The 226,816-nt window shown below is 46.6% G+C and overlaps 1 protein-coding gene across 3 annotated transcripts; it reads right to left on the bottom strand.

Moving 5' to 3' along the window:
* Positions 1-3,881: 3,881 nt before the first annotated feature.
* Positions 3,882-147,841, bottom strand: LOC135891067 (14-3-3 protein epsilon). Of its 3 annotated transcripts, none has more exons than XM_065418553.1 (6): positions 147,598-147,841; positions 59,002-59,201; positions 31,990-32,096; positions 29,701-29,907; positions 21,637-21,773; positions 3,882-4,884 (listed from the first exon to the last, which is right to left on the bottom strand). In XM_065418553.1, exons 1-6 carry the CDS (start codon positions 147,839-147,841, stop codon positions 4,832-4,834), a joined length of 948 nt encoding a protein of 315 aa, XP_065274625.1. In that variant the 3' UTR covers positions 3,882-4,831. The 3 variants fall into 3 exon arrangements, with proteins under 3 accessions (XP_065274625.1, XP_065274627.1, XP_065274626.1); XM_065418555.1 differs by lacking the exon at positions 147,598-147,841 and adding an exon at positions 85,520-85,697; XM_065418554.1 differs by lacking the exons at positions 3,882-4,884; positions 21,637-21,773; positions 29,701-29,907; positions 31,990-32,096; positions 59,002-59,201 and adding exons at positions 98,778-98,915; positions 117,313-117,848; positions 141,260-141,315 and having other exon boundaries at positions 147,651-147,841.
* Between the last annotated feature and the right edge of the window lie 78,975 nt (positions 147,842-226,816).

Below are 226,816 nucleotides of genomic sequence, written 5' to 3'. Positions count from 1 at the left end.
GGAAAAAGATACATGCAAATTTTACTAGGAATTATTTTAACAAAAATTGATGCCAGGGTATTTATGACCTGACCCATTCGATAAAGTGGACTCATCTGACCAACATACACATTTTAGTACAGCCAATAGCAACACTACATATCCAGGCATACAGACTATTGCAACTTACATGATGAAGCACTACAGGCTGCCAAACCATAACTTAGGCCTTGTCTACAATTCAGTTTTGTTGTCAAAACAGTGGCAGTGTACACACTAAAATGCTCCTGCTGATGTAACTCCACTGATACACCAACATAATAAAATCCCCTCAATGAGCGGTATAGGTCTTTTTGCAACTATGACCAGGCCTACACTAAAGCCAAGCTAGTTTGTGGAAAATTAAAGGTAACAAGATGGAGTTTGGAGTGAGATGGGCAAACCACATGTCCATGGCTGCTTCACTTAATCAGAATAGAGGCCATTACCCATACTCTAGTTAGAACATCCTCAGGAAGTCCATTAGATGTAGATAAGCTTCTTCCAGGTCCACTGTGTTAGCTGATGAGCTATCACCTTGAATACTTCATTAACAATGTGCTGGCTTAATATCTTGTGTTACCACAGGAGCAAACATTTGAAATACAGGTAGTTAATATTCATAACTTCAGATTAAAAAAATGATTGCATGCAAGTAGCATAATCATTCAACAAATCATAACTTTTCCATAGACAACTTACATGCCATAATTTTGTTGCAATTTTGCAACAGTGGTAGCAACAATAATCTACATAGTCATATTTTAATAATATAATGTCACCGTCAGTCCACACTGCTTTGAATAGTTATCGAACAGAACCAGTCATCAGCATTGGATGCATGTTCCCTGGAAGGGTAGTTGAAGCATGAAGGAACATATGAATCTTTAATGCATCTGGCACATAAATATCTTGTGATGCCAACTACAACAGTGCCATGCGAATGCCTGTTCTCACTCTTTCAGGTGACATTTTAAACACACAATTCTACAGTTGCAAGTTCAACTTTCATGGTAAAGAGACTGCACTACAGTACTTGTATTGGGTGAATTGAAAAATACTCTCTTTTCCTTTACAGTGCAAATTTGTAATCAAAAAATATAAAGTGAGCACTGTACACTTTGTATTCTGTTATAACTGAAATCAATATATTTGAAAATGTAGAAAACATGGACAATATTTGGTGGTATTGTTTAACAGCGTGATTAATCACACAATTTTTTTTAATCGCTTGACAGCCTTTATGTAGGAATGTTCTAACTCTGGAAAGGGCTGGTGGGAGACCTGCAGATAGTTCTGAGGCCACAGAGCAGCTACTGACCCTGCACTTGTTCTAGGAAACACTTGCAAGGAAGTATTTTCTCCCCCTGTACTTCATGGGCTGCTTCAATTTGCCATTTGACCTGTATTTATTTCTATAGCATCGGGCAGGATCCAGGTTTGTTAGTTTATTTTTCTGACAACACAGAAAAGCTTCAGCTTCTTTTCATATAGTTACCATCGTATCACTAAGATGGCCAGGAACGTGCATCATCTGATCCAAAAACCTTCATACAACAGCCCTGTGCTCCCCGCCCCACCTTAGAAAAAGGTTGAGGAACGATACTTGCAATTCTGTCTACCCATGTAAGCATTGCTTGTGAAAGCATTCAGGGGGAACCTAGGGTGTCAGATGACAGATCATGGTTGTTTTTATGAAGGAGGGGTCTGATAATATCTAGCTAGACATGGCTGCCTGTATAGTGAGGAGACCACTACTTCAAGTAAAAATTTCCCCCACTTAGAGCCACCGAATCCCTGATCACCAGGGATATTTTCACTACTGAAGATAAATGTGGCTATCAGGTTAAATTCTGACTGGTGCCCACTAAGGAACTGTCTGGCCTCATAATATGGAGGTCGGGGGAGACCAGTAGAAAAAAAATAAGTGATGGGCTGAGGCCCCTTAGTACCTGCCAGTTCTTCCACAGCTGGACCTCAGTCTGTAGTCAGCTGCTGGGGGTAGAAGGTGGTAGAGACAACACCCTGCAACACAATCTGGGAACATTGGCATTAGGACATGGTGAGCAGCAGCTCCTGCTGGTCACAACCGGATATTTTCCCAGTCCTTTAAGGGTGGCATAAAATCCCTATCCCATTATTCAGTCTTTCCAGCATGAATGATATTGGATACATAGCTATAACCTTTGTCTGGGGCAGCTGCAGACCTAAGCATAGTTTCACAATACACAAGTCACTCTTCTTCTGAGTCTAGCTCACCTTTTTAAAAAAAAAAATATATATATATATATATATATATATTACTATTTGATTCTCTGTGAAGGTGAGCAGGATAAACTACGCTATTTCCCCTTTGGCAGTTTGCCTTCTCATCCTGCTTCAGCAGCAGGAGCAAAAATGGACTCCAATGCTCTGAAAATGTTTCAAGTGGCTAATGCTCTCCTGTTCTCAAAGAAGATGGGCGTATTTGTCTCCCTCTGCCATGGGGTCTCTCAATGTAGGCACTGGCCTGGAGCTAACCCTAGAACCTCTTTGGGCAGAAGCCACAAGGGCCAGTCAGACCTGTCTTTCTTCTGGAAATCTCACCCTGAGATAACAGTGTGGGGGCACCTGGTATAGAAGAGGCCGCAGGGAGAGGGAACTGGGCTCAAAGGTCCCTTACCACATTCTTTGGTGTTGATATTGTCCATACGCTGTCTGGTCCCCGCCATCCACAACCTGCAGGCCAAGGGGCAGCTGAGCTCCATAGTCAAGAGGTGTGTGGCTGCTGGTGTGGGTTGTAAGGACTCAGGAGTGACCTCCTATCTGGTATTTTGTCCTTCAACTTCATTCCTCTCATGGAGATAGATATGGGGCTGCTTTCCCTGGAGCATGTTCTTTTCCAATCTGCTGCCTCTTTTTTCCTGCCTGAAGTGGAACGCTACCCAATCTGGACTGCTTCTTACCCAGTGGGAGCTACCCTCTCCCAACCTGCCTGGCAGGGGGGAGAAAGGGCATGCAGAGGCAATCGACTTGGGCTGGGCTGAGGAAAAATTACATCCTATCTGCAGAACCAGCTGAGCTCCCAACAAGGGGAGACCAGGAAAAGACCCTTCCTTTTGCCTCTGGCTTTTCTCACCTTACTCCATCCTCAGAAGGTGAAGTGGAGCTGAGGGGACAATCTCACCTAGAAAAAGTGAACAGCCCTGGGACACAGCTGGTTAACATTACTGAATCACATTTTAGTTTAAAAATCTGAAATACAGTTTGAAATTTTTCTCAGAACACTGTGGCAGCAGAGAGGTATGGTTGAGCCAGCCTGCTGCTGCAACAGCAGAAAAAAAATGGAGGGAACTTCCAGAGGCAGGGCAATACCCCACAGCCAGTGACTGACAGGTCTGGTTCTGCCTCCAAGCTGCATGCAGGCTGAAGAGCCCCATTGTAACAGACCTGGCACAAACAATGAGCACTTCAACATACAGCTTGTGTTAGATACACTAATGGCTCCAGTTCTTTAGAAATGGGGACTAAGTTTCAAAAGTGATCAGCAATTTTGGGTATTCAACCACAGACACCTTAAAGGGGGCCTGATTTAAAAAGGGTCAAGTTGGGCACCCAAAATCTAGTAACTTGTGAAAATCTGTTGCATACTATAGAAACAAGCCCTTCAAAAACTCAGTGTGAACTTTGCTCCTGTCTGAATTTCCTTTACCAAATACTTATGTTTACTAGTGTTTAAATGTAAGCTATCCTGCATATATATATATATTTATTCCTATTACCCTTCCCTCTCCTTTGATATATTCAAATTTTCCTGATACTTGTAATGTATGAAAGTCTACTCTAGCTAAATTCTAATCCAAGTATAAAAGAGGAACTCACAGTGATATTTGGCATTTTTTAATTTAGGTTTGTTTTATTTAAGTTTAATGTTAATTCCATGCTGTGTTTCAGTAAGAACAATACAGATTCTGTATCTGTGGCTCCAGTCAGATATCCAGTAGTACAAATTAGCTTCAAGTTACACATACTGAACAAAAGAGGTTGAGCGAGCGAAGGGGGGATAGGGATGGGGAAGGGGAAAAAAAAATATTGAACACGCATGCAGGCTTTTCAATGCCACCTTCAATGCTAACCTGCTTTGAGGAAAAGTAAAAAGTAGGCAAGAATGAGCAGCCACGGATTGTTGAACTGTTACCAGCACCAAATTTTTCAGCAACATTTCAGCAGTTGGGAAACTTTTTTTTAAACAGTAAAATCACTACAATAAACGTTCCAATGCAACCTGAAACTTCAAGCTAAACACCCAATTAAGTTTAAACACTGGTATAAAATTCAGTTTAAACAATTATAAAAAAGGAAAAATGCCATCACATGCGCCCTACAGTGCGATAACAAATCTCTCCCCTAAAAGTCTAATGGCTTTCAAATGTAATATTCACTTCTAATAATAATCGTCACATCTGGCAGAAGACAATACAGTAATGCTGAAAAAAACCTTTATGCAGTCCTGTTAGTGTCTTAAAGAACCTAAAAGCTGGCACCAGTAAAATCCACAGAAATTCACTCTTGCCTTTAAGAACTTTTAAACTGTATATAAAAAAAAGAAAAAAAGAAACCCAAAAACAAACAAACAAACACAAAAAAAAACACAAAAAAAACAAACAAAAAAAACAAAAAAAAAGGAAAAAATAAAGAAACCCAACAGGGCAGGAACCTAAATTCTGAGACCCAATGTAAAAGTCAGATTTGGTGGTTCTCAGAGTGACACTGAGGGATTTGTTGGGGAGGGTGGGTGTGGTCAGAGATGGGTTCTCTTGTTGGCCATGGTGTCTCACTGGTTTTCATCTTCCACATCCTGCAGCGCTTCTTTATTCTGTTCTTCACCTACAAAAGGTGTAAAAATGTAGTCAGCTGCTTCATCATTTCTATACAGGAAACCTACAAAGTTGCTAACGTCTTGACATTGACAGTTTTCATGCAGTTTAATCATAAATAGAACGTATTTATAAAACCAGTTTTAATGTAAAGTCCTTCCAAGGAAAAAGTTCTGCACTCCAAGCTTGCGATGTTTTTTAAACACTGAATGATGCCACAGGCTATTAGTACATGTTCCCAGCTAGAAGGACAGAGTCAACCAAGAACCAATAAACTGACAATGAAAAGATGCACATATGCTCTCTAAAAAGGCACAGCCAAGACAAAATTATGGAATAACTGAAAATCAACACAAACCTAGCGACAACTACAACCATACAACAGATCAAATCGTACTTCCCTAATAACTTCACTTTTACCGTTAAAAAATGAAGAATGTTGACTTAAATGAAGAAATGGTGTTTAAAACACTGGTATTTAGAAAATGAAACATCTGCCACTCATTTTGCTTAGGCCTGATCTACATTTGGAAGTTTAGTTGGCATAGCTCTCATTTAGGTGTGTGGAAAAAAATCCACCATCCCCAATCAACATAGCTACGTTGGCAAAAGCCCAAGTGTAGATGCAGTTCTACTGGCAAAAAGTGTCCTTTTGCTGATATAGCTTATTTTGTTCAGGGAACTAGTATAAACTATTCTGACAAAAGAACTGTTGCCTGTAATGGCTGCATCTCCACTGGGATAGCTATACCAGGCAAGCCCCTTCCTGTGACGAGAAGGGCCACCTCAGTCTCAGTGCTACAGTCAATTTTGCAGAAGAGCTCCACTGAAGTTGCACAGTATATTAGTCTTACCAATCAAAACTGGTATGAATACAGTTTCCAACTTTGCAACTCCAATGCAGGAAAACAAGCCAAAAATCCTGGAGTTGAGGTTATTAAAGATGACATTTTAGGCAGATTCTCTCCATGCTTCTTGTTTGATGCCAATTAGTTTGGAGCTATTTACCTGGGCTGTAACATGCAGTGAAAAACCAGCTTTTTCATTTGAACTGTTGCCTACCAATGAGGTCTAAACTAGTTGTCCCCTCCCATTCCCCAACTAGAAGCATGCTTGCCATCTGTCTATGCCTTTTCCTTTAATCCAGTGGAACTACATAAAGTGAAAAAGTCTTAACATACGTAAGCTAGTGCTGCAACATGTGCAAGGGTCAAATGAATTGATGAAGTAATTCAGGTAGATTTTTTTCTATACAACTACTCTTAACCACAATGAAATAGTTCTGCCTCCAGGGACTAGGGTTACCATATTTAACAAATAAAAAAAGAGGACCCTCCACAGGGCCCTGGCACCGCCCATTTCCCACCCCCAGCCCCAACTCCGCCCCTTCCCCGCCCTAACTCCGCCCCCTCCTCCCTCCCACTCCCAGCCACGCGAAAAGGGCTGCCCGAGCGCTACCGGCTTCATGGTTTGCCGGGCAGCCCCCAGACCCTGCGCCCCTGGCCGGCGCTTCCCCAGCGCAGCGGAGCCTGGGAGGGGAAGTGCCCAGCCAGGGGTGCAGGGTCTGGAGGCTGCCCGGCAAACCGTGAAGCTGGTAGCGCTCGGGCTTCGGGCAGCCCCCATGCCTCCGGACCCTGCGCTCCCAGCCAGGCACTTCCCCTCCCGGGCTCTGGCGGCGCAGGGTCCGGAGGCATGGGGGCTGCCCGAAGCCCGTAGCGCTCGGCTCTTAAACAGAGCCGAAGAGTCAGGGGAGGAGCAGAGCCGCCGCGGCCGGAGGCTCTGCTCCTCCCGACTCTTTGGCTCTGTTTAAGAGCCGAGCTGCCCGAGCGCTACCGGCTTCGGGCAGCCCCCATGCCTCCGGACCCTGCGCCGCCGGAGCCCGGGAGGGGAAGTTCCTGGCCGGCGGCTGGGGTCCGGAGGCAAGGGGGCTGCCTGAAGCCCATAGCGCTCGGGCGGCTCAGCTCTTAAACAGAGCCGAAGAGTCAGGGGAGGAGCAGAGCAGCCGCGGGAGGGGAAGTGCCCGGCCGGCATTTTTCCCGGACATGTTCGGCTTTTTGGCAATTCCCCCCGGACGGGGGTTTGATTGCCGAAAAGCCGGACATGTCCGGGAAAAACCGGACGTATGGTAACCCTACCAGGGACAACATATAAACAGGATTATCCATTCACACAATTTGCTGTAAAAACCAATCAGATCAGTCAAATGACTTTTGGCTTCCAATCAAAATGCCTGCAAAGGGCATCTCCAGGATTAGCACTAGGTACAATGTAAGGGAGATTTTGGAAGATATAGCTTATGGTGAACAAAAAAACCTACGTGTACAAAAAAACCACACACAAAATTATATGACAGATCAACTCAATTTAAAGAGCAAAACAGTAGAAGACCTAACCCAGGAATATGGTTAATATGTACAGAAGATCTGAGCATGCTCTAACAGGCACACTTAAGCAAATACTATAAAACAGACCAAAGTGGAAGTACTTTTCATGCCCAGGTATTCTTAATATCTATCCAGTCCAGTTACAAAAATGCCTAGGTCAATTCGGGTCAGTTACATCTGATGCTGGGTAGGGGAGACAGGTCATGAATGGGTAGAAGAGTGCTTAGCCCTGGACTGGCGTCAGATACAAGCAATTTATCAGCTGCAGGATAATAGTATGCAAAGCATAATTAGTGACAAGAGGAAAACTGAAGTTGAAAAACTTCACTGAGCCATGATGAGGACTTACAAAGTAGAGTTTTTAGGAAATGAACAGTTGGACTTTCCTTTAGGAATCTACATAGCAGGAAAGAAGGGGAAAACAGAAATCATATGAAAGACAACATTACAAGCATGAAAATAAATTAACAGCTTGGATATGACACATGGTTAAAAGATACAATGAGATGGAGAGCTGTAGAAGCCCAGTGACAGCAAATTTGTTAAGGAACAGTGATACAGAACCTACAAAATTCAATCAAAAGTGAACAGAAGTAGTTAAAGCCAAACTATAACTACAGTTTTATTGGGTCATTGATTTATTAGATAAATTAGTAGTTATATAGTAAAATAAAGTCCTCCCTTTCATTTTTTAAGGCATTTCTCACATGTACACAAACAGGTGCATATACATTATGCTTTTTGTATACATCAGTGCCCATATCAAATGGGTTCACAATCAATAGGCCCCCTCACATTCATGGCCATGAAAAACGCATCATGGACCATGAAATGTGGTCTTTTTGTGCTTTTACCTTGTACTATACAGATTTTACAGTGGAGACCAGCATTTCTCAAAATTGGGAGGGCTGACCCAAAAGGGAGTTGCAAGATTATTTTAGGGTGGCAATACCATACCATGCCACCCTTACTCCCACTACTCCTGGGGGGATTCTGCACCAAAACATTTAAAATTCTGCAAATTTTATTTGTCAAAATAATGCAATATAATCACACCAGTTTCAATTGTTCTGGTAAGTTATTTAAACTACAGTAACTCTTCACTTTAAGTCCTCCCGGTTAACGTTGTTTCATTGCTGATCAATTAGGGAACATGCTCATTTAAAGTTGTGGAATGCTCCATTCTTATGTTGTTTGGCTGCCTGCTTTCTCCACAGCTGGCAGCCGCCCTACGCCCCCCCTCCCCTCCCCCAGCGCCTCCCGCCCGTCAGCAGACCCGCGGATCAGCGCCTTCCCCCTCTTCCCCCCTTCCTCCTGCCCGCGGCAATCAGCTGGCTTGCGGCGTTTCAGGGGTAGGAGCGAGGACTTAGCGTGCAGGCTCCCCCTCCCTCCCCTGCCTCCCGAACGCCACAAGCCAGCTGATTGCCCTGGACAGGAGGCAGGAGGGGAAGCCTGCGCGCCCAGTCCTCGCTCCTCCCCTTCTCTCCTGCCCCCTAAACACCGCAAGCCAGCTGATTGCCCCAGGCAGGAGGGAGGGGAAGGAGCAAGGACTCAGTGTGCAGGCTCCCCCTCCCTCCCCTGCCTCCTGTCCCGGCAATCAGCTGGCTTGCTGCATTTAGAAGGGAGGGGAGGGAGGGGGAGGAGCGAGGACGCAGCCTGGGAAGTAAAGGGGGAGGAGGTGGGGGGGAGAAGAGGCAGGTCAAGGATGGGGGCTTGGGGGAAGGGGTGAGTGGACAGGCTGAAGGTTGAGCCCCACCCCCCGCCCCTGGTGCTTGCAGAGTAGGGGAAACTGCCGCTGCTGCGCAACATGCTTCTCCTAGTCTACAGCACCTTCAGCCTCCTTGCCTGCCTCATCTCCAGTGCCAGTGGGCTGTGCCAGTGTGGGGTAAGGCAGGGGCCCTCCCAACTATAGTACTGTACTGTATGTACAGTATGTTTGTAAACACACAGTATGTGCACACTACTCCCCCCGCAGCGTAGTATTAAATTGCTTGTTTAAAATGTATATAATGCCTTTTGTCTGGCAAAAAAAATTTCCCTGGAACCTAACCCCCCCCCCCCCCCCATTTACATTAATTGTTATGGGGAAATTGGATTTGCTTAACATTGTTTCACTTAAAGTCGCATTTTTCAGGAACATAACTACAACGTTAAGTGAGGAGTTACTGTACAATACAGAAAAAAGTCACAATAACTATTCAGCATTTCCTAAAACACATGAAAGTTAAGTTCCAAATACTTGGTAACTAATACCCTGCATTCCAGTTATAATCCTGGATTTTCATTTAAATCACATAACAGAACACCAAGGAGGGGGGAAAAAAGAAAAAAAAGTAGAATGTCATTTTAAATTGCTCAGACTTTCACACATGAAAGTCATAGAGTTTTGCTAATCATTGTCCTGTACCTAGCTGGGTAGTTTGGGAAGTGCTTGGTTCTGATTGTCCTGACATCTTATTGACTACTTGGTAAATATTTTATTTTGCCCTCAAAAGTCTTTTATTAAAAAAATGGGTAAGTAAAAATCTAACCCCATTGTGCCACTTTGGCACAGGAAAAAAGTGAGAAAGTGCTTTTTACATTTTTCTGCATGGGGGGCACAGAAATATGCGGGCCATATGAACTGAATTCTGTCAGTAGTATCCTGTGCTGCTGCCTTCAGAGCTGGGTGGCCGGAGAGTCATGGCTGCTTACTGAGGGCCCAGCTCTGAAGGCAGCACCGCCGCCAGCAGCAGCAGCAGCGCAGAAGTAAAGGCAGCAGTACCGCAACACCCCCCCCAATAACCTTGTGACCCCTGCCCCCCACTCCTTTTTGGGTCAGGACCCCAATTATAACACCGTGAAATTTCAGATGTAAATAGCTGAAATAATGAAATTTACAATTTTTAAATTCCTATGACTGTGAAATTGATCAAAATGAACTGTGAATTTGGTAGGGCCCTAACAATCAGATACTATCAGTCCAAAAAAAAAACCACCCTGATTTTACAGAAGTTCGAAATTTAGCAAGTTACTAAAAATTGTATTAATATTAGAAAAATCAAAGTCATAGTAAGAGACCTTTATCAATAACACTATTTCACATTAAACTGGGCTCTAGGGGGAGGAGGGAGGCCCCACAACTGGACTCTGGGGAGTTGGGGGGAGTGCAGGTGTCTGGACTCTGGGGGCCCCACACAGCCCCCTCCAGAACTCCCCAACTGGAACTGGGTTGTCATAGGGATTTCTTTACAACTCTACTCCTGGGGGAATCTTTTTTGATGCTCTGTGTGCTGACATACTTGTTAACATTTTGAAATAAATTACCAAAATAATTGAAACTGGAGTGATTATATTGTGTTATTTTGACAAACAACATATGCATAATTTTTAATTGTTTGGCACAGAATTCCCCCAGGAGTATCCTGTTTGAGAGTACCATTTATGCATCCCAGGATCATATTAGCTCTTTTGGTCACGGCGTCACATTCAGCTACCATGATCCGCTCATCTTTTTCAGAGTCACTGCTTCCCAGGAGAGAGTCCCCCCATCCTGTAAGTACGGCCTACATTTTTTGTTGTAGAACACATACATTTAGCCATGTTAAAAACACATTGTTTGCTTGTGCCCAGCTTACTAAGCAATCCACTGAATCAGTGACCTGTCCTGTTCATTATTTACCACTCCCCCAAATTTTTAGATCTTCTGCAAACTATCACTGATTTGATGTTTGCATCTAGGTTATCGATGAACGTGTTTAATAGCCTAGGGCCAAGAACCAATGCCCGTTGGACCTCACTAGAAACATCCCTTTGATGATTCCCCATTTATAATTACATTTTGAGACCTATCAGCCAGTTTTTAATCCATTTACTGTATCCAAAATTAATCTGATATTCTAGTTTTTAATCAAAATGTTGTGCAGTACCAAGTTAAACATCTTACACAAATCTAAGTCTATAATACCATAGCAAGCCTAATTTTCAGTAGGTGATTAATGTAACTAATATTTTTCTCCCATGCGGTTCTGAGTAGCAACCTCACATCCCAATGATATCTATTGCTCTGCTCATCAAGACAATCAAAAAAGTGAAGGTGTATTGACTGATAAGTAAGGCATGATCTCAAGAAGCATCCAGTGTGGTTGTTACTTGCCTATGGGGGGGGGGGGGAAGGAAGGCAACATACTAGTAACTGTATTGTTAACATATTCTAACATACTAGCTATCATTACTACAGTGTTATTTCTTTTTACAAAGATTAATCAGTCCACTAGTCAAATTCCAATTTTGTAAATATATTTTGCTGACCTGAAATTTCTCATTATTTCAGTTAGAATTGTGAAGATAATTTTTCAATAGTTTATGCGCAGACAAGTGGTTTTCAGCTATCCTGTTTAATAATAAAAACCAGGAAAGCAATGAGATTAAGTTGAAAAAGGAAAAAAAAGTCAGTTGGAACATCAGGAAAAGCAAGCTCTACTATGGCATGGAGCCAAGGAAGCAGAAGCCCAATACTTGATTAGGACAACAAAAACTGAAGATGCTATAATGAATAATTTGCAGTGGCAGGGAGAGGAACAAAGTGACCTACTCTAAATAGTTTTTCCTATCTAATTTCTATGGATTCTACTGAACACATTTTAATGAACTTGCATTCAACTAAGCACAGCTTCTTAGAATGAGACACAATGCACTGGTACCTCACGGTAGCAAGGCAAACTTCAGTGCATCACTGACACTAATCCCACTTGGTTTCATCAAAGGGCAACCACCATACTAAAGGAACAATGATTTTGAGCATCTAATCATACGGAAGACTGCATTTACCAGTAAGTGTAATATACGATCTGTACAGATCCAAAAACTTGAACATGCATGAACTTTCTGCACCAGTTGAAATGCTCTGTCTAGAACAGTGGCTTTCAACCTTTTCTCATTTGCTGACTCCTAACAAATTTCAAATGGAGGTGCGGACCCCTTTGGAAAGGTTACAGGTTGAAAACCACTGCTCTAGAAACACGTAGGAGCAGCATGTGTGCTCCCTTGTGAAACCTGAAGTTTGGACCTAAGGTTACACTGGGGGTGGGGGTGGGAAGGAAGGTCTGTGGTTTCTTTCACTTATTCAGAAAATGTCAGACTTCAAGGAAGTAGGAATAGAAGGTGAGTAGTCTGGATCTATATTAACGATCTAGCCCAATAAATTAAGGTTACTTACCTGTAATTGGAGGTTCTTTGAGATGTATGGTCCCTATCTGTATACCACATGTGGGTATGCATGAACACCACGCACTTGAGACTGGTAAAGTCTTCCAAGTAGCATCCTTTGGTCCACACCTGTGCCCTGGTTCTCCTCGTGCTCTACACTGAGGGCATAAGGGGAAGCATGAACCGGCCACCTCTAAAGTTCCTTCTCTACCACAAATCCAGGTATGATCCAAAGCAGAGGGGAAGGAGAGCAGGTAGTGGAATACAGATAGGGACCACACATCTCAAAGAACCTCTAGTTACAAGTAAGTGCCGTTTATTTCCTCAAGTCCTGGTTCCTATGTATATTACACACATCGGTGAATGGCAAGCAGTACTCAAACAGAAAGGGGTGCAAGGATGCAGGCAGTATAGATGCCTGTAACAATGGAAACCCCAAGGTTGCATCAGCAGAAGAGGCTTGGACCAAAGCATAATGTCTTGTGAAAATACAGCTGTTACTCCTGGTTTCCCCCATAAAAATGTCCAGCATAGGCACATCTCAGAGAGGTGATACTGATCCTGCCTGTGCTCTAGTGAAATGCTCCCAGGTAGGGATATGTGTCAACTGATAGCAAAGGAGAATATAGCCAGAAATCCACTTAAGAGTTTGAGCACTAAGAGTCTGAGTAGTCAGTGGTTGGTCTGCTACAGCAACAAATAGTCTACTCTAGGTGATTTCTTAATAGGTTTTGTTCTTTGCAGGTTGAACACTAGTGCTTGTTCTGACATTGAAAGAATGAAGTCTCCTCTCCTCTCTAAAAGCACGAGGCTTCAGTAAGAATATTGGTAAGTGAATTGATTTGTTTATGTGTAACTCAGAAATTACCTTCAGGATGAATTTTGGGTGGAGGCCAAGGGGTAGCGTCTCTTTATGAAATGTAGTGACTGGGGCAGGTTGGCCCCAATTGACCCCAAGGTCACCTCTCCCTCCTTGGCTGACATAATGGCAACCTGGAAGGCAACTTTCATAGACAGATGGGACATCAAGCACAGGGCCAACAGTTCGAAAGATGGTCCAGTAAGTGATGAAAGTAGGAGACTGAAGTAGTAAGTTCCCAGTCACACCCTTTAGAAATCTGGTTGTTACCACATGAGTAAAAAATAGAATAGCCATTACCAGAGGATGAAATGGACTAATTTGGCTAGGTTGATATCCAATGAGCTAACAGAGAAACCAGATGTCTTTAGAGTGAGAAGATAGTCTAAAACTGCAGAAATACCTGCTAACCCTGATAACTGATTCTGTTGCACCCACATAGAGAAGGGTGATCTAAAGGTGTTGCTGCTTGGATCTTTCCATGGCTGCTTGTTCTACTAGGAATTGGGGACAGGGTGCGAGAACAAGAATACTGCCCCTTTTACAGACACAAAATAATGTTTTTCAGCCCTTTTAGGGGTAGGTACATATTGCCAGTGTATGCCTAGCTGGTTCCATAACAGCTTCACTCACCAGGAGAGCTACCCTGTTGGGCTCTGTGGACTGCAGGATATCCAAAAGCTTGTACTGCGTATCTTTGACTTCTAATGGAATGTGAAGTTCTGCCACCAGTTCTTGATAGTGCCTATGGTAATCTGGTGGGGCTCCTCAAGTGAGATGGGGGGTATGCCTATCGGTACCAGCTCATCATCATCTTCCTCTTCCATGTACTCCTATGGAGTTGGGTGCCATTGTCTAGGAGGAGAGGAATTATGTGACTATCTAGTAGAGATAGTTGTGCATAAAGATCCCCTGGACACCAGCAGGGCCAGTAAGAAAGATCAAAGGCTAGTTGAGGGGCCCCCAAGCCATTGGGTACCAGCAATCTCCTGGAGGGTGACCCTGCTTGGCAGAGGACAGGTCCAAGAAATACCTAGATGAGGGGAGGCAGGAGGATGTTTTATCTTGACATCCGTTTCAGCCAATAGGAAGCCTGGATCCTGCTTCAATCAGTGGTACCGTAAGAGATGGTGAGGAAGCACCGGCTCACAGATGGATTAGGAAAGTAATTCTCTCTCCTTGAGGTTGTATCCTCTTCTGGGGTTTCCCTGAGAAGGACTGGGCACAAAAGTAGAAGAGACTGTGGGTCCAGGAGTGCAAAGGGATACATGTACTATCCCAGAGGATCTCAGCCAATCCAGGAGTACAAGGGTCCCAGTTGTTGGATCTGTCAGATCCCATACCATGTCAGACTTGGTGGTCGGTGGGTCTTTACAGGGTCAGTCCAGTACCAAGGAGAAAGAAAGAAAGCACCTCATTTGGAACTCTTGGTTGTTACAGTTGTCAGTCCTTCAGCTAGTTAGAGGTCATGGCCAGCACTGGTGTTTGTTACCAAGGTTAGTACCATTGGAGCTTTACTCCTGCACATTTTCCCTTCATGGTTGGGACCTGTGTGCAAAGGCTCATACAACTTGGAAGAAGTTAGAGAGGGATCCTTCTCTTCAAGCAGGCTTATAGGGGGAATCTGATTTTATGCCTGTGAAAGCACTCCCTAGTTTCATGAAAAGCCCGAGAGACAGTCTGGAGATCGATCTGATCCAGTCTCTGCTCCAGAGCTCATGCTCAGAGGGTGTGCTGTTCGAGGTGTGCTGTTCCAGTCCCATGCACATGTAGGCAAGTACTCTGAGGAAAAAGGGTTATTATCAGTAGAACAACCTTACAAAGTTCAATATCAGAAGCAAGTTCCCCATATACCAGGAGACAACAAAGTGGCATCGAACCCTGCTAGAACAGATGCAAAACCTGCAGACATATCTCTACTGTTACAATGATCAATACTGCCTCACAATACACCTTTCAAGATTAACGAGTCCTACACATGCTTATCACAACATGTGGTATACCTCATCCAGTGCCTCAAATGCCCCAACAACAACTATATGGGTGAAACCACACAATCACTATGCTCTAGAATGAACTCACACAGAAAAATGATAGAAGACAAAAACCACTATCACTGGTGGGTGAACACTTTTCAAAGCGATCACTCCATACCTAATCTTTCAATACTTCTCCTCAAGGGAAACCTGCAGAACACTTTCAAAAAACAAGCCTGGGAACTTGAATTCATAGCTCTGCTAGACACAAGAAAACATGGATTTAAGAGCGACACTGGTCTTATGGCTCATTACAACAATTTAACAGATCACACCACCTGCTACCCCTTAATTATCCACTTCAAACCCTTTATGGATAACAATCTAACCCCCGATTGTGCACTTCAATTCAAGTAACCAACTCCAACACGTTACGCCTTCAGTTTATCAATCTGTCCCAACCTGTATTTAGCTCAGACATACTGCATCCTTCCCTTGATCTTGGGGGGGGAGAGGAGGAGGAGGAAGAGAAGGAGGAGGAGAAGAGAGGAAATTTGGCTCAAAAAATTGTACCCTCCAACAAACACGGCAAACAATTAAAAATAGGAATCTGGCTAGGATACCAAGATAAACCTCTTTAATCCTTGTGAAAAGAACAACTGGATATTTAATGACCCCAACTGATCAACACTCTACACCCAAGCACAATGCTGATGGGGCACTCAATTTTATTTTAAGGGAATACCATCACCAAATTAATCACTAGCACCACTGCTAGTAAATAAGACTGTCAATCAATTGCAATTAACTCACACGATTAACTCAAAAAAATTAATCGTGATTAATTGCAGGTTTTAATTGCCCTATTAAACAACAGAATACCAATTGAAATGTAATAAATATTTTTGGATGTTTCCTACATTTCCAACATTTTCAAATATATTGATTTCAATTACAACACAGAATAAAAAAGGTACAGTGCTCAATAAGACAAATATTTGCACTGTACAGATGATAAACAAAAGAAATAGTATTTTTCAATTCACTTCATACCAATCTCTATCATGAAAGTGCAACTTACAAATAGCTTTGTTTTTTTAAAAAAAACAATTGCACTCAAAACCAAAACAAATGTAAAACTTTAGAGAGCCGACAAGTCCACTCAGTCCTCCTCCTTGTTCAGCCAATCGCTAAGAAAAACAATTCTGCATTTATGGGAGATATGCTGTCCGCTACTTACTTACAATGTCACCTGAAAAGTGAGAACAGGCGCATGGTACTTTTGTAGCCAACATTGCAAGGAATTTAAATGCCAGATATGCTAAACATTCGTATGCCCCATCATGCTTCGGCCACCATTCCAAAGGACATGCTTCCATGCTGATGACACTTGTTAAAAAAATAATGCATTAATTAAATTTGTGACTGAACTCCTTGGGGGAGAATTGTATGTCTCCTGTTTTACCCGCATTTTGCCATATATTTCATGTTATAGCAGTCACGGATGATGACCCAGCCATGTTGTTCATTTCAAGAACACTTTCACTGCAGATTTGACAAAATGCAAAGAAGGTACCAATGTGAGATGTCTAAAGATAGCTACAGTACTCCACCCAAGGTTTAAGAATCTGAAGTGCCTTCCAAAATCTGAGAGGGACAAAGTGTAGAACATGCTGTCAAAAGTCTTAAAAGAGCAACGCTGCGATGCAGAAACTACAGAACCCGAACCACCAAAAAAGAAAATCAAACTTCTGCTGGTGGCATCTGACTCAGTGAATGCATGAACATGCATCAGAGTGCACTGCTTTGGATTGTTATCAAGCAGAACCCGTCAGCATGGATGCATGTCCTCTGGAATGGTGGTTGAAGCATGAAGGGAAATATGAATCTTTAGCGCAGGGGTTCTCAACCCGGGAGTCGGGATCCCTCAGGGGGTCGCGAGGTTATTACATGGGGGTGGGGGAGGTGTTGCAAGCTGTCAGCCTCCACCCCAAACCCTGCTTTGCCTCCAGCACTTATAATGGTGTTAAATATATTTAAAAGAATTTTTAATTAGGGTTGTCAAACAAATAAAAAGTTATTTGCGATTACAATCGCACAGTTAAACAGAATACCATTTATTTCATAGAATCATAGAAGATTAGGGTTGGAAGAGACTTCAGGAAGTCATCTAGTCGAACCCCCTGCTCAAAACAGGACCAACCCCAACTAAATCATCCCAACCAGGGCTTTGTCAAGCCAGGCCTTAAAAACCTCTAAGAATGGAGATTCCACCACCTCCCTAGGTAACCCATTCCAGTGCTTCACCACCCTCCTAGTGAAATAGTTTTTCCTAATATCAAACCTAGACCTCCCCCACTGCAACTTGAGACCATTGCTCCTTGTTCTGTCTGCCACTACTGAGAACAGCTGAGCTCCATCCTCTTTGGAACCCACCTTCAGGTAGTTGAAGACCGCCATCAAATCCCCCCTCACTCTTCTCTTCTGCAGACTAAATAAGCCCAGTTCCCTCAGCCTCTCCTCATAAGTCATGTGCCCCAGCCTCCTAATCATTTTCACTGACCTCCACTGGACTCTTTGTCCACATCCTTTCTGTAGTGGGGGGCCCAAAACTGGATGCAGTACTCCAGATATGACCTCACCATTGCCAGACAGAGGGGAATAATCACTTCCCTCGATCTGCTGGCAACGCTCATACTAATACAGGCCAATGTGTCGTTAGCCTTCTTGGCAACAAGGGCACACTGCTGACTCATATCCAGCTTCCCGTCTAGTGTAATTCTCAGGTCCTTTTCTGCAGAACTGCCCCTTAGCCAGTCGGTCCCCAGCCTGTAGCAGTGCATGGGATTTTTCCATCCTAAGTGCAGGACACTGCACTTGTCCTTGTCGAACCTCATCAGATTTCTTTTGGCCCAATCCTCCAATTTGTCTAGGTGACTCTGGACTCTATCCCTACTCTCCAGGGTACCTACTTCTCCCCCCAGCTTAGTGTCATCCGCAAACTTACTGAGGGTGCAATCCATCCCATCATCCAGATCATTAATGAAGATATTGAACAAAACCAGCCCCAGGACCGACCGCTGGGGCACTCTGCTTCATATCAGCTGCCAACTAGACATCAAGCCGTTGATCACTACACGTTGAGCCCGAAGATCTAGCCTGTTTACATATTTTTGGATGCTTTCTACATTTTCAAACATATTGATTTCAATTACAACACAATACAAAGTGTACAGTGCTCATTTGATATTTATTTTTTATTACAAATATTTGCACTGTAAAAAACAGTAGTATTTTTCAATTCGCCTAATACAAGTACTGTAGTGTAATCTCTTTATCATGAAAGTTGAACTTACAAATGTAGAATTATGTACCAAAAACCTGCATTCAAAAATAAAACAATGTAAAACTTTAGAGCCTACAAGTCCAATCAGTTCTACTTCTTGTTCAGCCAATTGCTCAGATAAACTAGTTTGTTTACATTTGCAGAAGATAATGCTGCCTGCTTCTTGTTTACAATGTCACCTGAAAGTGAGAACAGGCGTTTGCATGGCACTGTTGTAGCCGGCTTTAGCATATCTGGCATGTAAATATCTTGCAAAGATTCACATGTCCCTTGATGCTTCAACCACCATTCCAGAGGACATGCGTCCATGCTGATGACGGGTTCTGCTCGATAATGATCCAAAGCAGTGCGGACTGACTCATGTTCATTTTCATCATCATGAGTCAGATGCCACCAGCAGAAGCTTGATTTTCTTTTTTGGTGGTCTGGTTATGCAGTTTCCGCATCGGAGTGTCTTAAGACTTCTGAAAGCATGCTCCACAACTCATCCCTCTCAAATTTTGGAAGGCACTTCAGGATTCTTAAATCTTGGGTCGAGTGCTGTACCTAGCTTTATAAATCTCAAATTGGTACCATGACGTTGGACCCCATAATGCTTTATAGAAACACGCTTATGAGTGTAAATATGACATAACTGGAATATGTTTTACGCTAGATATGCCATGTAACATATCTTTGCCATGGTTACGTTCTACTGAATGTATTCATCCTATTTGTATGCATGTATCATTTTTATATCTGAAGTTATGAGTGTTGGCTTTATGTTTGTATTTCAAGTGTTTGCTGTAGGAAGCACCTAAGGCAGATTTAGTGTGAAGGGGTTATTCAAGTAATTGGGAGTACTTAACTAACAATGGACCTTGAGAGACACCAATCCACATCTGAGCTTTCTTGGGAACTTTCAAACTAGCATGTGGGCAATGGCATCGGCCTGTAAAGAACTGAGTCATGCATGGACATGTGACTTGACCATGTGACTCCAAAACTCCATCTTGTAGCTGTTTCTACACAGGGAAGAGAGGGGTTTCCACCCACAGGAGAGATACCTGGAAACCCCTCCATTTTGTCTTCAGCTGGCTCAAGAGATAGCCTCTCCACCCCAAAGAGATGCCTGAAAGAAACTGGAACAAAGGACAATAACTACAGGGGTGAGAGTGATTGCTGGACCCAGACTAGGAGGAAGTCTAGTCTGTCAAAGAAGCTTATTGGAACATCTCTGAGGGTGAGATTTACCTGCATTTAGTTTCCTACTGTATTAGGCTTAGACTTGCCTGTTTTATTTTATTTTGCTTGGTAACTTACTTTGTTCTGTTATTACCTAGAACCACTTAAATCCTACTTTTTATACTTAATAAAATCACTTTTTGCTTATTAACCCAGAGCAAGCAATTAATTCCTTGGGGAGAAATCAGCCGTGCATCTCTCTCTATCAGTGTTATAAAGGGCAAACAATTTATGAGTTTACCTTGTATAAGCTTTATACAGAGTAAAATGGATTTATTTGGGGTTTGGATCCCATTGGGAGCGGGGTATCTGGGTGTTGGAGACAGGAGTACATCTTAAGCTGTTTTCAGTTAAGCCTGCAGCTTGTGGAAGACGTGGTTCAGACCTGGGTCTATGTTTGTAGCCGGCTAGGGTGTCAGGCACAACCAGGCAAGGTACTGAAGTTCCAAGCTGTCAGAGAAAACAGCCAGAGGTAGTCCCAGCACATCAGGTGGCAGTCCCAAGGGGGTTTCTGTGACCCAACCCGTCACAGGTACCTTCTTTGCATTTTGTCAAATCTGCAGTGAACGCGTTCTTAAAACAAACATGTGCTGGGTCATCATCCAAGACTACTATAAACTTGAAATCTATGGCAGAATGTGGGTAAAACAGAGCAGGAGACATACAATTCTCCCCCAAGGAGTTCAGCTGCAAATTTAATTAACACATTTTTTTAATGAGACTCATCAGCATGGAAGCATGTCCTCTGGAACGATGGCCGAAGCATGAAGAGGTATATGAATCTTTAGCGCATCTGCCACGTAAATATCTTGTGACACCAGCTACACTTATATATTGTTTTGTTTTTGAGTGCAGTTATGTAACAAAACTATATTTGTAAGTTGCACTTTCACTACAGAGAGATTGCACTACAGTACTTCTATGAGTTGAATTGAAAAATACTATTTCTTTTGTTTTTATAGCATAAATATTTGTAATCAAAAATAAATATAAAGTGAGCACTGTACACTTCGTATTGTGTTGTAATTGAAATCAACATATTTGAAAATGTAGAACATCTAAAAATATTTCAATAAATGGTATCCTATTAACAGCGCAATTAATTGTGCGATTAATCGCAATTTTTTAAATTGCTTGACAGCCCTACTCATAACATTTACTCATTCCTCCATGAACAAAGTCATTCGCTATGAATCCAAATGCCTATGGAGATATTAACGCTGACCTTCAGATGGAAAATAGGAGGCTTGTGTTTTGGGGTTTGTTTTTTTTGTTTGTTTTAAATAGTGTAGAGAAACCCTGAATAATGGTGATAATAGGGAACCTAAGGGGGAAAGGGAAAGAAGACTGGTCTTCCTGCTAGTCTTACTTATTAGAAATTCAGGTCTATAGACTATGGATAACTGGAAAGATGACAAGCACCAAGGAAATTAAACCTGATTAAATGAAAAATAACTTCTGTCCTCAAAAGGGTTCTTGCTGAAACCAAATATTTTAATTTAATAGGGAGAAAACCTCTCTTAAGGATTCAACATATCATCCCTTCAATTAAGGGCTAAGAAAAACTCCCAATGTACACTAGTTTCATCTCCATGAAGTCATCCAACATAAGACGGGAAGATAGAAATTCGCTATTGTAAGCTGTAAGGAAAACACAGTCAAACAAAAAAGTGCACAAGTCCAAATCCACCCCACACCTACATGCTTGCAGGTCCCCTTTAGCTTAACTTGAATTTTTGGGGGAGATAAAGGGTGGAGCAGCATTTTAGAGCAGATGTCTACTTACCATCACCCTGCATATCTGAAGTCCATAGTGTCAGGTTATCACGTAACAACTGCATGATAAGTGTAGAGTCTTTATAACTTTCTTCACTCAGTGTATCCAGTTCTGCAATAGCATCATCAAAAGCTGCTTTTGCCAACCTACAAATATCAGATTAATATACAAGATGTCATAAAATAAACACCTATAAAGCTATCTAGCTTAACTCATTTCATTGAACAAACAAGATTTTTTAGTTCAGTTAACGAGACCACAGCTACAGTTTTTGGGTAAAATTTTCAAAAGCACCTAAAAACTTAAGAACGTAAGTCCCATTGACTTTCAAAGTCACTTGGATGCTATGTCACAGGGTGACACTGGGCCTTTAATAAGGTAAGAGCCAATGTTCCTGTGCCTCATCAGCTAACTCCAATTGATCTTAAAAGAGGGTACCTGGGACCTAAGGAGAAGAGACCTAGTCAGTGAGGGCTCACTTACGAGCACCCACTGAGTCAGCTGGGAAAGGGACAGGTGAGCTGCCAGAGCCAGAAGACTGTATGTGGTTCCTGGGAGAAGACTCAAGGCAAGCGAGCAGCAAGAGAGGTTTGTTGGTTAGCATCCCTGATCCAGGGCTAGATGCCAGACAGCAGCAGAGGGAGGTGCTTGCTGGCTCGAAGTCAGAGAGCCAAAGGCAAGGGTTGAAGACGGGGAGCAGCAGAGAAGCTTACTTGCTGATGTCTCCACACCAGAAAGCTGGATCCAGGGGAACAATGGGAAGGCCGGGGGAGTGAGGGATGCTCCTAAGGTAAAGGTGAGCTATTAGCAGAGAGGCTGTGGACATTCCCAATGAGAAGAGTGGGGCTACACTCTAGCTGGAAGGGCTGATGTGGCTGTCTTGGCAGAGGGGCAAAATAGAACTGACAGAGTCCAGGCAGGTGTGGCTGAAGACACTGGTGTAGGATATACAGCACACTGAGGGGGAAAGGTGTCTTGGGATTTTAGTGACTACTTGCACTGTGGTAATAAATGGACTATGGGTTGGGGTGTTCTAGACCATTTGTACAATGTTTTTTATCATAAACTGGTTCCAAGGAGGGCTGTTAGGACTGCATGAAATGGAGTTACTAGAGATTCTGAAAGGGGAACTGAGGCAGGCGCACAGGTTGTGCCATGGCCTGGCACACAAGGGTGCTCCAGCCAGGGCCACCCTCTTACACACTATATCCTGCAGTATATTGAAAATAAAGATCAACTGCTTCCTGATTCATTAGTAAACTTGAAAATAGATTTAATGGCCTTTAATTAAATTGTAATTGCTTTAAGTTAGGGCTGTCGATTAATGGCAGTTAACTCATTCGATTAACGCAAAAAATTAATCCGCTGATTAATTTTTTTAAATCGCACTGTTAAACAATAGAATACCGATTGAAATGTATTAAATGGTTTTGGATGTTTTTCTATATTTTCAAATATACTAATTTCAATTACAATACAGAATACAAAGTGTATACTGCTCACTTTATATTATTTTTTATTACACATATTTTCACTGTAAAAATAAAAAAGGCAGTATGAGGTAAATTGAAAAATACAAGTACTGTAGTGCCATCTCTGATCGTGAAAGTGCAATTTACAAATGTAGATGTTTTTTGTTACATAACTGCACTCAAAAACAAAAAGAATGCAAAACTTTAGAGTCTAAAAGTCCACTCAGTCCTACTTCTCTGTCAGCCAATCGCTAAGACAAGCAACTTTTTTTATGTTTACGGGAGATACTGCTGCCCACTTATTTGCAATGTCATCAGAAAGTAAGAAAAGGCGTTTGCATGGGACTTTAGTAGCCCGCATTTCAAACAGGGATGTAAATACCATTTAAATAGTTAACCATTTAAACGATTAAAAAATATTTCCTTTAAACGGTTAACCGATTAAAGGGCCAGCCAGCCCAGCTGGGGCTGCAATGGCCAGGCAGCACTGCTCCAGCCGGGTGGTGCGGCTGGGGCCCCTCTGGCCAGCCCAGAGGTTAATGGTTAAGGCAGGTTAACCAGTAGACTAATGCTTACTGGTTAACATTTTACATCCCTAATTGTAAGGTATTTACATGCCAGCTATGCTAAACATTTGTATGCCCCTTCATGCTTCAGCCACCATTCCAGAGGACATGCTTCCATACTGATGATGCTCATTAAAAAATAATGCGTTAATTAAATTTGTGACTGAACTCCTTGGGGGAGAATTGTACGTCTCTGGCTCTATTTTACCCGCATTCCGCCATATATTTCATGTTTTGCTGCAGATCTGACAAAACACAAAGAAGGTACCAATGTGAGATTTTTAAAGATAGCTACAGCACTAGACCCAAGATTTAAGAATCTGAAGTGCCTTCCAAAATCTGAGAGGGATGAGATGTGGAGCATGCTTTCAGAAGTCTTAAAAGAGCAACACACCGATGAAAAAACTACAGAACCTGAACCACCAAAAAAGAGAATCAACCTTCTGCTGGTGGCATCTGACTCAGATGATGAAAATGAACATGCATCGGTCCGCATTGCTTTGGGTTGTTATCTAGCAGAACCCGTCATCAGCATGGACGCATGTCCTCTGGAATGGTGGTTGAAGCATCAAGGGACATATGAATCATTAGCGCATCTGCCACATAATTATTTTGCGACACCAGCTACAACAGTGCCATGCGAACACCTGTGTGCACTTTCAGGTGACCTTGTGAACAAGAAGCGGGCAACATTATCTCCTGCAAATGTAAACAAACTTGTCTGTCTGAGCAATTGGCTGAACAAAAAGTAGGATTGAGTGGACTTGTAGGCTCTAAAGTTTTATTTTTAAATGCAGTTTTTTTGGTACATAATTCTGCATTTGTAAGTTCAACTTTCACGATAAAGAGATTGCACTACAGTACTTGTATGAGGTGAATTGAAAAATACTATTTCTTTTGTTTTTTATAGTGCAAATATTTGTAATAAAAATAAATATGAAGTCAGCACTGTACACTTTGTATTCTGTTATACTTTAAATCAATATTTGAAAATGTTGAAAACATCCAAAAATATTTAAATAAATGGTATTCTATTATTAACAGCGTGATTAATCGTGATTAATTTTTTAATCGCTTGACAGCCCTACTTTAAGTATTCATCCCTGAAAAGTTAAGTTCAGATTTTTACAAATTAGTTTACCACACTCTGCTTTGTCACGTTTGTTTCTCCGAAATAAATTAAATGAATCTGGACTCCTTGAATGCTCGCCAACTCTTGAATGAATTAAAAGATGCACAAGGCAGAGCCCTAACACTGGGTGACGTTTCAAGACTTCTCTTCTGTGCCTATATGGTTAATTTATTAGAAAGCTTTTCAACTTATATACAGCAGAAAACAAGGAAACCCAGCATACTGCTCATAAGAACGGCCATACTGGGTCAGACCAAAGGTACATCTAGCCCAGTATCCTGTCTACTGACAGTGGCCAATGCCAGGTGCCCCCGAGGGAGTGAACCTAACAGGCAATGATCAAGTGATCTCTCTCCTGCCATCCATCTCCACCCTCTGACAAACAGAGGCTATTGACACCATTCCTTACCCATCCTGGCTAATAGCCATTAACGGACTTAAGCTCCATGAATTTATCCAGTTCTCTTTTAAACGCTGTTATAGTCCTAGCCTTCACAACCTCCTCAGGCAAGGAGTTCCACAAGTTGACTGTGCGCTGTGTGAAGAAGAACTTCCTTTTATTTGTTTTAAACCTGCTGCCCATTAATTTCATTTGGTGGCCCCTAGTTCTTGTATTATGGGAATAAGTAAATAACTTTTCCTTATCCACTTTCTCCACATCACTCATGATTTTATATACCTCTATCATATCCCCCCTTAGTCTCCTCTTTTCCAAGCTGAAAAGCCCTAGCCTCTTTAATCTCTCCTCCTATGGGACCCGTTCCAAACCCCTAATAATTTTAGCTGCCCTTCTCTGAACCTTTTCTAGTGCCAGTATATCTTTTTTGAGATGAGGAGACCACATCTGTACGCAGTATTCAAGATGTGGGCGTACCATTGATTTATATAAGGGCAATAAGATATTCTCCGTCTTATTCTCTATCCTTTTTTAATGATTCCTAACATCCTGTTTGCTTTTTTGACCGCTTCTGCACACTGCGTGGACGTCTTCAGAGAACTATCCACGATGACTCCAAGATCTTTTTCCTGATTCGTTGTAGCTAAATTAGCCCCCATCATATTGTATGCATAGTTGGGGTTATTTTTTCCAATGTGCATTACTTTACATTTATCCACATTAAATTTCATTTGCCATTTTGTTGCCCAAACACTTAGTTTTGTGAGATCTTTTTGAAGTTCGTCACAGTCTGCTTTGGTCTTAACTATCTTGAGCAGTTTAGTATCATCTGCAAACTTTGCCACCTCACTTTTTACCCCTTTCTCCAGATCATTTATGAATAAGTTGAATAGGATTGGTCCTAGGACTGACCTTTGGGGAACACCACTAGTTACCCCTCTCCATTCTGAGAATTTACCATTTATTCCTACCCTTTGTTCCCTGTCTTTTAACCAGTTCTCAATCCATGAAAGGACCTTCCCTTTTATCCCATGACAACTTAATTTACGTAAGAGCCTTTGGTGAGGGACCTTGTGTCAAAGGCTTTCTGGAAATCTAAGTACACTACGTCCACTGGATCCCCCTTGTCCACATGTTTGTTGACCCCTTCAAAGAACTCTAATAGATTAGTAAGACACGATTTCCCTTTACAGAAACCATGTTGACTTTTGCCCAACAATTTATGTTCTTCTATGTGTCTGACAATTTTATTCTTTAATATAGTTTCAACTAATTTGCCCGGTACTGACGTTCGACTTACCGGTCTGTAATTGCCGGGATCACGTCTAGAGCCTTTTTTAAATATTGGCGTCACATTAGCTATCTTCCAGTCATTCGGTACAGAAGCCAATTTAAAGGACAGGTTACAAACCATAGTTAATAGTTCCGCAACTTCACATTTGAGTTCTTTCAGAACTCTTGGGTGAATGCCATCTGGTCCCAGTGACTTGTTAATGTTAAGTTTATCAATTAATTCCAAAACCACCTCTAGTGACACTTCAATCTGTGACAGTTCCTCAGATTTGTCACCTTCAAAAGCCGGCTCAGGTTTGGGAATCTCCCTAACATCCTCAGCCGTGAAGACTGAAGCAAAGAATCCATTTAGTTTCTCCGCAATGACTATCATCTTTAAGCGCTCCTTTTGTATCTCCAACAGCCAGGGGCCCCACTGGTTGTTTAGCAGGCTTCCTGCTTCTGATGTACTTAAACATTTTGTTATTACCTTTTGAGTTTTTGGCTAGCTGTTCTTCAAACTCCTTTTTGGCTTTTTGTATTACATTTTTACACCTAATTTTACACTTAATTTATGCTCCTTTCTATTTACCTCACTAGGATATGACTTCCATTTTTTAAAAGATGCCTTTATCTCTCACTGCTTCTTTTACATGGTTGTTAAGCCACGGTGACTCTTTTTTAGTTCTTTTACTGTGTTTCTTAATTTGGGGTATACATTTAAGTTGGGCCTCTATTATGGTGTCTTTAAAAAGCGTCCATGCAGCTTGCAGGGATTTCACTTTAGTCACTGTACCTTCTAATTTCTGTTTAATTTCAAAAAGGGGACCTATGCAAAAATGAGGGGGTTAGTTAAATGCCACAGTGTTGGGCTGTTGAGATGTTCTTCCCACCACAGGGATGTTAAATGTTATTATATTATGGTCACTATTTCCAAGCGGTCCTGTTATAGTTACCTCTTGGACCAGCTCCTGTGCTCCACTCAGGACTAAATCGAGAGTTGCCTCTCCCCTTGTGCGTTCCCGTACCAGCTGCTCCAAGAAGCAGTCATTTAAAGTATCGAGAAATTTTGTCTCTGCATTTTGTCCTGAGGTGACATGTTCCCAGTCAATATGGGGATAATTGAAATCCCCCACTATAATTGAGTTCTTAATTTTGATAGCCTAATTTCCCTTAGCATTTCATCATCACTATCACTGTCCTGGTCAGGTGGTCGATAATAGATCCCTAATGTTATATTCTTATTAGAGCATGAAATTACTATCCATACAGATTCTATGGAACATGTGGATTCACTTAAGATTTTTACTTCATTTGATTCTACATTTTCTTTCACATATAGTGTCACTCCCCTCCCCCCCCCCCCACACGACCTGTTCTGTCCTTCCGATATATTTTGTACCCCAGAATGATTGTGTCCCATTGATTGTCCTCAGTCCACCAAGTTTCGGTGATGCCTATTATATCAATATCCTCCTTTATCACAAGGCACTCTAGTTCACCCATCTTATTATTTAGACTTCTAGCATTTGTGTACAAGCACTTTAAAAACTTGTCACTGTTTATTTGTCTGCCCTTTTCTGATGTGTCCGATTCTTTGTGTGAATGTTTCTCATCTGATCTGGCCCTTACATTATCCTCTTCCATCCTCTGCTCCTGACTATAACCTAGAGAATCTCTATCAATAGACTCTCCTCTAAGAGAAGTCTCTGTCCGATCCACGTGCTCCTCTGCAGCAGACGGCTTTCCCCCATCTCCTAGTTTAAAAACTGCTCTGCAACCTTTTTAATGTTAAGTGCCAGCAGTCTGGTTCCACTTTGGTTTAGGTGGAGCCCATCTCTCCTGTATAGGCTCCCCCGATCCCAAAAGTTTCCCCAGTTCCTAATGAATCTAAACCCCTCCTCTCTACACCATCGACTCATCCACGCATTGAGACTCTGAAGCTCTGCCTGCCTACCTGGCCCTGCGTCTGGAACTGGGAGCATTTCTGAGAATGCCACCATAGAGGTCCTGGATTTCAGTCTCTTCCTTTGCCGCCTAAATTTGGCCTCCAGGACGTCTCTCCTACCCTTCCCTATGTCATTGGTACCTACATGTACCACGACCACTGGCTCCTCTCCAGCACTACACATAAGTCTATCCAGATGCCTCGAGAGATCCGCAACCTTTGCACCAGGCAGGCAAGTCACCATACGGTTCTCCCGGTCATCACAAACCCAGCTATGTTTCTAATGGTCGAATCTCCCATTACTAACACCTGCATTTTCCTAGTGACTGGAGTTCCCTCCCCCAAAGAGGTAACCTCAGTGCGAGAGGATACCCTAACACCATCTGGAAGGAGGGTCCCAACTATGGGAAGGTTTCCCTCTGCTCCAGTTGACTGCTCTGCTTCCCTGGGCCTTTCATCCTCCTCAACAGCGCAGCCTCTGTCTGACTGGAGGTGGGACAATTCTACAGTGTCCCGGAAAGCCTCATCAATATACCTCTCTGCCTCCCTTAGCTCCTCCAGTTCTGCCACTCTGGCCTCCAAAGCCCGTACGCGGTCTTTGAGGGCCAGGGGCTCTGTGCACCGAATGCACACATACGCCACCCGCCCACAGGGCAGGTAATCATACATGCTGCACTCAGTGCAATAAACTGGATAGCCCCCACTCTGCTGCTGGGCTTCTGCCTGCATTGTCTCCTGCAGCTACTTAGTTATGAAAGGGTTTTGTTTAAATCAAGGAAGTTTTGAATGTAGTTTAGTTTACAGGTTTTAAAGAACAGCAAGTGAACCTTGCCCCCTTCCCACTCCCCTTGTGAAACTCCCTGTTAGCAGCCCCTGTTCGCAAGGCTCCCTGGTCACTTGTGCACTGCTTTATAAAGCCCTAGCCTTCTTGATAGCCCTGCCACTAAGGCTCAGCCTATTAACAGAGGCTTCTAGCTTTCAAACCTTACTTTGAAGCTCACAGCTTCAAACTGCCAGCCACAGCACACGGTCCTTCAAACAACTAACAGACAGACAAACACAAGCTCAGCACACAGCAAGTAACCCCCAAACACGAACACACACTACAGACAGCCACTTACCCCAAGGGTGCTGTATTTGCTCCTCCTTCACCTGGAGAACTCCCTTGCGAAACTCCCTGTTAGCAACCCCTGATGCAGTTATTCAAATTTACAAGCTATATGTGCTACACTGTAGCTGGTTTTATATTTTAAAGAAACCTTCCAGTCTCCTCAGACATTACTTACCTGCAGGCACGGTCAGGGGAATTAAGAATTTCATAGTAGAATACAGAGAAGTTGAGAGCAAGACCCAAGCGTATGGGATGTGTTGGCGGAAGTTCTGTCATTGCAATATCACTAGCTGCTTTATAAGCCACCAGGCTATTCTCTGCAGCCTCCTTCCTGTCATTTCCTGTGGCAAACTCAGCCAGGTACCTGTGGTAGTCCCCTTTCCTGAAAGAGTAAAGAGCACAAATTCAGGATTCCTTGATTTCACATTAGCTGTTGAAAAAAAAACAGTTAATGTTGATAATAACTGTACATTAATAAATTGGTATAGCATGGGCATTTACTATAGATATATGTCTAGAAAATACAGGGTATGTGCTTTTTAAGAACGTAAGACAATCAGCCATGGAAGACAATGTGAATAAGCAAGTCCTGTGTCACTTTCTGAAGTAACTAAAACCACACTACTCCTAAAATAAACACACCGAATGTGTTTCACTGAAGTTCAAGTTACTGAGACAATTTTCTAGTCCAGAAAGAAGAGAATTCCACCATTAGAGAAGCCATCCTGGACCTTTTTACAAGTAGCAGGAAATGCTTGATAACATGAAATGGAGACTCACCCACTGGTCAGTATCATACACGGAGGCCTGATCTACACCCTGTATGATATAGTTAGGTCGACCTAACCCCCACTGTAGATGCAACTAGATCAATGAAAAATTCTTTTGTTGATCTAGCTACCACCTTTCCATGGACTGGATTTATTACAGCAATGGAAAAACCCTCCCTCCCGTCACTTTAGCCGAAGTCTACACTACAGTGCTCAGTTCCTTCTCGGTGATGGATAAAGATTCAGGTGTCCATGCTGACATTAGCTACCTCTGATGTCATGAATGTTCTGATCTATCTACGTATTCTATTAGGAGTGGATGGGTCTGCCCTTAGGTGGTTTCATTCCTCAAGCTCAGAGGGTAGTAGGAGGCAATGGCTCTTCTGTCCCTAGGGCTTTTACTTTGTCATACTTCCTAGTCAGCATAAATGAGGCCATTAGGAGGGTTAGTAAAGAGATCAGGCTTAAAGTTCCTTCACAATATGCTGATGACACTCTTATCTAGCTCCATCTCATTCAGTTCAGATTACCTCAGATACATATGTAACATGTTATACTACTGAGTATTCCAGACAGTCCATGAAGATATATGAAAACTGCAAGTATAAACACAAATAAATACAGTAATAATGAACTTCCCTAATTTTTGCAATCCACCTAAGCTTGTAGCAAGCTGTCTCCACCCCAGAAGTGCACGTCAGAAAGGCTATGTGGATGGGTAAAAAGAAAATGTATAGTGAATGAACACTGGAAAAGTTATTAAAATTCATATAAAAACTAAGTGAAAGTTTACAACAATTAAATTACTTACAACTATAATAGAAAAAATACCACACAATTCTATACATCTATATTTAAGATGAAGAATTGCATTGTATATAGTATTTAAGAAAAAAGTATATCATAATTAGCAACTATCATGATGGGTATGCACAAGGGGCTGAACTTAAGTTAGACATGCAATTTTAATGTTGGCATTCCTTGATTTAAATATTTAGGTGTGTTCAATTAACCTAGTTTTTATGTATTATACACATTTTACACAGAAAGCACTGAATGGTTCAGTGGGTTGCTAATGGGGGTAAATAGCCTTTCATTTGGGGGGAGGGATAGCTCAGTGGTTTGAGCATTGGCCTGCTAAACCCAGGGTTGTGAGTTCAATCCTTGAGGGGGCCACTTAGGGATCTGGGGCAAAATCAGTACTTGGTCCTGTTAGTGAAGGCAGGGGGCTGGACTCGATGACCTTTGGGGGTCCCTTCCAGTTCTATGAGATAGGTATATCTCCATATTTTTATTCTGTATCATTTGTTCAAGACCAATTACAAGTGTATAGTAATTAAAATTTGTTTCCACTTGAGTGCTGTTTGGTGGTCTTAATACAGTTTATCTAGTTGGCAGGCATCCACGAGAAAATGTACCATCACAATTAGTCACTGAGCCTCTTGTTGGTGTTCAACACAAGGACTGACTGGGCAGAACGACCAAACCAGCATCTTATTTCTTGAAGTAGGCAACAGTGGTAGGACAGTGTGGAGAGAACTAAGTTTCCACTCTATATGCAGTACCTATTCCATGGCTGTAAAATTTTAATCTCCATGACTGTTAATCTGGCATATTTACCAGTACTGAATTCACTTCAATATTTTATGCAAACTAGAAGGATGGCACTTGCCCAAACCCCACAAGTCACCTACATTTTATAATAGAAAACCTTGGACTCGCCCGTGTTAGCTGCTGGAATGAGGTGTTTGTCCAGTACATCCAGAATGTCGCAACAGATTAATTTCAGCTCGGTCTCAACCTGGGGTGGAGGGTGGGGAAGGAGGAGGGAAAAAAAAGCAAAGATTAGCAAAGAAGATGTAATAGTATAAAGGGATACAAGAAATATTCAATCCCAAATGCTGAAAATAGGAAGAATAATCCAATTTAGATAGGAACTAGCATTTGTGTATACGAGTCCAACTTCTTTTGGACAGTATCAAAAGACCATAACTTCACCAGTCAAAATAAAAAGAGGGGAAAGAAGATGCAGAAGCTCCTAACTACAGCAAAGTCATTTCCCCAAAATACTTTATTTTTCAGTTTTTAAATCTACCTCAGGGCTGGTCTTCTCTGGGAACAGGTACGTATTTTAAAAGTTGTAAATAAATATTAACTAGATTCAGGGAGACTCATCACATAATGCAGTGGTTCTTAACCAGGAGTCCGGGGCCCTCTGGGGGGCCATGAGCAGGTTTCAGGGGATCCGCCAAGCAGGGTTGGCATTAGACTTGTTGGGGCCCAGGGCAGAAAGCTGAAGCCCCACCGACTGGGGTTGAAGCCCAGAGGCCTGAGCCCTTCCACCTGGGCCTGAAGCTGAAGCCTAAGCAACAGCTTCATGGGGCCCCATGTGGCATGGGGCTCCGGGCAGTTGTCCTGCTTGCTGCCCCTTAATGCTGGTCTTTGCTTTTATATGCAGAAAAACAGTTGTTGTGGCACAAGGTGGCAGTGGAGTTTTTAATAGGATGTTGGGGGGCTTCAGAAAGAAAAAGGTTAAGAATCCCTGACATAACGAACAGTAAATAGGCAGTTAGAAGGCTGAACTCTGACTATACTGGACCAAGGCAGGAAGTAAATTCTAGAGTCAAGGTCCCTGCCACCAACACTAAGGGTATGGCTACACTTGCAAGTTAGAGCGCATTAAAGCAGCCCAGTGCGCTTTAACTCACGACGCGTCCACACTGGCAAGGCACGTAGAGCGCTCCTAGTACTCCACCTCTGAGTGGAATAACGTTTGATGCACCCCTGCTGGAGCACTGCGGCGCCGGTGTGGATGCCCTGGTCTGTTAATGTGCTCTGATTGGCCTCCAGAAGTATCCCACAAAGCCTGTTCTAGCCACTCTGGTCATCAGTTTGAACTCTACTGCCCTGCCCTTAGGTGACCAACTGTCAGACCCGCCCTTTAAATTCTCTGGGAATTTTGAAAATCCCCTTCCTGTTTGCTCAGCCAGGTGTGGAGTGCTCTCAGCGATTCTTTCCAGGTGACCATGCCTCCACGTGCCAGGCAATCCCCAGTATGGAGCAATGGCGAGGTGCTGGACCTCATCAGTGTTTGGGGGGGAAGAAGCTGTCCTGTCCCAGCTCCAGCCGTAGGGTTCAGTATAGGGGCCCCCTGCACCTCTCAGCTCTCCCCAAGGCACAGAAACCCAGAGGGCAGTACAGCCATGAAACAATCAGTCCCCCTTGACCCTGCGCTTACTCACCATTTTGGGGCTCCCATGGGTTATGTGCGCTCGCTTTGGGACGGGCAAATTATGCTATAGTGTAGACTGTGCTTGCCCTCCTTAAGTACGGGGGAAGCACTGCTCTGTCTGATGTGAACAATGCTGCCTCTAAGTGTTGCATTTTGCCTTTATAGATGCAACCTTCAGATCTCAGCTGTCCGTGTTATCACTGGCCAAGAGACTGCAAAGAATCAGGAAGAGGCCACGTAGAAGCAAAGACGACATGCTGCATGAAGTAATGCAGCAGTCACTTAACGAGAATCTAAAAGCACAGGAGTGGAGGGAGAGTGAAAGGAGGATCCGCCAGCAGACTGCGAATTGCCGGCACAAAAGCGCGGAGCTCCGGCAGCGAAGCACGGATTGGCTGATAAGCATCATGGAGCGCCAAGCGGACTTGACCCAGGCGCTCATAGCCATGCAGGCGGAGCACTACCGTGCCCACTCCCCCCTGCAGCCCTTGTCCCAAAACTCTTTCCCTTGTGCCCCCATGTCACCTCCAACCCACTTTCCCCAACATCCAGGTTCTAATTGCCACCAGCTGCCTCCAACACCTGTAATTTCACCACCCAGCTCTGCAAACTACAACCCTTACCCACTGCACTCAATCCCCATCACCATGCAGTATAGCCATCCTGAAGTGCAGCACTCATTGCACAGCACTCCAGACAGGAAGGCTGAGTACGATAACACGACATATGCAAATCTGTGATTGTACCATTCCGCACCCCACCCCCTTGCCCTGTTTCCCAAGCAGTTGTGTTTCTTTTCAATAAATGAATTGTCTTTTCAATAAATAGATTTTTTGGCTTTGAAAACATTCTTTATTATTTCATAAAGTAAAAGATACCTTAGCCCAGGAAAGCAACAGGCACTGCAAGTCAGCGTAGCAAACACAGATTCTTACTAACATTGGAACCACTGCACTTCACTCCCGTGCAGGGCACCAGACATTACTGGTGGCTTTCAGCCTCAAATTGCTCCCTCAAGGCATCCCTAATCCTTGCAACCCCGCGCTGGGCCCCTCTAACAGCCCTGCTCTCTGGCTGTTCAAATTCAGCCTCCAGGTGCCGAACCTCCGAAGTCCATGCCTGAGAGAAGCTTTCACCCTTTCCTTCACAAATGTTATGGAGGGTACAGCACGTGGATATAACCGCAGGGATGCGGTCATCGGCCAGGTCCAGCTTCCTATACAGAGAGCGCCAGTGGCCCTTTAAACGGCCAAAAGCACACTCCACAGTCATTCTGCACCAGCTCAGCCTGTTGTTGAACCGCTCCTTGCTGCTGTCAAGGCTCCCTGTGTAGGGTTTCATGAGTCACGGCATTAAAGGGTAAGCGGGGTCTCCAAAGATCACAATGGGCATTTCGACTTCACCTACGGTGATTTTCTGGTCTGGGGGAAAAAGTCCTGGCTTGCAGCTTCCTGAACAGGCCAGTGTTCTGAAAGATACATGCGTCAGGCACCTTTCCGGACCAGCCTGCGTTAATGTAAATGAAACACCCACGGTGATCCACAAGCGCCTGGAGAACCATAGAGAAATACGCCTTCCGATTAACGTACTCTGAGGCTAGGTGGGCTGGTGCCAGAATTGGAATATGCGTCCCATCTATCACCCCTCCGCAGTTAGGGAAACCCATTTGTGCAAAGCCAGCCACAATGTCATGCACGTTACCCAGTCACGGTTCTTCTGAGCAGGATGTGATTAATGGCCCTGCAAACTTGCATCAACACGATTCTAACGGTAGACTTTCCACTCCAAACTGGTTAGCGACCGATCGATAGCTGTCTGGAGTTGCCAGTTTCCAGACTGCAATAGACACCCGCTTCTCCACCGTCAGGGCAGCTCTCAATCATGTGTCCTTGCACCGCAGGGTGGGGGCAGGCTCATCACACAGTCCCATGAAAGTGGCTTTTCTCATCCGAAAGTTCTGCAGCCACTGCTCATCATCCCAGACTTGCAGGACGATGTGATCCCGCCACTCAGTGCTTGTTTCCCGAGCCCAAAAGCGGCGTTCCACGGTGGTGAGCATGTCCGTGAATGCCACAAGCAATCTCGTGTCGTATGCGTTACTCGAGTCGATATCATCGGAGTCCTCACTGTCAGTTTGGATCTTAAGGAGTAATTCTACTGCCAAACATGACGTGCTGGCGAGACTCGTCAGCATATTCCTCAGCAATTCGGGCTCCATTCCCGCAGACCAAAAGGGAAGACAAAGCGCACAGCACAAAGAATGTTGAAAGATGGTGCCAAATGTGGATGGAAGCAGAGGGATTGCTGGGATGCGAACCGATGCATCACGGGGCATTGGGACAGGACCTAGAATGCTCCACACCCTCCGCCCCCTTCCCACAAGCCACAGCACCAGAATGGGAAGAGGTGCTCTGTGGGATAGCTGCCCATAATGCACTGCTCTCAATGCCGCTGCAAGTGCTGCAAATGTGGCCACGCCAGCGCGCTTGCAGCTGTCAGTGTGGACAGACTGCAGCGCTTTCCCTACTGCGCTCTCCGAAGGCTGGTTTAACTCAAAGCGCTCTACATCTGCAAGTGTAGCCATACCCTAAGATGTTCAAGTCTACAGAGTACTTTGAGAGAATCAGCAGAATTAAACTTTTCACAGGTACATGAGGGAAGAGATGGTAGCAGGTAGCTAGTACCCACATCATACATGCAAAAGTCTTTAAAAAGTGATTACATAAAAGGCTGCAAAAAGGATGAGTTACCAGTAATTCTGTGTCTCTGGAAATGTTCTGCAAGGTCATCTAGACTGGTCTTAGAACTTCCTTTTGCGAGACTGGCACAACCCTAGCTCTTCACTTTTCTTTTCTTTTTTTTAAATCACAAACTGGCAGATAGCTGTAATAAGGAATAGCACAAGCCACCTACCCTACTGGTCATCTCATGGCACCCTTTTAGGTTATAAACACCTCCCTCAAAGCATTCAATAAATTTCTACGCATTCTTGGAGCTTTGCCTTATAAAGAAAAGCCAACTGAAGATGAACAAGATAAAAAAATATGCCAAAGGGCAGAACCAGATGCAAGAGAAAAACAAGGCCAAAAAAGGTAACCTGTGAGGCATATGAATATTAAGAGACATCTCAAAAGAAAACAAGAGTAAAGCAGCAACAGGCAGCACTAACAAAGCGAAGACCATCAGTAAGAGCACAAGCTGCCAAAATTTACTGTATTTAAACTAATTATTCAAATTTAATAGTTACAAGACAGTCTGCTATGACCACACCATCTACAGTTCTTCTGAATTAGAACACATCTGTAAGGTATTTCCTTTGTGATTATATACAATCAATTACAAACATCACAAAGCAAAGACTATATTTTCTTTATTTTGTGATGTATTTATTGGGCCTATTGCAGGGCTGGGTGGCCTTGCAATATGATTTTACTCCTGGGGGAATTCTGCACCACTGCGCAATGCAGAAATTAACGTGCGTGCAGAATTTCCTTTTCCCCCCCCACAGAAATGGGCTGCAGTGCTGCTAGCCACCACTAGGGACCACTGGACCTGGCAGAGCCCAGCTCGCACATAGAAGACACTGCCTGGGGAAAGGGAAGGGAGCTAGAGGGTTCCTGGCAGCTGCAGTTCCCAACACCCCTGAGGGAAGGAGAGGGCAGCGCACAGGAAACTCCGTACAAGCCTGGGACCAGGCTGTTTCTCCCTCTTGATACCTGGGGGAAGAGGGGCAGAGAAACAGGAACTGGGTTGTCATAAGGATCTCTAACTCTCTTAGGGTGACCAGACGTCCCGATAAAATTGGGACCGTCCCGATATTTCCCAATCTTCAGTCGGGACGCAATTTGTCCCGATATCCACCGGCAGCGCTAGTTGTTGTTTTTTTCCCCCCTCCACCGGTGGGGCTGACACCTCCCCCCCCCCCCCCCATGTGTCCCGATATTTTCTTTCCCTCATCTGGTCACCCTAAACTCTCTACTCCTGGGGGAATTTGTGCGTGTGTCTGTATTATTACAGACATACTTGCTGACAGGTATTTTGAAATAAATTATCAAAATAATTGAAACTGGCATGATTATGCAGTGTTATTTTGACAAATAAAATTTGAAAAATTTTAAAATATGTGCAGAATTTAATTTTTTGGCACAGAATGTCCCCAGGAGTAATGATTTCAAGGTTGACAAAGCTAGGCTGTATAAGTCCAAGGAGGAAAGAAATTCTAAAAGCTAGGGAATCCTTGCAGAATCCAGCCTACTTTGAGCCCAGTGCTGCTTATACTATGAGCACCCCCCCTTTTTTCTTTTTGCTGAAGCAGCTCAAACACGAGCAAAATAAGGGAAGTATTGGTTGCAAATCTGAAGGTAGAACACAATTTAGGTGAAAGTGATCATGAAATGAGGATTTCATAATTCTAAGGAAAGGATGGAGGTGAGAGCAGCTGAACAGAGACAATGGACTTAAAGAACGGTTACCTACCTTTCGTAATTGTTGTTCTTTGAGATGTGTTGCTCATGTCCATTCCATTCTAGGTGTGCATACCCATGTACACAGTTGTCAGAGACTTTTGCTTTAGCAGTATCCGTAGGGCTGGCTGTGCCGCACTCTAGAGTGCCGCACTCATGCGGCAAGGTATCAGGCGCCACCAGCCCTATGCACGCTCGGTTCCTTCTTGCCAGCAACTCCGACAGAGGGGTAAGGAGGGTGGGTAATGGAATGGACATGAGCAACACACCTCAAAGAGAACGGTTACCTACCTTTCGTAACTGTTTTCTTCTTCGAGTGCTTGCTCATATCGATTCCATTCTAGGTGACTCACGAGCAGTATCTATGGAGGTGGGCTCCGAATTTACCATTTGGCGGCTTGCAGTACTGCTCTACCAAAACAGCATCGTCCTGGGCCTGCTAGGTAAGCGCATAATGGGACGTGAAGGTATGGACCGACTACCAGGTGGCCGCCATACAGATGTCCTGAATAGGCACTTGGGCCAAATAGGCCACCAAAGAGGCCTGCGCCCTGGTAGACTGGGCGGTGACAATCGCCAGGGGCGGGACCTTTGCTAGATCATAGCAAAAGCGAATGCAGGCAGTGATCCAGGAGTAAATTCTTTGAGCGGAAACAGGTTGACCTTTCATCCTGTCGGCCACAGTGACAAATAATTCCGTCAACCTGCAGATTGACTTGGTCCTTTCCATGTAGAAGGCCAGAGCCCTCCTGACATCCAAGGCATGTAGCCTGCGCTCCTCCTCCGTCTTATGCAGCTTCAGAAAGATGACTGGTAAGTAAATGTCTTGGCTCGAATAAAATAGACTACCTTAGGAAGGAAGACTGGGTGCAGTCTTAACTGGACCGTGTCCTTGTAGAAGACTGTGCAAGCGGTTCTGAGGTGAGCGCCCGAATCTCGGATACCTGGCAGGCCGACATCTCTGCGACCAGGAGTGCGACCTTCCAGGAGAGAAGGAGAAGGAGAGAGCAGGAAGCCAGAGGTTCAAGGGGGGGGGGGGGGGGGGAAGAGAACACCTGAGAGCCATGACAGCACCAGATTCGAGTCCCATGGAGAAACAGGATCCCAGACATGCATTACAGAAAAATAAGATATCAAGATGGCCTATGTATAAACAAAATGCAGCTGTTGCTTATTATTGTCTGTAATGAAAGGTATAAAGGTTTGCTGTAATTGTTTACCTGTAGAGAGACCTGTTTAGCTCTCTCCCTCTAAGCAATTGTTAGAGAAAATAAAGTATCTGACTTGCTGTACCCAAACAAAAAGTGAGAACTCTGTTATTCTCCGACAATTTGGGGGCTCTGCGGGCGTTGCCATCCCGGACTATACAGACAATTTCATTACAGACAATAATAAGCAACAGCTGCATTTTGTTTATACATAGGCCATCTTGATATCTTATTTTTCTCACTTGTTTTGACTCTAGTCTACATACAATATTTTCTACATATTATCTACACAAGGTCGCAGCAACTTCTCACACAGTTCTTTCCCACTCGCCTCACACAATCCTCGCTTCTACAAATCTCGCGTTATTAGGGTTACAGTTAGCCTGACTCTTGCTAACGAACTGTCATGCATTGCATCCCCTTCCTGTCAGTTCTTTCTCTGCTTCCACAACGCGCTCCAGGCCCATAAAGAATCTGGCTGGGATATCCGGAGAGAAAAATCGACCTGCCTTCGAGCAGTGGGTGGAAGGCCGAGATGGCCGCTAGATGGACCTTGGTGGATGAGAGTGACAAGCCCTGAAGTTTGAGGTGCAATGGGGCTCTCTCAGGACAGACCCCCTTATTCGCCATCCAGCAAGTGAATCACTTCCATTTGGCCAGGTAGGTGGCCCTGGTGGAGGATTTTCCACTGCCCAACAGGACTCGTCAGATCTTGGACGAGCACTGCCGTTCTTGCGCGTTTAGCCACACAGCAGCCAAACCGTCAGATGAAGCGCCACCAGGTTTGGGTGCAGGAGACTGCCATGGTTCTGAGACAACAGGTCTTCCCTGAGCGGCATCCGGAACTGGGTCGCCACTGAGAGATCCAGGAGAGTGCTGAAACAGTGTTGGTGCGGCCATGCCAGTGCTACAAGGATGACCTTCACCCTGTCCTGCTTGATCTTCATGAGGACCCTGGGCAGCAACGGCACCGGAGGGAAGGCATACATCAGAGCCCCCAACCACAGGAGCAGGAAGGCACCTGACAGGGATCCCCTGTGCCTGCCCTGGAACAAGATGATGTGGCATTTCCTGTTCTGCCTGGACACAAATAGGTCCACTTGGGGAGTTCCCCACCTACAGAAGATAGAACTGACCAACTTAGGGTGAAGGGTAGAACCCTGCAAATCTGTGGGTATCCGCTTTATATCCATGGACCATTTCTGCAGATAGCAGCGCAGATGCAGGGCTCTGACTGTGAGGAACTTGGTGTGGATCCTCCAACTGTCCTGGGTGCAGGGTGTGGGGGGGCAGGGACAGGGGCTGTTCGGGCCCCACACCCAGGACAGGTGGTAGGTCCACTGCAGCTCCCCACAGCCACCTGCCCAGCTCTCCCCAACTGGGCTCCGGTGGGGTTGTGCATGCCTCAGAGCATCAGTCTGGGGTACAGCCCTGCAAATTTGCAGATACCCACAAAAGTTATCTGCGGATCATGGATCTGATGCGGATGTATACAAATGAGCCCATGCAGGGCCCTAGCAAAGGGACCACTCGTGTCGAGACAAGAATGTCCTGCTGAGGCGGTCCGTCCAAGCAGCCACAAGATGGATGTCATGCTGAAGACAGAAATCCCAGAGAACTTCTTGACAGCGGGAGGATGACCTGGCTCCCCCACATCTCTCAATATAGAAGACCATGGCCGTGTTGTCCGTTGGGACCTGAACCGCCCTGTCTTGTATGCAAGTCTGAAAGGCTTGGCAGGCTAGGCAAACTGCCCTGAGTTTCCTGAGGTTATTGTGCAGAGACCAATCGCGACTGGACCAGATCGGCCAAGTGGGCTCCCCAACCCAGGTCCAAAGTGTTGGTGACGAAAGTCACCGACGAGACCGGGGTTGTGATGGGGACTCCCTCCAGCACCGACACAGGGTCTTGCCACCAGGTAAGGGACAACTGTACACTGTCCAGAATCCTGATCATCTGCTCCACACTGTATCGGTTGGGGACATAAACCGATGCCAGCCACGCCTGTAGGGGCCTGAGGCGCAGTCACGCGTGCCAGAGCATGTAAGTGCATGCTGCCATGTGGCCCAAAAGTCTTAGGCACGTGTGGGCGGTGGTGAGCAGGTGGGCATGCAGAGACAAGTTGAGGTCCACTATGGCTCAGAACAGAGTCTTGGGGAGGAAGGCTCTGGCTTGAGTGGAGTCGAGTACCGCCCCAATGAATTCTATACATTGCACTGGGGTGAGGGTTGACTCTGTCATTTATTATTAGGCCCAGGTAACGGCAGGTGGAACAGACCAGATTGAGATGCCTCCGCACCCGAGAGGAGGACTGGCCCCTTATCAACCAGTCATTGAGGTACGGGTAGATTTGAACCCCCTGACGTCACAGGTAAGCGGCCACTGGAGCTATACACTTGGTGAACACTCTAAGGGCTGGTCCACACTAACCTCCCAGTTCGAACTAAGATACGCAACTTCAGCTACATGAATAACGTAGCTGAAGTCGAAGTACCTTAGTTCGAACTACAAAGTACTTACCGCGGGTCCACATGCGGCAGGCAGGCTCCCCCGTCGACTCCGCGTACTCTCTCGCGGAGCAGGAGTACCGGCGTCGACGGTGAGCACTTCCAGGATCGATTTATCGCGTCTAGACAAGACGCGATAAATCGATCCCAGAAGATCGATTGCTTACTGCCGAACCCGGAGGTAAGTATAGACGTACCCTAAGAGCCGATGAGAGACCAAACTGCATCGCCGTGAACTCGAAATGGTGCTGGCCCAACGTGAAATGGATGAAACGCCGGTGGCCCGGGAATATGGAAGTATGTGTCCTTTAAATTGAGGGTGACGCACCAGTCTCCCGGATCCAGGGAGGGGATGATGGTGGCCAGGGAGACCATATAAAACTTCAACTTTTTGAGAGACTTGTTGAGGCGACACAGATTTAGGATAGGTCTGAGGCCCCCTTCTGCCTTTAGAATGAGATAGTAGGGGGAGTAAAATCCTCTTCCTTCCATGTCTTGCAGAACCTCTTCCACTGCCCCTAGGTTCAGGAGATTTTCGACCTCCTGAATGAGGAGTTGCTCATGAGAAAGGTCCCCGAAGAGCAACGGGGATGGAAGGGTTGGTAGTCTACAAACTGCCGAGTATAGCCCAACGAGACTGTGTCAAGCACCCAGAGGTCCGAGGTGATATGGGACCAGGCCGACTGGAAAGGGTGAAGGTAGTTGAGGATGACAGGGTACGGTTCCGGTGCAGCAAAGGATGTCGTCCTTGGGCGCACCCTCAAAATGACTGCTTTTGGCTGCCTTGGTCACTGGAAGGACCAGGCTGGGCAGGTGGATGAGACGACTGGTGGTGTCGCTTAAAATCCAGTCCTTCACCTTCTAGGAGCCAGATCAAGGGGTACCCCAAGATCTCAACGAAGGTGGAGGGGGTGGAACAGCTTTCTGACCTGCTGAGTATGTAGGCCCAAGGAGCAGAGGGTGGCCTGGGAGTTGTTAAGGCCCTGGAGCCTAGCATAAGTTAGCTCTGAGAAGAGCCCCGTTCCCTCGAAAGGGAGGTCCTGGACGGTGGATTGCACCTCCTGGGACAGCTGGGAGGTCTGTAACCAGGAGCTATGCCTCATGGCTATTGCAGAGGTGACAACTCTGGACGCTAAGTCCATGGCATCCTAGGCCATCTGGAGGACACCCTTGGCTACTGCCTTGCTCTCTATCAGAATGGCAAACTCCTGCACCCGATCCTGTGGGAGGCTATTTGAACTTGCTGATTGAGTCCCACAGGTTGAAATTGTACATGATATGTAGAGCTTGATGGTTAGAGACCCTAAATTGGAGGCTTGCTGTTGCATAAATTTTTCTACCAATAAGTCCAGCCTCTTGGCATCTTTATTTTTGGGGATGCCACTCGCCTGGCCCTTTCATTGACAGCAGACTTGACCAGGGACCCTGCAGCAGGGTGCGTGTATAGGTATTGAAACCCTTTTGCAGGGACATAGTACTTCTTTTCCACCTTCTTAAAGGTGGGCAGAATGGAAGATGGGGTCTGCCAGACCAACTTGGTGATCTTTAGGACCCCTGGATGAACGGGCAATGAGACCTGGGCTGGGACAGAGGAGGCAATGATATGGAAGAGGTTATTGGGCTCCTCAGCTAGTTCCTTGACCTCCAAGTTCAGGTTGGCCGCCACCCTTTTAAGTAGGACTTGGTGCTCCCTGAAGTCATTGGGAGGGGGAGGGGAGAAAGGGAATGCTACCGGTTTGCGAGGGCTCTACCACTGCCTCTACCAGGACGATGACTGCATCGCCGGATGGGGCGTCCCCTTGCTGTGTCGGGGATTGCTCCACGGTTGTGACCTTCAGAAGAAGAAAGAGAGGAACCCATGTACCACCAATGCAGACAGAGGTAAGAAACCGTTTTCAGGCTCTCTGCACTGGTACTATGGTGGAGAATGGTTTGGAAGAGTCATCTGAGGGAAGGGATCAGGAGGAGACCCGATCGACCGAAAGGCATGAGAAGCACTGTCCTAGGGATGGGGGTTCCATGACCACCCCTCCCAAGAGGATATGGGTGATGGTGGTTGGGGACTCCCTCCTAAGAGGGACAGAGCCATCCATCTGCCATCCAGACCAGGAATTCAGGATGTGACTGAGTGTCTGCCCTTGGACTGAGACTGATCAAGCCCTTGGACCGCTACCCCTTCCTACTTCTCCACATGGGCACCAATTATACTGCTAAAGATGACCTTGAGCATTGCAGACCTTGCAGACTACGTGGCTCTGGGAAGAAGAATAAAGGAGTTTGAGATGCAAGTCATGTTCTCATCCATCCTCCTTGTTGAAGGAAAAGGCCTAGGTAGGGACCATTGAATTGTGGAGGTAAATGCGTGGTTGCGCAGGTAGAGAGGGCTTTGGAGTCTTCGACCATGGGATGTTGTTCGAGGAAGGATCGCTAGGAAGAGAGAAGATTTACCTAACAAAGAGAGGGAAGAGCATCTTCGCAGGCAGGCTTGCTAACCTAGAGAGGAGAGCTTTAAACTAGGTTCGCCAGGGAATGGAGACTTAAGCCCTGAGGTAAGTAGGATACCGGGAGGGAACACAAGGAGGAGGGTGCAACAGGGGAGGCCTCCTGATTCATACTGAGAAAGTAGGGCAATTGGCTAGTTATCTTAGGTGCCTGTACATGAATGCAAGAAGCCTGGGAAACAAGCAGGAAGAATTGGAAGTCCTGGCACAGTCAAGGAACTATGATATTATTGGAACAGAGACTTGGCGGGGCAACTCCCATGACTGGAGCAATGTCAGGGATGTGTATAAACTGTTCAGGAAGGACAGGCAAGGGAGAAAAGGTAGAGGAGTTGCACTGTACGTAAGAGAGCAGTACAATTGCTCAGAGCTCCAGTATGAAACTGGAGAAAAGCCTGTTGAGAGTCTTTGGGTTAAGTTTAGATGCAAGAGCAACAAGGGTGATGTTGTGATGGGCGTCTGCTATAGACCACCAGACCAGGAGGATGAGGTAGATGAGGCTTTCTTCGGACAACTAGCAGAAGTTTCCAGATCACAGGCCTTAGTTCTCAGGGGGGACTTCAATCATCCTGACATCTGCTGGGAGAGCAATACAACAGTACACAGACAATCCCGAAGTTTTTGAAGTGTGTTGGGGACAACTTTCTGGTGCAAGACCTGGAGGTACCAACTAGGGGTCGTGCTCCTCTGCTCACAAACAGGGAAGAATTGGTAGAAGTAGAAGTGGGTGGCAAGCTGGGTAGCAGTGACCATGAGATGGTCGAGTTCAGGATCCTGACAAAAGGAAGAAAGGCGAGCAGCAGAATATGGACCCTGGAATTCAGAAAAAGAGACTGACTCCTTCAGGGAACTGTTGGGCAGGATCCCCTGGGAGGCTAATATGAGGGGGGAAAGAGTCCAGGAGAGCTGGATGTATTTTTAAAAAGCCTTATTGAGGGTGCAGGAACAAGCCATCCCAATGTGCAGAAAGAATAGCAAATATGGCAGGCAACCAGCTTGGCTTAACAGAGAAATCTTCAGTGAGCTTAAACACAGAAAGGAAGCTTACAAGAAGTGGAAATTTGGACAGATTATTAGGGAGGAGTGTAAAAATATTGCACGAGCATGCAGGAGTGAAATCAGGAAGGCCAAAGCACAATTGGAGTTGCCACTAGCAAGGGATGTGAAGGGTTTCTACAGGTATGTTAGCAACAAGAAGGTGGCCAGAGAAGGACCCTTACTGAATGGGGGAGGCAACCTAGTGACTGAGGATGTGGAAAAAGCCGAAGTACTCAATGCTTTTTTTTGCCTCAGTCTTTACAGACAAGGTCAGCTCCCAGACAGCTGCACTGGGCAGCACAGTATGGGAAGGAGGTGAGTAGCCCTCAGTGGTGAAAGAACAGCTTAAGGACTATTTAGAAAAACTGGACATGCACAACTCCATGGGGCTGGATGCAATGCATCAGAGAGTGCTGAGAGAGTTGGCTGATGTGATTGCAGAGCCATTATCTTTGAAAACTTGTGGCAATCAGGGGAGGTCCCAGACGATTGGAAAAAGGCAAATATAGTGCCCATCTTTAAAGAAGGGAAGAAGGAGAATCCAGGGAACTAAAGCCTCACCTCAGTCCCTGGAAAAATCATGCAGCAGGTTCTCAAGGAACCCATTTTGAAGCACTTGGAGAAGAGGAAGGTGATCAGGAACAGTCAACATGGATTCACCAAGGGCAAGTCATGCCTGACCAATCCAACTGTCTTCTATGAGATAACTGGCTCTGCTGATATGGGGAAGCGGTGGACGTGATGTACCTTGACTTTAGCAAAGCTTTTGATACGGTCTCCCACAGTATGCTTGTCAGCAAGTTAAAGTATGGATTAGATAATGGACTATAAAGATGGATAGAAAGCTGGCTAGATCATCGTGATCAACGGCTCAATGTCTAGTTGGCAGCCGGTATCAAGCGGAGTGGGAACTGGGCCTATTTAGTCTGCAGAAGAGGAGAGTGAGGGAGAATTTGATGGCAGCCTTCAACTACCTGAACAGGGGTTCCAAAGAGGATGGAGCTAGGCTGTTCTCAGTGGTGGCAGACGACAGAACAAGGAGCAATGGTCTCAAGTTGCAGTGGGGGAGGTCTAGGTTGGTTATTAGAAAAAACTATTTCACTAGGAGGGTGGTGAAGCACTGGAATGGGTTACCTAGGGAGGTGGTGGAATCTCTATCCTTAGAGGTTAAGGCCTGGCTTGACAAAGGCCTGGCTGGGATCATTTAGTTGGGGGTGGTCCTGCTTTGAGCAGGGGGTTGGACTAAATGACCTCTGGAGGTCTCTTCCAATCCTAATCTATGATTCTATGAAGGTCCACTACTTAGTGGAGAAGAATCATAGAATATCAGGGTTAGAAGGGACCTCAGGAGGTCATCTAGCCAAACCCCCTGCTCAAAGAAGGACCAATCCCCGATAGATTTTTGCCCCAGATCCCTAAATGCCCCCCTCAAGGATTGAACTCACAACCCTGGGTTTAGCAGGCCAATGCTCAAACCACTGAGCTATCCCTGGAGGGAACCAGGTAAAGCTACCCAGTGGAAGCTGAAAAGGACTCTGCTGGCTGGGACCACGTGTTTTGCATTGTTTTGAATCCTTTTGTGATGGTAAAGCTACCCCGGAGGAAAGGACCTGATTGGAATGGTAGTTTGCCCTTTATTTTACATTCCTTAGTGGATGTATCTGCACATCAGTGTACACCAGTCTATTCCACATGCCTCTGTCCCAGGGACAGGGCTGGTCAGATGGGGGTGAGCCTCCTATTCCCCTCCCTCACCCCACACAGAAGAGTTCCACAAGAACACCAGGCAGAAGGTTTCCAAAAAAGTCAGAAAGCTGCAGTGGCTAAGCTAATTCCCCTGCTCTGCACATTGTCCCTTACAGAAAAGCCCTGCTATGCTTTAGGGCTCTGTTCTCTTTGCTCCTCACGACCAATGCCACATTATCTGCCCTACATGCTGGGCTTTGCCTTGCATACAGCCCTGATCAGAAGAGGGCATTTATCACAGGCAAAAATAGAGTGACAAGAGCCAACAGGTGCCACCAAGTCGTGCTGCAGCCAGAACACATGGATGTGAGAACCTCCACTGGTGAGAAGCAGTCAGCAGGAGTTCAGCAGAAAACAAGCCAGCCACACTGTCAGACCCAACAGTCTGCACCGCCATCACTTCAGAGACCAGCACAGCACAGCTTCCACATAAACACTCCCTGACAGGGGGCAGAATCCATCAGCCAAACAAACGTGCTTCTTTGGTGGCAGATTAGTCCGTCCAACATCCCCTGCATCCTTTCATCTTGTTGGACAGTAATCAAATGGGAAGCATGGAAGGTCTGCATTGGCCACAGGCATAACTGGGTGTGAAATGAGGGGATGCCCTTGTAGCTAGGTACGGTAATAGTTCTGCTTAGGGTTGAGGGGGAGGGTACATTACCTGCGTGCTTTCCCATAGTTTGCTGTGTCGTTCGCTTGCTCCCTGTACCGGCAAATGTCCCCTTGGCAAATCATACACCTCTGGGCACTGATCAGCGCGGCCCCGTGACCCGGCACCAAACCGCCGTAGTTTGCCCACCCCTGACCTAGAGGGTAATTGGGTAATAATAGCCAAAATGGATCTGTCAAGAATGAAATCACCTCAAGCAATCTAATTTCCTGCTCTGACATGGTTACAGGCCAAGCGGATAGCGAGGAAGCAGCAGACATGAAAGATTTTGATTTTAGCAAGGCTTCTGACAGCGTCCCTAAAGACATTCTCATAAGCAAACTAGGGAAATGTGATCCAAATGACATTAACATAAGGTGGGTACACAACTGGTTGAAAAACCATACCGAAAGAGGAATTATCAATCCACTGTCAAACTGGGAGGACGTATCTAGTGAGGTCCAGCACTATTCAATATTTTCACTAACCACTGGGATAATGGAAAGGAGAGTATTCTTATAAAATTTGTATACGATACCAAGCTGGGAGGGACTGCAATCACATTAGAGGATAGAATCTGAATTCAAAGTGACCTTGACAAATAGAAGAATTAGTTTGAAATCAACAATATGAAATTCAATAATGACAACTGCAAAGTACTACACTTAGGAAGGAAAAAAAAGCACAAATAGAAAATAGGGAATAACTAGGCAGGCAGTAGTACTGCTGAAAAGTATCTCAGGGTTACAGCAGAGCACAAATTGAATGAGAGCCAAAAATGTTACTCAGCTACAGGGGTATCTCATGTAAGACACAGGAGATACCTGCTGTACTCAGCACAGGTGGGGTATTAGCTGGAGTACCGCATCCAGTTTTGGGTTCCACACTAAGACAGACAGATAAACTGAAGAGTCTAGAGGAGAGCTACAAAAATGATTAAAAGCGTAGAAAACTTGTCCTATGAGGAAAGACTAAAAAAAATTAGGCATGTTTAGTCTTGAGAAATGACACTTAAGGGGGAACCTGACAACAGACTTCAAATATGTTAAGGGTTGTTATAAAGAGGACTGTGATCAAAAGTCCTCCATATCCACTGAAGGTAGGACACGAAATAGACAGTCTGCAGAAGGTTAGATTTGGGGGGTGGGGGAGGAGGAGAGGAAGGGAACGACAACTAACTTTACAGGTAGCTCTGGAATAGGCTTCCAAGGGAGGTTGTGGAACCTGCAACAAAGGTTTTTAACAACAGGTTAGACCAGGGGCAGGCAAACTTTTTGGCCTGAGGGCCGCATCGGGTTTCGGAAATCATATGGAGGACTAGTTAGGGGAGGGGGTGGTGGCCTGGCCCCCACCTCCTATCTGCGGCCCCCCCCGGATTCCTGCCCCATCCAATCACCCGTTCTCCCTGTCCCCTGACCGCCCCCAGAACACCTGCCCCATCCAATCACCTGTTCTCCCTGTCCCCTGACCACCCCCGGAACTCCTGCCCCTGACTGCCCCCCACCACTCCACCTCCTTCCTGACTGCCCTCCGGGGGACCCCTGCCCCATCCAACCACCCCTTTTCCATGTCCGCCTCTGGAACCCCTGCCCCTGACTGCCTCCCACTGCCCCATCCAACCCCCCCCTCCTTCCTGACTGCCCCCCCCAGGACCCCTGTTCCCCACCCTCTGACCACCCCCATTCCCCACCCTCTGACCACCGCGACCCCTATCCACACCCCCACCCCCGACCACCATCCCAAACTCCCCTGCCCGCTATCCAACCTCCACGCTCCCCTGCCCCCTTACCGCGCAGCACAGAGCACTGGGTCAGACCGGGCTCTGCAGCTGCGCTGGACCAGGAGCTCGCAGCCCTGTTGCCCAGAGCATTGTGCCGGCGGCGGGGCGAGCTGAGGCTGTGGGGGAGGGGCCAGGGGCTAGCCTCCCAGGCCAGGAGCTCAGGGGCCGAGCAGGAGGGGCCCATGGGCCATAGTTTGCCCACCTCTGGGTTAGACAAACACCTGTCAGGGATGGTTTAAGTACATTTGATCCCATCTCACAGCAGCGGACTGAGCAAGGTGACCTCTCATGGTCCCTTCAAGACCTATGTTTGGATTCTATATGAACTTGCTATATTATGGAAGAGCAGTGGGGTCTTTCTAGAGTTAAGACTGAAAAAAGCTGTTTAAGGACCAATTTTAAAATGTGCTCTAAAATTCACATGCACATTCAGATTTTTTGAATCTTGCTATACCAGCTGAGAGGTCAAGGTACAGTTAGTGGAGCAAATTTGGGTCACTTGGGGGACTGTATCTTGGCAAACCCTATGGCACTTATATGGTTTTTTTTTGTTTTTTTTTTGTTTTTTAACTGTTTTGACCACAATTGGGAAAACACTGAATGGCAGCTACAAAGTCATCACTGGACAGCTCCTAAGCTCATCTGGTATCCAACACCAAGATGCAGCTTCAAAAGCAGAATAATAAAGTTTACAGATCCATAATGAAGGTCTAAAGTAACACTCATGCCGATCTAAGTAACAAAATTTAGTACACATTTAGGAGCTCGCACAGAAGAGGAGAGAGGCAGCAGCAAAAATGTCAAACATTCAACATTTCAGAGCACTCTGAAATTCACAGGAAGAGTTAGACTTGGAGGTCATTTGGTCAAGGGAGTTCCTGAGATGCAGTCCCTCCTAAATGTGCTGCCTTAAAAATTGCATTTTTTTTAAATTAAATACACAGAGTTAAGAAAAAATAAACTCTGATCTTCATAAAAATTACATCGCTGAAATGCCCCTGGTCCCAGTCATTCAATGGTATCAAGAACCAGTATAGAAACCCAATATTTCAAAGGTTATTTCACTTCAGTGGTTGTAGTAACTTTGCTTACAAACAGTCCACATCACTGCAATTTGTTCAGGAACGCTTTTGAAAGGCATTCTGAGAATTTGTCTACACAAGGAAGTTGCTGTTTCACTTAAATCAGTTTCGATACCATTTTAGTTACACGGGGCTCCAACATGGCATATGGCCTTTGGGGCTCCCCTCACAACTCCCTTGCTGCATCTAGCTGGTAAACGCATTCCTCACAACCACTCAGCACCAATTTCTCTCCCTCCACCCAATACTCCCTTCCAGCCCAAATGGGAGGCATGGAGAGACCAGGAAAAGGGTGGAGCTGGTAGTTGAGCCCGAGCCCACCCCCACTCACCCATGTGCCCCTCAATCATGTGCCCCTTTCTACCACTTTCTCAAAAGTCAAAAACAATTCATCTTGAAAAATGATTTGTTAATACTGAAGGGCAGCACTACGCAACTTGTTTCCTTCCAGAACATGGAGGGTGACAAACAATGCTTCTGAAAATCAGAATAAACAAAAAGTTACAGTAGAACTTCAGAGTTGGGAATACCTTAGAAATGGAAGTTGTTAGTAACTCTGAAATGTATCTCTGAACTAAACGGTTATGGTTCTTTCTAAAGTTTAGAACTGAACAGTGACTTAATACAGCTTTAAAACGTTACTATGCAGAAGAAAAATATTGCTTTTAATCATCTTAATTTAAACAAAACAAGCACAGATACAGTTTCCTTACCTTGTCAAATCTTTTTAAACTTTCCTGTTTTTAACAGTTTACATTTAACACAGTACTGTATTTGCTTTTTTTATTTGTCTCTGCTGCTGCCTGATTGCGTACTTCCAGTTCCAAATAAGGTGTGTGGTTGACCAGTCAGTTCTTAACTCTGGTGTTCGTAACGGAGGTTCTACTGTACTACCCTTGCGTAACTGTTCTTCGAGATGTATTGCTCATGCCCATTCCAACGCAGGTGTGCACGCGCAGCATGCACCGCCGCCAGAAAGTTTTTCCCTCAGTACTATCCGTTGGGTCGGCTCTGGTGCCCTCCGGAACCAAGCTCTCATAGCACCAGTATATAGGGTCCAGCAGCCCCACCACCCCCTCAGTTCCTTCTTGCCAGCTAACTATGACAGAGGGCGAGGAGGGTGGGCTTTGGAATGGACATGAACAACATCTCAAAGAACAGTTACAGAAGGTTAGTAACCATTTTTTCTTCAAGTGCTTGCTCATGTCCATTCCCATGTAGGTGACTCCCAAGCAGATGTAGTAGAGTTCAGAGTTCAATGACAAGCAGACCGTAGCACCGCTCTGCCAAATCCAGTATCATCTCTGGTCTGCTGAGCAATGGCATAATTAATTGCAGAAGTGTGGACTGAAGACTACATTGCTGCTCTATAGATAGCCTGAATGAGAACCTGTGCTATGAATGCGGCTCAAGAGGCTTGCGCCCTTGTGGAATGTGCAGTCAGGGCTGGAGCAGGGACTTTCGTCAGGCCGTAGCATGCATGAATACAAGAAGTAATCCACAATGAAATTCTCTGGGCTGAGACTGGGAGACTTCATCCTGTCTGCCACGAAAAGCTGAGTAGTCTTCCTAGACGATTCAGTCCTTTCTTTGTAGAAGGCAAGTGCCTGCCTGAGATCTAGTGAATGAAGCCTCTGTTCCCACCTGTTGGCATGTGGCTTTAGATAGAAGACCGGGAGAAAAATGTCCTGCTTATTGTGGAATTGTGACCCCACCTTTGGGAGGAAGGCTGGGAGAAGGTGCAGCTGGACATTGTCCTTGAAGAAGACTGTGTATGGGGGTTCTGAAGTAAGGGCCCTAATTTCCAAGACCCTTCTGGCCAAGGTGATGGCCACCAGGAAGGCCACCTTCCAGGACAAGTAGAGTAGCGAGCACATTGTCAAGGGCTCGAATGGGGGATCTATGAGACTTGACAATACCAGGTTGATGTCCCAGAGCAGGATTTGCTATCCTACCTGTGGGTACAGCCTGTCTAGCCCCTTGAGGGAGCGACCACATCGCAAGTTTGCAATATGGACCTGCCGTTCAACCATGAGTGAAAAGCCAAAACCGCAGCCAGGTGGACTCTAATCGAAGACACCGATAGCCCTTGCTGCTTCAAGTGTAGCAAACAGTCCAGAATACATGGCACCAGTGCTCACATGGGTGAGACCCCTTTCTGCGCTGACCAGATTTGAGAACCTTTTCCACTTTGCCAGATACATGGCCCTAGTGGATGGCTTTCTACTCCCTAGAAGAACCTCTTGAACTGGATCTGAGCATGCTAGCTCCAAAGGGTTCAGCCATGGAGCTTCCAGTCTGTGAGATGGAGGGACTCGAAGTTCAGATGATGTAGGAGTCCGTGATCCTGGGAGAGGAGAACCAGAAACAGAGGTAGAGTGATTAGTGTTTCCACTGAGAGGTCCAGAAGGGTGGTGAACCAGTGTTGGTAAGGCCAGGCTGGGGCTATCAAGATCAGGTTTATTCCTTCCTCTCTGACCTTTAGCAGGACCTTGTGTAGGAGAGGAATGGGGAATGCATAATAGAGATTTTCCCTCCCTTGGAGAAGCAATGTGTCCCTGAGCCAGACAGATTCCAAAAGGAACAGAACTGCTGACACTTTCTGTTGTGCCTGGTCAAACAGGTCTATCCTGAGAGTCCCCCACCTCTGGAAAATGACCTTCACGACATCAGGATGGATAGAGTATTTGTGACTGGAGAAAGATCTGCTGAGGCAATCCACTACTTCGTTCTGTGCCCGTGGGAAGTAGGAGACTTTGAGGTGGATTGAGTGAGATATGCACAATTCCCACAGGCAGAGAGCTTTTTGGCATATGAGAGAGGCATGCGCTCCACCCTGTCTGTTTATATAGAACATCACTGTCATGTTGTCTGTAAGCAACGATACACATTTGCCTTTAAGATGGGATTGGAATGTTTGGCAGGCAAGGTGCACTGCCACAAGTTCCCTCACACTGATATACAGTGAGAGCACTGCCTGGGACCAGAGGCCCTGGGTTCTGAGGACCCCCAGATGAGCTCCCCAAACCAGCACAGAAGCATCAGAGACTAGAGACACTGACAGCTGCAGTTTCAAGAATGGGACACCCATACATACTGTCTCCGGCTCCAACCAGCATCGGAGGGTGATGATCACTGAAGGGGGAAGTGTGACTGCCATGTCCAAGCGATCCCAGCAGGGTCAGTACACTGATGCTAGCCAGGTCTGAAGAGGTCTGAGTCGCAACCTCACTTGTTTCTCTATGCAAGTGTATGATGCCATATGCCCCAGGAGTTTCAGGCAGTTTCTTGCTGTGGTGATGGGTTGGTTTCTGAGGCTCTACAATTGAGCCCAGAGCCCGGAACCGGGTTTCCGGAAGAAAGGCTCTTGCCTGGACCAAGTCAAGGACTCGATTCTATCCTTTGGATGGGGACAGTGTTGATTTTTGCATGTTTATCAACAGGCCTAACCTCTGGAAGAATGACAGTATTAGTCATATGTCTGCCTCCACCTATGCCCTAGTCCGATTCTGATCAGCCAGTTGTCGAGGTAAGGACATTCCTAAGGAAACAAAGAGTTTAGGTAAGCCGCAACAACTGCAATGCAATTTGTGAATACCCATGGGGCTGCTGACAGGCCGAATGTGAGCACTGGTACCTGGTTTACAATGAATCAGAGGAATCTCCTGTGACCTTGGAAGATTGAGATATGAAAATAAAGCGTCTTTCAAGTCGAGGGTGGCATACCAGTCCCCTGGATCCAGCAAAGAGATAATGGAATCCAAGGAAATCATGAGGAACTTAAGCTTCCGCATGAATCTGTTGAAGTTTTGCAGGTCCAGGATGGGTCTGAGACTAGCATTGGTCTTCAAGATTAGGAAATAACAGGAGTAAAACCCCCTGCCCCTTAGCTCCAGAGAAACCTCCTCTCCTACTCTCACTTGCAGGAGCGTTTGCATTTCCTGGATTAGAAGTCGCTCATGAGAAGGGTCCCTGAAGAGGGACAGGGAGGGAGAACTGAACTGCCGGGGGTATCCTAGTTCTACTGCACGTAGCACCTAGCAGTCTGAGATGATTTGTGTCCACGTCCAATAGAAGTGGGATAACCAGTCCACAAAAACTGGGGAGGTGAGATCCAGACACTGTCCTGGAACGATGTCTTCGGGCGTACCCTCAAAAGGCATGTTTAGACCCAGACAAGGGTCTAGTGGGGCCAGCCCTGTGGGCAGACGAGGACTGGGGAGGCAGCCTCCTCTTATAGCTTGTACCCTGCCTCTTACTGTAATCCTGCCTCGACTGAGGCTGGTAGAAACAGGGCAATGGCTGGGGTTTAAAAGTGCTTCCTTGATGGCTAGGGTGTGTAGTCCTAGGGACTTTAGGGTGGATCCTTTAAGCTGTGGAGCTCGAGTGTCTCCTCTGAAAAGAGAGAGACGTGTTCTCGAAAGGGAGGTCCTGGATAGTCTGCTGCACTTCATATGGGAGGCCCGAGGCCTGTAGCCATGAGCTTCTCCTCATGACCAGAGCCAAAGCCACGGTTCATGCAGCAGAGTCCACCACAACCAATGCTGCTTGCAGGTACACTTTTGCCACTGCTCTGGCCTCCTCGACCATAGCCTAGAACTTGGCACTAGATTCCTATAACAGTAACTCCTTGAACATAGTCATTGCGCCCCAGGAATTAAAGTCATAGCGGCTCAGGAACATCTCTTGGTTGGTGATTTGAAGTTGGAGGCCCCACCCCATGGAGTAGATCTTTCTGCCAAAGAGATCCAGCTCCTTGGCCTTGGGGGTAGATCCTTGCTGTCTCTGCCTCTCTTGTTCGTTTGCCACTGACAACACTAGCAACCCTGGAGGATGATGGGTGTATAAGTATTCAAACCCCTTTTGGGGAACAATACCTTTTCTTCACCTCTCTTTGCAGTGGGTTGCAAGGATGCTGGAGTATGCCACAGCACCTTAATGAGTTCCAGAATGGCACCGTTCAGAGGCAAAGCCACTCGATAGTCCCGAAGGGGCCAAGATGTACACCAGGGCATGGGAGGCTTCCGAGATTTCCTCCACCTGGATCCCCAGGCTTTGGGCTACTCTCCTGAGGAGCTCCTGGGGTGCCCTTTAATTGTCCAGAGCAGGGGCAAATGAAGTCCCCACTACCACCTCGTAAGGCGAGGAGGACGTTAGGAGAGGTACAGGGCCCTGTTCCTGTCCTCCAGCAGCTGAAGGATCCCACAGTACTGGGTCCTGAAGTTAAGTGCCAGGCTTGGTACTGGGTCCTGAGTCCCGTACTGAGGAAAGTGGTGGGGAAGCTGTACGCTCCAACACAATGGAGTAAGATCTCCTTGAATGAGACCCTTGGACCACATGGAAGGCTCAGGGATTCCAGAGAGGCCACTGCACCAGTTTCTGCAACTGTGCTGATCAGGCCATTGGTCGGAACTCTTGGCCCATATCAGCCATCAGTGGTTGGACTCGTCTGGGCTCCTGAGAGAGGTGTAAGTTTCTGCCTCAGAGTCCGACTGCGAGGAGTTGCCCAAGAGCGGTGCCAGGAGGTAGGCAACAGGTGCCGTGACATCACTACCTGTTTTCCCCACCACGTGGGGCCTCGTTGCCATAGTTGCTCATCTCTGATGCCTGTTCACGCCTGATGGGGGATAGCAGTAAAGGAGGCATAGTAGCTCCCTTGCTGCCTTGAACACTTCTGGTGTGGATGGAAGCACCAGAGCTGCACTCCGATGGCTCTCCCTCAGAGGAGAGTCCAACAGTACTGGACTCAATGGGTCCCTTTCCTGGGCCAGAGTCAATGGTACTAGGCTGGCAGCTGTTGAGTCCAAGTGGCCTGACACAGCCCTCATTCTGCCAGCTTCCTGTGACCGGCGGGCCTTAGAGTTAGGGAGCACCCCATCTGTTTTTCTTTGCTTCTTCCTCCACACTGGTAACGGAGATCTGTGCAGATCGTCCTGGTGAGGTGTAGACCTCCTCTGTATGGGAAAGCCCTGCCGGTGCAGAGTGTCCCGGGATGTGGAGTCCTTCCTCGGTGCTGGAGAGGCTGAGCTATACTGCCTGTCTCTCAGAGAAGCCAGTGCACTTCTCACTGAGGTAGAGATGCACAGTGTCAAGTCAGCATGACTTGGCTTCGAGGGGGGTTGGAGAGCCACCTCCATAAGGAGGTATTTGAATCTCTGGTCCCTGTCCTTTTTGATATGGGGTTTGAACCCCTTACAAATCCTGCAGTGCTCACAGAGGTGGGACTCCCCCAAGCACTTAAGGCAAGCAGAGTGACGGTCACTAATTGGCATGGGTTTATGGCAAGCCTCGCACGGATTAAAACCCCAGAGACTGAGGCATGCCCTGGTGCCTGGGAAGGGGTAAACCCGGTAAGCAGGAGCCTAATCTATTAGCTAACTCTAAACTGTAAACTCTAACAAACCACTATTATTTAATTATATACAGGAAAAGAATCAAAGTCCACTGAGGAAAGTACTTGCGTGAACACAAGAATGAGCAGAAGTTCCAGCAACTGTCACAGGTAGCAAGAAGAAACTCAGGGGGCAGCAGGACCCTATAAACTGGCACTATGAGGGCACGACTCCAGGGGGCACCAGAGCCGACCCGACGGATACCATGGAGGGAAAAACTTTCCGATGGCGGTACACAGAGCGCATGCGCAAACCCCTACATTGGAATGGACGTGAGCAAGGATGTAAAGGAGAACAAGTTATGATCAGGTCTCTCTCGTCACACCCCCACATAACCAGATAGTGACTGCTGGTGGGAACGCAGAACATGCAAGCGCATGTAGAAGTGCTCTAGTCCCATCTGTTTTAGACATCACTAATGCAATGCCTTGGGAGGCGACAGAGAGACCCATGCTAAGTACTTCCCAGATCAGTACTCCTTGATGTAGCATACATCACCATCTGTAACCCAGAATTTGCCAAGTAACTTAACAGGACTATTGCCAGTATTCCCCCCTATGTTTCCTGACCATCCAGTTACAGAATCAAGCCAAAACATGCATACAGTGAACACTCTACAATAATCAAGCATAGAACGGATATTGATTACTACAGGCAATTCCAAATCAAAGATTTTATCACGAGATAAGTAGGCAAGATCAGCACTATACCCCTGACCTAGTTTACCTCATAGTAAAACAACAGTGTCTTGTCTCCTCTATGCTTTTACTGCAGAAAAAACAACAAGTTTTAGTTATCCCATGATGAAAAAAAAACACCCTTTGGGGGGAGAGAGGCGTTAGTGATGACATATTTGGTTAATATGTTCAACTGTCTACCGAAAGTTTGTGGCATGCCAAAAAATAAAGTATGTAACATAAAATAAATAGAATATAATACCAAAATCATCAAGAATATGTCTATTGTGTTAATTTTCATGCTTCCCTGAACAAAAGCTTTTTTTTTTTTTTTAAATTTACCTGAAGCTGCTACAGAATTTCACTGTGTCACACCAATGTCACAAAATTTAGAAGGCCGTTCCATATAAATTGGGTCCCATTATTACCAATTACATGATGCCATGCCATCAACAGCTCCAAATATATGCTGGACAAAATGGCACTCTGTGGAACCTCACATGCAAGTGTCCTCAAAGTAGATAAGCCTGGCACTATTGTCTAGGACCTTTCAGAAAGAAGAGAGTCACCCAAGAACGGCCCTTGTCAATTCATACAATTGCATAGCAGACACCTACAGTATTAAAGACAAGAGAGACTAGGAGAACCAGAATGTCTCATTAATCCCAGCAGATCAACCACCACAGTTGACAACTTCCGCTGTACAAGGACTAAAATCAAAATGACTGAAAACAGAGACCTGATCAAACCACTACCTTGCTTTCCCTTGCGTTGTAATGCCAAATTATTAAAATGGCCTCAACATTTCCCTGCTAGTAGTCAATCAATTATCCCACCAAGTCTAAAGCTCCTCTAAGTGTCAGACTGAAATTCACACAGAAAAACTTTCTCCCAGAGAAGAAAATTCAAATTCACAGAGACAAGAGCGTCCTTAAAGCAACTGTATTTATGAAATAACTGGAAAATTCACAGGAAAAAAAAAAATAACCACCACACTTCACTGTCACCAGGTGCAAATCAACTGGATTAGCAAGTCATCACAGTTCTGCTTAGTTTACAGCACACCAACAGCAGAAGACCTTCAGAAAGCTAATTGAAACAGATCCACAATTTGGAACACAACTTCTGACAAGAGTACTCTAAACAGTCTTCTCTTCTGCTTCTGTCATGTGTCACCTGTATATCACGGCAATTTGGAGGAGGAAGAGGGTGTTTAGGCATCACAATATCGATGGAGGAAGACAACATGCATTTGATTAAACCATCAGTAAAATGTTTTTGTCAGCCAAGTATTCTCCCTGAGAACCCACTGGAACTCAACTAGGATTCATTAGCCCCCAAGGCCAGACAGTCAAATGGTATTTTGCCTTAGCAGAAGAAGAAAATTTTTAAATGAAGTACATAATTATCTCACTAACTAGATCTTACCATTTGCCGATATTCCCGAATCATTTTTAGTTTATCTTCTCCACCTTTGTTTTCTTCTTTCTGTTCGATGCTGCTGATTATTCTCCATGAAGCTCTTCTAGCTCCAATCACGTTTTTATATGCAACAGATAGAAGGTTTCTTTCTTCCACTGTCAACTCCACATCCATTCCAGCCACTTTCTTCATTGATTCAACCATTTCTAGGAGGAAAAGGTTACTGATTAGGGGGAGGGATAGCTCAGTGGTTTGAGCATTGGCCTGCTAAACCCAGGGTTGTGAGTTCAATCCTTGAGGGGGCTACTTAGGGATCTGGGGCAAAATCAGTACTTGGTCCTGCTAGTGCCTTGGGGGACTGGACTCGATGACTTTTCAAGGTCCCTTCCAGTTTTAGGAGATAGGTATATCTCCATATATTTAAAAAAAATAGAGTTTCCCCACAGACTTCTGAATTGCTTATTTACTTTATTCCTTCTCACAACCAAGACTTTCAGGCCATTCAGTAAAAGACTACATTTTCAGAATTATGCACTGATCTTCATTTTCAACAAACTGGACTCAGTCCTACCCACCCTTCATCACCTGCGATTCCTCATCTTTCAGCTGACAGGTGAGAACTTAAGACAAGCAACTCAAAAAATATTAGACAAATTCCCACAGCAACATTAGACCACATTAAACCACTAAAATCTTCTGGGCAGGGATCAGTGCCTCTTTGTACAGTGCCATGATCCTCATTGGTGCCCGAGCACTAGTACAATATAAATATTAAAAGTAATTAAAACATTCTCTTATAATGTTAAAGCTTCAAAATCAAACCCTCTAAAGTTAGGACATGCCAAAACTAAGTTTGTCTGCGCAACCGTATTCTTCCTGTTTGTACGTATTAGGATCTAGTTTTTATTACAGGATTACATAATTTTTTTCCACAGAATGCCTACCTCATTCAGTGCATGGGATGGACAGTGTCCACTGAACAGCTAGGTATTCAATATTTCTTTGTAGCCTTGTCATTCATGGTATGGCTACATGCTTTACTTACTGAACACCATTTAAACCCTACACAGAATACAATACAGGAGTGTGAATGCTTTAAAAGTATGTGAAATTATCTTTACAACACCCCTTAGAAAAGAGGATATTATCCCAGTTTTACAGATGAGTATCCAAGAGAAGGCACTAATTTTGGCTGCACAACTTGAAACATCTAGTGGCTAGTTATTTTTGAACAACTTCCAATTACTGCATTAAATGAGGTAGGGTTAGCAGTGGTTCTCAAACTTATTTGATTGGTACCACCTTTTGTGTCTGTAGTAGTTTACGCCCCCAACTGCCAGTACATATACCAGCACCCAGCTCTGAAGGAGCACTGCACCAGCAGCAGCACAGAAGGGTGGCAATGTTAAAAGTGATATAGATCAATATCACGTTTTGCAGCAGACTTAGCGCCCTATTGCCACTTTTACTTCTGCACTACTACGGCCATCTCGGGGCTGACAGCTGGAGCCCCGCTACTCTCCAGTGACGGATGGGGGGGGAGGAGGGGAACCCAAGCCCAGGTGGCGATGCTCCAGCTGTCCTCTTTATCCCAACCTAACAGGTGTGCACGATGAGCCCCAGACACCCAGAGCTCTTTAAAAAAAAGCACAAAGTTCGTGCCTCCCTTGGGAGGCCCTCCCCATAGTTTGAGAACAGCTGATATACAGAGACCTCAGCCTGCTTAATACCATAAGGTATGTCTACACTATGAAATTAGGTCGAATTTATAGAAGTCGATTTTTTAGGAAGCGATTTTATACAGTTGATTGTATATGTCCCCACTAAGCGCATTAAGTCGCATTAAGTTGGCGGAGTGTGTCCACAGTACCGAGGCTAGCGTCAACTTTCAGAGTGTTGCACTGTGGGTAGCTATCCCACAGTTCCCGCAGTCTCCGCCACCCATTGGAATTCTGGGTTGAGCTCCCACTGCCTGATGGGGCAAAAACATTGTCGTGGGTGGTTTTGGGTACATGTCATCAGTCGCCCCTCTCTCCGTGAGAGCAACAGCAATCGTTTTGCACCTTTTTTCTGTGCAGATGCCATACCATGGCAAGCGTGCAGCCCGCTCAGCTCAGCCACCGCTGTTGTGTCCTGGGTGCTGCTGGCAGCAGACGTACAATAGGGCTGCAAACCATCGTCACGCTTCCGCTGCCACTCTGCTCTCCTGCAGACGCCATACCACGGCAAGCATGGAGCCCGCTCAGATCACCGTGGCAGTTATGAGCTCTGTAAACACCTTGCGCATTATCCTGCAGTATATGCAGCACCAGAACCTGCAAAAGCAGGCAAGTAGGCAACGGCAGCGTGGTGACGAGAGTGATGAGGACATGGACACAAACTTCTCTCAAAGCCCGGGCCCTGGCAATTTGGACATCATGGTGGTAATGGGGCAGGTTCATGCCGTGGAACGCCGATTCTGGGCCCAGGAAATAAGCACAGACTGGTGGGACCGCATAGTGTGCAGGTCTGGGATGATTCCCAGTGGCTGCGAAACTTTCGCACGCGTAAGGGCACTTTCATGGAACTTTGTGACTTGCTTTCCCCCTCCCTGAAGCGCAAGAATACCAAGATGAGAGCAGCCCTCACAGTTCACAAACAAGTGGCGATAGCCCTCTGGAAACTTGCAACACCAGACAGCTACCGGTCAGTCAGGAATCAATTTGGAGTGGGCAAATCTACTGTGGGGGTGCTGTGATCCAAATAGCCAACGCGATCACTGAGCTGCTGCTATCAAGGGTAGTGACTCTGGGAAATGTGCAGGTCATAGTGGATGGCTTTGCTGCAATGGGATTCCGTAACTGTGGTAGGGCGATAGATGGAACGCATATCCCTATCTTGGGACCGGACCACGAAAGGGGTACTTTTCAATGCTGCTGCAAGCACTGGTGGATCACAAGTGACGTTTCACCAACATCAACGTGGGATGGCCGGGAAAGGTACGACACTGGCATCTTTAGGTACTCTGGTCTGTGTGAACGGCTGCAGCAAGGGACTTACTTTCCAGACCAGAAAATAACCGTTGGGGATGTTGACATGCCTATAGTTATCCTTGGGGACCCAGCCTACCCCTTAATGCCATGGCTCATGAAGCCATACACAGGCACCCTGGACAGTAGTCAGGAGCTGTTCAACTATAGGCTGAGCAAGGGCAGAATGGTGGTAGAATGTGCATTTGGACGTTTAAAAGCGCACTGGCGCAGTTTACTGACTTGGTTAGACCTCAGCAAAACCAATATTCCCATCGTTATTACTGTTTGCTGTGTGCTCCACAATATCTGAGAGAGTAAGGGGGAGACGTTTATGGCGGGGTCGGAGGTTGAGGCAAATCGCCTGGCTGCTGATTACACGCAGCCAGATACCAGGGCGGTTAGAAGAACACAGCAGGGCGCGCTGTGCATCAGAGAAGCTTTGAAAACCAGTTTCATGACGGCCAGGCTACCGTGTGAAAGTTCTGTTTGTTTCTCCTTGATGAAAACCTGATGTCCCCTTGGTTCACTCTACTTCCCTGTAAGCCAACCGCCCTCTCTTCCCCCCTTTGATCTCAGCTTGCAGAGGCAATAAAGTCATTGTTGTTTCAAACTCATGGATTCTTTATTAATTCGTCACACAAAGGGAGGGATAACTCCCAAGGTAGCACCGGGTGGGGTGGCAGAGGAGGGGAGGAAGGAAGGACAAGACCACATTGCACTTCAAAACTTATTGAATGACAGCTTTCTGTTGCTTGGCCAGTCCTCTGGGGTGGAGTGGTTGGGTGGCCGGAGGTCCCCCCACCACGTTCTTGGGAGTCTGGGTGAGGAGGCTCTGGAACTTGGGGAGGAGGGCGGTTGGTTACACAGGGGCTGCAGCGGCGGTCTGTGCTCCTGCTGCCTTTCCTGCACCTCAACAATACGCTGGAGCATATCAGATTGATCCTCCAGTAGCCTCAGCATTGCCTCCTGCCTCCTCTCATTACGCTGCTGCCGCTGCTCCTCTTGCTCCCGCCACCTCTCATCTCGCGCATCCCTCCTGTCCTCACGTTCATTTGTGCTTTCCTGGACTCTGACACTGTTTGCCTCCACGCATTCTGCTGGGCTCTTTCAGTGCAGGAGGACTGCATGAGCTCAGAGAACATTTCATCGCGAGTGTTTTTTTCGCCTTTTCATCTGCACTAGCCTCTGGGACGGAGATGATAATGGTAGCATTGAAACATTTTCAGCTGCGGGAGGAAAAAAGGGAGAGTTGGGTTAACCATTTAAAATGAGGGGCTAAGGTTTTTTAAAGGAGGGGCTAAGGTTTTTAGGTTAACGTGCAGCACAAACCCAACTCACTCCCAATTCTCTGGGATGATTGCTTCACCCCTCCCACTACCACATGGCTAACAGCGGGAATGATTTCTTTTCAGCCATAGGCACACAGCCCAGCAGGAACGGCCACCTCTGAATGTCCCCTTAATAATATTCCCCTATTTCCACCAGGTGACCGTGAATGATATCACTCTCCTGAAGATCAGAGAGAGAGATAAAGAACGGATGTTGCTTGACTGCATTCCAGTAGCTTTACTGGCCGCGAATACATCCCAAGTCTTCAGGGCAAATTTATCATTAAACACGCTTGCTTTTAAACCATGTATTATATTTACAAAGGTACACTCACCAGAGGGGTCTTCTCCGCCTTCAAGGTCCGGGAGCCCGGGTTGGGAGGGTAATGTCTCCAGGGTGATAAACAGTTCCTGGCTGTCGGGGAGAACGGTTTCTCCACTTGCCTACTGTGCGCTATCATCATCATCTTCCTCGTCCCCAAAATCCTCATCCCTGTTGCATGAGACTCCCTTGCAGGAGTCCACGTACAGGGGTGGGGTAGTTGTAGGGGCACACCCTAGAATTGCACGCAGCTCATGATAGAAGCGACATGTCTGGGGGTCTGACCCAGAGCAGCCGTTTGTGTCTTTGGTTTTTTGGTAGGCTTGCCTGAGCTCCTTAAGTTTCATGTGGCACTGCTGCGGGTCCCTGTTTTCTTCATGCCCTTGGAGATTTTTTTCAAATATTTTGGCATTTCGTCTTTTGGAACAGAGTTCTGATAGCACGGATTTGTCTCCCCATATAGCGATCAGATCCAGTACCTCCCGTTCAGTCCATGCTGGAGCTCTTTTGCGATTCTGGGACTCCATGGTCACTTCTGCTCATGAGCTCTGCATGGTCACCTGTGCTGATCAGCTTGCCACTCTGGCCAAACAGGAAATAAAATTCAAAAGTTCGCGGGGCTTTTCCTGTCTACCTGGCCAGTGCATCTGAGTTGAGAGTGCTGTCCAGAACGGTCACAATGGAGCACTCTGGGATAGCTCCCGGAGGCCAAAACTGTTGAATTGTGTCCACACTACCCCCAAATTCGACCCGGCGATGTCGATTTCAGCGTTAATCCCCTCGTTGGGGAGGAGTACAGAATTCGATTTTAAGACCCCTTTAAGTCGACAAAAAAGGCTTCATTGTGTGGACGGGTGCAGGGTTAAATCGACCTAACGCTGCTAAATTCGACCTAAACTCATAGTGTAGACCAGGGCATAGTAAACATACCATTAAAATCCTTTAAACCTTTTATTTAAAAAAAAAAAATAGTTAAAGCATTTAAAACATAGCATTAAATAAGGCTCTCATTTTAACAATATCCCTTGTTCTCTCCCCTTTTAGCTGGAGAGAGGTTTTAGAAGGAAAACCCCCGTTTTACAGCCTTAGGCTATGTCTACACAGCACACCTTACAACAGTGCGGCTGTGCACTGCAGCCACATCATTGTAAGGTGAGTTGTGTGGCTGCTCTTTATCACGGACGACAAAATAAAACCAACCCAACGAGGGGCAGTAGCTTTGTCAATGGGAGCGTGGCTCCGGACAACAAAGCTGTGTCCACACCAATGCTTTTCATCGTTAAAGCTTTTGTCGTTCAGATGGGTCTTTTTCCCCCCACACCCCTAAGCAACAAAAGTGCCACTGTAGACATAGCCTTAGATAGTAACAAAGCTGGTAATAACTGTCCTTTTGTGGAAAAGAGAAGAAGTTAGCTGAGATGAGCTGGAGTTGCTATTTTTAAAGTCCAATCCCATTTCATCTCAGGTGGTGTTTGGGATTCAGTTGGAGCTGGTAGGGGGTAGCAAAGTCATCTGGATTCCTCTCTCTGGTCCAGTCTGGTCAGGACATCACTTAGGATTAGGACAAAAAAAAGTCCAGGGTCCTAGGAGATGGTGGAGGTGGCAGCCATGATGAAGCTCACTTCAGTAGTCTTCATCTGTTCCTCACCATCCTGCCTCCCCCCCCCCCCCCCCCAAAGTCTTTCTTTAAGAACCCAACAAAGGAGTGATGGATAGAACAGCCCATCCCCTCATTATTTTGTCCATCAGTTAGGTCTAATATCTGACACCAATTTTGGTTAATTAATTTTTGTTCCACATATTCTGTTTTTACCAAACATGATTTCAACATAATCCTTGAATTTTATCAACATGGCCTTTTTCTCTTAACTAATTTAGTCTGTCTGGTTTTCTTGCACCAGTTTATAATATGCATTATTGAAAGCAACGAGACATTTTCCATCAATATTTATTACAGGTTATTGTAACAACGTATGAACTTGCACATACTTTTTACAATTGAGCTTACAATTAGGGTAAATTTGTAGGCTCAATTATCACAACAGGTTCCACAAACAGCCTCATTCACTACATGACCCTGATTCGTTCCCTGAGCACCATCCATCCTGTGCACTTAATGAGACAGGATTCTGTGGAAAAACAGAATGTAATCATAAATTAACTACTGCACTACAACACTTATGCACAAGAGGGCCAAATTAAGGTTGCACAGAAATCTAATTGAGACATTTTCTAGCTTTTGATTGCTTAACTTTGCAATCAAAGATCTTTTAAATCGGGGGGCGGGGGGGGAGGGAATATAATTTCCTACTTTTAAAAAAAGCAAAATACCAATTCCATCACATGGAACCACAGATTCCCATGCAAGTCTACATCAATGTTGGTACCTTTAGAGCCACAGCCAAGACAGTTAACAGGATAACTGATAACAGGAACAGACTTATCTTGTATGTGGATTTCAGTCACTATGGTTATGTCTACACTGCAATTAGACACCTGTCGCTGGCCCATACAGATTCCGGATTGCGGGGCTTGGGCTAAGGGGTTGTTTAATTGCTGTTTAGACCTCTAGGTTCAGGCCGAGCTCTGGGACCCTCCCACCTCGCAGAGTCCTAGAGTCCAGGCTCTAGCCCAAACATCTACACCACAATTAAACAGCTCCTTAGCCTGAGCCAGGTGCCACAGGCCAGCCAGGGGTGTCTCTCTGCAGCATAAACATAAATCCTAATAGGAGGATAAGAGACTTTGCCACTGGGTTTCACAGCTATCTGCCAACAGCAGAGGACTGTTGGGACTCAAGAGTCCTGGGTTCTAAATCTAGGTTCTGCAGGGAAGTGTATTCTAGTGGCTAGACTTCTGCTGTCTCCTGCTGATGCATCACCATCTGCCTGATCCCCAGCCTGTCCAATCCTGTCTCCACACCCCTGCGCCCATTGCCACCACCACCAGCCTGCCCCAGTGTTACCCTCCCCACCTCACCTCACTACAATCTACTCATTCTCCATGCCAACCTGTCACCAGTTAGGGGAGCACAAACCATAGCAGCGTTGTCTCCTTGCGGTCAGTTACCAGAGCAGCCCCCCAAGCAAATAGCTGGCTAAGGGAGTGGTGCTATAAGGAGGGCTTTGGGATGTATGGCCACTGGGAGGCTTTTGGGGACAGACAGCTGTTCTCACGGGATGGACTTCACCTGAGTAGGGAAGGAAATAGACTTCTGGGAGGGAGGCTGGCTCATCTCATCAAAAGGGCTTTAAACTAGGAACTTGGGGGAGACGGTTGGGAGATGTCCAGTTAATCTCCACGCCAGATTCCAACACTGAAAAAGAGGGCGAAGAGATAAGCACAGATATAGGTAGGTGTAGGGAATTGGACATAAGAAGGGGGGGGCGGATGGACAGTACGGGGTCCGTACCAAATTGCATAACTAATGGGAGAAAGGATAGACAGCATACAGTAAGATGTTTATACACGAATGCGAGAAGCCTAGGTAACAAAATGGAGGAATTGGAGCTCCTGGTCCAAGAAATGAAACCTGATATCATAGGAATAACCGAAACATGGTGGAACGGTAGTCATGACTGGAGTACAGGTATGGAAGGGTATGTGCTGTTTAGGAATGACCGGAAAAAAGGTAAAGGTGGGGGTGTGGCATTGTATGTCAATAATGAGCTAAAATGTAAAGAAATAATAAGTGATGGAATGGATAAGACGGAGTCTGTATGGGCAATAATTACACTGGGTAAAAGAACTACTAGAGCCTCCCCTGAGATAGTGCTTGGGGTGTGCTATAGACCGCCAGGATCTAGCCTGGATGCGGACAGAGAACTATTTATTGTTTTTAAGGAAGTAAAAACTAATAAGAGCTGTGTAATCATGGGGGACTTTAACTTCCCAGATATAGATTGGGGAACAAATGCTAGTAACAATAATAGGGCTCAGATGTTCCTAGACGTGCTAGCAGATGAATTCCTTCATCAAATAGTAACTGAACCGACGAGGGGGGATGCCATTTTAGATTTGGTGCTGGTGAGTAGTGAGGACCTCGTTGAGGAAATGGTTGTAGGGGACAACCTTGGCTCGAGTGACCATGAGCTAATTCGGTTTAAACTAAATGGAAGGATTAACAGAAATAAAACTGACTAAGGTTTACAATTTCAAAAAGGCCAACTTTAATAAATTAAGGCAACTACTTAGGGAAGTGGATTGGGCTAACATACTTAGGGATCTAAAGGCAGATGATGCCTGGGATTATTTCAAGCTGAAGTTGCACGAGCTGTCCGAGGCCTGTATCCCGAGAAAGGGAAAACGGTTAGTAGGCAGGAGAATTAGACCTAGCTGGATGAGCGGGCGTCTCAAAGGGGCGATTAAGAAAAAACAGAAAGCGTACAAAGAATGGAAGAGGGGAGAGATCAGCAAGGAAACCTACCTTATTGAGGTCAGAGCATGTAGGGATGCAGTGAGAAAGGCCAAAAGCCGTGTAGAGTTGGACCTCGCGAGGGGAATTAAATCCAATAGTAAGAGGTTTTATAGCCATATAAATAGGAAGAAAACAAAGAAAGAGGAAGTGGGACCGCTGCAGAATGTAGATGGAGTGGAGATTAAGGATAATCTAGGCATGGCACAATATCTAAATGAATATTTTGCATCGGTCTTTAATAAGGCTAATGAAGGGCTTAGGAATAGAGGGAGCAGGACAGAGGGGAATAAAGGAGGGGCGATTGACATTACAGTATCAGAGGTGGAAGCCAAACTTGACCAGCTAAATGGGACTAAATCGGGCGGACCGGATGATCTTCATCCTAGAATATTGAAGGAACTGGCGCGAGAAATTGCAAGCCCCTTAGCGATAATTTTTAATGAATCTGTAAACTCGGGGGTGGTACCGTTGGACTGGAAAATAGCTAATGTGGTTCCTATTTTCAAGAAGGGGGAAAAAAGTGACCCGGGTAACTACAGGCCTGTTAGTTTAACTTCTGTAGTATGCAAGGTCTTGGAAAAAATTTTGAAGGAAAAAGTAGTTAAGGACCTTGAGGTGAATGGCAATTGGGACAAATTACAACATGGGTTTACGAAAGGCAGATCGTGCCAAACCAACCTCATCTCCTTCTTTGAGAAAGTAACAGATCTTCTAGATAAAGGAAATGCGGTGGATCTAATATACCTCGATTTTAGTAAAGCGTTTGATACTGTGCCTCATGAGGAATTATTGGTTAAATTCGAAAAGATGGGGATCGATATGAAAATCCAGAGGTGGATAAAGAACTGGTTAAAGGGGAGACTGCAGCGGGTAGTACTGAAAGGTGAACTGTCAGGTTGGAGGGAGGTCACCAGTGGGGTTCCTCAAGGTTCGGTTTTGGGTCCGATTTTATTTAATCTATTCATTACTGACCTCGGAACCGAATGTAGGAGTGGGCTGATAAAGTTTGCGGATGACACAAAGTTGGGAGGTATTGCCAATTCGGAGAAGGATCGGGATATTCTGCAGGAAGACTTGGATGACCTTGTAAATTGGAGTAATAATAATAGGATGAGATTTAATAGTGAGAAGTGTAAGGTGATGCATTTAGGGATGACTAACAAGAATTTTAGTTATAAGCTGGGGACGCATCGGTTGGAAGTGACTGAGGAGGAGAAGGACCTCGGAGTCCTGGTTGATCGCAGGATGACTATGAGTCGGCAATGTGACATGGCTGTGAAAAAAGCGAATGCGATCTTGGGATGCGTTAGGTGAGGTATTTCTAGTAGGGACAAGGAGGTGCTGCTTCCGTTATACAAGGCGCTGGTGAGACCTCATTTAGAGTACTGTGTGCAGTTCTGGTCTCCTATGTTTAAAAAGGATGAACTCAAACTGGAACGGGTACAGAGAAGGGCCACTAGGATGATTCATAGGAAAGGTTTTCCATTCCTCGGAAGGAGACTTGAGGAGCTCGGTTTGTTTAGCCTAACCAAAAGAAGGCTGAGGGGGGATACGATTGCTCTCTTTAAATATATCAAAGGGATAAATACCAAGGAGGGAGAGGAATTATTTCAGCTCAGTACTCATGTGGACACGAGAACAAATGGATATAAACTGGCCGTGGGGAAGTTTAGGCTTGAAATTAGACGAAGGTTTCTAACCATCAGAGGGGTGAAATTTTGGAACAGCCTTCCGAGGGAAACAGTGGGGGCGAAAGACCTCTCTGGCTTCAAGAGTAGGCTAGATAAGTTTATGGAGGGAATGGTTTGATGGGATAACGTGATTTTAGTCAATTAGGCATTAACGAGCCATCGCTGGTAAAATAAGGGTCCGGCTGTAGAATCTTGCCTGTATGCTCGGGGTTCTAGTGATCGCCATATTTGGGGTCGGGAAGGAATTTTCCACCAGGGTAGATTGGCAGAGGCCCTGGAGGTTTTTCACCTTCCTCCGCAGCATAGGGCAGGGGTCGCAGGCTGGAGGATTCTCTGCGACTTAATTTAAAGACTTCAAGGGAAAGTGGGTGGGTCAGCTTTTGTGGCCTACATCATGTGGGAGGTCAGACTAGATGACCATATTGGTCCCTTCTGACCTTAAAGTCTATGAGTCTATAAGCTGGAACATGCTCAGTTGCTCCGTAAGGATGATGAATGTTCAGTCCAGTCTGCATGCAGAAATTGTGTTGGTATGGCACATGCTCAGTGCAGACAGAATCCTTGGAAACTAATGCTGCCAGTCCCTAACAAACCTCTACTAAGGATGTGTGCACTGAGATTTTCAGAGGCTTACAATTTAGCCAAATTTGGGCAGATTGTCACCTGGATAGAAAAGGCATTTTCCTAGCAGTAAGGTGACCCCCCGTCAAACTTCAAATCCCTACTTGAAAGCATGGAGGGACTCATGCTTTTTAATTAATCCACTGTAGGAATTTAACATAGGGGTCACAGAAAAATATATTGTTTTTCCTTTCTCAGAAATAGCTTAACCGTTTTGTTGAAACTTCATCTAGTATGGAACATTTTGATCCAAAGAGCTGAAATTCAGCAAAATTATAAGCAACTAAAAACAGGGTCTTCAAACAAACATTTGACAACCTTAACTAGTGGCAGTATTACCAAACTATGATTATAATAGGTTGTTTTTGTAGCTTGTGTGAGAGAGAAGTTCTATAAATTAATTTTGCTTTTGATTAAAGAGTGGCTTTAACTCTGACCAAACAGTTGATTTCTAAGCTTTTAAAAAAGGTATCAAAATATTTCTATATTCACTTCTAAGTAGAATCATCCAATATGCCTTAGTATTTCTGACCACTATAGATACATAACTATGCAAGGCATTCTGCCCTCCAAAACACTGGGTCTTGTGGACAGAGACCACTACTGGGGTTCAGCCCTGCATTCTAATCCCAGCTCTGCCATAAACTTGCTGTGTGATCTTGGGCAAAGTTTCGCTAACATTGTTGTGTCAACTAGAGAAATGTTAAGTGAAATTGTTTTGCAACCTTAGTTAGTGCACATACCTGCAACTGTTGTGGGGCTCCTGCACTTTACATCACTTCAGCCAACTTGCAATAAGATTTGTCAGCTGTTCACTGATATGGTATTGTCACCCATTTGCTGCACTTTATCTATTATTACATATCAACACTGACAATCAAGCCTGCTATCCCCAGGCTAGCATGATCAGCATCAACTTGGTTCTGTCCTAGCAAATTTTCTTCAGAGTCTTAGGGGGCCAAAAGAAACTTACAAAGGCATATAGGAGAGATCTTTCCTCTAATTCAAAAGAATGGCATTCAATACACAATGCAGGTCCCTGTCTGTTCTTGAGCATGACCTCACATTTGCCAGTTGTGAGAAATAAACCTACGGCCAGAGTTGATCCCACATGACAAATAACTGACGTGCCACTAAAGGTTTTATTAGCCACTAATGGTGGCCTGTACTTTCCCAATGGGATCAACTATAGTGCTTTTTAGCACAGTTAGGTGAAAAGTGAATAGGGTCTTAACATTGAACCTGTCCCACAAACGGTCTCCCGACAGAGGTTAATGACCCTCTCTCCATCTGTCCAGTTAAAAAGAATCTGCACAGAAAGCCAAGAGGTGTCAAAGCATGTACCATTACAGGCATTATGCCCATTTCATTATTTCCAGGACCCAGGCATAAGAAGAAACGACATGTCATGCCAAAATAAGTTGGGACAAATTAAACAGAAAGAACTGGTTTTATCAATCCTGCTGCAGGTTCTCTTACCTTCAAATCTGTTGCCTGGATGCAGCTCTGCCTGACACAGACTGCTAAAGAGAATTACGACATTTTGTTCTCTGATAGAGGAGAGACTGATTTTCAGAATGTGCTTCTGTGAATAACTGCTATAAAAAAAACAACAACTTTACTCTGTTTTCAGTTTCCTCCGGAACCCATCCATCTTTGGACTGAAGAGGCCTGAAAACCCTTGAAAGGGAGATCAAAAGCCTTTGCATGGGCCATGAAGAACAAATCCAAATTCCTAACTCAAACGGGTCTTCATAAAAGCCATGGCCAAAGCAAAGGAGCCGGATACAGTTTGGTCCCTCATATGATGCACCCAGCATATGCCCTGACACCACCTCCTAACCTACTCCAAGAAGGATTCACTAACTTTCTTCCCCGTTCTCCCCCCAGAATGAGTATGGCCCAGGAGGCAGCCCTTATCCACAAAGAAGTTAAAAGGTTCATGAGCACTCAGTAATTGGGCACATTCAGAGTCTGGTATGCAGAGGAATAGGCCTTGTGCCCCATTATATGCAGTTTTGATTCTGTTGAGGATAAATCAAACCTGGATTACCTGAATTACCAAAATTCTGGTAAGAGATCAAACCCTTCTTTGGAAACTTGTACAAAGGGTATAAAAGTCACCAGCCCCCAAACTTCCTTTAGTTCCTAACTCCAAGCACATCCTTTGAATCTCAAATGCAGAGGTGGAGGGGAGAGGGACGAGAAAGACACGCATTTCTTTAGGCTCTCCAAAACCTTAAAAACTATTAATACTGCTTAGACAACCGGCCACCTAGTGGTAAGTTTCTGTAAATTTACAAATATAAATGTGTCTTACCAAGAGAAATACAAAGATTTAACGACCTAGCAACCCGACAATCAGATTAAGCAATTCTGGTCCGGGTGAAAAACCTGATCTTTATAGCTGATACAAACAGTCTGGGCTCAGGGAAAAACAGAGGATTTATTTCCTTCAACGTGGCTAAAAGAACTGAGAAATGTACATGGGTGAACCCAAGTTGGCATAACCAGAATCCCTCATCCCCTGGGGCTCTAATCCTATCAGATTTTCCTAAGAACTTCTAGTTAGGCAAGGGGGGCATGGAGGAGATGACTATATGTCCTGTTGAAGCTGTTCCACTTGGGTTAAATATCTGAAGAATCATTGGGCCAGAGAGAATTATTCTACTGCCTGGTGGTTAGGGAGAGTCAGAGACCCAGGATCTAGTCCCCCCCACTCCAAGGACTCTATACAAAGTGGAACAGCTTCAAAAGGAGAGAATGAGGGCAAGTCCCACATCAGAATATCCCACAGCTCAGTGGCTGGGAGAAATTACTTATTCCCTAACAACAGGTTACGGCAGACAAAATCTAGACTGCTCCCCAAACTAACGAAAAAATCCCTTTAGACAGTCAATGAATTCTGCAAATTCAAAAGGTACAAATCTATTACATTAACAGCAAATGTGAATGGTTCAGCTGCAGCCCTACTAGAGTTGCGAGGGTTCAGAAAAAGAAATTACACCTCCCCCCCACCCCCCATGGAAAAGTTGGAAATCTTGGGGGGAAATTGCAAAGCAATTTATGAAATATTCTCTCAGAATTAACAATGAAAAAATTAGGGTAATGTTTAAAATAATGTTATTGCTGTCCTTCAAAGTGCTTTCTATTAACAACTGAAGTATTTAAAATTAATAAAATGTTTCTCGAGACAAGTTTCTTCTGGGGTCCCCCCCCCATTATTGTGTCAAGTCAAGTCTTATTATATTATTTCTGAACCCAAAAGATAGAACTTTCATTTTAGTTTACAATATTGAGGATTTCTATTGTCAATATTTTGTATTTTTCCCCAATGTCAACAGCAACAAAAATACACCTAAGTACCTCAGTGTGCAGCTGCAGCTCCATCCCTAATACTAGGTATATTTGTCATTATGAAATAAGTATAAATTTAGTTTTGATTCAAACAAACATACAAATCAGCACTTATGTGCTAAGTAAATTATACATAATTCATTTCTAATTCTTAAAGAAGAAAACGAAAAAAATATTAGTTTTGATAAGTAACTACTGCAGACACACCTCTACCCCGATATAACATGAATTCGGCTATAACGCGGTAAAGCAGCGCTCCGCCCGGGGAGGGGGGGGGGGCTGCGCACTCCAGTGGATCAAAGCAGGTTCGATATAATGCGGTTTCACCTGTAACGCGGTAAGTTTTTGGGGCTCCCGAGGACAGTGTTAGAGAGGTAGAGGTGTCTATTTTAAACAAAATTTCCATTTTTTTCCTGGAAAAAAGATAAAATAATGGTTTTTTCCGTGCCTTCAAACTTTCCAGAAATTGTGCACCCTAGGCTCTACAATCAATTAGGTTTGTCATGACTGATAAACGTTTAACAGGTACGCATATCATACGAGCATATACCACAATCTTCCACAACACAACTTTTTTCAAGCACAGAGTTCCTGTGTTCTGACTACCTTAAATTCCCTCTCTGAAGTTTGCCAGCCTCCTCTTTCCGAAGAAACACCAAGGTTGGTTCAACATGGAAGTGTGGGTGCTACTTTAGAAGTGGCTCGATTCCAATGTAATGAGAGCTGCATATGTAGTTTGCAATGCACTTCGGGAATTTGAATGATGAATGGCATATTAATGTAAAATTATTTAATGAGACTAATATATCTGCAAACAAGCAAAAGGTTTTTAATATAGGACATTTTTTTGATTCCTTACCTTTTTTTATTATGCATAAAGAGGCCTGAAAGGTTTACTTCAGCTTGTATTTCATTTTAGAAATTACCAAGCCTGATCTACTCTTGTTTTGCAGGAGAACCTACTAGATGTCTTGTATTATTAGATCTAACTTTAAATGGAGTGCAGGGATATGAGGGAGATGGAGATGGTCCTTTAACAAAGCATCTGTTCTCCAAAATGACAGTCACTAAAGTGAAAAAGGTATTAGAAGAGCAAACAAATCGTAACAACAAGTTCTGTCTCTTAACTGATCAATTTTCACTATCTGCGCTCTTCTGATATAATTTCACTAGTTCTCCACTCATCATATAATCTACAAAGTTTCACAGGAACTAAATGTCAAATGTAAAGAACAAGCAGAAATTAATTAAAAAAAAAAAGTTAAGTTGAAGTGACAGTATTCCCTATATTAGATTGACCATCACGATCTGTTATAAAAAGAATTCTTGCATCTTTAAAATAAAAGGCCTCCATGGTTTGCAGCAGCATTTTGAAATTTGGCAGGGTACTCCTGGGGTGAAGTGGTTCCTTTTTCTGACCTCATGAAAATCTGTTCTAATTTAGCAGAGTTAGTGTTTAAAATTGTCAATGCCCATCTCCATTTCAAACAGCACAGCTTGCTTATGGCTTCCTGACAAAAGCCTATTCACTATTCCATCACTATTATGCATGCATTATCCCAATTTCCAACTTAAGCAGTCCATACACAGGAGACTCTCTGGATGGGACAGACACCACCTCACCCTTCGACCTCTGGGAAGAGACACTGAAGGGAACCAGGATACCATGATTTCCAAATGGAGGGGGGAGGGTCAAACATACAGACCATAAGCCAGATCGGGCACACAGGACATATCCAGTCTGTGTACAATCTCAGCTTTCATATTAAAAAACCCTTTTAGTCCTATGGCTAGAGAAGTTACCTTCCAAATATGAAACAAGCATAAACAATGCAGTGATATCTGCCTGAGTCTGCAGACGGCTTGAAACAATGACAGAAGGGCAACCTAACCCCTCCCCCACTAATCTTATTGGAATGTCAGCTCTAGAACCCAATGATGAAAATACAGTGTCACCATTAAGTATTGACTTGCTGATCATTTTAGCAGATGGAAATAGGAGGTGGGAGGGAAGCCCATTGGGTTGGAATTAGAAGTTGCTGCAGAGAGAACAGAAGACTCAAAGATAGGGAAGGCTGAGCAAAACAGATAAAGGAGGGTGGGTAAGGAAGAGAAACAAAGGCCCAAAATAGTGATGGCCAAAAGGGGAGCAGAATTTTCCTCACTGAAGCATAGATATGAGAGCTGGAAATAATAAATATTTAGTTTTTCATTTACTACACAAAGATCTCTGCAAATCTCTGACAACGGGCATCCCTTGTGCAATGTGAGTAGACAATCCTGAATTTAAACTGTAGCCTATGGATAATAAACATTTAGCCCTCGCCTCTGCATGAGTTTAACACCCCTGATCTAGGCTCACTAATGGTGTTAATTCTGTGTCCTTAATCTTTAAAATTGGGCAGCACAGCATGGGGAGGAGGAGACCAGCCTCCTGTGGAGAAAGAAGTGGTTCAGGACTATTTAGAAAAGCTAGACGAGCACAAGTCCATGGGGCCGGATGCGCTACATCCAAGGGTGCTAAAGGAGCTGGTGGATGTGAGCCATTGGCTATTATCTTTGAAAACTCATGGCGATCCAGGGAGGTCCTGGATGACTGGAAAAAGACTAGCCCGTCTTTAAAAAAGGGAAGAACGACGATCTGGGGAACTACAGGCCAGTTAGCCTCACCTCAGTCCCTGGAAAAATCATGGAGCAGGTCCTCAAGGAATCAATTCTGAAGCACTTAGAGGAGAGGAAAGTGATCACGAACAGCCAGCCAAGGGCAAGTCACGCCTGACTAACCTAATTGCCTTCTATGACGAGATAACTGGCTCTGCGGATGAGGGGAAAGCAGTGGACGTGTTATTCCTTGACTTTAGCAAAGCTTTTGATACGGTCTCCCATAGTATTCTTGCCAGCAAGTTAAAGAAGTATGGGTTGGATGAATGGACTATAAGGTGGCTAGAAAGCTGGCTAGATCATCGGGCTCAACGGGTAGTGATCAATGGCTCCATGTCTAGTTGGCAGCCGGTATCAAGCGGAGTGCCCCAAGGGTCGGTCCTGGGGCTGGTTTTGTTCAATATCGTCATTAATGATCTGGAGGATGGTGTGGACTGCACCCTCAGCAAGTTTGCAGATGCCACTAAACTGGGAGGAGTGGTAGATACGCTGGAGTTTAGGGATAGCATACAGAGGGACCTAGACAAATTAGAGGATTGGGCCAATAGAAATCTGATGAGGTTCAACAAGGACAAGTGCAGAGTCCTGCTCTTAGGACGGAAGAATCCCATGCATTGCTACAGACTAGGGACCGAATGGCTAGGCAGCAGTTCTGCAGAAAAGGACCTAGGGGTTACAGTGGATGAAAGGCTGGATATGAGTCAATAGTGTGCCCTTGTTGCCAAGGTGGCGAACGGCATTTTGGGCTGTATAAGTAGGGGCACTGCCAGCAGATCGAGGGACATGATCATTCCCCTCTATTCGACATTGGTGAGGACTCATCTGGAGTACTGTGTCCAGTTTTGGGCCCCACACTACAAGAAGGATGTGGAAAAAATGGAAAGAGTCCAGAGGAGGGCAACAAAAATGATTAGGGGGCTGGAGCACATGACTTATGAGAAGAGGCTGAGGGAACTGGGATTGTTTAGTCCCCAGAAGAGAAGAATGAGGGGGGATTTCATAGCTGCTTTCAACTACCTAAAAGGGGGTTCCAAAGAGGATGGATCTAGACTGTTCTCAGTGGTACCAGAGGACAAAACAAGGAGTAATGGTCTCAAGTTGCAGTGGGGGAGGTTTAGGTTGGATATTAGGACAAACTTTTTCACTAGGAGGGTGGTGAAGGACTGGAATGGTTACCTAGGGAGGTGGTGGAATCTTCTTCCTGAGAGGTTTTTAAGGTCAGGCTTGACAAAGCCCTGGCTGGGATGATTTAGTTGGGGATTGGTCCTGCTTTGAGCAGGGGGTTAGACTAGATGACCTCCTGAAGTCCCTTCCAACCCTGATATTCTATGATTCTATGAAAATAGAGCAAAGCCTTAACAGGCTCTACATGTGGGAATAGAACCCAGATCCAAATCTCAGTCACATACATAATAAACTTGATGAGGGACAGTATGGGTATTTTTTTTATGGCTATACTGTCTGTAAAACGGAACTATAATTCTGCATATGTAACCTGCTGTTTCAATGCACTGTGTCCTTTTCCAATGGCTGGGCCACATATCTTCTCTGATAGCTAACTTATTTAGTCCTTTAGCTGTGGTATAGGTCTGTGCTGTAGTGTTGAGTATTTACAGCTCAACAAATCCTGCTGCTGGTGCATGATGGGAATTGGGGCTGTTAAAGTTACAAAAGCAAGTTCTGTTAGGTGCCATTTTTCTTTAAAGTATAGGAAGTTGAATACAAAATTACATTAAGTACTCAAAACTTAGGAAATACTAGAATTAAGTCTGTCTATACAATCATAATTCTGCCCCGATGTGTGTATTGATAATACATTCTTTTAATGAGATGATCAAATATTGTTTCCATGGGATCCCTTCTTCACTCAGGCAACTGAATGGACAGCACTCGGAATTAATCAGTGCTGTGTAGCGACTGCAGCTGTTGTCTGTAAAGATCCCTTCTCACTTGTTCTAAATGTAGGGGATTGCAGGAAGAACAAGTTAGCAACAGCCACCTGGGTGAATTTGGTTCTATCCCTACTTCTGCCAGACTTCCTATATGATAATGGACAAGACACCTCAATATAAAGTTTGCATATTCACTACTGATTATGAAAGCAATGAAAACGCAATATGCCCAGCTCTGGCAGTAAGACTGAAGAAGTGTCCACAGGGGTATCAGGTAGGGGGTGGTCCTGCCTCCTAACCCCACCCCTCTGCTGATTCACTATATGGTCCTGGACAAGTTACTGTGCCTTTCCATCAGAGTTTCCCAATCCACAAAACAGATAAAATTTACCTACATACATTTCAAGTGTTTTGTAATAATGAGTTAATGTCTGTATGGTGCTTTGTATATATGAAGTCCTGTGAAGATGCTAACTATTCTGAAAAATAAGGTCCTAGGTGTCCCAACTTGGGAAATAATTAGCAAGGAATGCAAAATTAGTATAGACTTCAAGTTATGGCCTTAAGTCTCCCTGTGTCTCAAGTTCCAGTCTGTTAAATGGGAATACTCACTCTGCTATCCCGCAAAGGAGTTGAGAAGAAATATTCACTAATGTTTGTGAGGCTCAGATTTGTAAGGACCACAGAATAGCCATGAATAAATAAATAATTGTATTTTCACTGTAGCATTTGGATGCTGTGAATAAGGTATGGGCTAACTACTGAACAAGGATTCAAGGAAATACTGAAGAGCTGCCTTATTCCCTGAGCACCATCCATCTTGTACAGAGAATGAGGCAATGATCCTGTGGAAAAAACACAGTATGTGATCACGTAATTAAACAATTTTATCATAATGCATATGCAGAAGGGGGCAGATTTAAGCTTGCACAGGCAACTGTAAAGCTGGCATTTCCTAAGATTAGAGTACTTGACTGTGCAAACTAAACATGCTTCCAGAGTAGACTCTAACTTTACATGCAAATAGATTTTTAAGGCCAGACTGGACCATTATTTTCATCTAGTCAGAGTTCCTGCATAACAAAGGCTGTAGAATCTGGGTAAGCTACAGCATATTTCTTAAAAAGACATTTTGATTTAAAGATTTAAAGTGATAGCAAATCAAATAAATTTAAAATTTATTTATTTAACCCTCCACACATTGTTCCTTTCATTAATTCCCTTCACTGTTACAAGATTTGCACCTAATTTCTAGTCTGAATTAGTCTAGTTTCAAGCTCCTGGATCTTATTATTATGCCTTTGTTTGCTAGATTAAAGAGCGCGCGCTATCAGAAATCTTTTCCACATGTAGGTACTTACAGACCAAGATCGAGTTACCTCTTAACCCAAAAAGGGCATTAGCCCATTTTACACAGAAAACACTGAAATTGCCATACCAGGGCTGAAGCCCGGGGCCCTGAACCCTGCCACCTTGGGCTGAAATTGAAACCTGAGCAACTTAGCTTTGCAGGGCCCCCTATGGTGTGGGGTCTTGGGCACCAGCCCTGCTTGCTACCCCCTAATGCCAGCTCTAGCTTTTTATATGCAGAAAAAAGTTGTTGTGACACAGGTGGGCTGTGGAGTTTTTAATAACGTCAGGGGGGTCCCAGAAAGAAAAAGGGTAAGAACCCCTGATCTAGCCATCTCGGAAAAGGGAATTAGGGAACAAGTAAAGTTGCCTAATTAGGGAAGAAGGAAAATTATTTTTCTGACCTCCCTTAAATAGGAATTAAGAACATAACATAAGAATGGCCATACTGGGTCAGACCAAAGGTCCATCTAGCCCAGTATCATGTCTTCCGACAGTGGCCAATACCAGGTGCCCCAGAGGGAATGAACGGAACAGGTAATCATCAGCACTGATCCACACACGCCACTGTCACCCATTCCCAGCTTTGGCAAACAGAGGCTAGGGACACCATCCCTGCCCATCCTGGCTAATAGTCATTGATGGACCTATACTCCTGTGAACTTACCTAGTTCTTTTTTTGAACTCTGTTCTAGTCTTGGCCTTCACAACATCCTCTCGCAAAGAGTTCCACAGCTTGACTGTGTTCTGCAAAGACTTGTTAAACCTGCTGCCTATTAATTTCATTTGGTGACCCTCTAATTCATGTGTTACAAGGAGTAAATAACACTTCCTTATTGACTTTCTCCACAGCAATCATGATTTTATAAACCTCTATCATATCCCACCTTAGTCATCTCTTTTCCAAGCTGAAAAGTCAGTCTTATTAATCTGTCTTCATATGGCAGCCGTTCCATACCTCTAATAATTTTTGTTGCCCTTTTCTGTACCTTTTCCAATTCCAATATAGCTTCTTTGAGATGGGGCAGCCACATCTGCACTTAGTATTCAAGATGTGGGCATACCATGGATTTATATAGAGGCAATATGAGATTTTCTGTCTTATCTATCCCTTTCTGAATTATTCCCAACATTCTGTTAGCTTTTTTGATTGATGCTGCACTTTGAGTAGATGTTTTCAGAGAACTCTCCACAATAACTCAAAGATCTCTTTCTTGAGTGGTAACAGCTAATTTAGACTCCATCATTTTATATGTATAGTTGGGATTATGTTTTCCAATGTGCATTACTTTGCATTTATCAACATTGATTTTCATCTACCATTTTGATGCCCAGTCACCTAGTTTTGTGAGATCCTTATGTAACTCTTCGCAGTCTGCTTGGGACTTAACTATCTTGAGTAGCTTTGTATCATCTGCCAATTTTGCCACCTCACTGTTTGCCCCTTTTTGCAGATCATTTATGAATATGTTGAATAGGACTGGTCCCAGTACAGACTCCTAGGAGACAGCACTATTTACTTCTCTCCATTATGAAAACTGACCATTTATTCCTACCCTTTGTTTCCTATCTTTTAACCCGTTACCAATCCATGAGAGAACCTTCCCTCCTATCCCATGACAGCTTACTTTCTTAAGAGCCTTTGGTGAGGGACCTTGTCAAAGGCTTTCTGAAAATCTAAGTACACTATATCCACTGGATCCCCCTTGTCCACATTCCTGTTGACTCCCTCAAACAATTCTAGTAGATGGGGTGATTCTGCTTTACAAAAAAATCATGCTGACTCGCCCCCAAGAAATTATGTTCATCTGTGTGTCTGATCATTCTGTTCTGATTGAATGTTTTTAAATGGACAACCTACCCTAAATTCTCAGTTATTGAGGGACAATCTTCACTCCTTGATATATTTTGCTTTCCACAACCAACGCTCCGTATAAACTTTTCATGAGTGATGTACTCAAATACTTGGATGCTAGTATCTAAACTGTATTGTTAATTTTATTCACCTAAATTTGGGTTATTGCTGATTATGCACTACATGTATCTTATGACTTTTAAAACAAGCTTTGTATTTGTGGATAATCTAAGCACTATACTCAGATGTACACTCTTTTCTTACCGTGTACTATATAATTTTTTAACATTAGTTTTAACCAGTTTTCCCGGTACTCAAGTCAGGCTTACTAGCCTATAATTGCCAGGATCATTTCTGGAGCCCTTTTTAAAAATTTGGTATCACATTAGCTATCCTCTAGTCATTTGGTACAGAAGCTGATTTAAATAATAGGTTACAAACCAGTTAGTAGTTCTGCAATTTCACATCTGAGTGCCTTCAGAACTCTTGGGTGAACACCATCTGGTCCTGCTGACTTATTACTGTTTTATTTATCAGTTTGTTTCAAAACCTCCTCTAATGACATCTCAATCTAGGACAGTTCCTCAGATTTGTCACCTAAAGGGATGGCTCAGGTTTAGGAATCTCCCTCACATCCTCAGCCGTGAAGACTGATGCAAAGAATTCATTTAGTTTCTCCGCCCTGGCCTTATTATCCTTGAGTGCTCCTTTATCATTTCCACTGTCCAGTGTCCCCACTGGTTGTTTAGAAAGCTTCCTGCTTCTAATGTACTCAACAAAAATTTTTGCTCTTACTTTTTGAGTCTTTGCTGGCTTATACAGTAATGCATGAGAGTTTATATTGCTTTTTTTTTTTTTAATTCTTGCTATTATATCTCTGTATCATGTTCTTACCCATATACTCCATTCATTTTTGAATCCTAAGGTCTTTGCTTCAGTGATATTCTTAAATATTTATTTTCTTCACCTTGATTGTGGCTAAGTCAGCCAGATCTCATTTACCAGTTGTTTCCCAAACAATGTTTTGTATAAACAATGTCACTTCAAGTAGGTTATTCTTTACTTTGAGGCAACAGCTTTAACCAGTGAGAGCATCCAAGGTATGCAAGGATTGGCCCGCGTTGTGTTTTACTATTTACATTACAAGACGCATTATTTGGTAAGCAGTTTATAACACCAGGAGCCAGCATGGTTTAGTAGAAAGGGCACAAAACTTGGGAGTCAGGAAACCTGGGGTCTCTTCCCAACTTTGTACAAGATCACACAGTAGATCAGTGTCAAACCATTTCCAAATCCTTATGCCTCAGTTTTCCCATCTGTAAAACTGAAATGATACTTACATTTCAAGATCTATAAATAAAAAGTGCTATACAGAGATCTAAATATTTTACAAGTCATTGCATTTGTCTTCACAGCCTCATGACAAATCAAAAAGACTGTACTTATTCCATCATCTTTTTGCATTGTTGATATCACCACAATACTTGATATCGCAATGCAGGCGCATGCATTCCCCACATATGCAATGAATATGCCAAGGTAAGCACAGATACAAAAATGCATTTCTAACAATTATTTTAACCTGACATCGTCCCTTTAATTTATTTTACAAAGCCATTCCAACAAACTGCTTTGGACTCTACAAATGTTGCATTCTAGCAAAGCCTGATTAACAGAAAATCTCATTACCAGCCATATCACTGCATGATGCATAACCTTTCACCTCTTGAACTATCCAGTTTCTGCTTCCTTTTTCCTGAACAGACATTCATAGAGGCACAAAAAGTAGATGGTGAATCTTCTCACCAAAAGGCAAATCCTACAAATTAATATTCTAATCGTCAGGAGGGCTGGTTACTTTGCACTGCAGATGCCTATAGCAGAATTTGAAAAATTACCAGACACTAAGAGGAAAGATGTACCACCAGGGAAATGCCATGCAGAGATGCATACCTCAAAAAGCTACGGAGAAGGATGGAGACATACCTACCAGGGTGCTGTTCACAGACCCTGCTTGGGGCTCCAAATTGGGCCTGATCTACACAAGTTTTCCCAGCATAGCTAGATTGTTTAGGATCATGACAGAGAAAATGCCAGCAAAACCCCCAGTGTTGATGTAGTTATCAGCAAAGAGTGCTTTTGTCGATATATGCTACATCTACACTGTGATTTACCAATATAACAGGTAACCTAGTATTGTCAACTAGGCCTTATGTATCAGCCACTGTCTACAAGATAGCCAATATGTTTTAAACCCTTCTCTAGCTACTGGAAAGAAGAAATATTTTAATTCTGAATTACTCTAGCACAGTGGCTCTCAACCTTTCCAGATTACTATACCCCCTTCAGGATTCTGATCTGCCTTGAGTACTGCCAAGTTTCACCTCACTTACAAATGACTTGCTCACAAATTGAGACATCAAAATACAAAAGTGTCACAGCACACGACTACTGAAAAATTGCTTACATTCTCATTTTTACACATAACTATAAAATAAATATTTTATTTACATTTCACTGTATAGCATATAGAGCAGTATAAACAAATCAGTGTATGAAATATTAGTTTATATTGACTTTGCTAGTGCTTTTTATGTAGCCTGTTGTAAAACTAGGCAAATATCTATGAGTTGATCTAGCCCCTGGAAGACCTCTGTATACCCCCAAGGATACACAGAGCCCTGCTTGAGAACCACTGTTCTAGCACTCCCCCAGCCTCATGGCTATTCCAAAGGTAAGCATTTCCTTGATTTATCACTTCTTATGGCTCCATTTTGTGTCCTCCCCCACCCCCCCAATATATTCCTCCAGTGCTTGCATGTATTGCTAATGATAGTAGCTCCAGAGAGAACCTGACCTAGTTCTTGTCAGTTTTACTGCCTCCCCTTCTGAACAGAAGTAATGGTAGGAAAGATCCTGATCAATTTTTGTCTTGTCACTTGGGAAAGCTATGAGCAGCAACTAAGGCACCAGAGCGGACTGCCTACCGATCAGAAAGCCTGTATTCTACAGGTTTACACTACTTTCACATTCAGATTGTTTTTACTCAAGTGACAACTCTAATTTAGTTTTAAATGAGAGGCAAGGGTTTAAAGTAAGCATGACAAGCAGATTTTTCAAATCCTGCCAATAGCATATATTACCTAAGTGTAGATTCAGGAAGAATAGCCTTAGTGCTCAGAGATATTTAACACCTTACACATTTAAATCAGCACAGCCCATGAACATTAAAGAGAAAAAAAAACAAGGTTTAGGATTTTTTTTCTAAAATCCACCTTATGCTTAAAATTATTGGAAGACTAATAAGATTTACATTTACTTCAGGCAGGGAGAAGTACATTGATTTTTTTTTTACCCTCTCTATTCCCCCGGCATAGGCTATGGAGTTTATTAAATACAATCTAAAAAGACACATCGCCAAACTATGTTGGGCAAAAAAGGGCGAGGCACCTTCAAGAGCCAGGTCTGGGAAGGAGGGATGAAGGTAAAGAAGGACCCACCAAGGGCCAAGAACCCCGATCACAGAAAGGAGGGGGGGTCTGGACGTTGATTGCGACGAAGTGACCTGGCCCCCACTCCACAGGACTCAGCCACTCTGAACCAGCCCTTTTCGGCCCGCTGCCGGGCAGAGCTCGAGTAAGAGGAACCAACTCTGCCCGCCCTAGTGACGGCACAAGAAAGGACGCAGGGTCCCTTTGTCGGGCTCCATCGAGCCGGGGGGGGGGCCGCGGGTCCCCACCCCCCGACTCGCCCTTCCCAGCCACCATTTTATTCCCAGTTGTTGCCGCCGCCGCCCCCCGCCACAGACGAGCCGAGACACCACCCACCAGGACTAGGCCGCCCATCCACCCTAGTCCCCTACTCCTGGCCCCTTCAACCCCGCGGGGCAATCCCAGTCGCCATTTTGTTCGTGCCCCCCTCCGCCGCCTCTGCCCCCCTGCCCAGCCGCCGCCATTTTGTGGCCGCTCCCTCCCTTTTCCCCCGGCACTACCCGGCCCGCCCGTCCTCCCGGCTCTCACCATCATAGCGCTCAGCCTGCTCAGCTAGCTTAGCCTGGTACACAAGGTCCTCCCGATCGTCCATGTCCAAGAGACGGGGCGGCGGCGGGGACTACACGGGATGGATGGAGCCTGATGAGTCCGGGATGCTCAGCCGCTACCAGCTCACTGTTCTCCTGGCAAAGATGGCGGCGGTAGCGCCGCCTCCTGTTATATCCGGGTACTTCCGCCAGCGCACGCATGCGCATCGCGCGCCCCACCATGGCAACAGCGGCTCCCTGGCAACCGGCGGGAGGAGAGAGACTCAGGGGTGGGGTCCGACACGACGTCACGTCTCCTGCGGCTGCCAGGTCCCGGAAGCGTGCGGGAAGGGAACTGTGGCTGGGCTACGAGGGGTAGGGCCCTTGGCACTGTGATGGCGATGTGAGGGTGAGGGGCTGCTAGCACTCTTAGGATACAGCGATTGAGGATCCCCTGGAACTGATATACGGGGGAGAGGGTGATGAGGGGCCTCTGGTGTTCCTGGGAAATGAGGGAGAGAGGGGGCCCTGAGGTGTTAAATGGGAGTTTAGGGGCCCCTGCACTAGGATATAGGGGGTGAAGGGCCCTTGGCATTGATAATGGCGAGTAAGGGGGCCTCTGGCACTGCTGGGAAATGGGAGAGACAGGGGCCTGTGGCACCCAGATATACAGGGGGGCTGAAAGGCCCCTGGCACTGAGATATTGTGAGGGGTAAGGATTCCTTGGCAGTGGGTTGTGTGATTACATGATACATACCTGTAACTACAGTGACCACTGAGACTACTGATTTATGCCAACACACTCATTTTTACTGTTCCCTTGTCCCCTCACACCCATTGTGTGTTCATTCACCTGTTGCATTTTGTCATAGCCCTGGAGCTCTGTGGGGCGACAGGGAATGTCTGTCCGTGTTACTCATTTACAATTAGAGAGACACGGTGGGTGAAGTAATATATTTTAGTGGATCAATTTCTGTTGGTGGCTATGTCTACACTAGCACCTTTGTCAGTATAACTTATGTTGTAAGATAAGTTACACTGACAGAAACACCAGTGTGGATAGAGCTATGTCATCGGGAGGTGCTCTCCTGCTGAAATAGCTATTGGTGCTCATTGGAGGTGGTTTAATTATGTAGACAGGTGAGTTCTCTGCATCGGTACAGCTGTGCCGCTGTAAGCTCACTAATGTAGACGTGGCTGGTGAGAGAGACAAGTTTTCAAGCTTACCAGAGGCATAACTAGGCATTTTAGTGCCTGGGGCATGCAAGCATATTTGTGCCCCCTTCCAGGTTTTTTAATAATTTTTCCACCCCCTGTAGATTTGTGCCCTGAATGGCTGCCCAGCTTACCCTATCCTGGTTATGGCCCTGCAGCTTACATAGAGCGCTTCTTCAGGTCTGAGGAAAAAAACTCCAAGCATCGCTTCACAGCTAAATGCAAGGTGGAACAGATTGTTTTGCATAAGTAGTTAGCACATATTGTAAGGGACCGTTCAAAGAAAGCAGAGTAGTCTGTTAATACCTTTGGAGTCATAGGACAAATAAAAGGGGTTAGTGTGTTACAGATTGTTGTAATAATCCAGAGTCTCTGTTCAGTACATTATGTTTAGTATCTAGCAAAGTAATTAATTTAAGATCCCAAGTTCATCTTTTGAAAGTGTTTGGGTTTCTTTGAGGATGAAGACTGATAGGACTGCCCTCATAGTTGTGAAGAAAACCTTGAAAATGTGACCCAGGGGTCACATAAGGTTTCAGCCCTAGAATGCAAATAAAAAATTCCAAATTTATTATTTGTTTTTAATATAATGATTTTGGAGGGCCTGACTCATGATTTTTCAATGCTTGGTGTTGGCAATGCTAAGGTTTTGAGAAGGAAACTTATAGCACTGATCAATTTCAAGTAAACACAGCAGTCATTTTTTACTTTTTCATAGCCGTAACTTAAAAGACTTTCTCATGGACATCTCCCCTCTAATTTGTAATTAATATCCTTGTGGCAACTACAGCAATTGTTTCCATGAAGAATTAATATTAGAAAAGTATGTACAGTTTTGTTTTTATTAATAGATTATAAGGTCAAAAAGAGACCACTGTGATCAGCTAGTCTGACTTCCCATACAACAAAGGCAATAGGACTTCCTTGAATTAATCTCTGAATCACAGCATATCTTTTAGAATAACTTCCAATCTTGATTTAAAAATTTCCAGTGATGGAGATTCCACCACAAATGTTGCTAAATTGTTCTAATGATTAATTACTTTGTTACAAATTTGTGCCTAATTTCTAGACCAAATATACTTAACTCCAACTTTCAGTAATTGTTTTTTGTTATGCCTTTGTCTGCTAGATTGAAGAGCCCTCTATTATAAAATTTCTGTTCATTATATAGGTATTTATACATTGTATCACATCACCCCTTCACCTTCTCTTTTATAAGATAAAGGGTTGATCTCTTTTCGTTTTTCACTAGGAAGTATGTTTTCCAGTGCTTTAATCATTCTCATGGTTCTTCTCTGAATCCTCTCCAATTTGTCAACATCCTTCTTGAATTGTGGGCATGAGAATTAGACATGGTATTCAAGTCAACTACAGTAACTTCTCACTTAAAGACATCCTCGTTAACGTTTACGTTGCTGATCAATTAGAGAACATGCTCATTTAAAGTTGTGAAATGCTCCCTTCTAACGTCGCTTTGTCCACTGCATTCAGGAAGAGCAGCCCGTTGCAGCTAGCTGGTGGGGGCTTGGAACCAGGGTGGACCGGCAGCCACCCTATCAGCTCCCCGCTCCCCTAAGTTCCCTGTGCAGCAGCTGCCCAGCAGGCTAGCAATTGCAGATGTCCCTCCCCCCACTGCCATGTGCTGCTCCTGCCCTCTGCCTTGGAGCTGCTCCCCGAGACTCCTGCTTGCTGTGGGGGGGGAGAGGGGGGATGTCAGGGTGTCCCCCTGCACCCCACTTACCCCATCTTCCACAGAGCAGGGGGGACACAGGACAGGGCTCAGGACAGAGGGAGCTTGCTGGCAGCAGCAGCTGCTTCCTCAACAAGCTGATCTAATTAACAAGGCAGTGTACTTAAAGGGGAAATGCGCATCTCTCTCTCACACACACAGTGTGTGTCTCTGTCTGCAATGCTCGCTCCCCTCCCTCCATTCCTGCTGCCTTGTAGACTGTGAGAGTTAACCCTTGAGGGCTCAGCCAATTGCTAGTTCATCAGTGGTTTGAGCATTAGCCTGCTAAACCCAGGGTTGTGAGTTCAATCCTTGAGGGGGCCATTTAGGGATTTGGGGCAAAAATCTGTCTGGGGATTGGTCCTGCTTTGAGCAGAGGGTTGGACTAGATGATCTCCTGAGGTCCCTTCCAACCCTGAAATTCTATGATTCTATCATTTAGCAGTAAGGCATATCCCACCTTCTGACTCCTCCACCTCAACCAAGCTTCACAATCATCATCACTGTGTACTAGTATTAAATTGTTAGTTTAAAACTTATACTGTGTGTGTGTGTGTATATATATATATATATATATATATATATATATAATATAGTCTTTTGTCTGGTAAAAAATAATTCCCTGGAACCTAACCCCCTCATTTACATTAATTGTTATGGGGAAATTGGATTCACTTAACATGGTCGCATTTTTCAGGAACATAACTACAATGTTAAGTGAGGAGTTACTGTACGTTACAGAAATCTAAGTATATTACAGCAACACTATTACCTATATTAACCAAACTTGTAATCTTGTAAAAATATATATATTAAATTAGTCTGACTGGATCTATTTGCCATAATCCATTATTGATTGACCTAAATTATATGACGTTCCTTTAAGTCTTTATTAACCGAATTCCGTATCTGCTGCATCATTATTTCACCTGGAAGCAATGTCAGTCTGACAGGCCTATAATTACCCAAGCATTCTGTTTACCCTTTTAAAATATTGGCACAACATGAGCTTTCTTTCAGTCTTCTGGGACTTCCCCACCGCTCCCAGACTTACTGAAAATCAACATTAATGGTCCAGCAAACTCATCAGTCAGAACTTTTAAAACTGTTGGATACAAATTAGACCTGATGATTTTTAAATGTCTAGCTTTAGTAGCTGCTGTTTAACATCCTCCTGAGTTACTGTTGGAATGGAAAATGTTTCATTCTCATTATATGATATGGCTATATCATTTTTTTCCAACACACATAGAACAAATATTTATTGAACACTTCTGCCTTTTGTGCCTTATTGACCATTCTACCATTTTTCATCTAGTAATGGACCAATACTATTGTTAGGAGTCTTTCTGTTCTTAATATACTTTAAAATACTCCTTATTGTCTGTAACTCTGCTGGCTATTGCTTCCCTTATCAATTTTCTACAATTCCTATCTTCTAATTTATATTAATGACTATCAACTTTCCCTTTCTTCCATTTGTTTTAGAGAGGGTGTGCAGCTGTCACTTCCCTACTAAGCCAGGTTATTTTTTTAACCAATGCTGCCTTCTTTCTTGAGTATGGCTTTTGAGACATCTAGTAAAATATTAATAAATGATTTCCAATTCTAATTAAAATTTTTATTTTTAAATTCTCTCACCCAGCTGATTTGGATCATAATTGTTTTGAGCTTTTTGCAACTGGCCTTTCAAACTACTGTGTGTGTCTTTTATTTTTATTAATGGAGATATCCTATCTCCTAGAACTGGAAGGGACCTTGAAAGGTCATCGAGTCCAGCCCCCTGCCTTCACTAGCAGGACCAAGTACTGATTTTGCCCCAAATCCCTAAGTGGCCCCCTCAAGGATTGAACTCACAACCCTGGGTTTAGCAGGCCAATGCTCAAACCACTGAACTATCCCTCCCCCCTTTCACCAAATGAAATTAATAGTCAGCAGGTTTAAAACAAATGAAAGGAAGTATTTCTTCACACAACGCACAGTCAGCCTGTGGAACTCCTTGCCAGAGGATATTGTGAAGGCCAAGACCATAACAGGGTTAAAAAAAGAACTAGATACATTCATGGAGGATAGGTCCATCAATGGTTATTAGCCAGGATGGGCAGGAATGGTGTCCCTAGCCTCCGTTTGCCAGAAGCTGGGAATGAGCGACGGGGGATGGATCACTTGATGATTACTTGTTCTGTTCATTCCCTCTGGGGCACCTGGCACTGGCCGCTGTCGGAAGACAGGATACTGGGCTAGATGGACCATTGGTCTGACCCGGTAGGGCCATTCTTATGTGTATGTGTGTATATATATATATATATATAAAGCTACCACCAACTTTTCAAAATTCTTAGTCTGTTTTAGTACTGGCTGCATGAGACCCCCGTGGAATCCCCTATGGTCACTGAGCTTTTTTTTAGTACTTGTTAGTCGTTATAGATAGGTGATTAAGGAGCTAGTCATCCTGTTTCCACGTGTGATTTGGTGGTCTGTAACGGACACCAAGTAGTACCATATCTTGTGCTTTAATCTTTTAGTGATGCAGAAATAGGTATGCTCCCTATATGCTCATTGCATCATTCTTAAATAGGTTATAACCATTGATTTTTTATTTTGCATTCATACGGATCGTCCCATCATGCTGATGTATAGGCAAAGAATGCTGGGAGCAGAGAAATGTAGGCTGAACTTTTTGCTGAGGCTTCCACATATTTGGATATTTGCTGGCTCAGATGAGCTTGTGGTATGGACTAGCCTGGTTTTCTCCACTGCTAATGGAAAACAGTGGTAGGTGTGAGTAAGTAGCAGGCGACACTGACATTCCTGGTGAAGGAGTTGGAAGGAAGGCAGACTTCGCACACAGAATCCTTAGTCTGTCCTAATAGGAAAAGTCACCAGTTTTCAGTTACTGACCATCCAGTTAATTTGAAGTCCCCAGTCATTTGTGAAATACATTATCATACTCACAACCTATCTATTATGGAGAACAGTGAGCCTCTGTCATTATTATTAATTATTATTATTATTATTAGATGGAGGTAGAGAATCAGGAATGCAGTGCTGCTGCAGTCCAGCAGATGGAGGCAAAACTCAAGAGGAAGGGGAAAAAAATTAAACTCCCTTCTGTACCTCTTTCAGGAGTCTGATTTGTCCTGTGCACTCCCAAGTTTCACTTTGCTTAAAAATGACTTACTTACAAAATCAGACATAACAATACAAAAGTGTCACAGCACACTGTTAACTGAAAAATTGCTTTATTTTATCATTTTTGCCATATAATTATAAAATAAATAAATTGGAATAAAAATATTATGTTTACATTTCAGAGTATAGTGTATATAGAGCAGTATAAACAAGTCATTGTGTGACATTTTAGTTTGTACTGACTTTGCTAGTGCTTTTTATGTAGCCTGTTGTAAAACTAGGGAAATAGCTAGATGAGTCGACGTACCCCCTGGAAGACCTCTGCATACTCCCAGAGGTACGCGTACCCCTGGCTGAGAATCACTGCCCTAGGATATGCTTGCAACATTTTTAAACAAGGGGCTCTCTTAAAATATTCTACTGCAGTTGTTGATACACAAAACACTCCCTGGGTAAGATACTCTCCCATAAACAAACAAACCCTAGTTCCACTCTTCTCCTTCCCATATTGATCAATCTTTTCACCACTCTCCTCTCCAGTTCAGCCTGCTTGGTAGCTGCGTCTCACAGGCAGTAAATGCTCCTGCAGTTTGTAGTTATAGGGTTGGCATCAGATCCCTTAGGTGGTGGGCTGAGAGGGCCCTTTCAGCGATTTAAAGACCATAAAAGACCATTACAATCATCTGCCAGTCGTCATGCTATAGAATTTCAACCAATAAATCCTGCATCAAGCCCATAGCTTCTGGTTGACCTACAGTACACCTCTACCTTGATATAACGCTGTCCTCGGGAGCCAAAAAATCTTACCACGTTATAGGTGAAACCGCGTTATATCGAACTTGCTTTGATCCACCGGAGTGCGCAGCCCCCCCTCCCCCCCCGAGCACTGCTTTACCGCGTTATATCCGAATTCGTGTTATATCGGGTCGCGTTATATCGGGGTAAAGGTGTATATGTTTTAGAAAGACATCAAATTCTGGCTTAAGGATTTCAAGTGATATATGCTACTACATTCCTCATTAATTACTCTTTAAAAATTGTGTTTTATTTCCATTCTGAATTTGTCAATCTTCACCTTCAAGCCACTGGATCTTGTTATGCCTTTGTTTGCTAGATTAAAGAGCCCTGCCCTCTGCTATCAGAAATCGGCTCCCCATGTAAGTATTTAGTCTGTAATCAAGTTACCTCTTAACCTTTTTTGTAAGTTTAAATATATGGATCTTAAGTTTGTGTCTCACTTGGTTTTGTGGTTAAGATACTAGACTGGTATTTGAGATCTGGACTGTGTTTTTGGTTCTGCCTTAGGCTTCCTAGGTAACCTTAGACGAGTTAGTTTATGTGCCTCAGTTTCCCCCTTTGAAAAAAAGGGCTAATATTTCCCTAAATTCAGGAGCATTTTGAGAAGAGCCATTAATGCACACACATTTCTCAGTGAAGCTTGCATGCAAAATCTGTAATTACAATAGTGGGGTGGACTCCCTTCAACAATATGCATTTTACTTTAGCTAGATGCTAGAGCATCTAGAAACCAAGAGTATAGGTCACACTTATAGGATAAAGGACCGTATGTTGGAAACTATTGATTCAGAAAAGGACTTATAAACCAGCTGAACATAAGCTCTCAGTGTGACGTGGAAGCTAAGAGAACAAATACTGTTCTTAGATGTATAAGCAAGGGAATAAGAAGAAGAATCAGGAATGGCTTATTACTCCTGTATACAACATTAGTGATGCCATTCTTTGTGCACTTCTGGAAGCACCTGGTGGTGGGGTGGATGTATTTGTGGGGAGTATTTGGTATGTTCTCCACATACATTCCAGAGCAGTGGTGGGCAACCACCGCTGGCGGGCTGCGAGACAGTTTGTTTACATTGACCGTCTGCAAGCACGGCTGCCCGCAACTCCCAGTGGCCGTGGCTCACCATTCGCAGCCAATGGGAGCTGCGGGAAGCAGCGACCAGTGTAGCCTGCACCGCTTCCCACAGCTCCCATTGGCTGGGAACGGTGAACCACGGCCACTGGGAGCTGTGAGCGGCCGTGCCTGCGGACGGTCAATGTAAACAAACTGTCTCGTGGCCCGCCAGTAGATTACCCTGAGGGGCCGCAGGTTGCCCACCACTGCTCCAGAGGCACTGGTTGGAAAGCTCTCCATGCAGCAGTGGTGTGGTAATAAATGAGTATACTCAGAGGGTTGAAAATGTCAAACAACACTAGCCATAGGCATACTTGGGGGGGGGGGGGGGGGGAGTTTTCTGCCACCTCCCCTCAGATATAGCCAGTTTGTGCCCATGCCTCGTCACTCATAGACTTTAAGATCAGAAGGGACCATTATGATCATCTAGTCTGACCTCCCGCATGATGCAGGCCACAAAAGCTGACCCACCCACTCCTGGAATAATTCTCTCCCTTGACTCAGCTGTTGAAGTCCCCAAATCATGATTTAAAGACTTCAAGTCGCAGAGAATCCTCCAGCAAGCGACCCCTGCCCCATGCTGCGGAGGAAGGCGAAAAATCTCCAGGGCCTCTGCCAATCTACCCTGGAGGAAAATTCCTTCCCGACCCCAAATATGGCCATCAGCTGAACCCCGAGCATGCAGGCAAGATTCTCCAGCCAGACCCTCCGGAAAATGTTCTCTCTAGTCACACTGCTATATACAGGGCTAGACTAAGGATTCGAGGGGTAGGAAGATTAGTAAAATGATTCTTTGGTATACCCCCACAAACTAAACTGACTTGTTTTACATAAAGTGTGTATGGTGGTGGCAATGGGGAGTGTCTAGTTTCTGTCCTCCCACTCTCGTGCTGCAGGAACAGGCCACAGCTGTGCTTTGAATTGTTTCATTCTGTTTGCATCAATTTATACTTTTAAGGCTACCTTTGCTAAAAACACACCTTTTAAAAAATAAAATGAACACTAAGTCTTTCTTTATGGGACCCAAAGCCTAGATCTATTAACCAGATGGCCCCGCGGCCCATTAGTGATTATGATGGAATGGCCACATCTAACCCATGAGTATTCTCCAGAACAGTGGATGCCCACTATGAACTCTATGGCCACAGAATTTTCCACGGACTTAACTTGTAGATTTTAAAATTTAAAATTAAAACTGTGTGCAGATTCATGGTATCAGGATGATGCATTGTGTTCAGGAGCTCAGAGGTACAAGACTGCCCATTAATCTCCGAGGTTTTAACTGTCACACCTAAAAATAATTTAAATGTGAATATTGTAAAATTTGTTTAATTGATGATCATTCTAGTAGAAACATTCAGCTAAAATTTATCCCATAATCCGTCATTGTCCTTTACCCAGATTCCCCATACAACTTTATGATAGTTTTAAAAGTCTGAAGATGAAAGTGTGGGACCAAGGTAGAATTAAATTTAATATGCAAAAAAACAAGTACTACACTGTACTGCCTATATTTGTTTAATAATTTCTAAAAGTAAATTAAAGGGTCTGAATTTTCCTAGTGAACCTATTCAGATTGCCAAAATATTATTTATTTGCAAGACTGAGAATTATTGTTAGAATATTGTATCTAAGAATTGTAAACGTTTTTTATTATGGGGGAAATTTTGCATGCGATTTTAATTTCTGCATGGAAAATAAGCATTAATATTTTTCAGTAAGAGTTAAGACTACATTCAGGGTTTTTTAAATGAATAAATCACCTTTTTTTCCAGAGGCCTAAGTATTACTTTTCTTGTCAGTTAAGTTTACTAAAAGCTGACATTGTTTATCAACTTCTCCCAAATGTCATGTTTAATAGCCTCTTTGGGGTAAGGACATAATTAAGTAAACCATTACTGTAAAGACAATCATATTGTGCCCTTGTACATTTATATTTACACCATTAGAAAATAAATGAAAAACTTCCAAAGAAAAGCTGCTCCAAAATTATTCCAACCCAATTTTTTACTATATTTTTTATTTATTTCACATACTATGAACATATACATTACATGCTACAAAAAATAAAAAAGTAGATTTTAACTGTCAAGAAAGTGTATAGTGTTATAATACAATGGCACGTTCATATATTTTTACTTCAAATTGGTTTGTTTAGCATCTTTCCCCCAAAACCATTAAGAACATGAAGTGTTTTTACTCAAATGATTAGAAATATTTGCATTAACAAATACAATTGAAACAGATTAACCAGGTCATATATTAGTATAAAAGTCTGGGTTTTACAGAAATGAAATATATATTAAAAAAACATAGCAGCCAAGTTGTACTTTAGTGTGATATAACGTGTAAATGCACTAGGAGAACACAGTGTAGTTGAGCGTTCTGCTTTTCATGGTGTATTTCTAGAAACCATTAGTATTCTCGTTCTAGCACCTGCCTAGGCACAATAAACCCAAACACTGACGGAGACAACTAAAACTTGTATGACTTCTAACATTCTTACTAATGAGTTTGGTTTTTTGGAAGGTAGGGATGTGTGCAAAAGAGGGAACAAAGGCCACAAAACGATTCCATCTACATATTTATGAATTATTTAGTTTTATCTATCCTGCTTAAGACATTGGTGAGATAGGTTGAATCAGTATCTTGTACAAATGCCGTCTTATCCTGTAGGCCTGTTATCTGATGAAGAAACTTATATTTCATCTGAAAACTCAGCAATTAGTATACTGGGGGCTAAGCAAATCTGTTTCACAAGAACTTATGCTTCTAGAATAACAGCAGGCATTAAGACTTTTGTAGGGATGATTGTTTTTCTGCTCTGTCAAAGTCTATAATAAAAGTAAAGTATTTGCAATTATATCGTCTTCACAAAAACATAGCTACATAATAATACATTTGTATTTTTAGTTTAAATGAGTGTATAGGGCATTTATTTAGCAATGAAAATTTCCTTATATCCCCTCCATATTAAAAAATAACCTGCATACCAAAATCACATATTTTCTTAAAGGAACTTTACTTACAAAAGTTGGTGAATGGAATCTTGTAGTCATGACTAAGGATATGCAGGATGATTTAATTATGATTGGAAGAATCAGCTGAAGTTGACTAAATTGTATTGCCTTACTGAGAATATTGAACATGTCTCTCCTTTATTTATGCTTCTTTTGCGATATGTGAAGAAAAATATATGCATCTATCAGCAATTAATCTATATGTATAGATACCGTACTTAGAGACTGCCTGTATCAAGTATTCAATTCCTGTAGGTAGCAAGGTCAGGAAAAAAAAAAAGTATGAATTAGATGTAAAGAAAATAACATTTTACCAGCCCAGTATTAGTTTATCTTTAAGCATTTTTAAACACATTCAGCACTAATTTAGAAGCACAATATCAATTCAAATTAGATTAGAAATGCAGTCACTTAATTACTTCTGTCCGTCAAGTAATTAGCACAAAAATAGATAGAGTTGTAAGTTTTCTACAGAGGGTTTAGTAGTACTTTAAAAAAAATCATCGTTTGTTAGGATTTCTCTACAGTAATCTGGCCCCACTACCTGAAAATTGGACAGACATACTGATCAATTAGTTCTAACGTAAAGCAACTATGTAACAGATAAAGGAAACGTATTACTGTTTCCAGCATGTAATAGTTTTGAGGTAAAATGTTACCAGTATTCTATTTTATGGGCCCATGCCTCTCAGCAGTAGCCTCTGTGGTGGGAACTAGCCCTTGAAGCATTTACAACTGTTCAGAGACATTCTAGTGGTATTTAACTACTTGTACATGTCCAAGGTGTTTCAATTTTATACCATTTAGAAAAATCCTGTTTACAATGTAGCCACAAAAGTTACAAAATAACTTTGAATATATTGGTCACTAGATTGCTGTATTTGGAGAAATTAATTTAAGATACAGGCAAGGGATAGTTACCTCATTGTTTTAATTTACAAACCTTACTGCATCCATTCTGATTTTAATGTTAAAGAAAATCAGATAAGGATTACTAGAAAAAGTTGAACATTCAAGTAGTGCATAATATAACCTAGCCAATGCACTGATTTTTATCATTTGCTATGAAGTAGTATTTTACTCTATTATGCCTTTTTATAATCAGTCCAGAAGCACACAAGTATTTCTATTAGTTTATTACAAATAAAATCTTCTCATGAATTCACTATCAAATGCTTTACAGATGGAAACAAGCAGAGCAGTCCCAAAAGTTATTTTAAAATAAAGGTAATGTTTGGTTTGTTAGTTCAAGACATTTGACACTGATTTGCTCTAGCCAATGACTAAGACTATTCACTAAGGATAAAGGAGTTATGAAACTGTCCCACTGTAATTTAATTTTATCTCTTACAACTGCCTAATGTGCTCTGTGTCACTTTTTCAGAGCAATGCTGCATATTTTATTACACTTATGAATCAAATACTACCTTGAAGCTATGAATTAATGAGTAAAGTGCTATGCACACATTTGTCAGCACTGGTATGGAGGTCTACCATTCCTTAAAACATGTATTTGTGGGTAAAAAATATCAGGATCTGTTAATATAACATCTCAACTTGAAGTTAAATTATCTACTAGCAAAGTTTGAAGCAACAGTACTGAAGAAACCAATCTCTAGTGTCCTCAAACTCATCTGAAGACCTGGATGAGGATTTGATTTCTTATTTACTATTGAAGTGGTAGATATCTGTAAGTCAGAAAGCTATCCCAATGTATGTTCTACATCTAAAAAGATTATTTGCATGGTGCAAAACATTATGTAGATTTGTTAGGGCAAAGAAAGTTAGAACGAAAACAAAGGCAAAAGCTCCAGAATTAACCGTTTGTGAAATTCCTACCCATACGTTGAATTTTCTAAGGTTGATTTGCATTGCCCGTGGAAGCAGCAACATAAGCAATGGGACTGGAGAAAGCTAAAAACTCTAATCAACAGATGTATTGCTGCTTTCTCCACCTGCTGCTGCAGGTAAGGTACGGTATGCTCTGCACATGAACATATGCAGGCATTACAACCTACAATCATGTACTAGTTCTGCCACTTGACACACAGGTTATCTAGTTTCGTACCCTGAATAACACGAGTCTTGATTAAGGAAAGGTGGTGTTCAGTCCCAGGGGTTTGTAGGTATCAGAATGCTTGTATAAGCAATACTCCTTTCGACATCTGTAGGAACACAGTCTAAATGGCAGCTGCAGTGAAATACAGACAGACTGTTCCCATCTGTAAGCAAAACTGTTGAGCCACACTCAGCTGAAGTCCTCATCAGGATTCTGTTGGTCCAGCAGGCGGACATGCGTGAATGGAAAGTGACCACGTTTACCATTACACTCTCCTTCCCATTGACCACTCACATTAATCTTTGTGACCTTGACCAGCTCACCGACCTGCAGGACAGGAACAAGTAAATGGTTATTACATAGTGCAGAAGAGTATTTAATTCCTTGTTAACCTCATTTTGGTACTGTTTACACTTGTACTCTTCAATTAAAAATGCTTACTTGCTGTCTCAAATAGTCAGTCTTTGGCAGCCTAATCCAAATTATTAAACTCTTGAAGAAAGCAGAAGAGCAGAGAGAGAAATGCAGCAATGTGTGGATAGAAGACTACCTACAGTATAGAGTCTGCAACCCTTCACCAGTCTCTTTCAGTGTGTTCTTGTGGCTTGACAAATCAGCCCTCCTGTTGTGGTAAATTAATTATTGCTGAACTAACATTAGATGCTTGCATTTCTCCTGGGTGGGACCAATAACTGAACAGAAGAGGGAAGACATTTTGCAAGTGTATAAAGGAAATACATTACTATATTGGAAACATAATAGCTGTTTAAAAGAGAGACATCTCAAATACAACTGAAAGGTTGAGCAAAATATTTTAAGAAATAATAGGTCAGATACAACAGCCCTGCTCAGTGTCAACAATTCCTCAAAGGAGTGTTGCAAGACCCTGAGCACAGAAATAGGGGATAATGGTAGCTATAAGAGTACAGTGGTGAAATTCTCTGGTTTGGGAGAGCAAGTTAAAGGTATTACATTTTAGTAATAATAGTAATAAATAGCAGCATTTACAGCATCTTCTATATGACTGAGCACTTCACAAACATTAAGACTTGATCAGTTGTATGGCAAGCATTATCTCCATTTGACAGACAGGAAAAATACCGAGAGCTATTAGGTGACTTGCCCAAAGTCATACAGTAAGTTGGTGTAAATGTCAGACTACACTCGAGGTCTATATTTTACCACATTCCAAAATTAATCACACTTTAAAAAGTTCAGTGTTTGAACAAGTTATTTCCTTAGTATTTTACTTTAAGTGTTGCTCAATTAATATTGGAGAGATAAGGTGAGATAACTTCTTTGTGACCTTTACCAGCTCACCAACCTGCAGGACAAGAACAAGTAAATTGTTATCACATAGTGCAGAAAAGTATCTGATTCCTTGTTACGCTCATTTTGGTACTGTTCATGCTGGTACTTTTCTATGAAAAGTATTTACTTGCAGTCTCAAACAGCTCTAAAGCGTGTCTTTCTCACCAACAGAAGTTGTTCCTTGTCTCTCTAATATCCCGGGACCGACACGGCTACACCTACACTGCAGATCAATTAATATAGCAGATATTTGATTACATAGAAAAATCTATAATTAGAAGAATGTAAGTTGGTTGCAAAGTCAAACCCTCAAGAGTTAGGTAACACCAAATGTATGGCTGCTTGTGGAACTTTATTTCTGCTCACTTGTGCATAGACATTATGACAGTCTTTTAAATGACATGATTGCAAACATATCATTTTTTCCTCAGTACTCACCTAATTCAGTACACTGGATGGATGATTCTCAGAGAATGGGGTAGATGTTTAAGACGAGAAGGAACCTTTACAATTATCCAGTCTGACTGCTACATGTGGACCTATGTCCTATTTATTGCATATCATCCAAATGCCACACTGAATATGTCATTATTAATTTACTCATGGGTTCGTCTATGGTGCTTATCATCATATCTGAGTGTCACAAACATTAATTAATTTATCTTCATAACTGCTCTGTAAGACAGAGTATCAATATTCCCATTTGACAGACAGGAAAGTAAGGTACAGGGAGATAAAGACAAGAATTTGCAAGTCTCCACTAATTTTTTGTGTCCTGGTAATTAGGGATGATTTTTTAGAGTACTTGGAATTGTTATAAGAGCTTATATGTTCAGAACACTGTACAGATATTAACTAATTAATAGGGCTGTCAAGCAATTAAAAAAATTAATCTCAATTAATTGCACTGTTAAACAATAATAGAATACCATTTATTTAAATGGTTTTGGATGTTTTATACATTTTCAAATATATTCATTTCAATTACAACACAGAATACAGTGTACAGTGCTCACTTTATATTTATTTTTTATTACAAATATTTGCACTGTAAAAAAAAAAGAAATAGTACATTTCAATTCACCTAATACAAATACTGTAGTGCAATCTCTTTATCATGGAAGTTGAACTTACAAATGTAGAATTATGTACAAAAAATAACTGCATTCAAAAATAAAACAACGTAAAACTTTAGAACCTACAAGTCCACTCAGTCCTACTTCAGCAAATAGCTCAGACAAACAGGTTTGGTTACAATTTGCAGGAGATAATGCTGCACGTTTTGTTTACAATGTCATCTGAAAGTGAGAACAGGTGTTCGCAAGGCATTGTTATAGCCGGCATCGCAAGATATTTACGTGCCAGATGCGCTAAAGCTTCATATGTCCCTTCGTGCTTCAACCACCATTCCAGAAGACATGCGTCCATACTGATGACGGGTTCTGCTCGATAACCATCCAAAGCAGAGTGGAACGACACCTATTCATTTTCATCATCTGAATCAGATGCCACCAGCAGAAGGTTGATTTTATTTTTTGGTGGTTCGGGTTCTGTAGTTTCCGCATCGAGTGTTGCTCCTTTAAGACATCTGAAAGCATTCTCCACACCTCGTCCCTCTCAGATTTTGGAAGGCACTCCAGATTCTTAAACCTTGGGTCGAGTGCTGTATCGATCCTTAGAAATCTCACATTCATATCTTCTTTGCGTTTTGCCAAATCTGCTGTGAAAGCGTTCTTAAAATGAACATGTGCTGGGTCATCATCCAAGAGTGCTATAACACGAAATATATGACAGAATGTGGGTAAAACAGAACAGGAGACATACAATTCTCCCCCAAGGAGTTCAGTCACAAATTTAATTAATGCATTATTTTTTTAACAAGCATCATCAGCCTGGAAGCATGTCCTCTGGAATGGAGGCCAAAGCATGAAGGGACATATGAATGGCACGTAAATACCTTGCAACGCCAGCTACAAAAGTGCTATGCAAAAGCCTGTTCTCACTTTCAGGTGTCATTGTAAATAAGAAGCAGGCAGCAGTATCTCCTGTAAATGTAAACACACTTGTTTGTCTTAGCAACTGGCTGAACAAGAAGTAGGACTGGGGACTTGTAGGCTCTAAGTTTTACATTGTTTTGTTTTTGAGTGCAGTTATGTAACCAAAAAAAAAAAAAAATCTACATTTGTAAGTTACACTTTCATGGTAAAGAGATTGCACTACAGTACTTGTATAAGGTGAATTGAAAAATACTATTTCTTTTATCATTTTTACAGTGGAAAATATTTGTAATAAAAAATAATATAAAGTGAGCACTGTACACTTTGTATTCTGTGTTGTAATAGAAATCAATATATTTGAAAATGTAGAAAAACATCCAAAATATTTAATAAATTTCAATTGGTATTCTATTGTTTAACATTGCGATTAATCGCGATTCATTTTTTAAAATCGCAGTTAATTTTTTTGAGTTAATCATGAGTTAACTGCAATTAATCGACAGTCCTATTAATTAATCTTCTACAACCCTGAGTATCAGATGCGCAAATATATTTATCCCCATTTTACAGATGGGAAAATAGAGAGAAAAAGGCAAACAACCTTGACCAAGGTGTCACAGTGATATCAGTGGCAGAGACTCAGGACCTCCTGACTTTCAACTCTGTGCTCACTTCTCCAAATCAATTTACTACCAGAGTTTTTGAGTATCTAGAGCTTCCATGTATTTCAGCTGCAGTCGTTGAGCATTCAGCCATTCTGAAAATCACTGTCTAAGCATCTCAGGTTAGACACTCAGAAAATGAGGAACACACTCCCTCCAAAAAATTCTGGTAAATTGACTTGATCACCATTACAGTGGAAGTCTGTGGCTGAGGCAGCAATAGAACTATGTTCTCCTGGGTAGCACTAATCTACCTTATATCATTCTTCCTGCAGTCCCCTGCATCAATCTCTATACCCCTTCCAACTTTTGTAGAGCAAGTGAAACTGGGAGCCATGAGCGACAGGCTACACAACTCTAATTAATTCCCTCAGCACTGCCCAGACAACCTGAAGTCTGGCATTTCCTAGTAACAGTGCTTGACTTTGCAACCTAAACAATTTTAATCTGATTTTTGGTATGTGATTTTAGATTTTGTTTTGGCCATTCTTCTCTTTTTAAAAAAGGGCATAACCAAGTTCTATTATATGCAACTGTCACAAATCCTACCCCCCAATCCCCAAAAAATATCATGCATCAGCAGCAGGGTTTGAGCACAAAGTCTTCAGCACTGTTGCACATGCTTTACAAATGCTAGATTAGTGCTATTTAACAGTTTAGCCAAGCACTAATGTTTGGCACACTGACACACGGTGTCAGTAAATGACCAAGATTTGGGTCTGGTTTCTACTTGCACCTGTGTAGTCTATGGGTATGTCTGCACAGCATTTTGGAGCCTGCCCACACAACAAAGCCTCCAAACCTGGGTTGACAGATTTGGGTAAGCAGGGCTCATGACAGCACTCTCAAACTAGCTGTATAGACAGCACTTTGAAGTTGCAACTCAGGCTCTGAACCCTAGGGAGGGGATGGGCTGAAGAGCCCAACCCACAATTAAAAAGCGCTGTCTATACAGCTAGTTTTAGAGCACTAGTCAACCCGGAATGAGAGGCTCACTCTCATGGGCAGGCTCCAGAATGCTATGTAGACATACCCTGTAAGGGTTTGCTCAGTAAAAAGGGTTGTGAAGGACACAGCATTGTTACTACCAGTTGGTAGAAATTAGATTAGAATTAATGTTCTTCTGGTTCCCTGTACAGTTTGTTTTCCCCTGAGCCAGAGGTAATTTGACTGTGTAAGTACAGACGCCATGGCGGTATGTAGACAGACATGGATGATCCACTTGGCTGTGTTCCATCCAGAGTTTCTAGTCTGTGTGTGCACTACTAATGTGAAAAACCAGGACAGTGCATGCACAGTGACATGTGGGTTGAAGGGGTTTAGCAGCAAACCAAAAACAAACGGTACCTTATGAAGCACAGACAGGCAATGGCCAGTTTTCAACAGCTTATAACTGTCTAATGTGAACAGATTTTCATGAGGCCAACAAAAGCCATCTCCTTACCCTCAAGACTATCTTCCTGCCAAATTTAAGTTTGCTCCAACCCATGGTTGTATTAGAGTTCTTTAGAGAAAAACTAAGATTATTATTTTTAAATAATGGAAAGCTTTAGGCACCCTACAAAAAGAGTTGCTGCTGCTTCCCCTATAACCAACCATGGATATTTTTCTATTTCATATAATTAGTGACAGAATACCTATGTTTGGGAGTTCAAATACTCCTGAACAGCCAAAGGTGCTTAATATTTTTTCCTTCAATCTCTCATCAATTATCTGCTAGTAAATTATTAAGCTATGAATACTTAACTAACACAGCTTACAAATTTCTTGACCTAGAGGAATATATCTTGACAAAGTTTACTAGCTCTGTAGCTAAGCCAAAATTCAGTGAGCCAGGCACTCTGAATCTGTGTGAACAGATTTGGACTCATGATATCTGCAAAAGTTCTCTACCAGTAAGGCTGCTTTAAAGTGATGCTTTGTCATCACAGCCATGACAAAGGGGATTGAATTCTCCATTGAAATTACCTTGCCATGGGTACTTTTTATTGAAGGCAAGTTTATTTAAGCTCTCCTAGTGGCAATCCTTATCAAAACTAGTCCCAGGACTAACAGTAAATAGGAAGTTGTTTCTAGACCAAGCCAATTTTGAAATAAGGCTTTTATAAAAAAATTAAGAAGTCAGAAATTAAACTATCCCCCTTTTCAAAGTCCAGCTTCTCCAAATTCCCTTGTCTGATTGAACTGTCTACAGGACAACTGAACCATCAAGTAAGTCAGACAAAATTCACTGCTCTTTAGGGAATGCCGAGGGCACAGAAGATGCAACAGTGCTCGATTTTGTATTACTTAACATTGTGCCACATATGCACATGGTGCTTTATAAAACAGATAAACATGGAATTCCTGCCTCCCATGGAGATTACAATCTATATTTAAATTAAAATGACATGAGAGGAAAAGGACCAGGAATGCATGAACAGAAATAATATGACCATTTGGCCACAGAGGCACCTTGAGGATTTTGTTGTTGTTTTTCTTTTGTTATGTGATTAATAAAGAAGTTTCCATGAAAAGCACCTTTGGAAAAAATCCACTAATCTATTTGCCACAGGCAAACAGGAAGCTTTCCATGACCAATCAGGGCTCCTAACTCAATTGCTGTAGAATTTAAGTTTAAGAATTATACCTCTACCCCGATATAACGCTGTCCTCGGGAGCCAAAAAATCTTACTGCGTTATAGGTGAAACCGCGTTATATCGAACTTGCTTTGATCCGCTGGAGTGCGCAGCCCCCCCCGGAGCACTGCTTTACCCCATTATATCCGAATTCATGTTATATTGGGTCACATTATATCGGGGTAGAGGTGTATATATGTCTCTTTGCTGCTTGTACAGCAGTCAAGGCACTAGAGCTGTGGCACCTGGACTTGCTGGTGGCCCATCTTCAACTCTTTAGTAGCAGCCTCTTGCTGTTAGGTATCTGATGTTTTTCAAGCCCTGGATGTAATTTGTGTCTTGTAAGGCTTTAGTTACATTGTCTTGGCTAAGAACACTCAGGTGAATGAAAATTGGCTTAAAAGACTTGACAATGATAAGTATTGAATTGGGAAATGGGGAACAGAAGAGAGTGTGCGTCTAGTGAGATGCCATACTGATCAAAATTAGGACTGGATTTATTTAATTACTTAATTAAATGATCCAGAAGAGGAGGTAAACAGCATACTGCTGCAATTTAAAGATATGAAATTCAAAGGATTTGAACACCAGAGAGGTCAGAGAATAATAAGGGACCTAGCGATTAGAAACAGAGTAAAAACAAAAAGATTAATTTTGGAAAAATGCAGTTAGGGGGGGGAAATCTGAACCCCTAATTAGCAGGAATCTGGGAAAACAATAATATTGACCAACACCTAGAAATGACAGTGGATAGCAAATTGCACAAGGGTTTACAGTGTGATATGGCTGGGAGAGGGGGGAAGAGTCCAGGGGAATAAGCCAAAGCTATTGAGTGTGTGGAAACACTGATCCAATTTGCTTGCCCTCCACATAGATCAATACAGTTCACTTTCAACTTGTGTCAGATGAAGTGCATATGCAGGCAAATAGAGTACTGATACTAAGAAATCCACTTTAAATCCATCCATTAACAGCACAAAGACTTCTCACAATAAAAGTAGAGAACTTATTCCTCCATCATCACCACCGCATAAACCATGGCCAGCAGAGCTATCCCTGTATAGTGAATTGCCTAATTAACCCAGACTGAATAATCCAAACATCAAAGGAAAGAGCGCTGATCCTACTTTACAGGAAAGAGCAACCAAATATGAGAAGAATTCATTATTAAAGTAGAAAACTTTAAACCAAACCAGAGTGCATTAGTCATTTAACCATCTGTGTGGAGTATGGCCCAAAATCATGATCAAGACCTGAGAAATATGTGAGCCACCAGTGCAAAACAAATCCACGTCCTGCCCTCCCATTCTGCCTAGTGAATGCAATAAAGAACGCTGTCCACTTCTAATGAAAATCAAAACGCACTTTCCACAGAAAAGCAAGCCTACCAACATTCCTGAAAAATGAAGTATTCTGCCTAACCCTCAGGAAGCTAATACTATTAATATGTATTATTTGTATTGCAAAAGTGTCATAAATCATAGCCCCATTGTATTATAATACGGTCATGTATAAACACTGAATTCATAATCTAGGTATAAAATGAGACAATAGCTGGTTCCATAATAGTAGATGAAGGAAACCTCTCAATTTCTAGTCAAAATCGTTAAGAGATAAGACAACTGAACTCCAACAATATGCAATAATGTCAACATCCAGGATGCCTTGCACACATGCCATCTCTGGATCCACATGCTGAACCTAATTGTTGGCTTAGAAATGGGCATGGTACATAAATGGTTTTGCTTTCCTGTTCTTACTGCCTCTTCTTCTAGGCAAAGACCAAAGCCTTCCTTCTACCTCACAAGGGGAATGAGACAAACCTGGTGGAAACTCTCAGATTATTTGCATTTTCAGCATCTCCTAAAAGGGCAAAACAAGGCTGATGAGCTGGTAGAACAGTATAACAACTTGTTGACCAAAACAGATAATATGTTGGTCCCAATTTGCCAAGCACAAGACAACAAGTGGATGCAACTATGCCAGACACAGAAAATCTCAGTTGCTAGTAAAAATCATTGAGAGATTAGACTCAACCAGACTCCAAGAGCATGCAACACCTGCCAACATCCTGGATTCATTGCAATTAGGCTTCAGACTAGGATACAGCCCTAATAGCATTAAATTATGACCTATGACAATGAATATAGGGGGGAGATTTTCAAAGGCACAAATGGTGATTGGGGGTCAGATTTACAAAGGTATTTAGGCACCTAACATTGCAGACAGACATCTAGTGGGATTTATTGGAGTGTCTAGTCATATTAGGCAACCAACCTCAGTATTCTAAATCCTACTAGATGCCTGTCTGCATCATTAGGTGCCTAAATACCTTTGTAAATCTGGCCTTAGGTGGCCTAACTTCAAATGACTTTGAATAGGAGTTAGTGATCTAACTTTTATTTGTGCCTTTGAAATTCTCCTCCAGAGACCATAGGTCAACATTCATATTACTCAGTCTTTCAGGACAGTTGACCATAAGGTGCTTGTGACGACCATGCATGGTGGTAGACAGTACAGAATTACATATTCTCTAACAGGACCCAGAGTAGTAATGCGAAAACCTTCACCTCATGAGGCCCACAAGGATCTCTCCTCTCCTCTCCCCTCAAGGATTTATCCTCTCTTCCTACCCAATATCTACATAAGCATTGAAGAGGCAAGACATCATGTGCTTCATTACCAGCAATATGCTGGTGACATTCAGCTGTATATCATTTTCCATAGAAGCAGCCAATGCTATGACTAGGATATCATAACATCTTCAAGAGTTTAGTTTAAGCAATAGTAGTTAGGGAAAGGGAAAAATGTTTCAGAGAACTAACCAAGACGCTGATCTTCCCCTTCCACAGAAAGCATCTAACCCCTATTCATCAAAGTGGTACAAAGCCTCAAGTCCTGTTCAGCTCATCACTAGATCAAGACACCCATGTGGTATCAGTGGTGAAATATGCCTATTTCTACCTTCAGCTGGCTAGTAGAACTTCAGACCTATCTCCCAGATGATGATCTGGCCAAAATGATCAATGTATTCATCACCTCCAGACTGAAATGCTGCAACACACTATGAGGCAGATACAGTATGTTAACACTGCTTTCATTAGCAAATGAATTTTTTCCAGAACAGCTGTTGAGAGCTTCAAAGCTCCTTTGCCATCTAATGCTGCCATTCCATCTGGGAAATTTCAAGTTACTTTATGTATAAAACTTTGTCTGGGAATAGTGTTCCACCAGTAATAAGCCCTGATACCAGACAGTTCTATCAGTCTTTCACCATTCTGATTTTAGAAACCAAGGTCAAGCTTGCCCATTGCTTTATCCACTCTGTCATTATCATCCCCAATGTTGTCACTGAAATCCACCATTATTAAGCAAATGTCATGCTTGGGAATATTGTCGGAGTTTGTTGACAACTGTAGAAATGATCACTGATCTTACTTTAGTTGTCTGTTGGTGCATAACACTGTATAATTGTCATACTCGTATCATGTTTGAAACATAATCTGCTGTTAATCAGCTCCCACTCTCTATGTGATTTTTCTGCTTTGGAAGTCATAGTTAATGCTATTCCTGAGCGCTAACCATCTTGCCTTCCTGATTACACTGACATTTTTAAAAATGTTTTTTATCAGCTCTTGGCCATTGACATTAATTTGCTTCAAGAATTTCAAAATTTCTTTCATCGCCTGCACAGCTTTTGTTGTTTCATCCATTGTTGTAATGTTCCAGAAACCTACTTTCAGTTTATTTTGCCTTTAGTATAACAAAGGTTTTAACAATGTGTTATAATCAAGTTTTTCCATAGATTCAAATATTTTCTGTGATAAGGTTAAATCTTCTGTTTTAGATGTGACAGTGTATGCGAATTTCGAAAGGGATAATTGGAAATGAAGTGAGAGTGCTGAAGAGGGACAATTCAGAGCCCACCACACAAGAACAGTGGAACAGAGGTGGTTTGCATCTCTCCTATCCTGGGACTGCAGGTTAGGGTAGCCCAGTGGTTCTCAACCAGGAGTACGCATACCCGGTGGGGTACACAGAGGTCTTCCAGGAGATACATCAACTCTTCTAGATATTTGCCTAGTTTTACAACAGGTTACATAAAAAGCACTAGGGAAGTCAGTACAAACTAAAATTTCATACAGAGAAAATGAGAAAGTAAGCAATTTTTCAGTAATGGTGTGCTGTAACCCTTTCATATTGTTATATCTGCTTTTGTAACTCAGTACTATTTAAGTGAGGTGAAACTGGGGGTGCGCAAGACAAATCAGACTCCTGAAAGGGGTACAGTAGTCTGGAAAGGTTGAGAACCACTGGGGTAGCCTTGAAGATATTGCAGCACCTAGTGGTGAATGAAGGACTAGCAGCACCGGGAAACAGATGGAGCAAAGGGCCACCTTCAGCCATGCCCCCCACTTTGACCTCCTGCCACTACTAGTGCACTCTCTGCACTGGGGGAGGCATGGAGACAATGGAGCCAGCTCTGAGCTTGTCGGAGTCCCACTGTACTGGAAGTATTCTCAAGGGGCTTTATGGTTGCTTTGCAATCCCTCTGTGCTGGCATAACCTGAAAAAAGGGGCTGTGGGACACCAGTAAATACAGATCAATAATTAAATTCTAGGTAAAATATACTACAAAACAGATAATTTGGTTTTTAAGTTCTTTTTATATTATAAATCTTGTAGAATAACTAGCAACTTATCTTGGCACCTTCCCCTCTCCCTCCCCCCCCCAGAAGTCTTCCCTGGCTCATTCCTCCCAAGAATGTACAATATATGAAAATTAAAAAGCCTTTTTAGTGCATTGTTATATATTTTAAAAAGCAACCAGAATCAGTAAAGAATGAATTATGGTTCCCAAAGCAAATTTAACTTGTCCCTCTGGCACATATATAGTACTACCGTACACAGTTAAGAAAAATAGTTTTTCTGGTTTAGAGACTTTCAATGAAGGTTATCAAAAGGGGAGATTTCTATATTTTACTATTCTTTGTCACTGTTTCACTATCTCCATTTAGTCAATGGAGCTCTCTCTCATTTGGATGTGACCTGTCAGTAATACTTCCAATCTCTTTAGATTGAAAAAAATCTTCACCTCATTGGAAAGCAGGTATAATCAGTTTCCAAGCTATTACAATAGCTTTTAATTTTTTTTTAAGTTAACAATTTAACTCTCAACCAATCAAAGTTAGAGCTTCTTAAATCAATTTCAAAACTTGACATTCCAATGCTTTGTTTCAAATATTTGACAGAGTCTGGTAATGCACAAAATAAGACAGGTTAATTTAAATGCTCTGTTTTGCTCAGATGCCCTTAAAGAATGGTTTTACAGAGAGTTTATCTATCCCATTTATGGCGAATTGGGAAACATTTATTTTTATGAAAGAATATGTGCAACTCTGTTTTCCCTCTCACCTTGTATTGTTCTCTGCTGGGTGTAAAGAGGTTAATTTCCTTCTTGAAACAAGACAAGCAATGCAGTAACTGAAGGGAAGTCACTAAACAGGAATGAACTATTAGGAACCTATGTCTCTAAGGGTAATTACTACACATCTCTAGACAGATAAACAAGTTTGCAGAAGTACTACACCTTGGGGGGAAACTGCATATACTGGTTTTGACCCAGTTCAAGAGGCCCAGAAGACAAAGAAATGAGAACTGTATCTAGTGGTCAGCCTGCTATGGGTGGGCAGCGGGAGGTATCACTCATTGGATCCAAGATCTACCATGAAACTATAACCAACTGGAGCAAACCTTTCTGAAATGGTTTGATGGATTTTGAAACATACCAGGGTCCCCATGTGGAAGATTGTGGACACCTAGTAAGACTGGAATATATATAAGCTGTTTTTTGTTTTCGAGACATTTTTTCTCTAAATAAATACTTTGCTTCATGAAGGCTGGTTGGCCACTGATTAACCCTGTCATAGCCCATGGGAGGTAGCAGGAAAGTAGTTGCTGAACTTAACTGAGACTTGCTAAAGCAGTGGTTCTCAAACTTTTGTACTGGTGACCCCTTTCACATAGCAAGCCTCTGAGTGCGACCCCCCCTTATAAATTAAAAACACTTTTTAATATATTTATCACCATTATAAATGCTGGAGGCAAAACGGGGTTTGGGGTGGAGGCTGACAGCTTGCAACTCCCCCCATGTAATAACCTTGCGACCCCCTGACGGGTCCCAATCCCCAGTCTGAGAACCACGGTGCTAAAGTGATCATAGTGAGCTGTAGGAGGAAATTGCAGCCTAAATCTCTTGTCTGGAGGGAGAAGAATGCAGGTTCCTGCTGCGAAAAAGGTAATGGCTCGAGGCCTGAGAATAGTGCCCTCAAGGAGGCCACAAGGTCAGAGGTGCAGTTACCCCAGAACTTTAACACCATCTTCATTACACCAGCTGTAGCTGTTACACTTTTACAGCAAAACCCAGGCATTTACCACATAATGATCTCCACTGACCCAAATACAATGAGAGTTACACAGAGTCCCACTAGTGCTGCATAATGGATCTATACAAGGCACACCCTTTGTAACAAAGTAGTGATGAAGAGGGGATGAAGGTATTTCAGGATCATTTACATCCTTAGTGAGATTCTAAACCTTCATTTCCTTGACTATGTTTGAAAGTGAACATGTATGCATATCAACATAGCTTTAATTTTACAACATCTGATACGTATACTAGATCTTTCTTCCAATATTCAGTATATCCTTTGTCAGGGTGTCATTTCCTCCAGAGAGCAGCTCTTTTCTTGGGCTTTTCTAAAATACACTATTTTTAATCTTATGGAGGCAGTACAAAAGTGCTATTCGTAGTCTGGATCACAAATAGAGGGCTTGAAAAAGCCACTTGCCTGGGGCAAGCAGATAATTTTCCCAGGCAGCACAGTCAGCCTCTGCAGGATCAAAGCTTTCATTAAAAAAATTAGTCTCTTGCCCTTACGGCTATGTGGAAATTTTCCCAAACATTAACTGAATATAAGTCAATGGAGTGCTGTTTCCTTAGACAGCAGAGACAGTGCAGACAGAGTAGGTGCATGACCAGGGTAGGGTACAGATGCACAAATAGTGTACAGTGTATACTGGAGAGAAAAGAGAAAGATTTAAGGAAATGAGAGGGAATATGGTACTAAGAGACAGATGGGGGAAGAGATCAAGACAAATATTTGGGAGGAGGTAGAGTGCACAAGGTATAGGGAAAAGAAACACATAGTGGAGAAAACTCAGTAAGATACACAGTGATCTATTTGAGACCAAAAAAATTGTGTTGAGTGAAGCCAGGAAGGGGGAAAAAAGATCTACCAGAGCAAGAGAAATGTAAGGGCAATTTTTTAAAAATCAGAATTGCCAATAATAGAGAAAGAACAAGAACCATACAACTATTTTTATTTCTTTAAATTGGGAGGGACATGGCAGAATTGGTATTTTGCACCCTCATTGGTAGGCTCAGCCCTTGGGCTAGTAGATGTTTCACTAAATTTTCAAGCCCTACATACATGGTAGTTCAAATGTAAATAAAATAAGCAAACTAGATGAAGATGCTATAAAATGGGTGCACAACTAGTTGAAAAACCATATTCAAAGAATAGTTATCAATGATTGGCTGTCAAACTGGGAGGATGCACCTAGTGGGGTCCCACAGGGGTTTGTCCTGGGTCCAGTACTATTCAGTATTCTCATTAATTACTTGGATAATGGAGTGAGAATATGCTTATAAAATTTGCCAATGACACCAAGCTGGGAGAGGTTGGAACTTGGAAGTACTTTGGAGGACAGGATTAGAATTCAAAATGACCATGACAAATTGGAGAATTGGTCTGAAATCAACATGATGATATTCAGTATAGATAAATGCAAAGTACTACACCGAGGAAGTAAAAAAATATTGCACAAATACAAAACGGGGAACAACTGGCTAGGCAATAGTATTGCTGAAAAGGATCTGGGGGTTACAGTGGATTACAAATTGAATACGAGCCAACAGTGTGATGAAAATTCTGGGGTGTATTAACAAAAGAGTTGTATGTAAGACATGGGAAGTAATTGTCCTACTATACTCAGCACAGGTGAGGCCTCCGGTGGAGTACTGTGTCCAGTTTTAGGTACTATGTTTGAGGAAAGGTAAATATAAATAAATTAATTAATTAATGGAGATATCCTATCTCCTAGAACTGGAAGGGACCTTGAAAGGTCATTGAGTCCAGCCCCCTACCTTCACTAGCAGGACCAAGTACTGATTTTGCCCCAGATCCCTAAGTGGCCTCCTCAAGGATTGAACTCACAACCCTGGGTTTAGCAGGCCAATGCTCAAACCACTGAGCTATCCCTCCCCCCTAAGGTGTGCACACACTGGAGAGAGTCTAGAGGAGAACTACAAATATGATCAAAGGTTTAAAAAACCTGACCTATGAGGAAAGGTTAAAAAACTGGGCATGTGTTAGTCTTGAGAAAAGACAACTGAGGAAGGACAAGTCTTCAAATATGTCAAGGGCTGCTATAAAGAGGACAGTGATCAATTGTTTTCCATGTCCACTGAAAGGTAGTAGGACAACAAGTAACAGGCTTAATTTGCAGCAATGAAGATTTAGATCAGATATTAGGAAAAGCTTTCTAAATATAAGGATAGTTAAGCACTGGAATAGGTTACCAAGGGAGGTTGTTCAATTCCCACCATTCAAGGTTTTTAAGAACAGGTTAGAAAAACCCCTGTCAGGGATGGTCTAGGTATACTTGGTCCTGGCTCAGCATGTGCGCAGACTAGATGATCTCTGGAGATCCCTTCCAGCTCTACATTTCTAGGAGTCTATGAAAAAGGGAAAAGGGAATCGAATCTTAGTTAAATCCTTAACTTGGTGAGCACAATCAGTGTAATCCCCACCCCCCATTTTAAACAGCTGAGTCTCTAGGGGTACCTACTTGAATGGGGTATTCACCCATGCTTGCCTGGAAGGGGTTAATGTAGGATAAAAAGGGGGCCAATTAACCAGACAGGCCACAGCTGAGGGGAATCAGGTGTTTTAGTAATCCCCTGACTCATAGGTGCTGGAACTAGGGGTGATGGGGGTGCTGCTGCACCCCCTGGCTTGAAGTAGTTTTCATTATATACAGGGTTTACAGTTTGGTTCAATGGCTCTCAGCACCCCCACTATACAAATTGTTCCAACTCCCCTGCCTTGACTGAATAATGAGGGAGCCCAGCTGAGGAGGAACAAGTGGTCTGGGTTTATAAAGACAGGAAACTGGCAGCAGAGGGGGGCTGCAGGGAAGTAGCCTACAGTCACTCCATGGGAGGAAGGAGCTTTGGGGCTGACAAACCCAGAGGAGGGGGGCCAGAAGGTTAGGAAAGGCCCAGGGAAGAGGCAGTAAGGTCCAGAAAGGAGCAGACCTTGGCTAGTGATTAGAGGATCCCTGAGCTGGAACTTGGAGTAGGGGGGCGGGCCCAAGTTCCCCTACCAGCTACTGGGGAAGTGGCACTCGCTGGGCAGTGAATGGGAAGACTGCCTGCGCCCGTTCACAAGAAGAGACTTTGATAATCCGGAAGGGGAGGACACATCTGACTTGGCCAGAGGGCCGAGCCATGAACACAAAGCATCTTGCCTTGCTGAGAGCCAGGAAGAGAAGGCAGGGTGTGTGGTGAGAGATGGAAAAGAGGCATTGGACCTGGAATCAGCTAATCCCCAGAGCGACCCAGAGGAGGCACAGTAGCGATGAGCAGACCCTGTGACACTATGACTTCATGGCTTTAGTTAGGAAAGTAGATTGCAGCAGTTCTCAAACTTTAGGTCGGGACCCCAAAGTGGGTCGCAACCCCGTTTTAATGGGGTTGCCAGGGCTGGTTTTAGACATGCTGGCCAAAGGCAAAGCCCGAGCCTCATCGCCCAGGGCCAAAGCCGAAGCCCAAAGGCTTCAGCTCCAGGTGGTGGGGCTTAGGTTACATGCCCCCCCCCCCCCCCCCTTGCCTGAAGCCCTTGGGCTGAAAGCTTTGGGCCGCCCCCCCCCCCCCGCCCAAGGCAGTGGGGCTCAGGCGGGCTCAGTCTTCAATCCCCTCTCCTGGGGTCATTTATTAATTTTTGTTGTCAGAAGGGGGTCGCAGTGCAACGAAGTTTGAGAACCCCTGTGCTAGTAGTATTCTCTAAGTTCATTTGGAACAGGGGAGAAAAGGTCTCCGTGGAATTTCACTTCCTTACAAACTGTGGCCGACTGATAGGTCATTTATCATGAAGGGATGAGTGTCCAATCCCATGAACTCAACTACTGGAAGACCTGCCCAAGGCACCTGCAGGTAATTTGCGCCTCATAAATGGACTGCACAAGACAACCTACATTTCCAATGCTTTCTAAGGGAAAATAAATACTTTCAGTCCCACTTTGTATCACCAATCCACACAGCAGCTTTCTGTTAACGTACATTTAATTATAACATACATTTTCTTAATTCTTTATAATTAAAGTTTACTTACAAGCTTTAACTTTGCACTGGAATTTTTTATTAAATGTGAACTAAACCTAAAGAGGGAAGTCCAGAAATGTGTGCCAACTGTACCCACTAATAAGGCTGCTAGAGATATTGGAGGATATGGTGTCACTCAACACATAATTTAAAATTTCACTGAACTATGAAAAAAAACCAGCTGATCTTTTTGGTTTGCTAGAGATGCCACAACAGCAATATCGGAGCTCGAGTACATCAGGTACCTATGATATCCCAGAATGCATCATTCTGGGCCATCTCCAGTAAACCTAGAAAAATAAACAATTTTAGGGCTTTATGAAATTCTAAAAATTAAAAACTATGTGCTGAGTGTCCATCAAAGCCTGGAAAAATTGTGTGTGTGTTAATTCTAAGCACATTTATTGATTTACTCAAATTTTTATTTTAGCTTTCCATTTCACCTTTAAAGCATAAATGCAACAGCATATATAGTAACAAGTTACATGCGTGCACCCTGGTTACAATATCTTTAGGAAACAAAGTTTTGGATTTTCCAGGTTATGCATCTATAATCTGATTAACACCACATTACTTCTGATGTTGCTATGACAGCATTATTAATTAATTACGTATAGTGTCCACATCACTGAGGTATTTAGGTACATTTTAACAAGACAAAACTAATTATCACAAGAATGGGAAGAGCTTCCTCTGTGCCTCCTCACAGAAACTGTCTCAGCTTCCCTGAAAGAACCCAAGATGGTGGACAACAGGAAGCAGATTAAATAAAGAAAATCCAGAAATTGTAGTTAAAGGAAAGCCTGGATAAAGAGATGCATTTTATAAGCCATCCTGAGAGGAGAGCCTACCACTGAGAATGCCCTGCTCCCAATTCCCTCAAGCTTCACTTTAAGGATATCTAGTTGAAGTGTGTCTATAGAGTACTCCTATTTCCTTGGTATTTCATTTTAAAAGAAAAAAGAAAAGAATGCATGTATTACTATTTGAATGTACAATCAAAAAACGATTCATCCCTTTAAGGAAAAGTGGTGATGCATCAAGAAGCATCCTGCATCCACTCGTCCCAATGCTTTCCACATGTAGAGTTACCAGACCACATGAAACACAGGGAGGTACTGAAAGAACAATCACCTAAAAGGTGCTCTTATTTCAGTGTGTGATGTTCCAGATAAACCACATGCATGATCAGCACCATCTCAGTGTGTTATTAAAGGAGATCATACATGAATCCTGCCATAGAACCATCTGTGTTATTAAATTGGAGGTGTGGGAGAGAAGTCAGCATGCCCACTTAGGAATGGAAAGAGACTGTGCCCAAGTATTCAAACTAACCAGTTTATGAACTCTTAACTTTGTTATTGGAAAAAAACCTCAGAAGCATGAAGAAGTGAATAAGAATGTGGATGGGGAAGCGTTGCTATATTAGTAATGCTTGAAGTGAAATAGGTTATTTGTTCAGTGAATATAATACCCTAAACATTTTAGAATATAAATTATCAGAACCTTCTCTAGTCTAATAGGTTTAAAATAAAGTCTCCATCCAAAACATTAAACTAGTTATTAGTTTTACATCAAGAGTAATATTACAATGCTTTCTCCCACTCAGCATTCCTACAAAGGCTATGTGTTTGAAAGGGAAATCCCTTGAACAAATCTCTTCTTTCTAATTTTTGCCCATTATGTACCTCCAAAGCCAAGGCTGTCTTGTCGTAGGCATTAGGGACTCGCTTCTGGATAACCCGGGCATAAATAGGGCCATTCTGAAGGTTAGGGAGCGGAGTGTTGATGCTGGGTTGGGCATAGGGCCCTGGCTCCGGCCCTCCCAGTGGTTGTGGGTGGGAACTATCCTGGTTACCTCCAATCAGAGTAGATACTGAAGCAGAGGAAGGTCTATACTTCTCCACGTAAGGAACAGGTATCATTCCCCTCTTTCCATCGCTGTCTTCTGCATTCCACCATTGCTCTTCAGGCTTATCCCGGATTCTCAGTATGTCTCCTTTCTTAAATGGAAGATCTTCCTCATCATTTCCATTAAAGTCAAAGAGAGCTCGCACATATTCAGCTTCTTCCTGCCTCAATATAACTCCACTATTCTGCTTGGATTTGGAAACAGGTTCTATCAATGTTGTAGTGTCCAAATAATGTATTTTGTAGAATTCCAGTAAAGATGGTAATGACTCAAACTCTTGGTCACCTATTCGGAATCTGGAGGGATTCAACCCTAAAAGAAAAATGGCAGCACATTATTAAAGAGAATATAATAAAAATGTGACAAGTTGAAATGTAATCTCTACGAAAATTATTTAAGTTTACAGATGAATAATTTGATGCAGAATTAGGCACTATACTTCAGGATAATGTTGTTCATTGTATCTAACCTTTGTACATAGTTAGTGATTTGTATATATGCATACATGGAAGAAAACTGAAGTTTGATTTGTTAGAATAGTGAAGTGAACAGTATCCTGTACCTTCCAGAATTGGGAGGTAGAGTGTGTGGATCTTATTCAGATGGAATGGGATCTTATTTTTAGAAGTGAAGTTTGTCAAACTAGGAAGGTGGGGTTAGGTAGACTAGAACAAAATTATAGCAGTGGGCCAGTTATGCTATAGTTAAGATTAAGACCAACTTTCTGTTCAAAGCACAACTCTAAGTGCTTGACTCCTGTAAAATGTAATGACCACTTAAGACCGTTTTATACCTCCTAAACGCTTGCATACAGGATGCCACCTAAACCTATACTTTCCCTTACCCATCATTAAATCCACAGACTGCTCTCATATCCCTTCTTACTATTGACCAAACCCATGGGAAGTCAACCCCAGAGCCCTGCCACTGACATACCCTACACAACTCTCCATTGAAATGATGCAGACTGGAACCTCAAGTTACACATTCGCCTCTTTCATTTGATCCTACGCATGGGGGCACAGAGCCAGATACCCACATATCAAACTCACACCTCTGCATTCCTCAAACAAATCCACAGATCTCCTTATATCACAAACGCACCTCTAACAATCGGCCCCACATATTGCTTCCACTATTCAGTACCTCTATACCTAAAACAATGAAAGCAACTGGCCTGCATGTAGACAATTGCCAAGGGCTCTTTCCAGCTCCAGAGGGGCAGAGTTACGGTTGCATGGGCACTTACCTTAACTTTGTAGTTCCTTGTTTTCACAAGTTTGAGTTTTGCTGAACTTGATGGTCTGTGTTAATGAAGATTTTTACTATTTAATAAGTATCTGATTTTCACTCCCAAGTTTATTCTGAAGGAAATGAAGGAGTTTTGTTTCTTATTTGTGTGTGTCTTCGACCTACCACATCTATAAACTCAGCCACATTCAGCTTTTCACTTGGGACGGTACAGGATTTTCATTTCCAAAGTATAAGACATCTGTGTATTTCATATAGAATGAATTTTAGGTACAAGCCCAAGATAAAGAATGAACCGTGCAGCTTTTTTAGCCCTCTACTCTTTACAGCATCACTGTCCTGAATGTTACATCAAGAGAGCAACGTTGCAGTTATGGTTAGTTACTAGTAGTTGGTCAAAAAACACACTAAGGCCTTGTCTACACTGCCACTTTACAGCGCTGCAACTTTCTCGCTCAGGGGTGTGAAAAAAACCCACCCCCGAGCACTGCAAATTTCAGCGCTGTACAGTGGCAGCGGAGATAGTGCACCAGCGCCTCCCCTCGAGATGGGTTTTTTTTATAGTGCTAGGAGAGCTCTCTCCCAGCGCTGGTACCGCGACTACACAGCCACGTTAAAGGGCTGCTACAGCAGCCCTTTAACGTTGCTAGTGAAGACATGCCCTAAAACGGTGTTTGAAGACAGATACTAAACACTACAAAGAGTTTTTAGCAGCTTGGCTTTGGAGCCAACACAAATGAGGCCATTCTTCCTTTTTTTTATGAAAGTCATAAACACCTATTTTATACAAATCAACGTAGCAATATACATTTCCAAAACATGTGCAACAAGTGCATTAACCTTTTACTTCTAATTTCTCTTAGCATAAGTCACCTTCTTCATATTTGTCAAATGGCAGGTGAGTTATAAACCATCATATCAAATGCATCAACAAATATTCAACTAAATAAATCACATCCCACACTACTATACATTATGAATGACATACAACTGATGAATTGCCAATCTTGGTTTCAGTTGTCTAGCTGTCTCTTTCTCTTTTTTCCTGGTTTTATGTTCTTCAATTTATTTGGAAAACAATAAGTCTGATATTCCATATATAGTATAACCAGTTGTTGTGGGAGGAATGGAGACAAAGAGATTCACACTTCAACAAGTAATGATGAGGGGTAAGGAAGGAGAGACAGTCATACTTCAAGCTCTTAGTCTAGTCCATTTTCCTTCTATCAAAAAAGAGTTGCTTACCTTGTAAATCTGTTTCTCCAAAGAGGATCTCTAACAGAACTCTTGCTCCTGGGCCTTAGTTCCTCAGTGCAAGGTTAGAAGAACTCGCCCTAGCTCTTAAAACATTTTTGACCATCAAGGGCAGCATTACCAGGGTGGATCATTAGCTCAGGCTGACTTCCTGAATATTCCAAGTAGTTCCTTCAACTGAGCAGGAGATAATGCTCCCAGAAAGAAAAGCTGATTCAAGATGATCAACTAGCAAAAAATACTATCAGAGAAGAAGCATATAATAAAATACCTCTCAGAATTATGGGATGAGGTGTTTGTGATGAGAGAATTCACCTAGATAATATCTTCAGAAAAGCAAAATTATACGGTACACTCAGTCAGTCCAGGATTCACATTCCAGCAGACTAAGAAGCCCAAGAGGTGTCCACAAGGAAATGTAAGCAAATGAGTAAAAACAACATGACCAATGCCAATAGGGCAAAGAAAGAGGAAAGAATAAATTAAGATACCTCCCAAAATGCCTACATTATAATATATAAACATAAGTATAAATTAGCTAACTGAAAGTAAGGGACATCCTATAACAAAACAAACCTTTTTTGGTGGGGTGGGTGGTGAGAGTTTAGCCTCCCTTACCTCATAGCGGGGGTGGTGGTGGGGGGGAACGGGACGGACGACGACACACGACTCTTTGGCCTGAGGGCCACATCTGGGTGCAGAAATTGTATGCAGGGCCATGAATGTAGGGCTGGGGCAGGGGGTTGGGAGGAAGTGTGTGAGGTGTGCAGGAAGGGGCTCAGGACAAGGGGTTGGGATGCAGGAGGGGTGCGGTGTGTGGGAGGGGTCTCAGGGGAGGGGGTTGGGGTGCAGGAGGGGTGAGGGAGGGGGCTCAAGGCAGGGGGTTAGGGAGCTCAGGGGAAGGAGTTGGGGTGCAGGGTGCAGAAGAGGTTTGGGGTGAGGGCTCCCGCCTGGGGCGCTTACCTCGAGCGGCTCCGGGGTGGCAGCGGCGCGTAGCGGGGCTAAGGCAAGCTGCCTGCCCTGGCCCCGCGCCTGGAAGTGGCCAGCATGTCCGGCAGTGGCTCCTGGGGGTGGGGCGGGGCAGGCGGCTCCGCCGCGCACTGCCCTCGCCTGCAGGTACCACCCGTGAAGCTTCCATTGGCCGTGGTTCCCCATTCCCGGGCAATGGGAGCTGCAGGGAGTGGTGCCTGCAGGCGAGGGCAGCGCACAGAGCCCTCTGCCCCCTCTCCCCCAGGGGCCGCAGGGATGTGGTGCCGGCCGCTTCCGGGAGCTGCACGGGGCCAGGGCAGGCAGGAAGCCTGCCTTGGCCCCGCTGTGCCATGGGGCTGGCAATCCTGTGGGCCAGATTGAAAGCCCTGACGGGCCAGATCTGGTCCACAGGCCACAGTTTTCCCTCCCTGCCTTATAAACAAGGTCTGGAAAATAGAGAACCAATAAAGAGGATTCCTTCTTGTAGGCCACATCCAAGCAACAATGTTTTGTAAATGTGAGGAGACAGGGCCATGTAGTTGCTGTGCAGATGTCGGTGATAATTTTTTTTTTTTTAATCTCCCTAGCAAGCTGTGATGGGAGCCCAGATAGGCCGTTCTAATTTCAGGCCAACCAGGTCACAGCAGTATGAAATGCAATCAGGCATCCACTTAGACATGATCCTCTACAGTGTTGGTACCAAATGAAGCAAAAATTGTGTTGATTTTCTAATGGTTTTAGTCCTCCCAGGGACTTTTTAAGATCAAGCATATGGAATGGGCAGGCAGGTGTGGGAAGAATGTTGGCAGGCCAACAGGATCATTAGTGTGGAACTCCAATACCACACTGGAGAGAACTCTAACTCTGCAGCAACACTTTATCTCAGGAAAAACTGGTATAAGATAACTTGGTCATTAGACTAAAGTCATTGCCACCAGCAAAATTACTGCATGTAAAGAACTTAAGCTCATAGGAAATAAGTGGTTCTAAAGAAACTTTGATAAGCTTTGTCAGGGTCACATTAGTATCCCATGACCAAAGGCTTTTTAATGGGGGTGGTGTTGATGTAAACATCAACACCAGTGTTCTACTAAGGGACAATAAACTGAAATAGATGTGACAGATTGACAATATCCTACATTATCCTGAACAAACCTTATGGAATTAAGATGAAATTTACTAAATTAAGTTAAACGTCACTGAATTACAGTTAATACCTTTGGGGGACATTGTACTAAAAATGCAATTATATGTGTGTTGTTAGGACACTGTACGTACCTTCTCTAGCAGGGAGTGGGGATGCTAATGTACTTTCCTACATTATCAGCCTGGGAAGCCACCCACCCGTACAGATATGCATCTAGTACTTTAAACTGGGACCAACAAAAAAAAGTGTTTGGGGATAAATAGCCTGTTTTTTAAACTGGCTCATGGGCTTCTTCCTGATCCAGCAAATGGACAGGACCCCTGGTCCACGGAGGGCTCCAATCCTTATGGTAGGGTTGGAAGGTCTGTGCCTGCCAGACTGCATGTTAAGAGTTGTGTAGGTGTCTTTATAATTATTAATGTTTTCTCTATAATGCTTTTTACCTTAAGAATAAAGTAGGTTTGCATAGAAAGAACTGTGTAGAACTTATGACTAGGGCTGTCGATTAATCGTAATTAACTCACACAATTAACTAAAAAAATTAATCGAGCTTAATCGCAGTTTTAATCACATTGTTAAGCAATAGAACACCACGTTAAATTTATTAAATATTTTTGGATGTTTTTCTACATTTTCAAATATATTGATTTCAATTACAACACAGAATACAAAGTGTACAATGCTCACTTTATATTATTATTTTTATTACTAATAGTTGCACTCTAAAAATGATAAACAAAAGATAGTATTTTTCAATTCACCTCATTCAAGTACTGTAGTGCAATCCCTTTATTGTGAAAGTGCAAGTTACAAGTGTCGAATTTTTTTTGTTACATAACTTCACTCAAAAACAAAGTAAAACTTAAGCACCTATGAGTCCACTCAGTCCTACTTCTAGTTCAGCCAATCACGAAAACAAAAGTTTGTTTACATCTACAGGACATAATGCTGCCTGATTATTTACAATGTCATCTGAAAGTGAGAACAGGCGTTCACATGGCACTTTTGTAGCCAGCACTGCAAGTTATTTAGGTAAGTTATTTATATGCTAAACATTCGTATGCCCCTGCGTGCTTCGGCCACCATTCCAGAGTCCATGCTTCCATGCTGATGATGCACGTTTAAAAAAAAATTTTTTTATAAAATTTGTGACTGAACTCTTTGGGGGAGAATTGTATGTTTCCTGCTCTGTTTTACCCACATTCTGCCATATATTTCATGTTATAGCAGGTTCGGCTGATGACGCAGCACATGCTGTTTCTTTTAAGATCACTTTCACTGCAGATTTGACAAAACACAAAGAAAGTACCAATGTGAGATTTCTAAAGATAGTTATGGCACTCAACCCAAGGTCTAAGAATCTGAAATGCCTTACAAAATCTGAGAGGGACTAGGTGTGGAGCATGCTTTCAGAAGTTTTTAAAGAGCAACAGTCCAATGCGGAAACTACAGAACCCGAACCACCAAAAAAGAAAATCAACCTTCTGCTGGTGGCATCTGACTCAGACGATGAAAATGAACATGCGTTGGTCCCACTGCTTTGGATTGTTATCAAGCAGTGGGTGCTTGTTGTTATAACAGTCATCAGCATGGATGCATGTTCTCTGGAATGGTGGTTGAAGCATGAAGAGATATAAATCTTTAAGGCATCTGGCACGTAAATATATTGTGACGTTAGCGACAACAATGCCATGTGAATGCCTGTTTTCACTTTCAGGTGACACTGTAAAAAAGAAGCGGGCAGCATTATCTCCTGCAAATGTAAACAAACTTGTCTGTCTGAGCAATTGGCTGAACATGAAGTAGGACTGAGTGGATTTGTAGGCTCTAAAGTTTTACATTGTTTTATTTTTGAATGCAGGTTTTTTTTTACATAATTCTACATTTATAAATTCAACTTTCATGATAAAGAGATTGCACTACAGTACCTGCAATTGGGGAATTGAAAAATACTATTTATTTTATTTTTTACAGTGCAAATATTTGTAATAAAAATAAATATAAAGTGAGCACTGTACACTTTGTATTCTGTGTTGTAACTGAAATAAATATATTTGAAAATGTTGAAAACATCAAAATATTTAAATGGTATTCTATTATTAACAGTGTGATTAATCATGATTAATTTTTTTACTCACTTGACAGCCCTATTTATAAAACTGTAGCAATTACCCTGTTAACAGTCTTTGAAAAGAAGCAAGCAGGTATCCTTGGGCAACTTATCTGTACTGGGAAATACACAGTGAACACAAGAAACAGTTCAGCTTAGAAATACCCTTGTCAGAAGGGAGAGGGACAGGGATCCACTCAAGACAGCCAACAGCTGGGGAGCTGGAAGCCTGACTGTGGATGTCCTTGCTGGGCCACTAAGCGAAAATACAGGTGCAGTTGCCCCGAACTGTCTGAACCTTATGACAAAGAGCTGCAGAGTCTAACTTCTGCTAGGGTACAATAAACTGAAATAGCTGCCAAACTTATCTGGATAGAGTTAATTTTTAAGTTGTACTCAAACAGATAAAGAGGATAGTCAAACATTTTTGCACAGGACAAGTAAAAGGGACCAATTGGGCCTGATTGTACCACACGGCAAACCTTTTTATCTCAAGCTGTAGATGGCCTCTGAGATGCCACGACATAAGCCGCCTGCTTGGAGAGTCCATGCTTATGGATTTCAATCTCTTTGTCTCCATTCTATCCTAGCCAATCTAAACAGAAGGCTTCCAAGTTAGGATAGAACAATGTGCTCTGCTGAAGTGATGATCTAAGGCCAATGACATCAGATTTGGCCACCTGCAACACAGTTAAGAACTCTCTGTCAGTGGGCTAATTAGAGGGGACTATCTGGAGCAAACCTTAGTCACCCCTAGGGAGACACTGATCTGGAACTCAAAAGTTCTGGGTTCAATTCCTGTTTCTGCCAATCTCCTTGTGTGATCACGGACAAATCACTTAAACATTCTGGGTCACATTCTGGCATCCTTAGGTCACGTCTACACTACAAACTTTGATTGACAAGTTATTTCGGCATAAAGCCATCACAGTTAGCATATTGCTTGTGCGTGCACATACTTGGTTCCCTGCATTGACACTTCAGACACTCACCAGGTGTTTGTGTCAATGTAGTGCGTGGTACACCAGGGTAAATATCCCAATGCGAAACTTGCCATTGTCTGGCACACTGCCTTTTGGGAAATTGGTGAGGCAGAAACAAGTTGCACAGGAGTAACTAGGAGCAAGGGGTCAAATTCCCATCATGCAACTTCCTCCATCCCATAATGTCACCCGTATCCCATAATTTTTTCCTCTTTTTAAAAAATCCCACAAAGCCTTGCTGCACTTCTCACTCTCTGCCATCTCTGACAGAAGCATGAAGTCCGAACAGCTCTGCACTATTGTCATGACTGTTGCAAGCAGAGGATGAATGATCCTCTGGTATTTGGAGAGCCATACTAAGAACTTCAGCATTGGGTTACATGAAGATTTTGTGGAGGACAGGTTGCTGTGTGATATAGCAAAAACCAATTCAAGGATGGTGGTGGCATTCACAGAGCAGCTGCAGACCAGGGAGCGCTGCTTCTGTGCCCAAGAAACAAGCACTGACTGGGATCACATCATGATGCAGGTTTGGGATGACGAGCAGTGGCTGCAGAACTGTCAGATGCAAAAGACCACATTCCTGGATCTGTATTCCAAACTCACCCCAGCCCTCTAGCACAGGGAGACTAGAATGATAGCTGTACTGACAGCCAAGTGAGTGATGATTGCTTTCTAAAAGCTTGCAACACCAGATTGCTACCAGTCAATAGGACATCACTTTGGACTTGGAAAATCTATAACGGGGGGCCATTAATGGTCTCCTGCTATGCAGGACTGTGACTCGCAGTAATGTGCAGGACATACTGGATGGATTTTGGCACCAGCCCATCTTGCCACAGAGTACATCAACAGAACAGGCTACTTTTCTAAGATTATGCAAACATTGATGGATCACCGGGAACGCTCCACTGCCCTCAGCGCTGGCTGGTCAGGGAAGGTGCACGATGCTTGCATCTTTAAGAACACAGGACTGTTCAGAAAGCTGCAAGCAGGGACATTCTTTCCTGACTGGCGGATTATCGTTAGAGATGTTGAAATGCCAACAGTGACCCTGGGGTACCTGGACTACCCCTGGCTCATGAAGCCATACACCAGCCACCTTGACAGCACCAAGAAGAGATTCAACTACTGGCTCAGCAGGTGCAGAATAAGAGATGAATGTGCTTTTGGTAGACTGAAGGGATGCTGGGGTTGTTTACTCAAGACTGGATATGAGTGAGAAAAGTATCCCAATGGTTATAGCTGCCTGTTGCATTCTGCATAATATCTGTGAGGCAAAGGGGGAAAAGTTGCCACTGGGATGAAGGGCAAAGGTGGAGTGGCTGTCTGCTGCGTTTGAACTGCCAGACACAAGGGCTATTACAAGAGCTCAGTGTGGAACTATGCAGCTGAGGGAGGCCTTGAAAGAGCACTTTAACAGTCAGCCACAGTAAGATGATATGGGCGAACGTGCTCTATCTGCCCTGGAATTCTGGTGGCTATTAGGAATTGTGTGGTGCTTGTTGTACATTTATGAATATAACACTGTTTGTTAATGGGCCTATTAATTTTCCAGTGCTGCTTGTACATTTACAATTATTACACTGTGTTTTTGTCACTGATCCTATAAGTTTTGTCCACCTGTACAACAAGTAGTCAGTGCTTTCAGTAGTGCTAGGCATTCTGCAACATATGTTGTGAAGTAATAAAGATGAATTTACCAAAAAATATTTTTTATTGAGAACCGAAACCAGTGTAAAAAAACCCAGGGTACAATTAAAAAAACAAATACAATCAAAACTTCTGAAATAAATTAACAGAACTTAACAAGGAGACAGAACATTCATGTCCTTTTCAGTTCATTCTGGCTACACATGCAGCAATAGTGACTCTCATGCATCAGTGTATGTGAAGCTATGGTTCTCCTAACTGTCCACCAGCGTGAAGTGGTAGGGGATATGGATGCATCCCCTGATGCTATGTGGAAAGTTGGCGGGGGGAGGTGTAGAAAGGTGCTAAAATGGAGTTCTCCACGGACTGCAAAGGGAGGTGAACCCGTGATTGTTGAACCTGTAGGTCAACAAGAGTCTGCAGCAGTGTTCCCTCTAATTTTTCCCCACACATGTGCAGAATAAATTTTGTTATGTGAGATACATCACCTTCATATTGGTGCACATAACAAAATTCATGTGGTGGGGTGGGGCCAAGGGGTTCAGAGTGTGGGAGGGGGCTCAGGGCTGGAGCAGAGTGGAGCAGGGCTGGGTGCAGGGGTGTGAGGGCTCCAGCTGGGGGTACAGGCTCTGAGGTGGGGCTCAGGGCTGGGGCAGAGGGTTGGGGTGTGTGGGGGGGATGAGGACTTTGGCTGGGGGTGCGGGCTCTGGGTGGGGCTGAGGAGCTCAGGGCTGGGGTGCATAGGGTGGGGCCAGGGGTGAGGGGTTTAGGGTGCAGGAGGATGCTCCGGGGCTATGGCAGGGAGAGAGGACTCCCCCCAGCTCTCTCTCCCCACAGCAGCTCCTAGGCTGGGGGGGGGAGGGGAGAAGAGGCACCTCTCCCCGCTGCGACAGCTCAGGGCTGGGGCCGTGGGATAGGCACCCCTCCCCCGGCAGGTCTGGGCTGGGGCTGAGTTGGGGGAGGGGCGCCCGGTCATGGCAGGTCCGGGGCTGAGTTGAGACTGGGGGAGGGACACCCCCCTAGGGTGCCAAATCCGTGGGTGCTCCAGGGCTGGAGCACCCACAGAGAAAATTAGCGGGTGCTGCTCAGCAGCACCCACCAGCAGCCAAGCTACCCCCACCCCCAGCGCCTCTCACCTGCCAGAATCCCTGCTGACCAACTCCTCCCTCCCAGCGCCTCCCGCCCCTGCGAACAGCTGTTTCGCAGCACGTAGGTAGGAAGCTCTGGGAGGCAGAGAGAAGAGCGGGGACGGGGCACGCTCGGGGTAGGAGGCAGGGAAGAGGCAGGACAGGGGTGGGGACTTGGGGGAAGGGGTGGATTAGGGCCGGGGCCAAGGTGGGGGTCCAGTACCCTCTGCGGTTACAGGGGAAGTTGGCGCCTATGGTGCACCCCTCCCCTGGCCGTGGCAGGTCAGCTGGGCAGCACTAAACAGTCTGCTGCGTGGCCGCGCAGCTTACAGGGAACTTAGGTCTGCAGCATTTGTGTTTGCTGATGAAGAAGGCCCATTATGTCCTGGTACATTTCCTTCTCCTATCCACTCTTTCCCTCTCCATACTGTCTGCAACATTCACCCTCCAGGCCCTCTTTTTATGATCCGATGCAGCACTAGCTTGCAGGATCTCTCTGCACATATCCTCTTCTTTCTCCTCCTTTATCATGGTCTGACGTTCCATGGGTGTGTAGGGGGGACCTCTCAACACCACAACAGCAGCAGCTACAGACAAAACATACAGAGGTATTCTATGTATAGCACAAGGAAAAGTGAAAGTTAAGTTTCATAACTCCCTTCCCTTGGCTCCCCTAAAGTTTTAAACAAGACACGGTTATTGACACTTCAGCCTGGGAGTGCCTGTGCACAGCATCGCTCACCAGCCCCAGCCATGGTGAGTATGGCCGAGCAGAGGCATTGGAGGGGAAGGGAATTCAGTTGTACAAAACAAAATTTCAGCCTTTGTTGCCATACACTTATGCCCATTGAACATTGGCACTATTTTCCACAGACAGTGGTAATTTTAGCTGATATCTCACTCCTGAGGGTAACATAGGCACAGACAGCACAGCTGCTGCTGGTGTACTGAAGCCCCATGCCCCACATACACTAGCCTTTGCTGCAATGGTGATTGCCAAAGTCATTGTGGACTGGTATGGGAAAGTATCTTACCATAGAGGAAGAAATAAGGCTGACATCCCTAGAAACCTTCAGGAGAGGATTGCTGAGTACCCCCACAAAAGTTTCATCGAGATCTCTCTGGAGAATTCCAGGAACATCTGTGTACACAAACTGCTCCACATGCCACCCCCCGTTAAATCTACAGGGCAATGAACAGCAGATAACAACTCTACCTCTCTTTTTTTTGGACAGTTACAACTTCTAGTATGAGTAAATTAATTAAATGTCACTACTTGGGTCCTGGTAAGTTGGGATGGGGCACCATTTGTATATTTAAACGTTGTAATGGGAAATGCATTCACACACTTACCTGAGGTTCCTTCCCCTGCATCAGACTCGCCTGGGCTCAGCTGCTGGGACTGACTCGACTGCAGTGGAGTCTCCTACATATCCTGGCTTGAGGCTTAGCTCAACCCTCAGGTCACATGTCCCTCATCCTCCTCGCTGTTCACAGCAGGGCTCTGTTTCTCTGACTCCACCAAGGTATCCACGGTGCTCTGCAGTGTGCTGGTGAGGTCTCTGCCAAGTCTGACATGAAGCTCATTGTACAAGTGGCAGGTCTGCACCTTGGCACCAAATCAACCGTTGGCCTTCCTGGCCTTCTGATATGCCTGCTGCAGTTTCTTGGCTTTCACGTGACACTGCTGTACCACTTCTCTTGCATCCCCCGTGCAATCTGCTCATAGATGTCCACGTTTCTACATCTGCTCCATAGCTGTGCCTGCACAGCCTCTTCTCCCCACTGGCCCAAAAGATCCAATACCTCCTGTCTACTTCAGGCAGGAACACATCTGGAGCATGTAGCCAGCGTGGTCGGTTGGGCAGCTGCACACAACAAGGGAGGGCTGCAAGGTATGTTCGCCAAGCTGGGCAATCAGGAAAATGCATTTCAAAAATATGCCGGGTGGCTTCCATTCTCTGTATCCCCTGGGCAGTGGAGTTCACAACTGTGACCAGAGGGGGTCAGTGTCAGGCATTGTGGGACAGTTGCTAGAGGACAGTCTACACTCGCAGTACATCAACCACAGTATGTCAACCATGGCTTAATGCCATTCAGGGAGGTGGTTTTACTGCATCGCTGTATTGGGGCATATACTTTACAGGAAACAAATTTAAGCATAGACACATGGACAGGTAGGTTGACGCTAGGCTGCTTACATTGACTTAACTTTGTAGTGTAGACCTGGCCTCTCTCACACTGAGTAACACCTAATTCCATGAGTGGCCCCTCTGAAATCAGTGGGGGAGTAGAAGGTGGAAGAACTGTATCCTGGAAAGCAGTGATTCTAAGGGTGTGTCTTCACAGCAGTTAGCTCGAGTTATAAATCTAGTGTTACCCCTAACTCCTGTCCACACACAAAAATTTCTAACTCACGTTAAGTGGTGCTTTAAACTCCAGCTAGAAGGCCTTTTGGGATGTGTTAATGCTTCGGCGATGCTGATGCTGGAGCTAGTAATGCAGTGGGGATGAAACAGCCTCAGTTACAACAATTCGTCAGCCACTAATCCAACAACTGTGCTGCTAATTAATCACTCTGTGTAACTCCAGTATTGTTTTGAAGCGTGTCTGCAATAACTCAAGTAGTACTAACTCAAGATAACTGTTGATGTGAAGACAAGCCCTAGGAGGATATAAAGGTTATTGTAGATAACCAAGAGAACATTAGCTCCCAGTAAAATACGGGGCTAACGTGATCTTTGGACGATTAGAAGGGAAGTGATAATACCTTTGTATACAGCACTACCAGAATAGTGTGTCCTTTTCTAGCACACGTACTTTCAAAATTATGTTGAAAAACTGGAGAAAGATCAGAGGAGAGATACCAAAAAAAAAAAAAAAAAAAAAAAAAAAAAGTGACTCTGGAAAATACTCTTTACAATGAAAACTTAAGCAGCTCAAGCTATTTAGCTTATCAAAGAATATTAGGAAGCAACATGATCCCCATCTAAGTACCTAGAAATGGAGAGGACATACCACATATTAGGAGGCTCTTAATTGTAGCAAAAAAGGTCATAACAAGACCCCATAGCTAGAAGTCAGAGTTAGAAAAATGCAACTTTTTAACAATGAGTTTAAATAATAACACTGCCACAAGGAAAATGGTAAATTCTCCATCATTTAGAGTCTGTAAAGCAGGAATCCTCTATTTCAACCACAAGTTATTGAGCTTGATAGAGTTTACTTACATGCCAGGGAAGAATAATTCCCTTCACTAATAGGTATTATTAGGTCAAGTTCTATGGCCCATGTGATACAGGAAGTCAGATTAGATTAACATATAGTCCCTCTCTGGCTTTAAAAAAAAAAAAAATTAAACTTTTAAGTGTTTACTACACTTTCATACCTCACAGAGGTTGTAATGAGGATAAATTGATGTGTGAGGTACTCTGATATTATCGCAAGGAACAAGAACACATTATAACAGCAAGGGAAACATTTGTTTGGAGAGGTAAAACCATTATCTTCTGGGGCTGTTCCTGCAGAAGCCAGTTCCAGTAGCATATTGCCCTCATCTTCTGGTGGAACAATACTCAGGGAGGGAATAATGTGGGGGATCGGGTGTCAAACTACCAAGGTAAGCTTGCTGCCAAAGGAGATAGTAAAGTTCCAGCATGAAGCTACTTAGAGAATGACTCTCTCACCTTCCCCCACCACTTCCAATCCAGTGGTGCTAGGGAAAGAGTAGTTCTCTAGCTTTCTCCTCTCACACCCTAATCAGCAGCACTGTCCCACAACTCCTTCACCTGGCTCATTTGGTCAAGACATATAAAGGGCTGAATTTTTTTCTTAACTAGTTATGGTGTCTCAACTTGGCCTCTGTCCTGTTCTGTCCTGCTCAGGAGGTCAGAGCAGCAATCCAAATCTTTCCCTTTGATCAGGAAGTGGAGGCATGGGCTGAAGACAAAAAATGATCTAGAATTTAACAATTTATATTTTTTGTGGGAGGGATGAGAGATTATGTGGGCGAGATGTTCTAGTAATCTAAGCACAGGTCAGAGCCAGAGACCCTTCAACTCATCTCTCAGGTTGAGACAAATTCCCTTTCTGACAATGGACAAATCACTTCTGAGTCAGTTTCCCCATCTGTAAAATGGGGATAATTACTCACAGGAGCAATGTTGGAAGATTTTTTTGGGGGGGCGGGGGGAACACTTCCTAAATCTGGAAACCTATTTTGGGGTAAACTACTTACCATTCTACTTCATTTTCAGAGTGTAGTCAGAAGGCATAACCACCCTTAAAGCAGCCCATTCTCGGTCTCTTTAGATTTCATGTCATTCTCTTATTACAGAAGGGCCAACTCTGCTGTAGTTAAGATTAACAATATCTTTTTGTTTAAAGAATTACAGGTTTTAAAATCCATGATTGCTTGGACTACCTTGAAATTTGGTGTGCCTCATGGGAGCATGGGATAGGGTTACTGATCCAAATTCAGGGTCATATGAGCAAGAGGTTCCTGCGTACCCAAGGGAGAGAGGCAGAAAAGGAAGGCCTAAAGAAAAACAAACAAATAAAAACCCAAACCAGCTTTTCCTCAAGGTTGACAGATTCTACCAATTTTTTTTGCCCAGAGTTGGGGATCAAGCCAGGGCCCTGCTCCTGGCACAATTGTCTCAATCACTCCACCCTTACTCCAGCTAGAGCATGGCACTCACTACCCCTTTGAGAGAACAAAATTTAAAATATTATTAAAGAAAAGAGTTCAGCTCTCTAAATAGGTACAACCCTAATTTTCCTACAGCCTCATGCATCCAATGGACTATATTGTATATGGACAGAGTAATCAAGAGGCTTTCTAGTTTGCCAATTTTATCTGCAGCTGGATGGCTCAAAGGAACAAACAGCAGCCAGTGAACCTGCCCTACACCCAACCAGTCTCAGTTCAAATCTGACCTAGAGCAGAAACCTGAGAAAGGTCTGTAGGTATGTTGTTAATATCTGCCGGCCGGGGAGTTATTTTAAGGAAATGTAGTTTGAATACAGCAGATAATTCAGAAGATGCTAAAACTATTAAATGACCAAAACAAAAATTTAAAAAACCCTAACAGCTTTGCCAATGCAGAGTTAAGTCTGTCCAGCAATAGCTCATGCCCTTCCAGAATGTAGAACTCAGCAAAACCCAAACTTGTGAAAACTAGGAAATACAGTTAAGAGTTAACGTACACCCCATACAACCATAACTCTGTCCCCCCTGGACCTGGGAATTATCTGCACAAACTCCAGCTGCATTCACTGTGTTAGATGTAGCAGTACTGAATGGTGGAAGAATAAGCTGGAGTGGCTTGGAAGAGCTGGTGACCCTCTGAATATGTGGGAGAGAACTTCTCTCCCTGACCCCAGTGTGTGTGATCGAAGGAAAGAGGTGCATGTGTACATTGAGAGATCCAGTATCCTTCATTTCAACACTGTATTGCGTAGGTTGTGTCAGCAGTGGGGCACAGAAGTCTTCTTGCTTTGCCATGGGGATTTGTCAGCAGTTCAGTGGGAGATGAGTATGGTGTGTGGGTTTAATGAAAGGTTAGTGTGTGCATAAGGATGAAGGGGTTGAAAGAACTGTAAGATTTAGTAGACATGGTGTTCTTTCTTTATATGAGTATAGGGAGCTCCTATTCAGCACAGGACAAAGGTATATGGGCATGTACCTTAACTTTTTATTTATTTGTTTTCACAAGTTTGAGTTTTGCTGAACTTGATGTTCTGAAAGGGCACACGGTACTGCCAAACAACCATAAATCTGTGTTAATGAAGTTTACCATTTAAATATCTTTAAAAAAAAGGGGGGGGGGGGGAAGAAATGACAGTGGTCATTTAGACACTTAATTTTCATGTAGGTGTGCAGTTCTCTGAGACATTCCTGTAGACAAGTAATGAGAGCACCTAGCTCTTACAAAGCGTTTTTTATCAGTAAATCTCAAAGAGATTGCAGAGATGGGGAAACTGAAGCACCGAGCGGGGTGAAGTGACTTGTCCAAAATCACCCAACAAGCCAGTGGCAAAGCCGGGAATACAGCTCAGGTTTCTGAGTCCCAGACCACTATTCTTTTCACTAGGTCACACAAATGCTATGTGATTAATAAGAGCCCCCCCACACCTGTGCAATTTTTTGTAGTAGAATGGGGATAATGGTCATGCTTTCAAATGTCTGTAGTGAGTAGTTGCTAATGAAACCGGTGAGAAAAAATTCAGACATTATCCATGTCCCAAGAACTTGACATTTTTATTATGTGGTGGTTATAGTAACTTTAAGCATATGAGAAAAAAAAATGGTGTCTCTCTCTGCCCCCCACCCACTATTCCCCCACAACATGTAGCCCCCTGCCACTGTTTCCAGTTCACCCTCCCCTTTCCATCCCATTAAGCTATCAGTGTTTTAGAAGCTTGGTGTACACAAAAAAAGTTGGTAAAATCTGTGTACTTAAAGACAATCTGTTTTTTTTCAGGGGGAAGGCCTTTGTTTAAGGAACACTTTGCACAAATGACCCCAAATTTGGATCACTAATTCTACCCTACATCCCATAAAGCACAGCAGATGTGAAGATAGGTCAGCTCACATGCAGATTTTGGAACATTTAGAAACGCTGTTCTTTAAAAAACTCACTCTTACCACTCTGTTATAATATTTATGAAATTAGTCATCAGTGACTGCTTTTCTATATACATATCTCCACCACAGGATAATCCTGAAGGCATAGGAGGCTCAGAGACATCTGACATAGCCCATTCATCTCAATGTGATCGTCTCAGTTGAATGAGACCTGGTCTACATCAAAAAGTTAAGTCAACCTACTATGTTGCTCAAGGGTATGAAAAATCCACTTCCCTGAGCAACGTAGTTAAGTGGACCTAACCCCCAGTGTAGATATCCCTAGGTCAATGGAAGATTTCTTCCATCGACCTAGCTACTGCCTCTCGGAGAGGTGGATTACATATACTAGCAGGAGAATCCCTTGCACTGGTGTAAGTAGCACCTACACTGAAGTGCAGCTGTGTCACTGTAGTGTTTCAAATGTAGACAAGCCTTGAGAAAACACCCCATGAGATATGTGAACTGCTCCATTAATCTCAGTGGGTGTTTTCATTCCCCCTACTTAGTGCTGGAGTGTGAGAGATATGCATCAAGCATGTCCATTCTCGCCTCAGTGTCAGCAGTGTGTTTTTGGCCCATGCTCCCAGTATCATAGAATCATAGAATATCAGGGTTGGAAGGGACCTCAAGAGGTCATCTAGTCCAACCCCCTGCTCAAAGCAGGACCAATTCCCAACTAAATCATCCCAGCCAGGGCTTTGTCAAGCCGGGCCTTAAAAACCTCCAAGGAAGGAGACTCCACCACCTCCCTAGGTAACGCATTCCAGTGCTTCACCACCCTCCTAGTGAAATAGTGTTTCCTAATATCCAACCTGGACCTCCCCCACTGCAACTTGAGACCATTGCTCCTTGTTCTGTCATCTGCCACCACTGAGAACAGCCGAGCTCCATCCTCTTTGGAACCTCCCTTCAGGTAGTTGAAGGCTGCTATCAAATCCCCCCTCATTCTTCTCTTCTGGAGACTAAACAATCCCAGTTCCCTCAGCCTCTCCTCATAAGTCATGTGCTCCAGACCCCTAATCATTTTTGTTGCCCTCCGCTGGACTCTTTCCAATTTTTCCACATCCTTCTTGTAGTGTGGGGCCCAAAATTGGACACAGTATTCCAGATGAGGCCTCACCAATGTCGAATAAAGGGGAACGATCACGTTCCTCGATCTGCTGGCAATGCCCCTACTTATACAGCCCAAAATGCCGTTAGCCTTCTTGGCAACAAGAGCACACTGTTGACTCATATCCAGCTTCTCGTCCACTGTGACCCCTAGGTCCTTTTCTGCAGAACTGCTACCTAGCCATTCGGTCCCTAGTCTGTAGCAGTGCATGGGATTCTTCCGTCCTAAGTGCAGGACTCTGCACTTATCCTTGTTGAACCTCATCAGGTTTTTTTTGGCCCAATCCTCTAATTTGTCTAGGTCCCTCTGTATCCGATCCCTACCCTCTAGTGTATCTACCACGCCTCCTAGTTTAGTGTCATCTGCAAACTTGCTGAGAGTGCAGTCCACACCATCCTCCAGATCATTAATAAAGATATTAAACAAAACCGGCCCCAGGACCGACCCTTGGGGCACTCCGCTTGAAACCGGCTGCCAACTAGACATGGAGCCATTGATCACTACCCGTTGAGCCCGACGATCTAGCCAGCTTTCTATCCACCTTACAGTCCATTCATCCAGCCCATATTTCTTTAACTTGGCGGCAAGAATACTGTGGGAGGTATTCCAGTATGCCAGTTCTTAGCTCCCCACTCAGAAGGAGAGGGCTTCCCCAGATCCTGGATCACTTGGGGAGCAGGGAGATGGGTTCAGACACCCCCAGAAGGACAGGGACTGCCCTGACTCCAGGTTAAATGAGGGGGCAGGTAGAGGATCAGGCCCCCCCAGAGGGGCAGCAGGCCCCCATATCCTGGCACACGTGCACACGCACACACACACACACACACACACACAAAGAGGTAGGGTGAGGAGCTCAACCTCCCTCTCCCCCCAAGTCCTGGCACACACACAGACACAGTGAGAAGGTGGGGCTGACAGGAGTCCCTGACTCTATTCTCCCCGCAATCTCCCTGCTACTCATCCCCATATGCTCCCTTCTCTGTGTCTCTCTCCCTCTCCCTCACCTGAGGCCCCCGAACCCCACTCATCTCCCCTACCACTCATCCCCAAAATCCCTGTCCCCTTTATGTAGTGCTAAACCCCTTTCACCTCTATTCCTCCCAGTTCTCCACTCTCTAAAATGCCCCTCCCCTGCCAGTAACCATTTGCATATATAATTTAAAAAATATATACATACTTTGATTACAGCCACCAAAAATACCCCACCCCCTCCAACCTAGAGACAGATTTTAGCAATATGCCCTCTGAGCTTTTCCAGACTTTTGCCTGCAGCAAGACTCCAACAGACAGTGGCTGGTTGGGTCTGGGTCAAAGGACTACTGCTTATTCTCAAGCCATCCAGCAGGCGTGAAACTTTCAAGGCTAAAAACCTTGTCTGCCCACACATGCTCAGTGGAATCTGTTTGATGCAATGCCACACACTTCAAATGCTGATAAGCCTCACTGAAGAACTACTCTTTGGCTAATAACGTAATTTGATTTCTCCCAAAAGGCTAGTGGGTGGCATGTACTCTGTTGGGGTAACTTCCAAGCATTTGAGACCCTGGTATAATAATCTCAGCCCCGATTTAAGCTCTATCTATGCACAAAACTCATTGCCAAAACATGTCAGCTTTAAGAAGAGCTGTTTTTTCCCCGGGGGCTGAATCTCAGGAACCACTTGTTCAAATGGCCCCAAATTTGGTTCACTGACTAAGCTCCATGCCCCCATGAGGCAGACAAAATTTCAAAGCAATCTGAGTAAGTGTTCTGTATTTTAGAGCACTTAGAAGAGTCTAGTTTTAAAGAGACTGCTTGGTCTTCATCTTAACTATAGTGGAGTTGGTGCTCTACTATAATTTTTGAAAAGAAAATAAATACACATGCAAATATGTGCTGCAAGGGAGATTAGGGGGCTGAAGAGTGTTGAGAATAAGGAGCAGGGATTTGAGATTGCAATGAGGAGAGGGAGATAAACAGGCATGGGTGGTAGGCCTGGGAAAGGGGTTGGGGGCTCAAATCAGGGGAGTGGAAAGGTGACATGGAGATGGGTGGCAGTGTGAATGGGAAGAATTAGGGTACAGGGCATGTGGCAGCCCCACATTCTCCCCCCTCATGTGCGGTCTGCAGGATCCTTGCCCTTCGGGGGAGGAGGGGGCGCAAGCCCCTCTCCCTGTCTCTTGTGCTAGGTTTGGTAATTTTACGGGTCCAAAAATAATTGGTCAATTGACTGGTCAAATACTGGTCAATATTTAAAGCACTAATTTATTAGAACAGTTAAAAAAAAAGTGTAAGTCTTCATGGTCTCCAATAGGCTTTACCTTAGAAAGATATTTATTCCTAATTACTACCAAAAAGTTACTTAAGTGAGTTATTTTAACTCCAAAAAATACAACACACAATAAAATTAAGTTCTAAATAATGAAAGAATGCACCATGATGCAATCAAAACAGTCGGCCTCTGCTTACATCAGGGCATTCTTGCTGGACTATTTGATGGGGGGAGGGATAGCTCAGTGGTTTGAGCATTGGCCTGCTAAACCCAGGGTTGTGAGTTCAATCCTTGAGGGGGCAATTTAGGGATCTGAGGCAAAAATCAGTACTTGGTCCTGCTAGTGAAGGCAGGGGGCTGGACTTGATGACCTTTCAAGGTCCCTTCCAGTTCTAGGAGATAGGATATTTAAATTTATTTAAAATTTAATAGCTGTCAACAGATATTAATTGATCAGCTTGCCAGGTCAGTTTTTCCTTCTGTCAGGAACTGGGGACTGTCCCTCTATGGGCTCTGAGCTCCTCTCCCAGCCCACATGGGCAAGCCAGGATCTGGGGGGACCACAATGCCATCTAATACTATACTTTCACTTATCCTTCATGAAATCCACAGGCTACACATTTCCCACCTAATTGCTGACCACCCCCGTGACTGGGCTAGCCCTGTGCCTCACTGCTGACACAACCTACACAATGCAGCACTGAAATGAGGTCTACTGATTCTCTCTTGCACCTCTTTCCTTTGATCACACATACAAAGGTGGAGGGATGCCCCCCCCCCAAAGAAGTACCCCCCCCCCATATTGCCTCATATCACAATCACAGCTCTGCCAAGCTGCTCCAAATAATCCCTCCACTACTCACTACAACTGTAACTACTACAGTAAATGCAGCAGGAGTGCATGCAGATAATTCCCAGCGGCTCTTGCCAGCTGCAAGGAAGGAAAGTTAAGGTTGTGCAGGCATGTACCTTATCTCTGTATTTCCTGAAGTTCAGAATATTTCTACTAGCATCTCTCTCCTCTGTCCCATTGCTTCCGTCCCTTCATCTACATTGATAAGCATTTTTTGAGCCGGAAAGGAAAGTCCTTTTGGGACCCCAATTTTTCAGTTTCACTTCCTGTCCCATTCTAAAAATGCCAGCACATTCTAGTGACCTTGCCTCAGGCAAAGAAGGCTGTTTTCAGTTCCCTTCATGTTCCAACAGCCACCATGCTATCATCCAGAAGGGATCATTGAGAGTGATGAAAGACACTTCCCTCCTGCAGGATTTGTAACCCTCGCCTACCTAGAATCTGAGTGTTCCACAAGAATATGCATTGCAATCAAATCATATACAGTAAACCCTTATATAACACAGTAGTTACGTCCCTAGAAAACCGTGTGTTATATAAAAATGTGTTATATAAACTAAAGAATAAATGGGAAAAATAGGCTTACGTTCCCAGACATGACAAAGATGATTTTTTTTTAATTTATTACCTTAAAAACTATGAATTGGTGACTTGCTGAAGACAATGATCTAGGTGATGACTGGGGAACGTTGTTACTGTGCTGAGGATGCAGCAGTAGTGGTATTTTCTGGTTCCTGCTCAGTTGATGATTGGGATGCTGAAGTTGATGTGTCTGTTGACTGGTGTGTAGAGGGCATGATGTAGTCAGTGATGAGACTCTGCTTTGCCTGACTCAGCAATGACTTGGTACAGCTCATGATAGGGCCATTTGCATATTAGGCTCCTGTTCATATTTGGATCTTTCTCCATCAAATTACTTATAACTTTTTCTAGGATTTGTAAATTTTCCCTTAAATATCCTGCTGTGAGTTTTTGTTCCTTTTGCTCGTCTTCACTTTCGTTGTCGGTGGCCTCATGCATCTCCACTAACTCCTCCTCAGTCAGCTCCGTCTGGTGTCAGTTTATCAATTCATTATCAAAATCATTATCTCCCTAACCTCCTTGTGTACTGTGGGGAAGCCAGTGAAATTATTCACCACTAATGGCCACAACTTGTTCCAACAGGCGTTGATGGTAGGAACAGTGACTTCATCCCAGGACTCCTAGATCCCTTCAATTACGTGTGCCATGTTATATGAACGCAGAAGTCTGGTATGCCCATTTCTGAGTTTTCCTCCAACGCCTCTAGCATCTTCTTGACAGTCCACCTTGTATAACATTTAAATGGCTTGATTACGCCTTGATCTAAGGACTGCAACAATGAGGCGGTGTTAGGTGGAAGGAAAACAACCTTGACATTTTCGTTTGCACCCTGTAGAGCTTCGGCAGAGTGACTTGGGGCATTGACCAATAACAACAAAATCTTGAAAGATGGTTTTGTGACTTTAAATAAAGTTCTACCAGAGGCACAAAGCATAAAGTAAACCATTCTGTAAACAGTTTAGATCTTACCCAGGCTTTTTTGTTAGACCTCCAGTAAACTAGCAAGAGAGACTTCTGCTTGCCTTTTGAGGCACAGGGTTCTCAGCACGGTAAACAAGCATTAGTTTCAGGGTAGATAAAAATCAATGATTTTTTTATTTAAATCAGATTTTTTGATACAATGCTTTTTGAGGAAAAAACCTATCTAAAGATAGTTTTATTAAGATACATTATAGCTCAAAGATATTTCATCATGGAATAGGGATTATAAATTCTAATTCTATAGTATGAGACAATATATTCATGTAATGTTTAAGAAAAGTTTAGTAAATGAGTTCCAATAGTTCATGGATTAGGGACCCAATTTTATGGGGCTCCAGGGGCTTCTGTATAGATTATTTAGGTTAATCTTTCTATCTACCCAATGGGACTCAGTGCTCAGTCTAGAAGATACCATCAGAGATGGTTAGTTTTGCAGTTCTCAAACTGTGGATTTGCATCTCCAGAGATAACATGCTTGTTAACAGCAAAAATGTTTTTAAATAAATAAATAAATAAATAAATATATAGAGGTGAGAAATAACAGACCTCAACCCTATTGTCCCTCTGCAAATTTGTGTACATAGAGTCAATCCCTTACCTAGGGTTACCATACGTCCGGATTTTCCCGGACATGTCCGGCTTTTTGGGCTCCAAATCCCCGTCCGGGGGGAAATCCCCAAAAGCCGGACATGTCCGGGAAAATCGGGACATGCGGGGCCGGCGGTGCCGAGCCGGGGACCAGGCCGGGCCGGCGGTGCGGTGCCAGGCCGGCGGTGCCGCCGAGCCGGGGGCCGGGGCCGGGGGGTGCTGAGCCGGGGGCCGGGCCGGGGACCGGCAGTGCTGGGCGGGCCGGGGGTGCTCGGCCGGGGGCCCGGGGGCCGGGGACCGGCAGTGCTGGGCGGGCCGGGGGTGCTCGGCCGGGGGCTGGCCCGGGGCCGGCACCCCAGAGCCCGAGCCGACCCAGGCTGGAGACGCCGGGGGGGGCCAGACTGGGCCGCGCCTCCTCCCTCCACACCCCCCTTACCTGCTTCAGGCTTCCCGCGAATCAAATGTTCGTGGGAAGCAGGGGAGGGGGCGGAGTTGGGGCAGGGGCGGGGCTGGGGGCGGGGCCCCATGGAGTGTCCTCCTTTTGGAGGCTCAAAATATGGTAACCCTACCTTACCTCACTCTAAAAGTGCAAAGTTTCAAAAAGTTCAAGGAATAGAAGATTGTTGGGGGCAGAATAGATCTGGACAAGAAGAAGTCTGGAGATAAACGTGAGAAGGGAGGGACAGGCAGTAGAAACAAAAGTGAAACTGAGCAGCGTATTCCAGAAGTCTTGAGATCTTTCTGAGCATAGCCTTCACTGATTTGAGATCTACCATACCATTCTCTCACTAGAAGGGAAAACCTATAATGGCAGCAGGCAGTAAGAGAGACCCAGTTTGGGAATAAGTACCATTCAAGAAATATGTTTGCTGATGATGTTTTAAAGTAAGTCAAACCAGCGAACTGGCGGAAGTCAGTTAAGCACTTGGATTCAGAGACTGTTGAAGTGATAATCTCACTTTTAACAGAAGTAGCTTCTTCTACCAGCGTAGAAAGAATATTTTCTTCCTTTGGACTAATTCATTCCAAATTGAGAAATTGTTTGGGACCTGAAAAAGCAGGAAAGCTTGTTTTTCTTTTCCAGATTATGAACAAACAGGAAAATGAAGGTGAAGACGACTGAGTTAGTTGCAGAAGCCAGTATTTTAAGTTTCTCATGTTGACCTGGCTGACGGTCAATTTAACTTTTTTTTAATTATTATTACTTCATTTAACTATTTTAGTTAAAAACAATTTTAACAAAAACAAACCTGATTTTAAAAAACTTGAATGTTTAACTACATTCAAAAATTCGTATGCTTGTTTTGTTAAAGTATTATATGTTTGCTGTTGAAGAAAAAAACCCAGAATACGTAACATTGTTTTAATTAAATAAAACAATTAAAATGTCTGTCTTGTGATGTTCTCCTCCTAATATAGCATGGCAAGAAAATCCTCCAAATAATGATTAACCTGTTGAATTGGAGATATTTATGAAGTCATTGGGAGGTGAACTATCTGCTTCAATTACCTTTGGTAAACGAAATAACCAAACAATCATTCATTTTCTAATATAGCTGTAAAACTAATCTGAAAAGTTTTCAAAATAAATCACTAAAAATGTATAGTGTGTATCTATCTCTGAGTTGTGAATAATATGTATTAAGGTTATAACAACCAACAAGAATGCACTTTTATGTAGAAATCCATGATTAAATCGAGTCTTCCTGACTAGTGATTTAAATCCAATCCACCCTGATTGCTTTACATTTATAATCCCCTGACGCATTGGCACAGAGCAGCTTTAAATCCTGGTGCTGAATGCTCCTGCTGGGTGATGTAGGATGGCATTCGTTTCCAGAACAAACTTGTTTCATCAGCATTAAAAGCCTTCTGGGGCTTATAATAATTGTCCTCAATAATTTTTGCTAACTCAGCAGGGAAGAGTTCTGCTGCTTGGTGGTCAGCCGATGCAGATTCCCCTGTAAACGTGACATTATGGATGTTAAAGGGCTTCCTAAAATTATCAAGCCAGCCACTACTAAATGACATTCCTTTGAATGGTTCACCTTCCTTCTCACACATGGCTGCATACAATTTCCGTGCCTTCTCATGAATGACTGTCCCACAGAGTGGTGCCCGTTTCTGAGTCAGATCTTCAATCCATGTGTTCAACAAAGTCTCTGTTTTATTTAGCTGAACATCTGCCTGTGTCATCCTCTTGATGATAAGACTAGCATTACCTGCAGCCATAACATGTGCTCTAATGCCATCTTCACCTTTCCTAATGGTGCGAATCGTAGATTCATTCACATCATACTCGTGACCAACTGCACTGACTCGGGCACCAGCACAGAGCTTGTCCAGTATCTCTATTTTCTTAGCTAAACTCATCGTTTCCCGTTTCTTCTCATTCTCTTCTCCTCACTTTCTTTAGGACTGCTACTCCTCTTAGGTGGCATGATGAACGCAGTGTCAACAACACAAAGGCTGCCGGTACAGCTGGACTAAGGATGGAGTGGAGTCGATGGTTTTCTTGCCCGACCTGAGTGGACAGGTCCATGGGAGCGCACGCTATATAAAAATAGCGCACGCAACATAAAAATGGGTCACTAAATGAAAACCGTGTTATGTCAAAAACGTGCTGAATAATCGCGCGTTATATAAGGGTTTACTGTTGGTATATTTTGCTTCCTTCTACTCTCCCATGTGCTTCTTCTCTATTACTTTCTACAGCACTTCCCTATGGGTGCCAGGAGCTCGAGCAAAGCAAACTCATGCAATCTTACGTACAAAACAAGGATACATTCAATTAAATTAAGGGACAGTAAGTTTACAACAAATGAAAAGAAACAGGAATGCTTCAGAAGAGCATACAGATAATCATTGGATAATTATATGACCACTAGTAAATACTTATAGCTTTGCAAGCTAGAACTGTAAGAGTATATCAAATCTTTAGGGCATAGTATCTCTTCTTCCCTATTCACAGAACTGCACAAATGAACAGGCCTGGTATAGAGCTTATTCAATTGTCTTTGAAATGTGACAAATGCAACCTAGGAACATAGGAAAAAAGTATTTCCTGGGGATCCTTTTCAATTTCATAGAACGTGTCCCTTGTTCTCATATTATAGGCCGGAACAAGTAATGAGTTCTTTACTAGTTTTTGCAATACCATTCGCTCTATCTCAACATATGACTCTTCTGATCCCAGTGAATCCAACAATTCAGGTTTTTGTTCTCCAGGCCTGTTTTAGATAGGTCTTAAGTTGAGGCAAACAATAATGTGGTATAAGAGATTTGGATCTATTGATATAAAATATTCTCTCCACTTTTCAAACACATCCAAGCATGTAATGTTTGCTAAAAAAATCTCTACTACTTAAGTTGGAAGTACAGCTATTGCAACATCAGAACCATTACAGCTAAAAAGAAAAGGATCAGAAATATTGGTAGCATAAACCTATTTTCTTACTCAGAAGAGATTAGTACTCCTGAACAGAGTTCTAATTACAAGAGGAGAATATGCTGGGACAGGAGGGAGGAAAGACTTAGGATATGTCTACACGACAATCAGAGGTGTAACTGCAGTACATGTAGACACAGATCAGAGCTAGCTCACATATGACTAAATGTGCTGCGGTCATACCTCTGACTACGACGTAGACATAAGTCTCTGACCTCCAAGACCCCAATCTTGCAAATTCCTACAAATGCATGTAGTCTCGTCGAGTCAAAAGAAATTGCTCACATGTGTAATACGTCATAAGCTGCAGACAGTGTTGTGCATGGATATCTCTATGTAAAGGTTACTTGATTACTGAAATTATAGTCTGGATTTTCAAAAACATCTAAGTGGTTTGGGAGCACATGTTGGCATCAATGTGCCCAAATCACTTGGACATACTGGAATATCCCACCCTATATACTTTGCATCCTATCATACTCTGCCTCTTTAGAGGCTGAGAGAGAATCTTTGTGAAATGGGTATGTCTGATTCCCAAACTGATGAGTAACACCAGAATGGACCATTATGATAATCTATTCTGTCCTACATAACATCAGCCATAACATTTCACTCATTAATCCCTGAAACAAATCCAAAACTTGTATTCAAATTAGGGCACATCTTTTAGAAAGACATCTTCCAATCTTGACTGAACACTATCAAGTGATGGAGAATCCACCACATCCTTTGTTAAATTGTTCCCAAAGTTAACTACCCCCCCACTCAAAAAATTGCACATTATTTCCAGTTGAATTTGACTAACTTTCAGCCGCTAGCGCTTGTTATGCCTTTGGACGTGTCTATATAGGGAAACATTCCGCTAGATCTAAGCCAGGGATGGGTAAACTACGGCCCGTGGGCTGGATCCAGCCCATTAGGGCTTTGGATCCGGCCCGCAGGATTGCCACCCCCGTGGCACCGCGGGCCCCACGCTACTTCCGGAAGCGGCCAGCACCACGTCCCTGCGGCCCCTGGAGGGCGGGGGGACAAAGGGCTCCGTGCGCTGCCCTCGCCTGCAGGCACCGCCCCCCGCAGCTCCCTTTGGCCAGGAACGGGGAACCGCGGCCAATGGGAGCTTCGGGGGAGGTACCCACAGGTGAGGGCAGCGCGCGGATCCCTCTGCCCCCCACCTCCCAAGGGCTGCACGGACGTGGTGCCAGCCGCTTCTGGCAGCGGTGCGGGGCCAAGGCAGGCAGGGAACCTGTCCTGGCTCCGGTGCACGCCGCTGCCACCCCGGAGCCGCTCCAGGTAAGCGGTGCTGGGCCAGAGCCCACACCCTGAACCCCTCCTGAACCCCAACTCCCTGCCATGAGCCCCATGCCACCCCTCCTGTATCCCAACCCCTGCCACACCCCAACCCCTTGCCAAGCCCCCCGCAACACCCCACACCCTTCCTGCACCCCAACCCCCTGCTCTGAGCCCCCTGCTGCACCCCAACCCCCTGCCCTGAGCCCTCTCCCGCACTACTCCCTGCACCCCTGCCCTGAGCCCCCTCCCGCACTCCGCACCCCAACCCCCTTCCCTGAACTCCCTTGTACACCCCGTACCCCTCCTCTGCCCCAACCCCTTGCCCTGAGCCCCTTCCTGCACACCGCACCCCCTCCCACACCCCTGCCCTACATTCGTGGTCCTACATGCAATTTCCCCACCCAGATGTGGCCCTTGGGCCAAAAAGTTTGCCCACCCCTGATCTATGCTGATGTAACTCCCCCATGTGGACACTCTGCTCTGGAAAAAAGGACTTTATTCCAGAATAATTACCCCGCTTCCAAAGGTACTTAAATACCAGGTTCAATTCACCTTTTAACCTTCTCTTCCTTAAAATTAAATAAGAGACTTCTTAAGTCTCTTGCTGGATTTCAGGTTTTCCAGACTTCAAAATATCCCAATTTTTGAACTGTTTCTAATTTTTCAATATCCTTTTTGGAGTGTGGCCACCAGAACTGGATGCATTCTAATAATGGTTTCAGTGATGCTCCATACAAAAGTAATATCGTATTGCTCAATATTTCCATTTATACATCCAAGGATCACATTATCCCTCTTAGCAACTGCGCTGCATTGGGAAGTCATGCTCATCATGACTCCTAAATTCAGAAGCACTGCTTTTGGATACAGTCCTCCATCCTGTAAGTATGATCAATGTCCTTTGATTCTAGATGTTTGACATTGCTTGACTGTATTAAAATACAGTTTGACATTTATATTTTCATATCTCAGATTTTAATCCATTCTAGAATTCATAACGTCTACTTATTCTCCAAGTATGAAAGGATAAAATAAGGGTATTTGTGCTTAGAATCCACTTTTAACATCTCACTTAAGAGAAATTACTCATTTATTTAAACAGTGGGAGCACTTAAGTTACTAAATTAACATATTTCATTTTCAGACTCATCAGTCATTTGAGGTTTGAAATTAAATAATGGAAATCTTGGGTTCTCCCTCGTTCAAGAGAGGAATTTAAAATGTCATTTTTCAAATCCTCCAAGTCTCTAATATGCCAATTGTCTTCAACTGTTTCATGCAAATTCAAAATGTAAAACAACAATAAAATTTCAACTTCCTCTGAATAGGTGGTGGCAGTTTACTCTTCCATACCTGGCTTATACATAATGATGGGAAATCTGAGCTGTAATGACTTCAGGATGGAAGTCTAGACGCCCCCATCTTGGTCAGTGTCCATATATGCACTATTTTAGTCCTCCAAATAACGTCCAACACGATTTTAACGCTAGGAATACTGCAGGTCATGTGGCGGGGGATGAGAGTCCTGGAGCCGCTCCCCAATAACGAAGGACCCCAAAAATAGCGGTTCCCAGTGCGGAACCAAAAGACAAACACAAACGGCACAGCCGGGCCTCAGGAGACTGAACGCCAGTCTGGAGGGGGCGGGGGCAGGGGCAATGTGGCTCTTTGGCTGGTGCCCGCGGGTTGCCCGCTGTTTCGGGAGAAACTGAGGCCGCGCTTTCCCCAGCGCAAAACAAAGTCGGATATAGGGCCAGACTGCAGCAACATCCCCCAGGTCAGACAATCAAAGCAGCCCCTCTCCCTAGCCCGGCCCGGCTCCGCGCACTCACCTGGGGCCCCTTGGCCCTCGCCGCCAGGTCTTCGGCCTCCCGCCGTCCCCAGGCTGTTTACGATGTAGTGCGAGACCCGGGAACTCTCGGACACCGACAGCACGAAGTCCCCGGGGATGGTGCCCGAGTCCCTCACCAGGAAGGTCCCGTGGCGCTGCCCCTGCAGTAGAGACACCGCCTCGGCCCTGCTCAGCCTCCCCCAGTACCAGCTCGCCCGGTCCTCGGAGTCAAACTGCCCGGCCATAGGGGCCGCTACCCCGTGGGCCGCACCAACTCCCCCTGCGGGCCACAACCACCCAAGGCCCCCACTCCGATCCCAGTCCCGCCACCCAAAATGGCGGCCCCTGTGCTGACCTCACCTACCAGACGTGACGACACTAACTGAGCCACTGCTAGGAAAAAGTCGACAATCCGGAGACGTCATATTCCTGCGCAGACTGCACGGCCATTGGCGGCCATAAGGGGTCAGTCAACGCTTTTCGCGGGCGCAAAAAGGACGCTTTCTGTATTTTCAAATGTCCCGTGGAGACATTTCTACCATAAGCAGAAGTTACAGGTTACCCTGAAATGCGCGCGCGCACTGAGCAGCCATTGACCAAAGGTCATGGAATAGGCAGAATAGCGCTCCCGAGGAACCGCCATAATGGGACGGTCGGGGATAGGGAGAATACTGCGCTGCACAACCGCCATTACAAGAAGGTCAGAGATAATCGGTGGCAGTTGACGGAAGGTCCTGGGACATGGGTAGAGATGTGCCCCAGTGCGGGCTAAACCGCCATTGAACAAGGAGAGGGCCTCCCTCAGCTCCTTGACATATATAATTGGGCTGGCGGCACTGCCATTTGGAGAAGGTCAGTAACATGAAGTGGCTTGTACGGGCTGATTGGCCATTGGCCGCAAGGAAAGTGCTGCGGCTGCGCGGAAGTGTGCGCCTGCGCCCCTCCCCCAAGCCGAGGGTGGGCCGGTGTCGGGTTCTGCAGCCTCTAGGCAGGGGCCCAAAGTCTCTCCCAGATTCCCGTCCTCCCCGGTAACTACCGGGTGTGTGGCGCGGCTGGTTCACCAGTGTTGCAGGAGCAGGGCCTAACCCTTGGGCCGGTCTGTGAAGGACAAGGCCAGATTTTTTTCAGAGTCCTTTGGAATCATGGAACAGTCTGTGCAGCCTTAAGCTTTCAAGTAACTGTTAAATTAGCATTGGTTTCAGAGTAGCAGCCGTGTTAGTCTGTATCCGCAAAAAGAACAGGAGTACTTGTGGCACCTTAGAGACTAACAAATTTATTTGAGCATAAGCTTTCGTGGGCTACAGCTCACTTCTTCAGATGCATAGAATGGAACATACAGTAAGGATATTATACACACACACACACACACACCCACACCCTCCTCCCCCCCCCCCCCATGAAAAGGTGGAAGTAGTCATATCAACTTAGCATTGGATGTTTCTAACTGCACCAGGACAAGAGCCAGAATAACAAAAAGGAACCACATAAAGGACTAGTACTGCCCATCCATGGGTTCTGGGCCATAGGTCTCTCCTACATGCAGCATACAAGCACTGGCAAAATGACATTAGAACTATCTTTAGGAAGAAAAAATCAACATGGTTGTATCACAAGTGTGAATATAGAAAGTGTGCACTGAAAATCCACCTCCTCTCCACTGTGTGCTGTTGAGACAGAATCAAGAGGAGACACAATACTTCTGTGTCCTTGCATCTTATCTGGCAAACACCAGGCTTAGCAAATTAGATCCTTGAACACATTCCTATCATGGTAAAGATCTCTTCAAGCTTGATAGTTGTCTGCTTGACAGGAAAGACAGTCTAATTGCTGGCAGCTACTTTGTACACACAGTACCTGCAGTGATTAATTTCTGGAATCAGAGTAAAAATGTAATTCTGCTCACTAGATAAAAATATCGGCATATAGAGCTTATTCTGATGCATTTCTGCCATTGTAATAAAATATTTTAAAAACAGAAGCCAATAATATACCAAAAAGGGACTTGATCACATGGGGCATGCGCAAAGCTAGGATTCTACTGGAATAACATTACAGCATTACATTCTGTCTCCACAAACCCTAGATGATGCGGCTACAATTCTTGTCAAGCAGACTACAGGGCATATGGCAAAGGTGCTTTAACCAAATACAACTACACCTCTACCCCGATATAACGCAACTGGATATAACACGAATTTGGATATAATTCGGTAAAGCAGTGCTCGGGGGGGGCGGGGCTGCGCACTCCGATGGATCAAAGCAAGTTCAATATAACGCGGTTTGACCTATAACGCGGTAAGATTTTTTGGCTCCCGAGGACAGCGTTATATTGAGGTAGAGGTGTATTAGTTTCAAAACAGAAACACCATGATGTGGAATTCTCAACCACCAATGAGTAAGTAATAGATCCAAAGCACACAAGTACTCTCCTGTTTGGAGATTTTCTACTAGAAAGAAAAACAACTAAAATCTCTGACCAAATCTGTTCTACAAACTTTGGCTATTTGAAAGCATTTTAACCTTGAAGGTCCAAAGACAAAATCAATGACTTTCAGATCACTGAGATCAGCATAAGGATTAATAAATGAGGTACAGCTGGCAATTTACTCATGCTGAGACATTCCCAACCTGTCCCGCTCTCACAGCTCTGTTTTTAGTGCTATTGTTGTCTCTGCATGTTCAGATTTATAAATGAAATTTAAGAATTAAACAAACCAGAAGCTGAAACAATGCACAGGACAGCAGAGCTGAGTCACCCTAAATCTCTGAGACTATTTTTGGTTTTGTCTTTGTTTTTGTGGAACTGAGCTCATTTTAGGCTTAATTAAGAACTGTTTACATTCAGAGGCCTCCACATCACTCAGATTAACACAGGAAAACATGCAAGAACCACATTAGACAAATCAACCCAAACCCAGCTCAGTGCTATAAATGCTCTTTAGACTTGGCTTCTTGAATTACAACCAGTTTCAAGTATTTCTCAAGGTGCCTAACACCAAATCTCGTTACTCGGGGAATCAAATAAAATATTTTTCTGAGCCACTCTTAGCTCCCTTAGCACTGAGGATTGCCTCATCCCATCTCATCTTGTTTGTTGCCTGTTGAGTGCACAGGGCTGGTTCCATCCACCCAAGCGGGACTACCTCATTGCCCAGGTGTAATGGTGTCATGTTTGAGGCATTTGTTGGCAGTGTATGGTTTAAAGCTGTAATTAAGGGAATTGAAATTACAATTTCCGCATTGGATAGAAGTTAATGGTTTGGAGAAATTTTGGCAATGCTGCTTTCTACATGGACTCTTCATGCTAGTCAGGAAAGGTAAAATATTTTCCTTCGGCACTAAATTTACAAATCCTGTCAGACTCAGACCACTACAATACATTTGCTCTAAGGTTCCTTCACACTTGCATGTCAGTGCAGGTTTCTTGGTATATTGGAAACCTGCAGCCTTGTCCAGATATTGCACACACCCCACCCCCACCCCCACCCATTGCCTGCCTTTTGCCCCTGTTACTGCACACGTTCAGCCACTCAACAGCAAAGTAACAGATTCTGATGGGGAGTGTTTTATAACACTAAACACACCACTCATCGTCCTGAGCTACCACATGCAGGGTGACCCAACACACTCCCTATCCTTGATTTTACCCCCAAAATGTGTTGTGTACTGTTTAGTCCTCCCCTGGACCATCCAGATCTATTAGATCCATTGCACTTCTAAGAGGTCAATATACAAAAATTTGCCACTTTAAATGGAATTATCCACACAGTTTACAACACTGGACTGGTTTGATTAAAAAATAAAACAAAGTTTATTTAACTACACAGAGAGAGGTTTTAAATGAGTAAAGTAACGAGAGGCATTAAAGTAAGAAATGTTTACCAGAAAAATAAAGATAAATTTTTTTCTAAATGTAACTAGGCTTATGAAGTCCCTTCCCACAGGTACCAGTAACATTGCTGCCCACACTCTCAGGTCAAGATCTGCTTCCACAGTCCAACGACATTCTTCTTATCATCTTAGGTGAAAGAGAGAGATGGATAGGAGAGAATTTGGGGTGGTTTTGCCCCTCACTTTTATAGTGATCACCCTTTGAAAAACATTTGCTCAAGCTTGACTCTTAGGTAAAGTTCTTTCTTGCTGAGAGCAAGGAGACGGCATCTGATGTAGGAAGGAGGCTTTGTGCTGTTTCTTTTCACCTGGGGATGCTGAAATTCTTCTTTCTTCCCTCTCTTGTCCTCTGTGGCCTCTGTTTACAGCTGATATGCAATTTGAGGCAAACATGACAGGCCTGCTTGGCCAGTGCTACCTAATCAGGGCTATGTGAATTGGAACATGTGCCTTTAACACCCTACAGGGGGATTTCATAACTTTACACAGAATGTTGCTACGTACATTTCAACATGATAGTGTTGATCAGTGAGTTATTACTTTTCAGCATTTCTCTCACAAAGCATATCTGTCTGTGTTGCATGCAGCAGTGGTGGCCTAGCTTATAAGTGTTCTCTTTCTCTTTTCAGTTCCTATTGACTTTGAGTAGATGAGAGAATGGCCAGCCTTCTGGCAGAGACCAAGAGGAGCAGCCACCCTGAGACCATCCAGGGAGATGGAAACCAGACAGTGATCTGTGGAGTCAGAGCAAATAGAAATTTGCTTAAGTTAAGTATTGAGGGAGGACTGCAAGAACTCTTGTCAGCATGGGGTGGGTCTCTGAGAAAAGGCCTTTGCATCTATGTGAGGCACAATAAGCTTGGGGGAGTCGTTTGTCCCCTCTCAAGGACTTGTCTGGTGCTATGGAGTCTTCCTGAAGTACGGTAACTATGTGGAGAGCAACTTGCTCAGTCCTCAACTCTCTTCCTTCTACATCACTGAGTGAGCTTCCCTGGTCACGCCACTCTAGTCCTCCTCCCTACCAACTCTGGCTTGCTTCAGAGGACGTGAGCGGGGGGACCGAGAGTAGCCCTTGGCCCGTGTGTCCGCTCACAAAGGTGCGGTGGAGGGTCCAAGGCTCAGCACAGCATCCCGGACTGATGTGCTCTGGCCTGGGTTCCTGAACCCTGCTCCCCGAGGGCTGTGCTGGCCCCGTAGCTGGACCCCGCACCAGGGAGGCTCTTATGGGAAGTGAGTGGTCAAAGGGCAGTAGGGAGCTGAGGAGCAGCCACAGCCCTGCGGTCCCAAGCAGCAGGAGGACAAGATGGGGAAGCTCTGCGGCTGCCTGCACTCTGACATCAGCTAGTGCGGCAGCCGCCTCACCCTGCCCAACTCTGGCTTCTGGCCTCTGACATGGCCATGGGCCAGGGCCTTGGAGGAGAGGAGGCGGGGCTGGCACTTCACTGAGGAGGAGCAGGGCCTCATGGCAAAGAGGGTTGCAGCTGCCACCAGAAGAGGCTGGCGCTGCCCACGGCGGGCCACGGGGTGTTACTGTTTTTTTCTGAGAAACACTCTGCGCATTACTTTGAGTTGCCACTTGGTGTCACCACTGCTCCATGGAAGAGACAGTCCATGCATTACCCCTGACTAGCCAGCGGTGTCACTGCTGCTCCTGAATAAACAGTTTGTGCATTACTCTGTGTGTCCACTGGGTGTCACTGCTGCTCCAGGGCAGATGCAGTCCATGCATTATCCTGACTGCCCACCCACCGGGTGTCACTGCTGCTCTGGGAACATCACCCGTGCATTACACTGACTGGCTTCTAAGATAAATGTGTGGTAAAGGCTGAGTACAGACTCCTGCTCCCTCTAGCTGCAGCTTGGTTTCTAATAAAAGGTTTCCTGCTTATTCTGGGTGCAGGGGGAGAATTTCCCCATCTTGGGAGTTTCTGATCTCCCAGGGCAGGGAGAAGCATGTCCTCCTGAGCAAAGGCCTGGAACCAGGAAGGTGATTACAGGTGTTGAGTTTGTTCTTCCTTCATTACGTCTCTCTAAGGTGTTGGCCAACATGCTCTCTCTCCTTGCCTGTTGGTCTACAGCCTCCCTTCATAGACATGTTCACTTGCATGTGTCCAGTGGTGATTGAGACATAGACATCTATAGCTCTCTGTGCAGATCTATTCAGTGTGTGTGTGAGGGGGAAACAAGGACTTAAAGCTGCTGCTGCTTCTCACATGTGCTTCTAGTGCAGTGTGTCTTGATGCAGCAGGGAAATTGTAGTCTCTTACCTTTGTTTGCAGAATGTGCTGCCCTATTTGCTATTTGGTTCAGCTGGAGGTGTGATTAAAAATACATAAATACATCATATTGACAAGTTTGCAAAGACCCACTTGGGCATTGAAAATGTATTCCCCAGAATGCCTCCCTTCCCCTGTTTCTTCCACTATCACACCCCTACTGTGTTATGCTTATAAGAAGCACACAGGATCTTTTTCAGGGGAAAAGGCAATACGCTGCGTTTATTGGAGATACAACTCTTAGCATATGCATTCAATCACACTCACACTGTCCCACCAGTAGATGTAGTTACCAGTACAGAGTCTGGAGCAACCTAGTGGCCAGCTAGGTTGATCACGGGTAGGGAGGAGCCAGGTTCTGTCAGTTGTGACAGGATGCTCCAGGGAAGTCTTGGCAGGACACACCCAAAATTCCATGGTAAAGCACCCTGTTTATATAGTGATCTTAACTTCATTGGGACCAATGAGTTTTGTATCGTCATGCTGTAATCAATTGCCGTTTGATGAGTGCTTGTTTTCTAAAATTATTCTTATTTTATTCCTTCATCAGTCTCGGGGACTTAACCCATGCTGGTTTTGATCACAGCTATCTTGTTCCAATTGATAGGTGCTTGTCTTATTTTTTTAGAGTCGTCAATCTGCGCTCCTTTACATCTCAATAAGGGCATGTTGTAATCTCCTAGCGCCTTTGTCTGTCCTCCCTAGAACATTTGATCTGGTGATTGCCTTCACACTTATCTTCTAACACACACACTCCTCATTCATGCATAAAACAGGATTGATTTACACAGAATATTTGAACAGGAACATCAAATTGCAATGCAAGAGAAAACAATTATTTCATTCTTTTACTTATTTCAAAATGCTAATTGTAAACCTACAACAAAGCGGTGTCCCTAAAGGTCTATTACTGCCTTGAAATCTGCTTCAGACACAAGATTCTGGCTGGCAGGAGGAGGAGGATGTAATCCTTAACCTTCTACAGATGGGGAAACAAGCACGGTTGAGGCTGAACCATCACACCACGGAACAATACAGACAATTTTAACTACATATAACTCTGAGTTCTTTAGTATCTCAGTCATACTTATCACACTGGCAGCCTACTCTAAGGAGTAAGGATGTATTCTGATAGGTTGGTAGTGTTTTTTGAAATAAAAATGTGTGGTGGTGGACTATGCTGTGACGGTGTACCCCATAAGGCTTTATGGGGAGGGGGTGCTTATAAATGTATGTATGACATAACTGGAATATGTTTTGTGCTGCCTGTGCCAGGTAACATATCTCCGTAAAGGTTATGGTCTACTATATCTATTCATCCTATTTGTACATATATATATCATTTTCTACTTGAGGTTAAGAATATGGGCTGTATGCTTGCTTGGTTTCTAAGTAAGCTTTGGGAGGCATTTGGTCAGCTTCTTTAGGAAGGAATTCGCCAGGTTAAGTACCTGATTAGGAAACACTTGGGGAACAATGCATCTTGGAATGCTCCAATCCACATAAGAAGTCTTCCTGGAGACATGCAAGATACCATGTGGACAATGGCTTCAGCCTGTAAAGACTGAGTCATGCAGGGACATGTGACTTGCCCAGGTGACTCCAGAACTCCATCTTGGAGCTGGACTTTGCATAGGAGGGAGGAGGGAAGTCTCCACCCACAAGAGAGAGTCTATTTAAACCTGGGGGAGGCCCCTCCATTTTGTCTTCAGCTGGCTAAAGAAGGAGCCTCTCCACTCCCCCAGGATACTTGAAAGAAACTGAAAGAAAAGACAGACTACAGGGGTTGTGAGAGATTGCTGGACCCAGGCTAAAGGGAGATTAGCCTGTAAAAGGGAGCATTCTGGAACTGGTGAGGAACTTATCTGTATTTAGTTTGATTAGGCATAGATTTGCGCATTTTATTTTATTTTGCTTGTGACTTACTTTGTTCTGTCTGTTACTACTTTGAACCACTTAAATCCTACTGTCTGTATTTAATAAAATCACTTTTTATTTAGTAATTTACTCAGAGTATGTATTAATACCTGGGGGAGCAAACAACTGTGCATATCTCTCTATCAGTATTATAGAGGGCGAACAATTTATGAGTTTGCCCTGCATAAGCTTTATGCAGGGTAAAACGGATTTATCTGGGTTTAGACCCCATTGGGAGTTGGGCATCCGAGTGCTAAAGACAAGCACACTTCTATGAGCTGTTTTCAGATAAACTTGCAGCTTTGGGACAAGAGATTCAGACCTTGGGTCTGTGTTGAAGTGGACTGGAGTGTCTAATTCAGCAAGACAGGGTGCTGGAGTCCTGAGCTGGCAGGGAAAACAGAAGCAGGAGTAGTCTTGGCACATTGGGTGGCAGCTCCCAAGGGGGTTTCTGTGATCCAACCCGTCACAGTGGCGTAGTCGAGCAGGGTCTGTGCACAGCTGATTGCTTTGGGATACTGGTAGTGATTTTAAGTGAGTTTTAAGTGTGGTGGCTGGAGAACAGACAAAGTAGTTACTGGTTTGTTATTTTCTGTTTGCTTATTTCGGGAAAGGGAAGTAGGAACAGAAAAGGAAGCAAAATAAGTAAGACGGAAGATCAGAAGAAACTAAAACTGAACAGGGTACAAATTGCCCAGAAAAGCTGAACGCTGGGCACTGTGAAAGTCTTGGTTAACTAAGAATCCCCTGAGCTAAGTGCATCTCAGTTTCAGTGAACTGCAGAGGGGTTGTGGCCCAGCCCAAGAAAGCAGGACAATGAGTACTAGTGATCTCAGTTTCAGTGAACTGCAGAGGGATTGTAGCCCAGCACAAGAAAGCAGGACAATGAGTACTAGTGACGCTGCTAATAAACTAAAGCTGGCCAGGCTGGCAGCAAAAGAGAAAGAAAATGAACATAAGAGACAGTTGGAACTAAGACAATTAGAAATTAGTGCCAGGGAGGCAGAACATGCAAGGGAAGAGGCTGCCCACAAGAGAGCTATGGAGGCAGAGACAGCTGCCCACAAGAGAGCTATGGAGGTGGAGGGAGCGAGCGGCGGCAGCAAGGGCGGAGGCAGAGGCAGCTGCCCAGGAGAGGGCTATGGAGGCCCAGAGGGAGGCCCAGAAACATGAGCTGACTGTTATGGAGTCGAGGAGACGAAACCCTCCCCCTGCTGGCTCCACTTCCCCAAAAATCCACAAATGGGAGCGACTATGTCCACAGTATGACGAGTCCAGCGATATCGCCGAATATTTCATCACCTTTGAGAGACTGTGCACCCTCCATGCCATCCCTGAAGATCAGAAGATGACCACATTGATAGCAAAATTGACTGGCAGAGCTCTGGACATATTCAATAAGATGCCTATTGATGATGCTTCAAACTATGGTAAATTTAAGGAACTGGTTTTGAAACAGTTTCAGGTTACACCTGAAACCTACAGGGTTAAATTCAGGAGCCTTAAAAGGGGATCTGGATTAAGTAATGTGGCTTATGCCAATGAAATGAGAGATTTGGTAGATAAATGGGTGCGGGGGAGAGGCATTACCAGCTTTGAAGGGATGTGTGATCTGGTTACTCAGGAACACTTCCTGAATATGTGCAGTGATGAGGTGAAACAGTATTTGTGGGACAAAAAGGTAAATGCAGTGGGTGAATTAGCTGAGTATGCTGACTCTTATGAGCAAGCACAAGCTGCAATCAAACATAAACCACTGGCGGAGGGGTGTAGGGTTGGGGGAAAGCAGGATCACCGTTTTACCCCTGGGTCTGGGAAAAAGGCGGCTGGGCGGTCACCTCCCCATTCCCCTGGTACTCGTCCCAAATTTCCTGTGCAAGGAGAGGAGCCCAAGAGGTGCTATCATTGTAAGTCCACTGAGCATCTGAGGAATAAGTGTCCCTTGCTAAGTGGAAACAGGCAACAAGTAACACATGAAGCTGTGGCTTCTCAGAGCCAGGCTGTGGCCTCTTTCCACACAGGATTTGTAAAGCTTGCTTCCACACAACCAAGCAATGAACATATGCATGCTGTTAAGTTAAATGGTCAAATGCTTCTTGGATTAAGGGACACGGGTGCTGAGATTTCTGTGGTCAGGAGGGACCTGATCCAGGAAAAGGATTTGTTGCCAGGTAAAATGGCAGAATTAGAGCTGGTAGGGGGTTACAAAGTCCTTGCACCTTTAGCTAAAGTACACATGCAAACTCAGGATTTGCAGGCTGAGCTGACTGTTGCAACGGTGGCACACAATTTTGCACCGTTTCTACTGGGGAATGATTTCTTTCGTGTGGCAGAATCTGTCCCAGGGTTGGTTAGCAGTGAGAAGGAATCTTGTGCTAAAAGCCCCAGAGGGGGGGGTGAAGTCACAGGAACTGCTGGGGGAATAGGAGAGTGTCTCTTAGATTCCCCTGCAGCAGTAAAGGATGCAGCTTCGGGGGCAGGGCTGGTTGTAGCCAGTTTCTATAGCCCTGGGGCTCCAGGGGAGTTCAAGAGGGAGGAGCTGGATAAAGCTAGCTCCTGTCCCGTAATCATCTCCCCGGGGGAGGGGGATGTACCACCTTGTAGCAAGGAGGCCACCACAGCTGCTGACTGCCAGAGAGTTGCAGGTCAGCAGGGGGCCGGGCCTGCCCTGGGGTGCACAGAGGCGTGTGTCCCACAGGTGGAAGTTGGGGTCCTGGGGACCGCTGCGGTGGGAACAGGCCCCAAGGACTCTGTAGCTGGGTGCCAGCCCAACCCGAGTGAAAGGGGGGGGATTTTGCAGGCCAGTAAGAGGTCGGTCGTGGCTGGTAGCTGCGAGTCCACAGCTGGGGCAGGATCACCTTCCCTTTTGGGGGACACAAGAGTGTCGGACCCAGAGGGGAGCCCAAAGAGGGAAGCCCAAATGGAAGGTCAGGGGGGGCCAGAGAGTCCACCCACCTTTGGTAGGGAGGGGCTTTCCCAGGAGGAGGGTGAAAAGTCTGCATTCAAAAGGCCAGTCCCTTCCCCTGTGGATCAGGTTTTAAGGGAAACCTGGGGGTCAGGTCTCCGGGATGAGGGGGTCCATCCAGCTGACCCCTTGGAAATAGAAAGTGGGGTGCCCAAAGGGGTCCAGAGCACCCCAGGGAAAGATGTTGTTCTTGCTACACTTGCAAGAGATAAAACTCTCTCTCCAAGACGGGGGGGGGGAAATCTCTGCATGGGAGGAACTTCACAAGGGAGTGGGGCCCAGCCCAGAGAAACTCCAGAGGGAGGGGCCAAGGGCAAGCATGGGCGTAGTACACCCTTTCCTGGCCAAAGACCCAAGCACATGCCCGAACTAGAAGTCTTCCCCAAAGAGGCAGAAGAATCTGCATCAGAGTGTCTACCAGAGAGCACAGAGAACTGGGAAAATGCAATAGGGGCTAAACAAGTCAAATTGAGTGAACGAAGCCTGTCCACCGTAGATTTGCTGTTAACCTTGTGTCTTTGGCTAATTCACCTATGGGATAAAATAAAAGAATTCACACTAGTGGTAAACCCTTTAAAGATGTGGAACATACCTAATTTGTGGAAGAAGCTGTTATACATGCTGGGGATGGTAACAAAACAGCCCCACCAGCATGTTATTTTACAGCCCATACCTGTAAAAAGCAGCAAAAGCATAACAGGCCCATGCTGCTGTGTAGAAGGGGAAACTGAGGCACACCGCCTCATGGTATTGGTGGCTAGATGCCAAGACACCTCCACTTTAACGGATATTGCTGCCTGCATTCTGTTAGCAATACTAGATCCCTACCTGTTTGCAAGCATCTGGGGACCAGGAACCCCAAAACGGGCTAGAACCCCTAGAAGTGATGATATATGGTTTCAAGGTACTGAAAGGGAGTGTGACCAAAAACAAACAGAAATTTTACAGGTACTGCCTCCGCCATGGACAGTGTCCAAGTCTCTGGCAGTAAGTTCAGGGGGAGGGTGTGACGGTGTACCCCATAAGGCTTTATGGGGAGGGGGTGCTTATAAATGTATGTATGACATAACTGGAATATGTTTTGTGCTGCCTGTGCCAGGTAACATATCTCCGTAAAGGTTATGGTCTACTATATCTATTCATCCTATTTGTACATATATATATCATTTTCTACTTGAGGTTAAGAATATGGGCTGTATGCTTGCTTGGTTTCTAAGTAAGCTTTGGGAGGCATTTGGTCAGCTTCTTTAGGAAGGAATTCGCCAGGTTAAGTACCTGATCAGGAAACACTTGGGGAACAATGCATCTTGGAATGCTCCAATCCACATAAGAAGTCTTCCTGGAGACATGCAAGATACCATGTGGACAATGGCTTCAGCCTGTAAAGACTGAGTCATGCAGGGACATGTGACTTGCCCAGGTGACTCCAGAACTCCATCTTGGAGCTGGACTTTGCATAGGAGGGAGGAGGGAGGTCTCCACCCACAAGAGAGAGTCTATTTAAACCTGGGGGAGGCCCCTCCATTTTGTCTTCAGCTGGCTAAAGAAGGAGCCTCTCCACTCCCCCAGGATACTTGAAAGAAACTGAAACAAAAGACAGAGACTACAGGGGTTGTGAGAGATTGCTGGACCCAGGCTAAAGGGAGATTAGCCTGTAAAAGGGAGCATTCTGGAACTGGTGAGGAACTTATCTGTATTTAGTTTGATTAGGCATAGATTTGCGCATTTTATTTTATTTTGCTTGTGACTTACTTTGTTCTGTCTGTTACTACTTTGAACCACTTAAATCCTACTGTCTGTATTTAATAAAATCACTTTTTATTTAGTAATTTACTCAGAGTATGTATTAATACCTGGGGGAGCAAACAACTGTGCATATCTCTCTATCAGTGTTATAGAGGGCGAACAATTTATGAGTTTGCCCTGCATAAGCTTTATGCAGGGTAAAACGGATTTATCTGGGTTTAGACCCCATTGGGAGTTGGGCATCTGAGTGCTAAAGACAAGCACACTTCTATGAGCTGTTTTCAGACAAACTTGCAGCTTTGGGACAAGAGATTCAGACCTTGGGTCTGTGTTGAAGTGGACTGGAGTGTCTAATTCAGCAAGACAGGGTGCTGGAGTCCTGAGCTGGCAGGGAAAACAGAAGCAGGAGTAGTCTTGGCACATTGGGTGGCAGCTCCCAAGGGGGTTTCTGTGATCCAACCCGTCACAGTTGCATTCTAGCATCTCTAACTCCAGCGCACCTTTGCATAACAGTGCCACTTAATCTCTGTAATAACGTATAGAAAGATCTGTTTCTCCATTTGTACCGTCACAGCAGGTTTTTTTACATCACAAACTACTAAACATGTGGGACGAGGGGGCAGGCTACTCCCCTTTCCCTTCACTCTTAACCACATGTACCGTGCTGGAGGGGAGCTATCCCAGGATTTTTGCAGGTATCCTTTTGCCCCATCTCTATGTTGAGATGTCACAGCACGGGCAAGGCACTAAGCAGGGGCTTGGATCGAGGAGAAAAAGGTATGGAGGTGGCATGGGAGATGGGAGTGTCTTGTGCTTTCTCCCACCATGGAGTGAGGAGCCAGAAACTGCTAACTGCCAAGGGGTGGTAAGAAGCACAATCTGCTATGAGACGTGCCCTCTATATGTGCAACAGCGAGTCACAGAGGGAGCATCCCTGAGCTGTGCTGCCAGTGGGAGCACCCAATCTCACAGTGAGGGGGATGGGTGACCCCTCCCCTGACTGGGGACAGTAGGTTATAGTGGGGCACCCTTAGCCACCCCCCCATCAACTTTGCTTTCCCTCCTTGGCTTATGTGCCTCAGTTTCCTCCTCTGAAACAACTTCAGCTCTTGCTCCTACCACCCCCCCAGCACTCACCCTCCTCCACTCACCTAGATAAACCTCTCATTCCCTGCGCTCCAATCCTCCTCATCCAAAATCTTCTACTCTCCCCTATCCCCTGCATCCCTCCTGCTCCTGCCCATTCCCATGCCCCCTGAGCAGGTCCTAAAGCAACCTGTCCCCACTTCAACTCAGATGGGCCTAGCCACAACCCGACACCCCAAAACTGCCGGAAGCCCCGAATCCCTCTGCTTATTCCCCATCTCCCACCTGCCCCCCATTACCCCTCAGCCTCAATCCTCCTCAGGACACACACACACCCCGTAAGACCCCCACCCTCGGCGCCCATCCACAATCCCCACTATTGCCATGTGCCCAGCTAAGCCCTGCTGGGGAGGGAGGGGGCGGAGGGAAGGAATGAAGCAGTGGCTTGTGGGAGATGTGGTATACCCCAGCCAGGGGCTTGCTGGAGAGGACTCTGAAGGCCGCCATCTGCTCGCTGTACGTGGAAACCCTAAAGCGTAAACCGGACCAGGGTAAAGCCTTTGAGTTGACCAGCAAGTGGGACGCCAGCAACCACTTCCTCGCCGGGGGCGGCTTCACCCGTTTCGCCGACTGGCGGTTCATCCACCGTGCCCAGCTCAACTGTGTCCCGCTCAACGGAGCCGTCCGCCACGGGAACCGAGACAAGCGTTGCAGGAAGTGCAGCTACCCCAACGAGACCCTGCCCCACGTCCTGTGCAGCTGCAAACCCCACTCCAGAGCCTGGCAGCTGCGCCACAATGCCATCCAGAACCGCCTGGTGAAAGCCATCGCACCACGCCTGGGGGAGATCTCCGTGAACTGCACCATCCCCGGTACCGACATCCAGCTACGACCTGACATGGTCGTCACCGACGAGGCCCAGAAAAAGATCATCCTTGTCGACGTCACGGTCTCCTTTGAGAACAGGACTCCGGCATTTTGCGAAGCCCGAGCTCGTAAGCTGGAAAAGTACGCCCCCCTGGCTGACACCCTGAGAGCGAAGGGCTATGAGGTGCAGATGGACGCCCTGATTGTCGGAGCCCTGGGCGCCTGGGACCCCTGCAACGAGCATGTGCTGCGGACCTGCGGGATCGGTCGACGCTACGCACGTCTCATGCGGTGTCTCATGGTCTCAGACGCCATCCGATGGTCCAGGGACATCTACATCGAGCACATCACCGGCCACCGACAGTACCAGGAGGCGTGAGCCAGAGTGACATCGTTCTCCCACTACGAGAAAGGGACCAAGTGACCTTCTACGTTGGATTATATGAACTGGAACCATAAACTCCCTAAACATTAAATCTCACCAAATGAGGGTCAATCCATCCTCATCATCATATCCACTCATTATACTCCACACCCAAACATAGCCACTTTATGAACTTCATACCCTCATATCTCAATGTCTGTACTTTGACCCATCAACCTTTTACCCCCAATCGGGGATATTGCAGATTATGTATTCCTCATGCCACCTTATCTTAAACCAAATTTTGCACCCTCGATAATCTGTATGTTATTCCCTGATAACCAGAAACTTCTATGCTCAAACTCAGTTCACAATTTATTTTTAACATCATCTTAATAAAATTTTTATACCCCGGCCTACAATTCCCATCAGCCACCGCAGATCCAGCGGCACCGTGGGAGAGGCGGGGTCCGGTGCCCGCTTCTCGCAGCGGCCGGGTCGGGGCCCAGCGCCCTCTGATTGGGCGGGAGGCGCTTTTGGCATTACAGCTTCCGTTTGCAGAGCGGGGCCGGAAACGGAAGTTGTCAGACGAAGTGATATCAGCGGTCTGGACGCCAACCGCGATACGCCAGGGAACTCGGCTTCCGTTTTGCGCGAGTCGCTTCCGTCATGAGCGACGCAACCTGGGAGTTGTAGTTTTTAAAGTGCTGCTTCCTCGGGTATGTTTGGTACCGGCACGTCTCAGCCACTGACCCCAGCGCGCCACAGTCTTGTCTAACCCGCCCCAACTTTCTTCGCCCCCCCCGCACCTCCCTTCCCCCGCAACCTTCTTCGCCCCCCCGCACACCCAGCCCGCCGCAACCTTCTCTAATCCGCACCCCCCCGTCCGCCCCAACCCGCTTCCCCGGTCCCCTACCCACCGTAACCTTCCCCAACCTGCCCCCCGCACTCTCAGCCCCCCACAACCTTCCTCGCCCCCCCCCCGCACCCCCAGCCCACCGCGACCTTTCTCGCCCCTCCCGCACCCCCAGCGGGCCGCAACCTTCTCTAACCCCCCCATCCCCCCGCACCCCCAGCCCGCTGCAACCCCCCAAACCCCCAACCTGCCGCGACCTTTCTTGTCTCCCCCGCACCCCCAGTCCGCTGCGACCTTCTTTGCCCCCAGCGTGCTCTCCGTCCTCCGTCCCCCCACACCCCTAGCCCGCCGCAACCTTCTCGCACTCCCAGCCTACTGCGACCTTCCTCGTCCCCCCTGCACCCCCAGTCCGCCGCGACCTTCCTCGCCCCCAGCACGTCCCCTGCATCCCCAGCCCGTCGCAACATTCTTCCCCCGAGCCCATCCCCCGTCCCCCCCACCCCGAGTCGGCCACGACCTTCCTCGCACCCTAGCCCACCGCGACCTCCCCCCAGCCCGCCGCAACCTTCTCTAACCCGCACCCCCCATCCCCCCGCACCGCCAGCCCGCCGCGACCTCGCCCCCCGCACCCCTGCCCGCCGCAACTTTCTCTAATCCGCACCCCCAGGCTGCCGCAACCTTCTCTAATCCGCACCCCCAACCTGCCGCGACCTTTCTATCCCGCACTCCCAGCGCGCCCCCCGTCCCCCCGCACCCCTAGCCCGCCATGACCTTCTCTGACCTGCCTCCCCAACCTGCCCCCCATCCCCCCGCACCCCCAGCCTACCACGACCTTCCTCGCCCCTGCACCCTCAGCGTGCCCCCCGCACCCCCAGCCCGCCTCACCCTTCTCTAATCCGCATCACCAGCCTGCCGCAACCTTCTCTAACCCGCACCTCCCAGCCCGCCGCGACTTTCCTCGTCTCCCCCCTCCCCCCCCGCACCCCATCCCCCCACACTCCCAGCCCGCCCCAATCTGGTCCCCTTTCTGACGCCCGCATAACTGGTTGTGAGTAAGCGGTCAGTGCTTTGAATTGCTCATCTGTGCTCACTGTAGTATTCTTCACAGGCCGTGTGCTTCCTCGTTGGGTACGGGGCTCTGTGAGATTACGGCTGGGGAGGGGCCAGAGTCTGCTGTGTAGAGTGATTATTTCGGGTGCTGTTGCAAGGGGTGCGTTTTAGTTGTGGTGCTAAAGGCGTAATGGGGGGGAGGGTTTGGGGCGGAGCGCTGCAGTGTAGGAGAGGCGAAAAGAATAGCCTACGCGACGCTGCCCACTGAGGTGGTAACTTATTTGTTTTTCCTCCTTGTGCCGGGTTTAGTACCGAGGGAAAAGAAATCAAACGTCAGAGTTTACTCCCCTCGTCGGATGGAAAGCGAGCGAGAGCGGTGAGCCTGCGAGCATTGTTGATGCAAGTCAGGAGCCGTCCAGTTGGCAGTGGAGCAGTCGCTATTGTCAGTGAGATAAGTGTCTGGTTTGGTGAGGGCTCTACTAATTGCCCGCCTGGCTCCAGGTAGGGACGCCCCGTTAGCTGGGGCTGGGTTTGTAAGAAATGGTTCCTAACCAGCTGTGGTTACGAGGGAGACAAGGTCCCCATTTTCAGGGGCTGCTCATTTCTCTGCCCAGATGCGGTGTGTCATCGGCAGCGGAAGGTTGCATCCAGGAGGATGACTCCAGGTGGTGAGTTGCTTGCCTTCCTCCCATTTTTTTTCTCTCGGTCTCTCTCTCTCTCTTGTCTAGTGTGTTGGCCAACTTTCTCACTCTCTTTCCTCTCCTCTCCTCATGCCATCTTCCTTCATAGGACCACGGGCATCCGTGCTAGGTGTGCATCCTAGCCAGGTCTCGGGAGCCACGGAGAAGTAGGAGCGGACAAAAACCATTCGGGGCAGTGGGCGCTAAAGTGGAGCTGTGACTGTGTTTACTCGGTGTCTGTTCATCGAGTGGGGCTGATGTAGATGGGACTGGAGAGGGTGGCAGGGATGAGGGCAAGACTCGACTCACCAATAGAGCTCTGTGTAGTGATAATTCTTGCTTGGCTTTATTAGTTTGCAGAGGAATCGTCCAGGAGCCCTAGCCGGACAAGAATATGGCAGAAGTGGACCTGAGCAGCCTGGACATCCTTCTAAGGAGACATGAATAGTCTTCATGTTTCTGCCTTCTACATCGCTGGCTGTGAGTAAGAGGTCAGTGCTTTGAATTCCTCATCTGTAGTCGCTGTAGTTTTCTTCACAGGCCGTGTGCTTCCTCGTTTGGTATGAGGCTCTGGGATTAAGGCTGGGGAAGGGACAAGAGTCTCCTGAGGAAAGTGAGTATTTTGGGTGCCGTTACAATGGGTGCCTTCTAGTTGCAGGTGTAACGTAGTAATGGGAGATGGGTTGAGGGCGGAGCCGTGGGATATGGGAGATGTGAAATGAAGAGACTACGCGACATTGCAGACGAAGATGCTAATTTTTTTGCTTCCCCCCCTCCCGCTGGGTTTAGTACCAAGGAAAACGAAGTCACGCGTCAGAGTCTACTGCCCTCATGTGATGGAAAGCGAGCGAGAGCATCGAGACTCTGAGCATTGTTGATGCCACGCAAAAGCCATCCCTCTGGGAGCCGAGGAGACGCCGCTGTCAGTGAGATAAGTGTCTGGTTTCATGAGGGCTCTGCTCACGCCCAACCTGAGTCCAGGTAGAGAAGCCCAGTACGGTAGGGCTGGGTTTGTAAGAAAAGGTTCCTGACTAGCTGTGGTCATGAGGGAGAAAAGGTCTCTATTTTGAGAGGTTGCTCATTTCTCTGGTCAGGAACGGTGTCTCCTCCGCAGCAGAAGGTTGGATTCAGGAGGATGACTCCACGTGGTGAGTGCTTGCTTTTCTACGATGTTTTCCTCTCTCTCTCTCTCTCTTCTCTAGTACGTTGGCCAACACACACCCTCTAGCTCTCTCTGTCTGTCCTTGCGTTTCCTCGTGTTGTCTCCCTTCATAAGACACGGGCAGGCGTGCTACGTGTGCATCCCCACAGGCTTTGTCTCTGGAGCCATGGAGAAGTAGGAGGGGACGAAAATCATGCATGGGAGTGGGTGCGAGAGTGGAGCGGTGACTGTCGGTGTTAACTCGGTCTCTAACCTAACCATTTTCAGGGTCTGCTCATTTCTCTGGCCAGGAGCGGTGTCTCCTACGCAGCGGAAGGTTGCATCTAGGAGGATGACTCCAGGTGGTGAGTTGCTTGCCTTCCTCCCATGTCTTTCTATCTGTCTGTCTGTCTCTCTCTCTTCTCTAGTGTGTTGGCCAACTTTCTCACTGACTCTCCTCTCCTCTCCTCTCCTTGTGCCGTCTCCCTTCGTAGGACACGGGCAGGCGTGCTAGGTGTGCATCCTAGCCAGGTCTCGGGAGCCATGAAGAAGTAGGAGCGGACGAAAACCATGCGGGGCAGTAGGCGCTAAAGTGGAGCTGTGACTGTCTGTGTTTACTCGGTCTCTGTTCATCGAGTGGGGCTGATGTAGATGGGACTGGAGAGGGAGGCAGGGATGAGGGCAAGACTCGACGCACCAATAGAGCTCTGTGTAGTGATAGTTCTTGCTTGGCTTTATTAGTTTGCAGAGGAATCATCCAGGAGCCCTAGCCGGACAAGAATATGGCAGAAGTGGACCTGAGCGGCCTGGACATCCTTCTAAGGAGACATGAATAGTCCTCATGTTTCTGCCTTCTGCATCGCTGGCTGTGAGTAAGAGGTCAGTGCTTTGAATTCCTCATCTGTAGTCGCTGTAGTTTTCTTCACAGGCCGTGTGCTTCCTCGTTGGGTATGAGGCTCTGGGATTAAGGCTGGGCAAGGGACAAGAGTCTCCTGAGGAAAGTGAGTATTTTGGGTGCCGTTACAATGGGTGCCTTCTAGTTGCAGTTGTAACGTAGTAATGGGAGATGGGTTGAGGGTGGAGCCGTGGGATATGGGAGATGTGAAATGAACAGACTACGCGACATTGCAGACGGAGATGCTAATTTTTTTGGTTTTCCCACCCTCTGTTAGGTTTAGTACCAAGGAAAACGAAGTCACGCGTCAGAGTCTACTGCCCTCATGCGATGGAAAGCGAGCGAGAGCGTTGAGACTCTGAGCATTGTTGATGCCACGCAAAAGCCGTCCATCTGGGAGCTGAGGAGACGCCGCTGTCAGTGAGATAAGTGTCTGGTTTGGTGAGGGCTCTGCTCACGCCCAACCTGAGTCCAGGTTGGGAAGCCCACTAAGTTAGGGCTGGGTTTGTATGAAAAGGTTGCTGACTAACTGTGGTTACGAGGGGGAAAAGGTCCCTATTTTCATAGGTTGCTCATTTCTCTGGTCAGGAACGGAGTCTGCTCCGCAGCAGAAGGTTGGATTCAGGAGGATGACTCCAGGTGGTCAGTTGCTTACTTTCCTCCCATTTTTTTTCTCTCTCTCTCTCTCTCTCTCTCTCTCTCTCTCTCTCCTCTTGTGTGTTGGCCAACTTTCTCACTCTTTTCTCTCCTGTCCTCGTGCCGTCTCCCTTCATACGACACGGGATGCGTGCTAGCTGTGCATCCCCACAGGCCAGGTCTTGGGAGCCATGGAGAAGTAGGAGGGGACGAAAACCATGCAGGGCTGTGTCTGTCGGTGTTAACTCGGTCTCTATTCATCGAGTGGGGCTGATGTAGATGGGTTTGGAGAGGGAGGCCAGGATGAGGGCAAGATTTGAAGCAACAAATAGAGCTTTAAGTAGTGATGGCTCATGCTTGGCTTTTGCAGCTGCGCTTCCAGAGGAATTTTCCAGGAGCCCTATCCCGAGGAGAAACTGGCAGAAATGGACATGAGCAGGCTGGACATCCTTCTCAGCAGACATGAACAGTCCTCCGCTTTCTGACTCCCACATAATTGGCTGTGAGTAAGCGGTCAGTGCTTTGAATTGTTCATCTGTGCTTGCTGTAGTATTCTTCACAGGCCGTGTGCTTTCTCATTCGATACGGGTCTCTGTGAGATTACGGCTGGGGAGGGGCCAGAGTCTGCTGTGCAGAGTGACTATATCGGGTGCCGTTGCAAGGGGTGCTTTTTGGTTGTAATGATAAAGGTGTAATGGGAAGATGTTTGAGGGAGGAGCCCCGCTGTGCGGGAGAGGCAAAAGGAAAAGCCTATGAGACATTGCCGACTGAGATGGTAACGGATTTGTTTTTTCCCCTTGTGCTAGGTTTAGGACCGAGGGAACAGAAGTCACGCGTCAGAGTCTCAAGCCCTCATGCGATGGAAAGCGAGCCAGAGCAACGAGACCGCGAGCATTGTTGATTCCAGGCAAGAGTCGTCTATCTGGGATGCGAGCAGATGCCACTCTCAGTGAGATAAGTGTCTGGTTTGGTGATTGCTGTGCTCACGGCCCACCTTGCTCCTGCTAGTGACGCCACGTTAGCTGGGGCTGGATTTGTAAGAAATGGTTCCTGACCAGCTGTGCTTACGAGAGAGACAAGGTCCCCATTTTCAGGGCCTGCTCATTTCTCTGGCCAGGAGCGGTGTCTCCTGCGCAGCGGAAGGTTGCATCTAGGAGGATGACTCCAGGTGGTGAGTTGCTTGGCTCCCTCCCATGTCTGTCTCTCTCTCTTCTCTAGTGTGTTGGCCAACTTTCTCACTGCCTCTCCTCTCCTCTCCTCTCCTTGTGCTGTCTCCCTTCGTAGGACACGGGCAGGCGTGCTAGGTGTGCATCTCCACAGGCCAGATCTCGGGAGTCGCGGACGAAAATCATGCGGGGCAGTGGGTGCGAGAGTGGAGCGGTGACTGTCGGTGTTAACTCGGTCTCTGTTCATTGAGCGGGGCCGATGTAGATGGGACTGGAGAGGGAGGCAGGGCTGAGGGCAAGATTTCCAGCACCAATAGAGCTCTGTGTAGTGATGGTTCTTGCTTGGCTTTACAAGTTTGTCAAGGAATTGTCCAGGAGCCCTAGCCACACAAGAATATGGCGGAAGTGGACCTGAGCATCCTGGACATCCTTCTAAGGAGACATGAATAGTCCTCATGTTTCTGCCTTCTGCATCGCTGGCTGTGAGTAAGAGGTCAGTGCTTTGAATGCCTCATCTGTACTCACTGTAATTTTCTTCACAGGCCGTGTGCTTCCTCGTTAGTTACGAGGCTCTGGGATTAAGGCTGGGGAAGGGACAAGAGTCTCCTGAGGAAAGTGAGTATTTTGGGTGCTGTTACAAAGGGGGGCCTTCTAGTTGCAGGTGTAACGTAGTAATGGGAGATGGGTTGAGGGCGGAGCCGTGGGATATGGGAGATGTGAAATGAAGGAGACTACGCGAGATTGCAGACGAAGATGCTAATTTTTTTGGTTCCCCCCTCCCGCTGGGTTTAGTACCGAGGGAAACGAAGTCACGCGTCAGAGTCTACTGCCCTGATGCGATGGAAAGTGAGCGAGAGCGTTGAGACTCTGAGCCTTGTTGATGCCACGCAAAAGCCGTCCATCTGGGCGCCGAGGAGACGCTGCTGTCCGTGAGATAAGTGTCTGGTTTGGTGAGGGCTCTGCTCACGCCCAATCTGATTCCAGGTAGAGAAGCCCAGTACGGTAGGGCTGGGTTTGTATGAAAAGATTCCTGACTAGCTGTAGTCACGAGGGAGAAAAGGTCCCTACTTTGAGAGGTTGCTCATTTCTCTGGTCAGGAACAGTGTCTCCTCCGCAGCAGAAGGTTGCATCCAGGAGGATGACTCCAGGTGGTGAGTTGCTTGCTTTCCTCCCATGTTTTTATTTCTCTCTTAGTCTGTCTGTCTCTCTCTCTCTCATACGTTGGCCAACACACACCCTCTATCTCTCTCTCTCTCTCTGTCTGTCCTTGCCTTTCCTTGTGCTGTCTCCCTTTGTAGGACACGGGCAGGCGTGCTAGGTGTGCATCCCCACAGGCCAGGTCTCGGGAGCAATGGAGAAGTAGGAGGGGAGGAAAATCATGCAGGGCTGTGACTGTTGGTGTTATCTCGGTCTCTGTTCGTCGAGTGGGGCTGACGTAGATGGGATTGGAGAGCGAGGCCAGGATGAGGGCAAGATTTGAAGCTACATATAGAGTTTTAAGTAGTGATGGTTCATGCTTGGCTTTTGCAGCTGCGCTTCCAGAGGAATTTTCCAGGAGCCCTATCCCAAGGAGAAACTGGCAGAAGTGGACATGAGCAGACTGGATATCCTTCTCAGCAGACATGAACAGTCCTCAGCTTTCTGACTCCCGCATAACTGGCTGTGAGTAAGCGGTCAGTGCTTTGAATTGCTCATCTGTGCTCACTGTAGTATTCTTCACAGGCCGTGTGCTTCCTCGTTGGGTACGGGGCTCTGTGAGATTACGGCTGGGGAGGGGCCAGAGTCTGCTGTGATTATTTCGGGTGCTGTTGCAAGGGGTGCGTTTTAGTTGTGCTGCTAAAGGCGTAATGGGGGGGGAGGGTTTGGGGCGGAGCGCTGCAGTGTAGGAGAGGCGAAAAGAATAGCCTACACGACGCTGCCCACTGAGGTGGTAACTTATTTGTTTTTCCTCCTTGTGTCGGGTTTAGTACCGAGGGAAAAGAAATCAAACGTCAGAATTTACTCCCCTCGTCGGATGGAAAGCGAGCGAGAGCGGTGAGCCTGCGAGCATTGTTGATGCAAGTCAGGAGCCGTCCAGTTGGCAGTGGAGCAGTCGCTATTGTCAGTGAGATAAGTGTCTGGTTTGGTGAGGGCTCTACTAATGGCCCGCCTGGCTCCAGGTAGGGACGCCCCGTTAGCTGGGGCTGGGTTTGTAAGAAATGGTTCCTAACCAGCTGTGGTTACGAGGGAGACAAGGTCCCCATTTTCAGGGGCTGCTCATTTCTCTGCCCAGATGCGGTGTGTCATCGGCAGCGGAAGGTTGCATCCAGGAGGATGACTCCAGGTGGTGAGTTGCTTGCCTTCCTCCCATTTTTTTTCTCTCGGTCTCTCTCTCTCTCTTGTCTAGTGTGTTGGCCAACTTTCTCACTCTCTTTCCTCTCCTCTCCTCATGCCATCTCCCTTCATAGGACCACGGGCATCCATGCTAGGTGTGCATCCTAGCCAGGTCTCGGGAGCCACGGAGAAGTAGGAGCGGACAAAAACCATTCGGGGCAGTGGGCGCTAAAGTGGAGCTGTGACTGTGTTTACTCGGTCTCTGTTCATCAAGTAGGGCTGATGTAGATGGGACTGGAGAGGGTGGCAGGGCTGAGGGCAAGACTCGACTCACCAATAGAGCTCAGTGTAGTGATAGTTCTTGCTTGGCTTTATTAGTTTGCAGAGGAATCGTCCAGGAGCCCTAGCCGGACAAGAATATGGCAGAAGTGGACCTGAGCAGCCTGGACATCCTTCTAAGGAGACATGAATAGTCTTCATGTTTCTGCCTTCTACATCGCTGGCTGTGAGTAAGAGGTCAGTGCTTTGAATTCCTCATCTGTAGTCGCTGTAGTTTTCTACACAGGCCGTGTGCTTCCTCGTTTGGTATGAGGCTCTGGGATAAAGGCTGGGGAAGGGACAAGAGTCTCCTGAGGAAAGTGAGTATTTTGGGTGCCGTTACAATGGGTGCCTTCAAGTTGCAGGTGTAACGTAGTAATGGGAGATGGGTTGAGGGCGGAGCCGTGGGATATGGGAGATGTGAAATGAAGAGACTACGCGACATTGCAGACGAAGATGCTAATTTTTTTGCTTCCCCCCCCTCCCGCTGGGTTTAGTACCAAGGAAAACGAAGTCACGCGTCAGAGTCTACTGCCCTCATGTGATGGAAAGCGAGCGAGAGCATCGAGACTCTGAGCATTGTTGATGCCACGCAAAAGCCATCCCTCTGGGAGCCGAGGAGACGCCGCTGTCAGTGAGATAAGTGTCTGGTTTCATGAGGGCTCTGCTCACGCCCAACCTGAGTCCAGGTAGAGAAGCCCAGTACGGTAGGGCTGGGTTTGTATGAAAAGGTTCCTGACTAGCTGTGGTCATGAGGGAGAAAAGGTCTCTATTTTGAGAGGTTGCTCATTTCTCTGGTCAGGAACGGTGTCTCCTCCGCAGCAGAAGGTTGGATTCAGGAGGATGACTCCACGTGGTGAGTGCTCGCTTTCCTACGATGTTTTCCTCTCTCTCTCTCTCTCTCTCTCTCTCTGTGTGTCTCTCTCTCTCTCTCTCTCTCTCTTCTCTAGTACGTTGGCCAACACACACCCTCTAGCTCTCTCTGTCTGTCCTTGCGTTTCCTCGTGTTGTCTCCCTTCATAAGACACGGGCAGGCGTGCTACGTGTGCATCCCCACAGGCTTTGTCTCTGGAGCCATGGAGAAGTAGGAGGGGACGAAAATCATGCATGGGAGTGGGTGCGAGAGTGGAGCGGTGACTGTCGGTGTTAACTCGGTCTCTGTTCATCGAGTGGGGCTGATGTAGATGGGATTGGAGAGGGAGGCCAGGATGAGGGCAAGGTTTGAAGCAACAAATAGAGCTTTAAGTAGTGATGGCTCATGCTTGGCTTTTGCAGCTGCGCTTCCAGAGGAATTTTCCAGGAGCCCTATCCTGAGGAGAAAGTGGCAGAAGTGGACATGAGCAGACCGGACATCCTTGTAAGCAGACATGAACAGTCCTCCGCTTTCTGACTCCCGCATAACTGGCTGTGAGTAAGCGGTCAATGGTCTGAATTCCTCATCTGTGCTTGCTGTAGTATTCTTCACAGGCCGTGTGCTTTCTCGTTGGGTATGGGGCTCTGTGAGATTACGGCTGGGGAGGGGCCAGAGTCTGCTGTTCAGAGTGACTGTTGGGTGCCGTTGCAAGGGGTGCTTTTTGGTTCTAATGCTAAAGGTGTAATGGGAAGATGTTAGAGGGAGGAGCCCCACTGTGAGGGAGAGGCGAAAGGAAGAGCCTACGAGATGTTGCCGACTGAGATGGTAACGGATTTGTTTTTTCGCCTTGTGCTGGGATTAGAACCGAGGGAAAAGAAGTCACGCCTCAGATTCTCAAGCCCTCATGCGATGGAAAGCGAGCCAGAGCAACGAAACCGTGATCATTGTTGATGCCACGCAAAAGCCGTCCAACTGGGAGGGGAACGTCCGCCACGCTCAGTGAGATAAGTGTCTGGTTTGGTGATTGCTGTGCTCTCGGCCCACCTTGCCTCTGCTAGGGACGCCATATTAGCTGGGGCTGGGTTTGTAAGAAAATGTTCTTGACTAGCTGTGGTTACGAGGGGGACAAGGTCCCCATTTTCAGGGTCTGCTCATTTCTCTGGCCAGGAGCGGTGTCTCCTACGCAGCGGAAGGTTGCATCTAGGAGGATGACTCCAGGTGGTGAGTTGCTTGCCTTCCTCCCATGTCTTTCTATCTGTCTGTCTGTCTCTCTTTCTTCTCTAGTGTGTTGGCCAACTTTCTAACTGACTCTCCTCTCCTCTCCTCTCCTCTCCTTGTGCCGTCTCCCTTCGTAGGACACGGGCAGGCGTGCTAGGTGTGCATCCTAGCCAGGTCTCGGGAGCCATGAAGAAGTAGGAGCGGACGAAAACCATGCGGGGCAGTGGGCGCTAAAGTGGAGCTGTGACTGTCTGTGTTTACTCGGTCTCTCTTCATCGAGTGGGGCTGATGTAGATGGGACTGGAGAGGGAGGCAGGGATGAGGGCAAGACTCGACGCACCAATAGAGCTCTGTGTAGTGATAGTTCTTGCTTGGCTTTATTAGTTTGCAGAGGAATCATCCAGGAGCCCTAGCTGGACAAGAATATGGCAGAAGTGGACCTGAGCGGCCTGGACATCCTTCTAAGGAGACATGAATAGTCCTCATGTTTCTGCCTTCTGCATCGCTGGCTGTGAGTAAGAGGTCAGTGCTTTGAATTCCTCATCTGTAGTCGCTGTAGTTTTCTTCACAGGCCGTGTGCTTCCTCGTTGGGTATGAGGCTCTGGGATTAAGGCTGGGCAAGGGACAAGAGTCTCCTGAGGAAAGTGAGTATTTTGGGTGCCGTTACAATGGGTGCCTTCTAGTTGCAGTTGTAACATAGTAATGGGAGATGGGTTGAGGGTGGAGCCGTGGGATATGGGAGATGTGAAATGAACAGACTACGCGACATTGCAGACGGAGATGCTAATTTTTTTGGTTTTCCCACCCTCTGTTAGGTTTAGTACCAAGGAAAACGAAGTCACACGTCAGAGTCTACTGCCCTCATGCGATGGAAAGCGAGCGAGAGCGTTGAGACTCTGAGCATTGTTGATGCCACGCAAAAGCCGTCCATCTGGGAGCTGAGGAGACGCCGCTGTCAGTGAGATAAGTGTCTGGTTTGGTGAGGGCTCTGCTCACGCCCAACCTGAGTCCAGGCTGGGAAGCCCACTAAGTTAGGGCTGGGTTTGTATGAAAAGGTTGCTGACTAACTGTGGTTACGAGGGGGAAAAGGTCCCTATTTTCATAGGTTGCTCATTTCTCTGGTCAGGAACGGAGTCTGCTCCGCAGCAGAAGGTTGGATTCAGGAGGATGACTCCAGGTGGTCAGTTGCTTACTTTCCTCCCATTTTTTTTCTTTCTCTCTCTCTCTCTCCTCTTGTGTGTTGGCCAACTTTCTCACTCTTTTCTCTCCTGTCCTCGTGCCGTCTCCCTTCATACGACACGGGATGCGTGCTAGCTGTGCATCCCCACAGGCCAGGTCTTGGGAGCCATGGAGAAGTAGGAGGGGACGAAAACCATGCAGGGCTGTGTCTGTCGGTGTTAACTCGGTCTCTATTCATCGAGTGGGGCTGATGTAGATGGGTTTGGAGAGGGAGGCCAGGATGAGGGCAAGATTTGAAGCAACAAATAGAGCTTTAAGTAGTGATGGCTCATGCTTGGCTTTTGCAGCTGCGCTTCCAGAGGAATTTTCCAGGAGCCCTATCCCGAGGAGAAACTGGCAGAAATGGACATGAGCAGGCTGGACATCCTTCTCAGCAGACATGAACAGTCCTCCGCTTTCTGACTCCCACATAATTGGCTGTGAGTAAGCGGTCAGTGCTTTGAATTGTTCATCTGTGCTTGCTGTAGTATTCTTCACAGGCCGTGTGCTTTCTCATTCGATACGGGTCTCTGTGAGATTACGGCTGGGGAGGGGCCAGAGTCTGCTGTGCAGAGTGACTATATCGGGTGCCGTTGCAAGGGGTGCTTTTTGGTTGTAATGATAAAGGTGTAATGGGAAGATGTTTGAGGGAGGAGCCCCGCTGTGCGGGAGAGGCAAAAGGAAAAGCCTATGAGACATTGCCGACTGAGATGGTAACGGATTTGTTTTTTCCCCTTGTGCTAGGTTTAGGACCGAGGGAACAGAAGTCACGCGTCAGAGTCTCAAGCCCTCATGCGATGGAAAGCGAGCCAGAGCAACGACACCGCGAGCATTGTTGATTCCAGGCAAGAGTCGTCTATCTGGGATGCGAGCAGATGCCACTCTCAGTGAGATAAGTGTCTGGTTTGGTGATTGCTGTGCTCACGGCCCACCTTGCTCCTGCTAGTGACGCCACGTTAGCTGGGGCTGGATTTGTAAGAAATGGTTCCTGACCAGCTGTGCTTACGAGAGAGACAAGGTCCCCATTTTCAGGGCCTGCTCATTTCTCTGGCCAGGAGCGGTGTCTCCTGCGCAGCGGAAGGTTGCATCTAGGAGGATGACTCCAGGTGGTGAGTTGCTTGGCTCCCTCCCATGTCTGTCTCTCTCTCTTCTCTAGTGTGTTGGCCAACTTTCTCACTGCCTCTCCTCTCCTCTCCTCTCCTCTCCTTGTGCTGTCTCCCTTCGTAGGACACGGGCAGGCGTGCTAGGTGTGCATCTCCACAGGCCAGATCTCGGGAGTCGCGGACGAAAATCATGCGGGGCAGTGGGTGCGAGAGTGGAGCGGTGACTGTCGGTGTTAACTCGGTCTCTGTTCATTGAGCGGGGCCGATGTAGATGGGACTGGAGAGGGAGGCAGGGCTGAGGGCAAGATTTCCAGCACCAATAGAGCTCTGTGTAGTGATGGTTCTTGCTTGGCTTTACAAGTTTGTCAAGGAATTGTCCAGGAGCCCTAGCCACACAAGAATATGGCGGAAGTGGACCTGAGCATCCTGGACATCCTTCTAAGGAGACATGAATAGTCCTCATGTTTCTGCCTTCTGCATCGCTGGCTGTGAGTAAGAGGTCAGTGCTTTGAATGCCTCATCTGTACTCACTGTAATTTTCTTCACAGGCCGTGTGCTTCCTCGTTAGTTACGAGGCTCTGGGATTAAGGCTGGGGAAGGGACAAGAGTCTCCTGAGGAAAGTGAGTATTTTGGGTGCTGTTACAAAGGGGGGCCTTCTAGTTGCAGGTGTAACGTAGTAATGGGAGATGGGTTGAGGGCGGAGCCGTGGGATATGGGAGATGTGAAATGAAGGAGACTACGCGAGATTGCAGACGAAGATGCTAATTTTTTTGGTTCCCCCCTCCCGCTGGGTTTAGTACCGAGGGAAACGAAGTCACGCGTCAGAGTCTACTGCCCTGATGCGATGGAAAGTGAGCGAGAGCGTTGAGACTCTGAGCCTTGTTGATGCCACGCAAAAGCCGTCCATCTGGGCGCCGAGGAGACGCTGCTGTCCGTGAGATAAGTGTCTGGTTTGGTGAGGGCTCTGCTCACGCCCAATCTGATTCCAGGTAGAGAAGCCCAGTACGGTAGGGCTGGGTTTGTATGAAAAGATTCCTGACTAGCTGTAGTCACGAGGGAGAAAAGGTCCCTACTTTGAGAGGTTGCTCATTTCTCTGGTCAGGAACAGTGTCTCCTCCGCAGCAGAAGGTTGCATCCAGGAGGATGACTCCAGGTGGTGAGTTGCTTGCTTTCCTCCCATGTTTTTATTTCTCTCTTAGTCTGTCTGTCTCTCTCTCTCTCATACGTTGGCCAACACACACCCTCTATCTCTCTCTCTCTCTCTGTCTGTCCTTGCCTTTCCTTGTGCTGTCTCCCTTTGTAGGACACGGGCAGGCGTGCTAGGTGTGCATCCCCACAGGCCAGGTCTCGGGAGCAATGGAGAAGTAGGAGGGGAGGAAAATCATGCAGGGCTGTGACTGTTGGTGTTATCTCGGTCTCTGTTCGTCGAGTGGGGCTGACGTAGATGGGATTGGAGAGCGAGGCCAGGATGAGGGCAAGATTTGAAGCTACATATAGAGTTTTAAGTAGTGATGGTTCATGCTTGGCTTTTGCAGCTGCGCTTCCAGAGGAATTTTCCAGGAGCCCTATCCCAAGGAGAAACTGGCAGAAGTGGACATGAGCAGACTGGATATCCTTCTCAGCAGACATGAACAGTCCTCAGCTTTCTGACTCCCGCATAACTGGCTGTGAGTAAGCGGTCAGTGCTTTGAATTGCTCATCTGTGCTCACTGTAGTATTCTTCACAGGCCGTGTGCTTCCTCGTTGGGTACGGGGCTCTGTGAGATTACGGCTGGGGAGGGGCCAGAGTCTGCTGTGATTATTTCGGGTGCTGTTGCAAGGGGTGCGTTTTAGTTGTGCTGCTAAAGGCGTAATGGGGGGGGAGGGTTTGGGGCGGAGCGCTGCAGTGTAGGAGAGGCGAAAAGAATAGCCTACACGACGCTGCCCACTGAGGTGGTAACTTATTTGTTTTTCCTCCTTGTGTCGGGTTTAGTACCGAGGGAAAAGAAATCAAACGTCAGAATTTACTCCCCTCGTCGGATGGAAAGCGAGCGAGAGCGGTGAGCCTGCGAGCATTGTTGATGCAAGTCAGGAGCCGTCCAGTTGGCAGTGGAGCAGTCGCTATTGTCAGTGAGATAAGTGTCTGGTTTGGTGAGGGCTCTACTAATGGCCCGCCTGGCTCCAGGTAGGGACGCCCCGTTAGCTGGGGCTGGGTTTGTAAGAAATGGTTCCTAACCAGCTGTGGTTACGAGGGAGACAAGGTCCCCATTTTCAGGGGCTGCTCATTTCTCTGCCCAGATGCGGTGTGTCATCGGCAGCGGAAGGTTGCATCCAGGAGGATGACTCCAGGTGGTGAGTTGCTTGCCTTCCTCCCATTTTTTTTCTCTCGGTCTCTCTCTCTCTCTTGTCTAGTGTGTTGGCCAACTTTCTCACTCTCTTTCCTCTCCTCTCCTCATGCCATCTCCCTTCATAGGACCACGGGCATCCATGCTAGGTGTGCATCCTAGCCAGGTCTCGGGAGCCACGGAGAAGTAGGAGCGGACAAAAACCATTCGGGGCAGTGGGCGCTAAAGTGGAGCTGTGACTGTGTTTACTCGGTCTCTGTTCATCAAGTAGGGCTGATGTAGATGGGACTGGAGAGGGTGGCAGGGCTGAGGGCAAGACTCGACTCACCAATAGAGCTCAGTGTAGTGATAGTTCTTGCTTGGCTTTATTAGTTTGCAGAGGAATCGTCCAGGAGCCCTAGCCGGACAAGAATATGGCAGAAGTGGACCTGAGCAGCCTGGACATCCTTCTAAGGAGACATGAATAGTCTTCATGTTTCTGCCTTCTACATCGCTGGCTGTGAGTAAGAGGTCAGTGCTTTGAATTCCTCATCTGTAGTCGCTGTAGTTTTCTACACAGGCCGTGTGCTTCCTCGTTTGGTATGAGGCTCTGGGATAAAGGCTGGGGAAGGGACAAGAGTCTCCTGAGGAAAGTGAGTATTTTGGGTGCCGTTACAATGGGTGCCTTCAAGTTGCAGGTGTAACGTAGTAATGGGAGATGGGTTGAGGGCGGAGCCGTGGGATATGGGAGATGTGAAATGAAGAGACTACGCGACATTGCAGACGAAGATGCTAATTTTTTTGCTTCCCCCCCCTCCCGCTGGGTTTAGTACCAAGGAAAACGAAGTCACGCGTCAGAGTCTACTGCCCTCATGTGATGGAAAGCGAGCGAGAGCATCGAGACTCTGAGCATTGTTGATGCCACGCAAAAGCCATCCCTCTGGGAGCCGAGGAGACGCCGCTGTCAGTGAGATAAGTGTCTGGTTTCATGAGGGCTCTGCTCACGCCCAACCTGAGTCCAGGTAGAGAAGCCCAGTACGGTAGGGCTGGGTTTGTATGAAAAGGTTCCTGACTAGCTGTGGTCATGAGGGAGAAAAGGTCTCTATTTTGAGAGGTTGCTCATTTCTCTGGTCAGGAACGGTGTCTCCTCCGCAGCAGAAGGTTGGATTCAGGAGGATGACTCCACGTGGTGAGTGCTCGCTTTCCTACGATGTTTTCCTCTCTCTCTCTCTCTCTCTCTCTCTGTGTGTCTCTCTCTCTCTCTCTCTCTCTCTCTCTCTCTCTCTCTCTCTCTCTCTCTCTCTCTTCTCTAGTACGTTGGCCAACACACACCCTCTAGCTCTCTCTGTCTGTCCTTGCGTTTCCTCGTGTTGTCTCCCTTCATAAGACACGGGCAGGCGTGCTACGTGTGCATCCCCACAGGCTTTGTCTCTGGAGCCATGGAGAAGTAGGAGGGGACGAAAATCATGCATGGGAGTGGGTGCGAGAGTGGAGCGGTGACTGTCGGTGTTAACTCGGTCTCTGTTCATCGAGTGGGGCTGATGTAGATGGGATTGGAGAGGGAGGCCAGGATGAGGGCAAGGTTTGAAGCAACAAATAGAGCTTTAAGTAGTGATGGCTCATGCTTGGCTTTTGCAGCTGCGCTTCCAGAGGAATTTTCCAGGAGCCCTATCCTGAGGAGAAAGTGGCAGAAGTGGACATGAGCAGACCGGACATCCTTGTAAGCAGACATGAACAGTCCTCCGCTTTCTGACTCCCGCATAACTGGCTGTGAGTAAGCGGTCAATGGTCTGAATTCCTCATCTGTGCTTGCTGTAGTATTCTTCACAGGCCGTGTGCTTTCTCGTTGGGTATGGGGCTCTGTGAGATTACGGCTGGGGAGGGGCCAGAGTCTGCTGTTCAGAGTGACTGTTGGGTGCCGTTGCAAGGGGTGCTTTTTGGTTCTAATGCTAAAGGTGTAATGGGAAGATGTTAGAGGGAGGAGCCCCACTGTGAGGGAGAGGCGAAAGGAAGAGCCTACGAGATGTTGCCGACTGAGATGGTAACGGATTTGTTTTTTCGCCTTGTGCTGGGATTAGAACCGAGGGAAAAGAAGTCACGCCTCAGATTCTCAAGCCCTCATGCGATGGAAAGCGAGCCAGAGCAACGAAACTGTGATCATTGTTGATGCCACGCAAAAGCCGTCCAACTGGGAGGGGAACGTCCGCCACGCTCAGTGAGATAAGTGTCTGGTTTGGTGATTGCTGTGCTCTCGGCCCACCTTGCCTCTGCTAGGGACGCCATATTAGCTGGGGCTGGGTTTGTAAGAAAATGTTCTTGACTAGCTGTGGTTACGAGGGGGACAAGGTCCCCATTTTCAGGGTCTGCTCATTTCTCTGGCCAGGAGCGGTGTCTCCTACGCAGCGGAAGGTTGCATCTAGGAGGATGACTCCAGGTGGTGAGTTGCTTGCCTTCCTCCCATGTCTTTCTATCTGTCTGTCTGTCTCTCTTTCTTCTCTAGTGTGTTGGCCAACTTTCTAACTGACTCTCCTCTCCTCTCCTCTCCTCTCCTTGTGCCGTCTCCCTTCGTAGGACACGGGCAGGCGTGCTAGGTGTGCATCCTAGCCAGGTCTCGGGAGCCATGAAGAAGTAGGAGCGGACGAAAACCATGCGGGGCAGTGGGCGCTAAAGTGGAGCTGTGACTGTCTGTGTTTACTCGGTCTCTCTTCATCGAGTGGGGCTGATGTAGATGGGACTGGAGAGGGAGGCAGGGATGAGGGCAAGACTCGACGCACCAATAGAGCTCTGTGTAGTGATAGTTCTTGCTTGGCTTTATTAGTTTGCAGAGGAATCATCCAGGAGCCCTAGCTGGACAAGAATATGGCAGAAGTGGACCTGAGCGGCCTGGACATCCTTCTAAGGAGACATGAATAGTCCTCATGTTTCTGCCTTCTGCATCGCTGGCTGTGAGTAAGAGGTCAGTGCTTTGAATTCCTCATCTGTAGTCGCTGTAGTTTTCTTCACAGGCCGTGTGCTTCCTCGTTGGGTATGAGGCTCTGGGATTAAGGCTGGGCAAGGGACAAGAGTCTCCTGAGGAAAGTGAGTATTTTGGGTGCCGTTACAATGGGTGCCTTCTAGTTGCAGTTGTAACATAGTAATGGGAGATGGGTTGAGGGTGGAGCCGTGGGATATGGGAGATGTGAAATGAACAGACTACGCGACATTGCAGACGGAGATGCTAATTTTTTTGGTTTTCCCACCCTCTGTTAGGTTTAGTACCAAGGAAAACGAAGTCACACGTCAGAGTCTACTGCCCTCATGCGATGGAAAGCGAGCGAGAGCGTTGAGACTCTGAGCATTGTTGATGCCACGCAAAAGCCGTCCATCTGGGAGCTGAGGAGACGCCGCTGTCAGTGAGATAAGTGTCTGGTTTGGTGAGGGCTCTGCTCACGCCCAACCTGAGTCCAGGCTGGGAAGCCCACTAAGTTAGGGCTGGGTTTGTATGAAAAGGTTGCTGACTAACTGTGGTTACGAGGGGGAAAAGGTCCCTATTTTCATAGGTTGCTCATTTCTCTGGTCAGGAACGGAGTCTGCTCCGCAGCAGAAGGTTGGATTCAGGAGGATGACTCCAGGTGGTCAGTTGCTTACTTTCCTCCCATTTTTTTTCTTTCTCTCTCTCTCTCTCTCTCTCTCTCTCTCTCTCTCTCTCTCTCTCCTCTTGTGTGTTGGCCAACTTTCTCACTCTTTTCTCTCCTGTCCTCGTGCCGTCTCCCTTCATACGACACGGGATGCGTGCTAGCTGTGCATCCCCACAGGCCAGGTCTTGGGAGCCATGGAGAAGTAGGAGGGGACGAAAACCATGCAGGGCTGTGTCTGTCGGTGTTAACTCGGTCTCTATTCATCGAGTGGGGCTGATGTAGATGGGTTTGGAGAGGGAGGCCAGGATGAGGGCAAGATTTGAAGCAACAAATAGAGCTTTAAGTAGTGATGGCTCATGCTTGGCTTTTGCAGCTGCGCTTCCAGAGGAATTTTCCAGGAGCCCTATCCCGAGGAGAAACTGGCAGAAATGGACATGAGCAGGCTGGACATCCTTCTCAGCAGACATGAACAGTCCTCCGCTTTCTGACTCCCACATAATTGGCTGTGAGTAAGCGGTCAGTGCTTTGAATTGTTCATCTGTGCTTGCTGTAGTATTCTTCACAGGCCGTGTGCTTTCTCATTCGATACGGGTCTCTGTGAGATTACGGCTGGGGAGGGGCCAGAGTCTGCTGTGCAGAGTGACTATATCGGGTGCCGTTGCAAGGGGTGCTTTTTGGTTGTAATGATAAAGGTGTAATGGGAAGATGTTTGAGGGAGGAGCCCCGCTGTGCGGGAGAGGCAAAAGGAAAAGCCTATGAGACATTGCCGACTGAGATGGTAACGGATTTGTTTTTTCCCCTTGTGCTAGGTTTAGGACCGAGGGAACAGAAGTCACGCGTCAGAGTCTCAAGCCCTCATGCGATGGAAAGCGAGCCAGAGCAACGAGACCGCGAGCATTGTTGATTCCAGGCAAGAGTCGTCTATCTGGGATGCGAGCAGATGCCACTCTCAGTGAGATAAGTGTCTGGTTTGGTGATTGCTGTGCTCACGGCCCACCTTGCTCCTGCTAGTGACGCCACGTTAGCTGGGGCTGGATTTGTAAGAAATGGTTCCTGACCAGCTGTGCTTACGAGAGAGACAAGGTCCCCATTTTCAGGGCCTGCTCATTTCTCTGGCCAGGAGCGGTGTCTCCTGCGCAGCGGAAGGTTGCATCTAGGAGGATGACTCCAGGTGGTGAGTTGCTTGGCTCCCTCCCATGTCTGTCTCTCTCTCTTCTCTAGTGTGTTGGCCAACTTTCTCACTGCCTCTCCTCTCCTCTCCTCTCCTCTCCTTGTGCTGTCTCCCTTCGTAGGACACGGGCAGGCGTGCTAGGTGTGCATCTCCACAGGCCAGATCTCTGGAGTCGCGGACGAAAATCATGCGGGGCAGTGGGTGCGAGAGTGGAGCGGTGACTGTCAGTGTTAACTCGGTCTCTGTTCATTGAGCGGGGCCGATGTAGATGGGACTGGAGAGGGAGGCAGGGCTGAGGGCAAGATTTCCAGCACCAATAGAGCTCTGTGTAGTGATGGTTCTTGCTTGGCTTTACAAGTTTGTCAAGGAATTGTCCAGGAGCCCTAGCCACACAAGAATATGGCGGAAGTGGACCTGAGCATCCTGGACATCCTTCTAAGGAGACATGAATAGTCCTCATGTTTCTGCCTTCTGCATCGCTGGCTGTGAGTAAGAGGTCAGTGCTTTGAATGCCTCATCTGTACTCACTGTAATTTTCTTCACAGGCCGTGTGCTTCCTCGTTAGTTACGAGGCTCTGGGATTAAGGCTGGGGAAGGGACAAGAGTCTCCTGAGGAAAGTGAGTATTTTGGGTGCTGTTACAAAGGGGGGCCTTCTAGTTGCAGGTGTAACGTAGTAATGGGAGATGGGTTGAGGGCGGAGCCGTGGGATATGGGAGATGTGAAATGAAGGAGACTACGCGACATTGCAGACGAAGATGCTAATTTTTTTGGTTCCCCCCTCCCGCTGGGTTTAGTACCGAGGGAAACGAAGTCACGCGTCAGAGTCTACTGCCCTGATGCGATGGAAAGTGAGCGAGAGCGTTGAGACTCTGAGCCTTGTTGATGCCACGCAAAAGCCGTCCATCTGGGCGCCGAGGAGACGCTGCTGTCCGTGAGATAAGTGTCTGGTTTGGTGAGGGCTCTGCTCACGCCCAATCTGATTCCAGGTAGAGAAGCCCAGTACGGTAGGGCTGGGTTTGTATGAAAAGATTCCTGACTAGCTGTAGTCACGAGGGAGAAAAGGTCCCTACTTTGAGAGGTTGCTCATTTCTCTGGTCAGGAACAGTGTCTCCTCCGCAGCAGAAGGTTGCATCCAGGAGGATGACTCCAGGTGGTGAGTTGCTTGCTTTCCTCCCATGTTTTTATTTCTCTCTTAGTCTGTCTGTCTCTCTCTCTCATACGTTGGCCAACACACACCCTCTATCTCTCTCTCTCTCTCTGTCTGTCCTTGCCTTTCCTTGTGCTGTCTCCCTTTGTAGGACACGGGCAGGCGTGCTAGGTGTGCATCCCCACAGGCCAGGTCTCGGGAGCAATGGAGAAGTAGGAGGGGAGGAAAATCATGCAGGGCTGTGACTGTTGGTGTTATCTCGGTCTCTGTTCGTCGAGTGGGGCTGACGTAGATGGGATTGGAGAGCGAGGCCAGGATGAGGGCAAGATTTGAAGCTACATACAGAGTTTTAAGTAGTGATGGTTCATGCTTGGCTTTTGCAGCTGCGCTTCCAGAGGAATTTTCCAGGAGCCCTATCCCAAGGAGAAACTGGCAGAAGTGGACATGAGCAGACTGGATATCCTTCTCAGCAGACATGAACAGTCCTCAGCTTTCTGACTCCCGCATAACTGGCTGTGAGTAAGCGGTCAGTGCTTTGAATTGCTCATCTGTGCTCACTGTAGTATTCTTCACAGGCCGTGTGCTTCCTCGTTGGGTACGGGGCTCTGTGAGATTACGGCTGGGGAGGGGCCAGAGTCTGCTGTGTAGAGTGATTATTTCGGGTGCTGTTGCAAGGGGTGCGTTTTAGTTGTGCTGCTAAAGGCGTAATGGGGGGGAGGGTTTGGGGCGGAGCGCTGCAGTGTAGGAGAGGCGAAAAGAATAGCCTACACGACGCTGCCCACTGAGGTGGTAACTTATTTGTTTTTCCTCCTTGTGTCGGGTTTAGTACCGAGGGAAAAGAAATCAAACGTCAGAATTTACTCCCCTCGTCGGATGGAAAGCGAGCGAGAGCGGTGAGCCTGCGAGCATTGTTGATGCAAGTCAGGAGCCGTCCAGTTGGCAGTGGAGCAGTCGCTATTGTCAGTGAGATAAGTGTCTGGTTTGGTGAGGGCTCTACTAATGGCCCGCCTGGCTCCAGGTAGGGACGCCCCGTTAGCTGGGGCTGGGTTTGTAAGAAATGGTTCCTAACCAGCTGTGGTTACGAGGGAGACAAGGTCCCCATTTTCAGGGGCTGCTCATTTCTCTGCCCAGATGCGGTGTGTCATCGGCAGCGGAAGGTTGCATCCAGGAGGATGACTCCAGGTGGTGAGTTGCTTGCCTTCCTCCCATTTTTTTTCTCTCGGTCTCTCTCTCTCTCTTGTCTAGTGTGTTGGCCAACTTTCTCACTCTCTTTCCTCTCCTCTCCTCATGCCATCTCCCTTCATAGGACCACGGGCATCCATGCTAGGTGTGCATCCTAGCCAGGTCTCGGGAGCCACGGAGAAGTAGGAGCGGACAAAAACCATTCGGGGCAGTGGGCGCTAAAGTGGAGCTGTGACTGTGTTTACTCGGTCTCTGTTCATCAAGTAGGGCTGATGTAGATGGGACTGGAGAGGGTGGCAGGGCTGAGGGCAAGACTCGACTCACCAATAGAGCTCAGTGTAGTGATAGTTCTTGCTTGGCTTTATTAGTTTGCAGAGGAATCGTCCAGGAGCCCTAGCCGGACAAGAATATGGCAGAAGTGGACCTGAGCAGCCTGGACATCCTTCTAAGGAGACATGAATAGTCTTCATGTTTCTGCCTTCTACATCGCTGGCTGTGAGTAAGAGGTCAGTGCTTTGAATTCCTCATCTGTAGTCGCTGTAGTTTTCTACACAGGCCGTGTGCTTCCTCGTTTGGTATGAGGCTCTGGGATTAAGGCTGGGGAAGGGACAAGAGTCTCCTGAGGAAAGTGAGTATTTTGGGTGCCGTTACAATGGGTGCCTTCAAGTTGCAGGTGTAACGTAGTAATGGGAGATGGGTTGAGGGCGGAGCCGTGGGATATGGGAGATGTGAAATGAAGAGACTACGCGACATTGCAGACGAAGATGCTAATTTTTTTGCTTCCCCCCCCTCCCGCTGGGTTTAGTACCAAGGAAAACGAAGTCACGCGTCAGAGTCTACTGCCCTCATGTGATGGAAAGCGAGCGAGAGCATCGAGACTCTGAGCATTGTTGATGCCACGCAAAAGCCATCCCTCTGGGAGCCGAGGAGACGCCGCTGTCAGTGAGATAAGTGTCTGGTTTCATGAGGGCTCTGCTCACGCCCAACCTGAGTCCAGGTAGAGAAGCCCAGTACGGTAGGGCTGGGTTTGTATGAAAAGGTTCCTGACTAGCTGTGGTCATGAGGGAGAAAAGGTCTCTATTTTGAGAGGTTGCTCATTTCTCTGGTCAGGAACGGTGTCTCCTCCGCAGCAGAAGGTTGGATTCAGGAGGATGACTCCACGTGGTGAGTGCTTGCTTTCCTACGATGTTTTCCTCTCTCTCTCTCTCTCTCTCTCTCTCTCTCTCTCTCTCTCTTCTCTAGTACGTTGGCCAACACACACCCTCTAGCTCTCTCTGTCTGTCCTTGCGTTTCCTTGTGTTGTCTCCCTTCATAAGACACGGGCAGGCGTGCTACGTGTGCATCCCCACAGGCTTTGTCTCTGGAGCCATGGAGAAGTAGGAGGGGACGAAAATCATGCATGGGAGTGGGTGCGAGAGTGGAGCGGTGACTGTCGGTGTTAACTCGGTCTCTGTTCATCGAGTGGGGCTGATGTAGATGGGATTGGAGAGGGAGGCCAGGATGAGGGCAAGGTTTGAAGCAACAAATAGAGCTTTAAGTAGTGATGGCTCATGCTTGGCTTTTGCAGCTGCGCTTCCAGAGGAATTTTCCAGGAGCCCTATCCTGAGGAGAAAGTGGCAGAAGTGGACATGAGCAGACCGGACATCCTTGTAAGCAGACATGAACAGTCCTCCGCTTTCTGACTCCCGCATAACTGGCTGTGAGTAAGCGGTCAATGGTCTGAATTCCTCATCTGTGCTTGCTGTAGTATTCTTCACAGGCCGTGTGCTTTCTCGTTGGGTATGGGGCTCTGTGAGATTACGGCTGGGGAGGGGCCAGAGTCTGCTGTTCAGAGTGACTGTTGGGTGCCGTTGCAAGGGGTGCTTTTTGGTTCTAATGCTAAAGGTGTAATGGGAAGATGTTAGAGGGAGGAGCCCCACTGTGAGGGAGAGGCGAAAGGAAGAGCCTACGAGATGTTGCCGACTGAGATGGTAACGGATTTGTTTTTTCGCCTTGTGCTGGGATTAGAACCGAGGGAAAAGAAGTCACGCCTCAGATTCTCAAGCCCTCATGCGATGGAAAGCGAGCCAGAGCAACGAAACCGTGATCATTGTTGATGCCACGCAAAAGCCGTCCAACTGGGAGGGGAACGTCCGCCACTCTCAGTGAGATAAGTGTCTGGTTTGGTGATTGCTGTGCTCTCGGCCCACCTTGCCTCTGCTAGGGACGCCATATTAGCTGGGGCTGGGTTTGTAAGAAAATGTTCTTGACTAGCTGTGGTTACGAGGGGGACAAGGTCCCCATTTTCAGGGTCTGCTCATTTCTCTGGCCAGGAGCGGTGTCTCCTACGCAGCGGAAGGTTGCATCTAGGAGGATGACTCCAGGTGGTGAGTTGCTTGCCTTCCTCCCATGTCTTTCTATCTGTCTGTCTGTCTGTCTCTCTCTCTTCTCTAGTGTGTTGGCCAACTTTCTCACTGACTCTCCTCTCCTCTCCTCTCCTTGTGCCGTCTCCCTTCGTAGGACACGGGCAGGCGTGCTAGGTGTGCATTCTAGCCAGGTCTCGGGAGCCATGAAGAAGTAGGAGCGGACGAAAACCATGCGGGGCAGTGGGCGCTAAAGTGGAGCTGTGACTGTCTGTGTTTACTCGGTCTCTGTTCATCGAGTGGGGCTGATGTAGATGGGACTGGAGAGGGAGGCAGGGATGAGGGCAAGACTCGACGCACCAATAGAGCTCTGTGTAGTGATAGTTCTTGCTTGGCTTTATTAGTTTGCAGAGGAATCATCCAGGAGCCCTAGCCGGACAAGAATATGGCAGAAGTAGACCTGAGCGGCCTGGACATCCTTCTAAGGAGACATGAATAGTCCTCATGTTTCTGCCTTCTGCATCGCTGGCTGTGAGTAAGAGGTCAGTGCTTTGAATTCCTCATCTGTAGTCGCTGTAGTTTTCTTCACAGGCCGTGTGCTTCCTCGTTGGGTATGAGGCTCTGGGATTAAGGCTGGGCAAGGGACAAGAGTCTCCTGAGGAAAGTGAGTATTTTGGGTGCCGTTACAATGGGTGCCTTCTAGTTGCAGTTGTAACGTAGTAATGGGAGATGGGTTGAGGGTGGAGCCGTGGGATATGGGAGATGTGAAATTAACAGACTACGCGACATTGCAGACGGAGATGCTAATTTTTTTGGTTTTCCCACCCTCTGTTAGGTTTAGTACCAAGGAAAACGAAGTCACGCGTCAGAGTCTACTGCCCTCATGCGATGGAAAGCGAGCGAGAGCGTTGAGACTCTGAGCATTGTTGATGCCACACAAAAGCCGTCCATCTGGGAGCCGAGGAGACGCCTCTGTCAGTGAGATAAGTGTCTGGTTTGGTGAGGGCTCTGCTCACGCCCAACCTGAGTCCAGGTTGGGAAGCCCACTAAGTTAGGGCTGGGTTTGTATGAAAAGGTTGCTGACTAACTGTGGTTACGATGGGGAAAAGGTCCCTATTTTCAGAGGTTGCTAATTTCTCTGGTCAGGAATGGAGTCTGCTCCGCACCGGAAGGTTGGATTCAGGAGGATGACACCAGGTGGTCAGTTGCTTACTTTCCTCCCATTTTTTTTCTTTCTCTCTCTCTCTCTCTCTCTTGTGTGTTGGCCAACTTTCTCACTCTTTTCTCTCCTGTCCTCGTGCCGTCTCCCTTCATATGACACGGGATGCGTGCTAGCTGTGCATCCCCACAGGCCAGGTCTTGGGAGCCATGGAGAAGTAGGAGGGGACGAAAACCATGCAGGGCTGTGTCTGTCGGTGTTAACTCGGTCTCTGTTCATCGAGTGGGGCTGATGTAGGTGGGTTTGGAGAGGGAGGCCAGGATGAGGGCAAGATTTGAAGCAACAAATAGAGCTTTAAGTAGTGATGGCTCATGCTTGGCTTTTGCAGCTTCGCTTCCAGAGGAATTTTCCAGGAGCCCTATCCCGAGGAGAAACTGGCAGAAATGGACATGAGCAGGCTGGACATCCTTCTCAGCAGACATGAACAGTCCTCCGCTTTCTGACTCCCACATAATTGGCTGTGAGTAAGCGGTCAGTGCTTTGAATTGTTCATCTGTGCTCGCTGTAGTATTCTTCACAGGCCGTGTGCTTTCTCATTTGATACGGGTCTCTGTGAGATTACGGCTGGGGAGGGGCCAGAGTCTGCTGTGCAGAGTGACTATATCGGGTGCCGTTGCAAGGGGTGCTTTTTGGTTGTAATGATAAAGGTGTAATGGGAAGATGTTTGAGGGAGGAGCCCCGCTGTGCGGGAGAGGCAAAAGGAAAAGCCTATGAGACATTGCCGACTGAGATGGTAACGGATTTGTTTTTTCCCCTTGTGCTAGGTTTAGGACCAAGGGAACAGAAGTCACGCGTCAGAGTCTCAAGCCCTCATGCGATGGAAGGCGAGCCAGAGCAACGAGACCGCGAGCATTGTTGATTCCAGGCAAGAGTCGTCTATCTGGGATGCGAGCAGATGCCACTCTCAGTGAGATAAGTGTCTGGTTTGGTGATTGCTGTGCTCACGGCCCACCTTGCTCCTGCTAGGGATGCCACGTTAGCTGGGGCTGGGTTTGTAAGAAATGGTTCCTGACCAGCTGTGCTTACGAGAGAGACAAGGTCCCCATTTTCAGGGCCTGCTCATTTCTCTAGCCAGGAGCAGTGTCTCCTGCGCAGCGGAAGGTTGCATCTAGGAGGATGACTCCAGGTGGTGAGTTGCTTGGCTCCCTCCCATGTCTGTCTCGCTCTCTTCTCTAGTGTGTTGGCCAACTTTCTCACTGCCTCTCCTCTCCTCTACTCTCCTTTTGCTGTCTCCCTTCGTAGGACACGGGCAGGCGTGCTAGGTGTGCATCTCCACAGGCCAGATCTCGGGAGTCGCGGACGAAAATCATGCGGGGCAGTGGGTGCGAGAGTGGAGCGGTGACTGTCAGTGTTAACTCGGTCTCTGTTCATTGAGCGGGGCCGATGTAGATGGGACTGGAGAGGGAGGCAGGGCTGAGGGCAAGATTTCCAGCACCAATAGAGCTCTGTGTAGTGATGGTTCTTGCTTGGCTTTACAAGTTTGTCAAGGAATTGTCCAGGAGCCCTAGCCACACAAGAATATGGCGGAAGTGGACCTGAGCATCCTGGACATCCTTCTAAGGAGACATGAATAGTCCTCATGTTTCTGCCTTCTGCATCGCTGGCTGTGAGTAAGAGGTCAGTGCTTTGAATTCCTCATCTGTACTCACTGTAATTTTCTTCACAGGCCATGTGCTTCCTCGTTAGTTACGAGGCTCTGGGATTAATGCTGGGGAAGGGACAAGAGTCTCCTGAGGAAAGTGAGTATTTTGGGTGCTGTTACAAAGGGGGGCCTTCTAGTTGCAGGTGTAACGTAGTAATGGGAGATGGGTTGAGGGCGGAGCCGTGGGATATGGGAGATGTGAAATGAAGGAGACTACGCGACATTGCAGACGAAGATGCTAATTTTTTTGGTTCCTCCCTCCCGCTGGGTTTAGTACCGAGGGAAACGAAGTCACGCGTCAGAGTCTACTGCCCTGATGCGATGGAAAGTGAGCGAGACCGTTGAGACTCTGAGCCTTGTTGATGCCACGCAAAAGCCGTCCATCTGGGCGCCGAGGAGACGCTGCTGTCCGTGAGATAAGTGTCTGGTTTGGTGAGGGCTCTGCTCACGCCCAATCTGATTCCAGGTAGAGAAGCCCAGTACGGTAGGGCTGGGTTTGTATGAAAAGATTCCTGACTAGCTGTGGTCACGAGGGAGAAAAGGTCCCTACTTTGAGAGGTTGCTCATTTCTCTGGTCAGGAACGGTGTCTCCTCCGCAGCAGAAGGTTGCATCCAGGAGGATGACTCCACGTGGTGAGTGCTTGGTTTCCTCCGATGGTTTCCTCTCTCTCTCTCTCTCTCTCTCTTCTCTAGTTCGTTGGCCAACACACACCCTCTAGCTCTCTCTGTCTGTCCTTGCCTTTCCTCGTGTTGTCTCCCTTCGTAAGACACGGGCAGGCGTGCTACGTGTGCATCCCCACAGGCTTTGTCTCGGGAGCCATGGAGAAGTAGGAGGGGACGAAAATCATGCATGGGAGTGGGTGCGAGAGTGGAGCGGTGACTGTCGGTGTTAACTCGGTCTCTGTTCGTCGAGTGGGGCTGATGTAGATGGGATTGGAGAGGGAGGCCAGGATGAGGGCAAGGTTTGAAGCAACAAATAGAGCTTTAAGTAGTGATGGCTCATGCTTGGCTTTTGCAGCTGCGCTTCCAGAGGAATTTTCCAAGAGCCCTATCCTGAGGAGAAAGTGGCAGAAGTGGACATGAGCAGGCTGGACATCCTTGTAAGCAGATTTGAACAGTCCTCAGCTTTCTGACTCCCGCATAACTGGCTGTGAGTAAGCGGTCAATGGTCTGAATTCCTCATCTGTGCTCGCTGTAGTATTCTTCACAGGCCGCGTGCTTTCTCGTTGGGTATGGGGCTCTGTGAGATTACGGCTGGGGAGGTGTCAGAGTCTGCTGTGCAGAGTGACTGTCGGGTGCCGTTGCAAGGGGTGCTTTTTGGTTCTAATGCTAAAGGTGTAATGGGAAGATGTTTGAGGGAGGAGCCCCGCCGTGAGAGAGGGGTGAAAGGAAAAGCCTACGAGATGTTGCCGACTGACATGGTAACTTGTTTCCCTCCTTGCCCCCCCGTGCTCAGTTTCGTACCAAGGAAAAAGAAGTCAAGTGTCAGCGTCTACTGCCCTCATGCGATGTAAAGTGAGTCAGAGCAGCGAGCCTGTGAGCACTGTTGATGCCAGGCAAGCGCCGTCTATCTGGGATGTGAGCAGACGCCACTCTCGGTGAGATAAGTGTCTGGTTTGGTGATTGCTGTGCTCACGGCCCACCTTGCTCCTGCTAGGGACGCCCTGTTGGCTTGGGTTGGGTTTGTAAGAAATGGTTCCTGACCAGCTGTGCTTACGAGAGAGACAAGGTCCCCTTTTTCAGGGGCTGCTCATTTCTCTGGCCAGGAGCGGTATCTCTTCCGCAGCAGAAGGTTGCATCCAGGAGGATGACTCCAGGTGGTGAGTTGCTTGCTTTCCTCCCATGTTTTTCTCTCTCTCTCTTCTCTAGTACCTTGGCCAACACACACCCTCTCTCTCTGTCTGTCCTTGCCTTTCCTTGTGCTGTCTCCCTTCAGAAGACACGGGCAGGCGTGCTAGGTGTGCATCCCCAGAGGCCAGGTCTCGGGAGCCGTGGAGTAGTAGGAGAGGACGAAAACCATGCGGGACAGTGGGCGCTAAAGTGGATCTGTGATTGTCTTTACTGGGTCTCTGTTCATCGTGTGGAGCTGATGTAGATGGGACGGGAGAGGGAGGCAGGGATGAGGGCAAGATTCAACGCACCAATGGAGCTCTGTGTAGTGATAGTTCTTGCTTGGCTTCATTAGTTTGCAGAGGAATCGTCCAGGAGCCCTAGCCGGACAAGAATATGGCAGAAGTGGACATGAGCAGACTGGACATCCTTGTAAGCAGACATGAACAGTCCTCCGCTTTCTGACTCCCGCAAAACTGGCTGTGAGTAAGCGGTCAGTGCTTTGAATTCCTCATCTGTAGTCGCTGTAGTTTTCTTCACAGTCCGTGTGCTTCCTCGTTGGGTATGAGGCTCTGGGATTAAGGCTGGGGAAGGGACGAGTCTCCTGAGCAAAGTGAGTATTTTGGGTGCCGTTACAATGGGTGCCTTCTAGTTGCAGTTGTAATGTAGTAATGGGAGATGGGTTGAGGGCGGAACCGTGGGATATGGGAGATGTGAAATGAAGAGACTACGCCACATTGCAGATGGAGATGCTAATTTTTTTGTCCTCCATCCCCCTCCGCTAGGTTTAGTATCAAGGAAAAAGAAGTCACGCGTCAGAGTCTACTGCCCTGATGCGATGGAAAGTGAGCGAGAGCGTCAAAACTCTGAGCATTGATGATGCCACGCAAAAGCCGTCCATCTGGGCGCCGAGGAGATGCTGCTGTCCGTGAGATAAGTGTCTGGTTTGGTGAGGGCTCTGCTCACGCCCAATCTGATTCCAGGTAGAGAAGCCCAGTACGGTAGGGCTGGGTTTGTATGAAAAGATTCCTGACTAGCTGTGGTCACGAGGGAGAAAAGGTCCCTACTTTGAGAGGTTGCTCATTTCTCTGGTCAGGAACGGTGTCTCCTCCGCAGCAGAAGGTTGCATCCAGGAGGATGACTCCAGGTGGTGAGTTGCTTGCTTTCCTCCCATGTTTTTATTTCTCTCTTAGTCTGTCTGTCTGTCTCTCTCTCATATGTTGGCCAACACACACCCTCTATCTCTCTCTCTCTGTCTGTCCTTGCCTTTCCTTGTGCTGTCTCCCTTCGTAGGACACGGGCAGACGTGCTAGGTGTGGATCCCCACAGGCCAGGTCTCGGGAGCCATGGAGAAGTAGGAGAGGAGGAAAATCATGCAGTGCTGTGACTGTCGATGTTAACTCGGTCTCTGTCCATCGAGTGGGGCCGACGTAGATGGCATTGGAGAGGGAGGCCAGGATGAGGGCAGGCTTTGAAGCACCAATAGAGCTTTGTGTAGTGATGGCTCATGTTCGGCTTTTGCAGCTGCGCTTCCAGAGGAATTTTCCAGGAGCCCGATCTTGAGGAGGAAGTGGCAGAAGTGGACATGAGCAGACTGGACATCCTTGTAAGCAGACATGAACAGTCCTCCGCTTTCTGACTCCCGCAAAACTGGCTGTGAGTAAGCGGTCAGTGCTTTGAATTCCTCATCTGTGCTCGCTGTAGTATTCTTCACAGGCCGTGTGCTTCCTCGTTGGGTACAGGACTCTGTGAGATTACGGCTGGGGAGGGGCCAGCGTCTGCTGTGCAGAGTGATTATTTCGGGTGCTGTTGCAAGGGGTGCTTTTTGGTTGTAATGCTAAAGGTGGAATGGAGAGGTTTGAGGGCGGAGGACTGCCCTGTCACCATTTGCTACACCCACAATTTCCCATTCCTGGGTCTATGGGAAAGCGAGTTGTGACAGATGGGTTGGACTTCGTCAGAGTTTCAACCAGTGTTCCCTCTAATTTTTCCCACTCATGTGTGGAAGGAATTTTGTTATGTGCACCAATATGGAGGTGATGTGTCACACATTACCTCCATATTGGTGCACGTAACAAAATTCATGTGGCGGGTGTGGGGCCGAGGCGTTCGGAGTGTGGGACGGGGCTCAGGGCTGGGGCAGAGTGTTGAGGTGCGGGGGAGTGAGGGCTCCGTCTGGGGGTGTGGTCTCAGGGCTGGGGATGAGGGGTTTGGGGTCCAGGCTGCCCTGGGACTACAGGAAGGGGGGGAGAGGACTCCCCGCAGCTCTCACTCCCCGCAGCAGCACCTGGGCTGGGGGGAGAGGCACCTCTCCCTAATGCGGCAGCTCCAGGGCTGGGGCCACAGGATAGGTGCCTCTTCCCCGGCCGCAGCAGGTCCGGGGCTGGGGGAGAGGCATGTCTCCGTGCCACAGCCCTGAGTGCCTGCACAGTGCTTCATATGCTGCTGCGCAGCTTAGAGGGAACTTAGGTTTCAACATGTGTGAAATCACTATTTTAATACATTTTTTTTCTAAATTAGCAAAATCTTGTTTTACTTGTGTGTAAATTTTAAAAAGAGGTTTCACAGGAGCAACGGCTGTCCACCCCTCCCTTGGTCTAGAGGTAGCCATTCCGGCCAACCAGCAATTCAAGCACCAGTGAAGTCATGTGATCATAAAAATAGACTTGATAATGTTTTGTTTTTTAATAATGTATTAAATATGGTAAATGAGAGTCACAAAAAAACCCTAGGAAGTGTTATAAGAAGATAGGAAGGTTTCTGGAAAAGTAAAGAATTAAAAGGTATTAAACTCCATTTCCTGGAGGTAATGGGAACAGCTGAGCAGACCAATTTGTGAACATCTCTGTGCAGATGTCACTTGTATGTAAACACCTGAATGAAGAGTGTGAGTATTTAAAGAGCAGGGTGTATGGGAGGGAGAGGGAAGGTGTCAGAAACTCACTACATCATTTCAGAGAGGGAAGAGCAGCCTTGTCTAGACCCTCCCCGCCCCCCCGCCCCCCCACCACCTTCCTTTTGCCCCTGTTACTGTACATGGTCAGCTTGCTCCAGCATCCTCAACAGCAAAGTAACAGATTCTGCTGGGGAGTGTTTTATAACACTACAACAGCTGGGGGGGGGCTCTTGCTGTGGCCCAGGTATGATGTTCCAGGCTGTAATCCTGACCAGTGTGGGGCTATGTCACCTGACCTGCAACGGGGGGGTGCCTCACCGTGCTTCTCTGTTATAGCTCTGACTTGGGTAGCTCACAAACGGCCTGTCAGCATGATGCTCCCCCCTTCCCCCCCCCAAGTGTCTGTGTATGGCTACGACTCTGATCCCAGAGCTTGTCAGCACTCACCAGTCACACTTTGGCTTCCATCAGACCTGGGCTACCACATGCAGGGTGACCCCAACACACTCCCTGTCCTGAATTTTACCCCAAAAACGTGTTGTGCACTGTCCAGCCCTCTCCTGGACAGGCCAGATAGATTAGGTCTGCTGTACCTCTAGGAGGTCAATATACAAAAATCTGCCACCTTGTGGATAATTCCATTTACAGTTCACAACACTGGATTAGTTTTGGTTCAAGAAATAAAACAAGTTTATTTAACTACATAGAGAGGTTTTAAGTGAACAAAAGTAATAAGGCATTAAAGAAGAAATGGTTACAAGAAAAAATAAAGATAAAATGCTTTCTAAACTTAACAAACTAGGCTTGTGAAGTCCCTTCCTACAGGTTCCAGTAATATTGCTGCCCAAACGCTCAGGCCAGCATCTGCTTCCAGGGTCCAGCAGCTGTTTCTCTGATCATCTTAGGTGAAAGGGAGATGGGGAGGGAGAGAGAACTTGGGTGTTTTTGCCCTTCACTTTTATAGCTCGGTCACCATTTGAAAAACATTTTCCTGAGTGTTCACCTTAGGTAAAGTTCTTTCTTGCTGAGAGCAAGGAGACATGGAGTTTGGTGGAAGAAGGAAGCTTTGTGCTGTTTCTGTTCATCTGTGTACACTGCTTCTTTCTTCCCCCTCTTGTCCTCTGTGGAACCTGTTTACAGCTGAAATGCAAATTGAGGCAAACGCACATCCCTTTCTTTAGGACAGGTGTGCTTGACCACTTCCACCTAATCAGGCTATGTGAATTGGAACTTGTGCTTTTAATACCCTATAGGTGGAATTTCATAACTTTACACAGACTGTTGCTACAGCCATTTCACCAAAATAGTATTGATCACTGAGTTTAAAATGCTACCTCACAAGGCATATTTTGTCCAAAGATTGTTACAAGAGTGTGTAGGGTGTGAATACAGGGGTGCATTTGGTCACAGTGGGCTGGGAATTATCCATTTGTGGAGGGCTCTCTAACCTTACCCTTCCCTGGAAATTGCCAGACAATGAAAGGAAGTGGAAAATTCTTGCTCCAATCCTGAATTGCTGGAAATCCCAGGCTCGCTGGAGCTGGTTTGATTTCCCAGTGGAGTCAGTTTTTCTCCCTGGTGGATTATGATTTTCCCCATTGTAGTTAGTTGCAATTTATCTACTTCCCCACAGCCCCTCACTAGGTTCTCTAGGCGGCATCTCATTGCTTCAAATTAAAGCTGCTGCCCTTTGGGTCTGTATGTTCTGGGGTATTTGCTGTCATGAGTGACTGCGTCGGCTTGGGCAGGTGCTGGGCAAGGTGAGGGTTGTAAATTTCTGATGAAGAATGCTTTGTGTTAAATAAAATTACCCTGTGACAAACAGTGGCATTTGGCTCTTTTCTTAAAGTGTGAAATAGCAACCAGGGGTCACTGCCCAAATGGGGGGGAGGGGGATGGACGGATACACATGGCACTGTCCCACCTGCGACACCCCAGCACCTTGAGTCCCCAAATCCTTGTACCTGCCATCGCTCATTAACAGTGCCTCCCTCCACTCCTTACAGCAATCCAAGCTGCAGAAAGTTGACGTGCTGGAGATCACGGTGTAGCACATGGAGAGCCTGCAACAGAGCAAGACCCTGGGTAAAGACTCCCTGGCACTCTGTAGTCTCCCATGGGTTGGGGAGGATCCATTTCGGGGGAGGGTCTGTCTGCCCCAATGCAACCCAGAGGGAGGGTCCACACCTCCTATCAGGTTCAGTGGGATGCACTCTCTTTCCCCCTGTGGTCTCGTATGGGTCATATAGGATCTGTCTGCCCCGGGGATGGTCCATGCCATGCTGAGGAGAGTTCATGCTGCCTGCCAGGCTCAAGGTGTCACTCCTCCTCTTCATGGGGACTTTGGGGAGATTCTTGTTGCTGTAACGGGATCACAGAGCACAAGTGGTTGGTTGAGTATCTTCGGGGCTATGGGGTCTGGGTCCGAGAGGTGTGAACTCAGAGTCATGGCTCTGGGCTCAAGAGAAAAGGGGCTGAGACTAGAGATGCCCAGAGATGCACTGTCACCCTACAGCTCCACTACTGCAGCACCCAAAAGGCTCACTCAGGTCCGGGCCTCATTGTGTTGGGTGCTGCATGGAAAATCAGAGAGAAACAGAGATGTCTGGAGATGGATAGATGAGCGTCTCTGGCATACAGAGGAGGGGTGGAGAGGTGTGTGTGGCACATGGAGGACAGATGGTGATGCTGCAGGCTGACAGGTTTGTGGGTTTGGCTGGTGGCTGATTGCCACAGCAGCTCCTGGCTCCCCATTTGCTGTGCTGTTTTTAATGCTGACCCCATCTCTTGCAGCCACCACCAAGCAGACCCTGGCCACAGAGCAGCGCTACAGCAGGTGCATGGACCAGCTGCACACTGTGCTCCTCAGCTGCTCAGGGACGGACAAGCACGTGGGTTCCTGGCTGCTGAACGACCTGCCCCAGATCTCACCCTCTCCTGCACCCAGAGTAGCCTGCTCATCACAGAGACCAAGACCAGCCCCCAGCTGCCCTGGCACCCACTGACCCGAAGGTGGAGAGCCTGATGTCTGGTGGGGGGAAACATCCCAGTATCTCCGCTGTAGTGTCAGGACGTACTATTACAAATTGCTCCCTGCCCCAATTTCCTACCAGTTGCAGTTACTGACATCTACATAGCATGTTTTTGCTGTCCTCATGCAATTCACCAGCCCTGGGTCTAGGAGTAGCGATTTGTGGCAGATGGGGTATGCATTGTCACAGTGTGCTACTTCTGGGAAATCTCTGTTAGAAAACTCATTTCATGTGTCCCAATTTCAAACAATACATTTTTCTAAGTTAGAAAACATTTGTTTTATTGAGATCCAAATTTAATATAGAGATTTGATGGGGTAGGAAACTGTGACAGGGCAGACACCATCCGTCACAAATTGCTACTTCTGGACCAGGGCTGAGGCAACCAAGGAAATCAGGCAGCATTCAAGTGGTATGATCACAAATAATAGCCTGACATTAAAAAACAAAAAAAAACATGAGTATTAAAACCTGTAATTTACTATTTCATAATAAAAATATAGGTGATGTTATAATAATAATGAAACTAATGTTTTTGAAAAGTCAATAAAAGGAATTAAACTACATTTACAGGAAATTGATACAGAATGGTCCATTCAAGCAATTAGAAGAGCAAAAAAGACAAACCCTGAGCCCTCACCTGCTAACCCTAATCCCAAACCCTAACTCCTGTTCCCCAGTACTCTAACCCAACTCCTCCCCCTAACCTTTGACCCTATCCCACACCACAACCCAACCCTAAACCCTGATCCCTCCCTTCACCCTAGGCAACCCAACCCTGGCCCCTGCACCCTAACCCTTCAACTAACCCTGATCATCACCCTATTATATCATAACCCCCACCCTGACTATAACCCTAACCCCTTAACTCTAACCCACCTTTGAACCCAAACTCTTACCCAATCTAATCCCTAAAGCTAATCCTAACCCTCGCATTAAACACAACCCTCTAACCCTCAACCCTGCCTCCCAGAACATACCCCTCCCCTCCTCTAATCTAACTCTCCCCAGGGCTGCCTAGAGGATTCAGGGGGCCTGGGGAAAAGCAATTTTGGGGGCCCCTTCCATAAAAAAAAGTTGCAATACTATATTCTCGTGGGGGCCCCTGCGAGGCCTGGGGCAAATTGCCCCACTTGCCCCCCCCCCCGGGCGGCCCTGACTCTCCCTCTCAACCCCTATCCCTTTCCAAACCTAATCCACACCCTAAACCTAACTCCCCCTTACCCTAATCCAACCCCTAGACTCTGACCCTGTAATCCAAACCCTAAACCCTCAAACCCCAATTTCCCCCCTCCATGGGTGGCACCATCCTCTTCCCTGTGGGGGGCTGAGGTAGGCTAGACAGAAGATTGGGGGGCTGCACCCCCCCTTGGTACAGGGCCCCACCCATCTCTATGGCTCTGCTCCTCTTAAGTGCCAGCCCTGCCTCCTGCCCCATCCCCCCATTGCCCTCCTCCTCACCAGGTTGGCGGCTGGAGCCGGCCAGTGGGGGATGACTGATGTGCTGGCTGTGCCATGGTATGGGCAGCTGGGGTGCTCCCCTGTCTCCTTCTCCTGCTGCTGCTCTTGGACCTGGGGATGCGGCTGCCTCTCAGCTTCCCGCCGCCCTTCGACTGCTTGCAGCCCCCAAGAGCCACCCGGGTGGGGGAACCTGGCTCTTGCAGAGCCCTCAGGGAGCATCAACCACGGGCGGCAGGCCCAGGAGCCTGGGGCAGAGTGGGTCTGTTGGGTTGCTGTGGGGCACCCTGAACCCTCTGCCTGCTTTGGGCAGCGCATAGTTAAGTGAGGACTTCTGCACTGCTGCTGCTGGTGGCACTGTCATCAGAGCTGGGCGGCCAGAGAGCTAGCCAGGTTGGCTAATGAAAAGTGTGTCTCTCCCATGGAGGAGCAGTGACACGCGGCGGCCAGTTGGGGTAATGCACAGAGTGTGTTTCCTTTGCAGCGACAGTGACACCCGGTGGTCAGTCAGGGTAATGCACTGAGCACATTTCTTTGGAGCAGCAGTGACACACCCGGTGGTCACTCAGGGTAATGCACAGGTGTTCCATTGGACCAGCAGTGACACCTAGTGGCCAGTCAGGATGATGCACAGACAGTGGTTCCCTTGGAGAAGCAGTGACACCCAGTGGTCAATCGGGGTAATGCACAGAGCACGTTTCCATTGGCACAGCAGTGACACCTGATGGCCAGTCAGGGAAAGGCACTGAATGTGTTTCTCTTGGAGCAGCAGTGACACCCGGTGGCCAGTCAGGGTAATGCAGAGTATGTCTCCCTTGGAGCAGCAATGACATCCAGTGGCCAGTCAAGGTAATGCATGGGGGTGTGTGTCTCCCATGGAGCAGCAGTGACACCCGGTGGCTAGTCAGGGAATTGCAGAGAGTATGTCTCCCTTGAAGGAACAGTGACACCCAGTGGCCAATCAGGGTAATGCACAGAGTATGTTTCCCTTGGCATAGCAGTGACACCCGGTGGCCAGTTAGGGAAATGCACAGAGCGTATCGCCCATGAAGCAGCAGTGACACCCGGTGGCCAGTCAGGGTAATGCACAGAGCATGTTTCCCTTGGCACAGCAGTGACACCTGATGGCCAGTTATGGTAATGCACAGAATGTGTTTCTCTTGGAGCAGCAGTGACACCCAGTGGCCAGTCAGGGAAATGCACAGAATGTGTTTCTCTTGGCACAGCAGTGACACCTGGTGGCCAGTCAGGGTATTGCACAGAAGGTGTTTCCCTTGGCACAGCAGTGACACCCGGTGGCCAGTCGAGGTAATGCACAGACTGTATCTCCCATGAAGCAGCAGTGACACCCGGTGGCCAGTCAGGGTAATGCAGAGTATGTCTCCCTTGGAGCAGAAGTGACATCTAGTGGCCAGTCAGGGAAATGCACATAGCATGTTTCCCTTGGCACAGAAGTGACACCCAGTGGCCAGTCAAGGTAATGCATGGGGGAGGGTCTCCCATGGAGCAGCAGTGACACCCGGTAGCTAGTCAGGGAAATGCAGAGAGTATGTCTCCCTTGGAGGAACAGTGACACCCAGTGGCCAATCAGGGTAATGCACAGAGTATGTTTCCCTTGGCATAGCAGTGACACCTGGTGGCCAGTTGGGGTAATGCACAGAAGGTGTTCCCCGCGTTTTCTGACAGCTGATCTCCCAGTGGGCCTAGTGAGGTGAGGTTTTCTGAAAGCTGATCTCCTACAGGGCCCTCACTAAGTGACGTTTTCTGACAGAGCTAATCTCCCATTGGTGACGCTTTCTGAAAGCAATGCTGGGCGGAGCCGTCAGGGCCTTGTGCAGTCAGAGCTCAGCGAATGCCCGCAAGAAACAGGTCGAGGCCGAGTGGCGCCGATTCCGGCTGCCCGGGCGGAGGAACGGAGACCCCCAGCAGCAGGCACTGCCGTCCTGCCTGGTGAAAAGCTGCAGGGGGGTGTTCACAGGTTGCGCCCGCTTGCGCGCGCTGGTGTTTTCTGGCAGCCAATGGGCTGTCGCTAGGTGACATTTTCTGACCGAGCTGGCAGCCAATGGGCTGTCACTAGGTGACGTTTTCTGACCGAGCTGGCAGCCAATGGGCTGTCACTGCCTGGGGGTGGAGATCGCTGCTGCAGGCACTGTGGCTCAGAAACTTCTCGAAGCCCTGGGACTGTTTGGAGTCGCTAAAGAGAGGCAGGAAATTGCCAGGCTGGAGTGCGAGGATCCTGTGAGCAGCGAACCAGCCACAGGCCTGTGGGCGCAGCCGCTGGTGCTGGGGGTTGGACCGAACTCCCTGCTTTGCAGTGGGCGCTGCCAGCGAACGCGCGCGATGTTTGTAGCTGCAGAATCCATTTCTGTGTGTGTGAGCGAAGTCCCTGTAGCTGGGTGGCCTGTACGAAGCAGGATTCCTGGGGGTTTGCACAGTGTGGGAGTTGGGGGGGGGGGGGGAGGGTATCAGGCTTAGCGGGGTTGGGCTCAGAGCTTGCGGTTAGGGTTGGGGGGAGGATTGGGCTATGGTTTGGGTTAAGGGGTTTAGGGTTGGGGACCAGGGTGAGCAATTTTTGGTGCAATTTGGGCTCCGGTTTGGGGGGGGGGGTTAAAACTTTGGGTTGGGGGTTAGATTTTGGCAGGAGGGTTTGGCCAGCAGCAGCATAGAAGTACAGGTGGCAATGGGGTGCCAACCAATAGTGATTCATAAGTAGTTTTTTTTAGATCGTTTTTGTGTCAGTGGCACCCTAGAGAGGGGGTAGGATCATGTTTGCTACAGGGGTCTATTTGTAATGACGTGGGGCTGTGGGGTCCCCAAACCATCAATGGCTGTTTGGAACTCCTGGGTCCACCTGCAGCGGCTGGGAGCTCTGGGTTTCATACGCAGTGGTGTAGGCCTGTGGGGTTCCCCCGCTGCCTGCAGCAGCTGAAGCTGTGGGGCCCTGCCCACAGTGGCTGGGTGCTCCTGGGTCCCGCTGCGACATGTGGCAAATGGGAGCTCTAGGGTCCGCCTGTGATGGCTGGGAGCTATGGGGTCCATCTGCAATGGCATGGGGCTGCGGAACTCCAGTCTGCCTGCAGCGGCTGGGAGCTCTGGGGTCCATCTGTTGTGGCATGGGCCTGTGGGAGTTCCCCCACCACCCATGGCTGCTGAGAGCTGAAGGGGGCCCCTGCCTCCACCGGTGGCTGATAACTACGGGGCCCCCAGCGGCTGACAGTTCCAGTGTCGCTGCCCCAGGGCTGAGGCGGAAAATGTCACTGAATTTTGTGACTTCCGTGATATAATCTTAGCTTTAATCATTGTTGACTCTCTCTCTTAATCTAGGTCTGCTCTAGTGTGGGTGAGGCAGGGAAGATAGAAGTTCACACCCCAGCACAAGTTCAGGAAGCGATGGCTCTTGGGTTATTTGCTGTGCTTGCAGAGGACTTGTCCAGGCCAGTGGAGCAGCCCAGCCCGATGAGGGGCTGGAAGAAGAGGACCTGAGCTGCCTAGACATCCTACTTAGCAGGAGCTGAGTAGCCAAAGAGTTCTGTCTGGTGATGGAGGAGGAGCAGCTGTGTATTTTGCTGAAATGATGTCTCTCTATCCAGTGTCTGAGTAGCAAGGTGCCTCCCTGAGAGCAGAGAGATTCTTCTTGTTTGCATGGGATGGGTCCTGGGGAGGTTGGAGCCCTGCATTTGGCTGTTAATGGGCTAGGAGCATCACCCTGCTCCCCAAGACTGAATGTGAAGGAGGAAAACCTGCCTGCAACTCGGGACCCTCTGTTATTCCTTGTCTGTCCTTCCAAGTCACTGGGTGTGAGTCACTGGACACAATATCGAGTACAGCCAAAGAAAACCATCTTCTGGTCCTTCAGAGGACCTGAGCATCCTGGCCAGGCATGGGCTGGGATGGCGGTAGGGAGAGACCTGCAGGACTGTAGTCTCTTACCAGAGCTGATCACTTCAAGCGCTGGCTAGGCTGGAGGAGACTAGGGAAGGGGGCTCCAGGAAGCAGAAGCCAGGTGACCTGATTGCCCATGTCCGTTCACCACACGCCAGTACTGGCCTACGTCCTCTTTTCAGTTCCTAATGACATTGGGAAGATGAGAGAATGGCCAACCTGGAGGAGAGACCAGGAGAAGGAGCAGCCACCCTGAGCCCATTCAGAGGAATGGAAACCAGACAGCGGGCTGTGGAGTAGGTGCAAACGGAAATTTGCTTAAGCTAAGTATTGAAAGAGAGCTGCAAACACTCTTGTCTATGGAGAGAAACGTGTTATGTTAGCATGGGGTGGGTCCATGAGAAAAAAGTCATTGAATATAACTGGGGCATGTGAAGGTTGGGGGAGCCCTTGCTTCCCACTTGGAGTTGTCAGGACCCCGGGAACGGAAAGCATTAGTTTTCTTGAATTATGGTTATCTTCCAGGAGGGCAAATTGCCTGTAACCAGAGATGCTCAGGCCTCAACTCTCTGCCTTCCATATTACTGGGTGTGAATAACTGGTCATTGCACTCTGCTCCTTGTCTGTACTGACTCTAGCGCCTTTCAGAGGACATGAGCATTCTGGTTAGGTACAGACCTCTTTGGGATAAAGGCAAGGGTAAGGGACAATAGTCTGCTGTGCAGTGTGATTGCTTTGGGTGCAGGAGCAGCCAGATGCCTCTTCAGTTAGCCATTACTGTCTCAAGGGGTGTAGAAAAAATCCCTCTGGAATAGCAAGAGCCAGAGCTAAATACCATTGCTGTCTCTGCCACTAACTTTTTCTTCTTGGGTTGTGTTTTCTGCAAGGGAACACTTGTAGCAGAGTAGTTCAGCTCCGTCCTGAGGTGGAGAGCCAAACTAGCCTGGCCTCAAGACAGGGGCCAGGCAAGACCAGCGGGGAGCAAAGCAGCTGTTGTTGTCACTAAGATAAGTGTTTGTCTCCTAAAGGCTCTGGTGACAGCTCAGATGACTAGAGAGAGTACTTCCCTTTGGCTGGGGCTAATATCCAATAAAAGGTTCCCAACTAGCTCTAGGGGGAGGTGGAGAATTTCTCTATCTTGAGAGCTGCTGATCTTCCTTGGCAACATCTAATGCAGGGGTCGGCAACCTTTCAGAAGTGATGTGCCGAGTCTTTATTTATTCACTCTAATTTAAGGTTTCGCGTGCCAATAATACATTTTAACATTTTTAGAAGGTCTATTTCTATAATATATAACTAAACTATTGTTGTATGTAAAGTAAATAAGGTTTTTAAAATGTTTAAGAAGCTTAATTTAAAATTAAATTAAAATGCAGAGCCCCCCGGATCGGTGGCCAGGATCCAGGCAGTAAAAATCAACTCGCGTGCTGCCTTCAGCACGTGTGCCATAGGTTGCCTACCCCTGATCTAATGTGTATTTCTAGTGCAGCTCCCCACCGGGCCCTGTTACCTCATGGGAGTTGTCTCCTCTGGCCTGTGTTTCTAGATTGTGGTGACCTGGGCACTGCTTGGTGCAGCTGGATGTCTGTTCAGTGATTGATCGGTGTTTTGTGTGTGTGTGTGCGCGGGGGTGGGGTGGGGGGTGAGGTTGTAACTTTGCTTTTGCAAAGACACCAGTCAGGCCTAAACATTTGTTCCCTAGAAGTTACCCTAGGCTCCTCCCATCCCATCCCTGTTGCAGCAGCCTAGTCCCCAGTAGGAAAAATTAGCTTAATGAATACTTGACTTTAAGTGAATTTTGTGTGGTGGCTACAGTAGAAACTCTAAAGTTACGAACACCAGAGTTACATACTGACACGTCTAACACACACCTCATTTGGAACAGGAAATATGTAATCAGGCAGCAGCAGCGATTTAAAAAAAAGGCAAATAGAGTACAGTAGTGTATTAAATGTAAACTATTTTTTTAAAAGGGGAAGTTTAAAAAAGGTTTGACAAGGTAAGGAAACTGTTTCTGTGCTTGTTTTCATTTAAATTAATGTAAGCAGAGTCAGGATAAGCTCTACCCTGACATCTGGTGGTGAATTATGGCGAGGGTGGAAAAGAACTTCAGGGGCTGATCTTGTTTGCATAGGCACACCCACCCGCCTAGCCTGGGACAACAACAACTGAAAGTGGTTACTTTGGCTGGTGTGGGATCCCCAGTTTCTCCTTTATTGGGGCAGGAAGAATAAAGTGTTGTTACCCTGATTCTGTGAATCAAGGCCAGTGGAACTGTTGTATGACAGAGGGACTCACCAGTAACTAAGTAGCACTCGCTAGACAAGGGGCATGGGTTACAAAACCCAGTGAATTGAGAGAGGTTAGGGATAGGTATGTGTACCTGATGGTATGGGCTCCTTTTGAGGTCCCGGAACACCAATTGCACTATTCCCTCTTTCCACTGTTGAATAGCAGAACTAAGTTTGCTTCCATTAGGAGTCTAGCTAGAAGTTGCTGAACTGAATTCACTTTGGGCCAATAGTGCACCAGCACTGGGGCTCCCCTACTACAAGCTGAAATCATTAAGAGCTGAAATCACTAAAAGAGCTAAAATTGCTGAGCTGAGATCACTAAGTGCTGTGTTAACCACTGGGGGAGCCTGAAGAGCAGCTGGCAGAGCCGAGCAGTTTGTGGGATGGTTGGAGCGGCCCATGGAACAGCGAGCGGAGCGGCGCAGAGCGGAGCTGAGCCATTTGCGGGGGCAGTTGGAGCGGTTCATGGGACGTCTGGTGGAGTGGAGCGGCTGGCAGAGCTGAGCAGTTTGTGGGACGGTTGGAGCAGCCCACGGAACGGGGAGCAGAGCAGAGTGGAGCAGTTTGCGGGGACGGCTGGAGGAGCGGAGCAGAGTGGCGCGGCGCGGCTGGTAGAGCGGAGCCATTCGTGGTAAAGGCTGCAGCAGAACTCCACGGAGAGGTGGGGCAGTCGGCCTTGGACCACGTAAGGTGCCCCATAACATCCTGTGTGCCCCCCCCATTTCTGCCCAGGCTGGGGGTAAAACTCTGCAGATAAACTTTTGAACTCTGGGGCGGCACTGACCAGGGACAGAGACTTTGGGGTTGTTGGACTTTGGGGTGATTGGACTTAAGACCCTGAGGGGAAAAGGACACTGCCAAACTTACTTGGAGGTGGGTCTTTTGCTCATGGTTTGTGTTATGAATCCTCTTTGTGGTGTTTCCCCAACATAATGCTGCATTGTTTCCCTCCTTTATTAAAAGGCTTTTGCTACTCTCAGACTCCGTGCTTGCGAGAGGGGAAGTATTGCCTCCTAGAGGCGCCCGGGGAGTGGTATGTAATTGTCCCAGGTCATTGGGTGGGGGCTCGAGCCGGTTTTGTGTTGCGTTATTGAAACGGAACCCCTAGATACTGAACCCGGCCCTTGTTGCTGCCAACTCAGAGGGGCAGAAGGGTTACATTAAGATGGTTAAAAGCAGTATTTTTCTTCTGCATAGTAAAGTTTTAAAGCTGTATTCAAACTATGTTCAGTTGTAAACTTTTGGAAGAACAACCATAACATTTTTGTTCAGAGTTATGAACAACCTCCATTCCTGGGGTATTTGTAACCCTGAGGTTCTACTGTAATTGCTGGGGATGGTCTTGTGCCTGCAAACATTCAAAGGATATGCATCTAATGTTACCCACGGGGGGGATAGCTCAGTGGTTTGAGCATTGGCCTGCTAAACCCAGGGTTGTGAGTTTAATCCTTGAGGGGGCCACTTGGGGATCTGGGGCAAAATCAGTATTTGGTCCTGCTAGTGGAGGCAGGGGGCTGGACTCAATGACCTTTCAAGGTCCCTTCCAGTTCTAGGAGATGGGATATCTCCATTAATGAAATATTAAATTAAATAAGTGTCTGCAGGATTAGGGCCAGTCCCTCCATGGACTCAGTTACATAAAGGAGACAAGTATCAGAGGGGTAGCCGTGTTAGTCTGAATCTGTAAAAAGCAACAGAGGGTCCTGTGGCACCTTTAAGACTAACAGAAGTATTGGGAGCATAAGCTTTCGTGGGTAAGAACCTCACTTCTTCAGATGCAAGTAATGGAAATCTCCACTGGCCATCACCTACAGCCCTCAGCTTAAACCTCTCCAACGCATCATCAGTGATCTACAACCCATCCTGGACAATGACCCCTCACTTTCACAGACCTTGGGAGGCAGGCCTGTCCTCGCCCACAGACAACCTGCCAACCTTAAGCATATTCTCACCAGCAACCACGCACCGCACCATAACAACTCTAACTCAGGAACCAACCCATGCAACAAACCTCGATGCCAACTCTGCCCACATATCTACACCAGCAGCACTATCACAGGACCTAACCAGATCAGCTACAACATCACCGGCTCATTCACCTGCACGTCCACCAATGTTATATATGCCATCATGTGCCAGCAATGCCCCTCTGCTATGTACATTGGCCAAACTGGACAGTCACTACGCAAGAGGATAAATGGACACAAGTCAGATATCAGGAATGGCAATATACAAAAACCTGTAGGAGAACACTTTAACCTCCCTGGCCACACAATAGCAGATGTTAAGGTAGCCATCTTACAGCAAAAAAACTTCAGGACCAGACTCCAAAGAGAAACTGCTGAGCTCCAGTTCATTTGCAAATTTGACACCATCAGATCAGGATTAAACAAAGACTGTGAATGGCTATCCAACTACAGAAGCAGTTTCTCCTCCCTTAGTGTTCACACCTCTACTGCTAGCAGAGCACCTCACCCTCCCTGATTGAACTAACCTCGTTATCTCCACACTGATTTATACCTGCCTCTGGAGATTTCCATTACTTGCATCTGAAGAAGTGAGGTTCTTACCCACGAAAGCTTATGCTCCCAATACTTCTGTTAGTCTTAAAGGTGCCACAGGACCCTCTGTTGCTTTATAAAGGAGACAGACATTTGCTTCAGAGTTAGACTTTCTCTTCAAGCTCATTTTTAAAAACTCCAGTTTATAAAGTCTGCAGTACAAACAGGTTTTCCAGTGAAATGTTGTTAAATTAGTATTTGATGCTTTTAAGAGTACCAAGAGCAGTAGCCTTGAAAGTGTGAGGAGCATAGGCATGCGCACGGGGTGTGCGGGTCTGCCCAGGCACACCCTAATGCCCGCGGGCCGGATCCGGTCCCTCAGGGCTTTGGATCTGGCCCGCGGGATTTGCCCCCTGTGGTGCTGCAAGCCCCATGTTGCTCTCAGAAGCGGCTGTTGCGGCACCACGTCCCTGGGGCCCCAGGGGGGGGGGCGTGGGCAGAGGGCTCCGTGCGTTGCTCCAGGCACCGCCCCCCGCAGCTCCCATTGGCCGGGAACGGGGAACCGCGGCCAATGGGAGCTTTGGAGAGGTACCTGGAGGTGTGGCAAGGGCAGCGCGCGGAGCCCTGTGCCACCCCCTCCCCAGGGGCCGTGCAGGGACGTGGTGAGCGGTGCGACATGGCGTGGGGCCAGGGCAGGCAGGGAGTGCGGCGCTGCAGGTAAGCGGCGCCGGGCCGGACCCCGAACCCCTCCTGCACCTCGCCCCCCAACTCCCTGCCCTGAGCCCCCTGCCTGCACCTCGCACCCCTCCTGCACCCCAACCCCCTTCCCTGAGCCCCCTCCTGCACCCCCATGCACTCCAACTTCCTGCCCTGAGCCCCCGTCACACCCTGCACCTCTCCTGTACCCCAACCCCCTGCCCTAAGCCCCCTGCCTGCACCTCACACCCCAACCCCCTGCCCTGAGCCCCCTGCCCTACCCTACACCCCAACTTCCTGCCCTGAGCTCCCTCCTGCACCTCGCACCCCTCCTGCACCCCAACCCCCTTCCCTGAGCCCCCTCCTGCACCCTGCACCCCAACTTCCTGCCCTGAGCCCCCGTCACACCCTGCACCTCTCCTGTACCCCAACCCCCTGCCCTAAGCCCCCTGCCTGCACCTCACACCCCAACCCCCTGCCCTGAGCCCCCTGCCCTACCCTACACCCCAACTTCCTGCCCTGAGCTCCCTCCTGCACTCCGCATCCCTCCTGCACCGCAACCCCCTGCCCTGAGCCCCCTCCTGCACTCCACATCCCTCCTGCACCCCAACCCCATTCCCTGAGCCCCCTCATACGCCCTGCACCCCTCCTCTGCCCCAATCCCTTGCCCTGAGCCCCTTCTTGCACACCACACCCCCTCCCACACCCCGCACTCCCTCCCACACCCCAACCTTATGATGTTTGCCTTTAAAAAAATAAATAAATAAAATTCCCTGGGTGCACATCCTAATGAAATGTGCTGCGCACGCCTATGGTGAGGAGTGACATTCACTGCTCCAATTGGAGGTCATTATATGTTATCAGTCAGGCTACATTAGCTGCTCTAGAGGGTTTTTCATGCAGAGATCGAAAGGAAAGAGGCTATAATCATCAGCATTTTACAGATGGGGAAACAAACACACATCACAGTTGCAGTCTTTCTCCAGGGAGTAATGATGTAGTTGTCTTTGGGTTAAAAAACTCATAACAAAACCACACAAACAAAAAAAAGTTTGCATTGGTGGACTATGGAGTCTAGCCACTTCTTATTCACTTTCTCCACACTAGTCATGATTTTATAGACCTCTATCATATCCTCCTTAATCATCTCTTTTCTAAACTGAACAGTGCCAGTATTTTTCATCTCTCCTCCTATGGAAGTTTTTCCATACCCATAATCATTGCTGTTGCCCTTCTCTGCACCTTTTCCAATTCTAATACATCCGTTTTGAGATAGGGCGACCAAAACTGCACGCAGTAGTTAATGTTTGGGCATACCAAGGATTCATATAGTGGCATTATGATATTTTCTGTCTCGTCTATCCCTTTACTAATGGTTCCTAACCTTCTGTTAGATCACTGTGCAGTGGCAGTCCAAAACGTATGTGAGGGCCTTCCATTACATACCACAGTTAGCAGTTATGTAATTTTGTATATGAGTTCCTTCAGAACTCTTGGGTGAATACCATCAGAGCCTGGTGACTTATTACTATTTAATTAAATGTAATTAATCAATTTGTTCCAAAACATCCTCTGTTGACACCTCAGTCTGGGACAGTTCCTCAGATTTGTCACCTAGCAGGAATGGCTCAGATGAGGGAATCGCATCCTCTGCAGGGAAGACCAATGCAAATAATTCAATTAGCTTCTCTGCAATGGCCTTGCCTTCCTGGAGCGCTCCTTTAGCACCTTGATCATCCAGTAGCCCTACTGATTGTTTGTCAGGCTTCCTGCTTCTGATATATTTACAATAATTTTGCAGTTAGTTTTTGTCTTTTGCAAGTTGCTCTTCAAATTCTTTTTTGGCCTAGCTAGCTCTACTTTTGTATCGTTAGATCTATATATTATCACAGAGAGGGACTCTACCACTATGCCCCTCATAGCAGTTCTTGCTCACAACTTATCCACTTCTGGAAAGAGACTTCACTATCTTGAAAAAGCTGACAGTGAAGAGTTACAAAGGGACCTCAGAAAACTTGGTGACTGGGCAACAAAATGACAGATAAAGTTCAGTGTTGATTAGCTGTTATCATGCAAGAAAGAAATCTTGGAGTCATAGTGGATAGTTCTTTGCAAACATCTGTTCAGTGTGCAGCAGCACAAAAAAGCTAACTGAGTGTTAGGAACTATTAGGAAACGGAAAAATAATAAAACAGAAAATACCTTAATGCCACTATATAAATCTCTGATATGCCCACACCTTGAATACTCCATATAGTTCTAGTTACCCCATATCACAAAAGCTATATTAGAATTGGAAAAAGGTGCAGAGAAGGGCGTCAACCACAATGATTGGAATCACTTCCATGGGAGGAAAGATTGAAAAGACTAGGACTGGTCAGCTTAGAAAAGAGATGATTAAGGGGGGTTATGATAGAGGTCCATGAAATCAGCAATGGTGTAGAGAAAGTGAATAAGGAAGTGTTCTTTACCTCTCTCCTAACCTATGAACCAGGGGGCCACTCAATGAAATTAATAGGCAGCAGGTTTAAATTAAGCTAAAGAAAGTACTTCTTCACACAACAAACTGTCAAACTGTGAAGCTCATTACCAGGGGATATTGTGAAGGCCAAAAGTACTGGCCACAGTCGTAGACAGGAATATTGGACTAGATGGACCATTGGTCTGACCCAGTATGAGTGTGCTTATTGTCTAATCCCCCTGGAACTCCCCCCTACAGCCCAGATGTAGGTATCTGCATCCTTCCCCAAAGCCCCTTGTATCCCCAAAACCCCTCCCAGACACTGAGCCCCCAAATCCTTGTGCACCTGGTGCCTGCCTCTACTCCTCATGGCAACGCAAGGCAGAGAAAGCTGACATCATGTGGAGAGCCTGCAACACAGCCAAGTAATGGATAAGGACCCCGCGGTCTCCCATGCTCCAGGCAGGATCCATCTGCTCTGGGTGAGAATCCACATCACTTGTCATCCTCAGTGGCATGCACCCTCTTCTCCCGGGCCCCCTCGGTCTCTCATGGGGCTGAGCAGGATCTATCCGCCTATGGGCATGGTCTCTGCCTTACTGGGAAGGATGTGTACTGCCTGCCAGGCTCAGGAGGCCGCTCCTTCCAGCCCCCCATCTTTTTAGAGAGTTTGGGCTTAGAAGAAGTGGGGCTGGTACTAGAGCTGCCCAGACCCATACTGTCACCCCCAGATCCATTACTGCAGCACCCAAAAGCCTCATTCAAGGTCCGGGTCTCATTGTGCTGAGCACTGCATGGACAATCAGAGAGACAGAGGGATGCATATGGAGATGAGTGTGTAAGGCATGTGGCTGGATGGAGCGATGTATATGGCATACAGGGGGATGCATGGATGGCTGAAGGGTTGGACAGGGCTGAAGGGAGGGATGGGGATGTCACAGGCTGCTAAGTTGGTGAGTTCAGCTCATGGCTGCTGGCCCTGTCACCTCCGGGGTGACACTGTTTCCTGCACCATCCACCCAGCAGAACCTGCCCCTGCACCGCTACCCGTGTGCTACATGCAGTGCGCAACCTGCTGCTCAGGGATATACAAGCATGCGGTCTTCTGGCTGCTGAACCAGCTGCTCCAAAGCCTGCCGCAGGTCTCACCTTCCTTGGGCAGCAAGACTCTGGCCAGGGGGTGTCCCTCAAACCTCCTCACATCCTGTACCCAGAGCAGCCTACTAAGCACAGAGACTGAGGCTAACAAACCCCACCTGCCCCCGCCCGCCTCCAACTGGAGCTGCAGCCCAGGGCCAGGCTGGGCCAGGCAGCCAGTGACCCAAACAGGTGGGGACCCTGGTGTCTCAGGAGTGGAAAATGTGCCACCATCTTCTCTGTAGCACCATGGCACTGTTACACCATAGTGACTACCTGCAGGGCACAAAACTGGCTCAATGGGGTGGACAAAGCTGGGCCGGGGCTGTAGCATCACAAACTGCTCGATGTCCCAAATTCCTACTACTAGGAGTTACTGACACCTAGATTTTTTTTTTTTTTTTGGCTGTCCTGCCACATTTGCTACACCCACAATTTCCCATTCCTGGGTCTAGGGGTAGGGAGTTGTGACAGATGGGTTGGACCATGTCAGAGTTTTGACTTCTGTGAAATCTTTATTTTAAATTGGGACACTCATAAAATGAGATTTTTCTAATTTAATACGTATGTGTTCTAAATGAGCAAGATCCTTTTACTTGTGTCCAAATTTTAAAGAGATTTCACAGGAGTAGCAAACTGTGACAGGAGGAACAGCTGTCTGCCCCTCCCCTGGTTCAGAGGTAGCCATTTGTGACAACCAGCAATTCAGGTATCAGTGAAGTCATAGGATCATAAATAATTTCCTTAAGATTTGTTTTTAATAATGTATTAAATATGGTAAATACAACATCACAATAAAAACAAAGGAAGGGTTAAGGTTAAGGTTTGGGCAGTGGGCTGGGTTCCCCCCCTTGGGGGAGTGACCCCAGGTGGGGCAGGGGATGACCTGTGTGTAGACCTCCCCCACACCATTTGGGCAGTGACTTCTGGTGGCCAGCTGTGGCACTGCCCTGTGTGTAACTCCACCAATTGAAGCACTGACACCCCCCCACCACCATTGTGTCAGTGGCCCCTCTGCAGGGCAGGGCTGGGGAAAGCGGGTCTCTGTGGAGCTGGGCTGGGGGGTCCCAAGCAGCTGTGTGAAGGGAGGAGTCCCAGGGGCCTGGTTGGTCTCTCTCTCTCTCTCTCCAGGGATCAGCAACGTGTCCATGGTAAAAATTTTGTGGCCCGTGGTAATTTGTCAAGAAATGTTGAATGTCTGAATGACATAACGCCCCCAATCTCCGTCACTAAGTACGGTAATTTTGTCAAGTGTCCGTTGCACAGCATGGTGGTGCCGACCCTGTCTCTCTCCCCACTGGCCAAGTCTCTGTCTGCACTAGAAGCAGCCGGGCCCGGCCCTGCCTCCGGCCTGGGAGAGGGATCCACTGCCAAGATGCTGGGGCATGTGTCGTTATGGACCCCTTCCAAGTGTGGGCCCAGTGCGATGGCGCCATTGGCGCTGTAGTAAACCCGGTACTGAGAGCGACGCATGAGGACAGCCGGTCATCTCTATGGCTGCCAGCTTGGGTGTATCCTGGGAGTTGGTGCCTCCTCTGCCCATTCCCCAGGTGCTGGGGAAGGTCCTAGGCCTGGAAACACCCACTGACTGCATGAGTGTGTAGCCCTGCTCGAGTGCACCAGTGTTTGACTGAGCCAGGGCCAAAACCTTTATGGGGCCAGTCATGTAAAGGACAAATTTCTGCCTATGTAGATCAGAGCTCTTTGGAATCACTGAACAGAAAGTCTGCAGCAGAATCAAGTTTTCCAGTAACTGTTAATTAGTATTTAATGCTTCTAACTGCACCAAGGCAGCTAGCCTTCAAAGGTGTGTGCGCGCGGGAATTGGGGTCATGTGCTAGCATAATCAAAATGGCTGCCCCTGTGGAGGGCTTTTCATTCACAGATTCAAAGGAAAGTGTGTTGTCATCCCCATATTACAAATTAGGAAAGAGAGACTCTTTTCCACTAGCTATTTACTAGTAGGTTGTGTGTGAGATGGAGGTTTTACGGAGCAGGTAGCTACTTCACTGCCTCATGCTGTTTGCTTTTCTTTTTCAATAGCCTTATTCCTGTGGCAAAGCTTACAAGTGCTCTATAAGAACATACAGTCACTTGTTTCATCGTGAATATATAAATATGCAGCGAAAAATCCTCATTATTCAGGATAATGTAGAAAGTGAAGACGCTGGCTTTGATTGTTAATTATTCATGCCCCAATTAATAAAACTTTCAGGGAAGCTCCAAGTTATTAATCAATTGTTTATAAAATGCATGTCAAATGTAACTTGTTTTCAAGCAATAACCAAAGCTCTTTAATGTAAATCTCAAACAGTAATTATCCTATATTTAACTGGCATCCAATGTGGAGCTTTGTACCTATTGGGGTGTCCACCCCACCCAGGATTGGAAGGGGTTTAGCTGGCTAGCCAGGTCTATTAACTCCACAGGCTGCACCTGGAGGAAGAGCCAGGGAGCAGGAAATTGATTGCAAGCAGGCTCAGCTGGGCAGGGCCTATAAAGCTGGCAACAGGCAGCGGTTGACTCCTTGGGAAGAGAGAGGAGTGTTTGGAGGCTACTGGGTAAGGAGTGTTACTAGTAGGGAGGAGAGCATGGAACTGGTACTCCCAGGGTGGGGGGCAGGAATTGTAGAAAGAATTCTAGGGAAAGAACAGTGAGGGCTGGGAGAGTAAAGCCCAGAACTGCTGGGTTGAAGGTCCCTGGACTGGAACCTGGACTAGAGGGTAGACCCAGGTTCCCCTACTGTCTGCTGGGGAAGTGGCACCATCAGGGCAGTACAGGAGATGATTGCCTGAGACTGTTTGCCTAGAAGGACTTTGGGTAACTGTGGAAGGGGGAAACATGGATGATGACCTAGCTGGAGGGGGGAGGGACTGTTAGGGAGCTTCCCCCATGCAGAGTGTGGCTGACCTCTAGCCTCTCCCATTCAGTCAGGCAGATCTGCCCCTGCACCCCCATGTGTCTGCATCCCTACTCAGACACCCACTCTCCCATCCCCCTGTGTCCTTGCACCCCCCTCCACATGTGTCACTCACCCCTACTCTCACATCTACTCCCCCCATCGGGCCCTGCACTTCTTCCCCCTGTCCCCATGTGTCTCTGTGCACCCGCTCAGCTCTGCGCTTCCCTTCCCCTCTGCCCATGTGGCCCTGCACCTCCACTCCCATTCAGCCCCTGCCCCTGTCATAACTATAAAGGGAAGGGTGACAGCCATACTGTGTACAGTACTAAAGTCCCTCCTGGTCAGAGACTCTAAAATCCTTTTACCTGTAAAGGGTTAAGAAGCTCGGGTAACCTGGCTGACACCTGACCCAGAGGACCAATAAGGGGACAAGATACTTTCAAATCTTGGGGGGGGAAAGGCTTTTGTGTGTGTCCTTTGTTTAAGGGGTTGTTCGCTCTTGGGACTGAGAGGGACCAGACATCAATCCAGGTTCTCCCCATCTTTCTAAACAAGTCTCTCTTATTTCAAAATTGTAAGTAAAAGCCAGGCAAGGCGTCTTAGATTTACTTTGTTTTCTCAACTTGTAAATGTACCTTTTACCAGAGTGCTTATCTTGTTTGCTATACTTTGAACCTAAGACAGAGGGGATTCCTCTGAGCTCTTTAAGTTTGATTACCCTGTAAAGTTATTTTCCATACTGATTTTGCAGAGATAATTTTTACCTTTTGCTTTAATTAAAAGCCTTCTTTTTAAGAACCTGATTGATTTCTCCTTGTTTTAAGATCCAAAGGGGGTTTGGTTCTGTATTCACCAGGAGTTGGTGAAAGGAAGGAGGGGGGAAGGGTCAATTTCTCCTTGTTTAAGATCCAAGCAGTTTGGATCTGTATTCACCAGGGAATTGGTGAAGGTTTCTTAAGGCTTCCCAGGGAGGGAATTCTTAAGATGGTGGCAGCGGACCAGAGCTAAGCTGGTAGATAAGCTTAGCAGTTTTCATGCAGGCCCCTACATTTGTACCCTAAAGTTCAAAGTGGGGATACAGCCTTGACAGCCCCCGTCTGTCCTCCCCCACTAGCCCTTAGGTGACCCTGTCTGTCTCCCCATAGACCCTATCTCCTGACCTGGCCCAATAGGCACTGTGAAAAAGGCAGGCCGTTTCTCTTCCCTAGCTGGCTGGGAGCTGCTGCTATGATCTACGGCCACAGAGCCCTCTGGTGGGGGAAAAAGGTGGAACTGCAGCAACTTTCAAGCAGAAGTCTTTTTTCTGTGCAAAAAATTAAAAGTATGTGCAGCTCATTAATTATGAACATGCACAGGGGCACAGAATTCCCCCAGGAGTAACATAGCATCCTCATAGCATCCATGTCACCTTCAGCCAAAGACCACACCCCACCCCGAGGGAGCAAAAAGCCTGCGTGAACTCAACACACCCAAGACAGGAAGAGATTCACTCCCGCTCGCACCAAGCCCAGCCAAAGTGGGAGCGTGCACCCTCTTCCCAGACGCAGGGTCCTCAGGGCTCATTGATGGAGAAGTTTGATAGGCAGTGGGGGGCCCAGGAAGCACTGGCTCAGGTGTGCTTTCCATTTCACAACGGGGCTGGACTCTGACCCTCAAACTTCTTTTCCCTTGGTTCTAAACACAACCCAAGAAGAAATGTGAAAGTTATAATTGGAGTTTGCAATGCTGTGAAGGCTCTTGACCACAATCCCCTTTCCCATTACACCGTTAGGTACACCACAGGTGCAAGGCCTCTGCCACCTCCCCCTGCAAGGGCCTGCACACAGGGATCAGCTCCCTGTGAATGGCCTCTCACTGCTCTCTCAGAGGGCTCTGACTACCCAAGCACTTAATACATAATTTCAGGGAAGCAGACAGGTCCCGTCAACTCTAGATCGCATCCACTAGACTAGAGACAGCAGCAACAATAAGTCACTTCCTTTCATGCCCCTCCACCTGTAAATCTATACCTAACATGACCCATCTAGGCACAGAGCTATTGACACCCAAGTCTGCATCCCCCACAGGTTTCTACACCTGCCCATATCCAATGACTGGAGATAGTAGAAGTGTCTTTGGCTGGTAATTGTCTGGAAGTGTCCCCCTCGTCCCCATAACTAAATGTGAAGGAGGGTGACCTGCGTGCAAGTAGAGATGCTCAGTAGTTTCTGGTCTGTCCTTCCATGTCATCTGGTGAGAGTCACTGGAGACCACATTGTTCTCCAGTTCCATACTCAACCGTTCCTTTCTTCAGAGAACCAGAGCATCCTGGGCAGGCCTGGGTGTCGTGGACTGAGGGTGTGGAGAGACCTGGTTGATTATAGTTCCTTATGAGTGATGAGCATTTTAGGCCTTGGGTAGGCTGGAGAGGTATAGGGAAGGGGGTCCAATGAGCAGCAGCCAGGTGTGTGTGTGTGTGTCTGTCTGTCTAAGTCTTACAGGCACCAGTGCTTGCCTAACTTACAAGTGTTTTCTCTCTCTCTCTTTTCAGTTCCTATTGATTTTGGGTAGATGAGAGAATGACCAACCTGTGGCAGAGACCAAAAGGAGCAGCCACCCTGAGACTATCCGGGGAGATGGAAACCAGACAGTGATCTGTGGAGTCAGAGCAAATAGAAATTTGTTTAAGTTAAGTATTGAGGGAGGACTGCAAGAACTCTTGTCAGCATGGGGTGGGTCTCTGAGAAAAGGCCTTTGCATCTATGTGAGGTACGATAAGCTTGGGGGAGTCGTTTGTCCCCTCTCAAGGACTTGTCTGGTGCTATGGAGTCTTCCTGAAGTATGGTAACTATGTGGAGAGCAACTTGCCTGTAACCAGAGATGCTCAGTCCTCAACTCTCTTCCTTCTACATCACTTGGGTGAGCTTCCCTGGTCACGCTACTCTAGTCCTCCTCCCTATCAACTCTGGCTTGCTTCAGAGGATGTGAGCGGGGGCGTAGCCCTTGGCCCGTGTGTCCGCTCACAAGGGTGTACCACCCAGGGCAGGTGGAGGGTCCAAGGCTCAGCACAGCATCCCGGACTGATGTGCTCTGGCCTGGGTTCCTGAGTCCTGCTCCCCGAGGGTTGTGCTGGCCCCGTAGCTGGACCCCGCACCAGGGAGGCTCTTATGGGCGGTGAGCGGTCAAAGGGCAGTAGGGAGCTGAGGAGCAGCCACAGCCCTGGGGCCCCAAGCAGCAGGAGGACAAGATGGGGAAGCTCTGCGGCTGCCTGCACTATGACATCAGCTAGTGCAGCAACTGCTTCACCCTGCCCGACTCTGGCTTCTGGCCTCTGACATGGCCATGGGCCAGGGCCTTGGAGGAGAGGAGGCAGGGCTGGCACTTCGCTGAGGAGGAGCAGGGGGTGGAACCACAGGAGGGGCAGGGCCTCATGGCAGGGGGGGTTGCAGCTGCCACATATTTGTCTATTCACCACCACCACCACCACCGGAAGAGGCTGGTGCTGTCCCTGGGGTGTTACTGTTCTTCTTTGAGAAACACTCTGTGCATAACCTTGTCTGGCCACTGGGTGTCACTGCTGCTCCATGGAAGAGACAGTCCATGCATTACCTCTGACTAGCCACTGGTGTCACTGCCGGTCCAGGGCAGATGCACTCTGTGCATTATCCTGACTGACCACCAGCTGTCACGGCTGCTCCAGGGGAAATAGTCTGTTCATTATCCTGACTGGCCACTGGGTGTCACTGCTGCTCCAGGGGACACCGGTGCATTACCCTGACTGGCCTCTAAGATAAATGTGTAGTAAAGGCTGAGTACAGACTCCTGCTTCCCTCTAGCTGCAGCTTGTTTTCTAATAAAAGATTTCCTGCTCATTCTGGGTGCAGGGGGAGAATTTCCTCATCTTGGGAGTTTCTGATCTCCCTGGGCAGGGCGAAGCATGTCCTCCTGAGCAGAGGCCTGGAACCAGGAAGGTGACTACAGGTGTTGTTTGTTCTTCCTTCATTACTTCTCTCTAAGGTGTTGGCCAACATGCTCTCTCTCCTTGCCTGTTGGTCTACAGCCTCCCTTCATAGACATGTTCACTTGCATGTGTCCAGTGGTGATTGAGACATAGACGTCTATAGCTCTCTGTGCAGATTCTGTGTGTGTGTGTGTGTGTGTGTGTGTGGGACGGGGGGGGGGAACAAGGACTTAAAGCTGCTGCTGCTTCTCACGTGTGCTTCTAGTGCAGTGTGCCTTGATGCAGCAGGGGAATTGTAGTCTCTTACCTTTGTTTGCAGAATGTGCTGCCCTATATGCTATTTGGTGCCGCTGGAGGTGTGATTAAAAATACATAAATACATCATATTGACAAGTTTGCAAAGACCCACTTGGGTGTTGAAAATGTATTCCCCAGAATGCTTCCCTTCCCCTGTTTCTTCCACCATCCCACCCCTACTGTGTTATGCTTATAAGAAGCACACAGGATCTTTTTCAGGGGAAAAGGCAATATGCCGCATTTATTGGAGATACAATTAGCATATGCATTCAATTACACACACACTGTAGTTACCAGTACAGAGTCCGGAGCAACCTAGTGGCCAGCTAGGTTGATTACGGGTAGGAAGGAGCCAGGTTCTGTCAGTTGTGACACGATGCTCCGGGGAAGTCTAGGCAGAACGAACCCAAAATTGCATGGCAAAGCACCCTGTTTATATAGTGATCTAACTTCATTGGGACCAATGAGTTTTGCATCGTTATGCTGTAATCAATTGCTGTTTGATGAGTGCTTATTTTCTACAATTGTTCTTATTGCTTATTTTATTCCTTCATCAGTCTCTCGGGGACTTACCCCATGCTGGTTTTGATCACAGCTATCTTGTCCCAATTGATAGGTGCTTGCCTTATTTTTTAGAGTCGTCAATCTGCGCTCCTTTGACATCTCAATAGGGGCATGTTGTAATCTCCTACCGCCTTTGTCCTCCCTAGAACGTTTGGTCTGGTGATTGCCTTCACCCTTATCTTCTAACACACACACTCCTCATTCATGCACAAAACAGGATTGATTTACACAGAATATTTGAACAGGAACATCAAATTGCAATGCAAGAGAAAACAATTATTTCATTCTTTTACTTATTTCAAAATGCTAATTGTAAACCTACAACAAAGCTGTGACCCTAAAGGTCTATTACTGCCTTGAAATCTGCTTCAGACACAAGATTCTGGCTGGCAGGAGGAGGAGGATGTAATCCTTAACCTTCTACAGATGGGGAAACAAGCACGGTTGAGGCTGAACCATCACACCACGGAACAATACAGACAATTTTAACTACATATAACTCTGAGTTCTTTAGTATCTTAGTCATGCTTACCACACTGGCAGCCTACTCTAAGGAGTAAGGATGTATTCTGATAGGTTGGTAGTGTTTTTTGAAATAAAAATGTGTGGTGGTGGACTATGCATTCTAAACGCACCTTTGCATAACAGTGCCACTTAATCTCTGTAATAACGTATAGAAAGATCTGTTTCTCCATTTGTACCGTCACAGCAGGTTTTTTTACATCACAAACTACTAAACATGTGGGACGAGGGGGCAGGCTACTCCCCTTTCCCTTCACTCTTAGCCACATGTACCATGCTGGAGGGGAGATATCCCAGGATTTTGGCAGGTATCCTTTTGCCCCATCTCTATGTTGAGATGTCACAGCAGGGGCAAGGCACTAAGCAAGCGGTTGGATCGAGGAGAAAAAGGTATGGAGGTGGCAGGGGTGATGGGAGTGTCTTGTGCTTTCTCCCACCATGGAGTGAGGAGCCAGAAACTTCTAGCTGTCAGGGGGTGGTGAGAAGCACAAGCTGCTATGAAATGTACCCTCTATATGTGCAACAGCGAGTCACAGAGGGAGCATCCCTGAGCTGTGCTGCCAGTGGGAGCAGCCAAACTCACAGTGAGGGGGATGGGTGACCCCTCCCATGAATGGGGACAGTAGGTGACACTGGGGCACCCTTAGCCACCCCCCCCATCAACTTTGCTTTCCCTCCTTGGCTTATGTGCCTCAGTTTCCTCCTCTGAAACCACTTCAACTCTTGCTCCTACCACCACCCCCGGCATTCACCCTCCTCCACTCACCTAGATAAAGCCCCCTAATCCCTCTCATTTCCTCCCCCTGGGGCATCTGCACCCCCATCCTCCTCATCCAAAATCTTCTACTCTCCCCTATCCCCTGCATCCCTCCTGCTCCTGCCCATTCCCATGCCCCCTGAGCGGGTCCTAAAGCAACCTGTCCCTACTTCAACTCGGATGGGCCTAGCCACAGCCTGACACCCCAAAACTGCCAGAAGCCCCGAATCCCTCTGCTTATCCCCCATCTCCCACCTGCCCCCCAGCCTCAATCCTCCTCAGAACACACACCTTCCCTCGTAAGACCCCCACCCTCGGCGCCCATCCACAGCCCCCACTATTGCCATGTGCCCAGCTAAGCCCCGCTGGGGGTGGGGGGTGGCGGAGGGAAGGAATGAAGCAGTGGCTTGTGGGAGATGTAGTATACCCCGGCTTACAACTCCCATCAGCCACCGCAGATCCAGCGGCACCGTGGGAGAGGCGGGGTCCGGTGCCCGCTTCTCGCAGCGGCCGGGTCGGGGCCCAGCGCCCTCTGTTTGGGCGGGAGGCGCTTTTGGCATTACAGCTTCCGTTTGCAGAGCGGGGCCGGAAACGGAAGTTGTTGGAAGAGGAAGTGATATCAGCGGTCTGGACGCCAACCGCGGTACGCCAGGGACTCGGCTTCCGTTCTGCGCCAGTCGCTCCCGTATCAACACGTCTCAGTCTTCTTGCCACAGTCTTCTCTAACCCGCCCCCACAGCCCGCCACGACCTTCCCCCCGCCCCCCCAGCACGCCGCAATCTTCTCTAACCCGCCCCCCCAGCCCGCCCGCATCCCCAGCCCGCCCTTACCTCCCCTCCGCATCCCCAGCCCCACGCAACCTTTCCCAGCTCGCCACAATCCGCCTCCCCGGTCCCCAACCCGCCCCCCCAGCCCGCCACGACCTCCCCCGGCCCCCGCAGCCCACCACGACCTCCCCCCAGCCCGCCACAGTCTTCTCTAACTCGCCCCCGCAGCTTGCATCCCGTCCGCCCGCACCCCCAGCCCGCCACGACCTTCCCCCCGCTCCTTAGCATGCCACAATATTCTGTAACCCGCCCCCGAGCCCGCACCCCGTCCGCTCGCATCCCCAGCCCGCCATTACCTCCCCTCCGTACCCGCAGCCCCACGCAACCTTTCCCAGCTCTCCACAATCCGCCTCCCCGGTCCCCAACCTGCCCCCCCAGCCCGCCACGACCTTCCCCCCGCCCCCCCAGCACGCCGCAATCTTCTCTAAACCGCCCCCCCAGCCCGCACCCCGTCCGCCCGCATCCCCAGCCTGCCATTACCTCCCCTCCGCATCCCCAGGCCCACGCAACCTTTCCCAGCTCGCCACAATCCGCCACCCCGGTCCCCAACCCACCCCCCTAGCCCGCTGCAACCTTCTCTAACCCATTCCCCCGCACCCCCAGCCCACCGCAACCTTTCCCAGCTCGCCACAATCTGTTTCCCCGGTCCCCAACCCACCGTACCCTTCCCCAACCCGCCCCCCCCAGCCCGCCACGACCTCTAACCCGTCCCCCCGCACCCCAGCCCGCCATGACCTCCCACCCCGCACCCCCAGCCCGCCACAACCTTTTCTAACCTGCCCCCCAGCCCGCACCCCATCCCCCTGCACCCCCAGCCCGCCGCAACCTCCCCCTTGCGCCCCCAGCCCGCCATGACCTTCTCTAACCTGCCCCCCCAGCCCACTGCAACCTTCTCTAACCCGCACCCCCAGCCTGCCACGACCTCCCCCCCAGCCTGCCGCAACCTTCTCTAACCCACCCCCCCGGCCCGCCGCAACCTTCTCTAACCTGCACCCCCAGCGCGCCCCCCGCACCTTCAGGCCGCCGCAACCTTCTCTAACCCGTCCCCCCCGCACTCCCAGCCCGCCACGACCTCCCACCCTGCACCACCAGCCTGCCGCAACCTTCTCTAATCTGCACCCCCAGCGCACCACAACCTCCCCCCCGTCCCCCCACACACCCAGCCCGCCGCGACCTTCTCTAACCCGCACCCCCAGCCCGACGCAACCTCTCCCCCGTCCCCCCGCACACCCAGCCCGCCCTGTCCCCCCAGCCCGCTGCAACCTTCTCTAACCCGCACCCCCAGCCCGCCGCAACCTTCCTTGCCCACCCCCGCAACCTTCTCTAACCTGCACCCCCAGTCCGCCCCAACCCACTTCCCCGGTCCCCAACCCACCGTAACCTTCCCCAACCCGCCCCCCACGACTTTCCTTGTTCCCCTCACACCCCCCAGCCTGCCGTGACCTTCCTCAGCCTGCACCCTGCGCCCCCCAGCCCGCCGCAACCTTCCCCCACCCACTTCCCCGGTCCCCAACCCACCCGCCCCGCCCCCCATGCCTGCAACCTTCTCCAACCTGCACCCCCGTTCCTCTAGCCCAAACCAACCCGCTCCCGTCTATCCCCCCCCATCCGTTGGGCCCCTCAGTCCTCCTTTCTTCTCCCTCCAACACCTCCTAGGTCACCCCAAACTGCACCCCATCCCTACCTTTCCCACATCCCTGCCTCCTCCCATAGTGCCCCTCAGCCCCCCTCCCTCCCCGACACCCCCCAGCCTGCAACAACTTTCCCCAACCCACATGCCTGTATTCCTCAGTTCATTCCTCCACTCATGGGACTCCTCAGCCCCCCATCTCTCTCCAACATTCTCCCAGCTCACCACAACCTGCGCCTCCATCCATGCCTCCACCTGTAGGGACTGCTCAGCCCCCCTTCCTCCCCAACAGCCCCCCCAGTTCATCCCCCCATCCGTTGGGTCCCATAGCCCCCTTTTTTCCTCCCTCCCAATTCCCCCAGCCCAACGCAACCTGCACCCCACTCTGTCCCTAGATCTGTGGGCCCCCCAGTGCCCTTTTCTCCTTTCTCCAACATTCCCCAACCTGAACCCCTATCCCTACCCTTCCCCCCAGTCCCTCCCTCCTCCCATGGGGCCCCTCAGCCCTTCTCTCTCCTTGCACCCCAACATGCACCCTTCGTAGGACACCGTCAGGGGTGCTAGGTGTGCATCCCCACAGGCCAGGTGTCGGGAGCCATGGAGAAGTAGGAGTGTACGAAAACCATGCGGGGCAGTGGATAGTAGAGTAGAGCGGTGACTGATAGTGTGGGCTCAGTCTCTGTTCCTCGACTGGGGCTGATGTAGATGGAATGGGAGACAGAGGCAAGGATGAGGGCAAGATTCAATGCACCAATAGAGCTCTGTGTAGTGATAGTTCTTGCTTGGCTTTATTAGTTTGCAGAGGAATTGTCCAGGAGCCCTAGCTGGACAAGAATATGGCAGAAATGGACCTGAGCAGCCTGGGCATCCTTCTAAGGAGACATGAATAGTTCTCGTGTTTCTGCCTTCAACATTACTGGCTGTGAGTAAGCAGTCAGTGCTTGGAATTCCTCATCTGTACTCACTCCAGTTTTGTTCAGAGGCCGTGTGCCTCCTCGTTGAATATAGTGCTCTGTGGGATTAAGGCTGGGGAAGGGACCAGAGTCACAGTTGCCAACTTTCACTGGGTATATAAGCACCCCGACTTTCATAAGAAGCCAAAAATCAAGCCAATCCCATTTCAAAACAAGCCAATCCCTAAGAACCCCAACACTCTATGTGACTAAATCTCCCCTGGCATGTCGTCTGGGACTGTGGTGGGCTCACTGTGCACCCCTGCTTCTCTCCCGTCTTTACTGGGAGCCGATCAAAAAAAAAAGAAGCAAGAAGCTACAAGAAGCAACAAGCTACAAGTCAAAAATTAGCCAACAAGCAACTCACAAGCCAATTAGGCCAAAAACATGACCACTTTCTGCATATTTTTGTGCGGGTTTGGCATTTCGCAGGGCTTTGGAGTGAAGCCTGGAGCTGGAGCGTGAAGCAGCTCTGGAGCAGTGGAGCTGCAGGTTTTTGTTTGGAGCTGGAGCGGAGCCGGAGCACAGCTCCAAAGCCCTGCATTTCTGACCAGAGTCTGCTGTGCAGACTGACTATTTCCGGTGTCATTGCAAGGGGTGCTTTCTACTTTTAGTCCTGAAGGTGTAATGGGAAGAGGGTTGAGGGCGCAGCCCCACTGTGTGGGGGAGGCGAAAAGAAGAGCCTACCCGACATTGCCGACTGAGAGGGTAACTTATTTGTTTTTCCCCCTTGTGATGGGTTTAGTAGCAAGGGAAAAGAAGTCACGCGTCAGTCTACTGCCCTCATGCGATGGAAAGGTAGCGAGAGCGACGAGACTGCGAGCGTTGTTGATGCGACACAAAAGCCGTCCATCTGAGAGCGGAAGCGCCGCCACTTTCAGTGAGATAAGTGTCTGGTTTGGTGAGGGCTCTGCTCATGGCCCATCTTGCTCTTGGTAGGGACACCCCGTTAGCTAGGTCTGGGTTGGAAGAAAAGGTTCCTGACTAGTTGTGGTTTTGAGGGAGACAAGGTCCCCATTTCCAGGGGCTGCTCATTTCTCTGGCCAGGACCGGTGTGTCCTCTGCAGCAGGTTAGATCCAGGAGGATGTCTCCAGGTGGTGAGTTGCTTGCCTTCCTCCCACCTTTTTCTCTCTCTCTCTCTAGTACGTTGGCCAACACACACCCTGTAACTCTCTGTGTCTGTCCTTGCCTTTCCTTGTGCTGTCTTCCTTCGTAGGACACAGGCAGGGGTGCTAGGTGTGCAACCCCACAGGTTAGGTCTCGGGAGCCATGGAGAAGTAGGAGCAGATGAAAATCATGTGGCAGTTGGCTCTAAAGTGGAGCGATGACTGTCGGTGTTAACTCGGTCTCTGTTCATCAAGTAGGGCCGATGTAGATGGGATGGGAGAGGGAGGCCAGGATGAGACCAAGATTTCAAGCACCAACAGAGCTTTGGGTAGTGATGGCTCATGCTTGG

Source organism: Emys orbicularis, chromosome 17, assembly GCF_028017835.1.
Source record: "Emys orbicularis isolate rEmyOrb1 chromosome 17, rEmyOrb1.hap1, whole genome shotgun sequence".
Taxonomy (NCBI): Eukaryota; Metazoa; Chordata; order Testudines; family Emydidae; genus Emys; species Emys orbicularis.
This window is presented reverse-complemented; position numbering and strand designations above follow the sequence as displayed.

What these genes read in the sequence shown, in the direction of transcription:
- LOC135891067 (XM_065418553.1), bottom strand. Translation starts at nt 147,841, where the DNA reads ATGGCCGGGCAGTTTGACTCCGAGGACCGGGCGAGCTGGTACTGGGGG. An exon ending in CGAGGGCCAAGGGGCCCCAG is followed by an intron (nt 59,202 to 147,597) that starts GTGAGTGCGCGG and finishes TTTTCCTCCTAG; the next exon opens with AAATGGTTGAATCAATGAAG. An exon ending in TCCCCTGACCGTGCCTGCAG is followed by an intron (nt 21,774 to 29,700) that starts GTAAGTAATGTC and finishes TGATATTTGTAG; the next exon opens with GTTGGCAAAAGCAGCTTTTG.